The sequence below is a fragment of the Vulpes lagopus genome, chromosome 10 (assembly GCF_018345385.1).
Source record: "Vulpes lagopus strain Blue_001 chromosome 10, ASM1834538v1, whole genome shotgun sequence".
NCBI lineage: Eukaryota > Metazoa > Chordata > Mammalia > Carnivora > Canidae > Vulpes > Vulpes lagopus.
The window spans coordinates 64,202,509-64,445,258 of NC_054833.1; the positions used below are offsets into that span (position 1 = coordinate 64,202,509).

General features: G+C 43.0%; 1 protein-coding gene across 2 annotated transcripts; it reads left to right on the forward strand.

Moving 5' to 3' along the window:
- Nucleotides 1-79,120: 79,120 nt before the first annotated feature.
- On the forward strand, nucleotides 79,121-207,001 carry LOC121499775 (protoheme IX farnesyltransferase, mitochondrial). 2 transcript variants are annotated; one of them, XM_041770892.1, is made up of 7 exons: nucleotides 79,121-79,271; nucleotides 84,315-84,448; nucleotides 86,201-86,522; nucleotides 109,568-109,692; nucleotides 168,572-168,642; nucleotides 191,957-192,189; nucleotides 201,550-205,055. In XM_041770892.1, exons 1-7 carry the CDS (start codon nucleotides 79,229-79,231, stop codon nucleotides 201,771-201,773), a joined length of 1,152 nt encoding a protein of 383 aa, XP_041626826.1. In that variant the 5' UTR covers nucleotides 79,121-79,228; the 3' UTR covers nucleotides 201,774-205,055. The 2 variants fall into 2 exon arrangements, with proteins under 2 accessions (XP_041626826.1, XP_041626825.1); XM_041770891.1 differs by lacking the exon at nucleotides 201,550-205,055 and adding an exon at nucleotides 205,063-207,001 and having other exon boundaries at nucleotides 79,122-79,271.
- The last annotated feature ends 35,749 nt before the right edge of the window (nucleotides 207,002-242,750 follow it).

The following is a 242,750-nucleotide window of genomic DNA, read 5'->3' on the forward strand; positions in this document are numbered from 1 at the left end:
TGAAGACAAGTAGTAGTCATATAAAGGAGTATGGAAGTGCTAGAGGTAGGAAAACAAGAACCTATTCCTTTCATTGAGGTAAAGGCAGAAGTAGACACCATTTGGAGGTTTTATCAGGTACACAGGTGGGTGGTGTTACCATGGCAGGGTGACTTCCAGGAGATCAGAGATTTCAGGATAGGATGCAGGCTGTATAAAAGTAGAAGTGGACTGAAAGGCTCATCAGAGTGCCTCTAGTAATATGAATCAGCTGCAACCACGCTCAGTCTCATGTCACTCATGTAATTTTCAAAACTTTAGATGAGAGAATCGAATTAGTGTAGCTTGGACCACGTGCCCACCTTGACCAAGGATGAGTAGGCATCTGGAATCACGATCCCACTAAGACTGTGTGCAGTGGAAGGAAGGATAGTAACGTAAAGGAAAAGCAGGGCACTATTAGGAGAAGGAGGAATAATGGAGTTTGGGAAAAAGCTATTCATGTCCATTATACCTAATCGTATAATAATTCAAAAGGCTGATGGAAAGATAGTGCCATGTGCAACAAGAAATTGAGTGAAGATTGGATTTCTGTCTCCCTTGTCTAGAGACCCCTAAGGTTGTACCTTTCTTTTGGTTTACAGCTCCCAAAAAGAAACCGAACTCCCACTTCCTTCTCAAGAGCAAATCTTACAGGGCGTTAGCAGCAGCACAATATGACTATGGGAATAATGAATGGCAGCAACGGACAGGTGAAAGTTTTACTTTTTTTTTCCCCTGAAAGTTTTACTTTAAGTGAGAAAAAAAATCAAATGTCTGTGCTTTGTAAAAACTGACCCTATGAGGAGATGGCTGGATGTGTGGCACTTTGAATGACAAAGGAACAGTTTCAGGGGGTGGAGGGACAGATCAGCCTTCCCTAGAAACTTTTCCCAGCTTCTCAACTACAAAACCAGAAGCAGAAGCTCCAGATCAGATAGCTCAAGGCTCATTTGCCACTAGTAGGAATATTCTAGCATACTCTAGAATAACGCAAAGTCTTTCCCTCTCCCCCTCCCACTGCCCCATTAACATTATTCAAACAAGAGCTTAAAGGAAAGAGTAAACAAATCAGAGCTGCTCCATGTGAAATCAAATTTGAAGGCTCTGAATATTGCCCCTGTCCCCCTTGTTCCGCCTGTAGTTTTTGCCACACACCACCCAAAACTAATGACTTCAGACAATGACCGTTCATTTAGCTTTTGTTTTGGGGAGTCAGCAAGTTGGGTTGGGCTCAGCTAGCCAGATCTCAACTAGGGTCATCCCTGCAGCTGCAGTCTGCCACCTATCAGCTAGGCAGCTCTCCTTACAGTGTTTGGCTGGTTGGGATGACAGCTACTCATCATCCCATAGACAGGCCTGGGCTTCTTGTGGTTTCCAAGAGCCTCAGGAGGGCAAGCCCTAATGCCCAAGTGCTTATCAAGCCTTTGCTTTTCTCACAATTGATAGTGTCCCACTGGCCAAGGAAAGTCACACATCCAACCCAGATTCCAAGAGTAGAGAAACAGTCTCCAACTCCTTGTGAAAGGATTTGTAGTGGTACATTGCAAGAGTATGAACACAGGAATGGATAGACTTTGTAACCATCTTTTAGTCTTCCATAGAAGGTAAACTCTGGTGGGATTCCATGGATCCAAATTTGGAAACCATTGGGCTATGCTAACCTAATTTATCCATCCTCAGTCTGCATGGATGACTTCCAGCCCACCTGACTAATATGAGGGGAGCCAGCTAGGTCCAAATCTCTTATTTTCTGCAGGCTTTTGGGTGAATGGGGTAGCAAGAGTGACTCCATTGCCCAGCTAAACAGACATTTATCTTGCATTCCCAGACTTAGCCATCTGCCCTAACACTGCTTGCTCCTTTAAAATGCAGCATTAGCAGATAGAGACTTCTGTGCCATCTGAAGACCCTGGGAAGACAGGCTGGCTTCCAATGTAGCATGTTCTGCTGATGGTGAAGCAGTTCAAAGCCGGATAATCTAAAGTTCTTATTTAACTCAAAGAATTCATTTGTCTTTTGATCCACCTTGCACTCTGACAAACGCTCCCTTCCCTATCATATTCAAACACACACCCCCTTCAGAAGCTGGTAAACTCATCCCCTGCCAAGGAATGGATTTTCCTCCACATTGCACTATCTGAGTGATAAAAGGGTTTAATGTCCCAAGTTCGTTTTTCAGCAGCTAACTCAGATACACCCGACACAGCAAAGCACCTAAGCTCTTTCTACAGTTATTAAACTGTTATCCCTAATTCCTTTGGAGACTCAACCTAGCAGCAACCATTCTGAGGGCACTTCCTATTAAATCTGCATTGTGCACAGAGAGATAAAGCAGGCCAGTTTGACCCTGTTTACAAGGATGATAAAGAGCTTTTGCAGGCTGCTGGTGCTGTCAGCACTTTTTTCTCTCAGAAAGGTTGTGCGAGATGGTCCCTCATAGTCCCTGGCCCAGGCACATTCACCAACGTTGCAGACTTTGCTAAAACACTTCCAGGGTAGGAGCTCAGAGCAACCTGACAGCACCATGGGGGCAATTTTACTGCAGGCATGATGTGAGCATGCCACAAATTCAACTGGCCTGACAGGGAAAGAAGTTTCCAGACACACATATATAAAGCCAAAAATCCATCTGCAAGAAAACAAACTTGGGTGGTGTGATATATAAAAGGAGTCTGCAAATTGTGTGCACAGCTCCCTAGGGGGATAGAAGAGGATGCACTGATGTATAAAAACAATACATTAGAGTTGTAAAAAGAAAAAAAAGAAATTAAGTTTTCCTAACTTCTAATATACAGATTCTCTCAATCACCTTTACGTGGTCTCCATATGAGATGGCACATATCTTGTGGGACACAAGGGTGCACCACAGGAAGAGGTAGGGGGCAGACTGAAGAGGCGTCTCCCTCACTGATACTTCAAGCAGACTGTAACAGATCACAGTTGATGTGAGACCAGTAAAATTAATTTACTGACTACATGATTTATTTAACCTAAACCAACTCTTACAACAGAGAGCAGCTGCTTGAAAAGGATTCTTGCAAAGATACTAGAATTGAAGATGCAGTGATAATGTAGTCTCTCCACAGCAACAGACATGCAGTCCGTTCTTCCCTTGCTATTTTATCTCCTTATCAGCCACATTATGGGGGGAAGAAAAAAAAAACCAAAAAGAATAGGGCTAATTAGATCTCACAAAAGTTTGAAATATGAATGTACATCTACTATTGTTGATGACTAACCTCATCCAAGGTTGAAGTATGAGCTAATGATGCTTAGAACCCTTCAGGATTAGAAAGACACTTTACTGATTATTTCTCACGTATCCCAACCTTTTGCAATTTCTATTCTGTACATGTCTTACAATATAAATAAAGATACATATATTGGACATGTATGGTAAGACTTTTTAGAAAAGATTTTAGTTATTAATTCATGAGAGACACACAGAGAGAGGCAGAGACACAGGCAGAGGGAGAAGCAGGCTCCCTTTGGGAAGCCCAATGCGGGACTTGATTCCAGGATCCCAGGATCACGACCTGAGCCAAAGGGAGATGCTCAATCACTGAACCACCCAAGCTTCCCACATGGTAAGATATTTTTAACCTATGGGATACTACAATAAAAAATAATTTGGACTGGGATAGCATGCATGGATCTTGAGGCATTATGCTATGTGACAGGTCAGAATGAGAAAGACAAATACCATATGATCTCACTTATATGTGGAATCTAAAAACAAAACAAAATTCATAGATACAAAGAACAGATGAGGTGGGAGTGGGGGTGAAGGCATGAAATGGGTATAGAAGGTCAAAAAGTATAAACTTTCAGCTATAACATAAGTAAGGCCCAGGGATGTCATGTACAATGTGGTGATTATAGCTAATACCATATTATAAATTTGAAATTTGCTAAGAAAATAGATCTTAAAAGTTCTCATCACAAGAAAAAAAATTGTAACTATGTATCATGAGGGGCATTAACTAGACTGACTGTGATTATCAATTAGCAATATATACAAATATCAAGTCATTATGTTGTACACCTGAAACTAATCTAATGCTATACGTCAATTACACCTCAACAAAAAAGTAAAAACAGTGTCAATTATATTACCTTACATAGTTTTCTGATATTTAAAACCTCACAAATTACAAAAAGAAGTAAGAATAAATTGAAAAGTCTAGTTTAAGAAGGTAGAGATGCCAGCCAACATGTGCATAGCCCAGAGAGAGTTGCCTATAAATTCATCGCTTTTTAAACTTCAAACTTTGTATATTTCCCACTCACCATGGATCCTCCGATTAAGAAAATAAAATTAAATTAGAAAGGTTTTTGGAGTTATTTTATTTGCTAACTGTTGTAGGTGCTTGCTTAAATGAGATCACGTCCTCCCAGGTCCCCTAAGGACTGTTCAAAGACTTCTCAACAGCAAGTACAAGTGAAGAGGCATGTCCTCCTGATGGTGAAGATAATATGGCCTTCCCCACAACCAACAGTCACAGTGCTTCCCGAATAAGGGTCCTCTTCAAGGAGCCTGGTATATATGAACTCACTTACTCCTCACAATAACCCTTTGAGACACTGAGCCAGACAGACTCTAAAGGTGGCCTCATGATCCCCAAATCCTGGTGTCCACACTTTTCTGTAATCATCCACCCCCACCTTTGAGCGGCAAGCAGGACCTGTGACTTGCTCCTAATCAACAGAACACAGCAAAGGTGACATGATCATGTTACATAGGACTGCTTAGCTTACGGGAGCCTCTCTGTCTTCATGTTTGGTTTTGAGATAGTAAGAGGCCACACTGGGGTCGAAGTGGCAAAGAACTGAGAGTGGCCTTTGGTCAATAGCTAACAAGAAAATGAAGACGTCGGCCCAACCCCACAAGGAAATACATTTTGCTGACACCTGCAGCAAGTTCAGAAGTGGATCCTTCCCCAGTTGAGTGTCAGATGAGACCTCAACCCCAGCAGACACTTTGCCTTCAGTCTTGGAGAGGACTCTGCTGAGTAGTGCCAAGATCCTGACCCCCAGAAACTGTGAGATAATAAATATGTGTTGTTTAAGCTGTGATGTGCACAGCAATATTGTTACTCAGAAGTAGATAACTACTGTTTTACAGGGTGAAGGTTAAATAAATTGTCCAAGTTCACACAGCTAGTGAAAGGCAGGGCTGAGGTGAACACCCGGGAAGTCTGGTTCTGGAAGATTAGCCTTAACCACTCCACTTACTGCCTCTGCTAATACTTTACTTACTAACCCATCAGTCATCTCCTCAGGAACCCCTCTCCTGAGGCTACAGCCCCCTCCCCTGCAATTCCAGCGCCAAGACTGAGCCATGACAATCATGCTGCACAAAGAAAAGAGTGGGGACAATGAGTCATGGATGTTCCTTCCATGGCCCTGGCATCTGGGAAAGAGCAAAGCTTAGTAGCAGACCAAAGCCTCTGACAGTCTGTGGCTCTGAATAAGCTCTGCCAATAATTCAAACTTCTTCACAAATAAATGAGGAAAATAAGTCTGTGGGTGCCACAGAAAGAATCTTGGCACGAAAGTCAGCACACTTAAGGCTCTGACCTTGGCTCTGCCAACCAGGAGGCTGTGGGAACCTGAGGAAGTCACTTAGCTTCTCTGGGCCTCTGCTTTCTCATTCTAGAAGGAGGAGCTTTGTTTGAATGATTCTTAATGTCTCCCCCCAAAATTACCTAATTCTAAGGTACTGTCTTGGTTTGAATGCATTGAATGCCTTCCCCTTCCCCTTCCCTCACTCCAGAACTGATCAGGCCTTCATCATTTCTGCCACCTAATTCTGGAACCTGGGTGACACATTTCCAATGGAGACTAAGCAGGGGGAAGGAAGAGAAGAAAGAAAGAAAGAAAGAAAGAAAGAAAGAAAGAAAGAAAGAAAGAAAGAAAGAAAGAAAGAGAGAGAGAGAGAGAAAGAAAGAAAGAAAGAAAGAAAGAAAGAAAGAAAGAAAGAAAGAGGGAAATCTCATGAGGTCAGAGATAACCAGGAAGGATGGAATTAATAACCAAAAAGAAGAAATTCTTGCCCAAAGCTATTCAAGGCCCAAGCCTACAGCCTGGGCATTTCTGCCCATGGCCCACGCTCAGCCGCCAGGGCTTCGGCGTCCACACATTCCCTTGCAGATTGAGTCCCAGCCTGCATGACAGTCTCATTTTTCACTGAATGCATGCAGTGAATGCTAAACTGTAATCTCTTTTTGCATGCTTCGGTTCCAAATTCATAACTGGAGGAGCAGACCCCGTTGTGTGTGAGCCACTGCTGTTAGCCGCTCTGCCGAGCCGAGCCAGGCAGTCCTGCAATCTTGTGGCTTTTTCCCTGCTTCACACTTTGTCAAAATGCATCACGAGCAACACAAAGAAATGGCCACTGGAAACTCCCCATTTTCCAATCCTTTTACTATCTAATTGTTCTTCTTCTTCAAGGCTTGGCCATTCTCAAAATAGGCCGGGGTCCCTGCCTGGGTTGTTTTCACTCTAAAGCAGAATGCACTACAAAAGAGAGGCCCTTCCCACAGCTCTGAGCTGGGCAGTGTTTGTCCTCATTGTCCTAGATTCTGCTTTCTATGCTCTGGGCTGCCTCCAAGATGCTGTTTTACCCTTATTCTTAGTGGCCAATCCCTTCCAGCATTATTTAAACATGATCCCATGAAGAAGATGGGGTGAAAAGCAAAGCAGATCTGCCCTGCAAGAATCCTCCGTTGGCTTGCCATAGCACTTAGAATGAAGTCCACCTCCTTGCCAGGAACCCAGAGCCCTGCCTGCCTCCCCCACTTCACCCTCAGCAGAGCTGGAAGGTCAGCACCCTTCACCTTTGCACATGCTCTTACCTTTGCCGTAATGTTCTTTTCCCAGATCTCTCCGTGGCTACCTCCTGCTTGTTGTTAGTCTGGGGAATGGAAGCCAGCAATGTCATCCCAGGGTTGTCCTGGTCACTGGCCATGCACATGGCTGGACTCCAGACACCAGCATCTGTGACTCCAATGAAGCTTCTGACCACCAGAGCCCACTCTGCCCAGAGGCCAGTCATGCTGGACATGCCAGTGAATCAATGGCCCAGGAGCAGCCCTCAATCCATTCCCAGCACCCTTGCCCCACAGCTGGGATAATTCTGAGGTCTACACTTGCTCCTCAGGTGCCCACACTCACTTGCTTAGCATCACACCCTTTACTAATTCCCTACTCTATCTCATTTCCCCACTCCTTTGCTGGTCTTTTCTGGAATGACCTCCCCTGGAAATTGCTTGCACTCCCATCCTGTCTCAGAGCCTGGTTCAGACATCCAGCTTGGTGAGTCTGCATTCCCTATTCTGTCCCTACTACCTTTTCTTATTTTCTTCATAGCTCTTGATATCTGAATTCTTTTTTCTGTTTATTCTTACCCTTTTTTATTGGCTGTCTTCTTGACAGAGAGAATGTCAGTTCATAGGAAGAGAGAATTCTTTATTTGTCCCCATCATCTGAATATCTGACACGAAGTAGGTGCTCAAAAATTGTTTACTGAGAAATGAACAAACTCTGGACACCTGAGTGGCTCAGTTGGTTAAGCATCTGCCCTCGGCTCAGGTCATAATCTCAGGGTACTGGATTGAGTCCCACATTGGGCTTCCCACCTAGCAGGGAGCCCGCTTCTCCATCTCCCTCTGCCCTTCCCCTCCATTCATGTACTTGCTCTCATTCTCTCAAACAAATAAATAAAATCTGGAAGAAGGAGAAGAAGAAAGAAGAAGAAGAAGGAGGAGGAGGAGGAGGAGCTGCTCTTTTATCTTTTAATGGGATTTCCCACTGAAGCCTAAGGTATTCTACAAAGCTTCCCCACCCATCTGACATACCCACTAAAACACATCAAGCCCATGGGGAGGGGGAAATAAGGAAAGTTCTTTGTGCCTCAGAGGTCATTGTCCAATCACTGAGGCACCCAGCATCCACCAGCCCTGGTCACCCAGTCCTGCAGGTAAGACCTGACCAGAAAGGACGGGTAGATGGTGTGATAAAACTGACTAGGTCTTTGCATTCTTTGGGCAATGTAACCATTGGAATTATGGACTCATGCCTAAACCTTTGGTTGTTCACTTTTACCAGAGGAAGAGCACGCTTGTCCCGAGTGGCCATCTTTTGTCCTGAAGGATGTTGTCCGTGGTTAACTGAGTCTTGGGTCTCATTCCACTGAGCCGCAGGTCTCATTCCTGCGGCTGCCAGCAGGACTTTGAAAGAAGCCAGGTCTTCTTGAGCAGTCCTCTGCTCTAAACGCCAGGATCACACCACGTGTGTCCTTGTGTGGGTCTATCCCCGCAGGGTGTGGAGTGTGTCTGCAGGGTTGTGTGGCACTCATGCCCACTCCTTGACCTTATCCCTTATGCCTGGTCCATCTGTTGAACTTCCTCAGACCCAGAGCACCAGAGACCATATGTCATCGTTCATCATTGTGTCTCCATTGTTTATTATAGTTACTATAGTAAATATTAGTTAGTTACTATAGAATTATTAATCAATTATTAATTACACAGTGGGTGAATGAATGAATGAATGAATGAACAAGTGAGTGAATTTGAATTTTTCCAGAGGAAGAACCACTAAAACCCATTGAAAGAGTCCCTAAAGCTCATTGGGGTGGAATAGAATCTGCAGGAGTCCTCGATGAAAAAAGGAGCAGTGACAATGACTGGCCCACTAAGAAAGTCATGGTGTCAAAGAATTGCCGATGACTGGTGTTTAAAGAAAAGGCTGAGATTGCCCCTGGTGATTCTGAGCAGGCAACCACAGCTTAGCTATGAACAGATGGGCTAATTTCCAGAAAACTCTGCCACTGGCACATTATTGCCAGAGTCAGTTTCAAAAACCTCTTTCCTGATCTTGAAGGGCACACCCAGGCTCCTCTCTTAAAATGTCCAGTCACTAAGGAGACAGAAGCCTACACAAACTGCCCCAAGGATTGAACAGGATGATGTATGAGGAGGCATTCTGTAAAGCGTAAATCTCTTTACCCATAGTGTGTTTTTATGATGATGATAAATATTGCCACTAAGTGTGTTCAGTAGATAATTAGTCCCAGACGATGCCCCATTGGAAAAAAGAGAAAAAAAAATGTGTGGTCAGAAAGCCAGAATGAAATCCACTTAAAATGTAAGTCAGATCATGCTATGCCCCTGCTCCAAAGCCTCCAGAGGCTCCCATCCCACCCAGAGGCAAACTCCAACTCCTTACCATGGCCCCCCAAATCAGCCATGGTCTTCCATCTGGGCCTTGATCATGTCAGTTCTACAGTTAGTTCTCTGTTAGAATGTCCTTCATGTAAAATCCTAAAATCCTCATGGAGAGATGCTCAACGTCACTAATCACTAAAGAAATGCAAATCCAAACCACAAAGAGATTCCACATCACACCCATTAAGATGGCTATGACTGAGGTAAATTGAAAATAACAAACACTGGCCATGATGTGGAGAAATTGGAACCTTTGTGCACTGTTGGTAGGAAGGCAAAATGGTGCCACCACTGTGGAAAACAGTATGGTGGTTCCTCAAAAATGAAAAATGAAACATCTGTAGGATCTAATATCCTACATCTGGGTAGACATACACCCCAAAGAATTGAAAACAGAGACTCAAACAGATATTTACACCCCCATGTTCATTGCAGCATTATTCATAGTAGCCAAGATGTGGAAATGGTTTAAATGTCTGCCAATAAAGGAATGGATAAGGAAAATGTAGTATATACATACAATGGAATATTATCCAGCCTTGGAAATTCTGACACATGTCACCAAGGACACTATGCTGAGTGAAGTGAGTTGGTCACAATTCCATTTCTATGAGGTTACTAGATTACTCAAATTCATGGAGACAGAAATAGAAGGGTGGTTACTCTTTTGCGGGGTATGGGGGAATTGGGAGTTAGTGTTTAAAATGAACAGAGTTTCAGTTTGGAAAAAGAAAGAAGTTCTAGATATGGATGGTACTGATGCACAATGATGTAAAAGTACTTAATGCTATAGCACTATACTCTTAAAAAGGATTAAAATGGGAAGTTTTATGTTATGTGTATTTTAACACAATTTAAAAATAGAATAGGGAGTACCTGGGTGGCTCAGTCCGTTGAGCATCAGACTCTTGACTTTGGCTCAGGTCATAATCTCAGAGTCCTGGGATCAAGCCCCATGTTGAGCTCTGCACTCAGTGGGGAGTCTGCTTGAGATTCTCTCTCCCTCTTCCTCTGCCCCTCCCCCTACTTGCATACATTCTCTCTCTCTCTCTCTCTCCCTCTCTCTCTTAAATAAATAAATAAATCTTAATAAAGGAAGGAAGGAAAGAATAGCTCCATGCCACATTGCCCTCTGTCTTTGAACATCTAACGTCCCCCCTCCAAATGCCACGCCTGACCACCCTGCTCACAAAGCACCTCCATTCACTCCCCACGCCCTTACCTTGCTTTCTTTTTCCTCCTGGACCTTATCCGGGCTTGACACATTATTACTCAGATCAGTATTTGATTTTGTCTGTGGTATAAGCACCACTATGCTTGGTCCACTACCCTTTCCCCAACAGCTGGGACTGTATCTGACACATGGTGGCTCTCACGATAGCTAAAAAACAAATGGATCCAATGCCTTTTCCTAGATGAGGAAACTAGAATTGCAAGAAGCAAAGTAACACACCCACAGTCACTCACATGTACAATAAATACGAAAGCCAGGCCTGGGACCCAGTGCCAGGGCTGCATCTTCTCCCAAAGACGCTGTGTTGTTGTTAATGGTGAAATTCATTCAAATGCCCCACCTTTTCTCTCCTGAGCAAAATCTCTGCTGATTCAAAATAAAATATATGGTTCATTTGTTCACTCAATGTGTATTTGCCAGGCACTGTGTTAGGCATCAGGTAACAAATGAGAGGGGAACACAGGGCAGGAAGGCCAAAGCTGCACAGGCCAAGCCCGTGGTGGTGAGAACCAGCCTCACTTTGAGTACCCAGAGGACCCTGGAGTTCAAGAAATGTGGAAGCTAAGAAATGACAGTGACAGTATTTTGATGGATTGTTTTCTGAACAGCTAGCTTTCCTTCCCTCTCCCTTGAGGTGATCTGCCATGACATGGATTCATAGATCAAATGTAATCAAGTTCAATTCTTGGCTCTGAGTGACCCAAAAGATATTGTAATCTCTCTGGGACTCAGTCTCCACCTCTATACAACAGGAATATAATGATATACCTACATCACAGGGTGATGAGGATTAACAAGAAAAACACATGTAGAGGACAGTAGCCAGTACTTGGTACATAGTAAGCACTTAATAAATGCTGGCTTTGTTATTATCTTGTGCTGAGTGTGCTGCCCATATATTTTAACATGTTCCTTTGCATGTCTGCCTATATAGGGGGTGATTCTTTCAACAGAAAAAAAAACTCTGAGGGAATTTGTAGAAAATTATCTGGAAGCAAACAACCAGTGTATGGAATTGAAAGAATCTTATAGAAACAACTGATTTGTTTTTCTGGCGAATTTAAGGGTTGGGAAAAGGAACCATTGGGGGATGATATCTAGGAACCAATCGTGCTGGCCACACACCTCTTCCCAACTCCGTGTCCAGTAACCTCATGATGGCGACTTGAAATTGGCCAGGAGGGGAGAATTGACACCCTTAGAAATCAGCAAATACCACAAATCAGGGCTTATTATTTTTTTAAACTTTTTCAGGAAAGCTGGTTTATCAGCACCTCTCTGGAACTAGAGCATAAGCTTTTCCAAAGTTTTAGAGGTCAAATTTTCCAAAATGATTGACCAGGTTCAACCTGGCTGTTGGACCCCGTGTGGATGTGATCTGTGTTTACACTCAAGATATTGCAAAGTATGGTGTATGTTCCAAACATGATTCCCTTGGGTGATAGAAAGACCTCCCTCGGGCTGCTATGGGGGTGATGTGATGGGCACACCTACGCTTGTCATGGGCGCGCACAGGGAAGGGTTCTTGGAAGAAGTGGTATCTATATCAAGTCTTAAAGGATAAGGGGTTGGAACATCCAGGAGCAGAGAGAGGGTTTCAGACACCATCAGGAGCAACCTGAGAGTTCAAACAGGAAGAGGATATGATCAGAATTGCCTCTGAAATTCTGGGTACAGTGTGAGGTGAAGAAAATGTTGGGCAGGGGATCAGCCAAGAGAAGCTGTGGAGAGAGCTGTAGGGAGGAAGCTGGGGTGGTGATCCCAATGAGAGAGGATGGGTGGCTGCCTGACACAGGGCAAGACTCTGGGAGAAAGGAGGAGGCATCTGAGCAGGTGTTCAGTGTGGACTATGATGGTGGTAAGTGGCGTCAAAGGACAGCAAAGAAGAATTGGAAGCAGGGCCTGGAACAGGTACACCTCTGCTCACGGCTGCATTATTCACAGCAGCCAAAGGTGGAAACCACCCAGACATCCATCAACAGATAGACGGATAAATAAAATATGCTATGTGTGTACAATAGAATATTATTCAGCCATGAAAAGGAAGATAGTTCCAACATGTGCTACATGGACGAACCTTGAGGACATTCTGCAGAGCAAAATAAGCCAGTCACAAAAGTACAAATACTGTATGAGTCCATGATAGGAGGCATGCAGAGTAGTTGGATTAATAGAGCCAGAAAGTAGAATGGTGTTTTTCAGGGGCTGGGGGGATGTGGAATGGGGAGTTAATGTTTAATGGGGACAAAATTTCAGTTTGGGGTGATGAAAACATTCTGGAGGTGGATGGATGGGAAGTGATGGTTACACCACAGAGAAGCATACTTAATATCACTAAACTGCATGCATAAAAATGGTTAAAATGGTCAATTTTATGTTATATATGTTTTTACCATAATTTAAAAAAAATAGAGGAGAGCAAAAGAATCCAGCCCAGAGTTGAGGCTTGCAGGCTGTAGAAGAGAGTGGTGTTCCTGATGGACCACAAGCTCCTGATTCCCACTGCCCGGTCCAGTCAGACACCAATCATAATGATTCTCTCCAGCAAGCTGTCAGCTTGTTTGACTGAACGAACTCCACTGACAGATTATTTGCTGCTGTTTAGACAAAGCTAATACTAGTAGAAATAACAAGAGTGGCCTGGTGCTGAAGCATCAGATCATGAATCACTGAAGTCCAAGTGTTCTTCAGTCTGTAGCCCAAAACACCACCCTCCGGACTAAAAGGAAAGAACTACTGATAAAAGCAACAATACGGATAAGCCTCAGAAGGATTATGCTCTTTCTGAAAAAAAGTCACTCACCTAGAGTACTTACACTGTGATCCAACTCATATGAAGCCCTGGGAGTGGGTTAAAGCTCATCTACAGTGAAAAAAAAAAATCAGAATAGCAATCATCAGGAACCAAGGGATGGAGGGGTCTATGCTAGCTGGAAAGGGCCATGAGGAAACTTCCAGAGGTCATACCTTTCAGAGGCTTTATTTCCTGATAAGGTTTTGAGTTATATAATTATTTTTTAAATCTTGCCAAATTGTATACTAGGTCTACCCACTTCTCTGTATGTAAATTTGACCCCTTAAAAAGGACTATAAACAAATCCTGAACTCTAGTGAATGTCTGACATGTGTACTGAGGCATTAGGTATGAACCGCACTGATGTCTGCAGCTCACTTTGAAAGGAATTTAAAAATAAGATGAATCCATGCATAGAGAAAGACCCAGGAAGAGACCAAAAGTACAAAACATTGGCAAGTATAGAATCCATGTGGTGGGTACATGGGTGTTCACAATTCTTTCCATTTTTCTCTATGCTTAGAAACTTTCATATAAAATGTTGAAGGGAACAAAATCATAGTTTAAAAATGGGCTTTTATTTATTTATTTTTAAATTTTATTTATTTATTCATGAGAGACACACAGAAAGAGGCAGAGACACAGGCAAAGGGAGAAGCAGGCTCCTTGCAAGGATCCTGATGCAGAACTCGATCCCAGGACTCTGGGATCTCAACCTGAGCCAAAGGCAGACGCTCAACCACTGAACCACCCAGGTGCCCCCCAATTTTTTTTAATCATTCAATTTTTAACATGCTGCACAACCAGACAGATTCTTAGAACTATATTGCCATCGAGTAACATCCAGAATAGTGGTTCTTTTTTTTTTTTTTTTTAAGATTTTATTTATTTATTTATTGAGAGAGAGAGAGAGAGAGAGCAGCAGCAGGAGGAGGGACAGGGAGGAAAAGAATCTCAAGCAGACTCCAAGCTGAATGTGGAGACCAATGCAGACCTTGATCTCACGACCCTGAGATCATGATCTGAGCAGAAACCAAAAGTCCGATGCTTAACCAACTGAGCCCCTCAGGTGCCCCAAGAATAGTGGTTCTTAAGTTGTGCTCCCTAGAAGTGTTTCAGGGACTTCCTCTCCTTCAGGAATAATATCTCTACTATGTTTTATATGTTGGAGGTTCTGTGTAAGATTTTTTGTTTGAAAACAAACATTGTCACTATTTAAAAGTGTCAGTGCTTCTCAATACCATGTCATCCACACTTGGGACTGGCCAGCCTTTGCAGGACAAGAACACTCCTCGCTTACATTGCTATACCTGGATGCCCTTCATCTTGAGGCACTAAACTCCAGTAACACCCCACCCCATCATTGTAACCATTTTAAATGCCCTTTGTACATTTCCTTCCAGGCCCTCACCCCATTGATTCCCTCACCCCTTTGGAGTCAGTACCAAATCTAGGAAAACCAAGGTCAATGAGTGCACCCTTAAATGGAGAATGTATTCCCACAACAGCACCTTGCCAGCAAGGCTTCTCAAGTGTTAACAACGTTATAAAGGAACACTGAGAGGCTGATTTCTACCTTTCACACACAGTTCTTAGAAAGAAACAATCATCCTCCCCTCTTCGCAGGCCTGACCCGGTGCTCTCTGCTTGTAAATGGATGGCCTCAGATGCTTCCTGGATACTCTCACATCCTGACTTCAGAAAGACCATGGCTGCCATGACCATGCTGATGTCTGTACACCTGGTCTATGCAACAATTCTGCTTACTGTGATTAATGATTAAATTGGCTTTCAGGGCATCCGAAAATAAAAATGAAGAAAGACCATGGTGCTTAAAATCCAGGAAGAAACCCAACCAATGGGCCAAAATGTTAAAGAACTCCATCGGGGCAGTCATCTCAAAAAAAAAGGCAGTGGTCAGGTGGCAAACCCCTGTGTCCCCCAGACAAGCCCTCTGCCCATTGTTCTTTTACACAAATGTGCACATGGAAAATGAGTAGGGAGCAAGCTGGAACAGATGTCTAATATCATTAAAGCTGGCTCCCAAAGAATCCAGATCTCAGCTTGGTATATTAATGCTCTATTTATCTTTAAGCACAGATGGATATTTTTATTAGTATTACTTTGTTTATCTGGTTTCAAGAAAGGTTAGTCTAGGGGGCAGATGCCTCTGTTATGAGAGTGCATTCCTGCCGAGGGAGTCACAAGAGAGGAGTTAGGCTTTCCAGTAGAACTTTAATTAGAAAAGCCAAAGTTATAAATGTTGGCAGCTCTCGCCCAATCTAACGAGGCCAGTTGCAACAACAAACAGAAAGACAAATAGGACATTGGCAAGGCTATCCTTTCCCACCTCTCCTCCTCACCAGCCTAGGAGAAAAACAACACGCCACCACCTCATTCCCAAATGTAAAACAGACCAGGACAGGATCCAAATTCTCAGAAAACGGATGTTTTCATAAGCAGCTGGTTATCACCGAAGATAACCGAGAGCAATGGGTCTGTCATTTAAGATCCCAGTTATGAACACATGGACCTTCCAGAAGCTTTGGGGGGAAGCAATTTCTATTATGGATTTCATGGCCTTTATTATAGGACAGCCTGTGATCCTGGGGGCAGAATGCCCAGTATCTCTGCACAATTATTACCTTGAGTTTGTTTTTCATTCGAGTTGATTTCTTATTAGACTCTCCTTTTAGGGGACTTAAATGGGATTATGGATCCGCAGGCCCAGGAAATTTCTTACCGATTGGATTAAGAGAGTTCATTTGCCTGACAATGGTTCTCCCAAGAACCATTACAACATGCTTATTTTTGTCACTAATAGCATAATTCCTTACTACTCGTCTTTTTTTTTTCTTCCTCATTCTTTTTTCTACCATACTCTCTATACATGTAGTCTCTATACAGCTACTTGAGCAGGTATATAAGGAAAAAAAGCAAAGGTTTAAAATCCAAAAGTCTGTGTATAAGAGTCAGCTGTGCCTGGTAGCATGTGAGCGTGGACCTACTGCTTACTGCTCTCTGCCATGATCTTCTTGCATCTAAAATGGAAATGATTGTCTCCTACGCACCTTACAACGTTGCTTTGAAGAAGTGAATCCATCATGATCCCACCCCCCAAAAAAACCAAAAAATCACCCTGCCTCTTGGATGTCATGTTGCTCTTTCATTCCAACTGCTCAAGCTCAATTTTTCTTAGATTCCTCTCTTCCCTCACTCTCTGTATCCCCCACCCCGGCTCTCAAACCCATCATCTCCTTCTTTTCAACTTGTCCAACTGCTCCATTCTCAGTACCCACATCTGGTGCTCCTGCAGAGTCTCCCCAGTAATCTACCTGCCCTAGTTTTCTCCTATTCACCTGACACTGATCCAGGTGAGTCTATCTGATCCAGAAACACTCACCTGCTCCGTGGCTTCTCATGGCTCCAGTTGGTAAATTATCTCAGCTTGGTATATTTTGCTGCTTGTAAAATAAGACACAGATGACTCAGCCTGCTGGTCAAGGATCTCCTGTATGCAGTCCAACCCCTGCTATTCACCTTAATCTTCCCCAAACTCCCCACTTCAAGTATGCACCTGGCCAATCTGCACCATTGCCATTCCCTGCGTATTGTCAGAAACATCCAGCTTCTGCTCCTGCTGCCCCCTCTTCCTGGAACACTTTCTGTTTTCACCTCCTCCACGTGTTCCTAGCTCTCAAAGGCTCAGGTCAGGTTCAACTTCTGTGAAGCCATTTCTGTTGCAACTTGGTGAAGGTAGGGCTCCTCATGACCCTATTCTCAGCACTTCATCATGTCTACCTCCCTGGGGTGCTTATTTTTATTTCCCTCTGCCATTTGATTCTTGATTACATGGCCGTTAGTATATAAAGTCCTTGAGGCCAAGCACGGTTTCTGATCGGCCTTTCTGAAACCCCACAGCACCGAGGACAGAGCAGACTTTCCACAAGTACACCTTTGGATCAGGAATGCCATTTGGAGTCTGGCTCAAGGGCTGTGAGACCAGTGTGTCTGGACATGTCTGGCCTTACGGTGCCAACGTGCACAAAGCCAAAGGGAGCCCTCTGGGAAATAGCCCATCCTGAGAGAGAAAAGGTGTGCAGGAAAGCTTGGCCCTCTCACAAAGCCTTAGTCATGGTGGCAGGGACTTGGTTTTCGAGTAGAACATAATGTTTGCCTTTCAGCTTTGTCTCCTTTTCCCAAGACCTGTTTACTAAAAAAATAAAAACAAAAAATCTAGAAGCCACTGGAACACAAATTAGCACAATTTAGAAGTCTCTGCTAAAATGCTGGAAGTGGAGAGGAAGCAGCCCCCCGACTCCCACAGAACGATAAATGCCTTTAGCATCAAAGGGCTCCAGAGGATATGGGTCTGTGGCTTTAGTGCCTCAAAAAATGCAACTAATTGGAACCCCAATGGGGCCAGCAGAAAAGCCACATCATCATCATCATCTTCTTCTTCATCATCATGCAGATAGTACATAAGAACTAACCACTTATTAGGGAACACATATAAAGTACCTCTAAAGACACCCAGGGGTCATCTGCAGAGAGCTGAGACTTGTAGAGGCTAAAGATCCTGGCAGTCACAGGTGGGGTCGAGAGCCAGGGAAGTACAGATAACACATGACAAGGATGAGAACATAAGACGACGAGGTGATATATACAGAAGAATTGTTCAAAGCACAAATGGATCCCAGGTTTGGGTTGTTATGATTCATTGGGCCTGCAGGTTACTATTGGCTATAGGAACTCGGTCTCACAATCTTGAGCCTTGTCACTCTAAAATTAACCTGTCTCCAGAGACCTCGAGCCCCTCTTCTATTAGATTTTTTTTTTCATCTTTCCCCCAGTGAGGTGTTACATCTATTTGCATCATCTCTCTAAGGCTGCTACAAATAAATCCATTGCGCCATGGTACCTCATGTCACCAGTCACAAGAACCTTTTGTGTGTCATTGCAAATATTGGCTATCAGATTGGAACAATGGGCGGGGGGTGCCCCATGATGTATGTCCCTGGGGCTTGGGAAGTGGCTGAAATGGTAGCAGGGAGAGGAAGGAGACTGGAAAGATAGACTATCCTGCTTAACTGCTCCTCATTTCTCATGCTTGATGATTATTAATTACATTTGTGCATTGATACAATTTGCTAGTTTTCTGAGGAGGCGAATCGCGCTTAGTCATCTTGGCATTTTTAAATGTAAATGAAAAATCACCCAGTGCTCCAAGCCAGAAGCGAGAAAGATAAATAACACCAGGAAGCTGGTCGTTGCCCGTCTGTCATAAAATTTCATTAGTTTTGACAGCCTGTACAACATAAGCAATGAATGAATGCTAACTACACTTCCTTGTCTGTCAGCTCCTGTAAACTACCGGCGCTGCATGGGCCAGAGAGGTGCCACCTGCCAGGGTGTCTCTGTGAAGGGCACACAGGCCTCTGCAGGCTCCATGAGGACCCCGCGACACCCTCCCTCGGAAGTGGGCTCTGAGCCTCTCTGTCCACATGGATGGCCCTCTTGTAGGGTTTGGTCATCAGCAAACACTCTTTGGGGCCTCCATGTGCCAGGCACAGCTCTGAGTGTAAACAATGTAAGTGCATCCACCAAGTCAGCTGGTGAGAGGTGCCAGGAGGGAAACACATCAGGGAAAGTAGAGAGGAGTCCCTGCCCTTTGGCTGTGTGAGGGCTGGCAATGAGTGGTCTCACTGATCATGGAGCCACGTGGGCATTCAAGTCCCAAAAATGGGGACAGCCCAGGAATCCTGAGTCTCTTGGGGTGACTGGCAGAAAGATAAAGGCACTTCTCCTTCTTCTTCCCCTCTCTTCCCTTCTTGAACAACTGAACCTTCAAGCTGTTGAATGGGACAGAATAAGCATCAACATCTCTGCAGGAAGGAAAGGGAAACACAGTGGCCCAAGGGTGTCAGAGTCCAAGCAGGGGGACAAGGGTGTCCTTGCAAAGAGACGGCCTGGCCTGGGGTGTCTGAGCCTGATGGTAGGTGTTAGATATCCATCAGGATGAGGAGGACATGTATGCATGTTTGGGGACTCAGAGCCAAAGCCGGGAGAAGGGTGTCTCTATAGGGGGGTAGTCAAGCTTGGGGGATCAGCTCCAGCAGGGTGAGGAGAGCCCCACTCATAGGGCAGTTGGCATGGGGAGTCAGAGCCCCAACAAGGCAAGGAGAGAACCACCACAAAGGGGTGTCAGCACTCAAGCAGGGGGAGGAGGGCATCCAAAGGGAGGCTCAGGGGAAGGAGGAAATGGTCGCGTATATAACAGCATTGATCAAGTGAGTAAATAAATTACGGAAACGGGGGCCTGGCTTCTCACTGCCAGAGAAAGGAGATACACATATGGGCAAAGAGAGAAAGCTAGAATAAACCCCGTGCTGTTGGATTAGAATTGGAGAGGTCAGAATAAACACGTCGTTTTCAATTTATAGAGATGGACATCAAAATAAATACAGATGAATATACACATTCCCTTGCTGTGCCCACTGAGCCTGGGAGCAAGAACACCCAATAAATGCAGCTCTCTTTCTTCTAGGGTGGTACAGCTGGTGACATAAAACCTTAGAGATGGCTGTGATAGCTTTACCCCAATAAAGGGAGAGGCTGCTTGGGAGTAAAACAGAGAAGGAAAGTTAAGAGACTGGGTCCCAATAGCATTATTTGAAGCTCTGGATCCAGCCATGCCTGAAGCTTATATTATAATTGAGCAAACTCTTCTTTCTTCTTTCTTTCTTTCTTCTTTCTTCTTTCTTTCTTTCTTTTTTTCTTTCTTTCTTTCTTTCTTTCTTTCTTTCTTTCTTTCTTTCTTTCTTCTTTCTTCTATCCATGTAGTGATTTATTTAACAAGTATTTATTGGGTGTCTACTGAAGGCCAGACACCATTCTGGATTCTTAGATACACCAGTGAAAGAAAACTGACAAGAATCCCTGACCTATGGGGTCAGCATTCTAATCGAGCAAGACAGATGATAAACAACAGACAATAACTAAATAAATAGAAAGGAATACATGCTGCAGTTGGGTGGGGTTGGAGAAAGGAAAAGCAGAGCATGGTAAGGGGGAAACAGACATTCCAACGTAGAAATAGGGACTTGCAATTTTAGATAAAATAATCAGGGTAGAACAAGGTGAGAAGGTTACATCTGAGCAAAGGCTGGAAGATGCAGGAGTTAGAATAGATGGGGGAGAAAAATATTCCAGATGGAAGGAACTGCCAGCACAAAGGTCCTGAGGCACAAGCATGTGTGGTATGTTCGAGGAACAGAGAGAAGTCACTGAGGCCAGAGCCGCATCAGGGAGAGCTGGGAGTGACTGGTGGCATAAAGAGGAACACTGGGGGAACCGGTAAGACTTCTGAGGTATTTTAAGCTGTCAGCTTGGACTCTGAGTGAAAGGAGTCACCGTCATACCATTTTAAGCAGAAAATTGCATGGTCTTAGATGTCAAAAGTATCACTGACTGTTATGCTAAGAATGAACTAAGGGGCTTAGGGTGAGGAGGGTAAGAGCAGCGAGATCAAGTAGGAGGAATCGAGGTGAGAGATGCTGGTGGCTCGGGCCAAAGCAATTCCAAGAAGGAGTCAAAAATAAACCCAGGGTTTTGTGCCTGAGCAGCTATCATGATGAACTAAATAGGAAATGCCACAGGAGGGGAGATTTATGGGTAGAGGAGCAGAAGACCAGTTCTGGACAAGTTGAGTTTGAAATGCCTATCAGGCATCCAAGTGCGGATGTTGAGTGGCCATTATATACAAGAATTTAGAGCTCCAAAGATGAATTAGGACAATTTTTAACTTTTGCAAACTTCTGCAAAGTTAGCTTATATTTAACGGTGCATTGGAGAATCACTTTCTAAGTGCAATACCGTAAAGATCAGGCCAAAAGATCGTAAAACCTTAACCTATAATTTCTAGTGCTTTCCCTACTGCTCTGAGTGTGGTCTGGTCACCCCCCACCCTGGGGGAACCCTGAGACCCTTTCAGGGTATCTGGGAGATGAACCTTATTTTCGTAATGATAGTAAGGCATCATTCACCTTTTTCCAATTCCAATCTGTCTACTAAGCAAGCACCCAGTGAGGTTCTCCAGAGGCTGCATCACACGCGTGTCACAGCAAATTGAATGCAGGAGTGGATATGAGCAGACTGCTGTCTTCTGGTTAAATTGTGATACTGTGATATGATAAGAAATTTGTACTTGCTCTTTGTCCCCGGTTCCTGGCACAAGGCTCTTTAAAATCCTGAGTGATGGGGGCGAGTGGGGCCTCTGTTATATTCACAGGGAGCACCTTTCAATCCTACCTGCGTTTATGCTGATGGCCATAACCCTACAGCTATGGGATGGGGATGCCAGAGGAACCAACTACATGATGACAGGGTTCAAAGTCTCAGCCCCGCCCCCCAGTCCACCAACAGCCAATGATTTAATCAATCATGGCTGCTTCATAAAACCTCTGTAAAAACCCCTGAATTGCAAGATTTAGGGCACTTCTGGGTTGCTGGACATGTGGGGCTGCAGGGAAGGTGGTGTTCCCAGAGAGCACAAAGGAGCTCTGCGCTTCTCCTCCTCCTTCCCCTGTGTGTCTCTTCCACTTGCTTGTTCATTTGCATCCTTTATAATAAACCAATAAACCCGAGCAAAATGTTTCCCTGAGTTCTGTGAGCCAGATTATGCGTGGTGAGATAATCTGGACCTCCCACATCCACCCTAAACCTTTTCCCACACCAGTGTGGGCTTATTGGATAAAAACATCGTCTTGCTTCCTAGCCAGAACTGTCTGCCTATACAGCAATCATTTTGTAAATTATCAAGCATATCCAACACACACACACACACATACACACACACACACAGGATGGATATAGAAGATATCTGAACATAAAATCAAAGAATTTAAGAAAAATAGAAATGCTAAATTTGAATTTGGAATGCCAAGATGAGCCCTGTGAAGTGACACAATATATGTAAATTGGTCTCCGCCCCTGGTTCCTGGCACAGAGCTCCTAAAATGCTTGTAATTTTGAGTGATAGGTGTGTCTTTTGTTCCAATGAGGGGTAGGGCTCTGGGATGGCTTTGGGATGGGGCTGGGTGCCAGAAAGAGCAGGCCAGGATGAGAAGCTTGGAACATTCAGCCCCATCTCCCAATCCCCTGACAAGGGAAGAAGGGGTGGAGATTGAGTTCATGACCCATGATGGCTGCAGGATGGAACCTCCATAGAAATCCTGAAAGTCCTGCGTCTGGACCTGCCACAGGCAGTGAACACATCTACATGAGAGAAGGGCATCACCCCCCCAACTCCACAAGGATAACAACTTGGGATACTTCTGGATCTTGCCCTATATATCCGTTCATCCGGCTACTCATTCATACCCTTTATTATATCCTTAATTTTAAAAAACAGAGAAGTAAATGTATTTCCCTGAACCATCCTAGCAAATTAAGGAGGGGGTTGTGAGAAGTCCTATTTACAGCTGGTTAGTCAGAAGTATAGGTGGTGACCTGAGACTTGTGGTTGGTGTCTGATGTGGGGGGCAGTCCTGTGGGCCTGAGCTCTCAACTTTGTATGTGATCTAATGCTGATCCCAAGTAGATAGTGTCCAACTTGAAGCGAATTACAGGATACCCAGCTAGTGCTGCAGAGAATTGCCTGGTGGTGGGCTTTCCAAAAGCACTGTGGGTATGTGAGTAATGGAGAAACACAGAATGTGTTCTTCCCAAACTACCCCACACGAAGTATCTGTGTGTATTTCTGTTCTGTTCCCAGAGAACTTGGATCGCTAGTACTGGACAAGCAAAGTATATGCAGTGCCCAGGTCTTGATTTATAAAACCTATTATTCACCAGCAGAAACCAGCATTCCTTAGAGAACTGGTCAGAATAGGGAGCCTACAAGGTGAGCCTACAAAAGCTCACTGTGTCAGAAAGCAAAGGGTTCTGGCTGATGGGGTCATGTGAAAAGGTCATGGGAACGTCTTGAAGAAGCTCCCACTGGCCATATTTAGGATGATTTGAGCATCAAAAAAAAAAAAAAAAAGATTGCATTCGAGTAAATAAAAACCCACGACGCTTATCCTGAATGACAGAGAAGAAAAGAAAAATTACTTTTGCCTTAAATAATAAAAATATGATGAAAAACCACAAAAAGTGGGACGCCTGGGTGGCTCAGTGGTTGAACGTCTGCTTTCAGCTCAGGGTGTGATCCCAGAATCCTGTGATTGAGTCCCGCATGGTGCTCCCTGCAGGGAGCCTGCTTCTCCCTCTGCCTATGTCTCTGCTTCTCTGTGTGTCTCTCATGAATAAATAAATAAAATCTTTAAAAGAAATGAAAGAAAGAAAGAAGAAAGAAAGAAAGAAAGAAAGAAAGAAAGAAAGAAAGAAGAAAGAAAGACAGACCACAGAAAGAATGAATTTTGCAAAAATCTGGATAGTGTGAAAAGAGGCAGGAGTTGGTGAGTGGTTAACCCAATTCACTCTATTCGCATTTTATTTTTTTTTATATTTTATTTATTCATTCATTCATGAGAGACACACAGAGAGAGGCAGAGGGAGAAGCAGGCTCCATGCAAGGAGCCCGACGTGGGACTCAATACCCGGTCTCCAGGATCACGCCCTGGGCTGAAGGCGGCACTGAACCGCTGCCTCACCGGGGCCGCCCCTCTATTCGCATTTAAATAGAAATTTCTAGATGTATCTTTTTTTTTTTTTTTTTTTTTTAAAGAAAAGCGAAAACCAAGGGAACCTGAGTGGTTTGGTCAGTTGAGTGTCTGCCTTCTGCCTTCAGCTTAGGTCATGATCTCAGGGTCCTGGGATTAGCTTCTGGTCTGGCTTCCTACTCAATGGGGAGTCTGCTTGTCCCTCCCCCTACCCCTCTCCCCCACTCATGCTCTCTATCTCTTTCTCAACTAAATAAATAAAATATTTAAATAAATGAGTGGGAAATATGAGAGAGGGTGACAGAACACGAGAGACTCCTAACTCTGGGAAACGAACAAGGGGTAGTGGAAAGGGAGGTGGGCAGGGAGTTGGGGTGACTGGGTGACGGGCACTGAGGGGAGCACTTCACGGGATGAGCACTGGGTGTTATACTATATGTTGGCAAATCGAATTCCAATAAAAAAATATGCAAAAAATTATTTAAATAAACAAGCAAAAAACAAACAAAAAAGGGATAATTACGTAAATCTGCCACAAAATGAACAATCTACCCAGAAAAAGCTACAAACATGAAAAATCAAAATGAGTTACCTATGGTTAATGGAATTCAAAATGATTTTAAATCCTCTTTCACCTTTTCCCCCTAATTTTCTACAATAAATATTACCTAGTGACGTAAAGAAAACGAAGCTCTATGTAACGTACTAACACATAGAATGTGCACAATGCTTGCAGAGCCCACACAAAGTAGCAGAAGGTGGTATCTATCACTCTTATGATTTAATTATATGTATTTCTATTTTTCTCTTACATCCATCTTTCCGCTCATCTTTCTTTCTTTTTTTAAGATTTTATTTATTTATTCATGGGAGACACAGAGAGAGAGAGGCAGAGACATAGGCAGAGAAAGAAGCAGGCTCCATGCAGGGAGCCCGATGTGGAACTTGATCCCGGGACTCCAGGATCATACCCTGGGACAAAGGCAGGCACTCAACCACTGAGCCACCCAGGCATTCCTCTTTCATCTTTCTTTCATTTACAAAGGAATATTGTACAGTCAAAAATGTAATTATCAATGGCCATATTGGGTGCAATTCAATGATCAATGCACTTAGACTAGTTTGTACAGGTCCGGATTTCATCTCCAAAACAGTATTCAAGAAGAAGACATGAAAATGTATGAGATTGGGCAGCAAAATAATGAGACAAATTTTTTCAATACCAAAATATATCTGGAACTCCTCTTGAGTTCTTCAGGGTTGAAGTCACATATCTTAAGGACCTGCAGTAACGTTAATCTTTCCGTTTTGAGGATGACTTTCATTTCTGGAAACAACCAAAAATCTTCCAGATCCAAGCCTGATGAATAAAATGTTGATCAAGCAGGAAACTATTTTTGGGTTAAAAATGAGGTGCAATTGTGGAGTGATGAAACAGAAAACATAAACTATCATAGAAGTCCTTCCAAAGTGAAATTCTTAAAGGATTTTGAGACACTTTTGTGGGGGTGGGAATGGAGTAGAGCATCCCCTAGTGAGTACTTTGAAAGAATCCTCATTTATCATCATTATTTACTATCTATTTCTCTCATCAAAGGAGGATAGAATAGTTTCAGACTCCATGTAGCCTAAGTTCATCACGAATCTCCCTTTAGGGGAGCCCCTCACTTGGCACAACTGTATGCCCTCTCCCACTCTAGAAAATGGTCTGAAATCCCATCCTCTCCTCACAGAACTGAGTTCAATCATCTGTAATGCACAACTCCTCCATATTTCATTCCAGTTTTGGAGTAAGCATCTTGGCCTCTCCAGGCAGAATCATTACATAATTATTCTATACCTTCCACTCTCTGAATCCCTGTCTTAGCAACTAAATATTGCACATTCTAGAGGTGCAATGCCCCCTCTTGCAAGAAGTCTCTGGTTTGGGTTAATCTCCTCCTTAGATGAATTTTTGCTCCTAGGGCCATCATCTGCCAAGAGTCTTCTCTTTGTGAGGCTGGAATGTGGGGGCCAGAAGAGCCTGCACCATGCATATCAGAAAGTGCTTCTCCCCAGCTTCTGACCTAGCATTTTTTTTATATTAGAAATCCATCCAAAAAAAAAGAAAAGAAAAGAAAAGAGGGATCCCTGGGTGGCGCAGCGGTTTGGCGCCTGCCTTTGGCCCAGGGCGCGATCCTGGAGACCCGGGATCGAGTCCCGCGTCGGGCTCCCGGTGCATGGAGCCTGCTTCTCCCTCTGCCTGTGTCTCTGCCTCTCTCTCTCTCTCTCTCTGTGTGACTATCATAAATAAATAAAAAATTTAAAAAAAAAGAAAGAAAAGAAAAGAAAAGAAATCCAAGCCAACAACATCTCAGGGGAACCATTCCAACAAGATGCTCTGAGGCAGAGATGGGAGGGTGCTAGCAGGGAACCCCACAGCACCAGTACCAGTCTTCCAGACTCTTGATGAGAAGGTAAACCAGTGTCCTCTAGTGTGGCTGAGCTGAACAAGTTGAGTTCGAACTAGGTTCTGAGTCTCCATCACATTCTGGTAAACTTCTCAAAGCAGAATATCATGACAACCCCAAGTTGACACAAAACAGATAAATTCCAGCCTGAAAATCCAGTCAAGCTTTAAAAAAAAATTGAGTTGCAAAGCATAAAAAGAGTGGGTGAGGAGTATAAGATTGTGAAAGCCACCTTGACTGCACATTTCCTTAACCAGTTGTGGAGTGAACTTGGTTCTAGTTTCAGCATACAGTATTAATTTCAAAGGCTCCCTTTTTTGTCAAACTAAGTTTATAAACACAGCTATTTGCTAATAAATGTGACCTTTAAAACACATTACTCTAAACACAGACTTACTCTGTGTCCAGCTGGGGGGTGGGGGTGGGGAAGAACGGCAGGGAAGACCTAGAGAAAAGTCTGGAAGGAACCATACACAGCCTCTCCTCAACCACTCAGATTTTAAACAAACCTCCAATGGCTCAAAATGTCACCAGTGCCTCCATTTATTCAACAAATTTCTTTTCAATCTCTTAAGTATTTACCATGAAGAAGGTGTTAGGTGAATATGGTAAAGGTACAGAAATTAAAAGGACACAGTCATTGTCCTGAGTGCATGTTCAGCCATAAGACACCCCCACCAAAAAAATATCAAATATGGTATCATTTGAGAAGTCTGGTATATAAGGTGTCTGCATAAAGTCACACTTTAAAGACAAAGGAATCCATCTCGTCCATGATAGGATGGACAGGAGGCTTTAAAGATGTTGACTTTTCAATCAGGAAGGATAGTTCTCATTTTGGAACACAGAGAAAACAAGGATATCATTCCAAGAAGAGCAAGCAACATGAGGGCAGCTAAAATGCAAGGGAGGGTGAATTAATATTTATCCAGCCCCTAATGTGTACAAGGTATTCTGCTACCTCTAAAGGCAAATAAATTAACTAAGGCAAGTCTGATCAGAACAGGTTGTTTGATCACTTGGAAAAGGGGAAGGGAATGTTCATAAGCTTGAAGAGCTGTGCTATCAAAATTGCAGGAAAATGATAGGATAATAGATTATGGTAAAATCAAATACCACTTGAAAGACCTTAGAGCCATTCTAAAGCATTACCTGTGGTCTGTGACCCAAAATATAATTGAGCAGTGAAAAATGAGGCTGGAAAGGTAATTAGAAATGATTTAATGGGGGCGCCTGGGTGGTACAGTTGGTTAAGCATCCAGCTCTTGATATCAGCTCATGTCCAGGTCATGAGATTGAGCCCCATGTCAGATTCCACACTAAGTCTGGAGTCTGCTGGAGATTCTCTCTCTTTCTCCCTCTGCCTCTCCCCTGCTCACTCTCACACACTCTTTATCTCTCAGAAAAAAAAAAAGAGAGAGAGAGAGAGAGAAAAGAAAAGAAAGAAGAGAAAAAAGAAAAAGAAAGAAAAAAAGTAAAAGAAAATAAAGAAACGATTTTATGAAGTATCTTGAATGTCCAAATTGGAAATGTATAGTTTGGGTTGAAGACATGGGGTGTCATTAGTGTTTGAGGGTGGGGTAACTCTCTGTGATGTTTGAGAAATTAAAATAGCAGCAACGTAGATATGTAGACACACCAAAGTGAGGTGCTCTTGAAGACAGAAAGACCAAGAAAGTTCTGGACATGCACTTTTGTGTAACATTTATGTATCAGGTAGTCTCATTTCAATCTGCCTTGAATTGAAAATTCTATGATGGTCTTTCTTGTTTTATCATTTCCTGAACTCTGTCAGCAGTGTGCTTATCTGTCTTATTTTCCATCTAAAATTTATTTCTCAAAAAAAAATAAAATAAAATTTATTTCTCCATCTGATGAGGATAATCACATTCTCAGCTCTTCACATGCACAGACTAACTTCGTAACAGCCCTGTGAGGAAGGTAACTGCTCTACAGCGCCCAGAGCAATGTTCCAACACCCAACACAGAACCTGGGACATTATTAGGTGCCTAATAATTATTTGTGGTCAAGTGAACCCCCATTTTACAGACGAGAAAAGAGGGGCATGGCGAGGTTGAATAGTTAGTTGCTCAGGGTTGGTTATGAGTTCTGAAGCTAGGCTGCCAACTCAGAAGAGTCTTGTTATCATAATTGTTTGTTCCAAAGGCGTCCTTATTCTCCTTCTTCCATGCAATCTTTCTCTCTTTTCACTTACGGAATCCCTTCATTGGCCTAGCCTGGAATTTATCAATCATTAGCAGTTTATGAGTCCAATGATCCAAAAATTTCTTAAATGTTTTTGGAGCTCAGTGATCTTCATTCCCTGGCTGGGAGCACTTAACATTTCTGCACTTTGGTGTACTGAAAAAAAAAATTGTGAGTTTGGTGCTTACTTTTCTCTGGTCCTTTATCTCTGGGTTTCTGGGTTATTACACCTGGAGTTGTGAGAACCAGGAAATCATTCAATGAGACACAAATAACAGATGGACTGAATCATAAAAAAAAAAAAAAAGGTGAGTGGGAGGAAATTGGTTAGAATTCCAATTCCTGTGTGTCCAACATACAACAGCACACACATACACACTCACAATCTCTGTCTGCAATTAGTCTTCTACCATTGCCTTTATAATAAACCATCTGTTTCTTTATCCTTTATGCTTAGCACTTTTGAGTTCTAGTATAGTATTGATTACATTATCGCATGAATTTCTTAAGTTTCTAGGGGGTTTTGGCAATTTTATGAGTTCTAGGTATTTGGTTTTTATTCTTCCCCAATAGACTGTACAATCTTTGAAGATGAGAAACAGATTTCTTTCATCAGCCAATTTCCTTTCCACTTTTCCTCTGCATAGGCTAGGGCATGTAGGGGATACTAAATAAATTCTACACACACACACACACACACACACACACAAATGCACACATGTGGTAGTAGCCCATTCCCTTTCAAATACAAGTTAACCTAAATTATACTTTGAACCTAGATTTTTCTCCTCTGTTGACTGACTCCCTTGTAAAATTTTCATCAAGAAGAAAGCAACTGCCTTAGCTATCTATTTAATTTCACATTCTGCAGTAAGAGGCTTTCTTTATTTTTAGCCCCTTTGAACCAAGAACCACATATGCCATGGCTCTTTCACAGGATTCTGAAGACTGAATTATAGTCCTGTGGTGAGCAGGCAAGATTCTAATTTTATATATTAACTGTAAATACAACTGTTTAGCATCTAGCATGCCCTGGATAATGTTGGCACATGATAGAGACAGACTCTATTAAACCTTCACAGACTCCCAGACTTATATGAGAAAGAAAAAAATGTATAAACCTAAAATGAACTAACAATGTGAGAGTACTGATTACACAAGTGGCAAATCATTAGTTTGGACAATGAGGGTTTGATGAAGGAGGCCTAGTATAGTACCTGGTTTTACCCCCTCTCTCTAACACTTACTGTCTAATCTTTTAAATTGTTTTTTGCTTATTTATTATCTGCCTTCCCCTTCTAAAAGGTAAGTCCCATGAGAGCCATGCCATTGGTCTATCCTACTGTGTTTACAGTTCCTTGAAGCCTGCAGGAGGTGCTCAGCAAACATTAGAGAGATGTACATGTGGGCAGATTGGGTCATGCATCACAAGTATAGCACGAAGAAAGTCCAAGAAGAACTCAAAGGCAAAGAGTAAGTCTGACAAGGTGAAAACTCCAAACCATGGTGGTGAGGTTACACAAAGGAGCTTACTCCGTAAGACTGCCTGATGGTAAAATGAATGAGGAATATAAACAGACAACTCACAAAATATAAAAACCAGAATATCACCTTAGCATATGAAACCACACAACAGCCTCAGTGGCTGTTGAAGAAATGGTAAAGAAAATGAGTAGCATTAAAATACACAATATTTAAAATTGACAAAATGTTTAAGATGGTCAAGCCCAGAATGAGCAATCTTCTTCAAATCCAGCACTATTTCAAGAGGAAATATACATCAAATTATTCAAAATCGATAGATCATTTAACTCAGCAATTCTATACTCAGAATTTATCTTAGGAAATAATTAGGCAAAATGGGGCTTCAGGAATCAATGTGAATCTCAGGATTGCTTATAAAAGTGAAAAATTGAAAACTGTATACATGTGTTACAATGGGCAATTAGCCTAATGGATTATGATGTGTTCAGATGGTACAATACTATGCATTCACTAAATAGGATGCTTTAGTCATCAGAGCTAGTTATGACGTATTGCTTTGTAAAAACAAAAGTGTCTAAGGCATGCTTCTAATTTCATTAAAACAAAACAAAAATAACATTTACGCATTGAAAATAAAGTGGACTTCCAAGACCAAGATATCAAGTAAGAATCACTCATTGTATCTGCCCAATCAAATGAGGTTTTATAGTTTAATTTGAAATTTGGTATAATTAGCAAGATAATTATAAACTCTAGGGAAAACTAAAATTGCTTAATGTACAACTTGGCTCAGCTGTGAATAATATTTGGAAATCCTTAATAATGCAAACTGACCACTTATATGAACAAGTATGATGTAATCATACTACAGAACATGGGAGGGACTGGGTATATGCAGCTGGTGTAAGAAAGTGAAATTCTCTCTTTCTGTAGAAGAAAGCCAATAGATAATGTCTCAAGAGTCAAAGGTAAAAGGATCAAAATAGTATTCAGAGATATATACCCAAATAAATAATAAAAGGACTGAAAGCAAGTACTAGGACTTACAGATGGAATGTGGCAGCTTTCATTAAAAGTATGATGCAAGGGGATCCCTGGGTGACTCAGTGGTTTAGCACCGCCTGCAGCCCAGGGTGTGCCCAGGGTGTGATCCTGGAGATCCTGGATCGAGTCCCACGTCAAGACCGACGTCGGGCTCCCTGCACGGAGCCTGCTTCTCCCTCTGCCTGCGTCTCTGCCTCTCTCTCTCTCCTCTCTGTGCATTCTCATGAATAAATAAATGAAATCTTTAAAAAAAAAAAAAAAGTACGATACAACTTTTTAATAAACATGTGCCTAAACCGATTTCATTAAAAAAATTTCAAATTGAAATACGAGTTGAGATTTTGATAGGAAATATTTTGGTTTTCTACTTACCTGGATTCAATAATGCTCCAGGCTTTACTTCATATGATTTGAAAAAGAAATTCAGCTTCTTAAAATTAATAGCATTCGGCCAAATAAAGGTTGGGGTTCTTTCTTATATGCTGCCTTTGTCCAAGCTGCTGTAACAAAATTCCACGAACTGGGCAGTTTATAAACAGTAGAAATGTATTTCTCACAATTCTGAGGCTAGGAGGCCCAAGATCAAGGCACCCATATGGTAGCCTACTTACTGGTGAGGGCCCTTGTCCTGGTTCATAGCCATTTTCTCGCTGTGTTCTTGCATGGTGCAGAGGGGCAAGGGAGCTCTCTGGAGCCTCTTTAATGAGGGCACTAATCCAATTCATGAGGGCATCATCTCTCATTAGCTCAGAACATCCCAGCTTCTCCGGCAGTGGGACCAACAGAAGGCACACATGGTGGTAAGAAAACAGGTAAGTAACAGTAGAAGAAACATTGTGTATCAGTAGAAGAAATATTGTATCAGTCCAACAAATCATTCCTACTGTAGACCAAGCACTGTGCCAGGCTCTGGAGAGATCTCATTAGGAGGTACTTCAATAATTTCAATACATTGTGGCAAATGCTAACATTAAAATACCCAAAGGGCATGGTGAAAGCCCAAATAAGAGACACAACCCCGGATGACTCTCTTGAAGAAGGTAAGATTGAGGATTAAGAGGTTAAAAGATAGGGCACCTGGGTGACTCAGTCAGTTGGTTTCAACTCAGTTTGTGATCTCAGGGTCATGAGATTGATTCCCACATCAGGCTCCATGCTCACTGGGGAGTCTGGTGGGATTCTCTCCCTCTCCCTCTATCCCTCACCCCACATGCATGCACACACACACACCCTCTCTCTTCCTAAAATAAATAAATATTTTTTTAATGAGGTTAAAAGTAAGATTAAGAAATGAGGGCAGATTTAAAACACAGATCCTGAATCCAGACAGATCTCAACTCTGATCCCAGCTCCATTATTGATGGAACCAGTAGTAAATCACTCAACCTCTCCAAGCTTTAGTGTTGCCCTCTAGCAAATGGGTTAGGAGATTATGTACACAAAGTACCTAGTGAATAACAGGCACTCAAAGATGCTTCTTTTCCTTATTATTTTCATATTTAAAGACTGTCATTCTGTAGAACAGAGTAGAGGCATCCAGTTCTTCCAGAGGGAATAAACATGGGTGAGCTTCAGAGAAAAGGGCCCTGGTCCTCCTCCCAGGACAAAGTCCTAGGGAAAGAGAAAGAAATCTAAGAATAATCTACAGAATCTTTGATTAGAGAAAACACAGGTCTTGTTGCTTGGATGGAATACAGAAATGCAGCAAAATTAAGAGTAGAAATTGGGGTGTGGAATATCTGGGAAGAGGAGCTTTAGATCTCTCCCCTTACAAGAAGTAGATGAGCTTGCTGCCACTCCAGAAAGCACTTGGAACTAGAATTGGGGAAAATATTTTTGGTTACTCAAGTTAAACCAGTGAGAAGCAGGTGGGGTGCTGGATGTCAGCGAGCCTTAACAGATACAAAACCTGCATCTTGGGCAGGCACAACACTCTGTCTTCTGCTCCTTGAAGCTATTAGAACAAAAGTTCAAGGTCACCAAGATTCAGAATATATTCTTGAGTATTCTGCTCATCCCTGTGCTCATCTCTACGTTCACTTAATTTGGATTCTAAGGAATCCTTATTTTTATAGCAGTTTATTAGGAAACGATTTGAAAAATTTGATTGCATTCTAAGTAGCATTGTGTTGTATTCCGAGGAGCAGTTGGCCACAGCCCCAAATCTGCCATATTGTCAGAAATAGATGTCTGGAGTTATTTGTTTTCACAACTGCCTTCCCAGTAATGAACTATTTGTGAAAGAGGCACCATATCTGGTTTATCTATCACCTGTTTCAGTGTGAGGAACTCAGCAATTGTTGACTGATTAAAATTATAAATGAATGTAATTTTTATTAAAACACAGCACCCATCCAAAGGGATACAATTTTACTTCCTTTGATAATGATTATTTAATGAAAGAGTAATGTTCTTGTAACTTTTTCTTTCACTGAAAGTGACTTTTTCCATAACAGTTTCACTCTTTTCTCCGGAATAAAAAAAGCTGTAAAGATGGCATTAACTTCAAGAAAAAAATCTAGAGAAAAGAAGAAATTATAGAATTAATAGAATATATTTAACATATATAACATAATATATTAATATATAAAATAAAACAAAATAATATAATATAATATAATATAATATAATATAATATAATATAATATAACATGCCCAGAGAAATGAAGTTAAAAACCTCCAGAAAAAGAACTGGAATTTTTTTTACCTCAATCATTAAATCCATCCTATATTTAACACTGCTTATATTTTAATAAGGGAGGCTCATTAAGTCATTGTTATGAAATAAACTTGGAACAGACACATAATTTAAGTAGAAAAAACAACCCAGACTTTTGTGATAAAATATATTCTTACATGATAAGAACCCAAAAATCTTTAGGTAAAAGGAAACCCATTTATAAGAGTGGCTCCCTCAGAGAGAGCTTTGTACATCCAAACTTATGAAGAGGCATACCCCTGCTTTACTCAGGTCCATGTGCCATACCCATTCTTTGCCTTAGCAGACCTGTGTTAGCTTAGTTATTCTGAAATAGTGACAGAAAGACCTTGGCTAAGAAAAAGGAATGAATCTATGCTTGCTGTTGTGGAAAATGGTATGGCAGCTTCTTAAACCTAGAATTACCAAATGATCCAGCAAGTCACTTCTGGATGGCTATACCCAAAAGAATTAAAAATAGGGACTTGAACAGATATTTGTACACCTATGTTTATAGCAGCATTATTTACAGTGGTAACCAAAAGTTACCAATGGCAACAGCCTACATGGCCATTGGTGGGTGAATAAGTAAACAAAATATGGTATATACATCTAAGGAAATGGTCAACCTTACAAAGTAAGGAAGTCCTAGGGTGCCTGGGTGGCTCAGTCAGTTAAACAGCCAATTCTTGATTTTGGCTTTGGTCATGATTTTAGGGTGGTGAGATGGAGCCACCATCAGGCTCCATACTGGGCATGGAGTCTGCTTAAATTCTCTCTCTCTCTCTTTCTCTCCCTTTTCCCCTACCCCTGCTAATGCACACCCACTGTCTCCCTCTCTAAAAAATAAATAATTAAATAATTATTTTTTTCTTTGAAAAAATATTTTTAAAAAGTAAGGAAATTCTGGCACCATGACATGGATGAACCCTGAAAACATCATGCTCAGTGAAATAAGCCATTCATAAAAGGACAGATTCCATACAATTCTCCTTCTGTGAGGTTCCTAGAGTCATCAAATTCAGAGAGACAGAAAGTAAAATGGTGGTTCCAGGTCCGGGTATAGGGAATGATGGGAGAGTTAGTGCTTAATGGATATGGAGTTTCAGTTTGGGAAGATAAAAAAAAATTCTGAAAAGGAAGAGTAGTAATGCTTACACAACAGTGTGCATGCAACTTAATGCCTCTGAACTGTGCACTTAAAATGGTTTAAATGGTGAATTGTATGCTATGTATATTTCATCATAATAATAAAAAAAAACTTATGGCTGTGCTCACAAAAAGAAATCCCACATGTCAGATGCTAGGAGAGAGCTGAGGGACACAGAGTATGTGCATGAGCTGATGCTCTTGTCATTGGGGGGAGATATCTAATCTGATTATTTAGGAATTCAACCCTTGATGGATTGCTAACTCAGTGAACACTGGGACTAATAAACTCTGCCCACTAGTCCAGAGAGACAATATGGAAGTTGTCTCAGCCATGACTCTAGCTGGAAAATTAGAAGGCTAAATCAATAAATAATTCTTCCATGGAAACTCAACATACCAGGCCTGTGTGTTTAGAGTTTGTTCTACACTGCATTCATGGTGTGGGAAATCCTTGAGCCAAAAAGTAATGTAAAATTGCTTTTGGGTTGGTACTGGCTCTGGGGTGTTCAGGAGAAGCAAACAAAATTACACTGGAGGGATTCTTTGACAACTCAGGCTGCCCAGATTCCCAAAGAAAAATAAAGTCCCTGTTATAATCCCAAATTATAAAGTGTACAAGGAAATTATTCATTGTGAATTAAGGTCAACAAAAATAGGAAAAATAAAAACTAAAGCCCCAAAATACAAAATAATTGAAAACTAATCCAAAGGAGAGTACAATATATTATGAATGAATAAAGGTATAAAATGATACAGAAATGACAAAGTAGAAAAAGAATTAATGAACTAGAGGCCAAATCTCAGTATATTGCCCAGAACACAGATTGAAAGATGCTAGAAGAAAAGAAATTTTTAAAAGAAGTTAAAAGACATGAAATACAAATTGAAAACTCCAATGTATATCTAATAGGAATTCCAGAAAGAATAAAGAAACAGTGTTCATATTGATAATAGCTTAGAATTATTTAGATTTGATTTTTAAAAATGAATCTTCAGATTAAAGAAGCAAGTAAGTCTGAACATAATAAATTTTAAAAAATTACACTTAGATTCATTACAGTGAAATTATATGAAATCTAAGGAAACCAAAATATCCAGGGGTAGGGGGAACAAATTATCAATAATAACAGAACAACAACCTGAATGACAATGAAATTTTAACAATAACATTAAAAGCTGGAAGCCATGTCAAAATAGCTTCAAAGTACTGAGGAAAAATAATCAGCAACTTAGAATTCTACTATCAGTCACTGAAGAGTGAGGGTGAAGTAAAGTGAAAAGAGGTTATTGGTGTTTGCCACCAATAGAAGAAAGCAAAAATAATATGCTCACGATGGGGCAAAGTACATACTTGGTAAACCTATAGATAAAGCTAAATAAACATTGACTCAAAATATAAAAAATAGGGATGCCTGGGTGGCTCAGCAGTTAAGCACCTGCCTTTGGCTCAGGGCAATGTCCCGGGGTCCTGGGATTGGGTCCTGCATGGGGCTCCCTGTAGGGAGCCTGCTTCTCCTTCTGCCTATGTCTCTGCCTCTCTCTGTGTGTCTCTCATGAATAAATAAATACAAATCCTTTTTAAATTTTTTAAAAAATAGAAATAATGAATAATTTAGAGTATCACTTAAAAATAAAATACTAGCAAACCATAATATGTAAATTGGATGGGCGACAGCAATTGGAATTTAAGCACTCTGTGGTCCCTCTCTTATGTTAAATCATGGATTCATGTTAACAAGCTAATGACTTATAATATGATAAATAGGAATAGAATTTATAATTTCTAAAGAGAAGATAAAAATAAGTGAATAAAGCAAACATTCACGCTAAAAAAATGTTTTGAAACAAATATGGTATCGTATTAAAATTTGATAGAGGTGGGTATGGGGTACAAAGAATTTGTTATATTTATACTGGTTTCTACTCTCTACATGTATGAAATATTTCAAATAAATAAGAATTATTATTATAATGATATTGAAAACCTAATCACCAAGCAAAGGAGAAGACAGAAGCTAAAGAAAGTGAATCTAAAGAAAAACCTGATCGACCACAATGAATGTAAAGATTCTCTTATTAGTTAAAATATAGATAAATTCGTATCAAGAAAAAACTTAGTTATATGCTGCTATCAAAGATATATCTAAAATATAATGAAGAAGTGAATGATAAAGGATACATACCAGGCAAATATTAACTAAAAAAGCCACTATTTGACATAAGTATCAGATAAAGAATAATTAAGGCAAAAGACACTGTTGAGAATAAAGAGAACACTACATGTTAGAAAAAAGGAAAAATTTATCAGAAAGTTGTACTCATCATATATGTACCTAACAATTTAGCCTCAAAACATATAAAGCAAGAATTGATGAAAAAAATTATGAGTCAATATAGGGGAAGATTTTAAATATTCCTTTCTGAGAATTGACAGATTAAACAGACAAAAAATTGGTAGTGGTAGAAACAACCTAGACAACACAATTAAGCTGATCAAAGGGACATATGTAGAGTCCTGAGAATTAAAGAACACATTTTCAAGTACACATGGAATATTTTAAATAAATTGACTATATGGTATGCTACCAACCAAGTCCCAATGAATAACAAAGAATTGATATCCTACTGATACAATACAATAATATTAAAAATCAACAACAACAAATTATTTAATATGCTTGGAAATTTTAAAAAATATTTCTAAGTAACCAATGAGTAAAGAAGCAATAATGCAATCTAACCAAATCATAAAATACAAACACTAAATGCCAAATCTGGAAAAACAGCAAGAAGTGTCCTGATAAATATTTTCTAACAGGTTCTCTGGGTTAGGGTACGTGTGTATATGTTTGTTGGGGGATGGCAGTGGAGGAGGGACGTGCAGCATTTGCCAACATATGTAGTATAAATATCTCACCAGGTCTTTTTCAAGCTATCAACATGAAGGGTAAAACTGGAAAGAAATACACACAATCAACTCTCACAAACCAGTATGAGCTGGCTACAGTTGGTTCTGGCACACCACTGTAAACAATTGAAATATATCTTCAATTGCATATATTAAACAAAGAAGAAAGGTTGAAAGTGATTTTATTTAGTATCTAAATCAAGGGTTAGAAAAAGAACAGGAGAGTAAACCGAAAAGGATTAGAAGGAAGGAAATAATAAAGATAAGAGCAGAAGTTAATAACATTACAAACAAAGACACAGTCAAGAAGATTAACAAAAGGGGGGAAAATGGCTCTTTTGGAAGACAAATTAAGTAGGCAAACATCTGGCTAACATGATCAAAAGAAGAGAAATTAAAATAAAAATAAACAATGCTCTGAATAGAAAGAACATAAGAGATAGAGTAGAAAAATAAAAGATAAATATAAATGATGCCAATGAGCTTGAGAACTTAGATTAAAAGGGCTATTTTCTGGAAAAATAATAAGAACAAAATTGACTCAACAAGAAGTATAAAATGTGAGCACACAGGTTACTATCAAAGAAACAGAATCAGTGCCCTTGCCCCCTGCTCTGGCTCTCCCTTAACACGCAAACAAACACAATCACCAAGCCTGGTTGGTTTTTACAGGTAAGTTCTGCCTTCAAGAAATGGTTAATTTTCTATCATAAAACTGCTTCAGGAAAATAGAAGGAAGAAAGCTATCCAACTCATTTTATGAGGCCATTAAACGTTGAAACAAAACTAGAAAGAAAAACCAAAGGCCACTTGCATACATGAATAAAAAGACAAGTGTATGAAATAGCACATTATTTAAAAAATCTGGCAGTGCAATTTCATAACTCATTTGCTAATTAAGATTTATTCAAGAATGTAAAAAATTCCTTAGATGAACAATTAATATAACCATTACATTAACAGGTTAATGGAGAAAAATCATCTCAATAGATGCAGAAAAAGTATTTAATACAATAAAAAATTGTTCCTGATTAATCTGAATATATTTCCCATAAATCAATCAATCAATCAATCCTCTTCAGCAAACGAAGAATAGATGGAAACTCTTAACTTATTTTTTTAAAATTTTTTTTATTTATGATAGGCACACAGTGAGAGAGAGAGAGAGAGGCAGAGACACAGGCAGAGGGAGAAGCAGGCTCCATGCACCAGGAGCCTGACGTGGGATTCGATCCCGGGTCTCCAGGATCACACCCTGGGCCAAAGGCAGGCGCTAAACCACTTAGCCACCCAGGGATCCCCAGAAACTCTTAACTTAAAAGGACATCTTTCAAAAACCCATTGCAAATACCCAAATCATTAATGTTAAAAACACAAGAATACTCCCTTCTTCTACTTTTGATGTTATACTGTAGGTACTAGCTGACAAAATAAGAAAAGAAAAAAGTTAAAGACTGAAATTTTACAGCAACTTTATTCATAAAAGGTAAAAATTCAAAGCAACCCAAATATCTGTCAACAGGAAAATGGGTAAACAAGTTATGGACTAGCCACACAATGGAATACTGTTCAGTCATAAAAGAATGGATTGCTGGTGCTGGCAATGACATGGATGAATCTTAAAATAACATTATGCTGTGCAAAAGCAACCAATCTCAAAATAAAGCATACCGTATGATTCCATTTATAGAAAGTTCAAGAATAGGAAACACAGAGAGCCAAAAAAAAAACCTGAATGTTGGTTGCCTACAAATCAATTGCAGTTAGGAACTGAGTGCAGGGAGGAAGCTTTTTGGATTCAGAGGGCTGACTCTGTTCTATATCCTGATTGGGGTGTTGATTAGACAAGTGTATATAGTTGTCAAAGCTAATCGAACTGAATAATTAAGATCTTTACATTTCATTGTTTCGTAATTATGCCTCAGTTTTGAAAAGCACAACAGATATAAAAGGCTGGAGATTGGGAAGAAGGGGGTGGTGTAATGAGAACATAGGATGTGTTTATATAGAATATCCAAGAGAATCCACAAATAAATATTTGTACTAATAAGTAAGTTTAATGAGTTGCTAGAAATCAATATCTCAAAAATCAATAGCTATTTTTAAAGGAGATTATTAACCATGGCAATAAAAGCTTTTAAGGAGCCCAGAAATAAATCTAACAAATGGTGTATAAGATTTTTATGGAGAAAGCCACAAAACCTTATTTAAGGGGGGAAGGAAAAAAGGATTTACTATATTCATGGATGGGAGGGTTCAGTATTTTAAAGATTGCAATTTTCCCCAAATTTACCTATAAATTCAATATTTTTTCAATAAAAATCTCAGTAAGGTTTTTCAAAGACTCGACAAGAATAAGCGAAAAAATTGCAAAGAAAAAGGGAGGAGGAGACTTTAGAAGGAGGAGGAAAAGAAAAAGGAGCTTATCCTTTTGAATATTGGTATTCATCATAAAGCTATAGTAATTTAAACAGTGCAATATTGCCACAGGGAATAGAGAGCTTAGAAATAGAACCACTTAGCTATGGAAATTTGGAATATGACAGAGATGGCATTGTAAATCACTGGGCAAAGAATGAAAGCATTCAATAAATGATGCTCAGACATCACCATATGGAAAAAGAGAAATCCAACTATTCGTATGCAAAAGGATAAAATTGGATATCCACTCCCTATCATGCACAAAAATGTGAAAAATCAAAATTTAAAAAGAAAATATAGTGTTCTCACTTCAGCAGCACATATATGTTTCTAAAATGTAGGAGATTATCTTGATGGTATCTGAATACTGTCATATGATTAATGGTAACAAAAGCATAAGCCATATTGAGAAATAAAATACTGTAAATATAACTATATTAAAATAAGGACTTCTGTGTACCAGGACAGAGACAAAAAGGAGGCGAATAGCTACTGTGGGAAGGTGTTTGCCACCCATATAACTATTTAGAATATAATAGAATTCCTTAAAAATCAAGCAAGACAATCCAAGAAATAAAAGCACAGGGGCACCTGGGTGGCTTAGTGTTTGAGCATCTGCCTTTGGCTCAGGGTGTGATCCCAGGATCCTGGGATCCAGTCCCACATCAGGCTCCCCACAGAATCCTGCTTCTCCCTCTGCCTATGTCTCCTGCCTCTCTCTCTCTGTGTCTCATGAATAAAGAAATAAAATCTTTAAAAAAAAAAAAACAAATATAAGACACCTGTGGCTCAGAATTGAGCGTGCTTGGAGGAGATTGATGATTGGGCATCAAAAAGGGAAAAATTTTTGGGGAAAGGGTTTTTTAAAAAATTTGGGGAAAAAAAACCCCCCCCCTTTTTTGGGGGGGGGCCTTTTTCCCCCCCCCTTTTTTTCCCGGGCTTAAAAAAAAAAAAAAAAAAAAAAAAAAATAAAATTTTTTTTAAAAACCCTTTTTTAAATGTCCAAAATTTGGGGAAAAATCCCAAAAACCCCCCTTTTTTTTGGGTTTTTTTTTTTCTTTCCCCCTTTTTTTTTTAAAAAAAAAACCCCCCAAAAAATTGGGGGGGGTTAAATTTTTTTTGGCCAAAAAAAAAGGGGGGGGTTAAAATTTTTGGGGGGTTTTTTTTTTTGTTTTTTCCCCTTTTTTCCCCTTTTTTTTAATTTAAAAAAATAAAAAAAAAATTTAAAAAAAAAAGGGGGGGGGGAAAAAAGAAAATTTTTTTTAAAAAAAAAAACCCCCTTTTTCCCCTTTTTTTTTTTTAAAAAAATTCCCAAAAATTTTTTTTTTTGGGTTTTTAAAAAAAAAAAATTTTTTTTTAAAAAATTTTTTTTAAAAAAAAAAAAAATTTTTTTCCCCCCCCAAAAAAAAAAATTTTTTTTTTTTTTTTTGGGGGGGGGAATTTTAAAAAAAAAAAAACCCAAAACCCCCCTAAATTTTTTTTTTGGGGGTTTTTCCCTTTTTGGGGGAAAAAAAATTTTTTAAAAAAAAAAAAAAAAAAAAAAAAAAAAAAGGGGGGAAAAAACCCAAAAAAATTTTAAAAATTTTTTAAAAAAAATTTTTTTTAAAAAAAACTTTTTAAAATTTAAATTTTTTTGGGGTTTTTTCCCCCCCCTTTTTTTAAAAAAGGGGGGGGGGGGTTTTTTAAAAAAAAAAAATTTGGCCCCTTTAAGGGGTTTTTTTAATTCCCCATTTTCCCCCGGGGGGTTTTTTAAAAAAATTTTTTTAAAAAAACCCCCCAAAAACTGGGGTTTTCCCTTTTTTTTTAAAAAAAAAATTTTTAAAAAAACTGGGTTCATTTGTTAGATATATGTTTGCTGTTTGTCTTTTGGCCCCCAGGGAGACCAGCTATTATTTCTTAAAAAGAAAGGCAATTTGGGGTGCCTGGGTGGTTCAGTTAGTGAAGTGTCTGAATTTGGTCTCAGCTCAGGTCTTGATCTCAGGATGGTGAGTTCAAGTCCCACGTTGGACTCCACGCTGGGTGGGGAGCCTACTTAACAAAAATAATTTGTTTTTAAAGAAAGAAAGCTTTTATGCAGCTATAGTACTAGGAAGATTATTCATCTGTCAGAGTGCTTTTAGTAGCAAGGAGCAATAGGCATCTAAATCTTAAATCATGGGGGTTTATTGTTATCTCATTAAGAACTCTGGAGGAGGGATCCCTGGGTGGCGCAGCGGTTTGGCGCCTGCCTTTGGCCCAGGGCGTGATCCGGGAGACCCGAGATCGAATCCCACGTCAGGCTCCCGGTGCATGGAGCCTGCTTCTCCCTCTGCCTGTGTCTCTGCCTCTCTCTCTCTCTCTCTCTCTGTGACTATCATAAATAAATAAATAAATAAATAAATAAAAAAAAAAAGAACTCTGGAGGAAAGTAGTCCCAGGGCTGATTCAATCGCTCAATACCCACAACACTAGGACCCTTTCTGCCTCTCTGTTCTGCTGTCTTGTCTGTCAGGAATGTTCCACTCAAGGTTGTGCACATCTTCAAGCAACCAAGCTCAATGGCAGGGAAGCAAGTCAGGGGAGCACACCTCCTGCTCATCTGCCATGTTATCAGGTAAAAAAAAAAAAATTCCTGGAAACCCGCTCAATAGAATTTCCTTTCCATCTCTGTGACTAGAACTGGGTCATTGGACTTTCCTAAACTGTTCATTGGCAAATGGAACTGGGGTTACCATGAATGTTTTAAGACTTGTCACTAACTCATCACCTAGGATTGGAACCATCTTCTTTGGTCTATTACCCCTTGTATCTGAACGAAATCTAAGTTACATTATCAAGGAGGAACATGAGCAAATCTTACTAATGAAAGAGGCAAAAGCAAACAACAGAGAAAATACAGGCCTACACAGCATCTACCCAGTTTTCTCTAGTAAGACATTTGGCTTGTAGCGGACACTATTATCTGTACGCAATGGATATTACCAACTTTTTCTTACCAGCAGCACTAGATGTGCTTATTCTTCTCCTGTTCCTGGTCTCAGTCCTAATGTGGGGGTGAGGGGTGGTTCCCCGACACATAACACCAACCAAGTCTTAGCCATGGATCAAGTGTCTGAGAATTCAACTCAATTCTGACACTATGTTCCCAGAGATAGCATCAGATTACAAAGGTATGGGTTCAGTCCTACAAGTCCCCGTCCCCCATCTCAGATGCCAATCACAAGTCTCAGGGGGTTACCTGTGTGTCTGTCTGGCTGACCAACTACAGATAGGAAGTTCCAATAACCTTTAACGTGATTAATTTGCTGAAGCAGCTCACAGAACTCCAGGGAAATATTTTTTTACATTTTCAAGTTCATTAAAGGATATGAACCAACAGCCTTATGGGGATGTACAGAAGAAGAGGTCCCAAACAAAGGAGTTTTCCTCTTGGGTTTGTTTTTTTGTTTTTTAAGATTTTATTTATTTACTTATTTGAGAGAGAGAGAGACAGCAAGGAAGGAACAGAGGGAGAAGAACAAGGGGACTCTACGCTGAGTACAGAGCCTGATACAGGGCTCTATCCCAGGACCCCTGAGATCATGACCTGAGCTGAAATCAAGAGTCAGGTTCTCAATCTACTGAGCCACCCCGATGCCCCTCCCTTTTGGGCTTCGTTACATAGTTATGATTGACTGAGTCATTGGCCACTGACTGATTCAACCTCCGTCCCTCCTCCATTCTGGAGATGGGGTTGAAAGTTCTAGCCCTCTAATCATACGGTTGATTCTCCTGGCAACTGGCAACCATCCTTAGGTAGAAGCCTAGAGTGATTTCATTAACATATAAAATAGAACTTTATCGCTTAGCATTTAGGAAATTCCAAGGGTTTGGGATGCTGTGAGGCAGGAACTACGGACAAAAATCAAATATATGTCATCCAGATGACCACAGTGTTTTCTTATAAGTCATAAAATGACTTTTATGCTTTGAGCAGCCAAATGTTTTCCAGAGATTGGGCCTCTTTATTAGCCTATGGATGAATCTTCATTGGTCTACACCCACCCAAGTAATTAATTGCCATTGTGCATGACCAGTATAGGAAAGGGAATGTGACATGAAAGGAGGTATTCTAGGGAGTCTCTGGACAGGGACAGAAAAAAGGAGGCTCCCTATCTAGTCTGGGAGCACTGCTGTGGGGATACCTTTGCTCTAACTGTTGCAGCCATCTTGCAACCATGAGGGATATCCAGTTCTAGCTATCATAGTGAGAATAGGTCCTGGATGTTATTGTTGACTTTCTAAATTAATCAACCTATTAGCCGGTCTCTCCTAAACTTCTTTTAATATGAGATAATACATTTTCTTTTTTGTTTAGGCCATTTTAGTTTGTTTTTTTGCATTTGCAGTCAAATCATCCTGAAGACATACTCTTGAAAATATAAAGCGATTTAAAGAGAGATTTTAAAAATCTGGATAAATATGAAACTAACAAGTGCCACATCTAGCTGCTTAAAATTGGTTTGAATCCACATGTTCAGAATAATCAAGTGTCATAATACTTAAGGAAAACCTTTCACTAAGCATTTTCTTTGTGTAAGTCACTTTTATGAGCCCCATGATGAGGCAGCGATTGAGCAAGTAGACTAGGGACACAAAAAATATGGAAATGCATGATCCTTAAATTCAAGGAGCTTATACTACAGTTGGGGAAAAAGTTCTGTTGATGGTAAAAATTCTTTTTTTTTTTAAAGATTTTATTTATTTATTAATGAGAGACACAGAAAGAGAGGCAGAGACACAGACAGAGGGAGAAGCAGGCTCTATGCAGGGAGCCCAATGTGGGACTTGATCCTGGGACTCCAGGATCATGCCCTGGGCTGAAGGCAGGTGCTAAACTGCTGAGCCACCCAGGTGTCCCTGATGGTAAAAATTCTAAATTATAGATCAGTTTTAAAGAAGTGGTCCCATTATGTTCAAAGATGGTACCTATTATCTGCCAAGTAAAAAATTGTACTATCACTCTGTAATACATCAAATATCAGAATCCCTTTCCACATAAAAACCTCTGGATCCTAAAGTATATTAGAAAAACCTTTAATTTCATAAGATCAATTCTTCTTTTGAAATAGCAACCGACATCTGAATAGATTTACTTTACACCTGAGCAAGCTGAAAATTCATACAGAAAGACATCATGCCCAATTTTTTACTTAAAGCATTTTACCTTTTATTAATGATTGTCATAGACTTAGAATTAGTGGAGTCTAGACTAATGAGTCTTTGCTGTATTTGTGTGGGAACATGGTAATTTCTGATTTGGTAGTTTATCTTTAAATTTTCTAAAGAAAGGAAAGCTACCACAGAGATGGTGGAGAGCAAGTTGACCTGTTCACACTTGATGTAATACATTTTGGTCTTTATGGAGAGAGTGCCCAAGGCAAGTACGAGTCTAAGTAGTGATAAGTGTGCATTTTGCCTTCATGGGGACCCTGAGGGAGATGAAGAGTGCTAAGCCTTGGCAGGAAAGCAGCAACACAGATATAAAATACTTCAGCTCCGAATGTGTCTACCAGAGCATAAATTTATTAAAATCCCATTTTCAACCATAAAGAAAATACATCAATAAAGCAGCAGCTCCCACTAGCTAAGTCAGGTTTGTTTTGTGTTTTGCAGTATTATTTTTTTTTATAAAAGTATGAATGGTTTAGCAACCCTGGCTTTAAAAGAGGGATCTCAAGCACCAGTTCCATGGTTGGTTTTAGTAGAGTCGGTGTGCTACTAAATATAGAATGGCCAACCAGTGGCCTTCTGCATAAAACCACTTGGAAGCCTTTCTCTAAGGATGAGGGTTCCATTTTTCTCTGTCAAAACCAGCAAGTACAAACATGGCCTGTAAACAAAAGGTCTTCATTAATAGAAGATTGTCATTTCTGCTGAATCCCAACTGGGAGAGTTTGGACTAGACAGAAGAAGGGAAAGGCAGTGGATGATTAAGAAGCTACAAGGTACAGAGGATGTTTCAGCTTCTAAAACTTCCTCTTCATCAGTTGAATTACTGTCTTCAAGAGCTGTCTGTGCCCCACTTTTTGTGGAATCCTGCGATCCTGGAGGGAGGAAGCTATTACCAAGTTGATTTTTGAATGAGTGCGTTTCAGTGTCAAGAGCATGAAAGGGAAGGATGGAGAAGCTGTCACAAATTGGTGGAGACTGAGGACATATGAGAGCTAAATGCAGTGTGGCATCCTGGTTTGAATCCCAGAGTAGAGAAAAAGACATGAATGGAAAGACTGAGTAATTCCAAATAATACATCTAGTTTCATTAATTGCACCGTACTGGGTTGATTTCTTATTTCTGTACAGTATATCTTTCTCTTTCCTGGACACTAAAATTTACCATGTCAGGCTACATTTAAAAGTAAAACATGTTCAAGAAATTATTTTCTTTGTGACAGAAATGCAGTGTGTTTTTCTCCAGTTGAAGTGGTGACGATTGCAGAACGGTCTTCCCTATTAAACATGGTATCTAAAGAAATATCTAAAACTGATATTGAAAGAAATCCATGGAATTCCCATGACTACTTCAAGGTAAATATGATGTCCAGTATTGTCCATATGCTCCTTGTCCCTTGAGAGAGATCAATGGGCATGAGGAGAAAGTTGAAGCATATTATTGGCAATACTATTACTCCTTACCTACTTCCTTACATGTCAATCTATTTACCAGCAGTGTTCTGGGAAAGAACTAGAATTTGGGGAAACCAAGAGGCAGGGAGAGGAGGTTACAAGGAATTCAGAGCTATGAGCTCTGGGTTCAAAGCCTTAAGTATAGAAGAAGAGTTATCATCCCATTCATACTTTGTAGGCTGAGTTTCCACATGAGATTTCATTTAGGAAAAAAGTTCTATTTGAGTTTGGCCATGGTGGGCTGGGGGTAGGAGAGAACATTCCTTTTTAACCGTGGTTATGAAAAATCTCAAACATACACAAAAGTAGAATGTAGTGAATCCCTATGTACTCACCATCTAGCTTCAACAATTATCAATATATGACCATTCTTATCTCATTTAAACCATAATCACTCCCCCACCATCTGCTCCCACAAGATTATTTTGCAGTAAATCTCAGTCAGACATCACATCATTATATCTGTAAATATTTCTGTAGGCATCTCTAAAATATCTTATTTTTGTGAAAAACATAACCACATTATGCTAAGTGAAATAAACCAACCACCAAAAGACAAATACTCTATGATTGCACTTATATGACATGCTTAGAGTAGTCAAAATTATAGAGACAGAAAGGAGAATGGGAGCTGCCAGGAGCTGGGAATAAGAGGTGGGTGGGGGGTTAATTTTTAATGGGTAAAGAGTTTCAGTTTTGCAAGATCAAAAGAACTGTGGACATCAGTGATGGTAAGGGTTGCACAACATCATAAGTGTATCTATTGCCACTGAACTGTACACTTAAAAATGGTTGAGTGGGTAAATTGTTATGTGCATTTTACCACAATAAAAAATAGAACAAAAACAATTTTTAAAAAACCATAACTACAGTAGCCTTCTCATACTGAAAAAATTAACACTAATGCCTCATCAAATAGCCAGGAAGTGTTTAAATTTCCCCAATTATTCATAAGTTTTGGGGGCTTTTTTGCAATTTGTTTAAACAAGATTTACACTTTGCATTTGGTTTTTATGTCTCTCTTAATTGCCATATAATCTAAAAATCTGCAGAATTTTTCATTTTCTGGGTTTTACTGATTACATCCTTGTGGTGTCATTTAACACATTCTTCAGCTATAGGGAATTCTTCTCCTGCCCTCCTAAACACATTCTTCTTGCTAGTGTCTGTTCTGGGCTATGTTATGTTGAACACTTCCCTTCTAGAAGGGATTCGATTCCTTGCTGTGGCTTTATTTTGGTCCACTTGAGATCTGGGCACCCACCTGCCCAGTGGAAATCATCTCCGATCTCAACAAGACTGTTCAGAACTGAGTTCACTGTCTTCTCTCCCTCCCACTAACAAAACTTTAGTGCTTCCTATGTTCCCTCCTCCTTAATGAATGGAACCAAAATCTGCACAGAGGTCCAAGTCACAAGCATGGGCACCATCTTGAATCCCTCCTAAACCATCTGTTCCAAGTCCCGTCATTCTACCTGACACCCATCACCACACCAACACTCCAGGGGATGCCACTGATCTCTTAATCTGGATCTTACCTGGAATCTCTTCTCTGGATTGCTTCAACAGTCCCCTGACTGGTTTTTCTGTTAAAATTCTCACTGTACTGGGACACCTGGGTGACTCAGTGGTTGAGCGTCAGTCTGCCTTTGTTTTTTTGTTTTTTTTTTTTTATTAACTTTTATTGGTGTTTAATTTACCAACATACAGAAAAACACCCAGTGCTCATCCCGTCAAGTGTCCACCTCAGTGCCCGTCACCCATTCCCCTCCAACACCCGCCCTCCTCCCCTTCCACCACCCCTAGTTCGTTTCCCCGAGTTAGGAGTCTTTATGTTCTGTCTCCCTTCCTGATATTTCCCAACATTTCTTTTCCCTTCCTTTATATTCCCTTTCACTATTATTCATATTCCCCAAATGAATGAGAACATACACTGTTTGTCCTTCTCCGATTGACTTATTTCACTCAGCATAATACCCTCCAGTTCCATCCACGTTGAAGCAAATGGTGGGTATTTGTCGTTTCTAATTGCTGAGTAATATCCCATTGTATACATAAACCACATCTTCTTTATCCATTCATCTTTCGATGGACACCGAGGCTCCTTCCACAGTTTGGCTATTGTGGCCATTGCTGATAGAAACATCGGGGTGCAGGTGTCCCGACGTTTCATTGCATCTGAATCTTTGGGGTAAATCCCCAACAGTGCAATTGCTGGGTCGTAGGGCAGGTCTATTTTTAACTCTTTGAGGAACCTCCACACAGTTTTCCAGAGTGGCTGCACCAGTTCACATTCCCACCAACAGTGTAAGAGGGTTCCCTTTTCTCCGCATCCTCTCCAACATTTGTTGTTTCCTGCCTTGTTAATTTTCCCCATTCTCACTGGTGTGAGGTGGTATCTCATTGTGGTTTTGATTTGTATTTCCCTGATGGCAAGTGATGCAGAGCATTTTCTCATGTGCATGTTGGCCATGTCCATGTCTTCCTCTGTGAGGTTTCTCTTCATGTCTTTTGCCCATTTCATGATTGGATTGTTTGTTTCTTTGGTGTTGAGTTTAATAAGTTCTTTATAGATTTTGGAAACTAGCCCTTTATCTGATATGTCATTTACAAATATCTTCTCCCATTCTGTAGGTTGTCTTTTAGTTTTGTTGACTGTATCCTTTGCTGTGCAAAAGCTTCTTATCTTGATGAAGTCCCAATAGTTCATTTTTGCTTTTGTTTCTTTTGCCTTCGTGGATGTATCTTGCAAGAAGTTACTGTGGCCGAGTTCAAAAAGGGTGTTGCCTGTGTTCTCCTCTAGGATTTTGATGGAATCTTGTCTCACATTTAGATCTCTCATCCATTTTGAGTTTATCTTTGTGTATGGTGAAAGAGAGTGGTCCAGTTTCATTCTTCTGCATGTGGATGTCCAATTTTCCCAGCACCATTTATTGAAGAGACTGTCTTTCTTCCAATGGATAGTCTTTCCTCCTTTATCGAATATTAGATGGCCATACATTTCAGGGTCCACTTCTGGGTTCTCTATTCTGTTCCATTGATCTATGTGTCTGTTTTTGTGCCAGTACCACACTGTCTTGATGACCACAGCTTTGTAATACAACCTGAAATCTGGCATTGTGATGCCCCCAGCTAAGGTTTTCTTTTTTAAAATTCCCCTGGCTATTCGGGGTCTTTTCTGATTCCACACAAATCTTAAAATAATTTGTTCTAACTCTCTGAAGAAAGTCCATGGTATTTTGATAGGGATTGCATTAAACGTATAAATTGCCCTGGGTAACATTGACATTTTTACAATATTAATTCTGCCAATCCATGAGCATGGAATATTTTTCCATCTCTTTGTGTCTTCCTCAATTTCTTTCAGAAGTGTTCTATAGTTTTTAGGGTATAGATCTTTTACCTCTTTGGTTAGGTTTATTCCTAGGTATCTTATGCTTTTGGGTGCAATTGTAAATGGGATTGACTCCTTAATTTCTCTTTCTTCAGTCTCATTGTTAGTGTATAGAAATGCCATTGATTTCTGGGCATTGATTTTGTATCCTGCCACGCTACCAAATTGCTGTATGAGTTCTAGCAATCTGGGGGTGGAGGCTTTTGGGTTTTCTATGTAGAGTATCATGTCATCGGCGAAGAGGGAGAGTTTGACTTCTTCTTTGCCAATTTGAATGCCTTTAATGTCTTTTTGTTGTCTGATTGCTGAGGCGAGGACTTCCAGAACTATGTTGAACAGCAGTGGTGAGAGTGGACATCCCTGTCTTGTTCCTGATCTTAGGGGAAAGGCTCCCAGTGCTTCCCCATTGAGAATGATATTTGCTGTGGGCTTTTCGTAGATGGCTTTTAAGATGTCGAGGAAAGTTCCCTCTATCCCAACACTCTGAAGGGTTTTGCTCAGGAATGGATGCTGTATTTTGTCAAATGCTTTCTCTGCATCTAATGAGAGTATCATATGGTTCTTGGTTTTTCTCTTGCTGATATGATGAATCACATTGATGGTTTTACGAGTGTTGAACCAGCCTTGTGTCCCAGGGATAAATCCTACTTGGTCATGGTGAATAATTTTCTTAATGTGTTGTTGGATCCTATTGGCTAGTATCTTGTTGAGAATTTTTGCATCCATGTTCATCAGGGATATTGGTCTGTAATTCTCCTTTTTGGTGGGGTCTTTGTCTGGTTTTGGAATTAAGGTGATGCTGGCCTCATAGAACGAATTTGGAAGTACTCCATCTCTTTCTATCTTTCCAAACAGCTTTAGTAGAATAGGTATGATTTCTTCTTTAAACGTTTGATAGAATTCCCCTGGGAAGCCATCTGGCCCTGGACTCTTGTGTCTTGGGAGGTTTTTGATGACTGCTTCAATTTCCTCCCTGGTTATTGGCCTGTTCAGGTTTTCTATTTCTTCCTGCTCCAGTTTTGGTAGTTTGTGGCTTTCCAGGAATGCGTCCATTTCTTCTAGATTTCCTAATTTATTGGCGTACAGCTGTTCATAATATGTTTTTAAAATCGTTTGTATTTCCTTGGTGTTGGTAGTGATGTCCCCTTTCTCATTCATGATTTTATTAATTTGAGTCTTCTCTCTCTTCTTTTTAATAAGGTTGGCTAATGGTTTATCTATCTTATTAATTCTTTCAAAGAACCAACTCCTGGTTCTGTTGATCTGTTCCACAGTTCTTTTGGTCTCGATATCATTGAGTTCTGCTCGAATTTTAATTAACTCTCTTCTTCTGCTGGGGGTGGGGTCTATTTGTTGCTTTTTCTCTAGTTCCTTTATGTGTAAGGTGAGCTTTTGAATTTGAGATCTTTCCAGTTTTTGAATGTATGCTTGTATTGCGATGTATTTCCCCCTCAGGACTGCTTTTGCTGCATCCCAAAGATTTTGAACGGTTGTATCTTCATTTTCATTAGTTTCCATGAATCTTTTTAATTCTTCCTTAATTTCCTGGTTGACCTTTTCATCTTTTAGCAGGATGGTCCTTAACCTCCACGTGTTTGTGGTCCTTCCATATTTCTTGTTGTGATTAAGTTCTAATTTCAAGGCATTATGGTCTGAGAATATACAGGGGACTATCCCGATCTTTTGGTATCGGTTCAGACCCGATTTGTGACCCAGTATGTGGTCTATTCTGGAGAAAGTTCCATGTGCACTTGAGAAGAATGTGTATTCAGTTGAGTTTGGATGTAAAGTTCTGTAGATATCTGTGAAATCCATCTGGTCCAGTGTATCATTTAAAGCTCTCGTTTCTTTGGAGATGTTGTGCTTAGAAGACCTATCCAGGGTAGAAAGAGCTAGATTGAAGTCACCAAGTATAAGTGTATTATTATCAAGGTATTTCTTGAGTTTGGTTATTAATTGGTTTAAATATTTGGCAGCTCCCACATTCGGGGCATATATATTGAGGAGTGTTAAGTCCTCTTGTTGGATAGATCCTTTGAGTATGAGATAGTGTCCCTCTTCATCTCTCACTATAGTCTTCGGGGTAAATTTTAATTTATCTGATATAAGGATGGCAACCCCTGCTTTCTTTTGAGGACCATTTGAATGGTAAATGGTTCTCCAACCTTTTATTTTCAGGTTGTAGGTGTCCTTCTGTCTAAAATGAGTCTCTTGTAGACAGCAAATAGATGGGTCCTGCTTTTTTATCCAGTCTGAAACCCTGCGCCTTTTGATGGGGTCATTAAGCCCGTTCACATTCAGAGTTACTATTGATAGATATGAGTTTAGTGTCATCATATCTATTCAGTCCTTGTTTCTGTGGATTGTTCCACTGAACTTCTTCTTAAAGGGGAATTTTAAGAGTCCCCCTTAAAATTTCTTGCAGAGCTGGTTTGGAGGTTACATATTCTTTCAGTTCCTGCCTGTCTTGGAAGCTCTTTATCTCTCCTTCCATTTTGAATGAAAGCCTTGCGGGGTAAAGTATTCTTGGTTGCATGTTCTTTTCATTTAGGACCCTGAATATATCCTGCCAGCCCTTTCTGGCCTGCCATGTCTCTGTGGAGAGGTCTGCTGTTACCCTAATATTCCTCCCCATAAAAGTCAGGGACTTTTTTTCTCTTGCTGCTTTAAGGATCTTCTCCTTATCTTTGGAATTTGCAAGCTTCACTATTAAATGTCGAGGTGTTGAACGGTTTTTGTTGATTTTAGGGGGGGATCTCTCTATTTCCTGGATCTGAATGCCTGTTTCCCTTCCCAGATTCGGAAAGTTTTCAGCTAGGATTTGTTCAAATACATATTCTGGCCCTCTGTCCCTTTCCGAGCCCTCGGGAACCCCAATTAAACGTAGGTTTTTCTTCCTCAGGCTATCATTTATTTCCCTTAATCTATCCTCATGGTCTTTTAATTGCCTGTCTCTTTTTTCCTCAGTTTCCCTCTTTGCCATCAACTTGTCTTCTATGTCACTCACTCGTTCTTCCACCTCGTCAAGCCTCGTCGTTAGGACTTCTAGCTTGGATTGCATCTCATTTAATTGATTTTTAATTTCTGCCTGATTAGATCTAAATTCTGCAGTCATGAAGTCTCTTGAGTCCTTTATGGTTTTTTCTAGAGCCACCAGTAGCTGTAAAATAGTGCTTCTGAATTGGCTTTCTGACATTGAATTGTAATCCATATTTTGTAACTCTGTGGGAGAGTGGGCTGTTTCTGATTCTTTTTTTTGAGGGGTTTTCCTTCTAGTCATTTTGCTCAGTGCAGAGTGGCCAAAAACAAGTTGTATTGGGAAAAGGAGAAAAAGAGAGAGAAGGAAAGAAAAGAGAAAAAGAAAAAAGAGAAAGAAGAAAAAAATAGGGGAAAAAGAGAAGAAAAAGAAAGAAAAAGAAAGAAAGGAGAAAAAAGAAAAAAGGGGGGGTGGGGGAAGCAATCAGAAATCAAGAAGAAAGAGAGAAAAAAAAAAGCACAAAACAAAACAAAAAAAAACAAAAAAACAAAAACAAAAACAAAAAAACAAAAAACAAAAAAAACCACGGGGGAGTATCTTCCGATTCTGTGTAGTTTAAGTCCCTTGACTTCCCTTGGAACTGGTCCGTCTCGCTGGTCTTCTGGGGGAGGGGCCTGCTGTGCTGATTCTCAGGTGTTGGCACTTGGGGGAGCTGCTCTGCCCCTGCCTGGTGCAGGGCTCGGTGGGGGTTGTTCACCCCGTGAGGCCCCGGGAGGAAGCCACAGTGGCGGGGGCAGCTCTGGGACCCTGGAGTCAGCCCCCACAGTAGCTCCGGGGCTCTCCTTCTGCAGGGCCTGGGGGCTCCGGGGCGGGGCCGCTGATCTGCTCAGTTCCAGGCAGGAGCGTCCTTGCTGTCCTGGGCCCTCCCGGCCTCTGCCTGTCCCGGGGGAGGCCGGATCCTGGGCTGTGTCCCGGCGCCCTGTGCTCCGGGGCCTGCGCTGTTGGATTCGCGCTCCCGCCCCGCAGCCCCCTCCGCGGAGCCGCCGCCCGAGCCTCTCCGAGCTGTTCCCGGAGCCGCGCAGCCCCCTCCGCGCGGAGCTTCTTCCTCTGCGCGAGCCGCCGCCGCTGAGCTGTTCCCGGAGCCCCGCAACCCCCTCCGCGGAGCCGCCGCCCGAGCCCCTCCGAGCTGTTCCCGGAGCCGCGCAGCCCCCTCCGCGCGGAGCTTCTTCCTCCGCCCGAGCCGCCGCCGCTGAGCTGTTCCCGGAGCCCCGCAGCCCCCTCCGCGGAGCCGCCGCCCGAGCCCCTCCGAGCTGCTCCGGGTCCCGCCGAGCGCTGCAGCCCTTAGGGAGCTCGGCGCATCTCCCGGGGCGCAGTTCCTCTGTTACTGTCCCAGGGAGCCCGAGGGCATCCCCGCCTTTCTGGGGATCCTGCTCCAATTCCCGGGGAGCCCCTTTCCGCGGGGAAGGTTGGTGCAGCTCCTGCTCCTCCGGGACGGGGCTCTCCTGTCCTGGGGACACTCGCCCCGGCTCAGCCCGGCTCCTCGGGGCCCCTCCCCCTCGGAGGCCTTTTGTGTCTTTATTTCTTTTTCCCCGTCTTCCTACCTTGATAGAAGCGCGAACTCTTCTCACTGGAGCGTTCCAGCTGGTCTCTCTTTAAATCTCAGGCCGAATTCGTAGGTTTTCAGGATGATTGGATGGTTTTCTAGGTAATTTGCTGAGGACAGGTGACCTGGAGACCCTACTCCTCCGCCATCTTGCCCCTCCCCCCCGTCTGTCTGCCTTTGGCTCAGGTCTTGATCCCGGAGTCCTGGGATTGAGTCCTGCATTGGGCTCCCCACAAGGAGTCTGCTTCTCCCTCTGTCTATGTCTGTCCCTCTCTGTGTGTGTGTTTCTCATGAATAAATAAATACAATATTTTAAAAAATAAAATTTTCAGTGTATTGCATGTTACTTTTTCATTCTGCATTGAGAGTTGTCTTCCCAAAACAAATCTGATTACATTGCTCTGCTATTTAGAACCCTTCAACGGCTCTTCACTGCTGTACGGATAAAATCCAAACAGTTAGACATGGAAAGCCCTTCAAGAATTGGATCCTTCCTTCTTTTCAAGACTCACTTCTCCCCTACCTCCTCTATCACCCCTCCCTCTATACCCCAGTCATCGAGGGCTCCTTCTGAATCTCTAGATATGCCTCCAGGCTCTCATCCCTCTTCCCACTGTCCTCATATCCTGTCCTCCTCACCTGCTTAAACTCTCGTGTTTGGATATCTGCTGTGATGTTCCTCCTGTACCCTCGGCTGTAATCCCCCCAGGGTGTTGGTGGTTCTTCCTCTGTGTTCTCATAGCCCTGGATTCAGTCCTAACAGCACTGCTTGTATCCCTCACTACCCAGAAATCTTCCAAAGAGCATGTCTTTTTTCTTTTTTAAGATTTTATTTATTTATTCATGAGAGACACACAGAGAGAGGCAGAGACACAGGCAGAGGGAGAAACAGGCTCCCTGCAGGGAGCCCCATGTGGGACTCGATCCCAGGACCCTGGAATCATGACCTGAGCCAAAGGCAGACAGATGCTCAACCACTGAGCCACCCAGTTGCCCCAAGAAAAATTGAAATTGGCAAGAAGTTTTATTTTTGTGTGTTTATGCTTCTGCTAAAGTCTTTAAGTTTTCTTGCATTGGGGGCCTGTTTAATTCCTATGATTTGGAACCCATTGAAAAGTTTGTAGCTTCTAATAAGATCAGTATTTGTAAATATTTCATGAGATAGTGTGTAGTCTCTTTCAAGATTTTTTCTTTTTGTTTACACTACTTCTTGATCACAGTAACTATGATTACTTAAATGTCAACTTTTTATGCTTTCATTATACATCACCATTTTTTATGCAATATTCTCTTATTCTTGAATTATTTGCTGTAATCTATATCCAGTGAGCAGGACATTTTCAGGTCATTTTTTTTTTCAGGACAGGCATAATATTGAGGTGTATTTTCCGAGTCCCCAAATATATCTGAGCATGTCTCTGTTGCATTAGCATATAAAATCATACTGCCTTGGAGTGCCTGGGTGCTCAGTCAGTTACATGTCTAACTCTTGGTTTCAGCTCAGGTCTTGATCTCAGGGTTGTGGGACCAAGTCCCACATCAGGGTCTCTGCTCAGTGCAGAGTCTGCTTGAGATTCTCTCTCTCCCTCTGCTCATCCCCCTGCTCATGCTCTCTCTCTCAAATAAACAAACAAACAAACAAATAAATAAATATAAGAAATCTTTTTAAAAAACCATGCTAGATTAATTTAAAATGCTTGGGTCACTTTTTTCTCCCTGCAGAATTACATTTTAATCTTCATTTGCTTCTGGTATTTATTTTTGCAGGGGAAAAAATGATCCCTAATTTTTTCCCATTAGATTTAAATTCCTTGAAATTAAAAAATTTTAATTCGGATAATCTAGGTCTTTCTTCACTAAATTTGCCTGACATTAAATTTGCCCTTACATTAAAATATCTAAATCTTTCTTTCGTTTAAAAAATACCTGTATAATTTCCTTCATTATTGCTTCTCTTTGCCTGCTTTGTTCTTTCTTACTGGATGTACTTTTTGTATATATGAAATTTCTTGATTTTATCTTCAGAGTGCCTCTCTTCTATAACTCTTTATATATTGTTTAAACTAATAGACATTTTAAAAAGCAGTTTTAGGTTTTCAGAAAAAAACCTGAGAGAAAAGTGATCTCGAGTTAGGATGGTCATTTCTTGCAATCTGTGAGCCCAAATTAATACATTATTACTAACTAAAGTCTGTAGTTTACATGAGGGTTCACTCCTGTTGTACCACATTCTATGGGCTTTTAAAAAATATATATTTTTTTTATTTGAGAGAGAGAGAGAGAGAGAGAGAACGTGAGTGGGGGAAGGGCAGAAGGCAAGGGAAAAGCAGACTCCCCACTGAGCCAGGAGCCTGATGTGGGGCTCAACCCCAGGACCCTGAGATCATGACCTGAGCCAAAGGCCAATGCTCAACTGACTAGGTCACCCAGGTGCCCCTACATTCCATAGGCTTTTGATAAACACTTAATAGCACACATTTACCAATACAGTGACTTGCAGAATAATGGTTTCAGTTCTCTAAAAATCTCCCACACCCTACTTATTCTCCCTCCCTCTTACCCTCCTAACCCCTGGCAACTCCTGATTTTTTGACTGTCTCCATAGTTTTATTTTTCCCACAATATCATATAAATGCAATCATAAAGTATGTTGGCTCTTCAGATTGGTTTCTTTCCCTTAACAATATGCATTTAAGCTTCCTCTATGTCTTTTAATGGCTTGATAGCTCCATTTTTTTTTATTGCTTAATAATATTCTTTGCCCGATGGACCATAGTTTGTTTTTCCGTTCACCTACTGAAGGACATCTTGGTTGCTTCCAAGACTTGGCAGTTATGAATAAAGCTTCTCATAACATCCACATGCAGGTTTTTATGTGAACATAAGTTTTCAGCTCATTTGTATAAATAGCTCCACCATGCTCCATCCAGCATGATTGCTGGATCATCTGGTAAAAATGTATTTACTTCCATAGGAAAGTGCCAAGCTGTCTTCCAAAATGGCTGCATCTTGCATTTCCACCAGCAATGAATAAGAGCTCCCATTGCTCCACGTTGTCTCCAGAACTTGATGCTGTCAGTATATTGACTTTTGGCCCTTCTGAAAGGTGGGTAGTTGTATCTCATTATTTTACTTACATGCCCCCATTCACATATGATGTGGAACATCTTCTTATATGTTTATTTGCTACCTGTATATCTTCTTTGCTGAGGTATCTGTTCACTTCTCTGGCTCATTTTTAATGGGTTGTTTTCTTTAAAAAAAAAGGGGGGGGGCTTATTTATTTTAGAGAGAGCTCAAGCAGGGGGAGGGGCAGAGGTAGAGGAAGAGAGAATCTCAAGCCAACTCTGCACTGAGCATGAGCCGACTATGGGGCTTGATCTCATGACCCTGAGATCATGACCTGAGCCAAAATCAAGAGTTGGTCAACTAAGCCACCCAGCTGCTCCTTTGTGAGTTGCCTTCTTATTTTTCAGTTTTAAGAGAGCTTTTTGAATCTTGAACACCAATCCTTTAGCTGATATGTGTTTTGCAAAGATTTCCTCCCAGTCTGGGACTTGTCTTCATGTGCTCTTCACAGTGGCTTTGCTGTAAAGAAGCACCTCTTAAAAGGTGTTATATCTAGAGAAGTCATCACTAAACCCCAGGTGGCCTAGATTTTCTCCTGTGTGTCTTCTAGGAGTTTTTATGGTTGTGTATTTTCTATGTAGATCTATGATCCATTTTGAGTTAATTTTTGCAAAAAGTGTGAAGTCGGTGTCTAGATTTATTTCATTTGCAGATGGACGTCTAGTTGTGACAGCATCATTTCTTTCTTTTTTATAATCTTCATTTTTTCTATGAGTATTAAGAGAAATTGAACTTTTTCTCCACATTGCCGACTTAATTTTTTGTACTCTCCAGTCTCCCGTTCTGTTTCTACTGACTTTTACTGATGATTTCTAATTATTTTTTATGAGTCTTTTCCGATCTCAGATTGCTCTTGGTAAGTGACCAATGACCTCTCCAGTTTTCTTTGAGAATATAAACTATGAATATTTTTTTTAACTTAAATATTTATATGTAAATTGGGGGCGCATGAATTCTGTTGAGGGTCTATTTACACCTATTCTACTGACATAGTCACTAGTAGCTAAATATAGAAGATGGGGCACTTGGGTGGCTCAGGTTATGCATCTGCCTTTGGCTCAGGGCATGATCCCAGGATCCTGGGATCAAGTCCCACATTGGGCTCCCCGCGGGGAGCCTGCTTCTCCCTCTGCCTGTGTCTCTGCCTCTCTCTCTGTCTCTCATGAATAAATAAATAAAATCTAAATAAATAAACATGGAAGAGTGTTCAAAAGTGTTCCAGTTTGGACAATAAATTATATGGTCACTCTCCATGCAAAAGTTAGCTATGTTTCCTTAAGGTTCAGTTTTCACTATGTGCTTCTTCAGAATTTTTATGGCTAAAAGACATTAATTGTTGCCCTTTATGATTTTACCCTGTGCACACAAGTCATTCTACATATGACATTATTTAACCCTCCCCCCAAATCCCATAAGTCAGAACTATCGTCCCTATCTTACTGATGGGGAAATTGATGCCCATACATGGGGGGGGAGCTGGTGGCAGAGGAGAGCTCTGTGCTCTTCTTAACTGTCCTGACTATGAAAAAGCCTACAGAGAGGAGGTAGGAGAAGGTTGTTGCTACATTTGTTGGTTGTCTTAGGGAGAGAAAATGGGGAAGCCCTTTGGCCCAGGCTGGTATCTAGTAAAGGTGGCACTTTCTTGAGGCTCCCTGGAAGCATCTCTCCGTGTGTGTGAAATATCTAGGGTGGGAACACACACAAATAATGAGCAGGAGCAGAGTCAGGCTTCTCCTTTTAAGAGGCTGAGGATGACTCCTTTTGCAGAATGGCCAAGCCAGGAAGGTCATTCTGGGTCTACAGCAATCCAGCCTGCCTGCAAAATCCACCCTTGGGCTGCACTCCTGACTTTGAGAGCTACCTGCATGGCCTTGTCAGGCTTATGACATGGTGCAGGGAGAGTACAAACACTAGTCCAGGTAGATTGACAACAATGGTCCAGATGTATTAAATGGTCAATAGACTGAGAGTCTGAACACAATGACTACCCCTGATACATTCACCTCACTGGAGATGTGGCCCAGGCCAGATGTATTTTAAACTCAACGATGATCCAAACTGACTATTCCAAAAAGTAAATATCCTGAATACACTAAGTCCTCCTGACACATAACAGGCCTGATACATGGGCCAATTCACATCCTCAGAGCAGCACCGACATGCTAGCATCCCAGACCTACTAAGTAAGACACACAGCCATCTCCTGGCACCATGAGAGACCCCATCCCTTGGAACTAGGATGGGTAAGATAGAGAAGGAGGCCAACCTGAGATCCCTTGGGATTCCAAGTGGAGCAACACCTTCAATCTTCTAGCCATATAAAACCATGCTACAGGGCTGCCAGGGTGGCTCAGTGGTTGAGTCTCTGTCTGGCTCAGGGCGTGATCCCGGGGTCCTGGGATCAAGTCCTGCATCGGGCTCCCCGCCTGTTTCTCCCTCTGCCTATGTCTCTGCCTCTTTCTGTATGTCTCTCATGAATAAATAAATTCTTTTTAAAAAATAAATAAACAAAATAAATAAAAAATAAAGCCCTGCTACTGAAAGTGTGGTCCATGGTCCAGGAGCCTTGGCATCACCTAGACAGTCAGAAATGCAGACACTAAGACCCCCCGCCCCCAGACCTACTAAATCCCAATCGATGCAATAGATTCCTCAGAAGGCTCGTGTGCATTTGAAGAATGAGAAACACTGATATAAACATCTGAATATCTTTCTAGAAGTTTGAGCTGAGCATCATCTTTACAGGATCCTATAGCTGAAGAACAAGTGTGTATCCATTGACCACGTGAAAACCTGTCCACGAATATTCGAGAATGTTTGCGAGTGTCGTCATAGACAGGAAACATAACAAGCAGGTGATGATGGTTTACAAGTAACATGTGTTTGGGAAGTTTTATTTTTTTAATCTTTAAAAAAATTATCTCAGGATGTGCACATACTTCTTTGAGCCTAATCCCATACAAAACGGAATTATGAGAATTATACACACTTCCAGATCTGTCATAGGGATAAACTTCTGACAGAAGCTGCCTATTTTCCCTCAAAATCTGAATATAATCATAGTCAGGTACTTACTCCTCTGTTGCTGTACTCATGCATTGTAGTCCTGGACAAGAGCACGATTATTAATTATGTTGACAGTAAAACATATGAAAAGTAAACAAAATGCATTACAACTTTATGAACTATTTAGAGCTGTTAGAAAGGCTTAGGATTCCACATACATCTCATTCCTTACAGGTACTCATGTCCATGAGGAAACTTCCATGTGGCTAATTAAACTGATTCCTTAATTTTGAACTGTTGGCCATATGTGAGCTGACTTTTCCGCTCTCTCCACCTGACATGGGGACAATCTGTGTTTGCCTTGCGCTGAAAATTGAGATGAGTTCTTTGAGAATTGTTTTCATTCCCTTCCAAGGGTTTCTGTCCTGGATGAAGGGAGAAGGGAAATGAATCCTTTCTCTTTGCCAGGTTAAATTTCCAACTGCCTGAAAGGACCGAGATCAGCAGATACTGCCTTGCCTTACCTAGTAAAGCAACAGTCAGGTGACACCGGACTGTTTGCCTCAGAGAAGTGATGTATTAGAACAAAAGGAAAGAAACAGGAATCTCTATCTGGCTACTGAGCTTCAAATACCCGTATTCCAAAAGCATTGATTTTGGAAATTTTTCTTCCCTGTGATCCGAGAACCAATGAGATCATGTGTGAGATCATGTTCATTCTACTTCCACTCCCCCCACACACACACCCCTCCACCAGAAGAAAGAGGCCTTTCCTTTTTTTTTTTTTTAAGATTTTTATTTTTTTATTCATGAGAGACACAGAGAGAGGCAGAGACACAGGCAGAGGGAGAAGCAGGGGGCCCAAAGTGGGACTCGATCCCAAGCCCCGGGATCACGCCCTGAGCCAAAGGCAGATGCTCAACCACTGAACCACCCAGGTGTCCCAAAGGAGGTCTTTTTCTTTGCACAAAGATACCTCTGCTTCACCGAGCAGCAAGTCTGCATGGCAACATCCACCCACAGAGCACATGGTTTCTTATTTGGACCATCCAGATGGGTGCCTTTTCCTGATTTGCATGAAGGTAACATATATGCTGACAGACACCTAGGGAGGATGGTAGATCCTGAGCAAGATGCTCTGTTTCCCGCATTTAAATGAGACCCAGAGGGTCAGAAGATAAAGAGAGGAGCTAGATTGGCATTCCCCACACAGATTCCTGGGCAAAGAGGAACATTCTGGAGAAGAAATGGTTAGAGAGGACGCCTGAGTGGCTCAGTGGTTGAGCATCTGCCTTTGGCTCAGGTCGTGAGCCTGCTTCTCCCTCTGCCTATGTCTCTGCCTCTCTGTATGTGTCTCTCATGAATAAAAACACAAAATTTAAAAAAAATAAAATAAATGGTTATGGGACGCATCTAGGCAGAGGTGACCTTACTTTTTGCTGTTTCCTGTATCACAGCAGGGGGCAGGAGCAGCAGAGAAACCACTGAATCCAGAAAGGCCTTCCAGAAGAACGGAGAAACACTCCACTGTGAACTTTGCAGACAGGGAAATGGAGGAAGGAGAGACCATGAACAGAAGAGGCTAGCTGGAAAAAGCAAAAATCGTAACCAGAACTCAGATGATCAATACCTGTTTTTTCTCTGACCTGTCACTCCCCCTCCTGACAAATGCCCATCCTCTTATTATATAAACTTATCAGTATTTCAGGGGATGGGGGGACAGTGCAAAAGGCAACAGACCCACATTTGGCAGAGTTTAAATTTCCTCCATCGTGGTAGATTGGAAGCTCAGGCTAGAAGGTAAGTGGTTCCAGGGAAAAGGAAATAAAGTGAATAAAAGAGGATACACTTCTTGCTCCATGTATTTGTGGGCTGAGAGTCACACCTGCTACACTTTCTTCTGCTCAGTAAAGCACCCCTGTTTATTTTGAGACAGAGATTTCTAATGGTACATAACATCATGCTTTTAATCAGCACTAAGTACATATTTTGTAACTTGGCAAATGATGTAGTTCTTTAGAAAAACATTTTTGGTTTTGTTTTGTTTTTTTTTGTTTGTTTGTTTGTTTTTTGTTTGTTTTTTGGCAGAGGGTGTTTTTTTCAAACAGTGTGATTCTCCAAAACAACATTCAAGGAATTCTTAATTAAGCAAATAAAAATTTTTCAGATGAATAAATAAAATCTTAAAATCTGGTTACTCAATTGTGGAGATACCCTGAATTCTTACTTTCTAGACAAAGTTTTCTAATAGCACAAATATCTCATAATTTGCGGATAAGTTAATAACTTGTATTACATACTGATTCTTTTGTCCAGGTATAAAACATCTTAAGTTGCCCACACTCGCCGTGTTTGTCTTCTCATTTTTAAGAAACAAACGAGTTTTGAGCCCAAATGAAAAGGTAGAATTGTATTAAAAAAAAGATGTTTAAAACAAAATAGGACATTTTGACCCATTTTAAAAGCAGCAGCCTGGTAAATAAATACAGGCATGGTAAATAAAGGTCTCTGGCATTCTTCTCTATGAAGCAATAGTTGGAAGAGATGAATGAAAAAAATTAATACAGTAACTTTCCTATTTGGCTCCTCTTCTAAACTTTCTTCAGCTCTCCAGCATTTATACCAAATTTGCCCTAGTTATTATTTGAAGGGCACAGTAATGGAAAAGTCTTACGAACTGTTATTAAGTTTATTTCCCCATTAAGATATGTATTTTTTCTAATTTAGATTTTTAAAAAATGTTTTCTGTATTTAAAACTCTTCAGTATACAACAATGACAACAAAACATTTCTGGTTTACAAGTCCAAAACAAGGGAAAATGCATATTACTTTTCACTTTTACAGAAATGCACTTCTCATGTGCCCCCACATTCAGACATATATCCCGAAATCAAAAGTACACAATTTAAACAAGTCACCAGCACCCATTTGTAACCTACTTCAAATCATAAATGTTCTATTTTTTTTGAAGATTTTATGTATTTATTCATGAGAGACACAGAGAGAGAGAGAAGCAGAGACACAGGCAGAGGGAGAAGCAGGCTCCCTGCGGAGAGCTCAATGTGGGACTCAATCCCAGGACCCCAGGATCATGACCTGAGCAGAAGGCAGACACTCAACCACTGGACATTTAATTTCAGTTGCACACTTATATGGAGACCATGTTATGCTTCCCATTCTACTCTATTTAGTTAGCTGCTCCTTGAAGGTACCTACAGATGTAGTTTAGACTTTAGGACTCCATGTTCCCAAGTTTGGGGCTACACATCTATCCCATCTCTGGCGGATGGACACTCACCTTTCCAACATTCATTTCTCATTTTCTTAGTAATGAAATCTTCAGTAGTGGCCAAATTAAACAACTCCACTTCTCAATCTCTCTTGAACTTGGGGGAAAAAAGGAAGGATGTAAATGGTAGTTGTTGACTGAAACATGTGGGAAACCCCTCCTTTTTTTTTTTTTTTTGGCTTTCTCTTCTTCCCCTTCTTTTTGCTGGGGACAGGAAATGATGACTGCAGTATGAGGTCTATACCTTGGGATCTTGAGAACTAAAGCTCTTGTTGTAAGGGTGGTTGAGCTAGAAGACAAAGGGGCTGAATCCCTCATGACTGGATGGGACTTCCATCCTGAAGTTGGGTTGTCTACTTCTGTGTATCAGGTAAGGTTCTATCAGAGAAGCAGAATCACTAGAGTAGGTTTGTGTGTACGTGTGTGTGTGTGTGTGTGTGTGTGTGTGTGTGTTCTGTGACAGAGACTGGATCTTGACTAATTGTAGGAGCTGGTTAAGCAGTATTTTATAAGTAAGGGTGTTGTCTTTGCACCTGATCCTGGAGGCTGCATGCAGTTGAGAAGGAAGGATGATATGAGGTGAAAGAGAAGGACAATCTGGAGTCCTTGGGACAGATTGAAACCACAATAGGTCTTACTGATTCTGACCTGAGAGGTGTAAACATCCCTTAGAAACCGGGGACTCTTATCATGGAGCTAAATACATATACCTGACCCAGGTATTCAAGAAGGATGGCTCCTCCTATAAAGGGGCATCCAAGAAAAGGTGAAACAACTGTGGGCCCTGGTGCTGCCCCCTGCCAATGAGGTGAGCCAGCAGATAAGTGATAACACGTGTGAGCTACAAAATGGCTGCCATGGGGCTTGTCTTCCCCAAATTTCCCAAAGAGCCTCTCTGTGACCCACTTTAACCAGGGACATATAGGAAAGGGAATTCTGGGATATGTGGTTTTGGATAATTTGAAGGTGACTTTACAAAGCCATCACATCTGGGTTTCTGAAAATTTTCTATTTTTAAGACTACTTTATTTGGGGCACTATTAGCAACAAAATGTAATTCCTTTTTTTTTTTTAAGATTTTATTTATTTATTCATGAAAGACACAGGCAGAGGGAGAAGCAGGCTCCCTGTGGGGAGCTTAATGTGGGACTTAATCCTGGCTAGATCATGCCCTGAGTCCAAGGCAGACGCTCAACCACTGAGCCACCCAAGCATCCCCAAAATGTAATTCCTAATGGATGTTGGGCCGCTATAAATAAATGTTGACTCATAGCTGAACTAGATAATGAATATGACATGTGGACTCAGATAACTTCATCACAGAGACTTCTTGTCTCAATTTTATGTAAGACATCACTTTAAAGAAAACTTCTGAAAACCTTCAAGAAATGCATACTTGGAGAAGGTAAAGTTAAAAGGTCAAAGCACTGATCGAGAAGGGTAGAATGAAAGAATCATATTCTTCATTCAGAGAGAAGGCCAGGAAGAGATATGTCATTCTCTAATTGTTCAAAAAAGATAGGGCCAAGGAAAATATGGGGCTTTTAAGGAAAATTCTGAAATATTAGATCCAGGATGAAAGAATAGTTATCATAATGTGAAGTGTTTCTTAAAATATGGCCATTCTTTTCACATGGCATTAACTTTTGCAATTTAAGCATTTATCTTTGGAGTTTGTTACTGTCTTGTTATAAACGAGATAGTTCCTTGTACCTTTGGAAGGCAAGGGCCATACCATGTGTGTCAGGTGGATCCTCTGGACATGAGTTAGGATTGAGAACAGGCTAGTGGAACAGGTGGGATGCCTGTGAACAATAAAAGAGGCAGGAAGCAGAATTGGATAGAGAAAGCTTAGAGATCCTCATGGAGATCTGACTCTCATGAAGAAAGGGGAGGGAAACAGGATGCCCAGGGAAAGCCTCAGGTTGTGATACAGATTTGATACAGTTGTGATACAGGTTTAGGTTAATCCTGGAAGAGCCCCACGTCCAGCAGAAATGGCTGGTATTCACATCATGCTCAGTCACTGGTTGGGACATGTCTAGAAAGAATATGGTGTCAGCTCAAAAGTTGGGCTGGATCCTGGAGGTGCTGACATTGGAGGCTTTCAGCTAACTGCACGCCTTACAAGTGAACACAAGGTTCTTCCCTGAAGGAGACGCAAGTAGCACACTTCTATGGCTGCCACAAACACAGTTACTAATACATATAACCCTTCAACATGAGTGATAAACTGCATTTCTCAAGGCCAAGATGATAAGATGAATACTTATTAGGGCAGAGTGGCTTGCCTCAGATCAGAAATTAATTGGGAAGAATGATTAAGAAGTTAATGGGCCTCTTCCAAAATATCTTACTCTTGATTTTGAGCTAGAAGTTTTCAGTGTGTCCACACAGACTCTGAACTGGATTGGAACATGTGTTGACATTTATTCACGGTATTCCTTGTGGCCAAGTACACATCATCCAGGGGAATCATGCTCTTATATCTCCCCTATCTAATCAAAGCCCTACCATCCCTGCACCCTAACCTCACCCCACCTCAATTCATTTGGAGAAGTAGCTTCTCAGGCTTCCTACCTTCCCTAACATGCTAGCTTCCCACCCCAATGTACCTGCTCTGTTTGGCATTTCTTTGCTGGAAGGTTGACAACTGAGGCTGAAAAGCTTGTTGACTCAGCTGATGGGAACACAATGATTGCCTTCTTTGCGTCTATAGAAATAACCCAAATAAATGGCTAGCTAATGGGGGTATTTCCTTTCATTTGTTCAGGCCAATGTTGGTGAAATTTTGGACTATGTTGGTATGTATGTATTCACCATTTACATTGAGAAGGCAGCAGCCCATGCTAAATATAATGGCGAGTTGCAGATTTTACTCTCAAGAGGTACCCATTCCTGACTAATGACCTCAGCAAGTGGATAATGACCATTCATCAACCTATTTGAGAATTTTAATATTGTGGAGGACTTTCTATACCTCAGATGTTCTACTCTAGATGGAGTAATAGAAAGAGTAATAAAATAACAATTAAGTACCTGCTGGATACAAAGAATGGTGCTTGGTACTTTATGGGTACCGTGGGTTTAATTTAGTTGTTCTATAAATTATACACTATAATTCCATTTTACACATAAGGGACAGAAACGTTCAGTGGCCTAAGATCAATCAACCAGCAAGTTGTAGTGGTCAAGCCCGATTCAGATCAGGTCTATCTGGCTCCGGATCTTCTATTCTGTTCTTTCTCACCCTACAATTCACAATTACTTCTTAGATCTAAGACTTCTGATTTGAACTCCACCTCTGCTGGCATCAGCAGCGTCTAACAGTTGGTATGGGAGGGTGGTTGGGATTATAAAGAAAATAAGATTGGCCATGAGTTGATGGTTACTGAAGCAATTACCCCTACCCATATGAATTTCTTTGTTTTTTTATATATTTGAAAATTTCCATAATTAACCGAGGCTTATAGGAAATTTCATTCCGTGAAGGCATTCAATAGCCACAAATGGCTCAGCATCTAACTGGGACATTATGTAGGACCCCAACTGGTGCCCCCCCCCCCCACACACACACAGTTAAAAACATCTTCTAGAACAAACAATGCAGATATTAATCAGTTGTCAAGGTGCAAAACACAAGTCTAGAGATCTCAGCATTTCCAGCATATATCAGAATAAGCAAACGTTCCCTTTCCGTGAATGAATCACAGCATTCAGCAACATTCACTGTCATGTTCCTCACCACTTGCTCAAGCCCAGCCAAACCAAACGAAGGATCACCAGTGGAGAGAACTGTAAATGTTTGCAAACTGTGAGCAAATTAGGAGAGAGTCCTACATTTAGAGAGACATGAATTATTGTGTGCAGATATAAATAAACATTGTTCTCAGCTCAGGTTCTGTCAACACCTCAGCACTCCACACAAACTCATCCAAAGATAAATGGGCTAGTGTTACCCATACCTGATGAGCTCCAAAAACCACCTGGAGGGGCACACGCTGTACTTTGCTAAGCTTGTTTGCAAATCTCAGCCCTGGGAATACAAAGCTACCACAAAGTATGCAGCCAACTCTGAAATATGTGTTTTTAGGGAGCTGTAAGGGCAAAACTGTCATTCTCTTCTGTTGATCCTCATTCCAGATCTTGGCAGGGGGTACTCCGGGGGTCCCACAATTATTTTCCCCTCTACCTTGTCCATTTTTAAAATTAAGACATGCTTATTGTATATTGTGTTTTAAAATGCAGACAATCAAAAGGAATATTTAAGATTGCCTTAATTCTGCCAACCAGGAGTAACCACTGCTAATATTGAACATATGCTTCTAGAATTTTTAATGCATATATAAACTCTTCAGAATTAAAATAGGAACATACTGTAGGTAACTTGCATTGTTCATTCAAAAAGAGCCTATGAACTTTTTAAAGCCCATAAACAACCTTTACAGCAATATTTACAATGTCTGCACATATGGACATAAAACAATTTATTCAGTCAAGACATATTACTGGATATTTACCAAGAATTGAACACTCAGGCTGCTCTCACATTTCTGCCCCTGAAATGGGCTTGGATAAATATTTTAATAGACAATTATTTCTACAAGTCCATCATTATTTCATTGGGATAAATCCTTAGAAGCAGAATGCACAGATTAGAACTTTTTGAGGCTTCTAATACAAATTGCCTTCCAGAGAGAGTATACAAGTTTACGTTCCTCATCATCCTATACTCTAATAGCACTGAGTGATGATTATTCTTTTTTTTAAATATTTGCCAATTCAATAGGTAGAGCACTATATCACTTTTTTCTTTTTTTTTGGTGGGGGGGGACTCCTACTTCTCTTACATTAATGACATTGAAGTTTTATCATGTCTATTGAAAAAATATATTATTTCCCTCTCTGTTCATGTATTTGTGTGCATTTAGTATTTATCTCTAAGGCTGTTCACATTTTAATAGTGATATTTCCTTATCTGTCCTATGCAATGCAATTTATTTCCTCATTTTTTATTGCCTTTTAACATGATTTGTTCTTAGGAACACAGAAAAGTTTAAAATTTTTAAGTTAAAACATGCATGTATCTTTATCTTTATGGATTCTATGATTTAAGTTATACTTTGACTACCTTTCCCAAGCTAATATTTTCTTCTATGAATTCATTTAAAAATTTTAATCCACCCAAAATAAATTTTGGAGAATAGTGTAAGAAATAGACATTACATTTTTTATCCCAAGGGATAATTCAGTGGTCACTACACCGTTTTTAATATAAGCACTCTTACTTGTTGTGATGAGCACTGGGTGTTCTATGCAAGTGTTGAATCACTATATTGTACACCTGAAACTAATATTATACCATATGTTAACAAACTGGAATTTAAATAAAAACTTTAAATATATATATATATATATATATATGCACTCTTTTCCATACTGATTTAGTGTATCGCCCTTATTTAAATATGCTAAATACTGATATATCTGTTCTTGGACTTACCAATGATCTCGGTGTCTATTTTTGGGCAAGTACCACCAAATTATTTTAGCTACTGGCATTTTCCAGTATGTTTTAATACCTTAATGGAGAGCCCTGTGTTATTCCGTTTTTTTTGTTTTGTTTTGTTTTGTTTTGTTTTTTCCTGACTTTCATTAGCTATTCTTGCTCATTCACTCTTCCTAAAACACTCTGGAATCATTGTATTAAGCACTGTGTCTGGAATTATGTTATAGCCATAGATTATATCAGAGAGCATTAACAGTGTGACCATATTCTTTCTCCTATTACAAAAAGATGGTATGTCTTTTCATGCATTGCAGTTATATTGGGTGGTACCAACTGATTAGTTCTGGGCCATGAGCTTGGGAATATAAGAGACATTTACCACTTACTATGAGAGGAAATTAAGAGTACATGTGAGTCTTTGACACTCTTCCTCTAAAGTGGTGACTGTAGAGGCTACATCTTGAGAGTGGTGGAGTCACAAGGTGGAAGTAGCCTGGATCTTTGAGTTACTGCTTGGAGGATGGCAATCTGGAAGTCACCCAGCCTGTGTCAAGCTTTAATGAGCAAGACCGAAACCTTTGGTCTGTGTCAAGCCATACAGGTTTGTGGATTTATTTGTTATCACAGTATAGTTCTTAGTAAAAGTTGCAAATTTGTTCCTCAGTAAGTATTGTTAATCTCAACTGGATAGGGGATCCACTGGGCTGGTAGGAGAGGAAGGGGATAGATACAAAGTAGGAACTTCTCTGCCCTGTGCAAAGCTTCTATCCCTGATTGTAGTTTTAGCTTACACTCAGCGAGGGCTGCAGGGCAATGCTCCAGGGCAGGACTTCCCAACACAGACCCACTTCCTCTGTTTTAAGCCAGCTTTGCTGCTGCCCTGCTTGACTGAGGCGAGGAACTCATTCCAAGTAGAAATGCGATTGAATGCTTGAAGCAGCCTCTGTGTCTGTACCTGATACACTCACTCCCAGGTTGTTTGTCCTGGCTCCCGGCCCCTCTAGCTCTGTTCGGGAAGGAAGGTATTGGTTGAATTTTGCTTTGCCGCCCCTCCTTGTTCTCTGAACGTGAGTCTCACCCTTATGTGTCATGAATCATGGACTGATAGGCTCTTTTCTCAACCTGTACTCACCTATAGACTCTAATTTGCAAGAGTTCTTAGGAATTCTAGCCAAGCGAGCACTGCCTCTGATTTCACATGCACACATGTTCTTTTCATAGAAAATCTGGGGATGGGGGGAGAATTAATTAAATGCGTGATTGCAAGTCATCATTTTAGACTAGTGGTCCTTTCATGAATATTTTCACGAGAACTTGGAAAAACTAAGTGGAAACCCAGATGTTGGGTGAGGGAGCGAGTTATCTCCTCTAGTCTCCACCATCCTCTGCATGTGGAAGGGAGTAGCACTACCAAGATTTATTCTCCCACTGAAACTTTCCTTACAAAATGGAAATGATTATGGTCAGTTTCAAATAATATTTTTCCCTCAGTTGCATAAATCATGAATGCTAGCCAGAACTCAGTCTATGTCCTTCTTTGGGTTCCTGTGAGTTTTGCTTTTCAAACACCCATTCATGAATGAGATCTTATCTGTGGAAAAAAGTTCTTCACTAACTCTGGGGTCAAATATATAACATAGGAGTATTTTTTTTCATAAAGCAAAACTATTCAACTTAAATAGCTATCAGATTATACCCTTTTAATATTTTTGGCATTAGAATGATCTATCTTTTATGGAGCAAGTCTATGTACACTAGATGGTAGTTTGATTTGTTTTAAATGCCTTCACAAGGTTAAAAGTTGGCAATGCTGTGTTGGTTTCTAAATTATTTTTGAAATGTTTTGTGGTCTATATAATCCCAAACCCTGTAAACCACTGGAATGTATCTTCAAATAGTTTTTCAGCAAGTGGAATATTTTCTGAGCCCTTGCATTTCTGAGAACACTTGCCTGTCCCACTGAAAGACAAATCACTGAGTATCAAGTTCTTAGCTCATAACTCTCTCCACCTCAAAACCCCGTCCAGTCATTTGGCACCTAACTGTTGCAGAGGAAATGTCTGAGACCAACCCAAAGTTTTGTCTTCTTGTAAATAAATTTCTACTGAATAGTTGCAAAATCCCCCCCCCCCCCCCCGCCAACCTTCTCAAGGCATTGCAGTATAATTTACCCAGTGCATTCATTGAGATGGCATGTGTGCTGGCTGATGGCCAAGGCGAGATTCTAGCACCACCTAAGTTTGAATTTAGCTCCACACATCACCAGTCACTGTATCTTGGGTAGTGTTTTGGGTCAAATTGTGTCCCCCCAAAAGATATAAAGTCCTGTCTATCCCCTAGCATCCGTGAACATGACCTTAGTTGGAAGTAGGAAGCTTTGCCGATGTAATCAAATGAACATGAGGTCACTAGACTGGGCTGTAATCCAATGACTCCTGTTCTTATAAGAAAAGGGAAATTGGGATACACACACATACATGCACACACCAAACACTAAGTGAAGACAACACAGACACAGAAGGAAGATGGCCACATGAGGACAGGGGAGAGATTAGAGTTGTGCTGCTGCTATCCAAGGAATGAAATCCAAGGAACATGGGTTTGCTGACATCTTGATTTCAAACTTCTAGCCTCCATGCCTGGAAAGCAATTTGCAACTGTTGTTTGAAGCCATCCAGTTTGTGGTACTTCGTTCTGGAAGCTCTATGTAATGAATACAGATTTCTCAAAGACTATGAACTTCAATTACTTTATAAAATGTAGATGATAATTTGTTATAAGACCACTGAGAAGGTGAAATGTGATACAATGAGACAAGACATAGAAGTTCTGGCACACAAGGAAAATCTAATAGGTCATATCATCATCTCCCTCCTCACTCCCCACCCCCTTGCTTGGGTAGTTCTCTCAGGGAAATTCTTTTTCTGTCCTCTTGACACTTTTCATAAAAGCTTATATGATTTTTATAAAATAATGAAGTCATTGAGTATGGATTCCCAGGCCCACCCCCAAAGATTTTTGATTCAGTCGGTCTTAGGTAGACCTCCAGAATGAATATTATTTGAAGGTGTCCAGACATGAACTCTCATTAAGTACTGAAAGTGCAATGTAATTTAAGTGGTAGACCTGGTATTAGTATTCCTGTTCTATAAATATGGAATCCAAGGTCAAAGGAAATTGAACTCAAGTCAGAAAATGTAAAATCAAGTAGTTTTTAGAGGCTGAACTTCACTAGTTTGATGAAATGTGAAACTCTAGACTGGTATGAAAAAACACCAGATAATGAGAGCTCCGTAATATATAAAATATGGGAGACGGTCCAGTATTAGGATTAAGAACACATGGAATCAGAAAAGGTTTAAAGTCTAGTTGTGGCACTTACTTTCTAGCTGTGCATACTTGAGAAAGCTAACCTTGGATGATCTCAAGCTCTTATCATCTGAAGATGGGAATAACACCTATCAGGGTTCTTGCTGAAGTGAATGAGATGCCGTAACACAGCATTTGATACACGGGAAGTGCTAAATAAAGGACGTTTTTGCAAACATGCATTCATCTTTATTTCAAAAAAGTAACAATGTCTTCATTTTCTGCTCTTGACTGCCTTAAATGGGCAAATGTAGAGAGAAGAGAAGCCCATAGTTGAGAATTAGTAACTCTAATTTTATAAAAGCTGTGATGTTCATGCTTTCCTGGTAGCTTATAAATGAATGATTTTTGTAAGAATAACTTCTCTAGGATTTTTTTTAAGGTTTTATTTATTTATTCATAAGAGACAGAGAGAGAGAGGCAGAGACACAGGCAGAGGGAGAAGCAGGCTCCATGTGGGGGAGCCTGATGTGGGACTCAATCCCGGGTCTCCAGGATCACGCCCTGGACTGAAGGCGGCGCTAAACCGCTGTGCCACCAGGGCTGCCCTAGGATTCTTCTTATTAATTTGCCTTAAGCAAGTCTCATTGTATCTTGAGAGTTTTCAATTTTCCTTACATTGACAGGTCACTTACCAAAATACATTAAGAACCATTTTTAAGAGTTGCTGGTAGCTAACAGAAAATGTGTTTAAGGATGTTCTTTCTGGGTTATGCTTTTCTCAACAAATAATGTCCCAAAGGATTTGTTTCCTGCTACTCTTGGAACATTTCATTATATTCTTCCACTAGGCCCCAGGATGCCGAGGAGGGAACCAGGAAAGGAATGCTTTCCTGATGTGGGGAAGCAGGATATTTTGACATCATCAAAGGAGTTGAGCAAAGAGAAAATAGCAAGCAAAAGGGCAGGAAACGAACTGCACAGAATTGCTTCTTTTATTTTTGTTACTTAAACTGGTGGGGATTTATGTTGAATTAGAAACAGCCACCATATTCAAATTTGTTTTATTTTTTTACAGATTTTATTTATTTATTCATGAGAAACACAGGGGGAGAGGCAGAGACACAGGCAGAGGGAGAAGCAGGCTCCCTGAGGGATCACGCTCCAAGCCAAAGGCAGATATCAACCACTGAGCGACCCAGGCATTCCAAATTTGTTTTATTTTTGTTGACCATGACATGCTTTTTGGGTATCTGACATGATTCCAGTTGTTTCTCTACGTCCTCTGTCCTCAGCAAGCTGTGTGTGATTCCAGGTTGCTCAGCTCCTCTGTCCTACTGGTCGAATTGATCATCCAGGATGCAAAGAGCAGGCAACTACACAGTAACTTGAGCATAACAATATGCTTGTAGCAATAAGTCTGCAATGGATGTTCTAGGCTTGGGGCAGGGGCTCAACAAAATCACCCAGAAATGGCTGTTTCTTCCCTCTGCCTCCCACTGTGTGTTTTCTTGTCCTCAGGCTTGTCACTTCAGAGTTGCAATGTGGCTGCCTTGGCACCAGGAATTATATTCTCAGCCATGCTTCTCCGGCATGTCTGGCTTTTTGCAGCAAACAAAATTATTCCCAGAAACGTTGCCAGAAGGTCTCTCCTATCTCTCTAGCCCGACTGTGTAATGTGGCCACCTCTGGAGCTAAACTCTGGGAAATGTGAATGAGATTACACTAAGATCATCATGATCTACCTGCTGGGGTTGGGCATCCTACTTCCCTTCACAAAATTAGAGTGTTATGAAAGAAGGCAGAAAACCATGGCAGTGAATAGAGTCTTTTCTCCCTTCTGCATTCTGGAAGTGTACTTTTCCCTTCTGGTGTCCCCAAAACTCACAGATGGAAGCAAGCCCTGGGATGTTGAGAGGGAAAAGTGCAGCCGGCAGGTTACATACAGCTGAGGTGTCAGATCTGATTGACTGGAGTGACCTTGGACTCAGATCCTATCCTGATGTTATCAGTTACCCCGGAGGAACTATTAGCAGACCCTAAGAACTTATTTAAGTTGCTCAACCTCATAGAAGGCTGATTGGTAAACTCTAATCTGTACACCTAGAGTGGATCATCCTTTCAAAGAAGAATTTGCAGTGGGCAGTTTAACTGTCCTGGCTCCGAACCTACCCTGTATACTGTGCTTAGTGGTGTTGGAGCTGGAAGCTGACAAACCACACTCCTGCAGGCTCACGGTTTGGCTCTGCCAGTAAGGGACTGCCTGCAAGGCTGGGATGGGGAGAAGGGGCCTCCTCCTCATATCTGCTGCGGGGCTGCCTGGGGGCTCCTGGGAGCCTCATTCCCAGGCCTCTCCATTCTGGTGACAGCAGCTGCTTAGCCTGGTACGAGACTTTCCCAACACTTAAGAACCAGCATGGTCAGAACCCCTCAGAGACCAGAGGCAGGTAGTGCAGCGCCCCTGCTCCTCTAGGTTTCTAAATTGTAATAATCCTGACTTCTTCCTTTCATTCCCCCCACCAGATCAGTGGTAGATGCTTCCTGCAGGTGCTACCTGTATGATGCCTTGGAAATCTCTCTTTACCCTTTTAATTACCCAGTTAACAATTTTCTATGTGTTAATATTTATTTTCATTTTATTTTTTAAAAAGATTTTATTTATTTATTCATGAGAGACACACAGAGAGAGGTAGAGACACAGGCAGAGGGAGAAGCAGGCTCCCTGTAAGGGAGCCCATGTGAGACTCGAACCTGGGACCCTGCGACCATGACCTGAGCCAAAGGTAGATGCTCAACCGCTGAGCCACCCAGGTGCCCTGTATGTGTTAATCTTCATGTTAAATTCCCTGTTCAAATAATTGCTGTGACTTCTCTCCCCTGACCAGACCTGACTCAGTGGTACTGTCGTGAAGACACAGATGGCCAAAGGTTGATGTTGGCACTAATATCTGAAATTCGCAAAGGGACCTGAAATCCTCCATACTTCCTCACACCAAGTTACCTACTATAGCAGTAGTTGACCTTTGGTAAGCCTCCAAAGGAGAATAAGGACAGCTAAAAGCCATTGTTTGTTATTACAATAAGGGGTTGGACACACACACACTCATGTGGAAGCCCTAATTTTCGGCTGAGCAGAGCTAGACCTGGTGAGAGCCCATCTGATTCAAAGGAGTCTGACCATCCACCCTTTTTCTGGGCCCCTTTCAAAGCCTCAGGCAAGGAACATACATAGGCCTCTCTTGTCACCACCCAGTCCCAAAAATCATGGGACCAGAACCAGCAACAGTGATGAGTAGTGCCGGCAGATATCGAGAGAAGAAAATCCAAAGACCAGAAATCTCAAAAGACTGAATTCAAAGAGATGTGAAGTCAAAACCCAGTATTTTAATCTCTTTGGCCATCCTTCCAAAAGCTGGACTCTTAGCAGCACGCCCGGTAACATCCACAGCTTACATTATTTCATTAATGAAGTTAATACAGGTAGAGTAAGGGACAAGAGAGATAATATAATATAATGAGACAGAAGAATGGATGTTTGGAGATGAAGTTCCAGCACTTAGAGTAAATTAACATCTCTGGACCTCATTTGCCAAATCTGAGATGAAAATGTCCAGCTATATGAATGTCTGGGGCCTACCTCTGCGAGTCCCATTCATCTACACTGTATAGGGCAGGGCTTGTCTATGGCCTTTTTGTCCAGTAAAAGTCAGTCTAATGAAACATGGTAGTTTTAAATCAGGAAGTCTGATTCACCTTAGACTAAGTAAAAATTGTCAATACAAACATGTTCCAATCCTCCAAACTATGTGTTTGTGTGTAAGGCTACCATTTTCCAGGTTATCACAGCATCTCACAAACTGGGTTGTGTTCAAAATGTTTGGAAAACTGTAGGTTCTACAAAACTGTGGCAGACTCTCTTAGAAAAAGAGAGAGAGAGAGAGAGAGAGAGAACGGACTGGTGAGGGGCCAGGGGAGGAGAGAATCTGAAGCAGGCTCCACACTCAGTGCAGAGTCTGATGTGGGGGGTTGATCTCATGATCCTAGATCATGACCTAGGCTGAAATCAGAGTGAGAAACCAAACCAACTGAGCCACCCAGGCACCCCTGTGGTAGAGTTTCAGTTGCTTACCAAAAATCCACTCCCTACTTCTTCCCCAGGTTTAACATTATTTGATGTGATTTGGGACAGCAAATATGTCAAGGTCCACAGTGATGGGCTGGGACTAGCTCAAGCTAATCACAGCTTCCCTATTTGACAGCCATGAGCGGCCAAATCATTGTGTATTCCATGGAACCCTGTTATTTCCAGAAGTACCTCCAGGGCTTCCTTTTCAGGAGAGTATGCTTTGAAACTATTGACCTGGGGTAACTTAATGACAGACATTTAAATAGACAAATGCACTTCCTGACCAATCACACACCAGGACGTATTCGTCTTTTTGGCAGGTTTCACATAAAACGTTCACTCTGGTTTCTCTCAATAAACAAAAACCTATGCATTAATTTGTGTACTTGATCATACCCTGCCCCCATTTTTGGAAAGGATTTGAGAATAAAGGAAAAATCTGTTAGCCAAAGAGGAACACATTTATTTAACACCTTGTCTCATAAACCAAGACCCTTTGGGAGTTCATATTTTCTGAGTCTATGAAATATAACATTCATGTGAATCAATCTTTTAGACATAGCTGTGTTTTGTCAAGTCAAAAAAAAAAAAAGCTGAAATCCAATAATTCTCAATTCTGTAGACCAAAATCACCTGCAGTGCTTTTTTTTTTTTTTTTTTTTTTTAAGATTTTATTTATTTATTCACGAGAGACAGAGAGAGAGAGGTAGAGACACAGGCAGGGGGAGAAGCAGGCTCCCTGCCAGGAGCCTGATGTGGGACTCGATCCCAGGACCCCCCAGTCACGACCTGAGCAGAAGGCAGACGCTCAACCCCTGAGCCCCCCAGGTACCCCCTCATCTGATTTCTGCAGTACCTTTTACATTACCCCATCAGGCTGACTCCATTAACTGAACGTCTCCCACCCCCGACTGGCATGGCCTAAAGCTCCCACAGATCTGGAGAACCTTACTCTTCTCCGTATTCTGTGTCTACCAAATGTTAGCTGAAGTGAACCCAATCGGCCATCACCTTCTACGATGAAGACCCAAATCGTCCTTGTAGAACCCAGTTACCTCCTTTCCAAAAGCTGAATCTTTTTTCTTCACTGTCCTTTTACAAACTCCTACCCTAAAACAAGAGAAAAAAAAAAAAAAAAAGAGGAAGGAAGGGTTTCTGAGATCCGCTCTAGTCATTGCAACACTAAGGAACATTTATTAGAGCCTATGCACAGTGGGTACCTGGCTACCCCTGAGAGTCATTATTTAATTCTGTGGACCCTTTTGTAAAATATATGTTATTACTCCCGTTGTACAGCTAGATAACGAGGTTCGGAGGGCTCAAGCAGGTCGGAAGGTCAGAGGTGAAGAGAGCTCTCGAAGAAGGCCCCTGCACCAGGGCCCCACATCAACCACCACACGCACCTGCTACCTCTCGAGATGCTCCCTTGGCGCGGCCCAGGGACCCCGAGTTCTCCCGCGGAGGAGCCAAGGCAGGAGCGCCGCCACGGATCAGCCTGGAGGGTGGAGGCACTGCCCCAAGGACCAGCATCCCAAACTTGACTGAAACTGAAGCGCGCGGAGGCCGCGCTCCAGCCGCGACCCCTCGCACGAGGTCACCGCGATCCCGCCACAGGACGCCGGGAAGCCTCCGGACACAGAGGCGCCGGTCGCCGGAGCCCGCGGCCTCGTTTCCGGGAAGGCTCGGCCGCACTGTACTCCTCGCGTCTTCTCCAAGGAACCTCAGGCCTCCGACCTCCAGCTCTGCACCGTGCCTCCCGCCGGGAGCCCAACACTCGCCACCACTCTCCTTTCCTTCCGCGTCTCGCCCGCCGGAAGTGACGCACCGGAAACGGCCCCGCTCCCACGGGGGCGGGGAACGAAGATGGCGGCGCCCAGCAGCCGGTGAGGAGAGAGGACACGGGGATCCCTGGGAGCGGCCGGACTCGTGCGTTATGGCCGCGTCCCCGCACACTCTTTCCTCACGCCTCCTGACAGGTACGGCACCCGTCCTTGGGCACGGCTTTGAGAAAATTCTCATCTTGTTGCCACGTGCAACGCCGTGGTTCCGGCTGGCCGCAACCTTGGGAGCCCTTGGCGAGGTCGGCTGGGCACCGGGGGCGAGGAAGTGACCTCTGGAGCAGCCTGAAGTGTGAAGCGGCCGTGGAGCTGGGGTCTAGTCCCGCACTGTGGCCCGGGGGTCCGCACAGCCTCCACCTCCCACCCCCTCCGGCGGGGGCGGTTGCGGTTGCTACTTTCGGTTTCCCGAGGGGAGGCTGGAGGAGAGGATGGAGCAGACCCTTGGGACCCGACGAGTCTCTGGGCTTCTCAGAGCCTCAGTTCCTACTTACAGGTGTAAGTTACTCGTAAGCTCCCCGTGTGGGGACCGGCGAGCGCTCTGCCCTCATTCAGGACCCTGGTCCCCACACAAAGGGTTGTGCAGACCGCGGCGATAACACTGTCGTGAGGACGATAAAAGGATGCAGATGGTGACAGCTAGAGGCGGCGGGCCTCGGTCCCCCGCAGACCTTTGGCTTTCCACCATCAGCGTGGGTCTCGATCCCATCCTCCCACCTGTAGGACCCTCCTTCCCCCTTGTAACAACGACGTGTTTAAGGTGATCGAGACGTGCGTGCGTGGCCCAGCCTGGGTCCCCGCTCTAGTGGCACCTGTTGAGACACGCCCACCCTGACCACCCCTGCCCCTCTGTTCTCGCATCACTCTTATTGCTTTGACCATGGTTAGCACAGCCTGAAATTGTTTATTTATAGACAGGCTTCTTAGTGTTTCTCCCACCTAGATTGTAAACCCTGTGAAGCTTACAGCCGGTTCCTCTCTGGCTCTTCTCTGCACCCCTCCCCCACCCCCTGACCGGTACCTGGTCTGTATCCTTGGCTCTCCATGATTGTTTGTCCATTCACGACGGAGATATTAAAGAAATGTTTTGAAAAGGAGGCTGGGAATTGTTTCGCCTTCAGTAATTTGGATGATGACAAACGGCTGTGTGGGGAAATGTGTTGCTCCTGGTCTGTATTGGAGTTGGGTAGGAGAAGCCAGGGACTCGTTTTTGGGTCAGATCCCGTTTTTTAGGCCTCACCTCTCACACTCTCTGCAGCACGGAGCAAGGTTGATCACAGCGACTCCCTTAAACTCCCTTCTTCCTTTTCTCTTATCGTATTATTATTTTATGGGTCTCTCTTGGCTGTGTAATCTCAGGGCACATCACTTGTGCTTTCCGGAATTGAGTTTTCTCATCTATAAAATGAGGCAGTTGAACCAGATGATCTCAAAGGTCCCTTCTGGTTCAAAGCGAAGGGGGGATGGGGGATGGGGGATGGGAGGGAGTATAAATGAAATGAGATTGGCCATGGTTTTAATAATTGTTGAAGCCGGGGAATAAGTAATGGGAGCTCTTTGTATTTTTATGTTATTGTCTATGACTGAAATTTTTCATAATGACTTTTTTTTTAGGATTTTATTTATTTAAGAGAAAGAGTAAGCAAGAGAGAGAGAGAGAGAGAGAAGGAGTAAGGGAAGGGGCAGAAGGGAGAATAAGAGGGAGAGGGAGACACAGACTCCCTCCCTGAGCGGGCAGCCCCACACTGGGCTCCATCCCAGTACTCTGGGATCATGACCTGACCTGAAGGCAAACACTTAACTGACTGAGCCACCCAGACGCCCCTGAAAAGTTTTTTTAAAAGGTCTATGATTCTTTTTTCTGTCATCCCCGACCCTGAGTATTCTCTGATCCTGGCCCTAAGCACTTATTCTCAGAGTGAGAATACATTATCCTTACCATCCTTTCTTGGTACTTGAATTGTTACTTCTATGTAAGGTTTTTCCATTGTGCGTTCCTCAAACTGGCTGCTCTTCTGCCTTTCAATCCTGTACTTACTTGCAGCTTCCCATGAGAACAATCTTACTTCACTGTTCAGCATTCCCAGTTCTAGTAAGTGGGCTGCATATGGTTCATATGGTTTGTTGCCAGAGCAGTCTTATCTTTTTTTTTTTTAAGATTTTATTTATTTATTCATGAGAAACACAGAGGCAAAGACATAGGCAGAGGGAGAAGCAGGCTCCCTATGGGGAGCCTGATGCATGACTTGATCCCAGGACCCCAGGATCATGCCCTGAGCCAAAGGCAGACACTCAACCCCTGAGCCACCCAGGCATCCCCGGATCAGTCTTGTCTTTTCTTTCTTTCTTTCTTTCTTTCTTTCTTTCTTTCTTTCTTTCTTTCTTTCTTTCTTTCTTTCTTTTTAGATTTTGTTTTTATTTATTCATGAGAGACAGAGAGAGAGAGAGAGGGAGGCAGAAACATAGGCAGAGGAAGAAGCAGGCTCCATGCAGGGAGCCTGACGTGGGACTCGATCCCGGGTCTCTGGGATGAAGGCGGCGCTAAACTGCTGAGCCACCTGGGCTGCCCTCCGGATCAGTCTTTTCAATGCTGGCATGAAACCATGCTTCCTGAAACGATGAACACAATTGCCAAAAAATCTGCTAAGAAGTGGTCTGTACAACCTGCTATGATCCACTGAAAAGATCATTACAAGATCCTGATATGGAAGCAGCATGGTGGGAAGGGTGGGCAGAAAGGTAAAGTGTGACTATATTAGGTATCTAGTTGGTTGTGTCTGCTTTTACTTCTAAAAATTCAAAGTATTTTATTGCCGTTAAGAGGAATTCAGGACCTACAGTTAGACGTCTGTGGACCACATTTAATTCTTTTTTTTAATTGTTTTTTTCTTTAAAGTTTTTACTTATTCGTTAGAGAGCACAAGTGGAGGGGAGAGGCAGAAGGACAAACAGACTCTCCACTGAGCAGGGAGCCCAATGTGGGGCTCAATATCAGGACCTGGAGATCATGACATGAGACCAAGGCAGATACGTAACCATCTGAGCCACCCAGGTGCCCGCGTTCACCACATTTTAAAGTTCTGCCATCTCTTCTTGGCCTTTTGGCTAAGGTCAAGTGTAAAAGTGTGACTCAGTATGATGTTGAATGGTGGATATAGTCATGTTTCCAGATTTTTAGTGTAACTGTTGTAAGCTCTGTGTATCTTCAAACCTAGGTTTGTTTACATAGTACTGAAATGTCTTTCATTTCTAGGCACTGATTCATAGAAATGTATCATGTTTTGACTAACTTAAGTGTTTTCATCATTTAAAAGTGCAGTTGCCAGCTGTTTTTTTTTTTTTCCTTACTGCTATTCTGTAAAATCTCACTTTGACCCACTTAACCTTTAGAGATGTTTTCCAAGGTGGTTCTTTGCCTCCCAGCAGCTTGTATTTCTCAGTGGACCAAATGAACTCAAAACTGGGTTTGAAAGTAAGGCCTGAACAATAAAACTTTGCTGTTTTATTGACATCATTTTTTAATATTAAAATCCTATCTTCCCAGAGAACAATGTCAAGTCAAAAAAAGGAGACTTACCATCAAACAAAACAAAAACAAACCCTTGAGTATCAGAGGAGTCATTTGAAAGGAAATTTCAGAAGATTGTTTTCAGCACTGCTATTCCCTGTGTACAAATATGCAGGCAGCACATATTCACTTGAAGAAAATAAGCTTTTCATAATGAACCGCAGTTGGAGGATGACTTCAGTGAGGCAGTGACTTATCCCCAGTCTAAGATAATTGCCATGTATTCTGAGAGGCATTGATACTTGCAAGTAAGTTATGTAGAAAATCCAGTCATCAAACATTATCTCATTGTGGTGTAGAAAGCACTCTGCCAGCTGTGATAGCAGAGGTGACCAAAGGAGAATCCCTGCCATCAAGGAACCCCAAAATGTGATGGTGTAAACAAACAATTTGCAGTAAGAAATGTCATAAAAAAAGAGTATAAAGTGACCAAGTAGTTGAAAAGAGACTTTGAAAATTTGACAGGCAGGGAGTGGAGGCAAGACACTGCAAGCAGGTAAATGTCAACAAAGATGAACAAATTGTGAAATGTACAGTGTGCTTAGTGGAGAATGATGAATTATACATACATATCTGGACGAGTAATGACTATCCTGGGCTTCCAAAAGAAAACCCACCTGTGGGATCCCTGGGTGGCGCAGCGGTTTGGCGCCTGCCTTTGGCCCAGGGTGCAATCCTGGAGACCCGGGATTGAATCCCACGTCGGGCTCCCAGTGCATGGAGCCTGCTTCTCCCTCTGCCTATGTCTCTGCCTCTCTCTCTCTCTCTCTCTCTCTGTGGACTATCATAAATAAATAAAAAATTAAAAAAAAAAAAAAAGGAAACCCACCCGTTACTACCCACCATCTGTGTGGAGATACCGAAAGAGCAATTGGAAGTAGGCACGATGACCCTGGAAATGAGTTGAAGCTTAGAAATGGCCCTATGTTTGCATTTGTTCAGGGACGGTATGCAGTGGGACATGATTGTCCTAAAGCATGAGGAGATGCCATAAGAAACTAAAAAGTGATGAGTGAAAGTGGTGGAGAAAGAGAACTATTTCGTGTCATGGAAGCTGTGGGACCACCGCTAACGTGGCCTTACACAGAAGTATTGGATTTGTTATTTGAGAGAAGGTTTGGTTTGATTAAAAGCCAGATTCAAACAAAGCGATTTTGCTTCTTCCTGCCTAGATTGATAGAGCCAGACTATTGAGGATATTTCCCCTCCCTTTTGGTTAGTTGTCTTACCCGACCTGGCCAAAGTATTCATCTGAAATGTATTTTCCAGTTTACTGTTACTTACTGAGAAAACCTGTGTTTCTCATTTTCTACTATTCTAAAAGTGACCGGACTTTTATATTTTCTCAAAAAGATCTGCAGTGTGGTCATTTCAGCTTTAATGTAATAAAAGCATAATTGTCTCAAAATGAAAAATTTCCTTATCCCTGCTGAAGAATTACACTTCGTGAATAGAGCTGATACTTTGCAGTGATTCACGGATCCGATCAGAGTTTTGACCCATTAGGTGTGCGTTGCTTACGGTGGTGGCCAGCTTTGCTTCTGGGTAGGTGTGCTTAGCATTTGGTGAGAAGCACAACTTATGTGAGCTTTGTCTTCCCCTTTTCTCTATTACAGGTTGGGTAGGAGGATGTGCCTGGTATCTAGAGAGAAGAGCTGTGCAGGAGGCCCCTCACACGTTCATGCATCTTTTCAGGAGCATCAACAAGCGGTGGATTACATTTCAGCACTTTACCTTCCTCAAGCGCATGGTAGGTTCAGAAGACCATCTTCACTCTGCTGCTAACTGCCTTTACTTTCTTTGTATGAGGGAATTTGAGAAATTCCTATTGTAAGAAGAGTTAGAAGTACTGCTTGAAAAAAGACTTTTATTTAGTGTCCTCTTGAGTTTATCCAAAAACTTTAATTCCTTGTTTTGATTATTCTTAACTGAAACCAGAGTAATCCCGGTGTTTGAGGTTAAAAGTATGATCTTGAACTTACTGATTAAGTTTGGAGAAAGATTGAAAACTTCTGGCATATTTCACCTAGGAGAAAATTAGGAAAAGCTGAACTGTTATCATACATCTCTAAATTCTTTAAAGTTCTGTGAATATATAAGTAATATAGAAATAATTTCCTTAACAGCGTGACCTTCCTGTTTTCCTACATTGGCAGTGCATCTAAGTCTTTTAACTGCACGCAGTTCTGAGTAGACTCAAGCAAATTGAGATTTTACAATCTGCTAGGCATTTTATAGTGGGCACTGCTTATATGTCCCGGTCCTCTAGCTTGGCTCTGTGATACTATGGGTAACATGGTAGCTTACTCTTAGTTACCAGTGAGGACAATTGTCATTTTCTCAAGTAGAAAAGTATAGAATGGAGTAATGATAGCTAAAAACTCATAATTACGATGCAAATGTGAATGATTAACAAATTCATAATCTCAAATCTGATTTGACACTTTTCTTTTTTAACTGAGAATGCCCACTTTAACTTAAAATTAACTTAAAATCTTAACAAAGTTCATTATTTTGATAAGGGCTATACATTTCCAGAAATGTTCAGATTTCTTAAGTTGGGGATCAAGGATAATAGGTATTTAGAAGAGAAAGGCACATAATGTCTTTTTTATGTACACAGAATTCTGGATTCATTCATGAGTTCGTAATTCTTTTCAGGACTAGTGTATGTAAGTTCAAGTCTCTGATATAATAGAAAAGTCACTTAACCTGGTTATCAGAGTAGGTGGCTGTGAGTACCAGGGCCGCTTAAAACCAACTGGATTGTTAACTCTTGTCAATTAAAGCTAACTGGTTGTTGACTGTTGCTATATTTCTGAGCCTTGGTTTTCTTTTGTGTAAGTTAAAGAAAGAGATACCAATAATGATCCACCTTCTTAAACAGATATATACTTTAAGAAGCTTAAATAAGATATATACTTTATAAATATAAAGATCTATATTATGTAAAACTACATAGTGCTTCACTTTGTTAGTAGTACTTACTACTTTTTGCTAGTAAGCAATAGAGGCTGTGAGACTGTAAAGCTCACAGGCTTTCTACATACACAGTGCTTTAACGTCACCGAGCCCTGAATTATACCCTACCTTCGAGCTCCTCTCTGCACCATTTGTCTAGAAACATGGAAAGTCAACAGGTTGACCTGGGCCCTTGCTGATCAAAACCTCCTTCACTGTATTTGGAATGTATTTGCTACCATGTTGGGAAACATGCTGGAGGGAATGAATAAGAAATGAATTTATTTTTCTTTCAAGGAACTTAAATTTCTAGGATTTTCTAAACCATAGAACTAATAACTATTATCAAAGCATTAGTTATATTCCCTATACCTCTCTATTTAACGAACACTCAGATACTAGTTAATTCAGCATGTATTGACCAAGGTATAGGAATAATCTTTCAAGAATTGGTAACAGGCTGATAGGAGGTGTTACTTAACAACAGTGTAAGAGCATTTTGGGTCTTGGGTTTATAATGACATATACTTTCCTTACTTAGTATGTCACACAACTGAACAGAAGCCTCAACCAGCAAGTGAAACGGAAGCCAGAACCTGTGGCATTGCCTTTCCTTGAGAAAACGTCTCTGGGTCAGGCCAAAGCAGAAATCTGTGAAATGAGACCTCTTCCACCTCCCAGCCTACCTTTATCCAGAAAGCCAAATGAGAAAGAATTGATAGAACTGGAATCGGCTTCCATTATTGAAGACTCACTAGATGCGGGGAAAGAGACAAAGGATGAAAAGCATTGGAAAGAGATGAAGTTGCATCTGGATGATTTGCCAGGAATTTTGGCACGGCTGTCCAAAATCAAACTCACAGGTACTTTGTTTTTCTGATACAGTTAGATTCTTACTTGAAACTTTCATTTAAACGAAATGCTACTTTTATTACTGCACCAAAAGGAATATCTGGAAACCACCGATCCTTTATTAGTATATTTTTCTCTCTTCGATTTAAGTAGGACTCAAAATCAAGTTTTCCAAATTCTGTTTATACAGAACTGTTAATAGTTTTGCACTAAACATATTGTACTAAAACCAGTCTTTTCTATTTGCAATTAAAGTAGAATGGCTGCCCTGCTTATTTTCTTGTCTTTTGTGTTCATACACCTACTATCCTTTAAAATGCAGTGGGTTAATGAGCTCTGTTTGAATTCTGAAAACAAAAAGGCCTGCATGCTTGTGCTTGGTACGCGGTGAACCCACAGTGGCCTCTGGGACTCTGAGCGCACTGCTGTGTAGGGCCTCTGGGATTGTCCCAGGCATGTGGGGATTTAGAGTACATCTCTGGAGAAAAGGTCTGGAACCAGATTTTATGGCCTCAGTCTAGCCAACTGTACCAAATTTTATTGTGTGCATTGGGTATCAGCCCGTATTATGTCATTTGGTGTCACAGCCACCTGTGATCAGGCAAAGCTTTATGGTCATCATCCCGTCCCCTAGCTAAACTTAGAAGTAGCTTATTCTGGGCTGTGTGTAGAAGGTATGTTCTGCAATATCCTGCAGCTTGAAGACCCCATCTCTCCTTTTCTTCTTAGATGAAATAAGGAGAAGAAATACAGTGGGGGAATAATAAAGTTAAACCAGATACTCTTTGAGGAAAGAAGTGGAAAGCAATGTTACTGAGTCAAAATGGAGAAAGGAACAGATGAGACAGAGAGGCTTGGGAGAGTAGAAGAGACCAGGGAAAGACTGGTGTGTGTTTTCCAAGACAGTTGAACCTGAAATCCAAGGTACAGGGAGGTCAACCAGGTAACGTCTTTCCTCAGTGACCAAAGTCATTTAAAGAAAATCTTTTGGGGGGCGGAATGGAAGACAGGCATAAGGAATTTGACAGAAGACTTGAAGAATCATAGTTAGACTTTCCTATGAGTGAGACTCCAGAACAGTGAGGCTGATTCCAGGGGGCATCCTTGAAAAAACAGGCCTCTGTTCTTTATGGTAGCTGAGCAAGGAGTTACCACATTTCAATGAAAAGTTATCTTTTGTCATTTATACAAGTGGTGTATCATGTTGCTGATGTGGTAAGAATGACTGGATATGATCATAAGGATGTCGCCCCAAACATGAGTCTCTCAGTCTGAAGGCAGAAGTGGCCTTTCTCAGCAGCCTTGCATTGTGTGCACCATCATTGAACAAGTGTCCACGTCAGCATCCCCTCTCTCTCGCTCTTCAGGTTGCTGCTTCTCTCTCCATCCCATTTCTGGCAGTAATACCAGCATTCTTTACTTTCCCCGGACAGGAAACCTTAGAGTCATTCTTCATTCTTCACTCTCCTGGCTCCCTTCATCTCTAGTCTAACACCCAGTTGTTAGCATTGATGTCCTTTGTAATGCCCTTAAGATTTCTTATCCCCATTTCTGAAGCTGCCATCCTAGCTGAGGTCCAAAACATAGGAGGCCTATGGTCACCGCAGTAGCTCTCAGCTGTTGTCTCTCTCTTTTCCTGCCAAGCCAACTTTCCTAAAACACTGCTTTCACATATTCCTTACCTACTCAAGGGTCTGCAGTCCTTCCATATTGCCTCCTGCCTTAGCTTTGCCTGACTTTAGAGGAAAATTGTGATCTGGAATGATTAAGCTCTTCCTCATAAACAGATCTTTACCCCTACCATACCCATTTTTCCTGCCTCCATAGGAGACCCGTCTGCCTCTTTTCTATCCAGTTAGAGCCTTTCAGAACTTCTCCTCTAAGTCTTGTCTTGCCTGCTCTTGGCCCGAGTCTCTCTTCTCAAAACTTGGAATATGGCACTGAGGTCAAGCAGCCTTGAATTCTCATCCTGGCTAGGACATTTACTAGTCAAGTGAGCCTCGGGGCGGTTTCTTAGCCTTGTTGAAACAACTTCCTCAAGTGTGGAATAGGAACAATAATAAACCTCGAAGAGTTAAAGCACATAATGCATTCAGAGTACCCAACAGCTTGCCTGAGGCAGGGAACACCTTGAAGGTGTTAGTTTCCTAATAATTACAGGTAAACCTTTGCTTGTCTATTTAATGTATATTCCCCTAAGATGTTAGAGGGCAAAAATCATGGCATCCACTCTTGAGGACTTGTAGCTGAGTCCAGTGCTTCTCACTTGGAAGGATTTGCTTTTTTTAATTTTTTTTTTAAGATTTTATTTATTTATTCATGAGAGACACACAGACAAAGGCAGAGACATAGGCAGAGGGAGAAGCAGGCTCCCTGCGGGAAGCCTGATGTGAGACTCAATCCCAAGACCCTGGGATCACGACCTGAGCCAAAGGCAGATGCTCAACCACTGAGTCACCCAGGTACCTGGAAGGATTTGCTTTTAAGAGGGGAATTGACAAATTGGAGTCATCCAGAGTAGGACAAATGTAAAGAAGAGGGGATATGGAAACCCTGTCACCTGGGGAATGAGAATCTCTGGGTTGGGGAAGAGAAGGGAAGAGGGAGAAAGAAAGCGAGGGAAGGAGAGTGGCCATGTTCAAGAATCTGCAGCTTCTGTGATTTAAAGGAGCAGTGCTGCTGATTTATAGTCAAGAGGGCAGAACAAGAAGATTGCATGTGCCAGCAGTATGAAGGAGAGCTCTCAGGAGAACCATCGGATGGGAAATGGGCTGCCTTGTAAGGCAGTGGTCCTTGTCATTGGAACCATCCAACTGGAAGCAGATCCTCTTTGAGAGAAGCTGAAGGGATTCCTGCATTGTGTAGTGGGTGGAACTAGAGGATACTAAGAGCTGGCCTCCCTTCATTGTTTGTTGGGTGTCTACTATGTACCTTTTTGCTAAATGCTGAAGATACAGCGTTACAGGATTTCTGTCCTCAAGAAGAAGCTGATAGTCTGGTGGGGGACATTTTGTAGGCATACACATGTATACAAATAAAACAACTGTGATCAGACACCTCTGTGTTTCAAACCCAGAACTTTTAGTAATCTTTGTGATCTTGGGTAATTAACCTCAGTGTGCCATTGTTCCTTTATTGCTAAGATAGAGATAGTGGTACTTTATAACCTCATCATGAGGATTACATGAGATAATGTGTGTGAAACAGCCATGTACCTTATAGGCACTTAATTAGCTATTATTAATACTATCATTCCTACTCTGTCCATGCTTAGGGCAATCGATGCTATGGGTGTTGTAGCAGCTGTGTGGCAAGGCTGAGTGGGGATCCAGAGAAGGGAGTGTTGTTTCTGCCTGTGAAGGAGGTGAGGGGTGAATGGGCGTTTACTAGGTACAGAGGCAAGGATTGTAAGCAGAGGGAGAAGGCTTTGCAAGGGCAAAGAAGCTGGTGCATCCTGGCATAGTCTGAAAACTGCAGAAATTATGAGTAATTCAGCAGGACCTGGGTGTGACACAGAAGAGACGCTCCCTGAGAGTTCAAAAAGTTAGGGCCATTGTGTTGGCATGCATTTCAGGCTAGGGAGTGTAGCTTTTATGCTTAAGCAGGTGGAAGTTCTGGAACGTTCTTTGGAGGAACACACACTTTGTGTTCTGTCTCATTTATTTATTTTCTTAAGAGGCTTAATCACTACCCAGTTATTATAAACTTATTGCAACAAAAATTCAAATAATACAGAAGCATGTAACTAAAACTGAAAAAGTACCCTTTCTGGTCCTTCTAGAGAAAACCGCTGTTTGACATGTAGCCTGCTATATGTATATAAATAGGCAGATCTAAAGATATGGATATGCTTCTACATTTTAATGGAAATAAGATCATTACCTACACACACTGTTCTGCAGCTTGCCACTTCCTCTTAATGGTATAGCTTTCACTGAAAGTATTTGCCACTGCATAAGCTTTCATTGTGTAGAACTGCCATTGTTTGCTTAACCAGCCCTCTACCAGTAAACATGTAGGGTGTATTAAAAGCAGATCTGTAGTTAAGTTTCAGTTCATGTGTCTTTGTATAGTTGTGTGAATCTGTCTGTAGGAGAAGTGTTTAGAAATATAAGTGCTGGGGCCCCTGGGTGACTCAGTGGTTGAGCATCTACCTTCGGCTCAGTCCCATATTGGACTCCCCGCAGGGAGCCTGCTTCTCCCTCTGCCTGTGTCCCTGCCTCCCTGTGTCTCTCATGAATAAATAAATAAAATTAAAAAAAAAAAAAAGAAGAAGAAAGAAATATAAGTGCTAGCTTTTAACATTTTAATTTTGATGGATCAGCCAGTTCCTTGGAAAAGATAGTATAAATGACGCTCCCTGAAGTACCATGTGGGCATCCCATTCCTTCTGTATTCTGTGCTTGGGCATAAGCAGTCTTTACTGGTTTTGCCTCTGTGGTAATTGAAAAAGATTCTTAAGTTTGTTGTGTTTCATATTTTAAGTCATAGTGGGATTTAGCATCTTTTTCACTATTTTGATCATTTGTTTATTTATTTTACTCTTTGTTTTTTATATCCTCAGTCATTTCTTACTGATATCTTTTTGTGATGTTCTGTGATTTTTTTTTTTTTTTAAGATTTTATTCATTCACGAGAGATGCAGAGATATAGGCAGAGGGAGAAGCAAGCTCCCTGCAGGGAGCTGGATGTGGAACTTGATTCCAGGACTCTGGGACCATGCCCTGAGCCGAAGGCAGATGTTAACTGCGGAGCCACCCACGCATCCCATGTTCTGTGATTTTGTTTTAGTTTTGCCCCACTGAGATATTTAACTTTTCTGTATTCAGATTTATTAGTATTGGGCACACCTGGGTGACTCAGCTGGTTAAGCATCTGCCTTCCGCTCATGTCATGATCTCCAGGTCCTAGGATCGAGCCCCTGTTGGTCCCCTGCTCAGTGGGGAGTCTGCTTCTCTCTCTACTCTGTCTCTCCCCTTGCTTGTGCTCTCTCTCTATATATATCTCTCTCAAATGGATGAATAAAAAAAAAAAAAGCTTAAAAATAATTATTAGTTTTGTGGGGGGTTTTTTAATGCTTAGAAAGATTTTTTTTTCTGCCCTGTGGTTGTAAAAGCATGTACTCATTTTTTTTCCCACTGATACTTTTCTATTTTTATCATATTCTCTAAAGTTTGAGGACCATGTCAAATTGAGTTCTGTGGAAGAAGTAGGATTGATTAAGAGATGGTAGTAGTGATATCCTTGAGCAAGGGTTGTCTGTTTTGTAAATAAAGTTTTATTGGAACACAGCCATACCCATTTGTTCTATGCTAAGGTCATGTTGCATCGATAGAGCTGAGTAATTGTGCTAGAAAACTTACAGCCTAGAGAACCTGAAACATTTCCTATCTGGCCATTTAAAGAGAAAAACTTGGTGTCCCCGGCTTTAGAGCATGGGCCAGTGAGAGGCAAGCATGATGACCAACAGATCAGTGGCAGTCAATTGAGACATGCCTAGAGCTGTGGTGGGGCAGGAGGAGAGGGGAGAGAGAAACTGAGGAAATAGAATGGACAAATGAACAGAACCTTATGCAGAGGACAGGGAGTGCTGGGGAGGCCTAAAACAAAGATTAGAACACAGACCCACAAAGAGTTTGGCTGCCACAAAGCAAGCATTCTCCAGTTCTCTGTGCTCCTTGGTATCCTACACCTGACCAGTTCTTTCAGAGACCGCATAGTGTAGTGACCTCCCTGCATTCAAATCCTGGCTTTTAATAGTTGAGTGGCCTTGAGCAAGTTCCATCAAAAAAGAAAAACAACCACAAAAAATGCTGTGTGCCTTAGTTTGCCCACCTGTAAACTAGAGCTAATGATACCTACTTCAGAGGGTTGTTCTATTAAATGGGATAAAATTTGCAGACTACATACAAGTGATATGTTAAAAAAATACGCTTATCTTTTAAACAATACAATTGTTACCTAGGTGCTGCCACAAGCATTTGAGTTTGAGAGTGCCATCTGTCCCTACTCTGGAAGAACTTCCAGCATTCTGTATGGGTAAATGGTAGTGTGAGGCGGGAGTGAACACCTGAAGGAAGAAACAAGCATGCGGGGAAGATGATGAGTTCAGTTTTGGACTTGTGGATTTGGAGTTGCTGGGTGGAGAGGTTCAGTGGGCAGTTGGCCGTGGACAGGAACTTAGAACGTTGGGCTGTAAGGTTGAGGGTTTTCAGTGTGGAGCTGGCCATGAAGCCATGGCAGTGAACAAAGTTGTCAGCGGTTGGTGTATAGAGTGCCCAGAGCAGAAGGCCAAAGACATTTGGGGTGCATCCCCTTTTCAGGATTGGTTAGAGCATGTAACAGAGCTTGCAAGGAACTAAATGATCAGAGGAAGGGCAGCAGGAAAGGGCTGAGTTGCAGAAGCCAAAGGAGAAGACACCCTTCATGAAGGAAGTAACGACACTTTTTTTTTTAAGTAGTCTCCACTCCCAACAGAGGGTTTGAACTCACAACCCAGAGATCACAAGTCCTATGTTCTCCCAGCTGAGCCAGCCCAGCGCCCCAAGGAGGTGATCAACACTTAAATGTCAGAGGTCTACTAAGATGGCTGGCCAGAAGGAGTTCTTTTATTTGGCCAAAAGGAAATCAGTATTGCTAAATCAGGAAATAAGTGTCAGTGTTTCCTCTTAGAATTCTTTTTTTTTTTTTTTTTTTTTTTATTTATTTATAATAGTCACATAGAGAGAGAGAGAGAGAGGCAGAGACACAGGCAGAGGGAGAAGCAGGCTCCATGCACCGGGAGCCCGATGTAGGACTCGATTCTGGGTCTCCAGGATCGCGCCCTGGGCCAAAGGCAGGCGCCAAACCGCTGCGCCACCCAGGGATCCCTCCTCTTAGAATTCTTAAATGAAGTACTTGAAATGATTAAAATAATTCCTTAAAGTTTATTTTCAGAGTGCGTACTTCTTTGGGAACAGACAGGAAAGTATGATCATTGGTTTAGGGTCCATTTTTTTGGTGGGAGGCCATGTCTTCCTTCCTTCCTTCATATTGGCCATTGTTGTCATGCTTTTCCTTTTATGTACCTCACGGTGTTGTGTATCTGAACAAGCATTCCAGCTGCGGGGCTTGACAATTAAAACATGGTGACTGAAATCCAAAGCAATGATTGAACTGCTCATGTAATAGTTTGTAATGTGTTATATAGAGTGTGCATTGACTCATCGGCTCCCACGTGTCAATGTGCTAATGAGCATGCACAGCACACATGTTACAATGACACTTCCTGGCTGCCGTCCTCAGGGATTCAGATCCTGGCGGCCTGGGATAGGACCCTGAGATCTGCATTTTTGACAAGCATGCCAGATGATCTGATGCAGGTGGTCCTGGACCACCCCTCAAGCAAGTGAAGTAGGTGTTGTGCAGGAAGAGTGCCGGTCCCAGACCCACTGGTCTGGCTGGATGTGGGGAGCACTCACCTAGTGAGAGCCAGAGCAGCCCTCGCTACCGCTGGCAGCAGGAAAAGCCAGCTGGGCAGGGTCTGGACCACACAAGAGATGTATGCAAAAGCAAGATGCGCAGAGGTGTAAAGGGGAGCAGCAGCCTCCCCCTGCAACCGCAGATGGAGGAGTCCCAGGGCAGTAAATTTCCTCTAGTATCATTTCATATATTCCATGCCCCAGGTTTCTGGATGAGCTAATTGAATTAAAGCCATTTCCTTCTGCTTATTCCATTTAAAGAGGCAGCACCCTTTGGGTGACCCCCCTACCCCCTTATTTGACCTTTTACCTTCCTATTTAGTTTATTACTTGAATTCACACATGTCTTAGAGTCAGCGAGATTTTTTTTCTTTAAGAAAATCTCTGGTATCTATCAATTGATTTCTTTCGGGCTCTTAACATCTTGGGCAATTCATTTATAGCTAATGATAGCCAAGGCAGAAATATCTGAGAGTCAGCGATCACTTTTATAGAACTAGTCTTTCTTTGCCTCGCTTTGTTTATGGCTGTAATATACCAAGGATAATTAACTATAGAATAAGTGAAGGGACATACAGTGATCATACTCCTATTTCATTTGTAGGCTAGCAGGGTAGCAGTGGACGGATGTCTTGACATGCATGCCAGGAGCTAAGCCAAATGTTTGCTGGTGCTATACCATTTAAGGGTTTTGTTTTGTTTTTTTCTGTGAAAGGAAGTAGGACCAAATTTTTAAAGAAGTAATAATATGTCTCCCTTGAGTTTTTCTCGCCAACTGAGCTATTTACAATATGTTTTTGGAGTTTGTTGCAAGGACCACACTGGGTTGGAGAAATTTTATTTGGGTAAGGATCCTAAGAGGCTTTGGTGACTCAACTGAGTTTATACTTAATATAGGTCAATAAAAAGCAGGGTGGCTTTTTTTTTTTTTTCCTGAATAACATTTGTGCTGAAAAGCTACAACATACTTTCTGAGACCAGAATATGAAAATAGATTGTTAGAACCAGTAGATTATGCTGTTGACAGGACTGATAACAGTCTATCAGTGTATAGATTTTTTCCCCTCTAGAGCCTAGAATACTTTTTATTAAAAGAAAAACCCACAAGAATAGAGAATAGAGATTGCATGTATAGTTTTTAAAAGTCAACTTACTGCAGTCTTCGGCCCTCAGATACAGTATAAGGAATCTTTATATTGATTGAGTAGAATAAAAATTTCCTGACTTTTCATTTATATTTTGAAATAAGTGCCTTAATAATGATTAACTTATTAAATGTTAAAATAGTATCTTTATTTTTATTTATTTATTAATCAATAAATAAAAATAAAGATACACAGAGAGGCAGAGACACAGGCAGAAGGAGAAGCATGCTCCCTGCGGGGAACTCGATGTAGGACTCTATCCCAGGACCCTGGGATCATGACCTGAGCTGAAGGCGGATGCTCAACTACTGAGCCACCAAGGTGTCCCAGATGCTTTTGCCTTTTTTTTTTTTTTTAATTTTTATTTATTTATGATAGTCACAGAGAGAGAGAGAGAGAGAGACAGAGAGAGAGAGACAGAGACAGAGACACAGGCAGAGGGAGAAACAGGCTCCATGCACCGGGAGCCCGACGTGGGACTCGATCCCGGGTCTCCAGGATCGCGCCCTGGGCCAAAGGCAGGCGCCAAACCGCTGCGCCACCCAGGGATCCCGATGCTTTTGCTTTTAATGGGTAGGTAGCATGCTGTTGTGTAGCTGTGTCATAATTTATTTACCATCTTTTCCCTTTAGATTGTTTTCATTTTTTTATTATTATAAATGGTGTACTGTACAGAACGTCTTCAGTGCCACATCTGTGATAATTTCCCTCAGGTTAGTACCTGCAGGAGCCTTGCTGGGTCAAAGACTATGCAGACTCTGGAAGTTTTTATTTTTTCTGACAAATTTCTCTTGAGAAAAGTTCCACCAGTTTGTGCTGTTAGCAGATTAACCAACATTCTGTACCTTCTCCAGGGAATGCTAGATAATAATACCCTTTTAAAAATAACTCTACCTATTTGATGTGTGGAAAAATGGCACCGGAGTGTTTATAATCTGTGTTTTTCGTTTTATGATTTTATGTTTTTCATTTAAATGTTTTCCTTACAGGAAGTATATTTCAGCCAATGGTATAAGGTGGAGATACCCAGTTTTTAATAAGTCGTTAACTGAGGTTGAATGTCATACTCACACATTTAAGAATTTGTGAAATTCCATCCCTGGACAAACCTCATTTCCCCCTTAGCCCCTTAAAAATTCTGTTAGTATTTTGGAATTTCCACATGTTTACAGATTAATTTGGGGATGATTGGAATCTTTACGGTATTACATCATCTTCGTTGATCCAAATCTTCTACATCTCTCAAGTTTTATGGTGTTCCTCAAATGGACTATATATTCTTACTGATTTTGAAATAGTGGATAAAGTATTTTCAGTTGATTCTTAAGTTTTTCAGGAAGTCAATCAAGTGATGATCAGCTTGTCTTCATTTTCATATTTATAGCAGTTATTTCATCCTCTGGTGTAATTTCTGCTTTATTCTCTTACCCCTACTCACTTTCCTCACTGGAGTTTCTGCTGCATTCAGAAGGATCCCATGAGGTGTGTTATGTACAACACTGATTTGATTTGATGCTGTCTGCTTTTTATCACCGCTCCCGACTTCTCTAACATTTTGCCATGGCAATTTCTGTTTCTGTGTCCTTTCCTTAGCCCACTTACTCTGTTTCGTGGGGTTGGGTTTTTTCTGCTTCGTCTACTCATCCCCCTGCTATTCACGGGGTCGCTGTTAGGCCACAACAGATTGCCCTTCCAAGTATCTGGGGTAGAGTGGGGTGAGGGCTCCTGGCACAGGCCCCACTCCTGGGTCAGAATTCTGTGGGGAGCTCATAGTCTGCTTGTTCTGCGGTACATCTTCTTTAGACATATATTGAACTTCTTTTTCTTCCATACTATTTTCTTTTATTGAAGAATCCTTTTTTCAAAGCTTCCATTTGGCCCATTTTACCTCTTCATCTTAATCTGTTCCTGAGTGAAGACGGCTATTCCAGACAGTAGTCACACACCCCAAAGAATGTCAAGGCCAGGACAATAGGCATTTTTGTCCTTTTGCACTGTTCCACCCTCCTTCCCTAGAGCAATGTCTGGCCTATAGTAGGTGTTCCTGCTGGATTGATTGAATGAAATTATGGTTGGGTTTTTTTTCATCACCTAACACTTTCACCTGGCATTGTTGGACTTTTCTTGCATTTTAAGTGGGAGGATGGAGGTTATTGATTTACAATATTGGTGTAAAGGTCCTGTGGCCTAAGGAGATGCAGAGGGAGCTGGCTACCCACAAGGGAAGTTTTTCTCCGAAAGATATTTCCAAAGGTTTTTGAAATCACACCAAGTCTGTGTTTTAGTGTCATCTGCCTCTTCTCTCAGCTGTGCCCAGCCTTTTCTCTGGGCACTGTTGCCTGCTGAGCTGAAGAATACCCCCCACACCAGGGCGTAGTGTTAGTGGGTGTCGTGCTATGCTGGATTAGACGTGCTAGCCTGTTTCTGCACTGTTTCTGTTTCAATGAGACATATGTCAAAGCAAGGCCCTGCTTTCTTTTTGGTGTGACCACTTTGCCTCCACCTGTGTTGTGGCTGCCTCTGTAAATACTCCTGCTGGGATGGGGAAGGGACTTTTTACAGAGTGGGCACAACCCGCCCATGGTCCACCCTGGCCTCTGCCCCTTGCTTCCTACTTCTGCACGTTAGGAAGAAATAATGGGTACTGTCACATAGCCTTCACTTCCCATATTTTTCTATTTCCTTATTAGTTGGTATTTAGGTGCTCTAATTTTTTGCCATATACTGAAAGTAATAAGTCATCTCTCTCAGCAGCTTCAGCAACCATCTTCAATTGAGCTTCCTCTGTCCTATATTTAGCAAATATTTCTTAAGGGTTTTAATATATCCTCTCTGCCTAATTTATTGCTGATGAAGCCTTTTCTCTGGTTTTTAGTTTTATTCCTTAATTTCAGTTGATTTCTGGTATGGGTGGGCCTTAGCCAATGTTCTAAGCTAGATGAAAACTATATGTATCTAGGCTATTTTGTTTTCTGATGATTTAATTGTTTAAGTCAGGTCAGTGTTAACTAAATTGATTGTAAGTATAAGGTGCCAGAGGAACATAAAGATAAATTTCATGAGGAGAATAATCATTCTAAAAAAAATGACAAATTTGGAGCAACTGGGTGCATCAGTGGGTTGAGCATCTAGTTCTTGATTAATGCTCAGGTCATGATCTAAGGGTTCCGGGATTGAGCCTAGAGGTGGGCTCCCTGCTCAGTGGAGAGTTATCTTCTCCCTCTCGCCCATCTCTTGTGCTTTCTCTCTCAAATAAATAAAATCTGTTTAAAAATATTGAAAAATTTAAAGAAGAGAGAGGAAAAAAATAAACAAGGTTGAGAATGGGCTCAGCTGAAAACTTGAAGAACAGTGACTTAAATAAAGGGTTTATTTTTCTCTTGTTTAGAGGCCAAAATTAGGAGTCTAGATAGAGATAGTGCTAAAGGAGGTTGTCAGAATACCTGGCTCCTCCCTTTTTGCTGCCATTATTTGCTTGTGGCTTTTGTTCTCAAGACCAAGCATGAGTGCCACCCCTCTGTCATCAAGCTGTACCCCAGGCCAAAACAATGAAGAAGGGGACAGTGTGGAAAGGCAGACAAGACTTACAAGACTTTGCCTTTTTATTTGGGAAGAAAAGCTCTTGATTGGGACTTCCCTTAGGTCTCCCTAGCCTAGTACTGTTCAGATTGGCTACCTGCAGCTACAAGGGAGGTTGTAAAATCTGGCACAATTCTTACTTCTGTCATTTTGGAAGTGAAGCATCTAAAATCCAGCCCAGTCAACTGTCAGTAGCCGAGTGGCCTGTGTCCCCCAAGCACCCACTTGGCTGTATCATTACACAGTGCATCCCCTTCCAGGAAGAGGACATGGGGCTGCCTGCCTCTCCACTGCCCAGTTTCCCTAAGAAAACAGAACACCGCCTTGTAGGCCACCCTAGGACCCCACTACACATGTACACTTCCTTTGTAGAGTATTTGAATGAAGGCTGGTTGGCCAACATGATGTTTACTTTCCCAGTAGTGGTTGTGGATGTTCACCAATGCGTCAGCAGTTTTTCCCTATCATCTTGATAAGCGCATGCACATTTGGAGACTTGTTTGCTCTGGGAAGTTGTCAGGATAGGTGCAACAGAGGAGAGCCACATACATCTACCTTGGAAGAGTGGAGGTTGATGGTGAAACTGGAGCCTTCATGAGGAAATCAGTCACGTGGTGCCATGTGGTTTGCTTCTCTTAACTTTTGGTTGTGCTCCCACAGTCACTGAGGGCTTTGACACCTGGCTCTATTTTCTTCACCCCCAAGTCCACCTTTAGCCTAGAGAACCTCCCTATCTATAGTGCTTCTAAAACTTCATTTGCTATAGAGATACTTGGAGTACTTGTTATAACAGATTTCTGGGCCTCATCTCCATAAACTTCAGTCTGGGTCTGGGGTGGGGCCTGGGAATCTGTATTTTATTTTATTTTTTAAATTTTTATTTTAGGGATCCCTGGGTGGCGCAGCGGTTTGGCGCCTGCCTTTGGCCCAGGGCGCGATCCTGGAGACCCGGGATCGAATCCCACGTCAGGCTCCCGGTGCATGGAGCCTGCTTCTCCCTCTGCCTGTATCTCTGCCTCTCTCTCTCTCTCTCTGTGTGACTATCATAAATAAATAAAAAAAAATTTTTTAAAAAATTTTTTTATTTTATTTTTTTTAGTTTTTATTTCTTTATTTTAGAAAGACAGAGAGAGTGATCTTTCTTTTTAGGGCAGAGGGAGAGGGAGAAACAGACTCCCACTGAGCAGGGAGCCCGATGTGAGACTCGATCCCAGGACCCTGAGATCATGACCTGAGCCGAAGGCAGATGCCTAATCCACTGAGCCACCTAGGCGCCCCACAAGGGCACATTTTTATCGATATTTACACTTCGTGATTTTTTTTTTCTCTCCGTAGATGGGGAGTGAATATGTAATTTTTATTTTTTTGTCCGGAGGTAGGGAATGAATGTTTATTGAGAGCATTTTCTCACCCTGTGGCTTTCGTGCTTGTTCTTCCTTCTCGTCCAACACTTATAACCTCACCAGGCAAACTCCTACTTAACCCTTCTGCCTTCAACTCTGCCATCCATCAGGAAGCCTTCTAGGTGAGAAGCCTGTCTGTATTCTTCACAGCGTCCTTGACTTCACCCTTGAAGCACTAACAACCCACAGCATGTGGTAAAGCCTGTTGGCCTGTCTGAATGTTCTGCAGTGTGTGAGCACCAGAGGGCAGGGGCACATGTGCATCTGCATTGTTCACTGTTATAATCCCCCCTCCCAGCCTAGCTCCTGCCTTGCACATAACAGATGCTCAAGAAACAGGGGAAGGGGAGGGGGAGAAGTGTGATGAACTCTGCACCATCATCTGCAGAATTTTGAACAGTTTAGCCTTTTAGTGACAGTTGGTTATTTTATTCTGTTGTGGTTGAATACTTCTTGGGGATTGGTAACTGTTGTACCTGAACCACGTGACGTCAGTCTGCTGTGCAGTGTCCTGTGCCTGCTTTTGACAGTGTCGCTTTCACCTGTTGTCATGCTATACTGAAGTATTTAACCTGCTACCTTATTTTGTACTCAGCATAACTATGGGGATGGAAGATCACTCTACTGTGTTACCCAGAAAGTCCAAGGAACTTGTGAAAGCTGTACCCCTTTGGAAGCTGAGAGGAGCTCTCGAGGACTTTTGATTTCACTTTTATCTAGTCCTCAGCTAAAAGACCTTTTTTTATTTTGCTTTTCAGATAAGTAGTGACTGTAAAGATTATCAATGAGTCATCTATTAGAGTTGGCAAATTATTATTGATTGTCAGTTTCACGTAAATGGACAGCAGCCTCATTAAGAGAATTCTTCCATATGTTGATTATCTTAAAAGTATTTCTAAACGATTCTTCATGCTGGAAAGTTGTCTTGAACGCCCAGAATAATGACATAGCTGACATTATTGCATAACTAATCACTAGGAGCAAACAAAAATTTTCCACGCAGAAGATCATGATGCATTTATAGACATATATGCATTTTAGGTCCAGATACAAAGAACAAGTGAGCAGTCACATTTTATTGACCTGTTACATGTATAGCAAAAAATACTCAAATGTAGATAAACATGAAATACTCTCAAAATCAAAATGATACTTTAAATGAACACTTAATCTTAGTTCTTTATTTTATTTTATTTTATTTTTAAAGATTTTATTTACTTATTCATGAGAGACACAGAGAAAGAGAGGCAGAGACAGAGGCAGAGGGAGAAGCGGGCTCCCTGTGGGGAGCCCGATGTGGGACTTGATCCCAAGACCCCGGGATTACGACCTAAGCCAAAGGTAGACACTCAGTTGCTGAGCACCCAGGCATCCCCAGACTCGTTTTTCAAAAGACAGATTTCCACTTCTTAAAAGCTTAATGTGCATCAGTTTTATTGAAAAGTTTTCTAGTTAATTACATAGGTTGTTAAGTGTTGTTTATTAAGTATATTAAGAAGAAATATTTATTTATTGAAAAGGGGGAAAAAACCCTAAAAATAGGATGACAAAGTAGAAAAGCTTAGATGGTTCAAGGAAAAACTAATAGAACAATCTTAGGATCTCATTCGGTGTTGCATTATTAACTTAGATATAAACAGGTTTTATTTATGTATTTATTTGAGCAGACGTGATAGATATTTCATTTCCCTTTTCTGAATGCTAACTATAAATGCAAACCAAATGCTTCCTGGTGAATTGCCTTGGGGATCATACTTAAATGTTTCATTTTGGTAACAGTATTGCTCAATCAATTTGAAGTATGAGTTTTAATTTGGTCCTAGAATTTTTTTTGGACTGGCTTTGGTCATTAAGTATATGAAAAAAAAAAGGGAAACAGGAAGGCCCGGCCCATAAGTTCTTAATTTGGCAGCTGTGTTATTAAAAATCTCTATAAAAAGTCTTATCTTCTAACCAGAAGTGGTATGGTTTGTAATCAGTTGCCCCTGATTGATACCCTTTAATGTGGCTGAGGAAAAAAATACCTTGTCTCTCATCAGCTGACTTTTCATCTGAATTTAGCAGTAAGCAGAAGAATTACCACCTTCTTTGATATGTGTGTTGGTAAGAGGACTGTGTCAAGAGGTTCCCAGGCCGCTGCCAAGCCAGGAAGCCTAAAAAAATTCACTTAAATTGGAAATTGAACCATTCGAAGCTTAAGCTGTTAAAAGAAATGAAGAGAGAGGAGGAAATCTTAAATACAGCTATTAAGTAAAAAGTATATGCTCATTTTAATATCAGAAAGGACTTAATTCCTGCCTCTTAATTAAGTTCTATTGTTTTAAACCTTGAGATCAGCTAACAAAACTGGTAACATAACTTGGACACACACATAAGCAAAACCACGTACAGGTTCATTAACTGCCTGTTCCCTGTCAGCTTTGTATGTGCAAGAGCTTTAAAGAGAATACATCTCACATTTGTAGGATTTGGATTCCAGCGTTGCACAGTATCTGCTCTCAGGGATAATGAGATATAATAGATCACAAGGATAATTTGAAATCTATAGAGAATCTCAAACTCTCATTTAGCCAGGGGTTTTAATCTTTTGACTAGATATTTTTACCAGAGTTGATAATTACCCAAATTGATTTATTGGAATTTTGTTTTTCACTTAATTCTTTAGGAGCTCATGCTTTAAAAAAAATAAAATAAAGGATTTTAAAAGATAGAGTTAAAATCAGGGTGTAGTTGACAAGTTTTCTAATATAATCCTTGTAGTTATTTTTAACTGATGATCTGGAGAAATAAAGTACCTTCATTATGCTTATGCTCAGAGACCAGTAGTTTTCAAAGTATTGAGCCTTTAAAAAAAAAGTCTTTCTGTCTTTGTTTTTTTTTTTTTTTTTTTTTGCATTTGTCAAAGAATATCCCGTAAAGCAGAGAACCAAATATTGTGCATAAACAGTATGATTCTCTTGATTAGACCCTGGCTTGAGTTCACTACCACTGATTTGTGCAGGACTGTCTCCATATATAAAACCAGACATTATTACCTACCATTGCTTGCCTTGCTTCACAAATGTAATGTAAGTTTTGTTTTTTATCATTATTATTTTTAGTCCACATTTGTGAAAGGACTACTCTCTCATCACTCCCCTAGAGCCACAGGGAAGTAACTGGGAGTCACAACATAGAGGCAGAAGGAGTTTGTAGGCAGGGTTTTGTTGTCTCTTGAAGTTCCTTTAAGGCACCTCTTTAAAATGTTAAGTCTAAGTTTAGTGGCCAGAGACATAGTTCACCAAGAATTCTAGAAACCACATTTCAAGAATCACCAACAGTGCCGCCAGTAAGCCCTGATCTGCCGGGCATTGTGCTAAGTGCTTCTGTTACAGCGAGACACTTGTGTGTCTCTGTAAAGTGTCACATGGCATGGACAGGTGTGTGTAAGTCAAGAGTTGTTGGTCCCCAGGGCCACTTAGCTGGGGGAAACCAAGATGGTGGGATAGTTGCATTTGCTGAGAGAGGAGTGCTTTGGTGTTGCTCGAGAAGAGAGAGGTTATGTGGAGCTATTTCAAGGAAGCTAGATTGACTCTCTTTAGAGAGAATGGTCCCAACAGCTGGAGCTCTTCTGTACAGATGGGGGTAATAACTTCCTGTCTCCAGATTTGGGGATCACATCCTTCTGAAAGGTTGTCCCAGCATTCTTGGATCAGTACAGAAATTACACTAGTTGGCCCTAAGTTCCCTTTGACCTTAATCGAAGGTTGTATTATTCTTCAAGGTAGCTCCTTGCCGTAACCACACGTGTGTTCAGTACAGAAGGCCTGTGCCAGGGCCCTCAAACTGCGTCTTCACACCTCTGCTTGTATACTGTTGCCGCCCTTCCCAGGCCCTCACCACCTCCTACCCAGCACACTGCCCTGGCCTTTCCTTGGTCCTTGGAGGAGATCCTTCTCCAGTGCCATCAGTTCTCTGTGTGGTTGACAGACCGCCCGTTCCTGCGTTTCACCCTCATCATGGCAGGTGCTAGTGTTCTTTTTCCTGCAAAACAGGTCCCCACAACTTAGCAGTTTAAAACAGCACACTGTTACCATCTCCCAGCTTCTGTAGTTCACTGGCTGGACCCTCTGCTTAGGGTCTCACCAAGCTTGAAATCCGCATATTCGTTGAGGCTCTGATTCTCACTGGGAGTCTTCCTCCAGGCCCGCTGGTTGTTGGCAGAATTCATTTCTTTGCCAGGTCCCCCTTTCTCTCCAGCTGCTGGCTTGGATCGCGCTCCTCTTCCAGGCTCTCCCCAGTTCCTTGCCGTGTGACCCTCCTCGGTGGTTGACATCAGGGACTTTTGCTTTCTTCAGGCCCAGTGGGGCAGGTGTACTTGCGACTATTCCAGAATAAATATATGTTACACAGAGCATTAGTGAGAACTTCTTTCTGGAGAAGGCTGGCAGACAAGAAAACATAATTTGTTGGATCCTGTCAATGATCGGCTGTGGAAGAAGGCAACCTTGGCTGGTCTTAAGGACAGGCCTTATGGTTCCAAAGAGATTGGTGAAGCTGCTAATGAGCTGAGCTTGGGCCTAATAGTCAGGACTGCCTATATCATAAGCACCTTCCCTCACTGTTGCCAACTCTCTTTGCGTGGAGATGCTTGGCTGGACATGGACCCAGGGGTGGGAATGGTGGTGGGTCAGGCCCCATCGGGGTGGGCATATTACTCCTCCTTGACTTCCTTCCAACGTCATCCCAGGGCTTGCCGTCCCGTGCCCCTGGGCCTCTATCAGATGGGTCATGCTTTGTTGGCAGCATTGATTTTATGTTTACATGTGAAAGGACAGAACATGAGATTACCAAATAAAATATAATTTCAAGTGTTATTAATGAAAGAATATATTACACTCACTTTTAATGAGATCCTGGTGTTGCAAAATGATTCCACATAATGAATCCCAGGAAATCAATGAAAAGTTTAATTACAGTTGTGGCCGTGCTATAATGAGAATATTGCTTTGGTCAATTTTTCTTGTATAGTTTATCAATCCTTTCTGCCTTTCTCTTTCTTTAAATTAATTGCCTTGATGAAGTAAGTGTAAATACATTCTTTGTTGGATTTTGATGTTTTTTAAGAAACGTCTTATAAAATGCAGATTTCCTCCTGTATAATAAGTAATGCTACTAATAGTCCCTATCAATTTTTAGTGTACGTGACCATTTACAATTTGTACAGTTTTAAATTAGGCAGTCTTTCCATTTTGTAAATTGAGTCATCCTTAGGTTTTACTAAAACATAGTCCTTTCTTTCCCATTGTCAATTTTTTGCAAACCACTTTCTGTCTCTTCTCAACTTATGAGTTGAGCCTTTAGTCAAAGTTTGATATACATCCTGTATCGTTCATCACTCATTCAAACTCAGGCAAGTAAAAAGAAAAACAGGATGCTTTCTCCTCTGGATTAACAATTTTGCTTTTACTTTCATGTAGCTACACACCCTTTCTGGTTTTAAACAAAGTGAACTGCTTACTGTACTTTTATTTTGACAGTTCAGTGATTATGGTTCTGTCTTGTGAAGGTGGAAATTGTTCTTTCTTATTTGTCTATAAAACATGCTACAAACTGTTGATGTGGATATTTAGAGCTACAGTTATTTTGAGGACTCTAGACTTTAGTGATTGTATATTGAGAAAGTTACTGTGGGCTTTCTATGTTCTTTTTACTACCATAGTTGTTTACAAGTAGTCTGCTTTGGGTTTGAGATTCAAGGCTTTAACATAGAGTCAAGAATTATTTCAGGGGCACCTGGGCCCTTAGTTGGTTAAGCATCTGACTCTTGATTTTGGCTCAGGTCATGATCTCAAGGTCGTGAGATCGAGCCTGATGTTGGGCTCCACACTCAGCCGGGAGTCTGCTTGGGAGTCTCTCCCTCCGCCCCTGCCCTGCTGCTCTCTCCCTCAAATAAATAAGTAAATTGTTAAAAAATTTTAAAAAATAAAAAATAAAGGAATTCTTTTAACTGATTGACTCCACAGGGGAAGCAGTTTCCTTAGTTTGTTTTGTGAGAGAAAAGGGAAAACCCGCTGTCTCTTTTCCTTTTTTTCTTTTTAAGATTTTATTTATTTATTCATGAAAGACACAGAGAGAGAGACAGGCAGAGACACAGGCAGAAGGAGAAGCAGGCTCCATGCAGGGAGCCCGGTGAGGGACTCGATCCTGGGACTCCAGGATCACACCCTGGGCTGAAAGCGGTGCTAAACTGCTGAGCCACCGGGGCTGCCCCCTCTTTTCCTTCCAGTTCTCCCAATGACACCATCAACCTGTGCATCTTCCTGGGTGGTTCAGTTGAGAAGTAGCCCAGATGTTAACAGACTTTGCTTCCATTCCTGGCTTGTCACCACTCATGGTGATATGGAAGGAGGCACCTGACCTCTGGAGAGCTCCCGAGTTGTTCAAAGCAAGATGACTCATTGTAGGACACCAGCCCATCCACAGGGCTTTGTGATTAATGGTGTGTATCTGTAAAGAATGAGAAAGCCTCCTCGCAGAAGGGAGCTATTCTCTAAATATTCTAAAAGGAGTTTTGTTTGGTCTGAAACAGGTGCTTAATTTGTGTATGCAGGTATACATGGCTCAATGGGCATTAAGTGAGGGGCTGTTCTTTCCCTTTTGTATGTGGGTAAAATGTCCTCTTACTTGGCACCTGCAGTGACTGCGTGCAAGCCTAGAGTCATGGTGGCACTTTTTTCTGGGTGTAAGTCTCCACGTGGCTATTCACTGTTCTGGACTTATGTGAGATTGCTACACTCCCACTCGTACCAGACGTGGGCCAGGGCAGGCCAGGCCCCCAGAACAGAGAAAGGGAGGCAGGGAGCAGTGCATGCTTTATGGCCTGGCCTGGGCCAGCCTCTTTCCTCCCGTTTTCCCCCAGCTCCTAATCTTTGGTTATCTTTTTATAACCTTTTATCCACACCTGGGCGCTCATTCCTGGACTTGCTCTGCTGTGTACTTAACACTGTGCCTCTGCCCTCTGTTCTGGAGGTACATCTTCTCCCAGGATATTTGGATGCATACCACATTTGTGGACGATGTTGTTAAAGGTGAGACCTCATTGCCAAAGCACATGTTCTGGTTTTGGGTGACCATCTCGGTACATGTGCTCACGTCACCCTTATACATTAACATTGAGCCCAAGCAAGGAAATATGGAAATGTCAGGAAGCCTATATCCAGTCTAGACATTAGGGGCTTGTCCATGTGGTAAAATAACAAGAGTTTCTATGTTACTGATAAAACTAGATTGAAGGACATGTCAACCAATTGGTGATCATTAGGGGGAGCTGTCAATTTCCCTACCATTTCTTGTCCATGTCCGTGGTGGTACCTCTGGTCCTGCTTCCTGTGGCCTCTCCACCACACCTGTCCTCCTGACTCTTGTCTCCTAAGGTTCTTTGTGTCTGACGCTGTTTCCTTTTCTCCCATCTGTGGAGTTCTGACATTTCTTTTTTTTAAGATTTTATTTATTAGAGGGGATCCCGGGGTGGTGCAGTGGTTTGGCGCTTGCCTTTGGCCCAGGGTGTGATCCTGGAGACCCAGGATCGAATCCCACGTCAGGCTCCCGGTGCATGGAGCCTGTTTCTCCCTCTGCCTATGTCTCTGCCTCTCTCTCTGTCTCTCTGTGACTATCATAAATAAATAAATAAATAAATAAATAAATAAATAAATAAATAATGAATAATAAATAAATAAATAAAAAGATTTTATTTATTAGAGAGAGAGAGAGTGTGAGCAGAAACAAGAAAAGGGGCAGAACGAAGGAAACTCAAGTGGACTCCGTGCTGAGCATAGAGCCCGACATGCGGCTTTATCTCATGATCCTGAGATCAGGACCTGAGCTGAAATCAAGAGTTGGTCACTTAACCCAATTGAGCCACCCAGGCATCCTGAAGTTCTGACATTTTTTATACGCTTCTTTCCACTGCTCTTCATTGATTATCTCATCCCTTCCCTTGGGCTCAGCCGTGGTCTCTGGGCAAGTGACTCCAGAGCTTTGTGCCTCTCCTGCCTCCCCACTGTCTTTCCCGAGCTCTGGTTTCATATTCCATGAATATGGGGGGATCTCTCCTATTTCAGGGGTACTATGTAGCTCAGTTGGTTGAGCGTCCGACTCTTGATTTTGGCTGGGTCATGATCTCAGGGTTATTAGATCAAGCCCTGTTGGGTTTGGTGCTGAGTGTGGAACCTGCTTGGGATTCTCCCTCTCCCACTGCCCTTCCTCCTACTCCTCCCCATCCCCTGCTCGCCTGCTCTGTCTCAAAAAAAAAAAAAAAAAAGTCACATTTGAGACAAGATCTGAAGGATATGGAAGGAGGCATGGGAAAGGGACACAAAAGTACAGGAACCCAAAGGCAAGGAAGCTTGGCCTGCTTAAAGAGCAGGAGGCCTTCCTGATGGAGAACAATGAGTGGGTAGAGAGAGGTACGAGAAGCATTCACATGGCAGAGGATCGAGTTACAGGTTGTAGTGTCAAGGGACCATCTAAGTAGACTGATACGAACTGTTTATAAAATGTCATTTGGAAGAGGGACAAGGAAGCCTCTGGCATCAGACTACTTTAGACTCTTGACATTGGTCTTTCTTGCCCTGTGCCTATTCTTGGGACTGTCCAACTACCTGTGATGTTGCCCCCCTACCATTCTTCTCCCCTCATCCTGAAGATCCAGCTTAAATGCCATCTTCTTGACATCTTCAGTCAGCCCACCATTGGTGATCCTTTTTCCAGTGAATTTCTGCAGTCCTGTGTCAGTACAATTTCTGGGCCTTTCAGCTGCTGTAAACCCCTAGGAAAGAAGGACCAGGGCCTAAGGGAAGGAGCAGCCTTAGGTCAGTGGATGCTTGAATTACATGGCTTTGCTTCTGCACCTTGCCACGTCCCTTTGTTCCTATTGGTGTCAATAGGATTATCATCTCCTTCTGGTCATCCTCTACCATAGTCTGGACCCCAGGACCATCATCTTCTTTTACAGGTGAGCCTCTGCTCAGGTTGTCTGGAGCTTGTCACAGAATTGGGATACTTGCAATATGCTCCCCTGTGTTAGAGTTACTAACATATGCCTATCATCTCCCTGTCCAATAAAATCTCTGAGAGCAGGAATGAGCTCGTACATACCTTTATCCTGTACGCCACGTGGTGTCCAACATAGTACTGATCACAGGTTAGGTATTCAGTAAATGTTTGTTGAATGATTAAGTAAATGATTGGATCTAGAACATTGATTTTTTTTTTTTAACTCTTGAGTATAATGGAGTTAAAGGAAAATTAGCATTTTACAATAATGAACACATATAATTTTTATAATCAGAAAAAAATTTTTAAACTTTTTAATGGAAGGATTAGCCTATAGTTTGTGACACTGATGAAATGGATTGGTTTGCTTTTTGGCTTTTATCATCCGGAGTGCGCGTTGGTGATGAGACGTCTGCTCGTTTCTGTGTTGCAGCTCTGGTTGTCAGCACCACTTCAGCTGGATTTGCACTGGCCCCAGGACCTTTTGACTGGCCCTGTTTCCTGCTTACTTCTCTGGGAACAGGCCTTGCATCCTGTGCTGCCAACTCCATCAATCAGGTCAGTGAGTCACTTTTCAGCTTTATCATGGTATTATTACTTTTTCTTATGTGGTAGTATTGTCACGTTTTTCAAAAAGACTTCCCAGGGCACTAGGCGGCTTAGCGGTTTAGCGCCGCCTTCAGCCCAGGGTGGGATCCTGGAGACCTGGGCTTGAATCCCACGTCAGGCTCCCTGCATGGAGCCTGCTTCTCCCTCTGCCTATGTCTCTGCCTCTCTCCGTGTCTCTCATGGATAAATAAATAAAATCTTAAAAAAAAAAAAGAAGACGATGACTTCCCATACCACATATACAGATGGAGAGGCTCCAGTAATTTGTGGCACTACATATCCTATAGAGGTCTCTTGGGTAACAGAGCTGATGTCTCTCATGTTTTGAAGTGAATGGTTTTCACATGAGAGAGCAGTCAACTCTCTACTTCAGCTGACCAGGAGTCCTTGGGTCAGACGTGTTTCAGAGCCATCAGACTTTCTGCTGTCATCCATTTCAGACACATTCCCCTGAGCTTTTCATTTTATGTGATCTTCTTTCTTTGGTTTGCTTTGTTTGCATTTGTTTACATATATAACAACATTTCGATTTTTTTAAAATTTATTTCTTTATTTTAGAGGGGGAGGAGGGACAGAGGGAGAGAGAGAACCCCAGGCAGACTCTGTGCTGAGCATGGAGCCCAATGCAGGGCTTGATTCCAGGACCCTGAGATCATGACCTGAGCCAAAACCCAAGAGTCGGGGGCTCAACTGACTGTGCCACCCAGGCACCCCAGCAATGTATTTTAAAGAAGTATATCCAGCTTTTTATTTTTAAGTCTTTTAAAATTATTATTATTATTATTTTATCCAGCTTTAAAAAAAAACAGTAATTCAGTATTCAGGAAACTTGGTGTATGGAATCACAGAATATATTTAAAAATTAATTAGCATATTATTTTTAATGCATTATTTCCCTCCCCCCCTATTATTTTAAACATCAAAATAGGTCTCAAAAAAATAGTTCTTTCCCTCCGCCTCGTGATTGTGGTATGTGCCACCACATCAGATACCAGAGTGAAAAAGTCTTGGCTAAAACTTAAGGAAAGTCGTTTTCATCACCAGAACACCCGAGAGGAGTTGGCATGGTTTTAAAATAGGAATTCAAGTTAGTGGTAGGAAAACAGCATGGCTGAGTGGGTATATAAGTTTATGCAGTGAAATATGGGAATTTTAATTCAGTGATGCCTCAAACCATTATGCTTTTACAATGTGTTATCAGCTGTTTGGAGGAGGGATCAATCTATTTCAAATAAAATTTATTTTTGTTACTGTTTTTAATGTCCAAGCAGTCTCATACGGAGGGCCAGCTAATCCTGGTATTGTCCCATCTTGTAAACCACAGTACAGCTCTTCCAGATTGTTCTTTCCTTCTGCTCCCCTCCCTCATTGGCTTGGCTAAGAGAAGAATCCTGGTTTTATAATGAACATGTTTTTAATGAAATTTTGAATAGAGCGCAATATAAGCAAAATGGATTTTTGTTGCTATTTTGGGTCTATTTCTCAAAATATTTTTAAAATTATTACTTTTATTTAGTTACAAATCTAGGTCATGAGATTAAGCCAGGAACTCATTCTGGTTGTGAGGCTCCTTTATTCAGTTGAAGAGCTGCGTTTATCCTCGAGATATTTATTAACTAACTGCTGTCTCCTGCTTAAATTCTATAGATTTGAACACAATTTAAAATGAAAGTGTAGATATTTAGAAAAATGACAACTTACTAATAAGCATCAAATGGTTCAGAAATCCCAATATGTTATAAAAAATAATACAGAGTTGCCTTGAGTCTGAGCTGCCATACCCCTCCCATCCTCCTCCCTAAAAGGTGATTTTTTTTATTGTGGAAAAAAAGCCTGTCACACATAGCAAGAAAATATCTTGAGGGAAATAAAAAGCATAGGATGATTTACATTTGGGCCGAAACTTCTAGAAACTGAACATAAACCAAGGTCTTAGAAATTGTAAAAGTTTACTTTACTTTATTTTTTTAAAGATGTTATTTATTTATTCATGAGAGACACAGGGAGAGAGGCAGAGACACAGGCAGAGGGAGAAGCAGGCTCCCCGCGGGGACCCCAATGCGGGACTCGATCCCAGGACCCCGGGATCACGCCCTGAGCTGAAAGCAGACACTCAACCGCTGAGCCACCCAGGGGTCCCTAAATTTTAAAAGTTTAAATGTATTTGGCTACTTTGTTGCATCTCTCTGTAGGAAGTATGTTTGCTATGGGAGTGAGTTAGGGTCTATCTCATACTACTGAGAAGGAGCCAACTATATGATGGTATTATTTCTGGAACTGACAAATCGTGTTGTTTGCCCCTTCTGTCAGCGTTTCCTTCTTAGGTTGGCTTCCTAGCCCCGTTCTGCACTCACTTGTCCCGTTCTTCCTGTGGAACACTTCACATCCTCCTCCATGGTCACTCCTACCCCCTGCCAGGCTTCTTCAGTGTTGTATAACGTGGCCCCTTAATTTCTTCATTTTCTTGTATTCATCATATCGCCTCCTTCCCCTCACCCTGGGCTCCAGTCTCCTTTGGAAACATCACACTACTTAAACATTGTAATGCCCACCATCGTTGAATTCCACTGTTATCATGGTATATCAATAAGCTTCCCAAATTACAATATTTTCTAAATTTTGTTGGAAGGATTGTAGTTCAATTAGTATTACTAAGCAGCCTCATAAAATTAAAATAAAGGAATGTGAGTACATTTTCATTACCACCTTTAATTAACGTAAGCAGAATGAAGAGCACTGGGCAACAAACCTTTACCTGAGTTTTGAATAGCGGGTAGATAAAGAAATAGTTGGTGAAAAGCAAGAGCTTCCCGTTTTTTTTTTTTTAGGGAACTGGCATCCAGCTTAAAGAATGCATATATGTGGTTGGTATGTATAAAAGTTTTCAGCTTCTAACAGAGTTCTGTGGGAGAAAAAATTTCTTTCTGCCCACATATACTAAAGGATTTGATTAACATTTCATATTTTTTAAATACTTCTTTTAGCTGTTATTAATTTAGTTCTGAGTGCTGCCTCTTTGTACCCTACTTCTGTGATCTCTCTGTGAATGTAGGAAAAATAAAGCTTTGGGAAATAGCTCCTACATTTGTTTTAGGGAGAGAGAATGAGCTTCAGCTTCTGATTTATGAAGTAATGACTGGCGCATAAAGAGATGTATGTGTATATAAGAAACCACTAACATTAAAATGTAAGAGGGAATTACATCCATTTTTTATAAAACAGATGCATGCTTCATTGGAAACCATAGTGAGACCTGAAAATGGGTGTACCTCCAAAGAATGAAGGCCATCCATAAAATTTAGCAACTGAAAGATAAAACGTAATAGATGGCTTTGACAGATCAAATCTTGAAAAACAAGCAACTCAAAGTGAAAAGCTGAGTCAGTTCAAGAGGAATGAATTACAAAATTGAAAAAGATAAGAACTGTCAGAAAATTGTTAGCATAATTGAGTATTTGACATAGTACATACGGTTATAATAAACTGTATTGGGGATTATTTTACATTACATAGAGATGATTTTTCTTAATAGAGGTTAGGAGTACGTGTAATAAATACATTTCTACAAGACCCATTTTGTGGGTGACCTGCTATTCCTTCTGATGGGTGTACCCACTTTCTCAGCCCGAGCTCTGTCATTGCAGCTTTGTGCTTTTGAAGCCATATTGCACACATCTCTGTTTTTAGAGGGCAGGTGAGTGGATGTGACATGAATGAGGCGAGGGCCACCAGCCAAAGCATATATGAGGCTGATTTAACTTTGGAACATAGGGTCTTAAGAAAAGAACTAACTGGTGACATTCGTACAGTGTTTTAGAGTTTACAAAGCATATTTACAGAAATGGTTATTTAAGCCCTACTGCCCCATGAGGTAGGTGACATTACTGCCATTTCTTTGTAAAACATCCTGTTTCACCTTTGAATTATTCTTTTTAAAAGTAACATTTAAGGGACACCTGGGTGGCTCAGCAGTTGAGCATCTGCCTTCAGCACAGGATGTGATCCTGCAGTCCCAGGATCGAGTCCCACAGCAGACTCCCTGCATGGAGCCTGCTTCTCTCTCTGCCTGTGTCTCTTTCTGTCTCTGTCTCTGTCTCTGTCTCTCTCTCTCTCTCTGTCTCTCCTGAATAAATAAATAAAATCTTAAAAAAATAAAATAAAATATAAAAGTAACATTTAAAAAAGATGTGTCATGCAAATAATGTTTCCATTGCAAATCAGTGAGAAAATATAACTAAGCAAAAATAGCAATAATATTCTTTATTTTGTGTTTATCTTGTGCCAGGTGCTGCTCTATGTGTTAGAATTACACCAGAGGACAGCTGGAAAGCTCTGGCTTTGTAGTGCTTATATCTATCCCACCACCCAAACAGACTCACTTGTTAACATTTTGATTTATATTATTATAGGCTTTTTTTTTTACACACAATCTCCACATATAAATTTCTCACAGAAATGATTTATGTATGATACATACGGCTTGTATACTTTTTCTCCTTTAAATGAAATAATCGGGATCCCTGGGTGGCGCAGCGGTTTAGCGCCTGCCTTTGGCCCAGGGCGCGATCCTGGAGACCCAGGATCGAATCCCACGTCGGGCTTCCGGTGCATGGAGCCTGCTTCTCCCTCTGCCTGTGTCTCTGCCTCTCTCTCTCACTGTGTGCCTATAATAAATAAATAAAAAATTGTAAAAAAAAAAAAAAGAAAAGAAAAAAAATGAAATAATCATGAGCGTTTTTCCATGTCAATATTTGAAGTAACATGATTGTATAGAGGTATATTGTGATTTGTTTAATCAGTTTCTCCTTATTTGTCATTTTAGGGATTACTACTCTTTTGCCTAGGTAAATAATGCTGAGCTGAAATTCTTGTAGCTAAATACTTGAACATGTACTTAGCTATTTCTTTAGATAAGTTACTAAAATTGTGCTTTAAAAGATATGTAGTTTTTAAAATGTTAAGTGGTGCTTGGGTGGCTGAGTCAGTTAAGCATCCGATTCTTGATTTTGGCTTAAGTCATGATCTCAGGGTTGTGAGATGGATCGCTGTGTTGCGCTCTGCACTTGGTGCAGAGTCTGCTTAAGATCCTCTCTACCCCTCCTTCTATCCCACCTTCTCTCTCTCCATAAATAAATCTTTAAAAAAAATAAAATATAAAATAAAAAGTTAAAATAAAAAAAGATATGTGTTGTAAGTGCAGAGAAATTCCTTCCTGGAATGTGTTTTGTTCATGTGTTTGCTTGTTTTAAATCACTTTATGCTTCTATGTGAAGTGCTCCTCACCGACATTTCATGTTAGGAAATCTGTGCCAGGTTGTAGGTAACATTAGGTGTGTCCTTTTAATTCAGGTTGTTTTGATTACTTAGAAGGCAGTGTTATTTTTTTGTTTTGGGATGGGGGTCTAATGTTTATTGGTCATTTGTGTTTGCCACTATATTCAGATGCGTGCAGATCAGATTATTAACTCTGTCATGTAGGGTCTGAACATTTTCATGTTTCATATGTTTGTGCCAGCATGTCTTTTAATTTTTAATATAGGGATTCTCAGCCCTCACCCTCTGGACCGCACGGGTTGGATGACTTTGTTGTGAGGGGCTATCCTGTGTTTTGTGGGGCGTCTTCGTGGCATCCCTGGTCTTTACCCACCACCTGGTGTTAGCAACACACCCCTTAGTTGTGACAACTGAAAACGTCTTCAGAAATTGTCAGACGTTCCCTGGGGACCCAGATCACCCCTGATTGAGAACCACTGCTTTAATGATTTCTACTTTTGATTTCACTCTTAGGTCTTTACCCAAGGTCCTGGCTCCAATCTCTACCTCAGGTCTTCTCTGGCTCACATTTTTCAGCCTGTAACTACCCACTGATCACTGGAGTGGTCATATGGCCTGGTTTATGCTTGTGTCCCTGGAGTAATTATTAATAATGCCCCCTCTTAACTATTCTAGTTTGGACAGGAAATTATATGAGCTCTATTCATAACCCACCTGGGTTCTCAGTCCTTCGATTGAAATGAGGTGTGGTAGAAGTACCTTCGTACCAAAAGATCTGGCCTCAGGTTCTGGATTTTCTGCTCACGCATGTGCGGACTAGACAAGTGAGGTTTTTCCTCAGTGCAGGTCAGGCCCCTGGGCTTGTCTCTCTTTCACCATTTCCGTGGTCTCAGGTAGGATCCACTGCCAGGCCAAACTGTGGAGCTTTAAGAATCTTCTCCTCCACCGTTACTCTGTTAGTAAGTCGTTCAAGGACGTTGACGATTTCTTCTGTGATGGATCTCTCTCATTCTTATGGTGCCCCTGGTAGATACTACTTACCACAGTTGTCACTAATTTCCAAGCCAGCTGCTTCACTAGGTGGGCCGCCCCATGATTAGAGATGTCTTCCTCATATGGAGTCAGTCTGCATCCTGTTGCTCCTTGTTCTCTCTGGGAATGCTCAGTGTGTTTCCTCCATGTGACAGTACTTTCAAGATATCACTCTCTAACCATGGTTAATGGGCACTTGTGCTACCACCATGTAGTTCTTCATCTGTACCTCTTTCCTGGAGAACTCTCACCTTCCATACCAACAATTACGACTTACTTATCCTGTACATCTAGCACCTCTTCCTCATGAGCATACAGCAGGCCAGGAGGGTGAGGTTCCTAAGGAAGTCATGTTGGGAATAAAGGAACATTTATGGTGGAAGCAGGGCAAAGTAGAAAGAAGTGTTAATCATAACAATAATTGCAGCTAACAATTAACTTCACACTTGCTCTATACCAAGTAATCTCACCATTTTACATTATCTCATCTGCTTAAGTCCTGGTTCATAGGATTCCTGGCCCCCGCCCCCATGTCTCTTTTGAAAGATCAAATAAATGATGAATGAATTCATAACCTAGACTTAGCTCTAAGAACCGCTGATGTTCTTGGGGACTTTATTTTGGAGAAAATTAGAAGAAAGGCACAAAACATAAGTAGACTTTCAGATCTGTGAGGTAGGTTATAATTAGAAAGTAAAGCTGATAAGGGTATGTTATCTCTAGGATCTAGTGTCTCTGCAAATGTTGAAGAGTTTTTATGAAAGGAAATGAAAGAGATCAAGAGTGTGAATGAAACAAGGTCAAGAAGAGACGTGTTTTTTTGTTTGATACTGACAGTACTTGAGAGACTTTTCATGGCTGAAATAAGGTAAAAAGGAAGAGCTTTGGATAAAAAGCCCTGAATTATAGGGTGGGTAGGGCCATAGAAAATTCACAGCCTTTTAAATTCTGAAAGGAGAAACAGATAAAGATTTTTCTGTTTTCCTATTGAATATGAGATTAATATCTAATGCATCTTTCCCCATTCTCCCTTTCTGTGATGTCTCTTTTGTTTTGACTATGCAGTCTGCCTTGAGCGATAGGAACTGACTTTCATCTTCCGTGTTGAACAAAAGTGGTTATTAAACTCGGTGGCATATTCTAGGAGAATAAGACTGATGTTAGCAAACACCAGTGATGTGATTCATAGACCATCCTATGTGTAAGAAAAATCAATATGAGAAATATACTTTTCTTCCGAATGTTGTGATTTGTTTGCCTTTGATGTTTTAACCGGTGGGCAACTTGCATTCATTCACTGGCCTCTGAAGCCCATAACTTGTGGCTTATTCAGATGATTCACATTAGCTACTGCACCAGATCAGATTTGCCCAGAGTCTTTGAATAGCATGTGGGAAAGAGTCTCCAACTAAATATGTTTTTTATATAAAGCAAATGAGGAGCATTACTGAACAATGTCCAGAAGAAAATGCATTTTAAATGCAAAGTCTCTTTTCCTGAATTTATATAACCCTACATAGTTCCTAAATTGCATTTGATTCCCCTCTCCGGAATGATCCATCTCAGTAGAGTGAGTTTGGCATTGGTATTCATAACCAAAATAACTCTCGGTGAAGTTTTGCCAGCAAATGCAGAGATGATGACAATTTGAACATATATTGGTAGATAGTATTTTGTGATTTACATGCCACATTAACTGGCCATTACTTAATCCATTTATTTATGTTGCTTCTTATGACATGTCTGTGAGGTGGCATTATTCCAGCATTGTAGAGGAATAAAATGAAGCTTAGTGTTGCCATTGATCACACATCTGAAAATGGTCAAGTTGGGAGCAGACCCTGTGGACCATGGACTGCGGGTGCACTGCTTTCTCCTCCCAACTGAAATGCCCTGGTCCAGTCACCATGTCAGAATAGGGTTATTCCCATTAATATGAGTCTTCTACCAAGCTAACTGCCAACATCTTATGCTACTAAGTACCAAAGGTGAAGTTGCCATAGTGGACATGGTAATATAGCTGTCTCTAATGAGTGTGGAAGATGTAAAGCACTTTGCCTTTGGAAAGCTAAGTGCTCAGTTTATTAGCTGTTTTTGTTTTTGTTTTAAAGATTTTATTTATTTATTCATGAGAGACACAGAATGAGAGGCAGAGACACAGGCAGAGGAAGAAGCAGGCTCCTTGCAGGGAGCCCAATGTGGAACTCAATCCCAGGACTCCGGGATCATGATCTGAGCTAAAGGCAGATGCTCAACCACTGAGCCAACCAGGCATCCCTGTTTTTGTTGTTATTAATATGAAAGTGTGGTCTGTTTTTTAGCTCATATCCTCTGTGCTTTCAGAATCTGATTATCCATCAACTGTCTCCAGTTAGGTTCTCAAAATAGAGAATGGGAAGGGAAGGTATGTTTAATTTCTTCAGTGTACTAAGAGACTTAAGTGATACTTGCAAACTGTAATATGTGTGCATGTGTATGAATGTATGTACACATTTATTCAAGTCTGTATTTACTTCTCTTTGAACTCTCCACCTTTGAATGTATTGTTACTTGGGTTCAGCAGACATTATTTATTCTCTGTCATTTTGTAGGTGATGGGGAATGGCGTAGGCAGTTCTGGTAAATCTAAGAAATGCTGGTTAAAATGGTTCCTGAATTGAACAAGTAGATGTTTAACTGAGATATAATGAAAATAATACCAGTTTGGATTTTTTGGAGTTAATGATTCTTGGCTCGTGTCTCTGGGTAGCCTGTTGTGATTAAACCCGGTTTGGGGGACCCAGAGACTTCGCCCTTTCCCAGTGTCTCCATGTCATTCCACCGTGAAATCAAGCTGAGTCTCTTCCCAAATGATCTTTTTTCTTTTCCTTTCTTTTTTCTCATCTTTTTATTTTATTTATTTATTCATGATTTTATTTATTTATTCATGAGAGACACAGAGAGAGAGAGGCAGAGACACAGGCAGAGGGAGAAGCAGACTCCTCACAGGGAGCCCCAATATGGGACTTGATCCCAGGACCCTGGAATCACAACCTGAGCCAAAGGCAGATGCTCAACCACTGAGCCACCCAGGTGCCCCTCTCTTCTTTTTGTTCTTTCTTTCTTTTCTTTTTTTCTTCCTTTTTTCCTTTCTAAGTCTTCAGTTACATTTTGCTTTTCCTCATAAGCTGTTCTTCTGAATCCATGTGTACCCTATTTGTTTTCTGCTGTGAACTGCAGATACCCTTCCCCATTCTCCATGTTAGGGGGTCTCCCAGCTGACTGAGGACTGATGACATGGATTGGACACTGTGTGGCCCATTCCTGGAGAATACACATTACCTTATCTCATATTTATTCCCTTTGCCTTTGTGACAAACTGCTTTTAAGGTTTAATACATGAAAAAAAATTGATGCCTTGATCTTTACACTGTAAAATTTGAGTCAGTTGATGATTCTAAATTACTTGCTGAGCTCCTGGATACTTGAAAGGAGCAGGAACAGGAATTGGGGTGTCTGGGATGGACAGTAGGACAGATTTTCCTACCCATGTTCTCTAACCCAGATCAGCTCTGGATAATTCTTTGTGTTGGTCTTTCCAACTAGTAATGGAGCCCCAAAGTGCTTCAGGAGAGTGATTAGGCCTTCACAAGTTGTGTGTAAGTGATTAAGTCCTAAAAATTCACATTTTCATGACCACCCAGTTCTGTCCTATTGATTTTCTAAGAAGTTTTAGAAAATATTGTTTGGCAAGAAGGGGAAATTACTTACCTGTGTGATTAATCTTCAGGAAAATTTCACTCTGGCATTTCCTTCAGATCCTCTGCCAGATTTCCCCCGGAAGCAATGATCACGGAGGGAACAAAGAAATTCTAAAGGATTTGAATGATGGAATGTAGAGATAGGATGAAACAAAGGAGAAAATTTGGTAGTTAATAAGATTTATGTATACTTGTAATCTGGAGTGTCCTTATGCCTTAAAACATACGGTACAGGCTCAAAATACTAAGATAAAGTACAGATTTAGCTTTTACTCCAACCGAGATGCCTTTAGGACTAGCTTTACTGCTAGTTTATAAGAAAGAAAACTAATACTGAAATAGAAATCTGGTAACGTATCTGAGTAATATTATTCTGGTATTGCTTTTGGCCAAAGTCCAGTCGATGGTCTCAAACATGCCGCCATTCACACTGCCTGTCGCGAGGTGAACCAAGTGCTGTGTGTCCGTTCCACAAGTAGCTTGCCGAAGCTCTGTGGGTAAAGATCCGGCCCTTCTTAATTTGAAACGATTAGGATTAGCCATAAAAATACCTTAAAGCCAGATTCTTAGTTCTTGTGAAAAGACTCAGGGATTTGAAAATGGGGATTTTAGTGAAGGATAGTATGTCCCGAGCCTGGATTCCCTCCACAATTTTCACTGACTCTTAAGTGAATGACCAAGTGAATGGCAAAATAGCTCTAAATAATAAGCGTGTGGTTGACCTTGGACTATCAGGCAGTCCCCTGATTCAAAGTCCGACGTGTCTGCTCACAAGAAGGGTAACAATTGGTAAGTCATGCAGTACGTAGACATTCAGTCATGCCATCTATCTCTGGCATAAGGAAAGTGAGCTTATACCAAAAATGACGCTTTTTATAAGTACTTGGTGAACGTTCAGGCTTTAAGAGTTTGCCTTAATGCCTTTGAAAGACAGGAAAATGTGACTCAACAAGTTCTCACTTGCACAGAATTTTGTTTATTCTATGTGGCTCCGGTTAAAATTATCAGGGCAGGGGAAGCTGTTGAAATCCCCTTGACGTTTCCAAGCCTGCTGGAAAGAAATTTTGATTCACCTAGGACCAGAAAGCGAGATGTGACTCAAATAGCAGAAAGGCGCTCCTGCTATATGGTGGTCTTTTCTTGAAAGTTATTTTCACGCATTTGTGGATAATTTTTGCTAGTGAGAAAAAGATTTGTCCCTGCCCTGAAGCAGCTGCCAGCTAGTAGAGGAAGACAGCCATACAGGTAAGTATGATAAAGCAATTAAAAAAATAGGCAGCACCTTCGGTGTGCAAAAGAAGGTGTAGGGAGTGGTCATTTCTTCCTATGGTGGTTTGGAAGGCTTCACAGAGAAGGGACCGGAGTCTCAGAAGGAACGTTATGGGGTGTTTATCAGGCAGATGTGTGTGAGAGAGGAACTTCCCCGGGCAGAGTAGACACAGAAGTTGTAAAATGTTATGCCTAGGAGACCATTTGGGCGCCTACACACATTACAGTGTAGCAGAAACATAAGGCCCACGGTGGCATATATACTACTGGAGATTTGGCTAAAGAAGTTAGCAGGGCCAGAGTGTGTCCTGCTAAGCATCTGGACTTACCCTGTAGGCATTGGGCAGCCAATGGTAGTCATTAATAAGCTCATGGCACAACTACTGGCTTTCTATTAAGGATACAGAAGGCAATCCTAACTTAGACTCTGCATGGCCTGTTTCTTCCCCAGCCTCTCCTCCTTCTGCTGCCCACACCTTACATCACAAGGTCTGCCTGGATCTCCAGCAAAATATCATCCAGTCAACAAGTGTGTCCTGAGTACCTGGTACATGCCAGGTGCTATGCTGGGCTTGCAGATAGGTTGCTCCTCCCGTGGGGTTTTACATAGAACAGCAAGAGTTGAGCGATAAATATATTAATAAGAAAGTATCAGGCAGGAACAAGACTACGTGGAAAGGAAAAGCAGACAATGCACCCATATATGGGTCCTCACAGATTTCCTAAACCACCCCCCCCCACCACTACCTGTCAGCTCTTCTGTGCCACACCATGCAGCTTTTCTTTGTAGTGCTTTGCACGATTTTTTTTTTAAAGATTTTATTTATTTATTCATGAGAGACACAGAGGGAGAGACACAGACAGAGGGAGAAGTAAGCTTCATGCAGGAAGCCCGATGTGGGACTAAATCCTGGGACCCTGGGATCACACTTTGAGCCGAAGGCAAACGCTCAACCACTGAGCCACCCAGGTGTCTCTGCTTTGCATGATTTTAAGTGGACATTTGGGTGATTCATTGTAATCTTGAGGGGGTGGGGGGGAGACCCTGTTTGTTTATCCACAAATCAGGGCCTGGTGCAGGGGAGCTGCTCTGAAGGCCAGTAAGGACCAGTGTTTAAGGACAGCCTCCGGGATAGGATCTGTATCCATTCCTTATTACCCCGGTGACTTTGGATGGTTGACTTAATCTGGCCTGACAGATGAGGTTGGTGAGAAAACGAAATGAGATATTTAGTTATTAGAGAAGGGCCTGGTACTTGGTAAGCATGCAATCAATGTTAACCATTATTACTATTTATTAGTAAACATTTATTGAATGAGGAAAGGAGGTGGAGAGATGCTGTTTCTCTAAAAGTTGGTTTAGACATTCCAGGAACCAAAGCTTGAGGATAGACCAGATCAGATAACAAAGTGAGTACGATCAGGAGAGCCTGAGGGGCACCATCAGTAGCAACGCAGAGTTGAAAGGGACGGGCCCTGTGCACTCTTGCTCTCCTCCATCCCCAGTTAATTAATCAGACGTCCTAGTGAGGAAAAGACAGGAGTGTAAAGTACCTTGTCAGTCTTGGACATGGTAAAGTGCCATCCAGTGAGGTGGGGAGTTTGGAGGCAGGAGTGAGTCTTGACGAGGAAATGATAATTCAGCTGGATTTGGGGGTGGGTTCTGGGTTTGCCATGCTCTCTCAGTATATCCAGGGGGAGATGAACAGAGCCATTGGTGGGGCCCAGCAGATTTTGGCAGGGGATAGAGACAGCAAGCTAAAGGTGCTGGTTGGCAGCCAGATGACAGTGAGCGAGAGAGCAGGAGCCGGGAGTGGTGCAGACTTGACCAGCAGAGAGGACCAGCCCTGTGGAGCTGCAGTGGTGTGAAAATTCTGGGTGTTTTCTGTGATGGGAAAATAAAGCTACTGGACAAATGGAATGAATGTTGCATCCTTACTGCTGGGCAATCTGGCCTCCGCCACTGCTCTTCACCCTCCGGCACCTTGCTCTCTCCACACCAGCTGTGCTGGCTTCCTTGCCAGACACCAGCCCTTTGAGTACTCTCCTGCCCCACAGTCTTGGCAGTCCCCAGAGTCCTCTACCTGTTCATTCACATCTCTGCCCAGGAATTGCCTCTTCCTCTGGCATATTCTTTCTGTTTGGCGTCTGTTTCCAGGAATGTCAGCACCATGGGAGCAGAGACTTGGTTTTATCCATTGTTCTTCCCCCGACCTTGAGAATTTTCTGACGCATAGTAGGAGCTCAGCGTGTGAATAAATGAGTCCTGAGTCCTGACTGTTGCCCATTGTTTGGTGGGAAAAATAGGCACCAGTCAAAGAATGACACATCTACGGGTAAAGTCACAACTGTGGTAAGTGGTGTGGTGCACAGGGCACGCCTGACCTCTCTGGGAGGAAGAGTCTGGTGGATCGATGGTGGATTGATGCTGGGTGAGAGACAAACCTGGAGACCTGTGCCTGACCTTGCTCACATTGTTCTTCCTCTGTGTTGCTTCCTCTGTGTTGTTGGGGAGGGAATTGGGGGGGGGAGCAGATCTCGGGAGGTTTCTCCCCCCCCACAACCCCCTCAGGCCACTTAGTTTCTAGGACTATAATTGTTTATAGGAAGCAGTCCTGCTGGAAAGTGATTATAGGCAAGCCTTAGAAATGAGATTTTTTTGTTTGTTTGTTTAAAACTATTCCCTGGTCACAAGGAACTCATCCTAGTTACCTACAGTGACTTTCTCCATTTTTAGAGACAAATGCCCTTGGATCTCTTCCTTAACATGTTTTACTTGCTGTTGTAGGGCTGTGTGGTAGGCTTGATGAATTGGGAGAGTGACCTGACCAAAGGGAGCTGCTGCTGTGATTGGCCTAGATAAATGCAGGCTTCGTGTTGCTAGAACCTCCGGTCTTTCATTACAATCCACTTGGATTTTCATGTGAAATTTCCTGAGTTTTAAATGTTAAATGTTGGCTCAATTTGTTGTTGTTGGCTCAATTTTTTGAAACCCTGTGCATACCAAACAAAACTTGTCAGTGGGCTGAATTTACCTGGAGGACACCCCCCCCCCGCCCCTCCCCACCACCAGTTATGGCCTTTGAAATAGGATATATAATTTATATATCATCATTTACCAAAATTTAAAAAAAAAGACCTTTCTTCTGAAAATAGAATTCTTGTTTTTAGATATTAATTTATTTTGAGAGAGAGCACCAGGGAAGTGGAAAGAGGCAGAGGGGAAGAGAGAGAGCACCACCCAGATAAGGGGCAGAGGGAGAAGCAGACTCCCCACTGAGCAGAGAGCCCGACTTGGGGCTCAATCCCAGGACCCTAGGACCACATCCAGAGCAAAAGGCAGATGCCCAACCAACTGAGCCACCCAGGCACCCCTGAAAATAGAATTCTTAATGACTAAATAGAGAAATGTGGTTCTCTCTCCTTATTTTCACCATGCCGAAAAAAGTGAGGCATGGAATATCTTGGTAGCTTACTTAGAATCAAGCTGTGGATGCTGAATTATACTTTGTGGATTAAGCTGCTAGGTTTCTTGTTCGTGTGTGGCTTCTTGAGCTGTACCATGGAGGAGCTCATTATTTTTAAATTAAGAAAAGGGAGGAAGGGGGATGGTACCGCTTTAGCATCTACAAGGTAAAGTCGAAGAAGGTCAAGTAAAAATTGCTTCAAGAAACACCTGGAAATTTCAAATGTGTTTACAATTATTTCTCCACCAATGGCCAGTTATATTTCAGAAAGTGCCATTAATTGTAATAGAGTAACACACAGCTCTTTGTGAAATTTAAGTCCATTGAGTATCAGTACCTTCAAAGACAATAAAAATCCCAGCCTGCATTTATCTATTCCCCTGTGAGGAGTTACTACAATGTATATTGTATCATTCCATATGAAATTCCTTGGCTTAATCGTCTCTCATTTATTTGCAGTTGTCTGAGGTCAGCTTTCCATTCTGCAGTTGTCAAACAGCTGTCAAATTAAGAGACCAGATCCTAAAGTTCATTTACATTTCGTGCCATTCCATATCGGCACATTTCTCCACTTAAATATTTGAATAGTTGTCCACATTTCTTAATCATCCTGTCGCTCATTAGCCTATTTCTTTCCCTGCAAATGCCTACACACAACATTAAGTATATGATCCTAAGTTATTTTTATTATTTTCTAAGCATCGTTTTAAAAAATTCACATGAACTTCAACAACAGAAGAATCAACTTGAATTAGACAGCCAGTTAAGTTCACTGTTCTTTTTTGCAAGAAGAGAAAATCCAATCAATATAAACATGTCACCCTTATTATTTTTATTGTCATGTTTCTTTTCCTCCTTACTTTTATCATTTCCATCAAGTTGAAATCTAAATAGTAATTGACCGTAGAATTCTTAATTTGCTTTCTAAATGTCGGCATAGGGTGGTGTAATAGTAACGAATTCAGCATTCATTTTTAATAATTCGCTGATCAAAGAAATACTCCTGGATATGCCATTGATGTTTTACTACAAAGTATCTCAAGCTGCCAGCCAGTGACATTGACAGACTACTCTTCTCTAAATGAGGTGTGAAAAGATAAACTGAGGCATCTTAAAAATCTATAAGAGTGTATTTGAGCAACGGTAGATTTGAATTGGACAGTGCCAAACCGGATGTAATTTAAGGAGCATCCCAGGGACAGGAGGCAGGAAAAAGACAGGAAGCAAAATAGGCAAATTATTTGGGAAATTATTTGACTGGCTATAGCTTAAGTGGTTACCTTATTTGGGGAAATTAGCTGCTTGTGACTGGTTGTCCTTGGGTTTTACTTTCTTAACCTTGAGGTGTTATAAGCTCAGATTTTGGTTTGCTCCTGTCCTAGCTTGCTAAGGTATCAGGACCACCTCAGCGGCGTGACCTCCTTGTTCAGTTAGCTTAACAGAGGTCCACTCTTAGGTGTTTGAGAAATACTGTGTTTAGTCATTTGGTGAAAGAACTGTAGTCATGTGTAATTGTTAGAAAACACCTAAGATGAATACTCTTAAGTTTGGTTATTAGATCAGTAAGTGGTATAGCACAAAAACATCCTCATATGAGTCCTATTTAACCTTCTGCTCTGTCATTTAAACCATTATTTGTTTAGCACTTGTTTTCCATAAACTTGTGTCTTACGCGGAGCTTAACCTTTTCTGGATTTTGACACATTCTACTCTGATCTCAGAGCTCCTCATCTATTACTCTGTTGCAACATTTGTTAAATAACTCATTGTGCTTTAACTCATTGTGGATCTGAAGGGTCCACTGGCCTCTGAGCTCCTCTTTGGCTAAAACGGCATGTTTCATTTATCTTACTCCCTGGCACTTGGTGAATGGCAAATGAGAACCTACATTCCCTGGTTAAAAGAGCCTAAATAAACATTGTTCCTTTATTATTCTAACTTCACAGAAGCTATCATTTAAAAATGAAATTACATTTTATAAGATAAGGAGGAAGATAATCCTATTATTTGTACAAATTTTCCTGGAAATTTATTAGTCATTTTTGAAAAGATTAGCATTGGGATTGTAATAAATCAAGTTAAATTAAAATTGGGTAATGCTAAGCAAGCAGATAAAATCAAGCTAAAGTGAATGACAGTGTAAAAGTTACCTACGACAGCAGTTTGTTTTACACAATACTAAGTGAAATTATGTATTAATTTCATCTTCTTTGTCATTTGAAGTTTTTAAAAACCTATTCTTCATTAATTGGTATTCCAAAGTCATTTGGAGGTGCTGCTATGAGTTATGTGTCCTCTGTTATTACAACAGGTAGTGAGAATATATCCCAGTGATAACATTTCCCCATCAGAAACTTTATTACCAAAGAACTTCGGTGGGAGATAGAGAAACCCAGATTCTCCATATATATATCCTCTTACCTGCTCAACAGCTCCACTTAAATTTCTGCAAGATAACTGAAGTACAGCTTCTGAAACCAAACTCTCTTTTACCTTGAACCTGCTCTGAATGCCCATCTCAGCTGCTGTTAACCAATCCCATGTGATGGTTGCCCAGGTCAGAGACTTTGGAGTCTTTCAGGATCCCCAGTGTTCTCTCAAACCCCACCTTCACTCCTCCAGGAAATGATGGAGATTGTGTGTGTGTGCACACACACGGGTAGCTCCAGGGGTTGTGGGGAGTGGCTGAGGATGTTTGGACTCTCCAGCCAATTCTCACAACCTTCCCATTATCAGACTCTTGTCCCTCACCTGGATTATTGTAATAACCACCTACCTGGTGTTGCTCCATCGACGTTGGCCTTCTCTATTCTGCACTCAGCACAGCATCCAGGGTGACGTTCTGAAACCTAAATGGGATCACATGCCTCCACTGCCTAAACCCTCCAGGCCCCTGTGAACACTGAGCCACCCAACCCCTAGTTCTGTCTTTTCACACAAGCAACATGTTTTAAGTCTTGAGAAGAAGAAAAAGGTCTTATGTTCATAATACATGAATTACAAGCATTTATTAGTCATTTGTATTTTGTTATTTAATTGCCACAATGGCTCTGTTGTCTTTTGTCTGTTTAAGCATGAAGATACTTTCTTTTTAAGTGATATGTAAGAGCTTTGTATGTATTTACTCGTTTGTTGGAAATATTTTTCTGAGCCTGTACTTGACATTGCACTTTAATTATGTTTATGTTATTTTGGAACACAGTTGACCCTTGAACAACATGGGTTTGAACTGCTACATAGGTCAACTTGCAGGGGTACTAGAAATGTATTTTTTCTGCCTTCTGATTTTCTTAGTTACATTTCTTTCCTCTGGCTTTCTTTGTTGTAAGAATACAGTGTATAATACATATCACATACAGAATATGTGCTCATCAACTGTTGATGTTATAGGGAAGGCTTCTGGCCAGCAGCAGGTTGTCAGTAGTTAAGTTTCTGGGGAGCCAAAGGTGAATTAAAGGTGGATTTTTGGCTGTGCTGGTGGTCAGCACCCCTACTCCCTGTGTTGTTCAAGCCTTACATTTTTAAGTATTCAAATCTGTCACTTTATAAACTTCTTCCTGGGGAAGAATGATTAGAAAGCCCTTATATCTTAATATGTGGATTCTTTTTAAAAATAGGCTGTGGGTTGGTGACTTAACCTGCTTTGGTTTCAAATTGTCAGCTTATTATCCTAAGGTTATTTCGAAATGCCACTCTAGTAAGAGCTACCTTCCTATTTACTATGAATTGATATCTGTTGTACAAATCTCTTCTGTTTCCAGAACCACACCCTGTTAAGTAATATATCTGCTCTACATTTTAATATCTGAGAGCAAGGCTTCCCACAGTGTACTTCTTTTTCAAGACTTTTGTAAGGCTCATCACTTTATTGTTTCAGATGAATCACTGTCTTGAGGTCCTTAAAAAAATTGGGATTTTAATTAGAACTATATTGTATCTATAAATTTATTTGAGGAAAGTAGACCTCTTTGCACTATTTGGTATTCTTAACCAAACGCACTTCTTAGATTTTAAGATTTACTCCCACTTGAGGAAAGGAAGGTCCTGATAGAACACTAGACAGCATTAGATCTACTAATCAATCTGAAGATAAATTCCAGTTTCAGAAATGTTAAAATGTAAGGGAGAAAAACACAAAAATCAAAGAAATACACTAATTTTGTCCTGTTTGCTCACGCTACATATTTTAGTACGATGCAATTGCTAAAATGTAGAGCTTGTACCTTTCTTTGAATGTGCATTCCCAAGTTTTCTTAGTTCTAAAATTTTTCATTTACTTAAAGTAGTTTCATTTGTCAACTATTTTCTTCTCATATCTGTCTGTGCTTGGGCAGCTTTTTTTTTCTCTCATACAGGTTTGCCAGCATACCTTCCTTTGGTTCTTCTTTTATGGTATCAAGAGCAAAAAACAGGGCAGCCTGGGTGGCTCAGCAGTTTAGCGCCGCCTTCAGCCCAGGGCCTGATCCTGGGGACCCGGGATTGAGTACCATGTCAGGCTTCCTGCATGGAGCCTGCTTCTCTCTCTGCCTGTGTCTCTGCCTCTCTCTCTCTCTCTCTCGTGAATAAATAAATAAAATCTTGTTTTGTTTTTTTTTTTAAAAAAAGGACCAAAAAACAAATGCTTTCCAGAATTTACTTTTTGTTTGTTCCTAGTAGGATTTTTTCCAAACTTCCATTCTGCTGCTTCCCACGCAGGACCATCTCCCAGTTTTTCTTTTGAGACGTTTGGCAGTCCCACTCTTGTTATTTTCCCATCTATTCAGCCTTGACCTCAGAGAAGCCTATTTGGGTGTGGCATTTGCACTCCTGCAGACAGTGTAGTATTTACTTGAGGCTCCAGGGCTCGATGCTCCAATCCTCCTCTCCTCTCCTGCAGTTTGCCACGTAGTGCATCCATTTCTCCCACCTACCTTGACCATATAGACTGTTCATCTGCTCTGAAGTGTTTTATCTTCCAGTGCCCTCTTCCTGTGTTTTGTAGAAGTCTGTAATTTTTGCTTTAGGGAGGCAATTGGCTCATATATTCAACTCATGTTCAACTATTTTGTCTTCAGCTGAGCGTCTATTATATATACCAGTCACTAGGCAACGGGGTTCACAGCAGTAAGTGAGAAACAGACATGATCCTTCCCCTCAGTGGACATAGTGCCCCGTGGGGCAGACAAAAATGAAATAATAATAAGTTTTGTTTGAAAATTGGAAGATACTTTTGGGAGTGCTGCCAGTGAGAGGTACTGCTGGTACTATTAGAGTTTGGAAAAGTGACAGAAATGATGCTGGAGCTGAGATCCTTCAGATGAGTTGAGTTTACTAGGCAAACAAGGGAGGAAGAACGTTCTAGGCAGCGTGAATAACATGGATACAAGCCCCATGGCAGGAGGGAGTGTGGTTTAGAATACGGAGAGCACTGTGAATGCATAGGAATAGGGATGGGAACATGGAGGGAAATGAGGCTTCCTAAGAGAATAGAGGCCAGACCGTGGAGTATATGGTGTTATGGGCTGTGGTAAGACTTTTTTTTTTTTTTTAAAGAGCACGGGGGGTGGAAATCCCTGGGTGGCTCAGCAGTTGAGCCATCTGCCTTTGGCTTGGGGCGTGATCCTGGAGTCCCGGGATCGAGTTCTGCATCGGGCTCCCTGCATGGAACCTGCTTCTCCCTCTGCCTGTGTCTCTGCCTCTCTCTCTGTGTCTCTCATGAATAAGTAAATAAAATCTTAAAAAAAAAAAAAAAAAAGAGCATTGGGAAGTCATTGTCATGTGTTAGCAGAGAGAGATAACCTGATCTGATTTGTTATTTGAGCCAGAACGGACACAGAGAGAACAGCCAAGAGGCTTCGCCATACTCTAGGCAAGAGGCGGTGATGGCTTACACCAAGATGATGCTGAAGGGGCCAAATTTGAGAGATATTTAAGAGATATAATGAACAGTACTTACGGACCGATGAGCAGTGGAGAAAAAAAGGGAGAAAAGTTGTCAAGGATGACTCCTGGGGTGTAGCTTGTAAAATCAAGTGGATGGTGATACCATTCACTACTCAAAGAGGACCAAGGTTTGCTGGAAGGACTGTGAGTTCAGTTTGGAAATGTTGAGTTTGAGGTGCCTTCAGTGTAGCCAGGAGGCAGTGTCAAGTAGATAGCTGGATACACGGGGTCTGGAAGTCAGGACTGAAAAATGTGTTGCAGGTAGGAATGTGAGAGTCATCTGCAGAGAGGCGGTAATTGTGGCTGTGGACACAAGCGAGGTTAATTGGCCCAGGACCAGCCCTGAGGAGCCACGCTATTTAATGGCACGTGGAGGAGGATGACTTCACAGAGGACAAGAGGAAGAAAAAGAAAAGGAAACCAGGGTACCATAGAAGCAGAAGGGCCTAAGTCAGAAGGGGGCAGTGGCCAGTGGTGTAGAATGCTGTCCTGAGGTTAATGGGCTGGAGACTAAGAAAGTCTCTTGGAGATGGTGATGAGATCATTGGTGATGCTCAGGAAGAGCTGTTTTGGGGATCCCTGGGTGGCACAGCGGTTTAGCGCCTGCCTTTGGCCCAGGGCGTGATCCTGGAGACCCGGGATCGAATCCCACGTCGGGCTCCCCGTGCATGGAGCCTGTTTCTCCATCTGCCTATGTCTCTGCTTCTCTCTCTCTCTCTCTCTCTGTGACTATCATAAATAAATAAAAATTTAAAAAAAAAAAAAAAGGAAGAGCTGTTTTGGTAGTTGCATGTAGAAGCTACAGCCCCACAGTGAGGGAGAATTCCAGAAGACATCGTTCACATGGTGTAAAGGAGAATGGTAGTTCAAGGAGCTGTGCAGGACAGTAGCCACAGGAAGCCAGGCTGGAAAGAAAAGTAGAGGATTATAAAGTGGCCGGCATGTTATCTCCTTGGCAGAGCAGTGGATGACCCATCTTTGGGTGGATGACCCCATCCTCACTTAATGGAGCTCGAGGCCACGAGCAGATACAGTAGCCCAGTGAACCTGGCTCTTCCCCCCATCCACCGTGGTGCTGTTGGTCACTGGCATGTTCTTTACCACCTGGTTCTTCGTAGATTAAGTTACCTCCACCAGGTATACATGAAGTACCTCGGTGGCGTTGCTCTTTGTGGGCTCTGTAGTCCTCTTCCTGCTGCTCTGCATTGGCATCTGTGTGTGAGCTCCCGAGGCCTCCAACCAGGCAGCTTCCCTGAATCCCTGCTTTTGGAAATTTTTTGACTACTGCTAGAAGTGTCCCACTGCTAGGGGGACACTTTATTGTGCTGCTCACAATAAAGGCAGATATGTGACCGTCAGAAAAAAAGTAATAGAAGATGACACAGGGGCAGTGAGTGTGGTACACTTCACAGGGAAATGATGAGTGAAAACCACACCCTCTGGAATCATAGCCCCAGACTTATCCAGACTGGGTCTCTCCAGCTGAGGGCTTTGTATCTTTAAAGCTGAGGTCCTCCGCAGTACAGAAGTTAGGATGCAGAGAATCGAGATCTCTCTAACACTCCAGCTTCCTGTTCAGGCATTGATTGTGTTTCCTTTTCCACTGTCTGTCTTCTGTACCATTAATTTCCTTTCTGGACAGTTTCGTCCCTCTTGTCTTTCTGGAATCCGCATATGATGTCACACTCTGCCTATGACTGGTTTTCCTTCATGGTAGATTTTGTTCTTTAATATTTCTAGTGCCAATTTGAATTCTGTAATGATAGTTTTAAAATGATTTGTTCATCTTTTCCAACTCTCTTCCTACGGTGCCTGCCTCAGCCAGCTGTATAGTTCATATCACCTTTCATTTCCTGCTTTATGACCTGAATTCTCTTACGAACAGGAAGTAAACATCCATTTAAAAAAATTATGTATTTATTCCCAGGTGCTTTCTAAGAACCATGATGAGGAAAAAATAATAAATTGCAAAGCTTAAGCCAGAAGCAAGGTTAATGGTTGGGGATTCATATCTAAAACTCTGCACTGGCATCCCTGGGTGGCGCAGCAGTTTGGCGCCTACCTTTGGCCCAGGGCGCAATCCTCGAGACCCGGAATCGAATCCCATGTCGGGCTCCTGGTGCATGGAGCCTGCTTCTCCCTCTGCCTATGTCTCTGCCTCTCTCTCTCTCTGTATGACTATCATAAGTAAATAAAATTTAAAAAAAAAAAAGAAAAGAAAAGAAAAAAATAAAATAAAATAAAATATTAAAAAATAAAACTCTGCACCATTGCTGTAGTGGCTCCAGCTTAACCACGTAAGCTTTAAGCAGCAACCCAGTAATCAACATGAAAGTGAAAATAATCATGAGTTCCAACACTTGCAGTGCCCTGATAGCATGATGCTTTAAAAGAACACAGATATGAGCCATGACTGTTAATAGGCTTGTGACATGGGGCAAATGAGTTAACCTGAGTTTTGGTTTCTTCATCTGTAAAATGGAAACAGTCGTATCTTCCTATATCATGTGCCGTCACTGGGGACAGGTAAATAGAACATTATTTCTACTGTTATAAGCCTAGTGGTATGTGAGCTATATACACAGGTAACTGCAGTTGAGCATAGAAAATAAGGGAAATAAAGTGATCTAGGATATCATAAGAGGATGGTGGAAAGAGCTAGGGAATGCTTCCAGAGGAGAGGGTGCATTTAGTTTGAAGATGATAGAATGGTTTCAGTCCAAAGAAATAACCCGAGCCCTAACAGGGGAGCTGGAAAGCACACATGCAAACATGCATGTGTGTGGTGTGGAGGGACCTAGAATGTAACATTGCAGAAAGGAAGTAATTGGCCATAAGACTGGAGCCATATTGTTGAGTGTCAGAATTGCCTGCTAGGAGTTCAGATTTAATTCAGTAGGAAATAAAGAGCCATTGACACAGGAAAAGCCCAGAGGCATGTTGACCAGTTAGGGTATGATTACCACAGCCCCAGCAAGTGCAGGCAACATGAACTCAGAAATGATGGCGATAATAAGGAAGAGGAAATGAATTTGAGGGGGGAAAATGGGGGGGAGCTTTACTTCTGAGAAGTTAATTTACTTTGAGCTGTGACTTTATTACTATGCAAATGCACATGTTGGCCTGGGTGGTAGAATTCGTTCTGTGATGTTTCCTCTTCCTCCAGAACACGCCAGGCTCTAAACTCCTGTACTGCTCTGGCAGTAACTAGCACCCAGTTAAACCAAAGTACACCTTTGCCATCTGTGATCTTTCCAAATCCATGCAAGCCTACTTTTTGTAGTTTATCATACTTTCTTAGGTTAAATTTTTTTTTAGTGAAAATCAAGAAAAAATTCATACAATTATAAATAAGACTGGTGAGAGAAATTATTTTTTCTGTTATTTTTGTGAATAGTGATTAGCAGTGCTTTTTCATGAAATTGAAAAAAAAATTTGTATAGAAATGCCAAACTTTCTCCTTAAATTTTTTTTAACAGATTTTTTTTTAATTTTTATTTATTTATGATAGTCACACAGCGAGAGAGAGAGAGAGAGAGAGAGAGAGAGAGAGAGAGGCAGAGGGAGAAGCAGGCTCCATGCACCGGGAGCCCGACGTGGGATTCGATCCCGGGTCTCCAGGATCGCGCCCTGGGCCAAAGGCAGGCGCTAAACCGCTGCGCCACCCAGGGATCCCTCTCCTTAAATTTTTAGTGCTTGCTCATTCCATGAATGAATCCCCTAACTTTTGCTACATAGAAATTTCCAAAATGTTAAAATTGGGTTGCATTACAAATGAAACAAATTTGACTGGCTAATGATCATTTCTTATAAATCCTTACTCTTATTTGAAACTCTGATAAGGTAGTTATGGGACCAGGAACTTTTTCTGGTTGTTGATCGGATGACAGTGACCATATCGGTGGAGAAGAAATCTAACCTGTTGCTGGCCTTCCTTTTGGGTGATTCTTCTCTCTATTGACATTTTTTCTTTTTTAATTGACACTTGCCCAACTTGAAGAAAGAAGGATGGGATGAGACGGTCAGCAGTCTGTCTCTTCGTTGATATCCTTGAACTTTGTGAAACCTGACCTCACCTGAGTAGAGATCTCACCATCATCAGAGTTGTAAATAGAGGGCTGCTCCCTTTCCCAGCCCACACATGATTCTCTCCAGTCAGGCATGGGCCCAGTAATCTGCCTCCACCTTCTATCTCATCTGTTACTAGATTGATTCTGTTGGGTTGATTCCTGCCTTCATCCATTTAAAGAATGGATGGAACAGTATCAATGCTTTATGCCTTAGGCAAGGAATCCCCATGATTCTGCATCTGCACACTGGCCAGGAATCCCCTCTACTCTGTTTCTTGTATCTTCTAGTTCCTAGTCAAGGGGGTTATGCTTTGAATTTCCCACTTGACTCTGCTCACAGCAGGTAAGCCCTCCAGGTTTGTGCCCTGGGTGACTCACTGCTTCCTCTGCCTCTAGCTTGGCTACTCTGCAAATAACCATAATCCTATGATGATGATAATAGTGAGCATCACTTTAGGTCACAAGGCACTTTACACACATCATCTGATTTTATCTTCATGGGCGTTGTTTTTACCATCTGATAGCAGAGAAGATGGATGCCCAGAGAAGTGAAGTGCTTTGCCTTATTTGTCCAAATGGCAGAGCTAGAAGTCATTCCAATTTTATCTGACTCTTGAGCTCTTTACAGCTTGACTCTGACGTACCCACCTGATATCTAACCTCATTCGACCAAACGATCACCCACAATGCATCTATTCTGATTCTTACCTTCCTTTCTGTTGGGCTGGCGAGACTGGGGACCTCAAAACGGCCAACCCAAGGCCAGCAACCTCCCAATAAGGCTGCCTTGCCGCTCTACCCTAGCTTAGCACACAAAGACCTGTACCTTGCGGTAACTGGAATGCCGCCCTACCCCCATCTTCCCAATACCACTTTGCCGCCCTACCTTAGCACTCAAAGACGTAACCCTTGCCCTAATCGGAATGCCGCCCTGCCCCCATCTTTCTGCTGAAAACTCTTTATAGGACCCCCCCCCCTGCAGTTTGCTTGGGCATGACTTCTGGCCTCGACTTCCCCCGCCCGTGACTTCCCCCGCGACTTCCCCGCGACTTCCCCTGCTCTCTCACTCTCTCCTTCCCCTGCAGGCCGCGGGACCTCACCCAAGAACATGTCCCATTAAAAGTCTGTTTTGACCAACTTTTGCCTGGCCTCTCTATTCCATTTCACTATCGATCGGATTAAACCTGACACTTTTGCCATCCTATGGCAAATGATTCCTATGTTTTTTCTGTTCCCTATGATTTTTCTGCTTGATGCTTTAAGGTTTGCCGTGCTTCCCTATGATTTTTCTGCTTGATGCTTTAAGGTTTGCCGTGCTTCCACCTCCGTTCTAGCTCCTCACAGTAGTCGAGATTTTTCTAGATGCACAGCTGACTGAAGTCTTGGTTGGTGGCAGTGAGTCTGTTGAGTTTGAGGAACAGAATGCCCTTGACCTACTGATATAGGTCCTGCCTATTGGTGAATGGTGCTGTGATCTTGGAGACTTGGCCTGCTACTTGCTGCAGGATACACCACAGTGTTCCTTAGTCATCACAAAAGCCACGGTACTGGCTGTTGGTACTGGACCAATCCATTGGTGAAAATACCGTTGTTTCAGTTAAATTAATATCTTTCATGATTATGTGTCTGTCAGAAACCAGTTTTATTTTGCCTATACCCAGAGAAACCAAGGTGATGTTTCTAGTGCTAGCCTTTGGGGAAGTTGCCTCTACTTGGAGTAGGCCTGGTTGATAAAGGGCTTGCGAGCTGAAGGCACAGCCATTCAGCAGTAGAACCGAAAGACACCTTAGAGGATGTGGAGAGAAGATGAGGAGTGGGACTAGTACTCTAATGCCTTCCATTTCTAGAGCACTTTACAGTTTACAGAGCTGTTTCACATGGCAGATCTTTGAGGCCCAGGGATCACCAAGTGAGCACAGTAGGAAACCACAGCTCAGAGTTCAAATACCTTGTCTTATACCAAAGCTCAGTCTCAGATCAGTTTCTTCTGTCACTAAACCTACTGGATCTTCTGTCCTCTCACCCCGTAAACGTCCGATCTGGGGGAGTGAAGCACAGAATTTCCCTTTAAGCTGCAGGTTCACAGTCTGCTGTAATGAATCTGGATCTCCAGATCGTAAATCTCTTCTCAGCAGCATGAACTCAATAATTTTCTTGAGATCATTTGACTAGAATGGACTCCATGTCGGCAATACGGTTGATGCGTGAGCTGTGAAAATTAAAACTTTTTTCAGAATTCCAGATTTTCCCCCCCTAGTGTGGATAAAGTAGCCTGCGGCATGATGGAAACACATGAAACTAATTTGTCTGATTAAAAAGAAAAAAAATTACACAAATCATAAAATTAGGGAGGCAGTTTATAATGGAAGGCATTAAATAGAGAATGTAAATGTTATTTCTGTGGTCTATTTGGTATTACATTTTAATGTAAATAATGTTTCCCAAAGAAACTGTGAAATTGATTAATAAATCCCCTCTCCTCCTGTGTGAGGCCACAGTGAGCCAGGGCTCTGTCCACGGAGGAGTGTTCTCATGCTCACAGGGGTGTGGAAGGCCTGCCGATATGAGAACAACAGGTGCGTGCAATTTATGTTCAAAAGTAGTTTAAGTATCTTTAATCAGTCCATTTTAAGTCAAACCATATGATGTTCAGACAGAGACATGTTTGCATTCAGTATCAAGTACTTTTTTCCCTTTTCTCAGTGCTCCCTATTAGTAATACCCAGCTGTGAAACTAAGCTTGCCTTTTGTTACTTAAAAGCAGATAAAATGTTTACAACAGTTACAGTTGATTGCATGGTGGTTAGTTTCACATTTCTCCAGCCTGTCGGTGTGACAGTGGGTCTCTAAAGAATAAATCAGGTACCTGACTCTTGTTTTCTGCTCAGTCCAGCTATAAATAGGTTAGCTGTTGCATCAAATATTGCATGGTGACCACTCTGTGAGGCGCACACAGCTCTTTCCTGGCTAGAGAAAGAATCGCTTCGTCTGTAACTTGCACAGACTTTGTGAATTGTGAACAACCACTAAAGAGAGATTGGTATTGAGCGTTGGTCACACTTTGCTGCCATTTCTCCCAGGATGGAGAAAAAGGAGCTAGTTGCAGTGAAGCAGAGCCATATCCTAGGAATAGTCCACAAGAAGCTCCGTTTCTGGATTTTTCCAGATTTCCATTAACAGAGGTCCAAGTAAAATTTCCAGAGGGCAATTCAGAGTTGGTTATTTTTCTTGTTCCTTGCAGAATATTAGACTTTGGGTGTGCCGTTGCCTGCTGTTCTTTGTTGGTGTGTATTTGTTCTCACAGTTCAGGCGCACATGTAATTTGTTAATGGGCCTCTTGATAATTAAGATGGTGTATTCATTTCATAACACCGGGTTGTTAGGTGATTACTTGTGGGAATTACATAAAGAGGGAAAAAATGACCCGTCATGTTCTTGTCCTCGGTGGTCCAGGGCAAAGAACCCTCCTTGGCTTCCTTGCTTCCCCCTACCCCCTGAGCTTTGGTTTCTTGTTCTGTCCAAATTTGGAGTTTTGGTCCCCACCCTAAGGAGGGATTGTGAGGGTTGGGTATTCCCATGCTACGTGAGTGCATGTCAAGTGTTGGGTATTATTTCTTCCATGGCGAGTCACCATCATTTTCTAAGTTAAGCTTGAAACAGATATCCTGCAATTTTAGAAACGCTCCTTTTTGTATGCAATTAATTTAAATCTCCCTCTTTTTCCTCTTGCATTATCTGTTTTCACTCTGGTTTGAGATAGAGAATGGCCAGTAAGAGCAGGTGACAAATTGATTTATGAGATGCTGGTTGAGTGGTTTTTTTTTTCCCCCTCTGAAATGCGAACAATGAAATGTGAACTTCGTCTTTAAATGTGTTTACACAGGTTGTCACCGATGAACGCACATCGGTAAAATAACGACAGGAATGTTTTTATCCTGTCACCTGCAGTTGGAACATTTCATGGAGGCAGTGAAGATAGGAGGTCCTTCAGCTGATAGGAAGTGACAGCATGCCCTTCTTGCACACCGTTGTCATCTTATTAATAAAAATGTTACAGAGTCCTGCAAAGGTCCAGAAAGCAAGTTTAGGTGCCGTTTGTACTGTTTGCAGGTTAAATTTGCTCCTTGCTGGAGTTGCCCTGTGTACTACCAAGGGGCTTCACCGCTACTGAGAGGAAAAAATTGGGGCCATTGAAAAATAAAATTTTACTTGAATACTGAAAAGCACATGGTAAAATTTAAAACATACTCAGAGGCCAGACTGCAGAGCCAGAGGATGAAATGCAGCTCTTTGGAGAGGCAAATACATTTGGGAACAAATTACAAAAAAGGGAGATGCCCGTGGATTTAAAGAATGAAACCAGGACTCCTACAAGTATGAGCGGTGGTGGCCTGTGTGTACGTATCTTTATTGTAGGTTCCCTGAGAAGGCTTCACAGCTAATGTTCCGGGCAGGAGAAGGCACCAGCTCACTTTCAGTCTTTAAAATACATGTCAGAACTTAAGTGGGGTAGACAGCAGCACTAATCATATTAAGCACAGTGTCTGAACTCACGGTGAATGCATAATTAACGTATTGTTTTAGAGGACCTAATATATTAGTCAAGGGCAAGAGCTTCACGCAGAGCCTGTTCTGTGGGCGCAGAAGGCTCTTCCGTGGTGCCACTTGCACGGCCGTGGCCAGCCATGCTCACAAAATCTATTTTGTTACACCTCTAATACACGCCAAAGCCATCAGACAACCTCCATTAAAGTGTTTGCCACAGAGAACTCTCCCTGGGACAGTAAATGCTAATTCAGTGTCAATTAGAAAAATGCTTCCAACAAAACACCGCGATTAATAAGGGTCCTTGTGTTGATTCATTGCTGGGGATTTTTTTCCCTCCTTCCTTATAAGGATCCGTCTTTCATTACCTGCTATTTATTATTTTAAATATGTTTAGCTTGAAGGCACTTTACCATTTCATCTTTATTTTAAAATGTACCCAAATGTTTACTTCTCCATCAATAATCCATTTAAACTTAAGCCATTCGGGTCTCACTAATTTAAATTCCTTTAGTCAAACTATTAAATAAAAGGTTCGGTATAAACTCTTGAATTTTACTGCATTCAAACACACTTTTAAAAGTTTCTGATATCTGTAATCCTCTTCTCCATCTTAAAGATGTAGAATGCACATTTTAAAAAGAAATTCAGCTTTAAGAAACCCCCGGTGGCTACCGCTAATTAACAACTGAAAACTAACTTTTCTCCGCAGCCTTCAGACTTTATATAGATGTTTTGAAATTTTAATAATGGTATCCTGTACTTTTACATATGTACATTTTTTAAGCCAGCTAGTTGAACTGTGTGTTTAATGGTGACAGTGGTCACAATTCTGTTTTTCTTATTATTTTGATGAAAATCATGCTCATGAAGCTCATTGATAGGAGAATGTTGGGGAAGAAGGCAGAGGGGGATGCCAGCCGGGTGGGGGCATGTGTTGGGTAGAACTTGTTCATATGCCTTTGGTAATTTGGTGTTTTATTTAATTCTCTCAAGCTCCTGCAGTATTAAAACCTATATGTATATATTTTTGGTTCTGTGTAATGTCTTATTAGTGTTTAAAAATTACGAGGAAATATTTAAGTATTAATCAATGAGAGCATTATTGAAATATGCTAAATCACATTGATTTGGTCTCTGATTTGTTTTTAACTTTAGAGAAAAATAGGTTGTTAATAACTGTAATTTATATTTCCTTAAATAATGGAATCATACATTTGGTGCAAAGGACCAAAAGTCCCAGGCTTCATATTTAAATCTTTGAAATATAATCTTGAAAGAAAATAGTTTAATTTGACCAAAACTGTGGTAAAACTTTTGAATTAGCTTTGGCTCTCTTAAAGAGAGTTAGTTTTAACTCAGATTATGAAGCAATGTGTCAATTTAAGCTATTTGCTTTCTTCATTAAACCAACTTCTCTATTGTAGAGGTATGTTGGTTTTTTTTTTTTTTTTAATTTAATGTTTTGAATAGATTACTTTTTGAAGAGTATTTTTCCTGTATCCACTTTCCTGGTGCTCCCACCAAGTAAAGTTAGGGCATTGAGACATTCTGATGGGGTTGGCGACAGCTCAACCATAATAAGCATATCTTACTATTTATTATTCATACCTCAGTTTTCTCAAATATTTATGTAGTGCTGGCAAAGAAGAACAGGCAAGATATACTCTGATGTAAAGTCTTAAAGTTTATAAGTGAAAATAAGATGAAGTCAGTTTAAATTTTCTCTACCTATGGGAGGTTTTAAGATCACTTACAAAACTTTAAATGCAGTGAAATGCATTCTACTCGTTCCATTCATGTAGGTCAAAAACTAAGAATACTGAGCTAGCAAGTTCTATTAAGTAAAAATTTTATGTACGTGTGTGAAGTGCCACCGTGAGAATTTGTGCATTTTGCCCTATGTTTAAATTAAAAGGTTAATATTGTTACTCTTTCGTTCTGTATTTAAAAATAATTTTTTTCTTGCACACTTAGATGTTCTTCTACTAATTACACGCTACTAAGAAGTTATTATTTTGCCCTCAAGTACCAAAACATTCTGGTAACATGGCCACATCAAAGTTAGTACCGCCTTCAGAAGTGTTTTTAATTTTTTCAAAAGTTGCATTTTTAATAGTAATTTGAATCTTTAACTCTGTCTGTATATGTGTGTGCGTGCATGTGTGTGGTTTTTAAATTATAGCATGGAACCTTGAAGGCCTAGCCAGTACCTCAAATTTGTTGCAGATGCTGTATATAAATCTCATTTATCTTTTTTTTTTTTTTTTTTTTACAGTGTAGAAATTTTATGTTTAATTTTACTCTTTTTGGTACCTCGAATGGCTTGGCGGGCGGGGGGGGGGGGTTGTGGGTTTTTTTTGTGTGTGGTTTTTCTTTTACCTCTAATGGTTTAATAAGCAAATTTCACTCAATGGAATTCTTAATAAAAAGCAAAGATAGGAAAACAAGCTATCTTATGCTTCTAAAAAGAATTTAAAACACAAAGGATTATGGAATTATGTCATTTTATCTACTTTAATGCCACAATTTTGAGCATTTGCATTTTCAGCTGTAATTTATGTTTTTAGTTTGTTATATACTTATGAGATAAAAATGTTAGCTGTGAACATTGGAAGGAAACCGCACTTATTTTGACAAAAGCTGTCCCTGTAGTCATTAATAGAAAATGCTGAGTTATCAGACATGTAATTTTTTTTCAGTTATGACTTGATTATAATACCTGTTTCTCATTCTTCAGTCTTCTATTTTAGAAATATACCCTCACTCAAATATTCTTTTGGTGGCAATAAACCATCAAAATTGGGTGACTTAGGAAGCACATTATCCAGAGTTCTTCAAATAGGGTGTGCATACTGTAGGGATTCCCTAATTGTTTTTCATGCATAGATTCTTGTAAAAATGCTTTCAGCTGAAATATTTAGATAATTTAAATAAAAAGTATTGGCGAAGGGGGACAGGGTGCTTTGAGAGGGAAGTTAAATACATTATGGGGGGATTTGATTGTACAGCTGGACCGAGTTACAGCAGGCACACAGAATCTAAACAAAAGCATTTAACTTTCAGAAGAGCCTATCTCAACGTACATTTCTAAAATCTGTATTTCTACATTTATTCTTTTTAAACACCTGTTTTGCATTAGTAAAAATAAATCTTTTTCTTTAGATTTAAGATATTGCTTGGTACATTATGCTTCAATTTTAGTTTGCAGAAATGAAATTTCTTCCCTTTGATGAAGTAGTACTTTGTATTTTTACGTCCGTGTATAAATAATGGAACCTTTCCTCAGCTGATGAGCCCCTTGCCATGAAGAACTATTTACTCAGGCTCTCAGTTTCTCAAAACTACCTGAATTCCATTGTTTGATTTCTGGTTACACACATACTGTCTGAATCAGCTTAAAACTTCCTGTAGCATTTACATCCTTTGTAGCATTGACTGGGATCTTGTTCTTAGTGCTGATGTTAGTAGAGCTATTTTTACTTTGTCTTATATGGGTAAATGAGCTCATTCAATCTTCCGTATTTTTGTTTGCTTTTCCTCTGTTTCCTTAAGGCCTCTTGAGAAAACTCATAATCACCTCGCAATGATTTTCTTTGTTGCACCATAATCACGCACTGTTGACCACATGACCCGTTACCAAATGGTGCAAAGATGCAGGCTGGCTGCTCAGGGAAGACAGACATTTTTACCTTGAAAAGCACGCCTGTAGAAAAGCCACCTTTTGCTAAGCTCTGATAGCAAGAGGACAAGAAAGACCACATACAGTTTTGTTTCTGTTTATTGAAAAATCAAGATTGCAAGCCTACTTTTTTCCTTTTGCAGCTTGTCTAGGAAGTTCTACAGTCGCATACGTAGAATCCCAGATAAATTAGCTAGTGATACTCCTTAATCCCAGGTGTGTATACCTTTGAGCCCTAGCACCTTCTCACAGCTCCTGCCTCCCAGGAGAGTATGGTGCATATGCTGAAGGGAGCCACCGCCTGCCTGGGGTTTCAACACAAGTCAAGGAAGGAAAGTCTTTTGGATGTAAATGGAAAGTTTTTAGTTCCCAATTAAATTATACTGGGAAAATAAGTACCCCAGGGATGAATGTATTCTGCTTCCTTCAGAAGAATTCCACTCCTTCTAGGAAAACATAGCTCCCATACTTGTAAAATATGTTTACGAGTCAAGGTGCTAGATTTATTATTGTTATTGTGTGATTTTACCTCTTTAGGATAAATCTGAGAACTGTCTGTCAATGATTGGGGGGATTTGAAGCCCAGTCACTGGCTCCATGATGGAGCTTCATAGGCAATTAAAAATTCTCAGAACTTCTAAGTTATTTGTGATAGATAGGCATCTATATGATAATTCACGGGTTCAGATCACACATTTGGGAGTGAAACAGCCCCAGACTCACATTCTAGCCCCACCTACTTCCTAGGTGAGTTGCTTACATAATTACTTAATCTTACTGACTTCCAGCTTTTTCCGTATAGAAACTGAGGCCTCTAATTATCTCCTCTGGAGAATTTGTTCCTAAGAATTAAACGACGTCTGTAAGTTTTAAAATTTTTGTGTTGCCGTCTTCTTCATCACTATCTTTGTCTTCTCAGCCATTGTCTTTGTGGTCACCAATGTCTTTGCCAGGTCCCATCTTCATGGCCCTCTTTCTCATCATCTTCATCTTTTTGTTTTCTCTCTCTCTCCGTTGTTGTGTTTTTCCCCCCTCCTTCACTCCTCTTCTCCTTCATCTTCTCCTAGAACATAAGGCCCTCTAGGACCTTTCCCAGAGCCTGGGGGACTCTTCCAACACTACAAACCCCTGAGTTGGGCTGTACCTCCTTTTATTTTAGTTTTAAAGCTATTTTTATTTATTTATTCATGAGAGACACAGACAGAGGCAGAGAAATAGGTAGAGGAAGAAGCAGGCTCCCTACAGGGAGCCTGATGTGGGACTTGATCCCAGGACCCCAGGATCACAACCTGAGCTGAAGGCAGATGCTCAACCACTGAGCCAACCAGGTGTCCCCGGCTATGCCTCCTTAAATGGTAATTCCTAAGATCAGGAACTCAGTTCCCCACTTTATCCCCAGGACACACAATAGGTGCTTCATAACATAAATAAATGATTGAATTTCCCTTGCGATGTGTTCAGATATATTCGAGTTATTGAATTGAATGGCCAACTGGTCATTGATTGGTAAGCATCTTAAAAATAATGGCAGTTTATTGAAGAGAAAGTCTGATAGTTGCTTAATTTTGAAGAATAACCACAAAACAGTTTACAGAAAACTAAAAGGTGTGTCCATTGAAGGAATGACTTTATAGCCATTAGAGATGATGAGGTAGGTCTGTGTATATATATTTTAACACCAGAGATGTTCACTATATATCGCTAAGGGCATATTACAAAACAATCTATATGGAGATATAGATAAAACTGCATTAGCTCTTTATATATGAGTAGCAGTACTATGGTTTTTCTCTTATTTTTTTCTTTATTTTTCCATTGTCTCTGATTTTGTAATTAGAAGATGAGCATGAAACTTGTTTAAAGCCTAAGAAAACTGTTTTATATATTAGGTGATGAATAAACAGATTGCTTTTTTTTTTTTCAAGATTTTTATTTATTTATTCATGAGAGATAGAGAGAGAGAGAGAGGCAGAGACACAGGCAGAGGGAGAAGCAGGCTTCATGCAGGGAGCCCAACATGGGACTCGATCCCGGGACTCCAGGATCAGGCCCTGGGCCAAAGGCAGGTGCTAAACCGCTGAGCCACACAGGGATCCCCAACAGATTGCTTTAAGATGGGGTTTTGAATACTCCCATCAAACTCAAGGTTATCATTAAAGTCTTAATTACAGTTCTTTGATTAAACACAATAGTCAGTGCTGTATTTCTGGAATCTTCCTGGTGCTTCACAGTTTTGGATATTTCCTTTACAATTGAATACACCATCCCCCAGCTTAATCCAATAACTAAAAACTGAAGATCACAAGTTCTAGGCACAGGTTCTTCTTTGCAGTTTCTCTGATTACTGGTACCTATGCTTTTCAGTTTTTCATCTTCTACTCATTTCGCAGATACGAGAGAAGATTCAATAAAATATTTAAATAATTTTACCAGTACTGTTGTTGAAACCAAAAAAAGCAATACAACTAAACTCAAATGCGGCGAGGTAGAAAACCCCACTTTATAATAGCTTAGATTTATTATTTGTCAGCTAATGTATGGAAGTTAGAGCTTGTATCACAGAAGACCATTTTAGATGTATTTAAAATGTATAATGTACAAGAAGGAATGTACAGACATTGAAGGATGAATATGAGATTAGAAGAATGAATTCTCAGAACCCATGCTACCATCCCTCTGATACTGTGGAATAGTCCAGTTTATACATAGGGACAAAATCCCACATGCAAGGCTGATATTCAGCAGTTACGGTTGTTCAAATACGGTTGATAAGTAGCTCCTGCCCCTAGGCTTTCCCCCTTTCTAGGACTTCCAGACTTCCATAGCAGTGATGATGGCAAGAGGGTCAATATCCCTTTGGAGTGGCCAATATCTCCAGTCGAAAGGGATATTGGCCCCATGCCCATGCTATACTAGTTGCTAAATATTTTTTAATTGCTCCTGCTCTGTATCACTTACATGTTGTGGTTAAAAAGATTGCACCAACAGTCTTTTTAGCAAAAAGGACCTCCGTTTTATGCAATTAAATCTCAGCCCAAGGGAAAACCTAGAAGCAACCAAACGGATATGACACAGAAAAACAAAAAGTAGCACAAACCTACCCATCTCATTTTACCTAAGGTTATATAAAAATTTGTCTATGAAAAAACACTTTTGATTGAAATAATATACGTGAAAACATTATGTAAGCTGTGAACACTATTTAAGAGTAATTTATTCATAAGCCTATGAGGCTGAAAGATTTAAAACGTTCCAAGAGAATAGGTTGATCGCAACTAAAACACTGTTGAATGGGATCGCAGGCTAGTAGTAAGAACAGCAGTCCTTTATTGAGCACTTAGTATTTGCCAGACACCGATGCTTTACCTACACATTTCCTGCAACAGCTGAGAGGCCCGTATGGTTATCCTGTTCTAGAGCCGATGAAACAGCAGAAACGTAAGATGCCCCTACGTTGGCTTGTGTTTCCCCCGTGTTCCCTGACTTCCAGTAGTACACAGCTAGGAGCTTCTGCCTCTTTGCCTTTTCTCCTCTCCTGGGCACTAGAAAGACGTTAAAACTACCTCTGTGTCTGGCTGGACCCCTTAGCAAAAGCCAAGGGAGTAGGAAGGGTGAGGTTCCAATTCTCAATTTATTTTCTCTGAGGAAGGTAAGTCCCCTGTGAGGGGATTTGTTCTGGCCCTGGCTTTGCACGATGAAACAGTTTTAAATAAGTGAATGTGTGACCAGATGTTCACGTTATACCATGAAACATACTGGATGGAGCAAATAAGACAGACAAAGCAGCCCATTTCAAATATCCTACTGGTCATAATTTAGAAACCTGTATTAGGAAATATTATAAAGCAAAGTTTTCCTCTTAAATGATAATACCGCAGCCCATATTGTTACTGTGGAGAGAATAGCACAGGCACAGGAGTATTATGAAACCGACAAACCCAGTGTCTTGAAGAATGTTGATATGTGTGTTGCATTACTGACATTCATCAGCCAGAAAGTAATTAAAAAGGAGCCTGAAACCACAGCCAGTAGCTCTTTGACAGAGTCCATTTCATTTAGAGGCTCTTCTGACTAAAAGAAGTAGGGAAATTAAATTATAAAACAATGAATAAGCAGATTGTTTATGATTTCCTAGTAACTAGACTTTTCCTTTTTAGCATGTGCATTTTTATTATTTATATCTATGTCAAAGCACTTAAATTTGCTTTTGTTTGGGTTTCATTTCCTGTTATATTCCTACGTTCTACATTAGAATTTAATCACGAACAAAATGCCACATCATTCTTTACCCAAACATCATGAAATCATTGCAGATGAGGTGAGGAGATAAAGTAATTGGATTAGGAATGGGTGGTTTAAGTTTACACCATTTTATTATATCAGGAATTTTTGATACTTGAGACGTAGATCTCCACAGCTGTGTGATCGCTTGTGCCCGAGATGTGTATGTGAAACAGGTTCTGTAATTTTGCTATTTTAAATTTCGAAGGAGGATAAGTGTAGATGGTCAAATCTGTTACCTAAGAAAGCTTCATCTGAAGTGAAATGACTGATGGATCAGTTTATACGACACGGAGGTATGATCCTTGTATTACTAAATATTCCTTTCCTTGATTCTCTGCTTTCTATTGCTTTGAATTTGTAAGCATTTTAGTGAATGGAGAGAGCAGCATGTGGGCATAGCGGTTTGTGTTTCAACATTTTCTATCCATAGTTTTCCCCTAATCTTAAAAAATACCATTTGATGTATTTTTTTTTAAGTCTTACAATAAATGGACCTATTGCAGGCTATTTGTTTATATAAAGTATTAAATTTTCGGTAGGACATATATGGAATTTAACCTCCTAAACCATTAAATTATTTGAGAAGGAGAAAAAGAATGTGTCTGTTGCATTAGGAAATCTCTCTACCAAAGAACAGTCCGGGTTATTTTGTGTTTTTCCTTTGTTTATGCTGATGTCAAATCGTAGCATAAAAAATTTTTAGTTAATATTCGAGAAAAAGTATGCATTGTTACCCAAGAAATTTAATAATCCAATCATGGTGAACAAATTGTCTAATTAGAACTTTAACCATTATATTTTTTAAGGGTAGTTCATTTTAGGTTTATTTAATTCCTGAATGAAACAATATAACTCAATCAATTTTGAAGATTTTGTTGAAAGTTTTAAGTTAAAAATTTGTGATGTAACTTTGGTAACTTATTTATAGAGATGATGTGTAGTGTTTGTCAAGTTCTTTACAAAGGAACAGGAAAATGCCTGGGTTATTGTAGATTTTATAAAATTTCCTGGGACATCCATCAAATTTATTAAAAATGAGCCATTTAGTCAATAAGTTTTTTTATTAGAAACACTATTTTGAAACTACTTTGTGTTGTAATTAAGCTTTGTATTCATTTAGTTAGATTGGGCTGCTGGGACTTTCTATACTTCTTATGGAAACAAAAAAAATGTAGTAACAGTTGAATGTATTTTTTAAAATAATCACAGTATTTAAAAATATGTATTTGCATCTAAACAAGGGAATTGTTGTGGCTCATGCACTAAAGGAAGCTTTGAGGGAGCCTCTCGTTATCTGCTAATCTGTATTATTATAGCTATACTTAGATTACATTGATTTGTGCTAACTAGATTTGTGAGAGGTTCAAATTATGGAATATTTCTAAAGAAATCCAATACTGTTATTTTTCAAATTAAATTAAGATAATAAAGTTCTTGAAGAATTTATTACTGTTAAGAGTAGTCTTTGAGTATGGGTATTGTGTCTTATTTTTGTATGCCCCATGATTTGTAATTATACATGATGTGTGACATAATGTACTTGATAAAATATACCTGAGGATACTTAAACATTTGATTATCAACCATTTCAAGTGCTGGCCATCACTATCAACTCAAAATATAATGTTAAAACTATTAGATGATACTACAGAGAAAGAGTCTCCTAAATGGAGAGCAGTTTCATCCTGATTTTAGTAGGAATGATGAAAAAAATGACTAAATAGTAAGGTTTAAATTCATGACATTTTTTTTGTAATTGAAATTAAGGAAACATCCTTTAAAAAAAAAGTCTCTAACTCAGACTTTTCATTAGTTCCAATGTAATCTTAATTAGTGAAGTATTAGCCTGAATTGATGTGCTTTATAGGGCATACGTGAGACTCTCTGTTATCATATAGAAATCTCTTCTTTTTGTCAAATATGTTCAGTAGCAGAAATGCTGAACAACTTGCATTTTTACGGAGGGGAACTCTGATGTCCATAATGTTGTTCCTTTGGATCCATGTTTCTGATGACTTTTTATATCTTCTTTGCTTTGGTGCTAAAGGATTCATTTTGACACCATAACTATTAATAATAATCCCTCAGTTACTTGTGATTAAAGGCTTCATGATGTAGACTCCATAATGTCTTCAGATTCAACAAATGCCAGTGCCCGAAGGAAAAAAGCAATGATTCTCCAAAATCCATTACATATAGATCTTTAAAGAGTATAGTTTTTTTATGTTTCACTGAGTTGTCCCTGACACTGGTGACCTTTAGGAATATTATTGATGGGAATACTTACATGCTTGTTAAAGTCCTCTTAAAGAATATGAAGGAGATAAAAATAAAAGTTCCCTTCTCCACTTGCTTGAGTAAATAACTCCTATGTTAGAAAATGTTTGTTTTCTGGAAAAAAATTAACCGGGTCTTAGAACTACCTTAATGGTTGTTCGTACTGGAAGTTGAAAAGCATCTGCCTTCATCAGATAGCATTTCAGCATGGAATAACTCTGTAAGATGCCTAATTTTGTTTTATATGTGGGACACAGATGTTTTCACCTCCAAAAAGAGGTAGTGAGCACATAAAAAGGAGATTAGACCTGTTCCCAAAGAATATGTGTTGTGTAGTTCACCCTGGGAGAGGATTTTGAAATCAACTAGCTTACTCATAAGCGAAGAAAGCAGCAGTGCCGTTCAACTTAATAGCACAAAGTATGCTTCCCGAAGTAGTAGTTCTTTGACTAAGATGTGAATAAATGAAACATACTGGGTGGTTTTTTAAATTGGACTCTTCATCTTGAGATCGTCACAGCTTGGCATGCAATTGTAATAAATGAGAGAGAGCCCATGTGCCCCCATCCACACTTCCCCCTAGGAACATCTGTGGAACTCTAGCACAGTACAGAGCCTGGATACTGGCTTGGCTGTAGCATACTGATGTTTTAGGAAATTTCCTGCCATACAGCACAGTTGAGACCTTGGTTGTTTAGATACCATACCTACCCGTCTTCTTGATACGTAACATCAGAGCTTATAGCGAATCTCTTACATATTTCTATTTTTTTTAATCATCTTCCTAATGAGGTTAGCAGAACAAGAGCTCCAGTTTGACAGTGTTAGGAAGTAAGTATAGTTCAAGTGGACAGAGAGAGAGGTCTACAGTTATTCATACATATATTTGCATGTGCTGATGAAGAAGGCTATCTGAGGGTGAGGGAGGGAATGAGCCATTACATGCTTAGACACTTAGGTTCTTTTATCTTAAAATGTTCTACCTGCAGCTTGGGAGGATGTTGGAAGGCAGGCCTCCTCACTGCTGGTCAGACCATAAATTGGGGTGATCTTTCTAGAGGGAAATTTGAGAAGCATGGTTTAAACTTCTTAAAAATGTAAATTCCCTTCAACCCAACATTTACATTTCTAGAATTTTTTTCACAATAAACTATCAAAATGTATGCAAATACTTTATATTATAAATATACTAGAGATAATTTCAACATACCAAAATGGGATCAGTTAAATTATGTTTTTTCCAGATAGTGGAATACTATACAATGTCTTAAAAATCACATTTCCAAATACTGTTTAATGACACAAGAAGTTTATGAGTGTTAGATGAAAAAAATATTAGATTTTAACAGTATATATGTAATATGCACATGTGTGGTAGATCCAAAAATACTTGTACCTTTTTTTTTAAGATTTTATTTATTTATGCATGAGAGACATGGGGAGGGGGGCAGACACACAGGCAGGGGGAGAAGCAGGCTCCATGCAGGGAGCCCGATGTGGGACTTGATCCTGGGTCTCCAGGATCACACCCTGGGCCGAAGGCAGCACTAAACCTCTGAGCCACCAGGGCTGCCCATACTTGTACCTTTTAACCTCACGGTTCTCCTTTTGGAAATCAATGTATCCTAAATTAAATTAAAGTAAATTAATAATTACAACTCTTTTTAAAACACTGAACGGAGATGAGGAGATTAAAAATAATTTTCCCTGTGTGAGTTATGACATATTAAATGTTTCATACAGAAAATTGGAAGGATAGTATTAAAACAGCATGGTTAGGATGTTTATGTGAGACCATAAGAACTTTCTAAAATACATCACTGCAAAATGATAATGAAGGGAGGAAAAATAAATAGCATTAAAGTGGAGTGGAAAGTCTACTATACTGAGTGTCAAGAAATGGAGGAGTTGAGTCCAAACATTCTGGGAGGAAAAAATCTCTTCCAAATTGGGAAATCATCATAATTTTCAGTTTTAAATGCATTTTATGAATTTAAACTAATGGGCATGTCCTTCAACAAATTGCCTATTTTCCATTTTGTTTATTGGCTTGTTTTTTTGTAATTTTATCAGAGCTCTTTTAATTCCAAAATGTTCTTGTATAGTGGACGCATTTCAGTACATTTCAACATACTTCTACAGCCTAGCAGTCTTTCTACATTAAAATAAACTAAATCTCAATACTCTGATTCCAGTTCTTTCAACTATTTCTTAAAAAGATGATCTTTAAAGGATACATATGAATAGAAATGGTATTACTCATACTATGTTGGTTTATAGTTCTTGTCTAATTTTTTTCAGTATACACTCACGAATAGGCATACTATATATATATATATATATATACTATATATATATACTATATATATATATACTATATAGGACATGTTTTCTTTTTCTTTTTTTTTTTTTTTTGACATGTTTTCTTTTTATACCAAGTCATGAACTTCCCAGATCACTAAATATTATTTGCTTTGAAAAATTTTTTAAACTTTTGTAGACTGTGCCATCATATGGATAAAGCAAAATTTACATTCACCAAGCCCGTGTTATTGGGTATGGGGATTATGCCTAATGATTTATAAGTGATTCCACTGCCAGTAAACATACCAGTGGCTCTTTTTGAGAAGAATGAAGTCAATTTGAAGCATGTTCTCTCACCCTCCTGAAGCTAGCTGCTATATTGGTGGCAAGGGTTACGTGTGAAGGTCAGCCCAAGTTCTTGGGTGCTAGCCACATAAGAAACAGATTTTTGCCCCAAATTTCTCAGGTGCCTTTTTACCCTGGTGCCTGGTGGGCCAAAGTTTTTTGGATGTACCAGTGTTCAGAATCTTAATCTGACATTCTTCTGAACTCATCACTGGCAGATATTATCTGCATTTCCATGAATCTTAACATACTGCCTCTTATTATTTCATACATAAGTACCCTGTCTCAGAGCTAGGCTCTTGAGCTGGAGCCATGGTCTTTATCTTGCGCTGCTTTACAGTCTCATGCTGGCTCTTGCCTCTTGCTCAAGCATAAAATGCTATGTAGTTTATAGGGTAGTGATTAAACACAGGGACTCTGGAGTAGACTAGTTTCGAATCCAAGCCTCACAACCTAGGTTAATTACTAGGGGGCAGTGAGGGGTTGGCTTCCCTCATCCTTCAAATGCTGATAGTGGTACTTCCTACCTACCTATCAGAATTGCAATGAAGATTACCTGAGACAGTGGTTAATGCACAGAACACCTGGCACAGGCTTGGAAACAGTCAACCCTCAGCAAATAATAACTAATAGTAGTACATGGTTCCTAATTCAAAAAATAAATCAGTGCATTGCTGTAGCCTTATCAGCATAAAAGAAGCACTGTCCCATTGGTGCTCTATATTTTGCTGCTCTATTATCTTCATTCAATTATGAAACTAATCATAGATTTTCACCTGCTTTGATAAAGCTTTGTACAGTTACCATGAGAGACAAGGATTTTAACAAATGCTCACAATATTAGCTGGGAACTGTCAATTATTTATTCATCATAAACTTGCTGGTTACCCCATAACAAAATCTTTTTCCTGTATCACTACATTCATAGCTATAAACGTGTAGTGTTTTTTTCAAGTGGAAAGCTAATAAAAAAAGATTTTATAATTTTATAATGGAAGTTACTTAAGAAAGTTTCAAATGAAGTAGCCTAGTTACCTTTTTTATGCCAAAATGAGCCAATGGGATTTCTTGGCAATATAATAAAGTTGTGTATACTTAAATTGTAGACTTAAATGTTTTGTTCATTGCCATCACAACTCAAAATGGAAAAGCTACAGATGTGTACGTTTGAAGCCTTATTAAACCAAGGAGGATCCCTTTGTTGCCTCCAGTATTTAGTATCAAAAATGGTTTCAGCTTGTAGTACTTATTGGATTGTGGCCTACATTGCCACTCTAAATGTCTGTAAATTCTTGAGCAAACTAGAGCATGCTATAGTAATAATAAACATAAAACTAAAATTCTGAGAAATGTGGACTTAGCAAGCTGCAGCGGCACACAAATCAAGCTCTGGGAAATAATAATTTTGGAAAAGTGTTCTTAAAAGTGAAGAAACCTTTTATAAAAGATGCTTCTTCTAGAAGTCTGTTTGACATGTGATCTTTGTAAGGACCTTCCACCTTCAAACTCACCTTCCAAAGCATTTGTGGTGAACATTTTACATTTCTAATGTGTTTTGGAAAACCTAAAAAGATTTATTATGATTTGGGAAATGTAACATTTGATGCTTTAAAATATTTCCAAACCATGTGCAAATCTTTTTAAAAGAATATAGCCACATATATCTGTGTAATTTATTCTTCGTGTTTATTATTTCTCTCCTTTATTACAATAAAAGAAAACTTTGAAAACAGAACAAAAAAAATCATAGACCCACCACTGAATTAATAGTAAACCATAAATTAAACCATTAATTTATAATTAAATTTAGAGTGGATCATTAATCATTAAATGTAGAGTTCTTATTGCCTTTGTAAAGAACATTTTCCTTTTTCATTTATAAGTGATATTGAAATAATATATTCTCATTTTCATATTCCTGCTTATGTTTTTATTTTCAATGTTAAGCATTTTATATTGGGTAATCTCATTGACCTCTTATGAGACCATACAGAATTTAGATTATTAAATATGTAATATATGCAGCCAATAATCCTCAGTGAGCCTATTCTTCATTTAAATGCAGTGTTTGAACTTGTTTCTTGGTTCCATAGCTTTCAAAACCTTGCAGTGGTACTTGCAAGTGGTACTTGCAGTGGTATTTTCTTTAAAAAAAACTCAATAGAATTTTTTAAGTCATCACATTGTGATAAATGATGAAGGAAATTATGTCTCAAATATACTTAACTTAGCATTTTGAAAACATAATTGATTTAAACTGGTTTCTGCTTTATTGCTGTTCCTTATATATTCTTTCAAAAACTCACACGGCTATTATCTAGGATATGCAAACCTGATTATAAGTTATAGTGGTAATTTATCTATCTATTAAAGATTGTTGACAGAATCCCAACACACCCTCCCCCATGTAACTTATCTTATTAATTTGCGTTATTCCTATAAAGCCTACCTTTTATAAGAAAGTGGGGGTATTTTAGTCTATCCTTATTATAGAATAAAAGTCGCAGGCATCTGGGTAGGCTAAACTAAATGAAATAATGGTCAGGTAATTTGGCATTGCAGACTATTTTCTTATAAAGCATTTATTATCTAGCAGTATTTCATATCATTACAGATTTAATGATAAAGGGTCTGTTTACCTTTTAATTTGCTATAGATTTTGTGTGAGTGTTCATGGCAGTTGTTACTTAATGTTTTATCCTGGCAAGTATAATTTAGAATTTCTCTGTCTCCCTTAAGAGAAGCAGTACGTGATCTGGAAGATTTTTTAAGATATAAAGATTGCATTAAATTGAGAATTGTGGGCCGTTTGACATTTCTAAAGTGACATCTCTCATTAGAAATGCACTCAGTTAAGTTTTAAAGTGTTCTACCTGTAAAATATGACTTGGGATAGTGTTTAAAATTTAGTCCAGAGCCAGCTTTCCATCATGTGTTATTTTATCGTCTTCAGTGCTAGGATGGGGACCATCCACAGATTCCACTGTCTCTAGGCAGAGCATCTCTCAGGAAACCTGCCCTCCCACTAGTGTCTTTAAGAAGAAACTCAAAAGATACGTAGTCAGTAAAACTAAAACCTTTTTTGTTTGGAAGTATTTCTTTTTTTTTTTTTTTAAGATTTTATTTATTTATTCATGAGAGACACAGAGAGAGGCAGAAACACAGGTAGAGGGAGAAGCAGGCTCCCTGTGGGGAGCCTAATGTGGGACTCGATCCCAGGACCCCAAGATCACACCCTGAGGCGTGAGGCAGATAGATACTCAACAGCTGAGCCACCCAGGTGCCCCTTGGAAGTATTTCCTTAAGACATTAACACTCTTCCTTTAATTCACGTTTGTCAGAAAATTAGATTGCTACTTTTACACAAGTTGTTGTACAAACAGAAAATTGTGTGTGTGTGTATTCCTAATATTGTAAGAATTGCCTGACACAAAGCTGTGATGCAGACAGGAACCATACAGGGGTATAATCTGTTGTAATTCTTTATTTTTAAGATTTTTTATTTTTTGTATAGTTGTTATAAAAGTTTATATTTTATATATTAGTGTTATGTTAGTTTCAAGTGTACAACATAGCAATTCAGCAATTTTGTACCTTAAACTGTGTTCACCAGGATAACTATCTGTCACCATACACCATTATTCTATCTGTTATTATTCTTTAAATATTGGGATTTGATGACCAAATGCCACTTATCCAGCTGTATAATCTTACTAATAATAAGTTCATAGTCACACATCAGTTGCTGTAATTCACAGGTGTTTTGAAATGTCGCATGCTTTCTGGGGTTCAAATGATACTTGGCAGAAAAGTTAGAAATATTTAAGTTCTCTCTATGCCATTTTTAATTCATTAAATTAAAACTTGTAAAGAAAGTTGCCCTTGAAAAACTCAGAACAAGCCTCTGAACCCTACTGTACCTTTTCTTTTCTAGTAACTCCTAGTAAGTAGGAATTTGTAGCCACATGTCTTAGAAGAGTAAACATTTTCCACAGTTCAGTCCAGACTGGAGGAGGACCAGAAATATTTTGTGTGTGGATTGACCTCTTTGTTATTTTCAGATCATTCTGGAAGGTGGTGCCTGCATATACTACCCTCTTAGAACACAGTGACCACACTTAGAGTGCATTACAAGTCTTTGGCTTTTCAGGAAAGAAGCCACATATTTCAACTTTTGAGGGTTCTGGGATATTACCCAATGTCCAGTGCACTGTGTGTGACAAATGTCTTGCCCCATCAAAGGAATTTTCAGCCGTTTCATGGCTTTCAGCAGAGGGACGGATGGTCCGGGTCCACACTTAGACATGTTCTGAACATAATCAGACTCACAATTAAGGCATTTCCAGGAAATCAGGTTAAAGAGAAAGCAATACCTATAGGAACAGGAACAATTGTAAAATCTGTCAGAAGTATATTGCTTAGTGACTACCATATAACACTTTCCTAAGCCCTCCTTGAAAATGTCCCGATGTATTTTATGTGCTGTTTTTACCCTTTGATGCAAGTGTCGTTATTTCTCTTATCATTTATTTATTATTCTTTTGATAGTCATTGTTTTAATTCACCATACTGGTTTTTTAAACTAAAATTCAAAAAATAAATAAATAAATAAAAGTAAACTAAAATTCATAAAGAAGCACATTTTGTATGATACTTGCTTTAAACATGAAGATTTTTAGTAAGTCGTTTTGAGCCTCATTTTAGTGAATTGGTTAGAGACTATTTTAGGATTGTGGGGGAAACGGGCAGCAGAGAAGTTTTACTAACGTCAAAATACGTGTTAAATATTCCCCCCAGCACAGAATCTCAGAGACAGAAGGAACAGGGAGGGTCATTTAAGCAGAGGTTTCAAGTCACTTTGCTAAGATAACATTTGCTCAGAAAGTTGGTGTCTCCTAGCAAACCAGATTATTTCCCTTCCCAGTCATATAGTCTCCAAAGTTCAAAAATAAACTGTAATCTTAGAAGAAACGTGCTAAGCTCTCAACATGTTACTGAAAATTTACAGAAAGAATGTGTTAACTATTTTTTTCAAAGGTATATATTCTCTGATAGGCAAAATGAATGGGACATGGGTTTTTCCCCCCATTCCCACCCTACCCGCCATCCCTGGCCACCTCCTTTTGGCTCCCTCCTTCCCTTTTTCTCTGCTGTGCAGAGCAATGTGATGATTAAACCAACAGGTGCCAGGAGTGCTGGAGCAGGCTGGCTTTGTGCCTACATGCGTACAGTGGAGATATTGTGTCACTCCAGGTTCTGGTGTATTGCTGTGTCCTTACGAGGAAAAGGATAACCCAGTTGAAATACATACTGCAACTCCTGAGGGATTAAGTGTGTTTCCTTTGCTTTATAGTTCAGCATTTTACAGTTTCTTTGTTTGGGAGTTCTCAGATTGCTTAATGATTTCTCTAGCCCCTGGCCCTGGCCCGTTGTGGTGACCAGATGTACGTGAGAGCCGCATTTGAACTGCTGTGGATTTGCCAGTTTTATTGCTCAACACGTGGTATAACCTTTCCTTTTCTGAGTCTCCTACCATTCTTCTGCCACGGAATACTAGAAAAGGAGATTTTACTTATTTCTTGCCTTTTAAAAATGTTCATGTCTTTTTTTTTTTTTTAAAGAGTGGATATTTAAACTCTTTGTGGCATTTTAAGAAGCTGTTTCCGAGGTCAGACTCTTGCCATATTATTTTATCGCTGTTAATGTTGTCCATAAGCATGCCTATTTTGTTTTACAGTTGTGGAGGGATCCACAAGGATTTAATAAATATGATAGCCTTGTGTCCATATTAGATTATGATGAAGCATAGCACTAGTTGAGGAAAGGTTTTCTCATCTCTCCAGCCCTAGTTTAAAAAGTGTGGGTTTTTTTTTTTTTTAAATTTTGCAATCTAAGTCTGTTCATATAACAGCCGTTAGTGGGCTTTAGTGCATTTATTTGTGCTTCAAAACTGGACTTCCGAATAAACTATTTTAAAAATGGTTTTTTGCAAAGATGGGATTATACTCCTTGGCAGCTGTTACAGCAGAAATTCCTTTGAGCTTATTTGGAGGTTTTGGAGGGCACGTAGCCTCACCCTGGACACCTCCTGCTACTGATCATGCTGGCTCAGATGTGGGCCCCAGACTTCACAAATACTAGGAAGAGAGACCATGGTCTCTCTTTTCCAGATGCTAATCTTGTGCTAAAGTCAGTTAGTGACATCGGGGTATATGTGGGGCTTGGGGGAGGGCTTGGGCTGGGGGAAATTAAACATGTTTAGGTATAGATAAGGGTAATCTAGCCAAAAGCCACAAGCTGAATATGCTGCAGAGAAAAGGGATAGTTGATGAGATAGCTTTCCTGGGAGGCGGAAGGGAACCAACCAGCCTGGGGGGAGGGACCACATGTCCATGTCCGAGTCCACAGGGCTGAGAGCAGGATAGGATAGTGTCCTGTTAGATGTAGCGCGTGGAAGGGAGGAGCAGGGGGGTGCCTGAGAGTGGCCAGACCTGAAACCTCCTCATGAAGAGGCGCAGCCAAGTTAGCGGGAAAGGTTGTGCAGGCCAGCCCAGGCGGAAGAGCCATGTGAAACTGGGGGTAATGAACTTGTGGTGGGGAGGGTGGGCTTTCCAGGACACCCCACGTCTCCCCAGCACCCGTGCCAAGAGAAGCTGACTGCAGGGCAATGCAGCGAGTCCTGGGGCAGTGACCGAGGTGGCCAGACGGGGATGGATGAGGAGCTGGCCACTGCGCTCCTGGCAGGTGGTTCCCAGCAGGTGGGTGGGTGGCTCCGAGGGCCACCCAGGGAAGCCCCTGCAGGCCAGCTTGTGTCCAGAAAGATCACTTTGGCTGCTGCATGAGAAATTGGTACCGGGGATCTGGACCAGTACCAGGAAGTAATAAAGAGGCTGCTATAAAACCTAGGGGAGAAGTGGGGGTGGCATTCAAGGAGAGACACTGAGCCCACTGTGGAAAATGGGGGTACTTGCAAAGATACAGATGCAGTGAAACGCCGGGACACCTGTACCCCATGTTTATAGCAGCAATGTCACAATAGCCAAACTGTGGAAGGAGCCACGGTGTCCATTGAAAGATGAATAGATAAAGAAGATGTGGTCTATGTATACAATGGAATATTCCTCAGCCATTAGGAACGACAAATGCCCACCATTTGCTTCAACATGGATGGAACTGGAGGGTATTATGCTGAGTGAAGGAAGTCAGTCGGAGAAGGACAAACATTCAATGGTCTCATTCATTTGGGGAATATAAAAAATAGTGAAAGGGAATAAAGAGGAAAGGAGAGAAAATCAGTGGGAAATATCAGTGAGGGTGACAAAACATGAGAGACTCCTAACTCTGGGAAACGAACTAGGGGTAGCAGAAGGGGAAGTGGGTGGGGGGTTGGGGTGACTGGGTGACAGGCACTGAGGGGGGGCACTTGACACTTGATGGGATGAGCATTGGGTGTTATGCTATATGTTGGCAAATTGAACTCCAATACAATATATATATATACAAAGAGTAAATAAAAATAAGTGTCAAAGATTTCCAGGGAAAAAAAGAAAAAGAAAAGTGAAATAAAACCTTTAAGGCTTAAAAAAAAGAAAAGAAAATGGGGGTACTTGGGAAATACTCAGGATCAATGTTTTGTTCTCCTGTGATTCTTTCTGCAGGGGGGAGGGGAGTTCTAATTGGCTAAGGCTCCATAATGCTAATTTCTGAAATGATATAGTTCAGAAAGTCTTTATTATTTAGCTGAAAGAGGGTCTGTCCAGATACTGTAGTTGCGTCATTTATGTAAAATATTTTATTATCTTTTTTTCCGAGGTAGAAAGCACATGGTTTTTATAGGCAATTGTAAAATACAGAAGGGCGAAAGATAATAAATCACCCCATATCTTTCTACCCAGAGACAAATCTTGTAAATATTTTGAAGTATCTTCCTTCCACTTTTTCAGAGAGCAGTGTTACTAATCGAGATCTGTTGGACAGGAGAAGGGGTGACCTATCGTATCGTTTTTGAAGCTGGTCAAAATTGATGAGACTTTCTGAGTTTTGTTCCTTATAGGTTGTGGTCCTCTGGGTCTCTTAAAAGTGCTGGGTGACCTTTTAGGCCTTTTTGTTATTTTCCGTGAAGAGTGAAGCCTTCAAATACAGCTTAATAAGAGATAGATGGCTCAAGTCACATGTTTAGAGGGGCACATTGCCCCAGTCACCACCTGATATGAAAAGCCACTTCTGAAGAATGCCAGAGCACATACTCACTGGTTGCTTCAGATGCCTCGTGGGGAAAAATCAATGGGAGGGTACAAGGAGTCTTGCTTCACTTGTTTATTTGTGGTTATGGCAGTAGAACATTGGTAACAGCCAAAGAGTAATGGCTGGCTAGGTATCTTAGCCGACTTGTAAGCTGAAAGTAATGACATGTGGAATCCTGGTGGATAAGGGGCCTCTCCCCTTTATTTATTTTTTTTAAGCATCCCTTTTAACTTGGTCTGAGATTGATTGAGACATTATCTTGGACCTTGGAAGCTGTGAGCCCTTTTGGAATGACAAACACTTGTTGACAGCTTTGACAAGATGGATGGAAAAACAAACTCCGGCAAGGTTCACATGTTTATTTCTCCATTGAGTCTCGAGAAGAATGTTGCTCTCATGATTCAACGTAGAGAAAGAAAAAGTTGCACCTTGTTATCAAAGTCAATATTTTCTGAGCCTGACTTACAGACATCTCTAGAATACATCTACTTTTTGTATAGCGTTTAATTAATCAGAGTAAGAATAGGAAAGTTCATCACGTGGGGCAGGTTATCTATCCACCCTTGGTATCTGTGTCATTTTCACTCATGAAATGCCATAGTATCATAAGGACACATTATCTGTTAGGATTAATTGATAGGCACATTTTATATCTGAACATCAGCTCTTTGGGGTAATAATAATTACTAATATTAAAGCATGGTGTAATATCTCCTAATAAATATTTATCCATTAGTGTGATAGTGTCCTGTATCTTCAGCATGTGGGAATGAGGAGAAAACAATGATCCATTTCCTCCAACATTAAATAGAACTATTAAATTGATTCCTGAAGTGATTATGAGACACAAATTAATAGAAATTTTTATGTTCATATTGATTAATGCCTTTCAAATACTTATACTGCGAGTACCTTTTCTACTGTAGGCAAGTTACTTTATAAGTATGACTTGTGAAATGAAGTGATTTGGGGTGTTGTCAGTTTTATGGTGAGTCATAAATAATTTCATTGCTTCTGTCTGCCTAACATCTTCCTACTTTCTTCTGGTAATAGAATTTTTCTTCCCTGTAGAGAAGATAACATTTGTAGCTTGAGGGAGATACCACAGCGTGGTGTCTCTCCACCAGCACCCCTCCCTTGCTCATTGGATAGTCACCTCACCCCCTAGCCATGAGGATGGTTCTAGACTTTTAGAGCTGTCAAGAAAGCAACTTTACTCCTGGATTGCCAGGAGCTTGGGAGTCTGAGGCTGCCAGTGCCATTTTGGCTGCTCCATGGGAAGGGCCTACAAGCAGGAATATGCCAAGCACATTCAAGGTGTCATAAGATCTGGAATCATGGTGGCCCATTTGACACCGAATCTATTAACTCCTAAAAGCAAGTACCACCCTGTTGTGAGAGAGAAAGCTCCACTTCTCTTTGAGCTACTTTGAGTTGTCCTTCTACCATTAGCAGCCACAGGGGCCAACTGCTAGAACAGATGATCAGATCACTGGTGGGTAAGAAATGGGGCTGTCGGTGGGGGAGGGATTATATGACTGTTTGGAAGGAAGACAGTGAGGTAGGGAACCTGAGTAAAAAGGAAAAAGTTCAAAATGAAAAGAATTCAGTTGGATTTTTATAAGGAAAGAGACCAAGAAACTTTTTTTTGTAAATGAACATAGTTGGAAGAAAGTAAATTGTTTGCTGAAGGAAAGAGCAAATATTCCCTCATGTTCAACACATTGCTCTGCCTTCAAAATAGTTTACAGTCTTCATGTATGAGGCCACTGGAGGCCAGAGGTACAGCCCCATACAAGGCTGACCAAAACTGCAAAGGGCCAGAGGATGGAGCCTCAGAGGTAACTGGACCCCAGGAACCCATGTTGGGTCTTTTCTCCACTTCCCTCTACCCCAGTCGATGGACACCAACAACCGAAGAGAAGGGAGGATTTCTTTTCCTGGTCTTTTATTTGTAAAAGCCCAGGAAAGATGCTCAAGGGCCCAGTTTGAATCAGATACCCATTCAGTAAGCCAATCACTGTGTCAGGTATGGATACTGGGTTATATGGCCATTGGAGAGCCAGTAAGCAGAGCCTTCCACAGGCAGGTCAGGTACAAGCCTGGGCCCCGAGAGAACCAGTGTGGCCTGAGCAGCCGTCCAGATGGTGTTCACTGCAGTCTAGATTACTTGTGCCGTTATTCAAAGTAAGTAGTCAGAGTATGTGAAAAAAGGGGCAGAGCAGTATATCCTAAGAGTTGGTAATACTGCATTTGTATTTTATTTTTAACACCAATTGCAGGAGTTTCATTTAAATGCTCCAGAAGTAGTTGCAGGCAGCTGAAATGATAAGAACATTATGAAAAAATTATTATCAAGCACAGGAAAAAAATGCGAGTAGATTAAGTCAGCTGTAGGTTCTAAACTCTTTAAATTTCTCATCTAACTCTACAATGTGTTTTGGAAATGTGCTTTAGATCTCTTATCGAAAGCAGTAAACCCAACTGAAAAGCATTGTAGAAGATGCATGAAAAACGGAATAAAGTAGCATGATGAACTCTGGTCCCCTGGGGCTAGGAAGGCTTGTCAAGCACTCAGTGAAATGAACCATCAGTCTTGGTGAGCATGGTTAGCGTGCTCTTTCTACCCAGATGTTGCTTGTCTGGGAAATATAAGCGTTCATGGAAGTCAGATGCTCCTGCCAAGTTCTGGTACCCTGCAGCTGGATTGTACGTTCTAGTTGGTTCTAGACCTCAGTTCCCATCTTTGGGTGGCTGGCATGTCAGAAAATCCTTTGTTCATCCAGATGAAATAATTCATTCAGTTCCTGAGCTAAGACTTCAGATCTACTAGAATAGTTATTGATAGGAATTTCTGTGTTATATTAGGTAACACCTTACCAGCATTTGAATAACATGATTTGTAATTGGAATCCTCATTCATCCCGGGAAATTAAATTAATAGATTGCAAAGAAAAGATTATTTCAAATACCTATAGAATGTGTTTGAATGTCGGGGTAGGGAGGGAATTTAAATAGAACATTTTAATTACATGTAACTTGAACTAGTTCCATAAAGAATATAGACTTTCAGGGGCAAAGAATTCTTTAACACTTTGTAAATCATTATAAAACGAATGAAATACAATCTACAAATGTATATATTCATTTCACTGATGGCTCATTTAATCAATTATCTGTGCCTATTTGCATAGCTCTCTTTCACATGAAAAATTATTAATTCACATATCCCAGGAAGCCTGTCATTCAGAACTCTAGATAAGATGAGCATAGTGTGAAGTCGAATACTTTTAAATAGTGGCACCGTTGACAGTGACAGAGAAGCAGCCTCTATTGGGGTTTGATCAGAATGTCAGAAGCACTGTGAGTTATTTAAGGGATGTATTCTAGGGACTTACAGCGATGCGGTACTGGGAGTGAAGCAGTCTGGAAAGCTGCTGTGCCTGTACCTGGCGCCAGGCCGAAGTAAGCAGAACAGAGAAGAGAGGAGAGGAAGAGCCACCTGAAATCTACAAAGTTGAGATGAGACTCATCAGAACGAAACAGAACCCGTATTTGTTGCTGCTTCCAAGCCGGCAGCTTTGATGATGCGGGTAACCTGCAGAAGAACACAGACTCGGTTCAGTATTAATGAGAAGTGGAGCAGCTCAGGGCTTGGCTGCAGCCCAGAGAGCTGGCAGGAGCTGGAGAAGCTACAGACCCGTTGTGCCTCCAGGCCACGAGGGCAGCCAACAGATCTTCAACAGTGGGGTGTGAGCTGCAGTAGTGCCTGGGCGTATACCAGTTTTCCAAGTGTGAGCATGGCTACCACTTCATTTCCAGCTTCCAGATAACATGCAAGCTCTGTGGCTATCCTGAGCCCTCCAGCTGTGCAGGAATGGGAATGTGGGCAGTGTAGTTCCTGCATAACTAAACTGACACAACACAAACACAGTGGCCTTCACAGTTCACTCCTAGTCAGCTTAGCACTTAGACACACTTCAGCCAAACTTAGCTTCCAAATAAGGTGATAGCAAAATTGTGTTTATGCCAAACACGATGAAATGATCCATCTTACAATCCAGAATTCTCTAGTCCCTTTCTGCGTCTTTGGTGATGTTCCTTTCTCTTCAAGCTGGGTCACAATCCTTCTTGATGCTGTATAACCTAAATTCTGAGATACGAGATTAAATACTATTAGCATCTATTGAATGGTAGCAGAATGGGAGAGAGGAATAAAAACTTTGGTTTATACATATGAATATGATTATATTAAAATAAGAGAAAAGTACTCAGAATTATTACATTCCTTGTTTCTGCCCCTAGTCACAGGACCACAGCTGGTGTTTATAACTACCTTTTTCTGCCAGCCATTCCATATTCCCTCTGTCCTCGGCAAGCACCTCGGACGGTTGTAGTTCCTTGCCACAGAAGATGACCCAAAACTGAGTTCTTGAAGGGCCTGGAAGTAGAACTCTTAGACACTGCTAGTAGGAATATAAAGTGGCAGTCCCCTTTGTGAAACAGCTTAATAGTTTTTTATGCAATTTAAACATATACCTGCTATTTGATGCCCTCTATTTATAAGGAAAAAAATATGCCCACACAAAGACTTAAACACAAATGTTTATAGCTACTTTTTGTAGTAGCCCCAAACTGGAAACAACCCAAATATCCATCAAGTGAATAGATCTATACTTGTGGATATTACTATGTATAGAATATTGCTCAGCAATAAAAAGGAATGAACTATTGATACTCCAAGCAATTTGATGATCCCAAAATAATTATGCCTAGTGAAAAAAAGTCTGGACAGAAAGAGTGCCTATTATAAAATTCTGTTTACATAAAAATCTAGAAAATGCAAGTAATCTATAGGGGCTCAAAGTGGTTCAGTGGCTGTCTGAGAAAGAACTCTAGGTGTGGAGGGCATTATAGCAAGGCGTGACAAAATTTGGGAATGATGGATAGGCATAGTATCAAGGCTGTAGTGATATCTTCATGGGTATAGTTATAAGTCAAAACTTAACCACATTATATACCTTATATGCAAGTATTGTATGTCAATTATACTGTGGTAAAGTTAAAGATAAAAAAGATTGGACCTAAAAATGGATAATCTGCATGTTCTTGACCAACTACATTGATATCAAATGTGGTATGAAATCATACACAGATTTATTTACCTGATCTGCTGCTTTTGAAATTGTGTAATTCTTGACAAGTATGTATTTCATGTGCATTATTTCAGTTTTACACAGGGTTCAACCACACTTCCCAGTGGTTGAGACAAGTGCCATGCGGGTAGAAAGGAAGAAGAGATCACATCAAGTCAGAGGTTAGGGCTTCGGTTTGGGTGGTTGAACTTGAACTTGGTCTTGATGGAAGGTTGAGTTTGTTAGGTAAAGAATCAGAGAATGTCAGGCTGATCAATGTGTACAGATGTAGGTGAGAAATGAGCAGAAGCTCTTTACGTGATATGCTACAGTGTGGCATTGTACACCATCTTCCTAAATCCTCCTAGCAACCTCATTGGGTAGAGGGATTATTCTCATCTACTACCTAAGAAGCTAAGGCTCCAGGTATCAACTATTTCCTCCAGCCTTAGACTTAAAAGCTGCTTGAGTCTCTGACTCCCAGGGGCACTTGGCTGTGTTTGCAGGATAGTGACAAGTGATGCAGGGATAGAGGTGTAAAGTAAGTGATAAGGTTGGAAATAGTGATGGGGTGAGATAAGCGTTGACCTTTAGCCAGTGTAACTTATAAAAAGTTTGGACTTTCCAAGTCCACTGGGGAATGAGCAGTGAGGAGAACATTAAATATTTTTGAGCAAGTAGTTCTATTATGATTCTGTACAAGTAATAATAGTTCAGTGAAATGGGAAGGGTAGATTTGAGAGATATTATGAAGCCCAGATTATCAGAACTTAGTGATGAACTGAATATAGAAGAAAAGAATAGAAGAAATCAGAGCTGATTGTAAAGATTTTGATATGAGTTAAAAGAGAAAAAGTGATACATTTGACCAAAAAACAAAACAAAACAAAACAAAACCTCTGGAGAAGTACTTGATTTTCATGGAAATGCATTGAGTTCAGTTTGGAACACATTGAACTTGCGATTACGTTAAAACATCCAAAAGAAAAACACTAGCAATCAAGTGATACTACAAAATTAGAGCTTGGGACCCATCCGGTCAGGGTTGCACACTTTGTGGATCTGCATAAAGATGGGAGAGTGAGGGGCACCTGGGTGGCTCAGTGAGCAAAGCATCTGCCTTCCGCCCAGGTCATGATCTCAGGGTCCTGGGATGGAGCTCTGCGTTGGGCTCCCTGCTCAGCAGGGAGTCTGCTTCTCCCTCTGCCTCTACCCCTCTCCTCTGCTCTCTCTGTCCCTCATATAAATAAATCCTAAAAAAAAAAAGAAAAAAAAAGACAGGAGAGTAAATCCATGGGGGTAAATCCTTGGGGTAAGGTTTGTAGGTTAGAGGGTACAGCAGGGTGTTGGATCCTCTTCATCTCCACTGCCACAGCCCTTGCTAGGCCCACACCATCTGCACCCAGTCCATGATAGCCAAAACCACCATCCAAGTGGCAGTCATAGCAATTGCCCCAAATCCATCTCCTACATGTTAGCAAGGCATGTGAAGCTCTCCATGATCTGGCCCTCCACCTACCTCTGGAGCTTCATCTCCAGCCATCCAGTGACACTGATGACAACAGTGGTTAAATTAGTCATTATTAAGCACTTTGTCTCTGCCGGTCATTATGCCGTAGGTCAATGTCTTATTAATCCACACATTGACCTTGCTAGTTACATATGATCACCCTCACTTAACGGATGAGGAAACAGGCTTTCAGACAGTGTTACGAAGCCAGTAGTAGTTGGTAAAGCTGAAACATAACCGTCACCTCTCACTACAAAGCCTGGACTTTTAACCTCTGTGCTATTCTCAACTCTTTCTAGCTACTCGAGCATAACATGAAGTTTCTGCCTCCTGTGCCTTTCTTTCTGTATGCTTCCCCTTGCATCTGGACTGCTCTTTTCTTCCCTCCAATCCCCTTAAAGCATCCAACTCCTGCTGAGTCTTTAAGTCTGTGTAAGAGTGCTTGAAGGATGTTTGCCCTGCCCTGGCTGGCTCAGAGCCCATTTTAGCACATCTCCCTTTCACTCTACTAGGCCTATTACTATAATCATCTGTATCCCAGTCTTTCTGTTACATTAAAGGATGGTAAACCTTTTTTAGTAAAGGGCCAGAGAGTAAATATTCTAGGTTTTCTGGCCCGTGCCATTTCCGTTGCAACTCCTCGACCTGGCCATTGTGGTGTGGAAGCAGCCATAGCAAGGCATAGACAAGTGGGTGTGGGTGAATTCCAACACAACTCTATTTACAGACACTGAAATCTGACTCTCCTATAATTTTCAACATGTCACAGAATATTCTTCCTCTTTGGATTTATTTTTCCAAGCATTAAAAAAAAACATAAAAACATTATCATTTTGTGAGCCATAGAGAAGCAGGTGCAGGCTGGCTGTGGCCCCTGAGTCATAGCTTGCTGAGCCCTACATGATAGTGTGAATTTCTTGAGAGCAGATCCAGTACATCATTGTCGGGGTGACCATACCAATGTGTCATCCAAATGGGGATGCTTTGAGAATAAAAAGGGTTGCTGTTAATGATGCTGGGACCACAGGTGTAAAAGGGAACTGCCCCAGGCAGAGAGAGGGGTAGTTAATCTAGTCATGGTAGTGCCATGTTGGTTGTGCACAGTTTCCCTTGGGGTCTTAATTACTTCAGCTTTGGCTCTTCACTTTAGTCCCCCATTTCCCAGGGTACATTTATTCTTAGTTAATTCACAGGCTTGGGGATGAATGGAAGTTTCTGAAATCCTCTGGAGCAGTGAAGCTTTATACCCATAACAGTGACTGAAGGAAAAAACTGTGTATTTAACAAGCGGTTTTCCAGATGGATCAAAGTGGAACTGTGCATATTCTAAACAACTAATGCATATAATTTTTCCCTTTTTTTGAAACTTTTTTTTTTAAGATTTTATTTACCCATGAGAGACACACAGAGAGAGGCAGAAACACAGGCAGAGAGAGAAGCAGGCTCCATGCAGGGAGCCTGATGCAGGACTCCATCTCAGGACCCCAGGATCATACCCTGAGCCAAAGGCAGGTGCTCAACCACTGAGCCGCCCAGGTGCCTCTGCATATAATTTTTAAATATGTCTCTCCCAGAGAATTTTCCTCCATTGAGTGCCAAGAGTGTGAGTTCATATTATCAAAATTAAAATGACATTTACTGTGGACAAAAAGTATAGAACTGAAGCAGAACAGAAGAATTGTTTCATGTTATATTTAATGTCTTCTCTTTTTTTTTTTCTTTTTGCAGTTTTTTGAGGTGCCATTTGATTCAAACATGAATAGGACAAAGAACAGACCTCTGGTTCGTGGACAGATCAGGTAAAATCATGAATATAATAAGTCTCTTTCACCTTCTAGAACATTCCTGTGCTTGTTTATCCTGAATCATGCCCCAGTCTTTTGCCTTGAGTTGTGAGGTGAAAATACTCCCACCCCCACCCCCACCCCCACAAAGGGACACGTTGGTGTGGATGCTCAGGGCTTCTTAACTCTACCCAAAGTGTATGACAGAGCACTTAAAATGGATCTAAGATTTACAGTTCTGTGGTGGGAGTAACTCATGCAGTGGATTTCTTTATGAAATTCCATTTTGAAACACGAACTTGTTTCACTTGTAGCGCCTGCGGGTAACAACATTCCATTAACACAGATGATTTCAGACAAATCCATATAGGGTCTCCAAAGAAAGATCTGTCTGAAGCCTTACTTTTTCAGACAAACTGATAATGCTGTTATCTGCCGAGTAAAGCACTACCCCCATTACTCTACTTTCTACCAAATTCAATTAAGTAGAACTAAAAGGCGTATAAATATTTTAATATCACTAATGGTTAATAATTAAGCATTTTATTTCCTGGAGACCTTGAAACTGGCATTTTAAAGTATTTTTTAAAATCCAGTGGATATTCGTAAGCCAAGAAGAATAAAATGAACCAAATGGTTTTACTGACTATTCTAAATCAGTGAATCCTCTCATATTTCCAGGCAATGCCCTCATGGAGCCTAAAATGTATTGGGGTTACACTTGTGGATCAAATAATCACACATATTAAGTGAAACCATAAAGGAAACATGCAGGTACTGTCAGAAGTCTATATAAAAAATGATTTTTAATATTAGCTGTTTGGAGCCATTCAGTTCTTAAATGAATTTAAAATACCATTATATTGCAGAAAGCAATGAAAACATAGAAGAACAGAAATCTCATATCTACTGATACTCGATTTCTTTTTTGAAATATAAATAAAGCCATCTGCGTTTTTATTTAAAAATGTCAAAAGTACTTTTATCTGAGTGAAGTTGTTCTAGAAGAGCAAATGCAAGCTCTGTAGCCTATCTCAAATGCTAGAAGCTGCTCATGCCACTGCTCGGATCGCAGGGAAGTCCTTATGCCTTTCTTCAGGGAAATCAGGCTTCTCTGGAACCAAGGGAAATGTGGGACAAGCCCAGCAAGTAGCCATTGGGCATATAAGAATGATCAGATAAAGGCCTGCCATTCTCCTGGTATCTCATCTTACTTTGCCCATTGTGGCTGTTTTCTGCACCCAGGGAAGCCAAATCTACCAGGGCATACAGAGAGGGGCCTTGGTAGTTGGCATTGGTCCATCCTTTACGGGAGAGAGGTTGCAGCACAATTATTAGTCTTGCTAAACCGGTACCTTCCTCTTTTGTTGGCAAGATGACCCGGGCAGGATCTCATTTATGATAATACACCCTAATTGCTACCTAAAGTAGCCTCTAAAAGGGCAAATTATAGGGCTGGAAAAAAGATTCCAGCTTATGTTAAGAGCTAGGATGTATTTTATTTAAACAGGTACAAAGAGCGGTTACAAGTCTGGGGCAGAAGAAATATTGCACTGAGAATCATGGTTTTAAAACTGAAGACTTTGTATCTTGCCAGTTAGTGTTTATTATAACCTAGTGAATGATCATCTACTACACAGATATTTTATAAGTGGGTAGCTGTGGGGCTATAGTAGAACGTCTTACAGACCACCCATTAGCATTAATTTCTCAGCCCTGGTGGTTCTGACATTCACAGTAGCTATTGGGCACTTAAGAGCAAAGCCCAGCCAGTTTATTTTGAAATTCTTGATTTGGTGTTTACTGCCCCATATGATTTGGGGTGCTCTGCCTAGTTGAATCTATCCCACTTCATAGATTTTGCAGTTTGGCGCATGAAGTAAGTTCCCGACATTATTGACAGGCAGCAGTATAGTAAGTCTGGGAAGGAAATCCTCAGACATCTTTGCTGATGACAGCTGTTTGCACGTTTGTACCTAGCTTGGCCTCTCTCTGTTCTAAAGAAATGCTGTGAGCATTTACAGTAAAATAGACACGTGTGTGTGGCATTAATTTTTTTTAGTCATTGCAGTTTATTTTGAAGATTTTTACTGACATAAATAAAATTAGGGATGCTCAGTGGTTGAGCTTCTGCCTTGGGCTCAGGGCGTGATCCCAGAGTCCTGGGATCAAGTTCTGCATTGGGCTCCCTGCATGGAGCCTGCTTGTCACTCTGCCTGTGTCTCTGCCTCTCTGTGTGTCTCTCATGAATAAATAAAATCTCTTAAAAAGAAAAAAAGAAACAGTTATTTGGAGCGATCTTACCTGTTTTCAAAGTTTGCTTTAAAAAAATGTAAATATTTCTGGGCACCTGGGTGGCTCAGTTGGTTATGTGTCTTCTTTCAGCTCAGGTCATGATCCCAGAGTCCCAGGATCGAGCCCAATGTGGACTCCCCACTCAGCAAGGAATCTGCTTCTCCCTCCGCCCCTCCCCTGTTCATGCTCATCTTTCTCTCTCTCACTCTCAAATAAAAATAAAATATAAATATTTCAGTACTTACCAGGCAGTAACATAAAAACGAAATTTAGATTAGCTTCTAGGGTTAGGGAGAAAGAAGCAAAACACTTGGAAAGGGAAAGACCTCAGAACGTGGAAGTTGGATGTGTTTCCGTTACCAGGCCTGCATTGGTAGGACCGCTCAGTGGCGGCATTACCAAATCCTTCCTTCCTATGGCCACCTGCAGGACGCATTTGTAGAATGTTGTCCCCATAGAGGAGTGTGCTAGTTACCAAGAGGTGGGTGGCAGGCTCTCCATTCTCTTAGGGTCACAGTGAGGAGGTGGTGGCCCACGTGCCTAAGGGTAGGAAGTGCTGCCACAGAGATACAGTTCACTCTACAAATGTATTTTTGAATGCACCTGCCAGCTGGGCACTACGCTAGACACCAGAAGTGCCTTGGTAAATGCTGCAGGAGGCACCTGCCAGGAGATGCAGGATCACAGAGAGAACCTGACCAAAACTTCAGGAGTCTAGGGTGACTTAGTTGAGGGGTGAGGTCTTGAAGCTGAGAATGAGAGGATGAGGAAGAGCTGACCCAGCCTGATCTTTCCCACGTTCTTTCTGCTTCTCCCTCCTCTGGCCACACCTTTGCTGGTGGTCTGTAGCCTCCTTCTGATCTCGTTCTCTCTACAGACACTGCACTCTACACTGTCTATACCTCCAGGCCAGACCACTCTTCTGTGCAGAGACCCTTTGAAAGTCTTTTCTGGGTGCCTCTCTAGGTATCTCAGCTCCACTAGTGTGTATCCCAGTACATCACTTCCCCTCCCACACTGTCTTTTGGTTAATTGACATTCCAAAGTCAGGCACCTCTCAGTTACCCTGGACTCTCTGTCCCTCCTCCTTCATCCAACTATGGACTAGACTGTCTTTCCAGCCCCCAAGGGGAGCCCTGGAGTCTGCTCTCTCCTCCCAGTGTACTCCTGTCAGAGCATCCCGGCTTGCCCTGGTCCTTATAACCACACCCCAGCTGATCTCCAGCCACTCTTTCCTTCTGGCTTACAACCTTTGGGGTCTTCTAAATATATTTAAGAGAAAATATTTGTTTTCTGTGCTTTGCTGCATCTTTAAGGCCTTTCAGGGTCTGGTCCCTCCCAGCCCTTCCAGCCTCACCTCCTCACAATGTTCACCTTTTCTCATTCACCCCTTTGTGTCTCTTATGACTCAGTGGAACTGCTGGTGTTTTCACCAGAGTGCTGTGCTTGTCTCGCTAGGTATGCTAACCTTCCCCTTCCATGGCCCCAGTGTGTTTTATGCCAAGCGTTCCCTCCCCCAGAAGGGATAGCTCCTCCCACACTCCAGTGAGGGGAGTTAGACGTTTTGTCTTGGAACTCTCGCCTCTGGGCATGCCTCTGTCCTAGCACCACGTAGGGTACCATGTACTGTTCCTTCGTGCCTCTGGCTTTATTATGTTGTGTGTTCTTCCAGGACAAAGGTTGAGTCTTCCATCTGTGTATCCCCAGTACCCAAGCTCATTTACACGAAGCAATCTCCTGAGTGCCTGCTTTGTGCCCAGCACTATTTCTAATGCCATGATACAGTAGGGAACAGAGCAGACAAAAGTCTGGAACATCACAGGGCATGCATTCCAGCCACCACATCTGGCAGATAGCTGATGCTTAATGACGGATGGCTGTATAGATGGATGGATGGACAGATGGACAGATGTTAGAGAAGTAGAAATGACTTCCCCAGCATGAGAAATACAGAAGCAAGGACTCTGAGACAGGAATACTTAGCACATGGCACCAAGTGGGTGAGAAAGCCATTGAGACAGGCATGAGGAATTTGTGAGGAGAAAGCGTGAGCATGAAGGTGGGGGGTGTTCTATAGACCTTGACTGACGCACTGACTCTGGATAGAATAGGCGGAGAATAAAGCAAAGGCCATGCCAGGTAAGATGCACATGAGGAGCAAAGGTGTAAGGAAGGGAGTGCAAAATACGTGTTGAAGGATAAAAATAAATGACTTGGCCAGACTCAGAGGGAAGGATTTGAAGGAGTGTAGTAAGGAAGCAAAGCGGGAAGGAGGCTGAGAAAACGTGCCTGCCACACCAAATTGTGAGGGCTGTTCTGTAGGGATTGGACCGTAGTCTGTGTTGTGTTGGGGCGGGCTCTTCAGTGGCACAAGACAAGAAAAAGAAATAACAGGCCTGCATATTGGAAAGGAAGAAATGAACCCTTCATTCACAGACAATGGGACAGGTTCACACGAAAAATTCAAATGAATCTACAAAAAAGCTACTAGAACCAGTAAATGAATATAGTGGGGTCATGAGACACAAGACCAGGACACAGAATCCAGCTGCAGGAAGCTAGGCAAAGAATTCTTACATAAAACACAAAAAGCACAAACCATAGATGGAGTAATAGGTAAATTGGACTTCACCGAAATAAAAATTTCTGCTCTCCCAGAGACACTTCTGAAAATGACCAGACCAGCCACAGAGTGGAAGAAAATACTTGCAAAGCATGAAGCTCACAAGGAACTTGTGTCCAGAATACATACAGAATCCCTGGAACTCAATAATAAGAAAACAACCCAATTAAAAAATGGGCAAAATATATAAACAAACACTCCACTAAAGTAGAACTACACATATCAAATAAACACATAGAAAGGTTTTCAATATCACTAGTCATTAGGGGAAATGCAAATGAAAACCACAGTGAGACACCACTGTGCACCTATTAAAACAGTTAACATTTTTAAGACAATAATACCAAGTGCTGGCAAGGATGTGGAGTGACTGGAATTCTTCTATGTGGCTGGCGTGAATACAGAGTGGTACAGTTACTTTTTGTGGAATGGTTTGGCAGATTCCTATGAAGTTAAATGAGATTTGCCATATGACCCCACTACTGTGTGTGTCTGGAAACATAAGTCCATACAAAGACCTGTGCATGAATATTTGCAACAGTTTAATTCATGATTGCTGAAAGCATCCTAACTGCCCCTCGGGTGGTGAGTGTGTGTGTAGGTGCCATGACATGGATACAGCTCAGAAGCATTACAAGTGAAAGATGCCAAGGTTATACACTGTATGATTCCATGTGTGTGGCATTTTGGAAAGCCAGAACTTCAGGGACAGAAATCAGATCAATGGTGACCAGGAATTGGGGGGTGAAAAGAAGGGGATTGAGGACAGAGGAGCATGAAAGAACTTTGTGAGGGACAGAACTATTCTATATCTCGGGACACCTGGGTGGCTCAGTGGTTGAGTGTCTGCCTTCAGCTCAGGGCGTGATCCCGGGGTCCTGGGATCAAGTCCCACATCGGGCTCCCTACAGGGAACCTGCTTCTCCCTCTGCCTATGTCTCTGCTCCTTTCTCTGTGTCTCTCATGAGTAAATAAATAAAATTAAAAAAAAAAAAAGAAATACTCTATATCTTGAGCATGGCAGTGCATACACAATTATGTATCTTTTTCAGAACTCAGAAGTAACCATTTGCCTGAAATGTGTGAATTTTACTGTGTGCAAAACGACTGGATTTTCAGGGTACTTGGTTTTCCCTGGGGACCATATTGATGTAAATTGCAGATCATAAGATTTTGGAGTCACACCACCTGGGTTCAGAATCCAGCTTCTCTACCTGCTTTACCAGGCAGGAGCGTCATAGGAAAATGTTCTGTTCTCTTCTGTAAAATGGGGATAATGCCCTTACCCCGTGGGGTTAGATGAGAATGCAGCCCTTCTTCTAAAGCAGACAGTGAATGACAGTGAGGTCATCCCTGTGGTGGTTAGTGCTTTCTCAGCAACCATGTGCTCAGCATCTCTGGGTGTTGGGCTCCAGCTAAATGCTGGAATATGCCTGACATGACCCGAGTCCTGCCCTCATTACTGTCCTGTGGGGGAGGCGGAAAATAAACCAGTGAACAAGTAAATTGTAAAAGGTCACTCTAGGTGGCCGTCGATTGCACAAACAGATAATATAGAGCAATTGGTGGAGACCCCTAGAAAAAGAGAAGTACAAGGACGCTGCTCTTGAGGAAGTGGCATATGCGTTGAGGCCCAAAGGGTAAGGATGCAGGGCAGGGGAGCATCATCGGCAGAGGGAGCAGCAGGTGCACAGCCCAGGTGGTCAGGGTGTGCCTGACACAGTAACAGCGTAGAGTCCACCGTGGCCAGAACGAGCAGAGTGGTGTGGGGTGAGGTCAGAGGGACACCACAGTGAGAAGTCTAGCTTGAATCCTGTGTGCCATGGGAAGCCAGAAATGAGTCCAAAGTACAGGATCGGTGTGATGGCATTTATGATTTTGAAAGAACTCTTCAGAATGTACCACAGCATCACAAGAGTGAGCAGAGGCCTAGTACAGGTCCAGGGGAGTGAATGATGGCCTAGACCAGGATGGTCACAGTGGAAGTCAGGTTTGCCGTTTCTCATTCAGAACGCCGGCTGGCCACTACTGCCTGCAAGTTCACTTGAAATGTGCCTGCTTTTCAAAGCCTTTCCTCTCCTGTGGATCATGAGTCTCGCACAGATAAACTCTGCCAGTCCCGGCCTCCCTGCTTCTACTCCTCCCTTGCCTGTCTACCTGCCTTCTTGAGTGTTTTCTCTTGCACAACTTCTGTATGTCCCTTAAGGAATGTCTCCCTATCTGCATGTAACACCATGTTTCTTCAGTCCTGCAGCCTCTGTACCACAAAATTCATCAGGAGGTAGAGTAGCAAAGCAGATATGAGAACTGAACCCCCAGAGAAGTAGCAGCCCTGCTGTCCAGCCAAGTGCTCACAGCCACCACAGCAAAAATATGTGACTGGTCCAGTTGCCAGTTCCCAATGTGTAGACAGAAAGGAGTCGACCCTGCAGAGAAACAGACCTCTTCAGGAATCCCCATCTCTCTCCACAACTGGGAGCCATAAAGGCAGAATGGTCTGACTGCCCAGCCATCTAAATACAGACCTTCCTTTTGTCACTGCTTTCATTGAATTCAGTGATTCTTGAACTTTAGTGGACATTATTTCCTGGAATCAGACGTATGTAAACTTGCCTGCACTTTCTGGATCACTGCAGGGGATTTCATAGGATAATATTGAGTATAATGTATTTTCACCGTAGGGCTGACCTAAATAAAGGAAACAAACTGCAGCTCCATTGGGTTTCCAGACCTTGAAAATGCACTCCGTCCTGTGACATGTCTGATTTCCCACCTTATTGCTGCCTGCCTTTCTGTTTCTGAGCAGCCACTCTGGCCTCATCTGCATTATTTGCAGTGATGGAGAAAGTGGCATTGAATGCATTTAATAAGCAAGGAGTAGGAAAAAAATTACAGTTTTGGAGATAGCTAGTTACAATATACGCATGCCCCTTATATTTTAGGCAACAGAAACTTCCTACAATTTTGTTGTGAATCAGTGGTAAAAATCCTTACAACTAAAATACCATCTAATGAGAATAAAATCTGTGAAATTACATTATCCTTTGTTTCATTTTCCCAAGGAGAATACAGAGGACAGTCCTTTTAATTATCTTTTATTGCCTACATAAAATTCCAGTTCTGTATATCTAAGGTATCACTCACCATTAATAAAAGAAAGACTGTCTTCCTTATCAAGGGTTGGGAAAATACTGCTTTTCCTAGTGGATAGAAAGATGACTTTTTTTTTTTTTTTTAATATGAAGATGACTTGTTTAAATCCGTCCTAACTCTTGCAGACCCATGAGGACCAACTACTTACTCTGATTGTCTGTTCTAGACAACTGCTGTGGCCTTACAATAATTGCAGGTGGTTAATAGAAACATCCTTTTGCAGCTTCTGTTTACCAAATGTAATTCCTGTGGAAACATTTGACCCCGTGGCTTTCTGTGCTTTTTACTTCAGCCCTGGGGCCTTCGTGGCAGAATTATTCATCACGGTCTGTAATGGCTTGGGGGCCACTTGATGAATTGGAGCGCATTGTACCTCACATCACTTAGGAAGCATCCCAGATGCATGTGGCTAAATTCAGAGTCCTGGTGCATTTGGCTAAAGAGCTCTGGCATCTCCGTTTGCCTGACATACAGAAGACGTCTCCCGGGGACGTCTGCAGAGAATGGCTCCAGAGGGTCCGAGTGGCACGATTTTACCCTCTGGTATTGGTGCCTCACCACAGAGTTGATCCCTTATGAACTTGGAGCCCATTGCCTCTGTTCCCCTGGGGCTGAGTGTCAGCACAGCCGTGTCACAGCCTGTACCATCCACCACCCTGGTAGTCTGGGCATGTGGGCTGGTAAGGAACTCATCACAGGCAGATCAAGAAGCATTTGGGATCCCTGGGTGGCTCAGTGGTTTATGCCTGCCTTTGGCCCAGGGCGTGATCCTGGAGTCCTGGGATCGAGTCCCACATCAGGCTCCATGCATGGAGCCTGCTTCTCCCTCTGCCTATGTCTCTGCTTCTCTCTCTCTCTCTGTATCTCATGAATAAATAAATAAAATCTTTTTATTATTCATTTATGATAGTCACACACACAGAGAGAGAGAGAGGCAGAGACACAGGCAGAGGGAGAAGCAGGCTCCATGCACCGGGAGCCCGACGTGGGATTCGATCCCGGGTCTCCAGGATCGCGCCCTGGGCCAAAGGCAGGCACCAAACCGCTGCGCCACCCAGGGATCCCCTAAATAAATAAAATCTTAAAAAAAAAAATAAAGAAGCGTTGACACCTCCGAGGCTCCTGTTGCCCTGCCCTGTTGATGTCCTCACTAATAACTCCCTCCCATATCATGGGCATGCAGCGCCTTGGAACTCCTTCTCCCAACTGGAGCTCCCTGGCTATCGGCAACATCAGTCCCAATTGGATAAAATGGCCAATGTGAGGGATGCTCAAAAGTGGATGTTCATGGTAGTTCTTCCTAGATACTCCTCTGTTCTGCTTAGGCAGACCAGATATTTTTCCACTGCAGAAAATAGCTGCTGGAAGCTGACACCTGTTTTTGGCAGTTGTTGGGACCCCATTTCTGCCTGGGATCCTCAAGCTCAAAGACCTAGAGCCCAGCTTGCCTGAGGGCAGGTGTTAGGCTCACACTTTCCCTAGGGTCTCTCTTGTACCTGTTCCAACCCCACCACCCCAGTGGGGCCCTTCCTTCCAACTTCATATTCGGACAACTGGTCCTTCTGTGTAAGTCAGCTGCTGCATCTAATTTTTCTCTTCTTCTCCTTATTGCCAGACTTCTAGAAAAGGTGGCCTCCTGGGGCTGCGGTTACAGGCTAGCTTTTTCCCCTCACTGTCCACCTCCTCATTTTCCTCTCTCTGTGCCTTGACTCTTCTGATCCTACTTTCGCTTGCATGGACTCATCATCAAAATGGCAGCCTCGGCCTTAAGCCCTCAGGTGTCCCAGCTAAGGCATGTAGCCATGTTCCAAAGCCTTGTGAATGGAAATGGGATTGTCCAAGCTTGGGCCAGATACTTCATCCCTGGTCCAGTCCCCTGGGGCAAGGGGAAGGGGAAAGGGTAGAGATGAAGAGGGTCACACAAAGGACCTAAGGCTCCTCTTCCCAGGGCTCCTTCTGCTGAACTTGAGCTTGCTCGTGGCCAGATGTGTATCTCAAGGCTTCCTTCTGCTTTGTCACTTACTAGCTATGACCCACTCCCACCCCCAGGGGACACACTTCATGTCAAATTCTTTCCATGAAGATATTAGATTTAACATTTACTGAGTCTTGTATTTTGCCTCACATACAGAGAGGTACGTATCCTACCTCGCTATCCTGTGTTTGGCAGCTTTTCTGTAGGAACGTGCCCTGGTTCTCGTTCTGTCAAAGCCAGAACCTGTTTCAGGTTCTTTTTGCTTTCAGAGAAAACAGAGGGTTCCAGACACTTTTAATCCACCATCTTTACCTATTTTGAGATCCTTCAGACTTAAATTTCTAATGTATCCTAAACATATATATATTTTTAAGTAATAACCTTTTTTCCAGTCTGTCCTAACTAAAATGAATCATTTTGAAGAATGTCAAAGTCTGATGTTTCTTCCGTATATTTTAGAATTAAATAATTCCTTGGTCTAATTCAATTCGTTAAGAATTTATTGATTACCGATAATGTTACCAGCGCTGGCAATTCTGTTTTTATAAAGCTCACAAGGTTTATAATCAGGGTGAAAAAATTAGCCAGATGCATAAAACTCTTTGCAGACAGCCGAGGCTGCCATCAATATGCACTGAGTGAAATGAGAGAGTTGGATAAACAAGAAGTGCTCTGGGAGGTCAAGGAAAGGGGGTTCGGGTAAGGACAGCCTGGATAGCGAAAGCTTTGTGAACACAGGCCTGGTCCAGGCCTCCTTCCCTGTTATTTTGAAACGCATGTGTGTTTGGATTACCTCTCCTTGGATTATCCATTTTCCAGCTTGGTGATGCTGACAGGGAAATAATGCATGTCAACAGTCGTTTTTCCAACGTAATGGATCAGACAAGAGTGATCCACAACTGGTAAGCTGTAGGTGTGGGCCACAGGCAGGAGAGAGAGAGAAGCATAAGAGTGGATGAAAGGTTATTGAGACAGGACAAATTAAAACACTTGGGGTCGGGGTCAGCCAGTACCTGGTGTTTAAATAAATGACGAAGATGGAGTTTTCGAAGTGAAATGAATGGATTGTTTAGTTGGCATTTATTAACTTAAAGAATAGGGTTTAGCTTAAGCATTATAGGGATTCACAGGAGACATTTTTCAAATTTACTGAAGGTTTTACCAGTAAGCACTTAAGCAAATGTAAACATTTTGCAGGCTGCAGGGGAGCTGTGAATATTATTCATCACCTAGTCCCGCTGGTCCAGCAGACAAGTACCCAGACCAGGCTAATGCTCCACAGAGTTCCTAAGGGTTGTTATGATTAGTCTCTGGGTGTGTATATACTGCAAATGTAATAAGAACATAAACATTTTATAAGTATAGAAGTTTCTTTTTTTAGTGTTAACTAGTCATTTGAAGTGGCAGGAAGAACAAATTTGGTCTCAACTTAATAATAGCAGTGCTAAGGTAGAGAATTGTGTTCTGAAAAATCATTCAGCCTGACGAATCACGCAGGATGAAGAGTCAGCCAACAGGTTTTGTATGTAGCATCATGCTTAGCCACGGCAGTGGGTAAAAGAAGGGAGCACCGGTGTTTTCTGGAAGCAAACTCTCACGTCATAAGGAAGAAGAAAGCATTTACAATTAATCTGAAGCAGCAAGAGTTGTGAACATTTGTCATCAGCAGTCCTGAGGATGGGGGATTCCTTCGTTCCCATGTCCCATCTTACAACCAAAGAAATATTCAGATATTTTAAGAAATATAAATATGAAGAGTTAACTATCCTAGCCTAGTAAACCAGTCAATCACTTGTAGCCACTTGAGCAGCAAGTCATAGGGGCAGACATGTTTTATTAATCACCTGGAGTCAGTGAGTCTCACGTGCTATCACTTTATCTCTCTCTCTCAAGTAGGATGAGGTGAAAAGATGGGGCACAATGAAATGCTATTCCTGTTGACTGGTGGTCTGCAGGTGGTGGTCTGAAGGGGACGTTTGTTCTCATGCATTTTTTTTTTTAAGTTTTATTTATTCATGAGACAGAGAGAGAGAGAGGCAGAGACACAGACAGAGGGAGAAGCAGGTTCCCTGCGGGGAGCCCGATGCAGGACTCGATCCCAGGACCCCAGGATCACGACCTGAGCCAAAGGCAGATGCTCAGTCCCTGAACCACCCAGGAGCCCCTCGTGCATGGTTTGTAAAGGTTTGTCTCACCCAGCGTTTGGGGCACACCAGCCTTGGACACAGGAACAGAAAGCTGAATGGTACAGAGTGGAGGCACTAGTCCAGGTAGGATGTGGTGGGATGGGGGGGAGAGGCAGCAGCAGACCCGTCAGCAGAAGGGCTAAGGACTCTGTGACAGCCAAGGGTGTGCAGACCACCCGGGGGCTGCGGGTGAGGGGCAGGAAAGGGAGCAGGCCACCCTGGGAAAATGTTCTCGGAGGACTTGTTTTGATGTCAGGCTGAATCTCAGAGGCTGGGAAAGAAATGGCCACACAAGACTGAAGCAAGTACAGGAGGGGTCGACCCTAGGGCACCAGAGCTACCTCTGCTTCATAGTGGAGATCTTTCACCTGGACCACTCTGATGGCAAAACAGCAGCCAACAGGCCAAATCCTGAAGAGGCATTTTTTGTTTTGTTTTGGCCTGCTGTGCTCTTCTACTGCTGCCAGCATTTAAAAAGAGAACATTTTAACATCAAGCCCCAGGTTGCTGGGCTTTTTTTGTACATTCACACATGGTACCTGCCAGCCAGACCTGAGTACCAGTTCCCACCGTGCATCACTGCTGATGTTTTTTCAGGGAGACCCACTTGACTCCTTTCAAATCACCAGCCTGGTCCCTCTGGACGTCTCTGCGTTCTCAGACACTCCCCTAGACCCCTAGACTCCAGTAGGAGCCACCATTCCTGCAGGAGGTGGAGTCACCTGCGTACTCACCTTGGCCAGTGGGTAGCAGGTCTGTCCAGGTACTCTACAAAGCTGCAGGGATGGGTAGTGTTATTCCCTAGCCTCACTGTTTATAAATTGTGTTTTATTAAAGCTTTCTGAAGACTCATTCAAATTCATTGACCCCAACTTTATGGGGGTGGACAAAGCTGCTTTTTGATATAGAATCCGATAAATTAAAAAGGAAGAAGGTAAGAAACTTAAGCCATCTGGCTCAACCAGGGAAAAGGAAAAATATCAAGGTGTTACGGGAGCCCGGGGTAGTGGAGGAGTTCAGGAGTTCAAGAAATAGGCTGAGATGGGACCCCTGTACTAGGAACTGGGTTTCCATGGATGGGATCAGACTACAGGAATCGCTTCTCTCTGAAAATTCCAGTCTCTATACAAATAGTTTATCCTTAATTTAAACTGAATTGAGGTGGCGTAACTCAGGAGTCCCCATTAGCTTGATCCTGGAATTAGAAGGCGGCATCTCAGAGGTCAGCACTAAGGTTCATCAGCACTGCGCCGTCGCCCCCGCCCCCCCCCCCATCTTGCGTATCTCCCTCCTAGATTAGTAAGATTCTTTCCGTTGATTTTCAGAACTCAGCTCAGATCTGCTTTGTTTTCTTCCTGGGGGAACTAAAGCTTTTGTTAATAGAATGCCACAGCCCCACATTCCAAATACAGTCATGCCAGATATACTTGCTTATTCTTGAATTTCTCCTAAATGTGTTTAAGATTTATTTATTTATTTGAGAGAGAGAGAGTACATGCCAGAGTAGAGAGGCAGAGGGAGAGGAAGAGAGAATCTTCAGGCAGACTCCCCGCTGAGCACAGAGCCTGGCACAGTCTCAGACCCAGGACCCTGAGGTCATGACCTGAGCCGAAATCAAGAGTCAGATGCTCAGCCAACTGAGCCACCCAGGCTCCCTTAAATGCATTTTTAAATTTAATTTTTAGGCAGGTTACCATCGTTTTATATGTAACTGATAGCTTTTCCAAAGCTGCTATAATTAATTTTCTTTTAAACTATGTTTCGTGTCCACATTTTCTTCACTTGTTCCCTAAATTATGAATTCTCATCAGTCCTTGTATCTGTAAGCTAAAAGTCTTGTTCAAAAAGAAAAGGCTTCTGAGTAAGATTCTGGGGAGACGTTTTTAAAACAGTTATCTATAGAGACTTTTCCCCAAAAAACTCAGGTCTGAGCTCAAATGTGGGATTTATACAGGAAATTAAAGCTAAATTGGCTTGGGTTGATGAAGGCTTAGGGTTTTCTTTTGTTTTTTAAAGAAGGAGATTTTATTTTATAATTTAAAAACCATTTATTCTGGAAGAATGACCAAGAACTATTATAAGATTAATTTTTGTGTAAACCAATTACCTACAGAGCTGCTTACAATATAAAGCCTTCTTGATTTAATGTAACATTTCATAGACCTCTCCGACACACTACTTAAACAGAGAGACTACATCTCTCCAGTAAGTTATTTCAGTCATTTAAATTACATTTAAGTTCAATAAATAGTCATCAAATTAAAGCTTGCACATTTTTTTCTCTCATTTGTTCCCAGTTTCTACAGAAAATTCCACTTCGACTGAGCCACTAAGAATTGGTGTTTAGTAAACAAAGAAACATAGTATTTTAAAGGAAGAATAAATAATTCATAGAAATGTGTGGACAGATTCTCATCCCTCTAGTCTATTCTTTCTTTTCTGGAGTAGCCTTGGGCAGAAAAGGCAAAATGAGAAGACCACCCATGCCCCTGATGCTCAGTAGAAAGATATCTCCATTTCAATGTAATTCAGTTTTGGATATGAGTTTGGAAACAAATCATCATTCACCCCTCAGCATGAGCCCTGAACCTATTTGCCTGAGTGAATGAATATTAAAAAAAAAAAAAAAAAAAACATTTTTATTTCAATGGCTAGATTCATTTTCTACCGCCATCCTACCTCCCCCCGCCCCCATAGCGATGTTTTCCTTATTCATCCCTTTATTCCGTTTTACTAAAAACTGGAAAATGTGTACAATATCATCACACCCAATTCATCTGCCTTTCTGATCTTACCTGTGCAAGTTCACAAATCTCCTCTCCTTAATAAAGGCCATTACAGGGGCACCTGGGTGGTTCAGTGTGGTTGAGCATCTACCTTTGGCTTAGGGCATGGTCCTGGGATCGAGTCCTGCATCAGGCTCCCTGCATGGAGCCTGCTTCTCCCTCTGCCTGTGTCTCTGCTTCTCTGTCTGTGTCTCTCATGAATAAATAAATAAAGTCTTTTAAAAATAAATAAATAAACACCATTACAGCCAGTGCTGCAGATATACAAGAGCACCAACATTTGAAGAAAAATCGTTTTCCATGTGATCCATTTAGCTTTTCCTGGTGCTGCTTTATTTCATTTTTTTATTTTATTTTATTATTTTATTGTAATTTGATACAAGAAAGTTGAATTCCTAACTTAAAGTTATCCTTGAAAATAAAAATAGTTTTGCCATGCTAATTATTATGAGAAAATGCTGTGCAACCATCATACTTTTATACCCTGTACTTGATATTCGTGAGTATATATACATCTGTATTCATACTCTCATGCATGACTGTATGTCTTCATACGTTTGAAAAAAACTAATGAGTGGAAACAACTTATTGCGAGTTTATTATCCCTGCGTCCAATTCTACCTCCTTTCTATTTAGATGATGCTGTCTCATTTTGCCAGTTCTTCTAGCCGATTTTATAGTTTGAGAATTCATCATACTTGTGTTTGTTTAATGTCTATCTCCTTTTCAGACTAAACATTGCTGTCTGTTTTGTTCATTGCTGTATACTCACACTTAGTGTAGTGGCTAACTGTACAAGCCGCGAGAGAAATCCTAATAAATGAATGTGTGAACGCCGTGCACTCATTTAGTGAGCACTGTGCTAAGCGCTTTATTTATATTCCTGCATTTAATTCTTAACTCTGAAGTACCTCCCATTCTACAGATAAAGAAACGAAGACCAAGTTAAACGATTTGCTCAAGATCCTACAGTCAATGAGACAGAGTGCCTGCCTTGCCTTCCTTGTGGTCTTCTTACTGAGGCTTTTTGTGTAAGCCTCTTTGTCTTGAGCTCCAACCTTGCTGTCAAAAGAACCCTAAGACACCCCCCTATTTTATAGTTGAGGATACTAAGGATCGGAGAGATTAGATAATTTGCCCACTTTTACATAGCTAGTTCAAATCAGAACTTGAACTCAGACCCCCTGATTCCTGTCCACCATGCTTACTAGTTATTGCTGCTATATGGAAATCAGAGTATAATACTGCTAGTTAAAAGAGCATTAGCACATATTTAAAACATTTTGGGGGTCGCCTGGTTGGCTCAGTCAATTAAGCATCTGACTTCGGCTCAGGTCATGATCCCAGAGTCCTGGGATCAAGCCCCACATCTGGCTCCCCACTTAGCTGGAGAGTCTGCTTCTCTCTGCCCCTCCCCCTTGCTTGTGCGCATGTGCGCTCTCTCTCTCTCTCTCTCTCTCTCTCTCTCTCTCTTCTCTTTCTCTCTCTCTCTCTCTCTCAAATAAATAAAATCTTTTAAAACACATTTTTGGTATGAAAATGAGCCACAATAAGGAGGTAGTACAGCAAACCCCAGGAAACTAACTTGTCACCTAGAATCCACAAGATTATCAAGAATTGGACATACTTGTTTCATCTCACCCTTGTAACGGCCAAAACACTTGGCACCATGACTAGATTAAATAAAGGCAGTGGGAGCAGAGAGGTGGAAGTGTAAACATGCAGTTTGTCAGTGAGTTGACTACAGCTTCCCCTTGTTCTTTCCACTTGGAATATATCAAAAGACATATATCAAAAGACAGTGGGAAATGGGTGACCTACCCAGGCCAGCTGCAGCCAGCACCAGAGGTAGAGTGGAGATGGAGGTCTTCTGTGGGCTTATCCTCCATTGACTAGGCCAGATGTAGGCCAGATGGGCCCAGCACCACACCGGTAATGGCTTAGCACTGAGTCTCAGGCCTCGGCAGGCCCCTTGATCACCTGGATCCCTAACAAATCCTTAGGTGATGTTGATGCTATGGGTCTGGGGACCACAGCTCACCAGGGAGAGTTCCAACTTGGCCCAGGGAATCCCAAGGAAGCCTGCTTGGCCTTCTAGTTTCGCTTCTAGAAGTCAGACCTCAGAGCAGCACTTGAAATGGAGGCAATCTGCTAAGGAATTTAGATGATAAAAGGAGCAAAATGACTAATGGGGAAAAAATGTTTAAGAGAAAAATTTATTTTTTTAAGATTTTATTTATTTATTCATGAGAGAGAGGGATGGTGGGGAGAGGCAGAGACACAGGCAGAGGGAAGCAGGCTCCATTCAGGAAGCCTGACTCGATCCCGGGTTTCCAGGATCACGCCCTGGGCTGAAGGGGGCGCTAAACCACTGAGCAACCAGGGCTGCCCAAGAGAAAAATTTAAAGAAAATTTTAAATAATAAATGATAAAAAGGGAAGTAATTCTGGGTATGTATATGTGTATATGTGTGTCTCCAGGTTTGGGATACTTTCAAGACCCATCCAGAAGTGGGAGAGAGCAGGTCCATTTTTTGATCAAGGGCTGGGCACTAGGAATATTGAGTAGTTGACAAAAAATAAGAAGTCAGTCTTCGACAAAATTACCCTTCAAGTCTTTGAAATGTAGCCCAGACTTTTATGTGTAAGGCAGAAAGTCATAGTTGTGTTTAATGGAGATGAGAAATAAACACACTGGACTAATCTTTTTCTGCATCTGAAATGGATCTCTGATAAAAATGGCTAAATCTGGGGCGCCTGGCTCAGGGGTTAAGCATCTGACTCTTGATTTCGGCCCAGGTCATAATCTCAGGGTTGTGAACTCAAGCGGTGCATCAGGCTCCACGCTCAGCAGAGTCTGCTTCTCCCTCTCTCAAATAAATAAATCTTAAAAAAAAAAAAAAAGAAAGAAAGAATTTCTTTATTAAACCTGCTAAATTTAAGCAGCTTCATTATCACCATGATTGGTAAAGATTCCATGGTAAATCAAACTTTAAGAAATAGCCCAGAGGTCACTTGGGACACACTCATCTTTATCCCAGAACCATCATCTTGCTGGTGCTTTGCCTGCTTGCAGGGATGGTGCGGCTCACCTGTTTTTCCTCGAAAATGCCTAATGTGACTTCTTTTGGGAGTTGAGCAAACTAACGCTTATCTGTCTTTGCTGGTCCTCAGGGCAGGCAGAGAGGGGTCCTTGTGAAAAGCACCTCTGATCATTTTGTTCCTCTATTGAGAAAACAAAACTTTCTTAACCCTGCATGTGCCCAGAGGCAATGTCAGAGAGATGTGTCAGCATCACCTTGTGGGGGGGGCTCCTCTGACACCTCCCACTCACCCTCATGCTGCCCCCACTGCCTGGAACACCACCCCCCTCCATCTTTTAGCACCCCCCCCCCCCCGCCTCAGCACTTCTTGCTAGAATCCTTCCCTGCCCGTCCCCAATACCCACACACTGTCCATAAGTGGTCCCAGAGTGCCCGCCTGTTTAACTGTCTCTCTTCAGGCTATGTCTGTTTTGCTCTTCACATTATATTCTAAGTCTGTTTGCATTTTTTTTTTTTTGCATTTTTTTTTTTTAATACAGTGTTCATCTCAGGAAATGCAATAGGAAGTTTAGGCTATTTTTACAGTGGGGTAAACCAAAGGGGCTAAACCCCAGCTGAAGGCAGCCTAAAGACTTCAGTGGACCCAAGAAATCAGAGAAATGAGGAAGTCTTACTATAGCAGGGTGCCCCCACATACCAGTGGTATTAAATGAATGAGCCAACAAATGAGTCCTGGTGCAAATCTGGTTTCCAGCTACTGGTATAGTTGACCCATGGACAACATGGGTTTGAACTGTGGAGGTCCACATACATGTAGTTTTTTTTTCAATACATCCAGGAGAAAATTTTTTGAGATTCGTGATAATTTGAAAAAGATGAACTGCACAGCGTAGAAGTTTCAAAAAATTTAAAAATACAAATACGTACACATAAGTTAATACTAGTCTACCTTGTCACATGCTAATGTATACACAAATCTATTATCAAATCTTAAAATTTATCAAAACTCACACATGCATTTACAGACTGCACATGGTGCCATTTGAGTGGAGAGAAAGATAAACAAATGTAAAAGATGCTATATCAAGTCATAACGGCATAAAACCAACTGCTGTAATAATTTTGTAACCACCTCTAATGTTGCTTTGTTCTAATGTTCTAATGTTGCTCAAGTGTTGGGGAGCATCCACTTAAGTTGCTGTGTGTCATGCTAATCATCTCTGCATGAGCAGTTCATCTCTCCAGTAAATTGCATATCACAGTAAAAAGGATCTCTTGCAGTTCTCACTATCAGTAGTTAAGTTTGGAGAGAGTCTGGGCAGCCCGGTAGCTCAGAGGTTTAGTGCCGCCTTTGGCCCGGGGTGTGATCCTGGAGGCCCCGGATCGAGTCCCATGTCGGGCTCCCTGCATGGAGCCTGCTTCTTCCTCTGCCTGTGTCTCTGTGTATTTCTCTCTGTATGTCTCTCATGAATAAATAAATAAAATCTTTAAAAAAAAAAAAAAAGTTTGGAGAGAGTCAAAAGTTACATGTGGATTTTCTCTTTATTTTTAGAGAGTGTGTGAGTGGCAGTTCTGGGGGAGGGGGAACAGAGAGAGAGAGAATTTTAAGTAATCTCCACCTCAGCTTGGAGCCTAATTCAGGGCTCAGTCTCACAACCCTGAGATCAAGACCTGAGCCAAAATCAAGAGTTAGAGGTTTAAGTGACTGAGCCACCCAGGTGCCCCTGGATTTTCAGTTGTACACTGGGGTCAGCACCCGTTTTCCCCTCGTCGTCCAAAGGTCATCTGAGTCTTGGTTTCTCATCTGTGAAATGGGAATATCCTATCTGAACAAACATGTTTTACTTTGTTAGCTTTTGTTTTGTTTTTAACACCATATGCAGTGTTGGTACAGTTTCCAGAAATAGGCTTTCTCATGTACTGCTGGTGGGGTATAAACTGGCAGTACCAGTCAGATCCCTAAAAATGTGCCTGTCATCTGACTTAGCTATCTCATGTCTGGGAATTAATCCTCAGAATTTATCCTAATCAGAACTATAAACAATAGTCTGTCTATAAGATATCTGTGCCCATGTTATTTTTTAATTTCAAAAAGGGAAAAATATGACGTGTCCAGAAGGGGTATGTTGACTGAATTAATTGTGGTATATCCACAGGGTAGGCCACTACATGGCTATTGATGATGATACAGAAGAATTCTGAGTGGCACAGGGAAATTATTAAGAATATATTAAAATATGGGCGGGGGGGGGGGGAATGGGTGACGGGCACTGAGGGGGACACTTGATGGGATGAGCACTGGGTGTTATTCTGTATGTTGGTAAATTGAACACCAATAAAAAATAAATTTACTTAAAAAAAAAGAATATATTAAAATATAAGTGGGATGCCTGGGTGGCTCAGTGGTTGAGTGTTTGCCTTTGCCTCAGGTCATGACCCCAGAGTCTTGGGATCTAGTCCCGCATCGGGCTCCCTGCAGCAAACCTACTTCTCCCTCTGCCTGTGTCTCTGCCACTCTCTTTGTGTCTTTCATGAATAAATAAAATATTTAAATATATATGCATATATATAAAGTAAGTAACAAAGCCACAGTTCAGTATGTTCTGTTATTTTTTAAATAGATGTATCATTGAAAAAAAGGTGAAGAATATATAAACCAGTGTGTTTCACTGACTAATTTAGAATTTACTTGTAATCTTCTGTAGTTCCAAATTTTCTGAAAAGAACATATATTACTTCTATAGTAGATGTTTTAGGAAAATGAAAGCACCACAGGAAAATAAACTTCACAGAGTCTGCAGTTGGAGAACCTTTGCCCATAATGTGAGAAAACCGTGAAATTCACCGATTTGGGTCTCCTTGTACCAGGAGGGAAGTGTGTCCCTGCAGCCTGTAGGTGCCGGGGATGGTTGGGGCTACCTGGGTAAATAGCCTCATTTTTGCTTCTGTAGCTTGTCAGTCTCCCCACTTTCCATCCGTGCCCCTGAGCACACAGATTGAAACACCAAAATTAAGCCTCATGATTTTCTGGGATGCCTACAAGGGTCAGAAACTAAACTTCCATGTGAAATTGCCTATCTCAATAAATTAGAATCATGTGTGCTTTTCTAAAAGGGCTTTTTTCATAACACTAATACCTTTGAATCCAACTGGCTTCCACAGACCTAGGAGAAAGAGCGAACAACCTTCTTCTTCTTCTTCTTCTTCCTTCTTCCTTCTTCCTTCTTCCTTCTTCCTTCTTCCTTCTTCCTTCTTCTTCCTTCTTCTTCCTTCTTCTTCTTTTTTTTTTTTACACAAGGTCCAATTCAGGAAAAATAAAAATGTTTATGAGCCACATTTTTCTCCCACCCAAAATAAAACTCGCTTTTTACAGTCGCATAGGAAAAAAAAACAAAACAAAACTCCGTTCTTATAGGCTATAAACCACCCTATTGCAAGAAAGACAACAGTTGTAACATTTTCACTGCTATTTTGGCCATACGTGAGACATAACAGCACAGAGCCATCTTCCTGAGTTTCCATCTGGAAAGCAGGGCCAGTTAGTGTGGTCATGGGCTCCCTCCGGCAGGAGCAGGGGCCCTGGTGGGATGGTCAGGATGGGACCCTGGAAGGACAGGCAGGATGAAAGTTGGAGGGGGGGCCGAGTGACTGCCATGGAAGCTGGGGACACTATGATCCAGAGGAGGTAGATTGCCAGGAGACGGGGTGGAAACTCAACCATCAGTGGGAAGCTCTGTTCTTTGTCACAAGCACCCTCTCCATCAAACCCCCACTGTCTGCTGGGTTCCATCTTCAGGGGTGGTGGTCACAGGATCTGATCTGATCGAATGGAAGCACGAAGCCCCATGCAGTTCCCTCAGAGGCGGAATTAGGGCCTCCATAGGGAGAAGGCAGGCTCCAGAGACTTCCTCGGGTTTCTTTTGCTTGCTTTTTTTTTTCCGCCCCAAAGATTTAATTTATTTATTCATGAGACAGAGAGAGGCAGAGAGACATAGGCAGAGGGAGACACAGGCTTCCTCTGGGGACTCAAACGCCCTGAATTGAAGCCAGACACTCAACCACTGAGCCACTCAAGTGCCTCCTTGGGTTTCTTAAGAAAGGATAAATAGGGGCACCTGGGTGGCTCAGTTGGTTAAGTATCTGACTTGATTGCAGTTCAGGTCTTGATCTCAGGGTCATGATATTGAGCCCCACGTCGGGTTCTACGGTGTTGATTATGGAACCTACTTTAAAATAAATAAACATACATATAATCAGGAACTTATAGATCCGATTTATCTACACTCTCAAAAAGCCTTTCACAGGGTTCCACACAAAGTCCACCTTAAAAAGTGGGCTCTAGGGGTACCTGGGTGGCTCAGTAGTTGAGCATCTGCCTTTGACTCAGATCATGATCCTGGGGTCCTGGGATCAAGTCCAGCATTGGGCTCCCCATAGGGAGCCTGCTTCTCTCTCTGCCTGTGTCTCTACCTCTCTCTCTGTGTCTCTCATGAATAAATAAATAAAATCTTAAAAAAAAAAAAAAAGTGGGCTCTGATGAGAATCAGCCTTAGAATCATCACTGCTAGTAGAGAGTTGTGTTTGAATGCTGTCACTGCATGTACAACATCATGTGACTCCTCTTGAAATCCCATGTCTCTGAAACAAGCAGTGTCTTGGAAACGCAGCTGGAAGTGTGCCGTCACTGCGGAGTGGCCCCCTGGTGTTTCGCTGCTGGCACCGCGCTGGCCCCACACTGAGCCTGTAATTTATTACAGATAGATATACTTAGATACACTATCGTTATCCATTACTGCTAATTGGGTGGTGGTTTTAAATAAAGTGTAAATACAGGGGCAGAAGGGCTTCCCTGAATGAAGTCCCCAGTTTCTGCCCAAATGTGACAGTATTGTTTTAGCTGTCACCTCTCTCACACTAACCATAGAACAGAGCCCCGTGCCAAGCAGGTCTGCCATCTACCTCCCTTCAGCCTGTGGCAAAGCGCAGTCAAGCACAAGTACAGATGAGCACAGGGATGCCCAGCATCCCACAGCCAGGTAGGGGGCAGGACCGGGTACGAATCCAGGGCACTCTAGCCTCTTGACTCTGTACCTTCGTTCCCAGCTGGCAGATGCAAGAAGATGCCACGTTGCAGGGAAGAAGACGAACCAGCATGGTCACTTCAGCATATGATAGGCGGGTGGTTCACTCCCCCAGCTCTCCCAGTGTGCATCGTGGTTACCTGGACTTGAAAGTGATTGCTCTGTATTTGCTGATTTTTTTTTTCAGCCCGTTGCTAGCTGTGTCCTTTGCCACTTGCTGTGCTGTTCCAGGAGTTGCCCTCCTGACCTGGGGGGTGAACCCCCTCACGGGAGCCCTGGGGGTCTTCAACATTTTCCTGTACACCTGTTGCTACACCCCGTTGAAGAGGATCAGCATTGCCAACACGTGGGTGGGTGCCGTTGTCGGGGCTGTCCCACCTGTCATGGGCTGGACAGCGGCCACCGGCAGCCTTGATGCTGGTGAGTATGTCGCCTGTGAAGTGTCCGCTTTCGTCCGCAGGCCTATGGCCGGGTTGGTGCCAGAGCCAAGCACGCTGTGCTGCTCTCAGCCTGCAAGCACCAGCACGTGCTAGTCAGAGGCATTTCCTTCCGGGAACCATAGCACATGCTGTTAGGTTCCATTTGATTCTGCACTAATTCTTCTGGCAAATGTGCTGGTGCGGCAGCCTGAAATACCGTGAATGCAGAGCCGAAGGGAAACCGTGTCATCTGGCTTCCAGGCGAGCGTGTGCTTTCCGGGGCAGGGGCTAATCTAGGGGAACAACAAAGAAAAACTGGCTGAACAGGTAGAATGAAAAGCAAGTACCTAAAAATCATGAATCAAGTCGGGGCTGCTGATTCCTTTGGGGTGTCTCGCGTTGTGGAGAAGGCGTCCAGGACAAGGCATCCAGCTCTCCTCTCAAAGCTCAGGCTCCCTCGTCGGCAGCCCCCAGCATTAGGTCTTCCCTCCCAGCCCCTTTTGAAGGAGCAAAGTCTTTTCATTAGTTTCTAATTTATTTTTATATGATTTGCTTAAATTGTTCATGGTGTCTACAATAAAACCATTGAAACCCATCTACTTTTTGGTGGGGATGTACAGCGAAATTTGTGGGGTGAAAATAGCTCATTTTTACCATCTGTAAGGGAAGCTTCACAGTCTAATTAGCCAAGTAATTAGTGTTTTTGACCAACACTTAGGAAGGAAGTGGTGAGGTTTCCTGCAATATATGTAAGTACATATTTTTCACATGAGAGATCAAAAGGCAGTTGACCATAAACCAGAGTGCCGTGAGCCACATTTCTGAAACTTTTCATAAAAGCCCTTACACTCTGACTTGGCAAGCTTACAAAGGCGATTACACCTTTAGCATGATCGTCTCTTAGAATGGTTTTAATATCCTGTAAATGTTGGAGTTTCATGAATCTACAGATAAAATAATCTAGACCCATGCTCATTGGCTCAGTGATTAAACCCCAAGCCAGAATCTTGTCCATGTGGGAGCAATGACAGCACCTTGGTAAAGAGCGAGTGCTCTGGAGCCCGGGTGCCCAGCTTTGGAGGCCAGCTCCACCTGGTTAGAATGTGCTAGACCTCTTTACGCTACTGTCTCCTTATCTCCCACAAGGTCCCTTCTTATGGAGCTGTCATGAGGATTCAGTGAATTATTATTGTATTCCTCATTTGTACAGTAGGTGGGTTCATGCAGATCAAGAAAGATCGTGAGATCTTACTGGTTTGCAAACTCTGAGCAATTTGTAATTGTTACCTGGCTATTGGTCTGCAGACTGTGAGCTCCCTTCAGGCTTGGTGGGGAAGACCGCCTGGTCCTTAGTGATGGCTCTCTTGGGCGAGGGTAGAGAAGGTGGGAAGCACGGGATTGACATCCCTAGACTAGATGGTGTCTGAATGTGCCCCCTCGTTTGCAATTTATAGTTAAGGATCACACCTGCATACCACCAAATTCCTGGTCAGATTCCTCCCTGAAGCCCCAATCCTGACTTGATCCAAACTTCTGTCTCCCCTAGCCCCAGTAAAACCTACCTTTCCCCTTCTGAACCTCTCCAGACCTTTCTAATGATTGCCCAGACATCCGAGGTGGGGCCCCTATCTGCAGTGATGTGGTGCTCCAAGTCACATGCCTATCTGACGGACACAGCCCCCCACACCCTGCTGGGAGTGCTAGAACCTATGCAGGTTCCTCAGACCCAGAGTCCAGGAGCAAGGCCCCCAAACTACCATTTCTTTCTAGGAACTCCCAGAGTCACCGTTGGGACCAATATTACAGCCCCAGAGACCAGTATCACTGGAGATAGGTGGGGGCAGTCCAGTTCAGAGCCGTACAGAACTTGGACCCCTCTCCTCTGTTTGTCACCCAGTTTCTTGCTGAGGGCTAGAGGCCTTCATTGTATACCCGGGAGGTTCACTCGAGAGGATTTTGAGCCTCGGCGCGTGTTGGCTAGAATTGCATCCCCAGAGGCCAGAGAAAGAAAGAACTTTACAAAAATCTTCCCACTTAGGAGTACACACTCAGGCAGGAGTTCTTACACATTCAGAGAGTTTGGCTAAACTGCTAATAGTCATATGTAAAATAAAAAATAATAATAATTTGGTGTATAGTCTTTCTGTAATCCAAATTCAGTCATTTGTATACAGATTCATTAGTGGTAGCCCAGGGCCAGACTATACTTTGTTTTAGGTTGCAGGGTAAAAATGCATGTTTATCTTGAAAAATGAGACCCCGTCACCCACCTGAACTGACCCTGGCATAAAGCAGAGCAGTCTGAAACAGATTGATGTCACCACAGAGAGAAGTTCTCTGGCAGGTGACTTGGAATACATCCTTTTTCGTCAGATTGTAAAGACACATGGCAGGGTGTACAATTAGGGCATGGTTTACTGCCTCCCCAATTCTCATTCACACATGGGTCCAGTCCTACAGCTAAACTCCCGTCAGATTTACAGAGTGTTACTTTACATAATGCTTTAAACTGCTTCAAAAAAAAAAAAAAAAGTATCAAAACATTGATTTGCTTGAGCAAACTTGAGATAAGCAGCAAATCTTTGATTAAAATTGAATGAATGAATAAATCGATCAGCGAATAGGTACCTTCCATCTTCCAGCTGACAAAACTAAGTTAATCCCAGGTCAGTTGCCAAATATTTATTGAGCCTCAGCTCTGTGCCAGGGACTATAAAAGAGGAAGTGATACACAGAAATGAGGTAGAATCTGAGAGAATGTAGTTTCAACGTTTATATCGCTGGGATTTTAGACGCTGGGTTGAGTAAGATTATATATGTAGTTTTGCCACCTTCTAGAATGTACTGTTCCATCCTTGAGGACACCCACCAGCCACATGTGACTATTTCAGTTCCAATGTAAACTAAATAAATATTGAGTTCTTTGGTCCCAGAGGCCATATTTCTGATGCTCACAGCCACACGTGGCCAGGAGCTGCCATATTGATGGCACAGATGAAGAGCATTTCCATGCTTGTGGAAAGTTCAAGAGTCATTTCTGCCTAGAAGGACAAACTGATGTCCTTATGAACCTATGTTCCATCTTCCTTGCGAGTTTGTGCTTTGAATACTAGGGCATCACCTGAGACTGCACCGGTGATCTCCCCAAAGTCTAAAACAGATTCAAATTTGAGTGCATCTCAGAATCACCAGGCAGGCCTCCCAAAACCCAGGTTCCTGGGCCCTGCACCACAGTTTCCAACTCAGTAGGTCTGAGAACTTGTATTTCTGACACACTGCCAGGTGATGCACAGACCCCTTTAAGAACCACCAGCCAGCAAAGACAGAACCAGAGAGAGCTCTAGCTTCAGAATATCTTGGAAATACTTAAAGCTTTGGGCACAGGGTGTGGTACTATTTGAGATGCACTCAGTGGTGTCATTTGTATCACCCACAGAGGTTGTGTCCCTTATCTGGGTTCTTATCACAGGGGACATGCTCGCTTGAAAGAGCCCTGCAGAAAAAAGAAAAGTGGCCCCAAGTGTTCCCCTTCTGTGGTATCCAAATCATTTTGTCTTTGAACCTCCAGAGAGTGATCACTCTGGAGAAACGTCTGAATGGAGAGAAGTCTTTCAAGTACTCCACTGAACTGCAGTGATCAGGAAGAGGGAAGGGTGTAGGAGAGGCAGGCAGGCCACCCACTCAGCTGAGCAGCCTGCTTCCTCGTGCAGGTGTCAGTGAGGACCTACTGTGTGCTGGGCACTAGGGATTTGAAAATCCCTGAAACCCAGGCTTGTCCTCACAGAAAGCAGGTCTCAGCGTCTTCGGAGAGAGGCAGGGGCCTATCAAATAATCAACTGAGCAATGAGAGCTTTAGCAAGAAAGATGCCTTCAGAGGACTATGGGCTCTCTTAACCCCCTCCCCCACCCAAAAAAAAATTGGTCCAAGAAGACTTTGGAGCAGAATAACTTCTGAATTAAGCCTTGACAGCTCACTGGAGGAGGGGAGTGCTTTCCAAGGACAGGGAGGAACATCCATAAGGATTTGTAGGTATGAGAGCTGCACATACAGCATGGAACAGGGGCTGCTTTCCTGAGGAATTGGGACTTTATTGAAAGGCTCTAGTGACCCACTGGAGGTTTAAGCAGGATAGCAGCAAGGCTGGGAGTTCAGGATTACAGAACCATACCATAGGCAATACTTAGCTGAGTACTTAGCTGAGCTCTCCTGGGTCCTCCCAAGCTTTCTGTCTCCTCCGACCCCTTCTTCAGTCGGCCTCTACCTGTCCTAAGCCTGGCCTCCACCCTCCTACCTTCCCTATCCCATTTTCACCCTTCAAGTATTTAGCAAAGCATCAATCTGCTCCTCCCCTGAAAGAGCAGTTTGTGAACACCTGTGAAACTCCAGGCGGGAGTGGGAGCAAGGTGTGTGTGTGAAGGCAGGCCGGCTCCCCTGAATATTGCCCCACTCATGGCCTCATGTACTCAGCACCTCGGTCACCTTGACCCCTTGAACCTCCATAAAGGCCCCTTCCTGGCCTGGCAGGTTGCCGACAAGATCAGAGAGGAAGAGCTCCAGGCGGATGGGAGATGGAAACCCTACAGCCTCGGGACCTGTCTAGTTGAGAAGAAAGATAAAATGAGTAGCCCTAGAAAGCGATTAGCATCCCAGACGGCCTGTGGAGTAAGGAAATGTTAATGTCCCAAAGTACTTTTCTCCCTTCTCAGCGTCTAGATCTTTTTGTGGTTTCTGCGGTGGCTACGGAGCCAATTAAGACCTCCAGAGGCTCTGAGCACTGAAGAGAGAGATTATGGTGCCTTCCGTCCTTCAGGAAAGACCAAATACCTAAAATAAGCATAAGGCCATCCCATGGGGTTCTGATTGCGTTCTATCCCCCCCACCACCACCACCCCCTGCCCGAAACTACTTTGTTGTGGGTTTTTTTTTTTTTTATCAGACAGTGAAAGAAAGCCATTCTCATTGTTGCAGATGCCCCGGCTGTGTGGGTGCAGAGCACGAACGCCCATAGGTACCCCAGCACCCTGAAAGGGAGACCAGAAGCAGGGTGGGAGGGAAACGAGACACATGACAGATCAGTGTATGAGAACTGGGAAAGCTAACCCCGTGTGAGTTCCAGACGCATGTCTGTGGCCGTAGTCCTCTAGCTAGAAACAGCTACGCCCCCCCCACCCCCCCCCCCCCCACCCCCGGCCTGTGGCACAGACTGTCAGGAGCTCTGCCCCCAGTCGTGCCTGTGACTGTCACACGCTGAGCTTTAGCTCTGAAAGCCCCGCTTTGTGGCCTGCGTATCAATAAAGGCAATCATCGTAATGGAATTGTACCTGTGTCCATTTCCCTGTGAGATGCCTTTTCTCCACCTGCCTAATTACTTTGCCTTCTATTTATTTTATTTTTTTAAGCTTAACCGCTATTCGCAGAAAACATGAATAATGCTTACCAGCAAAAAACCCAGGAAGGCCAGACCAGAGGGGCCGCTTTCTGGCCACCGGTGTGGCCGGGGCGGGGTGGCAGGGAGAGAAGTGACCTGCGGGGGGGGGGGGGGGGGGTTGTGGAGCCCAGGGGTCGCTTTGGGGCAGGCGGGGGCGCTGCTGATAAGTGCTGGCAGCAGACAGCCCAGCTCCCGGTGGGCCTGGAGCCGCACACATTAGGCTTCTCAGCAGTGTTTACCTCCAGGGACGATTCTAGTTTATCTTGGAAGCTTCAGGGTAAAGTACCTTCCCCCTCCCTGCCAAAGCCATCTCTCTCTCTCTCTCTCTTGCGTGTGCGCGCGCGCGCCCCCGTTACTTTAAAAAGGCTCTGATTCTGTTTTGTCTTCTTCCCAAATCTGACTCCATCCCAGGGCCTGGGAGTTTGTGGCACGGGCCAGGGTGACAGTCCCGGAGAGTTGATGTGTAAATTGCCTTGGGTTTGTAATTCAAATGTTGTTGTGTGGTAAACATTAATTATGTGAGCCAACATTCAGTTACAAATGAGGACTCAGCATTGGGCCCTTATCGGGAAGTGGCATTTGGCAGATGGATGGTTTTAGTAACAAAAAAAGCGAAGGAGTTGTTTTAGCCTCAGCTGGTAAACTACAAAATGTTAAATACTGTTTCACTCTATTTACCTCCTTTATTCTGGGATGAGAAAAGAGAATAATAGAACAGAGGGAATGTTCTCTATCCTCATTCAACAAATATTTATTGAGGTCTTACTAAGTACCTGGCTCTGTTGAACCCAAGCACTTTCAAACATTCCCCTCAAAACCCTGGTTCAGTTTGAAATGAAACTTGAAAGTGAGTGTTCATTTTGTGTGAGATTTCTTTTTTCCCCTTAACGAGGCTCAGAGGGCTGCATTAATTAAGATAAATGGTATTTTTAAAGACAGGGTGGACAAGGAACATTTTCATGGGAATATCAGCAAACCAAACAATATTAGAGCCCTGTTCTCTTCGAAGACAAAACCCACAAAAGCCTGAGAAAGAACGTACTAGAAGTAGGCTGCTAGACCCAAGACTGATGGTGTAATTGGAGGCCGACTCTGGTGCGATGCAGGAAGTGTGGTCTGGGCTTGTCAGGTTGAGCTGGGTTGACCAGATGACCAGGGCTTTGAGGGAGCCCAGCCAGCACCTTCCTGAGGAAAGTGATCAGCCTCTGGAGGACAGCCTCTGGCAGGTGTGGTGCCTGGCACCCAGTACCCAGTTGGTAGTGTTCAGGGAACATATTGGTATTCGGATAATAAAGATGGAAATACCCTCAGATGAGATCTAGGGGAGTAGGGAACGTTTGAATTTCTTCAGAGAACCCGCAGATGCCCAAAGCTACCCTGTAGGGAAATGACAAGGAGAGGGGAGCACTGAGTCAGAGTTCTGTGCTTCCTTTACTCTGAGCCACTCCCTTCAAAGGGAAGCCTGGAGTGACTCTGCAGGGGGGGCGACAGGTAGTGTGCAATCAGGTGAGGGCGGGAGGGCGCCTTTGCCCCTGCTCACTGGGCCTCTGGGCCATCCCTGAGTCACTTCCAGAGGATTCTCCCAGGGCAAGCTGTTCCTGCCCACTCCGGTCCCTGTTTTCAGAGGGCCCGCGGTCTTCCCTTTTGTCAGGGTGCAGTTGATCAACTGGCCCCACACCCTCTTCCCTTTATGCCCCACGCTTTCGAAGTCTATTACACAGTGGAGGCCGACCCGTTTCACAAGCTCCTTTGTGTGAGCCCTGAAAGGAAAAGCTTCGGAATCTGTGACCATGAAGCTTTGGGTTTGGCTTGGCTCCCCGAGCCATCCCCCAGTTTACATAACCATGTACCCCTGAGAGCACAAATACAACCCTTGAGGAACAGACCAGCCACCAGGGACCACATTCAGGGGGAGCCTATTGTCCTGGGGAGGGCAGACCTCCCCAGCCCAGCACCAAGGTTCACTGGAGCTGTCTCTTTGTCTTTTCCAAGGCCCCGGGTGGGCAGTGAATGACAATGAATGGGTTTGGGTCCAGGCGGGAAGGAGTTGAATGTGGGCCCACCAGGCAGCAGAGGAAGCTAGCTGAAACCATTGAACTCCCTTCCAAAAGGAATTTTGTTTTGGAAGAGCCCATACAGAGACTCAGAGCTCCCACCTGAAGATATTTGTCTCCATCCTCTTGGGAAGCCATGTGACTGCAACTGCCGTGGCTTTGTTTGCCCAACAAAATGTGTACTCTGGACAAGTGTTTCTTGACCCGAGCAGAGGTGGCAGTGGTTGAGGTCCCCCTCTTCTGTGTCTGTGGTATAAAAATGATTGATAGATATTCCGAGTGGGTTTTAAAATGCATCATATTTGCAATGGGTCACAAGGAAGACATTGGTTAGCATTGCCCCCACCTAACGTTAGCATGCCCCCCTAATCAGAGCAAGGTACTATGAGATGAAGCATGGTGGATGGGCTGGTCTCCATTTCCTGTATATGGAGGAAAAGAAATAATGCCCCAGACCCCTGGATATTCTCTGGTGTGGCCTTTGAGCTGGGACTGTGACCTCGTGACCCCAGGAAGTCCCTGTCCTCCCCAGAACCATAGCCCCAGATACACCACCTATATCATAGATTTTTGGCATTTTGCATATTCATAGACCAACTAATATTTGCCTAAAAGCCAGGAAGCAGACATGTCTTCCAGATATGATTAAACCACATACATACACAGATTCTACAGAGTTGGGTAGGGAAATGAGAAACCAGGTTTAAAAGAAGCAGAGAAGGCACAGTTCTTGTGAATGGATTGGAACTCAGAGACCATCCTCTTCAGATCCCGGTTTACAAGTCACTTCTTCCAGGAAGCAGTCCCTGACCTCTCTAAGGCTGACTTAGGTCTTCCTATGTGTCCCCTGCGAGCACAGTACCTACGGTGATCTTCAGAGGCTGGACTCCGGGTAATATTGTCTGCCTCCCCTGCCAGACTCCAGCAGAGGGCCTCGAGAACAGACTGCGCTTGTCACATAGTGGGCACACTGCATAGATTGGGTGTCGCAGAAGATAGGCCCAGTCACAGCAGACTCCTCTGGGGTGAGGGTTGGGGGGTGAGGCTGAGCGGAGGCCTTTGAGTCAGTAAACTGAGTGCTCTGTGTTTACCCCACAAGGAAGGTGGGTTCCACCACAGCCCCCGGACTAATCCAAGTCTTCCTGTTTTCAGTTCACCTTATCTTGATGAAGAGAGCAATTTGTTTTACATCTTTTGTAGGAGCAGAGGCAGTTGCGACCCATCAAGTAGAACTGCGTGGGGGTGGTGGTTTTCTGATTACAATCCATTAAGGCTAAGCTGTGATTTCTAAAGCTCTTTCATTTGTGACATGAGCCAAACCCACACCCAATTTCCTCTCGCATAGCAAGCAGCATGCTACTCTTATGAAAATGATTTTTTTAATTATGTTATTTTAAGCAGAAGCATAACCGAAAATGCATATTGAGCAAAACAGAATACTCCAGTTGGCACACGAAAAAGAGGGCTTTTGAGAGAGGCAAGCGAGAGCCCACATTGGGGCCTGATCGTTTTAACCATTTCCAGTCTGGTCTCCTGGCTGAGTTTGTGTTGCCTCAGCTCTTTGAACACAACAGCAGACGGGCTACCTGACTACCATGCCCTGGCTTATCCGATGCCCTCCCAAGGTTCTGAGCCCTCAGTGATATCTGCTCTCTTGCCAGGACATGTCTCAGCCTTGTCCCTTGTCCCTCTGCCACCCTCATGCCACAGCTGTCATCACTGTGGCCCATAATCTGTATAGACCCTTTGGGTGTGAGACCTGTCCCGCGTGGCAGGTGGGCTGCTCCCCGTCGCTCATGCTCAACACCTCAAAAGTGCCCCGAATATCTAGCAGTACCTCCTCTTCACTGGTCCCTTTGTGATCTCCTTTTCCATCAGCACACGAAACAAGAGGTCCAGCCTTCCCTTCTGTCCTTTCCGGTTCCCAAGAGGTGCTCACTATCAAGACCAGTACTGTCTGTGCCCAATGGAAACACACTCTTCAAGGTCCCGGGCCTCCTAATAAACAGGCAGGTGCAGTTTCTCCTTCCAGCAAGCCCCATCTCTACCCAGCAACATCAACATTTGAATTGGCACCTAATGGTCCGCCGTTACCAGTCTGAGTGTCTGAGTCGATGTGAGGCAGCATTCTTCTCAAAGAGTGTGCTGGTACGTGGGCTGACTCTCCCCGGGTGGGCACGCTGATGAAGCTTCTCGTCTGTACGACGAGAGTAATGCCACCTATGGGAAGGTGGTCGGGAGCAAGAGGCACGTGTAACCCCTCCACCCAGTGCCTGGCCTGCGACAGCCACAAGACATTTGGGATGTGTTGCAGGCACCTCAAACTTAAAATGACCCCAAATAGAGCCCTTCAGGCCTCCACCGTGAATGCACTCACCTGTGTGTGTCCCCGATGTTCCCCACCTGAGTAAAGGGATCTGTGTCTGCCACCCCCGTGGCTCCCATGACACCTGATCCACCTACAGATGCCCACATGCCCCAGCCGTGGGCTATAGCTCCCTGTCCTACCGTTGCTTCTGTCCATCACCTCTCCCTCCAGACCTGCAGTGGGGCTTGCTTCTAGAATGGTGCCTGGCATGTGGCAGACACCTGCCACCTATTCCCCAAGTGAATGAAGCCCACGAAGTGATTTATAGATAGAGTCAAATGGACCTGAGGGATTTGTCAGCAGCCCTACCGAAACAGGGACGCTCCCATCCAGCCTTGGTTATTTTGTCATCTTGCAAGGCTGGAAAGGAATGGATTGACTTAAAGAACCCCTGAGAAACTGTTCCTGGACCCCAAAGCAGCCCCCTGCCCCTGTCCTCTACAGTCTGTGCCCACACAAGTCCTACTTGCTATGCCACAACTGCCTCTGACCCACTGAATTTGGAAGTGAGCAAGTTTCTGCCCACAACAATATGAGCAGAAGTCACCATTCTGTCTGTGAGGGGATGCACGAGCCTGCCCCTATTGTCACTCCACAGCCCATGCTGTAGACGAATACAGATAAGAGCTTAAAAGAGAGGCTCAATCCCTCTGATCCTGCCCAGCATGGGCACCACAGGGACCCTACAGGACCTTGGAGCCCCAGCCTGGTTTTCTGCATGATTCTGAATTATTTAAACTGCCTTCTCTCCTGCTGGTTCTGTTCTAGCAATAGTGATTCCCCACCCCCCGCTGCCTTCTCTGAACGGTCCCACAGAGGAGAAGCTTAAAAGGTCCTCATTACCTGAAATAGGACTGTGGTTACAAATTTTCAACCTGTCTGTGTGGGAGGGTGCTGGCCAGGGTGGATGACCTGGTGGGTTAGTGAGCTCTTGGTTCCCTGACCGGGGACCCCCCCCAACCCAGGAGGCACTTAGGTGTCAGGAGGAGTGAGGCACCAGGAGGGAGGAAGGAGGGAATCTTAAGAAATAGCTCTGTCCGTTCACAAATCCGTGCTGGAAAACTGCAATCTCACGTGGCTTTTAGTAAAGCCTTTCTTTGTCCACGTGGGCTCCCACTGATGCCTTTAGGGACCCTCTTCTGTAGCAACATCAAGCACTTTCTATATTTCTGCTCCAGATATGCAAAAAATGAACATTCCCATCAGGAATTTGCATCCAAGCAGGAAACCCGGAAACACATAATGATTGGACACCAGGGTCTACCCAGTGCCAGACGCAGGTATGGGTAGCTCCCAGATATGCTCCCTAGGTCTGATGCCTCTTCACGACTGCCTGGTTGCCACCTGGATGTCCCACAGGCGTGTCAGGCTGGACACACTCAAGTGGCACACTCATGTGCTGTCATCCTCATCTCTCCTGTTTTCATCTCAGGGCATGGCATCTTCACGAGGCCCCCAAACCCAGGGGTTACCTCCCTCCCCCTCCTGTCCTGACCTCCCTGTCACTTGGCCTCTGGAAGCCCTCTCTTCCCACCTCATTGTCACCACCTGGATCCCAGCTCCTATCCCCACACATCTCAGCCCCGATCAGCCCTCCCATACCTGCTGGGGGCCCCTGAGTGTGTTCTTTCACAGATTGATCAAGTGACACCGATGCCCTTTCTCACACACACCTCCGACATGCCCCTTCATGTTGACTTGCCAGCCCTGAGGGACGGGTCACTCGTCCTTCAGAGCTCAGCTCAGACATGCCCTCCTCAGAGAGGTCTCCCCTGCCCCCCTCCACTAGGTCTTGCTCTGTGTCCTCGTGGCACAGACTCTTCCTACACAGCAGCTGAGTGTGACGTGGATTCACTAGTGTGGCTTTTGATTCATGCCTCGCCGGGTGAACTGCATGCCACAGGGGACACATGTGGATTTGCACTTACCATCCTGTCCCCCAGTACCTGGCACTGTGTGTGCCACTTAGTAGGTGCTCAGTAAACACTTCTGGCATGAGAAAAGGAGCAATGAGTCACCTCCATGGGAATGAGCAGCCCTGTAGTCAGGACTGGGCTCTGCTGCCTGACCTGGGGGAGCCAGGCTTAGTGTGGGGGTGAGGGGATCCGGGCTCCTCATCAGGCTTGTTCTGAACCCCTCCTTCAGAACTTTTTGTTGAATCTAACCCCCTCCCGTCCATTGGCTCACTTAATGAGCATACAACCTACCTGACAGCCTCCAGTGAGGATTCAGTGAAGTTCTGGCATGAGCGGCTCTGTCACAGATCCATGCCCCAAAAGCGCAGGCCTTGGTCCCACCCTGGTGGGTGAGGGGAGGCCTTGTTCCAGACAAAGGGGCTAAGTGGTGCTCAAGGTACTGATGCATTGCGTTGAAGAGCTGCGCCGCCACAGTCCACTGCTCGTTGCACTCGGGCACTGCGGTCCTTCATGCCACCCCATTTATTTGCCACATGCTGTTTAAGTCTGTCCTGCTTGCCACATGGTGTGGGCTCCCTGGAATGTGCAGACACCTGCCCTGGAAGCCCTGTGAGCTGGTCAGGACACAGACAAAGGCCATGAGGCTCAGGACTGCCATTGCGAGCAGGAGCCACCAGCCCCCCGACCCCTCCCCCCCCCGGGTAGGGACCTTGTACGCAGACTTGGGCAGTGGCCCTGTGCCTCCGCGGGCGCCTGTGGAAATCGAGCTAAAGCCTGGCCCAGAGGTCCGCCGGCTGGTGGGGGGGCTTCGGTGGTCACGATGCTGTGACATGCAGTGGGTACTGGGTGGACTGGATGGGAGCCACAGATGCTCGGTGTCCTAGGGCGGGCAGGGGGGTCTTGGGTGGAGAGGGTGCACTTCACTGTCCCCTGGGCTTGTCCCAGATTCCAGGCTGACCTGCACGGCCAGGCGAGTGGAGGCTGGCAAGGGAATGTGAGAGCCAGTGCGAGCGGAGAGGGCACCTCGGGTCCAGGAACCGAGGCTTCTGTGCGTCCCTGATGACAGCTCGTGTTTGCTTCCCCCTTCTGTCCTCGCCCTGCATGCAGGAGCATTTCTGCTGGGAGGGATCCTCTACTCGTGGCAGTTCCCACATTTCAATGCCCTGAGCTGGGGCCTCCGCGAAGACTACTCGCGAGGCGGCTACTGCATGATGTCGGTCACCCACCCGGCGCTGTGCAGGCGCGTCGCCCTACGCCACTGCCTGGCCTTGATCGGACTGTCCACCGCGGCCCCCGTCCTGGATGTCACCACGTGGACCTTCCCTGTCATCTCCCTGCCCATCAACTTGTATATCACCTACCTCGGCTTTCGGTTTTACACCGACGCAGACCGCAAGAGCTCCCGGAAGCTGTTCTTCTGCAGCCTGTGGCACCTGCCCTTGCTCCTGCTGCTCATGCTCACCTGCAAGCAGCCGCCAGGTGCCCGCGGGGCCGGGGCGGAGCCCCAGAGCTGAAATCACCTGGGTGTGTGGGGAAAAAAACAAAAACAAAAGTACAAGGAGACACACAGGGTTTGTTGTTTTCTTCCGTTTGCGGTGAGACAGGAATATTTTGGTGATTCCGGAGCTCGGAAAGGGAAATTGCTGGGTTTAGTACACGATCATGAGATGATTTGGTGCTCAGTGATCACCCGATGATTTTTTTTTAAATGATAACGTCCAAAATGCTCCCCAAATAAGAAACAGGTTGGCTCAGGTGATTAATGCAAAGAGAATATTTTTCTCTTTAAAGGTCTTTGTATTTCTTCCTCTGTCCTTCCGCCAACACTCCCGTTTTTGTTCTTCCTCCTGTAGATGTGCAAAAGCACCTCTTCCTTGTCTGGCCACACACACGCACACGCACACACATGCACACACACACACACTCCCCACCTGCCAGCCAGAGTGCTCACTGGTGACCAGGCTTGTGCGCGCTGGAGCTCTCTGTCTGTAGTCCTGCGTCCTCAGGTCCCAGGAGGGCTACGGCGGAGGAAATGCGCACTGCCGGCCCTTCCCGTGAATGAGCCGAGGCTGGTCCCAGCTTTCTCACATATATTCTCAACCACATATTCCCCCAAACAATCCTAGACTCCCAAGGATGTGCTACTGCCCAATTTTCAAAAGGAAAATGCCAAACGGTTGCCTAGGGAATCTCAGACAGAATCTCGGACGGACGGTCGGCTGGGGGACTGCCAGCCCCTGGGCCACCCTGTTATGTTATCACCATTTCCAAAACTCCAAGCAGTCAAAGGCATCTTTATAGTTCACTTTAAAATGCAGGAGGTGTCTAGAGCAGTTCCTTCTGGAAGGGTGGCACTAGTCTTCATGCCCGCAGTCCATCTGGCTCTGACCCGTTACTGTCCCCACTTTGGCCACTGCTGCCAGTCCATCGACAGCCCCTTTGCTGCACAGCTTCTCAAGGCCGACCGAGAACGGAAATCAGAGAAAAGGTGAGCTGGTCCCACCAGCCACAGAGCTCATATCCTTGTCCCTTTAGTGAAAAACACGTTTCTTCCCTTGAATTCAGAAATTAGCCTCCATACGTCCAATGGCCAGACGTAAGAGCCAGAAGCTTGGCTTGGACTCCTGGTGGGGATGCCTCCCGTCCCAGGAGTTGTGCTAGTTAACCTGTAGTACCTTCCATCCGTCCTCCACGTATGTCACTTGTCTGCCGTGGAACCCCACATGCCAGAAGGTCTTGATGCTCAGCAGGATGTTTGCAGTACTCCTTGTCCAGGAGCACCACTGCCCTGCAGGAATGGGTTTCGGGGAGTTGACACAACATGCAGATGGTCGCTGCGATTGAATATTTGTAAAGCGGTCGCAGATAACATCCAACCCCTGTTTCTACTTACCTGCAATATTACCTCTTGGCTGCATCCGGGTTCTTTACTGTGGGGAACATGGCAGGAATGCCTGCAAAGGATGTCTACACCTTGTTGCAGCCCTCGAATGTGTAAAATGCCTCCATTCTCTTTTCCTGCCACAATAAACCGGTAAGAACAGAAGCGTGTGTGGGGGTCCTTTCTTTAATCACCGTGCACGGAGTTTGCACAAGTCCTAGCAGAATTGCCAATGCGTGACTCACCTTTATGACTAGCAGGCGGTTAGGAAGCCATCAGTAGGGGCGCCTGGGGGGCTCAGTCAGTGAAGTGTCTGCCTTCGTCCAGGTCATGATCCTGGGGTCCCAAGATCCAGGCCAGCATCGGGCTCCATGCTCAGCAAAGAGCCTCCCTCTGCCTCCCTCCCTCTGCTCTTGCATGCTCTCTCTCAAATAAATAAATAAAATCTTTCTTAAAAAAAAAAAAAAGCAATATTTTTGTTTTAAGTGGTAGAAGTGAACACATTGGATTTTTTTTTTTTTTAAGTTCAATCTATTTTGGTGGAAGAGAGGGCATGGGGAGAGGGGCAGGGGGAGAGAGAGAATCCCAAGCAGACTCCCGGCTGAGCGGGGCTCGATCTCAAGACCCTGAGATCATGACCTGAGCCAAAATCAAGAGTTGGACACTTAACCGACTGAGCCACTCAGGTGCCCTCACACTTGATTTTTAATACTTGTGCACTCCAAAGAATCATAAGCATAATTATTATTAAGAAGAAGAAGGGCCATGACCCACCCACCCTCACCCTATGTGCAGTTTGGAATCACCCAGTCTCTCCCTTCTTCCTTCAAAACCACTGCCGAAATCATCCTCGGGGCCTCCTGGACCTGTCGTTCTGCTCGGAAAATACCAGCGGCTTGCATGGTCTCCTCACAGCAAATGAAGTCCCAGCTTCTCAACACTCAGACCCGGTTTTCTCTCCAGGAATCTTAAATGCAAAGCCGCCTTGAGGACTTCCTGCCACCTCACACCTCCCTGAGGACACCCTGTTCTCAGATGACCTCTCCAGCTCTCCAAACCCCAGTCCTACAGTTCTCACTGTGGAATGTGGATTTCAGGCCCCCGTAATACCCGCCACCCCCACCCCAGGCCCTGGGATGCTGCTCACCTACCCGGACTCCTAGGGCAGCTCGTTTCTTCACACCTGCTGCAGCAAACCCTAACCTTGACCGCCTTTCCTAAGGACTCTGTGCTCATCAGCATTACCCAGGTGGGTGAAGCATGTTCCCTAACGGGGAGTCTTTGAGAAGTCTTGCCTACACTACAGCTCCCTTGTTTGCATCAGTAGGCACATGCGTACAGTATGGCCTCATGAGGCCCAAAGTTAAGTAAAAATTTAAAAAATCTGGGTGCCTGGGTGGCTCAATGGTTGAGCATCTGCCTTGGGCTCAGGTTGTGATCACAGGGACCCAGTATAAGTCCCGCATTGGGCTCCCTGTGGGGAGCCTGCTTCTCCCTCTGCCTGTGTTCTCTGCCTCTCTGTGTGTCTCATGAATAAATAAATTTTTAAAATAAAAAACCTGCACTTCCCCCCACTACTTCACAAACCTCCTAAGTGCAGAACCCTTCTGTTTGGGGAACACCTCCCACCTGCTCCTGGAATTAGTGGTCCGGAGCACAGCCTGGAACCTGCTATCTGGACTAACCAGTTTTCACTCGGGTCCAATCAACTGTAAGCGCAGGACAAGGCCCCGGGGCCCTGACAGGGTAGGGGCACACATGCAGGAGGAGAGGCCTGAGATATGAAACAGGGTTCTACCAGGAGGCTGGTTTATTCTAAACACAGCAAACAAGGGAAAAAAGGAAAAAGACGCATCCAGCCTCTTCATTATGAGCTTTTATAGAAGCATGATTGTGAGCACAGTATTCCTTCTGACTCTGGGGAAAATGTACCAGCCTCCTTTTATTCTAGGAAAGCCACTATATCCATTATAAAGATAAAACCACATTTTACCAAAGGCCCCATGTCTGGAAGCCTGAAGCCGTACAGGGAATGCTTTGCCCACTCCCGGGATCAGCTTTTCTTTTCAAACATCAAAATGGGCTCCATAGAAACACCTTTAGATGCGTGCGCTTTGAGTACCCCACTCGCCCTCTCTGAAAGAGAAAAGCCAAAGTACCGGGGCCCTGCTTTGCTCTCAGTCTCTGTCTGTTAGCTCACGCTCATGTCTCCCCACCCCGCCATCACCTTTCCCTCCCATCTCTGTGCTCAGCAAACAGTGGGGACCCAGCACTTCTCTGTAAAGCAAAGCTATTCCTGCTTGCTTGACCCCAGTGTGACAGGAGGCTCATTCCTCTGCTTGTGCTGGAGCCAGGGTCTCTGTCATCCGCCCCTCCCCGACTCCCTGGCCTGCTGATGTCCCGATGGGACACCTGTCACTGACCACAGGGGGCGCCTTGCAGATTGTCCACTTGACCCTTCTGGTGCCATGCTCACGTTCCAGGAGAGCACCACGTTTGACCTGACTGCAGAGCGGGAGTTGGAATTAGCGGCCAGCTGGTGGTTGCCCACAAAGCTCTTGCTTCCATTGGTGGCATGTTTTCTCCCTCTATCTGGTAAGATCTGTGCTGTCAACCCACCAGGCTTCTCAAGCAAGTGGAAGAGAAAGAGGGCCCAGCAACCAGCTCGGACACTTGGCAGGCGGCCTTGTTGGTCCTTTCCTGTCACCCATCCAACTGTAGGTAAGTGACTGTCTGCGAATCCACCTGGAGAAGTGACAGGGGAGCCATACTCAGGCTTGTTCGGAAACTCAGAAAAGGGACCTTATGCTGGACAGCTGAGAGGATCCCAGAATCTTGAGGCCACCATTTCCTAATGAAATATAAGCTGTAAAGAGACGTTCTGGATCAAAGGGCCTCCAGCCCCTGTTCCCTAACTCAGGCTCTGTCCCGAGGTGGCTGGGGGTCCCCCGTCACACGCATCACAGAACATCATCTGACATCCCCAAACTTGGATTCGGATTGGCCCAGCCTGGGTCCCCACTCATAGGCCATGCATCACTGAGGCCACCAGCAGGAAGGTATCCTCCGACTCTGGCAACCGCTCACCTCCTCTGCTGCCACCAGATTGGTTTTTCCTCATGTTTCCGGACTTCACCTGCCCTAATGTCAGACCACCACCCAGCCACCACCATTCCTGCTCTGTCTGTCCCCCTTAGGACCTATCCTTGTGCAACCTGCAGGTTGTGTTTACCTATTTGTAGACGGTTCCCTGCTTCCCCGGCACCTGATTACACTACAACCCTAGTAAGGCAGGGCTGTCTGTCACCACTGTATCCACCGGCCCCTAGCACCAGGGGTGACACAGGAGACGCTCTATTGGTGATGGAATGAGCAGGTGGCTTCAGGGCAGCAGCTGGAGGTGGAAGTGGAGGTGGCTGGAGGAGCAACACTGCTGGATGCCTGGACCAGCATTTGAGAGTGGAGGTTGGCACATGCCCCGTGGACTGAATCTGAGGCAGATGCAGAGAACCAACATGAGTTGAGCCAAGATGAGTTTCTGTCCTTTCTTCTTGATTTCTGAATTGGGGGAAATTTTTACCATTTCCTGTATCTTCAGTGCTATCGACTCAAGAACTAGAAGCAGGAAAAAAAAAATAACTAGAAGCAGAGCATCCTTAGTTAAGTGGACTTCTTGGCCAATATTTCTCTCTCCCCAGACCCGCCCCCAAACTCCCCCACTCACTCTCTTTCTCTCTCTCTCTCTTTCTTGGCTTTTTCAGATACATTAGCAGAGAATTTAGTGTCTTGCTACCTTCTTCCACTAAGCCGTGGTTTGGACTCATTCCCAGCAAGCGTGAGCTCAGCTAATACATCTGGCCTACGAGAGCCAGCACACATCCCCGGTCAGCCGAAATGAATGGAACCCCACCCAATTCATAAATTGGGAGACCCGTCTGGGAAGTGCAAGCTGAGACAGTGGGGGCCCCAAGTGCAGAGAAGGTCAGGCAGGCAGGCCAGCCGGCTTGGGTGGGTGAAGACCGGGTACCAGGGTCTTGGTAAAAGCCCATCTGTCCTCAGTGGCCAGCAGCCAGGGGGCTCTGCAGGCTGGGGCATCTCCCGAAACTACTCTCAGGGGGCAGCTCCTGTCACTGAAGCAAAGCCCAGTGCAGAGCCGGGGACTGGCGAGTGCGGGAGGGTAACCCCGCCCCACACCACTCAGCTCAAGTCAGCAAGGTGACTAGGACAAACAAGCCAAGGGGCATCAGCAAGAGAAACACAAACAAGACCACCCACCCCACCCCTTCCCAGCTTCAACAAATTCACAAACACCAAAATAAACTGCCAAGCAACAGGGATGTGGGCGGGGTGGATTAACTCAACAGCCATTTGGTCTCTTATCAGCTGAGCAAATAAATATCCCAGGGCTCTATGTGCCAGGTGTGATGCAGGATAAAGAGGTGAACTCAGATGCATCCCTGACCCCCCAGAATTCAGTCCCTGACTCCCCAGAGTTCGCCCTGGAGATTCACAGAGTGGGAGGACCACTGTGGCAGGTGGGAGTTGCCAGGGAGCTCCAGATTCTGACCCAGAGCCCTTGGATGGTCTTCACCATCTCCAGGCCCTACCACCTTGCTGGTGGTACTGGTGATGGGGGTGGGGGTAGGTGTGGGATGGGGGTGGTGGTGATGCTGGTGATGCTGGTGCTGTTGCTAGTGGTGCTGGTGGTGCTGGCAGTGGGGGTGGTGGGGGAGGGTTGGTGCTGGTGGTGATGCTGGTGCTGGTGCTGGTAGTGCTGGTGGTGCTGGTGGGGGTGGTGGTGGTGGTAGTGGTGGAGGTGGAAGTGGTGTTTATGGTGGTGGTGATGGTGGTGGTGGTGGGGTTGTGGGGCTTTGCTCAGCCCCTCCTGGACCCTCTCCACACCCACTGCTTCAGGATCCTGGTTCTTGGGTCTCACACTTTGACTCTTGGATCCTCTGCCCTGGGCTCTTACCCATTGCCTGGCTGTCTGGCTGTGGCCCTCACCCTTTAGCAAGAACATCGGAGCCAAAGTGAGCCTGCAGCTCCCTCTGCCCTGCTCACACCTTTTCTTTGTGGGCCACACTGGCACCCAGGCATCCTCTCAGTTGGGCTTCTGCGCTCAGGGAAGACATCAGTGTGGGCCGCCAGTCCTCCAGCTGAGCGGCAGGGGAGGGGCGTGGGAGGCAAAGGCATTGCCGGCACAGCCCAGGGTGAGCAAGGCCCCCGTGATGTTTCGTGGAGTGTCTGGAAGAGCACAGGGAGTTCTGCGCGGCTGGAGTAAGGCTGCAGGGCACAGCCAGGGCGTGGGATGGGCAGACTGCATGGATGCCAAGGCGGTGGTGGGACTTAAGCCTAAAGGCAGAGGGCAGCTGCCGAATAATCTGGAAATCCGGAAATAGCATGGCCAGGCTTGTGCCTTAGAAGGAAAATTCAGGCCATGGCATGGAAGGTAGATCTAGGAGATCCGAGGATAAAGAAAGGGTCTGGACCTGGGTGGACGAGGGAGACCCACGGGCTGGGTCGGGTGGTTGGCAGAAAGGAGATCCTGGGACATCCCAGGGTCCGGCTTGGGAGACAGGGTGGTGCCGGTGACGGATGGCCCAGACTGCTGGCCTGATGGCCCATGGAAGGCCCCGACAGCCTCAGCTGCCCCCTGCCCCCCGCCATGCACACATCGGTGTGCCTCTCCCCAGCCACCTGGCACTTGAGGAGAAGCTGCTTGGCCAGCCCGAGCAGCCGGGGCCCCTCCATGCCTCGGCCCCAAAGGTTCTGGAACTGGAGCTCCTCGTTCGGCACTTGCTCATCTTGCAAATAGAGGGGATCTGCCCAGAACCAGACTCGAGGGAAAAGCCACAGCCGATTTCTCGGCCTCGTGTGCCCTCCTCAGTTTAACCGCCAACTAGGCGCGGTCTCAGTCTGGGCTCTCACTTGCTCGTGACGGGAAACCCAACCGCAACAGGCCCCATTAAGAGAAGTACGATGGGGGATCCCTGGGTGGCGCAGCGGTTCGGCGCCTGCCTTTGGCCCAGGGCGCGATCCTGGAGACCCGGGATCGAATCCCACATCGGGCTCCCGGTGCATGGAGCCTGCTTCTCCCTCTGCCTGTGTCTCTGCCTCTCTCTCTCTTTCTCTCTGTGACTATCATAAATAAATAATAATTAAAAAAAAAAAAAAGAGAGAAGTATGATGATTCGTGTAGTTGAAAGGTCCAGAAGCAAGCCGGCTCCAGGAGGTACCATGCTCTCAGTACTTGTAGTTGGCACAACTTGTGGCAAGCTCTCTCCCCTTGAGATGTGGGAACCCCTTAAACAAGTATTCATTATTTTATTCATAAGTTTTTATTTATGGACTTCTTAGCCTTGTGCCAAGTGCTGTTCCGGGCACTGGGGAGGCAGCAGTGAGCACAACAAGCGAGCAGTCCTGCCCTCATGCCTAGGTTATCTCTAGAAACAAATGAAAAAGAAGAAGAAGGAGAAGGAGAAGGAAAGAAAATGAAAAAGAAAGTAACTGTGGTGACTCCTGGGGGACAGTGGGGGCAGAAATTGGTGACTGGGAGTTAGTTTCTTATCCAGACCTTGTTGGAAATGAAGTCTTGGTGTTGATATGCTGGCCTGATTTAGGATTTGACCTGCATTAGGGTTTGATTTAGGGCCTGGTTGAGGGTTTGTGACCATTCTTCACTCAGCCTGGTTCATGTCCATCCGAGCCCATGTACAGAGGCAGTGATTGAGGTGATGGAGGTTTGGGAAACGTGGTAGGAAGGGGAAGTACCTTCTTGTTGGGTCCTCAGGGAGACGTTGGGGCCAGGGCACTGAGAAAGTGGCCTGTAGCTGGAGCCCCAAAAGAGGACCCCCAGACCCGCCCTCCCATCACTGCAGGGGAAGGCGGAAGGTTTGGCCAGAGGTGTGGTTGTCCTGACCCTGTTACACCTGTGGCCGGGGAGTCACCGCAAAGAAAGACCACAGGGATTTGCAGGTGCAGATTATGGTCAGCTCATCACAAGGCCATTGACGAGGTGAGAACCCAGGGTATCCTCCCTACCTGTTCTTCCCACCAAATCAGCCACACCCCTGGGGTGTCCCAAGCCAGCCCCCTCCTCAGGGCCTGAAAAGATCACCCCAGCCAGCACCTTCCACCTTTAGCCACTCTTGTCTCTAAATAAGATGTTGCTCGGAAGACACTTCCGCTTCCTCGGGAATCAATTCGGGGGGCACTCTTGCTGATCAAAGGGCCAGAAGTGAGCCAGCCAGTCCATTTTTTGCAGTCACCCCCACCCCTACCCCCAGGCCCCAACCCTGGGAATCTGCAGGGAGCAGAGGGCGAGGCCCCCAGCCACCAGCCTGCTCCCCCCACCACCCCTACCCCAGCCACTGGGGAGGGAATGAGGGAAACATCTGCCTCACGCAGTGCCCCCTTGCTCAGAATTGTCCCTGCTCCCTCAGCTAGAAAGGGACACTTGGCATCCCCCGCGAGGTATTTTAATGCTAATCTGTTTGGTCAAAAAGAGGAGCCCAAACAGATGTGGGCCATTTGGCAGGGATGTAGTTCATTTGTTAGCAAGCGCGAAAGCCCTGGTGGCAGGATATTAAATATTACCTTGGCTGTTCACAAACACTTCATATTTCAAGAAGGGAAGGGAGGCAGAGGCGGCGTCCTATAAATCAGCCTCTCAAGGAGGTGGCAAGAGGCACACCTTTGATAAATCCATGTCACTGTAGCCGGAGGTCAAAGGCCCTAACATCCGTGTGAGCGCCCCCGGCATTCCAGCGGACCCGATATCACCCCCCGCAGCTGGGACTGATCCGGAAGGAAAGAATTGGCGCCACGCTCGGGAGCGGTGGGGGGGGGGGGGGGCTGGCAGTGCGTGTTCTCAGGGCCCCCCGGCCCCCGGAGCCTCCGTGCACACTGTCATTTGTGAGGATGGTGCCATGTGGTCCCTGCACCTGCTCAGGGATGAAGGCCGCCTCCAGACAGACACCACTGTCAGTGATGGCCTCTCAGCCTCAGCATCAGCAAGATGAAAATTCGGAGTTGGGGGGGTCCCAGCCGGCCCAGGGATCTGGGGGTCTTGCCAACACACGGGCCTCACTTGCTCCACGCCCCCACCCCCCGCCATGCGTCTCCCACATCCCTGTCCCTCCCCTTACTCTTTGCATTCACTTTGCTGCCTGTAGCGTGGCCGTCATGCTGATAATTTGGAAACACCTGTGTCCCCTGAAAGGCCCCAGGAGCCCCATCCGATGGCTTTCATGCCACTGGCTAGAATGTCCCCCATGGTGGTCAGTTCATGAGCCTCTGATCGAGGCTGCCTGGGACACTCAGTCTGTTTCACTTCAATGAGATGCTTCGAATTAGCCGAGCACGGAGAGACTCGGGGAGGGGGACGTGGACCCCACGAGCAGGTGGGTGCTGGGGTGGCTGGGCCTCCTGGCTTCAGATGGAGAGCGGGCGTCCCTGCTCCCCCGGCTCCCCCCCAGCGCGCGCCTTTGCTGCATCCCAGCGCCCCTGCGCCTTGGGCTTCATTGGCTCCCTTGGCCAAGCCCCCTGGCCTGGCGAGAGCGGGCTTTCCAGGTGCTCGCCCTGCATCTGACCAGCTGAAAGTGCCCGGGGGACGATGCCCGCCGCCCAGGGCGGCCTCCATGCAGCTCACGGTCTAGAGCTTCAGGGCCTGGATCCCCTCTCGGCCTTGGAGCCGTTGCGTCCACACCTCCCCCGCTCCCGGCCCCCAGCTCTGACCTCCCCCCTCCTGGGCCCCACTCTCTCTCACCCACCCCCTGCCTCCCTGGGAAATGGAGGCATCACAAGAGAATTGCTGTGGATGCCCGACTCACCACCCACCTGCCAGCATCTGCTCCCCGGATGGGCGGGCTTCCCGGGGGAGCTGTTCCCTCGACAGCCAGACCCTCCCTCTGGGCATGAATCTGGTTTCCTCTGTTCCGAAGACGAAGACGTTGCTCCAGGAAACCTCCCCTCTTCTTCCTGAGCCCGGACTCCTCATCCTCTGCGGGATCCCCTCCACTCACACACAAACACGCCTGGTCTCCCAGTTAAATGGAAAACAAAGCACGACCAAACCCCCTCCTGACTCCGCTTCCTCTGCTGGCTGCCCTCTTTTTCCCTGCTCCCCTTTTGCAGCAACATTGGAGAGAGTCCTCTGTCCTTGCTGTTTCCAAATACCCCCCCCCATCCATGATGACCTCTTAGCCAACCATCCTCCCACCCCCACCGTTCTGTTGCAGCCACTCGTGCCAAGGTCACCCGTGACCTCCACGTTGCTAAACCCGGGGCGCAGTTCTCCCATCCTTGCCTTACTTGACCTCCTGGCAGCCCTGGACCTGGCTGTGTGCTTGCTTTCTGTTCCTCTGGGCTCCTACCACCCTGAGGTTTTCTCCCTGCTTCACTGAACGCTCGCTGTCACCCTGGGCTGCTCGTTCTTCTTTGTCAATCTCTGACCCTCTTCTCCTTCCCACCCCCACTTACCCCCTTGGGATCCCTGTCAGTCCCATAGCCGGAAACACCAGCTATGAGCCGGTGACCCCAGAGGTGTCTCTCCAGCTTTGACTCCTCTGGCTCCTACCAGATGTGTCTATCCAACCACCTCATAGACATTCCCATTTAGATGTCAAGGAGACACTGCAGAGCCAGTGCACCCCCACCAGACGCCTGAGCTTCGCTCCCACCCCGACATCTTCCCATCCAGAGGTGCATTCCCCTTGCCCAGCCAAAATCTTCACACCCTCCTGGCTTCCTCTCATCCTCCATGTCCAACTTTCCTAAAAATCCTGCCAAATGTATCTTCAGAGCATAGCCAGAATCCAACCACCTCTCACCATCTACGTGGTCAACAGCATCTCTTGCAGCAGGCTTTCCGATGGCTCCCTTCCGACCTTCTGTGGTCTCTTTGTATCACCATTGCTGGAGAGATCATTTTAACTCATCTCCTCTGTGCAGCCTGCACTGGTTCCCCAGAGTGAATGGCCCACCAGGCCCCATACGATTAACACCCCAGGACACTTCTGACCTCAATCCTGGGGTGCTCCCCTTGCCGCCAGCACTCTGGCCTCACCGGCCCCCTTGCCATCTTCACATGGGCCAGGTTCACTTGGGCCTGAGGGTTTTCGCTAGATGGTTCTTCCAGTTGTGGCTCTTCTTCTCCAGTGGCCACAGGATTAACCGGCCCCTGGCCCCTCGCCAATCCTCCTGTCCCCCAGAGTGCTCAGGGCGTTCTAACTGCATCCTGGGTTGTCTGTCTCCCTCACCAATTCCTTTCCTCACCAGATGGTACGTGACTTCAGGCACCATCTTTGTTTAGTTCACCTTCAATCTCGGACGATGCCAGGCCCATCATTGATCCCAATACCCTGCTACCGAATGAGTAATGCTGAGTATGTGGGGAATTTTGATTCGAAAAATGTCTTCAATGAGTACATTAGTGCTCTGTCACTGCCTGACAGGCTCCCCACAAACTTTCAGCTTAAAACAACATGCTTTTACTGTCTCCGATTTCGGTGGGTCATCAGTTTGGTCATGGGTGTCCAGGCCCCCAGCTCAGGATCTCACCAGGCCACAGTCTGATCCCCTCAGAGCCTCCACTGGAGAAAGATCCTCTTCCAAGCTCCATCAGAATGTCAGTAGAATTCCCCTCCTGTGGTTGTAGGACTGCAGTCCCATAGGCGGGGCAGCTCTCGGCAGCTAGCAGCCTCCCACACTTCCTCACATCACTGGCCTTCCCAGTGACTCCCATGAGACCCACTCAGGCTGTGGCAGCTTACTTCTTCAAAGCCAGCAAGGGCAATCCCCTCAAGAACAGGATATCACGTTATCACGGGAGTCATGTCTCATCACCTTTGCCACAATCTTTTGTACAGAAGCAGGTCACAAACCACACCCGCCCTTATAAAGGGAAGAAGATTATACAGAGTGTGAATATGGGGGCCATGTAACTTTTCTGTGCCCTCCTCTGATCCTTTTTTCTCCTGCTATTGCACAAAAAGGACTCTGCAAAGTGTTTCAGTTAGGATGGGCTTATTAACACCCCAGAAATAAGTAACCCTAAGAGCTAATGGCATATAAATTTTTTAAGTGTGCTTTAAAAATTTTTTTTTGTTTAAACCACATGTGCCCTGCAGGTGAGCTGGGAGCTCTGCCACATGTCCCTGAACTCTGACACCCAGACTGAGAGAAGAACCCTCTTCTTCGATGTTGCTGATTACTGTAGCAAAGGGAAAGAAAGCCCTAGAAGGTCTCCCACTGTCAGTCAAATGCTCCAGCTCAAGAATGTCACACAGGACTCCTATTCCAAATGCCTCACAAAGAGGCCAGCCCGTGTAACCCACTGTTTCTAAGGGCAGAAGCTAAAAGGTTTGGAGGAAGTGTCATGATGCTCATAGGAAGATTCTTCACTGAGATGGAGCTAACAGAGACTTTGTCAGTAAAATAAGTTGAAAGAAGGGGCACCTGGGTGGCTCAGCAGTTGAGCATCGATCTTTGGCTCAGGTCATGATCTTGGGGTCCTGGGATCGAGTCCCACATCAGGTCCCTGCAGGGAGCCTCCTTCTCCCTCTGCCTGCATCTCTGCCTCTCTGTGTGTGTCTCTCATGAATAAATAAATAAAATCCTTTAAAAAAAATTAAAAGAAGAAAAGTTACCTGAAGGACATGTCATGTCAAGCAGATAAGCATTACAGCACTCTCGACAGTCTGCCAAGAGTCTAACATCCAGGGAGAAAAGTCTCAAATTAGCACGAGATTACCTAGCAATGGGTAATCAGAATCAATGAATAAAGGACAGCCAATGGCACCTGAATGTGCACGCTGCTTCTTCAAGGTTTCTGGTTTTCATTTGCGTTTCCACATTTTTAAAAAAATGTACCACAAACGTCAAAGCTTAGCGTGTCTTGCCATCCTTTTTTTCCCTAATAAATTCTCATTGCTCCTGAAGAAGGTAATTGGTACCTGAAGTGGAATATTACAAATAGCAATCCCCACAATGTGGAATCAATCATCTGAGTCAAAGTGAACAGGGCTCCTTCAATCTCCGGTTGAGGCATTGGAAGTCTTTGTTACATTATAGTGTAGTGGTTGGTTAAATGTTGGCTTTGATACCTTGGAAGTCAGCCCAAGGGGTCATGGAAGCTAAGAGTTTGGGGCTCCTTTCCAAAGACTTGCTGGACAGATGAAAACGTACATCTGATACAAAATCAAAAGTTCTTTTCAACTCTCATATTCTTATGTACTCTACTTATGCCGACCCTTGAGGAGCTCACTAATAGGACACCACTAAAGGAAACGCCTATTTACCCCTACCCTTGTGAATTGCCCTAAGCTAGTTATAAATTCATAACTAAATATTGCTCCATTCTCACTGTGACTCAAACTTGTAAATAATCTTAGGCAAGATTCAACAACAGACCTGGTTGTTAGATGAAACCCTGACTCTGCTACTCACATGCTGGGGAGGGCAACTTTGGTTTGGTCAGCAGGTACCTGCTACTAAATGGGTACTGTGGTCAGTAGGTAGACACTTACATCCATTGTGCTCCAAGTGATTAGGCTCTTGACCCAACCATTGCAAACCCACTTCACTTGCAATGAAATTGGCTTAGGAATGGGCATGTGACTTGGTCCTGGCCAGTAAGACAGGAGGAGTGTGGGCCAGGTGGCCTTCTGGGAAAGGTTTCCTCTAGTTTATAAGGCAAGGGGCTACTCCTCCTCCTCTGAGCATGTGGTGCCTGGATGGGATGCCTGTAAATGTTCTAGAAGAGCAGAGCCAGGAAACCTGCAGTGAAGCAGAAGTAGGACCTCTCGCCTTCTTGTTATTTGAGATAATGAGTTGCCTTTTGTTTGAAACAATTTCACTCAACAGCAGCCGAAAGCATCCTAATTGCCAAAGTGAGGGGGATTACACTGTCCTTCACTAACTCTTTGCGACACATGGGGAAAGCCATTGGAAGCCCCACGGGGAAGCCATTGGAAGCCCCAAGAAACAGCTCCAGGAGCTCTGACCCTGCTGCCCCCCTTTACCAGCCAATATGGGCGAGAAGACAGTAAATGCAGATGGGTAGGCAGTCTCCTCCAAACACTGCCTCAAAGAATTGATAGAACATGCTGAGCCATTTGGCTGATATTCCCCAGGATCACAGGCTGGGGCTCCCCATCTGCTGTTCTAACTACTGCCTGTAATCTTGATTTATAAGATGTCCACTAGGATTTTTCACCTAATTACTCTGGATCTAACATGGTCACCTCGATGATTGCAATGCCTCATATACAGATGGATGGGGCTGGAAGTGTAGCTTAAGAGTTAAGGAAGCGGGCATGGATCTGGGCCCCTTTCCCATCTTGGAGGCGCCAACCAGTTTTCACACACCTCAATGACGCACACATTCTCAATAGACACGGACAGAAATCTTTTTTCTCTTTTCTGATGAGATGGGTCTCGGCTGCCATGACTGCATTCCAGGCCCTAGAACAGAGTTTCTCAACCTCAGCACTACTGGTGTTTGGGGCCAAATAATTGTTGTAGGGGACCTGTTCTGTACCATATGGACCATCGGGTTTTAGCCTCATCCTTGGCCTGCAGCCACTAACAGTGCCAGTAACACTCACTACTCAGTTGTGAAAATCAAAAGTGTTTCCATGCATTGCCAAATGTCCCCTGGGGGATGTAATCACCCCCCAGTGAGAACCAGTGTCTTAGAATTACTCTCAAATAGCAAAGTATCTTATTATCTTCACCACCAAGCCATCCATACACCTTTATTCTGTTAACAGCTCCCTAACTTCCCTATGTGGGACTACCCCTTTTGCTCTCAGCTCACAGGGTTTGGATGAGGCCATGGTACCTCTTCCAGGTACTACAAGTGGTGAGTTATCTAGGCTTGATCAGTGGGAGTACAGCATCCTCTTGGCCACAGAGATGTGGTCCGGACTGGCCATGCCATCCAACCCATGACCAGGCAAGTCAAGCCTAAGACTTTGTTGTTGTTGTTGTTTTTAAAGATTTTATTTATTTATTTAAGAGAGAGACAGAGAGTATGAATGAGGGGGATGGGAAATGGGAGAGGGAGAAGGAGGCTTCCTGCTGATCAAGGAGCCCAATGCAGGGCTTGATCCCAGGACACTGAGATCATGACCTGAGCTGAAGGCAGATGCTTAACCTACCACCCAGGAGCCCCAAGCTTAAGACTTTGAGTTGAACTGTTGGACTTGCACTTATAAGAAAATAAGCCTGGTTTTGCTAGCTGCCTTCTTGTCACCTGAGGGAGGGCCTCTCAGGAAGTAGCCACTACAGATGAAAGGAGAACAAAGAGCAGGGGAGAGGCTAGTTCCTGGCATGACATGAGCCCCTGCACCTAGCATTGACGGGTGCTAGGTGTCTGCCTTGGACTTTTCCACCTACATGAGCCAGTCGAGTTCTTTTGTGCCATTTTGTGTTGTTCCCTCTCAATTGCAGAGAAGCTTTACCTCATATTGAATGAGTTTTGATCTGTCAAAACTATACTTTGCAATTTATGATTTTACCTGACCTTCCCAATATCCACAGCCTTTGTCTGCATGAGGGCTGTAGACTCCCTGGAAGGTTGCACTTTTCTCTTTCCTGCCTTCCCTTCCTTTAGGCAGCTGTCAAGGATGCCTTGGGGCTGAGGGACAAGGATGAGGGTGGGAAGTGTAGTTCACATTAGAGGAATGGGACCCTCTTCCTCTGGACCTGGACAATACAGGTAAAGTGATGGGTAAAGAAACAGATCGCGCAATGGTTAATTTTACGAGTCAACTTGACTGGGCCATAGGGTGTCCAGATATCTGGCTAAACATAATTCTGGGCAGGCCTAGGAGGGCCCTTCTAGATGAGATTAGTATTTGAATCAGTAGACTGAGTAAAGCAGATTGCCCTCTCCAGTGTGGGTAGAGCTCACTCAATCTGTGAAAGACCTGAGTAGAACAGAAAGGTGGAGTGAGAATTGGTCCTCTCTGGCTGATTACCTTCTAGCAGGAATGTTGGTCTTCTGCCTTTGGTCCTAGACCTGGACTAGAACTTGCACCATCTGCCCTCCCACTTCTCAGGCCTTTGGACTCAGACTGGACCCATGTCATTGACTCTCTGAGGTCATTAGCTTGCCCGTCTGGGACTGCAGGTCTCGGGACTTCTTAGTCTCCATAACTGTTTGAGCCCATTCCTGATAATCATCCAACCAATCAATCAATCAATCAATCAATTAATCCTATTTCTCTGGAGAAACCTGTTTCTCTGGAGAACCCAGACTAATGCATGTAGGTTTTGGCAGAACAAATGTGCTCGGAGAAAATCTCTGCCTGACTCTGACTCAAGCTCTCTCTCTCCCTTGCTTATTTACACTTCTCTGAGGTCAATGAGGCCACCGTGTTAATTAACCTTTGCCACTTCACTGAGATGGGATCCTTGGAGTCTTAGAAAGTTCCAGTGAAATGAGTTGGGAACGCAGACACAGGGCTTCAAAGAATTTTGCAAAAATCTTTGTGTAATTGGGAATGACTTGGTATCCTCTGGGTTTGCTTTTGGGAGCATTTTTATATCTTTATATCTCACCTGTGACCAGAACTTCCTGGACAGAAGCTGCCTACGCTGAAAAACAAACATATTTTATGTTGCAAATGGTATACACTCTTCTCTCAAAACATTGTCTTTATTTGTGGATTATGGGCAGCCAGCATAATACTTACAAAGACTTATAGTTACTCATAGAACCCACTATGGTCTCCTCTGTCTAGAGCAGTAAGATTAACATATTTTGAGACTCCCCCTAAGAGATAAGACCCCTGAGTACAAAAAAAAAGTAAAAAAAAAAAAAAAAGACCCCTGAGTAATGAACATACACCTGAACAATTTTGCAAACTATTTCAGAGGGTCTGTGGATTCCCCAAAGAAATCAGGTGGTGGGGAGAAATCAAGCTGTCTGTAATATTGAGAGACATTGGTTTTTTGGTTTTTTATTGGTTTCTTTCTTTAAAAAAAAGATTTTATTTATTTATTCATGAGAGACATACAGAGAGAGGGAGAGAGAGAAGGAGGCTCCCTGTGGGGAGCCCGATATGGGACTCGATCCTAGGACCCTGGGATCACACCCTGAGCCGAAGGCAGATGCTCAACTGCTGAGCCATCTAAGAAGGTGGCTTCTTAATAGATTTTTGCTGGGCTCTTTTCAACCATCTTGGTTTCTCTAACATATATTTTATCTCAGGCAGATTGCTTCAGGAGTTTTGGGGAGTGTGTGTATTTGTATAGTCCACCTATGTTAGGACACTTGTGTCTATAGGAGCTGGACAGATCCAGAGTTGAATTCTGGTCTGCCACTCAGTTGCGTGACCGTGGACATGTGTCACTACCCCCGTAAGCCCCACACCTGGCTCCCCATCTCTAGTACGGAACCATTCCCAAGCATTTCAGAAGTCAAGGTGAACGAGTGTAATAAATAATTCACATCCTCTGCTCTGTGCTGTGCTGCCCCCTAAACTTCTAGTCCGACTAATGATTTTGCTGAGTTGCCCACTTGCTTTGGCCTCGTGCAGACACAGCTCCGCAGTAGAACAAGACTGAAAACAAAGTCCTAAGGCCTGAAGTGCAGGGTGTAGGCGTGTGCATAAGCTTGCTTGTCAGGGTCTGGCTAGGTTTCCTTTGTTTGTTCTAGACACTCATCCGGGGCATCTGGGCTTTTCTGTTTCTGCGTTGGTGCTATGTAGATCTACCCCTACACACACACCCATACACACACACACACACACACACACACACACACACACACTATTTCTGTCTCCACTCACGGTGCTGCCTCAAAAGAACCCACATCTGCTCACCTGTTTCCTTATAGTGACACTGAGTGTGTCCCACATCTGCCCGTGTTTTTCTAGGTGAAGCATCTGCATTTCACAGGGCACTGAACAGAGCACACGTGTTGAACGGAATCCGGGCGATCCCCCTTCCCCTTCCCCTGCAGGCACCCCGAATTCCGGCTCCTCCTTGGTGCAGGCGCTCCTCAGCCCTCATTCTGTCTCTATGGGTCCTAGGTCCCTGGGGCTGCCGTAGCCGATTCCCAGAAATGCAGTCTCCACGTTCTGAAGGTCGGAAGCCCTTCATCAGTGTCCCGGGCTGAAATCGGATGGTGATAGGAGAGTGCCCCCTCCGGAGAGCCCAGGGGACAGAACTTGCTTGCTTTTCCCAGCTTCTGGGGGCGACCAGCTTCTCTTGGTTGGTGGTTGAGGGCTATATCCCTCCAATCTCCGCCTCCTTCGTCCCATCATGGGGTGTGTGTGTGAGCGAATTCTCAGCACCCCTCTCCTATAAGGACGTGTATCCTTAGCACTCCCCTGGATCACCCAGGAGCATCTCCGCATCGCAGGATCCTTAACCTCATCACCTCTGTTGCGATGTAGCTGAATCTCCAGTTTCTGGGGATGACCACCTGGTGTCTTTCGGGGGGCATGTCTCAGGCTTCCATGCCCCACAGAGCCCCATGGCGGGGCCATGCCCCGACGACCCTAGTCGGACGGGCTCTCGGGGGCCAGGCCCTGGGAGAGACTGTCCAGGAGCAGTGAGGACCCAGGCAGTAACAGGGTACACCTGCAGTCAGGGGTGGTGCCTGGGGTGGTGAGCCGCGTCACCCTGGGTACGAGATAAAGGAGATGGGCAGCAAAGGCCCCCCCAGGGCTGGCCTGCGACGAGGGGGGTTATGAGGACATTATGAGCCACATTGAGTGGCTCCCACAAGAGAGCCCGTCAGCTCTCGAGGAACAAAAGGCTCCCTGGTTCTGGGCGTCTGGCTCCAGTTCCCCCTGTGATCTGTCCCCTTTCTGTTTCTTACCCCAGACACCCCTGTCCTTCGCAACACCCTGTCCTGGGGCGCCCAGGGGGCTCAGCGGTTGAGCGTCTGCCTTTAGCTCAGGTCGTGATCCCGGGGTCCTGGGATCGAGTCCCGCGTCGGGCTCCCTGCATGGAGCCTGCTTCTCCCTCTGCCTGTGTCTCTGCCTCTCTCTCTGTGTGTGTCTCTCATGAATAAATAAATTAATAAAATCTGAAAAAACAAAGCAAATAAAAAAGCATCCCATCCTATTTACGGTGGTTAAAGTGAGCTGCTGTTCTTGGCAACCCAAAGACACACTGCCCCTAAAGGGAGTCCCCTCCCCTTTCTCATGGCCTCAGTGGGGTCCCTATCCTGTTGAGGGCAGACTCCGTGTGACCTTAAACCTTGCTGTCCACCCCCTGGCCACCACATTCCCAGAGGTGTCCAGTGCCACAGTCACACCCTGTCCCATCGTCCTCCCGGGTGCACACCTGCCCCTTCCTGCTATTGTCACCTGAAATTCAAGCCATTCATCTGTCTGATTCTTGCCAAATAATCACCGCCAGCACCCCACCCCCCTTCTCAGCAGCACTCACCTCCACCTCTGGGATCATCTCTACCCTGTATTTATCCCCCCCATCCCTCCTCCCAGTAATCTTCATTGACAACAACATCCATTTTTAATGAGCCAGGTTTGCCTTTGATCGCTTGGCTTCCAGCCCCACTTCCCATCTGCCACCCACGAGGGGGCCGCGTCCTTACGGGCCTGGCCCAGCGTTCCCTGCACACAGGTCTATGAGACGTGCATGTTGTTCACCTCAAATTTCCTCAACTGTCCTTCTTTCTCTTGTATTCGTTTCTTTTTTTTTTTTTTTTTTAAGATTTTATTTATTTATTCATGAGAGACACACAGAGAGAGAGGCAGAGACACAGGCAGAGGGAGAAGCAGGCTCCATGCAGGGAGCCCAACGTGGGACTCGATCCCAGGACCCCGGGATCACGACCTGAGCCAGAGGCAGATGCTCAACCACTGAGCCACCCAGGCGTCCCTTTTGTACTAGTTTCTCAAGCCTGCCACCATGAAAATCACCCCAAACTCAGTGCCTCCAAGCAACCAAGTTTACTCTCTTACCTTTCCAGAGGGCGGAGCTTTGAAATCAAGGGGTAAGCCAGGTCTCCTCCTGTCCCCTTCAGCCTCCAGAGGACAAGCCTCCCTGCCTCCTCCAGCTTCTGGTGGATCTGGGCCATCCTCAGTTTGTAGCAGTTTGGCTCCGAACTCTGCCTGGGTGTCCACTGCCCTCCCTCCGTGTCCTGTCCCCTCCTTCTATGAGGACGCTCCTCATTGGAGTTAGGGCCCCTTCCTAACCCGAACTGACCTCATCTTTACATCTCTAAAGATCCCCTTTACCAGATAGAGTTCTAGTCCAAATCAAAGGGCAGCGTGGACATATCTTTTGTGAGACCACCATTTGGACTATTGCATGTCTCCAGTTTCAAATTGGAAAACCAGGCCCCACAGGAGGGCTTCCTGGAGTCTGCAGGGGGACAGATGATGGGGTCTGCAGGTGTGAGGCAGTAGCTCCCAGATGATGAGCCTTGACCCCTGGACATAAGAGGAGGAAAACACGTGGAGGGGAAGCTGGGTGGCTCAGTGGTAGAGCACCTGCCTTTGGCTCAGGTTGTGATCCCGGGGTCTTGGGATCAAGTCCCACATCGGGCTCCACAGGGATCCTGCTTCTCCCTCTGCCCATGTCTCTGCCTCTCTCTCTGTGTCTCTCGTGAATAATAAAGTCTGAAAGAAAGAAAGAAAGAAAGAAAGAAAGAAAGAAAGAAAGAAAGAAAGAAAGAAAGGAGGAAAGAAAGAGCAAGCAGGTGGATAAACCCCACTCGCCCCCCCCCCCCCGACCCTCTCCCACACTTCTGGAGAAGGCTCATGTGCCCGTGAGCAAGCCTGCCCACCAAGCTGCCTGGTCTCTTCTAGAAGCAAACGCCCCCAGGTAACACCTGGCCTGTCCCCGGGCATCCCCTCACTTGGTGTCGCCGCCCATCCGCGCCTCTGTGGGATTGCGCCTCTTACATACATTGTTAGCACCTCACTCCCTGCGTCCAGCTTGGCTTTCCAGAAGGATCAAACCACAACCCTGGCTGGCTGTGCCCCAAGTCCCTGCTGGGGGTTGGAAGTGGCACCAGTCGTCCGTTCAGAGAAGTTGCTTGCTTCTTGCACAGACCACAGCTGATGGGCCCCAGGCCCTGTAATGGGGACCCCTGCGCAGGAGGCCTGGGACTGCAGCTCTGCCCGGTGGGGACAGTGCACAACCGGAACATCCAGACCCCTGTGCGGAGCTGGGTGATGGATGTGGACGTGGGTGGGCGGACACAGCGCTGCAGGTGGACTCTTGGAGGGGGTCAGGGATAGGGGGACAGTTTTCCTGAGGCCTGATTGGGCCACTGCGCTTAGATCTGGAGGGAGGCCATGAGGGTCCCTTCCTGTCCTGAGCTCCCCCTGCCCCTGGGGTCCTTACACCAAACTCCTATCCCCTGAGCCGGTGAGGGCGCCCTCACCCCCTTGCAGCCTAAGGGGGCTCAATTAACACGGCACACTTGGCCCTTGACCTCCCTGGAGCCTCCACTAAACGTGCTCTTGGCATTGCCAGGTGTCTTTGATCATGGCACCATCACACCATGGCCCATAGGAGCCACCGTCCTTCTACCCCTTGGCCACTTTGTGCCACCAGCACTGCCACCTGAGGCTTTCTTGTTCTCTCCACCTTTTTCTGCGTTCCTCCTATCATCGACTCATAGAAATCTTCTTCCCTCTACTTCTTGTTTCATGATAGCAGACACTTTGTTGGAGTCCAAGTGGTGTGAAATTGATCGTGTTTACCATTTTTAAATGTCCACTTAGGAATGTGTTCATGATGTTGTGTAACCATCACCACTATTGGTTTCCAAAACATTAGCAGAACGTTTTCAAAACAGAAATGCCCATTAAACACAACTTCTCCCTTCATCCTCCCCCCAGTCCCTGGTAACCTGCATTCTACGTGCTGGCTGGATGCATTGCCTGTCTTCTACCTCCTCAGAGAAGCTAATCACACACTATCGGCCCTTCTGTGCCTGGCTTATTACACTTGACCTAATGTTGTTGTTGTTGTTGTTGTTTTTTAAGATTTTATTTACTTATTCATGAGAGACACACAGAAAGAGGCAGAGACACAGGCAGAGGGAGAAGCAGGCTCCATGCCGGGAGCCCGATGCAGAACTCGATCCCAGAACCCCGGGATCACACCCTGAACCAAAGGCAGATGCTCAACCACTGAGCCACCCAGGCGTCCCTTGACCTAATGTCTTTGAGGTTCATCCATGCTGCTGTGGCAGGTGTCACAACTTCATTCCCTTTAATGATGACTGACCTTCCATCAGATAATACACCCCATTTTGTTTATCGTCATCTGTTAATAGACACTTGGGTTGCTCCGACCTTTTGGCGATTGTAAATAATGCTGCCATGAACATGAGTGTATATCTTTCCAAGACCCCATTTTCTATCTTGGGGGATCTGTTTCTAGGGTTGGAATTACTGAATCATATGGCAGTTCCGTGTTTGGTGTTGTGAGGAACTGCCAAAATGTTATTTCAAGCAGCTGCAGTGGTGTGATGCTCCCACCAGCGATGCACGAGGGGCCCGATTTCTCCACCATCTCCCCAACTTTTGTTACTTTCTATTTTTTTTTGTTTTGTTTTACAGTAGCCATCATAATGTGTGCAGAGGGGTGTCCCATTGTGGTTTTGATTGGCAGTTCCTCAGTGACTAATGATGCTCAGCATCTTTTCACAAGCTTATTGGCTATTGGTACATCTCCATTGGAGGAATGTCCATTCAAGACCTTGACTATTTTTGAAGCAGGTTGTTTGTACTTTTTTTTGAGTTTTAGAAGCTCTTTATATATTCTGGATATCAATTCATATCAGATATATGACTTGCAAATATTTTATCCCATTCCGTGACTTGTCTTCTCATTCTCCTGATAGTATACTTTGATGCACAAAAGTTTTTAATTTTGATAAAGGCTGATTTAAATATTTACCTATTTTATTTTATTGTTTGTGCTTTCAGTGTCACGTCCAAGAACTCATTGCCAAAGCCATTGTCATGAAGATTTTCCTCCAGTGTTTCCTTCTAATAGTTTGATAGTTTCAACTTTTAAGTTTAGCCTCTGAACTATTTTGAGTTAATTTTTCCATATAATAAAAGGTACAGGTCCAACATCACTCTCTGCATGTGATTATCTGTTTTCCCATAACTATCTGTTGAAACGAATTTCTTTTCCCATTGAGTAGTGTGGAACCTGTGTTGAAAATCAACCGACCATATATGGGAGGGCTTATTCTGGGCTCTCTATTATATTCCATTGGTCTGTATGTCTGTCTTTATGTCAGCACCACACTGTTTTGATCACTGCTTTGCCGGAAATTTTGAAATCTGAAACTGTGAGTCCTCCAACTTTGTTCTTCCTTTCCAAGAATGTTTTAGCTGCTTGGGGTCCTTTGAGATGCCACATGAATTGGAAAGTGTAGTTTTCTATTTAATGCAAAAAAAAAAAAAATGCCATTAGAGCTTTGATAAGGATCACATAGAATCCGTAGAACGCTTTTGGCAGAATTGTCATCTTAACAATATTAAATCTTCCAAGACATGAACACAAAATGTTGTTCTATTTGTTTATGTCCTTTTTAAATTACTTTTAACGATGTTTTATAGCTTTCAGATTATAAGTCTTTCACTTCCTTGGTGAAGTTTGTTCCGAAGTAGTTTATTCTGTTTGATGTTGTAAATGTAACTGCTTTTTAAATTTTTTGGGAGGGTTGTTCATCATTAGCATATAGAAATGCAACCAGATTTTGAGTGTTGATCATGTATCCTGCAACTCTGCTGGGTCAGTTTATCCACTTGAACAATCTTTTTCTGGAATCTTTAGGATTCTTTTACATGTAAGGTTTTGTCATCTGTGAACAGGGATAATTGTTTTAATTTGGGTGACTTTTATTTGTTTTGGTCTAGTTGCTCTGGCTTAGGCCTTCTAATATTATGTTGTTGTTTTTTTAAATATTTTACTTATTTATTCATAAGAGACACAGAGAGAGAGGCAGAGACACAGGCAGAGGGAGAAGCAGGCTCTCTGCGGGGAGCCCGATATGGGGCTCAATCCCAGGATCCCAGGATCACACCCTGAGCTGAAGGCAGACAGTCAACCACTGAGCCACCCAGGTGTCCCCTAATACTATGTTAAATAGAAATGGTGAAATGGACTTTTTTTTTTCCTAGTTCCTGATTTTAGAAAAAGGTTTTTGTCATGCATCAGTGAGTATGCCAATACCTGTGGGCTTTACATAAATGGCCTTTATTATGTTGATGAATCTCCTTTCTATTCTTACTTTATTGAGTATTTTTTTAATCATGAAAGCATGTTGATTTTGTTGAATTTTTTTGCATCAATTGAGATGATCATGAGTTTTTTCCCCTTTATTATATTAATGTGGTGTATTACGTTGATATACTTTCATATGTTGAATCATCCTTGCATTCCAGGAATAAATTCTACTCTGTCATGTTGTATAGTCTTCTTAACATGCTGCTAAATTTATTTTGCGATTATTTTATTGAGGATTTTTGCATTGATATTAATAAGGAATAATTTCACTGCACCCTATAAGTTTTGCTATGTTCTTTTTCATTTCCATTTGTCTCAAGGTATTTTAAATTTCCCTTGTTGGCTAGTATCCAAGATCTATAAAGAACTTATTAAACTCAACAGCAAGGAAACAAACAATCCCATAATGAAATGGGCAAAAGACATGAAGAGAAATCTCACACAGGAAGACATAGACATGGCCAACAAGCACATGAGAAAATGCTCCACATCACTTGCCATCAGGGAAATACAAATCAAAACCACAATGAGATACCACCTCACGCCAGTGGGAATGGGGAAAATTAACAAGGCAGGAAATAACAAATGTTGGAGAGGATGTGGAGAAAGGGGAACCCTCTTGCACTGTTGGGGGGAATGTGAACTGGTGCAGCCAGTCTGGAAAAATGTGTGGAGGTTCCTCAAAGAGTTAAAAATAGATCTGCCCTATGACCCAGCAGTTGCACTGCTGGGGATTTATTCCAACAATACAGATGCAATGAAACGCCGGGACACCTGCACCCCGATGTTTATAGCAGCAATGTCCACAGTAGCCAAACTGTGGAAGGAGCCTCGGTGTCCATCGAAGGATGAATGGATAAAGAAGATGTGGTCTATGTATACAATAGAATATTACTCAGCCATTAGAAACAACAAATGCCCACCATTTGCTTTGTCGTGGATGGAACTGGAGGGTATTATGCTGAGTGAAGTAAGTCAATCGGAGAAGGACAAACATTATATGGTCTCATTCATTTGGGGAATATAAAGGATAGTGAAAGGGAATAAAGGGGAAAGGAGAAAAAACGGGTGTGAAGTATCAGAAAGGGAGACAGAACATGAGAGACTCCTAACTCTGGGAAACGAACTAGGGGTGGTGGAAGAGGAGGTGGGGGGGGGTGTGACTGGGTGACGGGCACTGAGGGGGGCACTTGATGGGATGAGCACTGGGTCTTATTCTATATGTTGGCAAATTGAACACCAATAAAAAATAAATTTATAAAAAAATAAATAAAAGAATATAGTTTTTAAATAAAATAAAATAAATTTCCCTTGTTTCTTCTGTCCTATTTGTTAAGAAGGTGTTTAATTTCCACATATTTGTGTATTTTCCCATTTTTCCTTTGCTATTGACTTCTAGTTTCATTCCACTGTGATGGAAAAAATACTTTGCATGATGTTAATCTTTTTACATGTGTTAAAACTTGGTTTTTGGCTTAACATATGGTCTATCCTAGAGAATGTTTCACATGCTCTTTAGAAAAAATGTGTAATCTGCTGTTATTGGGTACCGTGTTCTGTATGTCTATTGGGTCTAATTGGTTTATACTGCTGTTCATGTCCTTTATTGATCTATCCATACTGAAAGTGAGGCATTGAAGTCTCCAAGTATCACTAGAATTATCTGTTTCTCCTGTCAATTCCATCAATATTTGCTTTACAAATGTGGGGAGGAGTCTGTTGTTTCGTGCATGCATGTTTAAAATTGTTACATTATCTTGATGAACTAACCCTTTATCAATATGTAATGCCTTTTTTTGTTTTTTTTTTAATAAAAGTTTTTGATTTAAAGTCTGTTTTGTCTGATGATAGTTTTCTTTTGGTTACTATTTGCATAAAATATCTATCCTTTAACTTTCAACCTATTTGTATCTTTAGATCTAGTGGGCATCTCCTATAGATAGCATGGATTTGGATAATACTTTCTTTATACACTCTGCCTTTTGACCACATAGTTTAATCCATTCACATTAAAAGTAATTACTGATGAGGAAGGACACTTGCCACTTTGCATTTGTTTTCTATATCTCTTATAGCTTCTTCCACTCATTTCCTCCACTACCTTCTTTTGTGCTTAGTTGATTTTTTTTTTTTTTTTGTAGTGTACATTTTGCTTTCCTTCCCATTTCCCTTTGTGTGTATTCTGTAGATATTTCTGTTGGGGTTATTTTGGCATTATGCTTGAATTTTCTTTGTTTTCTCGCTTTCTTTTTAAAAAGCTTTTTAAAAATTTATTCATGAGAGACACACAGAGAGGCAGAGACACAGGCAGAGGGAGAAGCAGGCTCCCTGTGGGAAGCCCAATGTGGGACTCGATCCCAGGACCCCAGGATCATGACCTGAGCCAAGGGCAGATGCTCAACCACTGAGCCACCCTAGTGCACCATGCTTGAATTTTCTAATTATAACAATCTAATTATAGTTGATATCAGCTTAACTTCAATAGTATATAATACACAGCTCCTTTTCTACCTCTTTCTGTTATTGATGTTGCAAATTACATCTTTATAACATTGTGCATCCAACAACATAAATATTTGCTTTTATGCATTTGTCTCTTGAATCACATGGAAAATAAAAAGTGGAGTTATCCATCAAAGTTACAATAACACTAGCTTTTATATATGCTCATGTATTTACCTTTATTGGGGTTCCTTATTTCTTTCTACAGCTCCAAGTTGCCCTCCAGCATTCTTCCATTTCTTTTTTTTTTTTTTTTCATTCTTCCATTTCTACTTGAAAGCGTCCCTTTGCTTTTCTTACAGAGCAGGTCTAGTGCTAACAAACTCTCTCAGCTTTTGTTTGTCTAGGAATGCTTTAATTTCTCCCTCATTTGTGAAGGTCAGTCTTGCCAGATATAGAATTCTTTTTTGACAATCGTTTTTGCATCAGCACTTTAAATATGTTACCCCCTTGCCTTCTGTAATACCAAGTTTCTGTGGAGAAATCAACATTCAGTCTTATTGAGGATTGCTCGTCTGTGTTGAGTGGCTTGTTGTGGCTTTCAAGATTTCCTCTTTGTATTTGGCTTTTGACAATTTGATTATAATGTGTCTTTCTGCAAGTCTCTTTGAGTTTACTCTACTTGGAGTTTATAGGGCTTCTTGGCTTTGTATGCTTAGATGTTTCATCAAATTTGAGCTGGTTTTGGCTATTAATTCTTCAAATAATCTTCTTGCCCCTTCATTTCTCTCTCTCTCCTCATTCTTGGGCTCCCATAATTTGATGTTGGTTTATCCATTGGATGATGTTCCACAGGTCTCTTAGGCTCTGTTCACTTTAACTATAAGACCTCCAAGTAGAAACGTGGAGTAGGAATTGGAACATGAAACTGGGGCTCAGAAGTGAGATGACTGAGCTGGAAGGGACACACATATTAATGGAATAGAGTAGAAAGGCCAGAAATAAACCCACAATTATGTGGTCAATTAATCTTTGATAAAGGAGACAAGAATATGCAATGGGGAAAAGACTGTCTCTTCAACAAATGGTATTGGGAAAACTGGAGAGCTACATGCAAAAGAATGAAACTGGACCACTTGCTTATACCATACACAAAAAGAAACTCAAAATGGATTAAGGACCTAAATGTGAGACCTGAAACCACAAAAAATCCAAAACGAGAGCACAGGCAGTAATTTCTCTGACATTGGCCACAGCAACGTCTTTTTAGATATATCTCCTGAAACCAGGGAAACAAAAGCAAAAATAAACTATTGGGACTACATCAAAATAAATAGCTTCCGTACAGCAAAGGAGAAAATCAACAAAACTAAAAGAGAAACTCCTGAATGGGAGAAGATATTTGAAAATGACATATCAAATAAAGAACTAGTGGCCAAAACATATAAAGAACTTACACAACTCGACTACAAAACACCCAAATAATCCAGTTTAAAAATGGGCAGAAGATATGAACAGACATTTCTCCAAAGAAGACATACAAGTGGTCAACAGACACATGAAAACATGCTGAATATCCCTCATCATCAGAGAAGTGTTAATGAAAACCACAATGAGATATTACCTCACACCTGTCAGGAATGGTAAGATAATATACTCAGGAAACAAGTGTTGGCAAGGATGTGGAGAAAAAGGAACCCTCGTGCACTGTTGTTGGGAATGCAAACTGGTGCAGCCACTGTGGGAAATAGTTTGGAGGAGCCTCAAGAAATTAAAAATAGAACTACCCTACTGGGTATGTACTCAAAGAATATGAAAACCTTAAATTGAAGGGATACATGCACCCCTATGTTTATTGCCGCATTATTTACAACAGCCAAGTGTCCATTGATAGATGAATGGGTAAAGATGTATATATGTATATGTATATATATATATATATATATATATATATACACATCTTGCCATAAAAGAGCAAAATCTTGCCATTTGCAACAACATGGATGGATCTAGAGAGTATAACACTAAATGAAATAAGCCATTCAGAGAAAGACAAATACCATATGATTTCACTCAAGTGTGGAATCGAAGAAATGAAACAGTGAGCAAGGGGGAGAAAAAGACACAAACAGATTCTTAACTATGGAGAACATACTGATGGTCACCAGAGGGGAGATGGGTGGGGGGTACAGATGGAATAGGTAATGGAGATCAAGAGTACCTATCTTGAGCACTGAGTAATATATGGAAGTGCTGAATCACTATACTCTACCCCTGAATATAACATCGTATGTTAACTATACTGAAATTAAAGTAAAACTTAAAAAAAAAAAAAGAAGACTGACCAACAGATATAAATTTGGAAGTTACCAAAACATAGGTGACGTTCCAATCCATGGGTTTTGATGAGGTCACTTAGGGAGACCATGTAGAGAAAAGAATGGTGAGGACCCCAAACTCTCAAACCCATCATTTAAAGGCCAAGTGGATGAGAGGAACCAGCAAAAGAACTGCTGAATGCTAGCTGGGCTAGCTGGGCTCTGCAAGGTGTCCAGATCAGACCCCCTGAGCTTGGATTCACTAAGACAAATGTTCTCTAGAATTATGCAATGACATCTAAGTGTTTGAATCATTACTCAGTATCCGTGTTTATACTGTGGAATCATTAAAGCCAAAGGCAGATGGAAGGTCATAAAATGCTGTTTTAAAAAGTCAGTAAATCCTTCTTGGATGGACCAGAGAGATATTCAAGGCCTCTTCTGGACCTAAACTCCTATTATTTGGGCTTCCTCAATTGCTTTAGGAAATAACTACTTGTGTCTGAGCCAGCAGAAAGGGATCGGAAGGCTGGGGGAGAGGCAGAGAAAGTCCTTGTGCACAGCTGCCTCAGTTTCCATTTGAATTCACTTTTTGTATTCACGTTTAAAATTATTATCTTTTTTCTTTCTTTGGGATTTTATTTATTCATCTGAGAGAGAGAGAGTGCCAGGGAAAGGGCAGAGGTAGAGGGAGAAGCAGATGTGGGGCTCGGTCCCAGGACCATGTGATCATGACCTGAGCTGAAGGCAATAGGTACCTAACCAACTGAGCTACCCAGGTGCCCCTTAGTATGTTTTTTTCTCTTTTACGATGAATATATACTTTATAGTATATAGACTTAATGTCATCAAGATTCTTCTATAGACTGTGAGCTACATGAATGCATGGACTGTGTTTCTGTTGCAAATGCAGCATCTTAGCCCAAGGGATGGTGCAGATGAATGAATGAATGAAGGTGTTGAGCTAGTGAAAGATCCAGAAACTCATCTACTTTAGAATCCAGGGGACCTAAAGCAGACCACAAACTGACATTATCCATGCCTATTAAGCAAGCTGCTAGTTTAATGCAATAACCCCACCATGCTTAATTACTTCAATTACTTTGAGCAACAACAATTTGTTGGTCACTTTACTCTGGGTCTAACATCTCGGCAGGCACTGGGGTCAGGGTTAGGGAAGATTTACAAAGAGGTGGAGGAGATGGTCCCTGGGTGGTCCACTAGGATATGTACAAATGAAAGAAAACAAACAGCCCAGGAGGGTTCTCTGGTTCTCTGTACCCCTCCACCCCCCGTAACGGGCAGACCTAAATCTGGAGGCTCTGTCCGGCGGTACAGAGTGTGGGTAATGGTCTGTTTGGCTTCTCTGTTGAACTCTAGATGACCTTGGGCAAGTCAGTTCACATCGTTGCAAAGCAGCAATCTCTTCCATAAAAGGGTGTGCTTTGACTCACTGCCCACAGAAGTCCTTTCGACTCCAAAATTGCTGTTTTGTCTTTGTCTTCAGGACCTATCTGGAAGGAACAGGAGTTTGTAGAGGCCACAGGTTGGAAGCTGGAGTTACAGATGCCTAATACACTTGTTTGGGGCTCAACTATTAATGGCCCCCGAGGCTCTTTTCAAATTGTTTCAATAGTGGAACATTTAAAAATCACATCCCATTCAGGGGCCCCTCTGTGGCTCAGTCGGTGAAGTATCTGCCTTTGGCTCAGGTTATGATACCAGGGGCCTGAGATCGAGTCCTGCATCGGACTCCTTGCTGGGTGGGGAGCCTGCTTCTCCCTCTGCCTGCTGCTCCCCCTGCTTGTGCTCTCTCTCTCTCTCTGACAAAATCTTAAAAAAAAAAAAAAAAGATAAAATCACATCACATTTATGCAAGCAATTTCACATAAAAATCCAATTTTCCAGCTTTGCTGGAGAAATTGGAAGATCTGATGGCATCAGAACATGCTAGCCCAGAGGTGGTAGGAGCTGACTTTCCCATTTACCGTGGATCTTTCAGTGGTTTCTTACCTGTCCTGTTGGTCTCACTGTTGACTGAGTTTCGGAGCAGGGATCTGCAACAGGGATTCACATTTATGGTACAGGCAAGTGATTTTGATGGAAGTATGTCAGGGAGGGACATGAGGGAGCTTCCTAGTGAGGTAGAGTGGAATGCCTGAGAGTGTTTTCAATCCTAGAGATTCTCAAAATTCTCTTCCCACTTCCTTACCTGATGATTGCCAGATATCATGCGGGGAAGAGTGTCCAGAGATCATTTACATAATGGCCAGAGAGCTAGCATCCATTGAATGCTGCCATAGGTCTGGCACTGCCCTAAGCCCTCTGGCATTACCAGTCCCATTTTACAGATGGAAACTGAGGCATAGAGAGATTAATTAATTTCTCTGAGTCCTGGGTTGATAGGTTGACTGGGCCAGATGCTTTTACTACAGATGAAATCAAGGCTAACAGCTACAGGTGTGCACAACTAAAATCCAGAGTCTGAGTAGGGAGGCAACAGGCCAGGCAGAGCAGAGCCTGGGGGCTGAATGTTAGCTGACTTGAGGGTAATGGCTAGAAAAGCAATCCCAGCACAACATTTTTACTCCAGTACAGTGTGTTGCTTTTAACACACTGTTAACCTCCTCCAGACAAATTCTTGAACAAACCAAGTGAGAGGCAGCTCTGGGTCTTAGAAACCAACCTCCTTTTTTGGTAGAATCACATTTGTGCATTTGTGCCCAGCAGATGGAAATGGGGTCGAAAGCCTATGGCCTGTGGAAGTTTAAAAGGTGGGCGGAACACTCTGGAGACAAAGCCCACCATTCAGAGCCATGACTAATTTTCAGGGATGGCTTATAGAGTCAGCATCACTCCTTTGCACTCACAGGCTTCACAAAAAGCACCAGGCGTCCTGATTTCGGGCGCGTTTCCCAAAAGCTCAAAGTTAAGAAATTCATAAAGTGCTAATGTAAATCTAAAGGAAAAAGGCCATTCCTTGTATGGCTGATTTTTCTCTAATGCACTCAGCAAAGCAAGGGAGCCGGCTGTAGCACGTATGACGACAGGAAACTCTCTGGTCTATTACTTCAGCCTGTTTGGTGACTGCCGGGAATTGGAAATGAAGAATAGGTTACAAAGGTGATTTCCAGAGGGAGAAAGAACGGAAGAAGGAATAGAACAGTCAGAAATGGAAGAGGGGGACACATCAATAGCAAAGTGAATGTGGTGTGACATTACTGGGGAGAAGCCGGGGGCAGGGAGGCATGGTATGGAAATCTCTGGAATCAGCAGCCTTTTGGATGAGAAATGGAGCAAGGGAGAGTGTGCATTTGCATTTTTTTTTTAAGCTGGTGATGATTCACAAAAACAAGGTACCAAACACCTGACTGCAGAAACATTCCAAGTGAACATATTTCAAGATTTCAGAGATCACTCGTCATACTTCAATGGGTTTGGGTTGAGAGAAATGTCCACAGGACTCCAGAAAGTCAACCAAATACTACAGCCAATTACTTCCTGCCACTTTAAGAGGAATCACTTGGAAATAGCTGATAAGTGTATGCAGACCTTCGGGATATGGGTTATGAGAATCCCCGATGCCCCCAGATACTTCTGCAGATTTTCTCTTTGATTAAAACAACAAGATTCCTTTTTTAGCCAATAAGTAAGTAAAGTCTGGTTCAAAGGCTCTCGAACTGCCACCTGCTACTTCAAAAGCTCTTTCAATTCCCTGAGCAATTTACTATAGGTCACTGGCACTTCTGGGTGTAGTTCTCACATTGCTAGCCATGCTCTCTCTGTGTGTGAAGGAAACATCTGATGGCGGATTTTCGGTATGGACCTGTCCCCGCAGGTATTTGTCTCCCCTTATGGCTATGATGGTGGAGACAGAGAAAGGTCCTACTTGATACAGATAGATGAGGATCTTCAGGGCATTCATGGGACATCTAGATTTTTGTTCAATTCTTTAACTTAAATGTTGAGGTGGATGCTTGGATGGCACAGTTGGTTGAGCATCCAGCTACTGGTTTCAGCTCAGGTTGGACCTCGGCGGTGTCATGGGATTGAAGCTCACATCAGGCTCCAAACTCTGTGTGGAGTCTGCGTGGGATTCTCTCTCCTTCTTCTTCTTCTTCTTTTTTTTTAATTATTTATTTATTTATTTATTTATTTATTTATTTATTTATTTTTTAAAGGTGAGTATTTTCTTTTAAGTCTTTTTTATTTATTTATGATAGTCACAGAGAGAGAGGCAGAGACACAGGCAGAGGGAGAAGCAGGCTCCATGCACCAGGAGCCTGACGTGGGATTCGATCCTGGGTCTCCAGGATTGCGTCCTGGGCCAAAGGCAGGTACCAAACCGCTGTGACACCCAGGGATCCCCCCCCTTTTTTTTTAAATTAAAAAGTTTTTAAAAATTTTTTTTTGTTTTTTTCTCTCTCTTTCTTCTTTTGCCCTTCCCACCTGTGCTCCCTTTCTCTCTAAAATAAAGAAATAAGTCTTAAAAAAAGTAAGTAAATGTTGAGGTGACTGATAGTTCCTTGTCTATGTTCCTGTACAGGAATCTGCTGTCCTATATATAAACTGGGCCCAAGTGTAAGTAAGAATGTGCTAAGGCATAAAAGCAAATAAAAAGAAACACATTGTGGGGCACCTGGGTGACTCAGTGGTTGAGCATCTGCCTTTGGCTCAGGGAGTGATCCCAGGGTCCTGGGATCAAGTCCCACAAGGGGCTCCCCACAGGGAGCCTTCTTCTCTCTCTGCCTTTTTCTGCCTCTCTCTTTGTGTCTCTCATGGATAAAAACATTTTTTAAAAATCTTAAAAAAACAAAACAAAACAAAAACCCAAAAACAAATACATGGAGATACCAGCTCACATCCATTAGGATGGTCACTGCTAAAAAAAAAAAAAAAAAAAAGTTTACAGTGATGTAGAAAAAGTGGAATCCTTGTGCACATCAAACTGCTATGGGAAACAGCTCCTCAAATAATTAAACAGAATTTCCATATGATCTAACAGTCCCATTTCTGGCTATATCTCCAAAAGAATTGACAGGAAGTTTTCAAAGAGATATTTCTATACCCTCACTCATAACAGCACTAGGTCATCATAGCCAAAGGCAGAAGCAACTCATGAATGGATAAACAGAATGTGGCATGTGCAACAGAATATTATTCACCATAGAAAAGAAGGAAATCCAGATGTATGCTATAGTATGGATGAACCTTGAGGACATAATGCTGAATGAAAGAAATCAGACACAAAAAGATACATACCATGAATCTATAGGGACAGAAAGTAGAATGACAGTTGCCGGTGGCTGGGGAGGAAAAATTAAGGATTATTGTCCAATAAGCAGAGAGTTTCTATTTTGCGAGACAAAAAGAGTTCTAGAGGTTGGCTGTGCAACAATGAGAGGTTATGAAAGAAACCAGGTGGCGGGCATGTGACACTGCAGACCATGAGTGTAACGATCTACCACAACCACCAAAGGGATGGTTTTATATATATATTCAATCTATAGTTTACAAATCAATAAGAGACTAAGGGGAAAAAAATGTAGAAAACACAATCTAAGAGAAGATCAGAAGTGAGGGAAAAAGAAGCAAAGATAAAAGATGGAAAATAACATCTAAAATACAATACGGGGGATCCCTGGGTGGCACAGCGGTTTGGCGCCTGCCTTTGGCCCAGGGCGCGATCCTGGAGACCCGGGATCGAATCCCACATCAGGCTCCCGGTGCATGGAGCCTGCTTCTCCCTCTGCCTGTGTCTCTGCCTCTCTCTCTCTCTCTCTGTGACTATCATAAATAAAAATAAAAATAAATAAAAAATAAATAAAATAAAATACAATACGGGGCAGCCCCGGTGGCTCAGTGGTTTAGCACCGTCTTCAGCCCAGGGTGTGATCCTGGAGACCCGAGATCGAGTCCCACATCTGGCTCCCAGCATGGAGCCTGTTTCTCTCTCATTCTCTCTCTCTCTCTCTGTATCTCTAATAAATAAATAAAAAATCTTTAAAAAAATAAAATAAAATACAATATAAAACTAAGCCTGTGTCACGAATTAAAATAAAAAGGAGTAAGCTCAACTGTCTTTGTAATATTGTATTAAAAAGATAAATTATGCTAAAACATCCGGATAGTGGAGTTATAGATGTTTATGGTACGGTTCTCTTTGCTTTTCAAAGAGAGGTTTGAGAGATTTCCTAATTAAAAATATATTTTGGGGGACAGCCCGGGTGGCTCGGCAGTTTGGCGCTGCCTTCCACCCAGGGCCGCCTTTGGCCCAGGGCCTGATCCTGAAGACCCAGCCAGGACCGAGTCCCACGTCGGGCTCCGTGCATGGAGCCTGCTTCTCCTTCTGCCTGTGTCCCTGCCTCTCTCTCTCCGTGTCTCTCCGGGCGCACGGGGAAGCGCTCCTGGCTCCGGTGACGCGCGCGGCCACTCGGACCGGGAATTCGAAGCCCGCCCCCGCCTGGCCCGCGGCAGCCGCGGGGCTGAGCAGGTGCCCGGCCCCCGCCCCCCGCCCCCCGCCCCCCCGCACGCGGGGCCCCGCGCACCCTCCGCCCCGGAGGGCATGGGAGGTGACGGGGCGGAGGGCGACACCGGGGACTCGGGGGGCCAGGAGGCGCCGCGGCAGCTCCAGCGGAGGGGAAAGCGGCTTCCCCAGGGCGGGGGGGACCCGCGGGCGGCGGCAGCCGGCGGTCCCGCCTCCCGCCCCCGGGCGGCTGTCAGAGCGCCCCCTGGCGGGCGGGCATTGGAGGCGCGGCCGCGACCGGACCGCGCACCCCGCGCCCCACCCCGGGGAGGAGGCGGAGGAGGAGCGGCCAGCTTGCAGCTGCGAAGCCCCGGGAGGCCGCCTGGCTGCGGTGCGGGGGTGGGACGGGGGCCCCTGGGAGGGGAGGAGGGTCCGGGTTCCCGGGACGGCCCCGCAGGGCGCGGCGGTGGGGCACCCACCTGGGAGGCCGTGGGTCCCGAGCCGCTGCGGGCGCCTCCCTCCCCGAGGCCAGAAGCGGGAAGCCCCGCGGCGATCTGTTGGCTCCAGTCCCCTCTTTTACAGATGGGGAATTTTAGGGCCAGGGAGTGACCCGGAGGGGTCACTGGGCGGGTCGTTGGAAGCAGGACCCGGGGAAAGACAACACGGGCTGCCCCCCCCCCGCCCCAGGCGGCCCTGTCCCTTTGCGGCCGGGCTAGAACCTTCAGAGGCCCCAGGTGAGCACCCCATTAGTAACCCCAAACCCGCCAAAGTAAAACACGCTTTACAGGGGCGCTCCAAGGGAACTCGCTCCTTTCCAGGTTTTCCAAATGCAAACGTTTAACATTAAAAGATAATTTTTACCAAGGGGTAACTCTCTCTCCAGTTTCGGGTGGCGTGGCTTTGCCGCTGGCCTGCCGGGCTGGGGCGCGGCGGGGGTGGGTGGGGTACGGGGGACCCCGGCCCTGCTGGGCCAGGTGTAAGGCCCCGAGCTCAAACTGTGTTCACGGACAGCTTCGCCAGCCGCTCTCTGAGCAGGGGTGAGACTCGGGTTTGGCACCTGCAGAATGGGAGCACGGGAGAGACAGCAGGGCCCGCAGGTAGCCGCAGCCAGGTGTCGGGGTGTCGGGCGCCTTCTGAGCCCAGGGGACCGACCAGCCAAGTGGACGGAAGGGCCCAGCCCTGACTCTGCTCCACAGCCGCCTCGCAGCCGGTCCCGACGGCTGCTCTGGCCGCAGATGACCCGCCGACCCGGGCGGGGGTGGGGGTGGGGGTGGGGGTGGGGGCGTCCAGAACTCTCCATTGTTCGGGTGCAGACTGCGCGCGGGTGGACGCGGGCGGCCGCTTGCTCGGCTCTGGGGTGCGCGGCTCTGCGGGGCTCAGCTCTGCGGAACACTCCGGGCAATTTCCGATGCCCACTCCCTCCCTCCCTTCACCCCCCCCC

Excerpts from the sequence above, each read along its gene's own strand:
- LOC121499775 (XM_041770891.1), top strand. The coding sequence starts at position 79,229 with ATGGCCGCGTCCCCGCACACTCTTTCCTCACGCCTCCTGACAG. Across the intron at positions 109,693-168,571 it reads CTGCCAACTCCATCAATCAG|TTTTTTGAGGTGCCATTTGA; the intron begins GTCAGTGAGTCA and ends TTCTTTTTGCAG. Across the intron at positions 192,190-205,062 it reads CACCGGCAGCCTTGATGCTG|GAGCATTTCTGCTGGGAGGG; the intron begins GTGAGTATGTCG and ends CCCTGCATGCAG.